The 288,358-nt window shown below is 42.1% G+C and overlaps 1 non-coding gene across 1 annotated transcript; it reads right to left on the bottom strand.

Annotated features, from left to right (window-relative positions):
• Positions 1-264,523: 264,523 nt before the first annotated feature.
• Trnaa-cgc (transfer RNA alanine (anticodon CGC)) lies at positions 264,524-264,598 on the bottom strand. The gene has a single exon. It is a non-coding gene; the product is annotated as a tRNA-Ala (tRNA).
• Positions 264,599-288,358: the final 23,760 nt, after the last annotated feature.

Below are 288,358 nucleotides of genomic sequence, written 5' to 3'. Positions count from 1 at the left end.
ATGATGATTTATGTGCTGAAGTTACGAACGTTGAAGCTGCTGGTATTGATACTTCAGAGGAAGAAATCTGTGCATATCTTTCTACTAATGGAGGTGAACCCAAAATTCTGCATGGATCTGTGGATCTTTAATGTTTGTTTGAGAATGAATGTGGATCTGAATTTGATGTGCGAACTGAAATTAATGTGGAGCAGGTGCATGTAGGAGAGGAAAAGGTATTATCCTCCGGTTTAAATCAAAACGCAGTGGAATTTAATGATACTGTTGATTCTGAAACTGTACGACACTGTAGCTACAATTTATGTCACGTAACGGCAGAGGATGATGAAAACTGTGAATAGTTCTTATATTGGTGATTCGTGGACGGAGGTAAATGTGGTTTTATGTAGCGAGTTGTACGATGTAACAGCGGCTATTGAAAGTGCTGTTTATGATGGTGTTTGTAATGACATGGAAGTAAAAAGTAGTGCTTTATCTCATGATATTGATTTTGTAGCTGCTAATGTCGACAGTTTTAAGGGAGAATACGGTGAGTTTGATTCTTATATAGAAAGTGATAATTGGACAGAATAGTATCTTAAGGAGGAATGTGATTTTACTGTAACTTACTGGTGACGGTTCAGTAGATATTTACGATCGTTATTGCCTCATTTATGGACTCAGAAGACTTTTAAGATGGAGAGGGTGTAGAAGGGAGGAAAAATGAAATTGGAGCGAAAGAAGCGTTTAATGAGTTATTTTGGGACGAGTACGAAACTAAGGGTTGGATCGAACAGGATATGTGTACTCTTGAGATGGAAGAGAAGGGACGAGACATTGAGAATGATTTATTCAGGGAACTGTGTTTAGAGCGAAAAGAAATGATTAATGTTCAGCCTGTCATTGAAATTAAAGTAAATGACGAGAAAGTAAAGGTACTGCTCGATTCTGGAAGTAATGTGACGGCAGTGTCGGTAGGTTTTGTACATAGGGTAAAGAATAAGAAATTAGTATTAATACCTGTAAATAGTGTAACAATTAAAATGGCGGTAAAAACCAATTAAATACAAAATAGGAGACAAAGTCCTAGTACGTACAACGAAAGAGTACCGCGAAGTAGATGGAGAAATAAAAAAGTAGTTTGAGCTGCAGTGTGGGCCATCTGTAGTGGCAGAATATCGGCAACTTAATACCTACCGACTCAAATAACCTGTTTCAGGAAAACTTCTAGGATTAAGAAATGTGACAGAACTGAGACTGTACGTTGAGAAGAGGAAAGTAGGTTAAGAAATAGGTGTATCTGTGTTTAGGTTATAAGATTATTTGAAGGATTAATTGGCAATGTTTCAGTACAGGATTTATTGTAGATTGTTTGTTGTTTCGTTGCATAAGGCTTTTTTGGCACAATGTCTGTGCAATTATAAAGAGATAGTTACATGCACATTTGGGCAAAAGGAGGTTGGAGAACTCGATTTATTGGTGAACGGTATCAAGTCAGAAATCAGTGCACAGAATGTGTATAGTTTAAGTTTTCGGGGTACATATGGGATTTATTTATGTGTATGTATGTGTTAGGCTTAAGTTTTTAAATGGTTTTATGTTTCTTGTACTTTCCAGATTATAAAATATAGTCACGAAGAATATGGTACATGGAGGTCGGAGGTATTTGGAAAATGAAAATTAATAATGCTTACCTAGGATGCAGATGTATGTTTATCTACTTATCTGAGAAAATTTTGGGGGAATAATTTAGTGTTGTATGGAATAACGATTTGTGTATGAAGCTTAAACGAGGAGTGAGATTTAAAATAAAAAGAAAACATTAATTTGTCGATGAAGTCGATTGGAAATCGGGGACTATATTTATGTCGCTAGTGGGATTTAAATAACGTGTCAGAATCATTGAAGAATTAACGAGAGTCTTTCCAACGCTGTAAATCAATTGTTTACTGTGTAGTTTAGGTCTGTTTGTATGGATTCCACTGCGGGAAGCGTTCAGTGCTGATCCAGGGTGGCCGGCGTGGCCGAGCGGCTCTAGAGGCTTCAGTCCGGAACCGCGCGACCGCTACGGTCGCAGGTTTGAATCCTGCCACGTACATGGATGTGTGTGATGTCCTTAGGTTAGTTAGGTTTAAGTTATAGGGGACTGATGACCTCAGATGTTGAGCCCCGTAATGCTTAGAGCCATTTGATCCAGGGCGGTCTCGGAAAGTGTTTGTTTTCTGGTAACTACACCCGATTAGAAGTTAAACAGATTTGTTCCCTCAAAACGATGGCGATGGAATACAGAGCCACATAGAATTTTGGCGAGGTACTCGGCTCCGTATCTGTGGAGCGCCGATGGATACTTCTTTGTGAGAGAAAACTTCTGTGGAATGAGAGCAGTGGCGCTGATATTTCTGCGGCATTTCAATAGACAGACGATTTTGATACATGTAAAGCCTAATATGGAATTTAAATAATATGCCGCATTTCATAATTTATGTTACATACATGTTTCTTTAAATTTAAAGCATGCTGCATCGAGACCACTACAAATAATACCACTGTTGATTGGCGCTTAGGATATATGTGCCATTGTATTATGAATTTGTGTTTTGTAAATTTGGGTGCTATTTCATAACATATATGCAACGCCTACGTGTTATGAAGTGGAGGTGTGTGACTTAACGAGTATTTCGCTCTCATTTAAGTACATGGCCGAAAGAGACAGCCTTCCAGGAATTGTGAAATGAGTCCTGTCGTCCAGGACCTTGTGTCACAAAGAATGCAGGTTCCTCACGAGACGGGAGAATTCACAGGCGTCTATTGTGCTGAGTGAGGCCAGGCTGATAAGGCCTAAGCGCAGTAGTGTCCGACTGAGACAGTCGAGAACCTACGTCATAGGGGAACCTATTAGGAGCTGTTCGTGCCCAAGAGGCGAAGCAGTTTTAAATATGGCGGACCTAGGATCGGCCATTAAGGGAAACATTTATAAAAACTATTTTATTCTGTAGTAATTCAGATAATGAAGCCACAGTAAATTTAATCTACCATATTTCGTAAATTTTCATCGCGAACCCAATAAAACTTAAATATTAATAATATGTATAGTAGTTTAAGATTTATTATTTAAGTGAAATTAACGGGTTTTGTAACAAAGAACTGAATGCTAAAATCTGAACGCTTTGGTCGATCTTAACGATCGGCATTTAATATGCAATCGTATCACTAAAATAAAACAAACGTTGTACATATAAATTCTCTAACTTTATTTGTTTAAAAGATATAGTAAATTTATATTATCACTATTTTCAATTAAGCATCACATCATCATTTCCTCCACACAAAACACACTAAACGATGACAGCATGACACATTATTGAATCATAAGGTGATAGAATATTTGATGTAAAGTTTAGTGAATAGTAGTTACTTTTGTTCTTTATTATCAGAAAACACATTGGTGCAAGGCTACTGGCAATGACATTCAAAATTGAAAAGGAAATTTAATTGGTTTTATGTAAAAAATTTAACGTTTATTATGAAATAGATGTTATTGTTACTTTATTTAGAACATGAAAGTGGTCAAGCCTCGATTATTTAACTGTCTTAAAATATAAAATAATGTAGAATAATGTGTAGCCAATCAGATGGATGGCTTCAGGGAAGGGAACTGTACCAGTCAGTTGAGCGACGATGTTTGGCAAGCGGGAGGAGCGCCCAGAGACGCGAAAGTCGACGGTCGGTCGTTAGGTAACTAGGGAGTGAAACGACTTAGAAAATTTCGCGTTGTGTGGTATCGCGGGACTTAGTCTCTGAGCGGTGAGCAGCCGCGCGCCTGATGTGAACTTTAAGTTTTCGCGTAGATAACGAGGTGGATTGTTGTCTTTCGCGAAGAGATTGTGAATGACAGTACTGTGTCAAATGGATACGCCCTCGAGTGTAACAGTGACTCTAAATACGACCACTTTAACTATTAGTTTGCTTTCTCAATAAACATCATGCTAAACAAATCGCAACTGTGTGCCTACGTCATTTATGGGTCGATAATTTAGCTGCCGATATTATTATTGCTGTTCTAAGATGTTATAGTAACTTTGTATGTTTCATACAGTTTCACAAAGTGGCCATCAGCCAACCAATTTAACCAAAGGGTCACCAATGTCTAATTTACGACGTGTACTGCGACATGTACGGTTCAACCTCTTGTCGAGTCTGAGCCAAGACATTTCGAATACGAGGATCCTCGTGTGAGCCTGAACATCTTCTGGATGTTAGCTCTTAGTGCTGAAACATGGACTACTGGAAAACCGTAAGAGAAGCGAATTCAAGCAATTTGTATGTGATGGTACTGATTGATAGTGGAAACGAGGTGAACTGATCTGTTACGTAATGTAATGAGATTCTTCGCAGGCTCGGCGAGGAAAAGAATGTATGAAGAACATTAACAAGAAGAAGGAAAAAGATGGCATAACATATGTTAAGACATCAGACATTAAGTGCCAAGGTACTAGAGGGAGCCGTAGAGGGTAGAAACTGTAGACAGAGATTGAAATATATCCACCAAATAACAGAGTACATAATTTGCAAGTACCACTCTGAAATGATAAGAGCGAGGAAAATGAGCAATAACTGACAACCATCTACAGACAAGAGTTGTAGCTCTGTTCATAAAGCAGCACTCTGTACCAGATTTGCAGGCACGGAGCACCTGAAGAAATTGGTGATATGAATACTAAAATTTTTGAAATAGCTCCCATTGTTTCAATACCAGTTGCAATATTTTCCGATGGAACAGCTGGAAGAGTATGAAGACCTCATATATTACCACTAAGTACGTTTGGTAAGTCAGAGGGAGTGCCTAGAAAAAGTTTTGGATTAAAAATTAGCTGTTCTAGAATTTATGAAGGTATTAGAAGCGCAGTAATTAAAGTTAAAACATCCAGAATGGATTACAGACATCGCGTTTTAAGTGGACTTGACAGAACAGTGCCCACCATAAGACAATGCAAGGTGAGAAACAACTTCTTTATGATCTGATGAGAATGCATTTAAAAAAGAAATCGCTTTATAGAAAGGCCACGATCTGAGAGATTCAGTTCCGATTCTTAGGTTTACTACCATTAAAGAAAACTTCAGGCCTGAAGAATTCATTATTCATTTGAGAGAACTGCAAGGATAGTTTCCTGAACATTTTGAGGACACTGTCAGTATTCATCTCTTTTGGAGTTGCTCTTTAGACCGTTTGCCATCTCATTTGAAAGTGCCCCTGTCCATGTGGGATTGGCCTTCAAGGTAATCCCAGTTGAAATGGCAAATATTTTTACAACAGTCCAGTACACTCACATTGCTTTCCTCAGGAAGAATTTCCAGGTCTCCATAATCTGATTGCAAAACTGCTACGTATTTCGATCGACCTCTGTCCGATGATGAAACTGAACGATTCAGAATTACATTGTAACCTGAATGCAAATATCCCTGAAATGGTGCATATGCCGACAGTTTGTACCAGATATAAATTATTCCACCCCCCCTCCTCATCACCCAACACATGGTGAGACTGCATGGTGTGGTGGTCAGAGTGTTACTAGGTCTAATTCAGGTTATAAGTTTTGAATAAATATATAACTTAACCATTAGCGAGAGGAAAAATTTAGCGCCGAATATCGCTTTATAAATTGCGTATGATTAAATGTTTCACAAGTCGTGACACTCAGCTCTGCCAGGATCTACTGGTCATATTTTCATGCAACATATATCTACTCGTCTTGCAATGAAGACTGGCATGCAAATAAGTTTTTGTGATCAGGGAGTTGTTGCAGCAGCACCAGCATGGATCGCAATACGCGTAGAAGAGCTATTTCTGAAAAATAAAATTCTGAACTGAGTTCGAAATTCTTAGACATATTATTAAAAAGTAAATTGTTCTTGAAGCCAAAACAATATATTCAAAATGCCACATTATAGGAACAGTAGCCTTTCCACCGTGTTGCCAGAAAAGCTTCAATTTCACTTTTCTGACTTCCCGGTGTAGGTTATTACTCTTTTAGTCTGCATTGCGAGATTTTTATTTTTCTGTCATTGTCGCCAGGATTTTACTCCTTTTTCCTCCACGCCAGGGCTTTATTTAGGATTGGGAAAGTGACTGTCGTGTGAAAGAATTATGTGACTAAAAAAGAGAACCAGTACGGCCGAAAGCATTAGCAGTTATGAGATGAGTTGTATGCATACAGCAACTACGCAACCTCCTCAAAGGAGCAAATAGCATTCTGTTGCACTCTTACGAAAATGGTGCCAACACAGATTAACAACAGCTAGCAATAATTTAGTAACAGAAATTTTACATGTACTTATCTTGAGTACAAAAATGGTGCGTGGAAATCAGTTCAGCGTTCAGTTACACTGTCCTTCCTCTGGACACTGTGTCAGTCCAGAATCTAGTCGTTTCGCTACTAGAGACACACTATTTGCATTCCGTGCTGAGGCAGCTCTGTTGTGCCTGTACTACTTGCCAAATGCTGCTGACTGCGCTGAGAGACGAAGTTCTGGGCACAGTGATATACTTCAGCTTGTAATTTTAAGAAAGCCATTCACCGAAAAAATTAAATTTTCGCTTATCTTGCAGTCTGCTACCTTTTCCCGATAAAGGGAATTTTTTTTTCTTTTTCACCATAGTTACTGCGCTGCATGAAATAAAATAAAACAATATGAAAGGTTCCCTTAGAAAAATTAATTAATTACTGTGCTGATAAACCTCATACATTATTTGATTTTCAAACAGCTGAGCAGGACTGAACGCACTCAGACATTTCGTTCTTTACCTATTCTGATCAATACTAAACTGAAACACAATATTTTTAGCGCAACGCAGTCTGACTTTCAAAAATCCATACAAAAGAATGGCCCTGACTAACATTAACCTATACCTTTCACAAATCACTTACCTCACCAAAAATCTGCGTTACTAGAACTACTGCAATACAGCGAGCGCCACTACTGCCAGCTAAATAAAAGATTCAAACTACTGAAGGCACTAACTACTGATAGGCATAGTTAGCAAATGAAAGATTCTGATAGAGAACAAACAATGTATTTACCTTAATAGTGCTCAAAAGTCATAATATAAATAGCAGTTCATGACATCCAGTCTTACAAATTTCAGAACTCCGCCATTTCTTTCCCCTCTCTGTTGGCGGCTCACCTGCAACTGCGCAACGCTACGCGCTGTTAACATCCAGCTGCCCAACACTACAATGGCAGACAACAATGCAAACTACCCACAGACTGCACACAGCACAGCCAGTAATTTTCATACAGCGCGCTACGTGGCGTTACCAATAAGAAAACCTAAACAGCCTACTTACATAGCCTCCATGCTCCCCACAAAAAATTTTACAAATTGTTTTGGGCAGTGGCGAATACAGATTTGAAAAAATTTTTCATAATTACAATAACAAAGAAATCAAATGAACACACTTATTGATACAATGTTGGTCAAAAGCTAAAATTTTCTCACAGCCCATAAAGACAGTCCTGATCGTTCATCACAGTAAAATTGCAGTGTTTATCTCAAAGTCTGTGCAGTAACAGAAAATGCACATGGAAGTAGTGGATTTCCATGCAGTCTTGAAGAAGAAGTGTTGTGCTTCCAACGGAAAGACAGTGCTGACTCTTCACATGCAGACAGGTAATAGGCCACAACAGAGCAAACCCTCCGCACAGTCAATCGAAATTTTGAAGAATATTGGTAGGTAGGTCATCACAGAGTAGACCCACTGTGGTCCTGGTAGAGATTACGGTATTGGTGGGCCATCAAAGATGCAGACCCACTGTAGTCCATGTAGAGACGGCCAGCAGCCATCTGTTGCAACTGTGCAGGTGCCCAATCGCCATCGAAGAGTCTTGCGGACAATATAGCAAGTCCATAAACCACCACTTGTGCCCTCGCAAAGTTTTGGAATTGTCCTTAGAACCAGCAATGCTGTTATCCAATCCCTTGCTGAATTATTAAAACACGTGCAAACACTACCAGTCCCTACTTCTCACATATTGTCCATATACTATGACCAACAAAAACGTGTGCAGTGAAATGTAACTTACAAGTTACTTAATTTGATGAACTAGTGTCAATTACAATCTTATAACATAAGAATACAATAACAAAGGTACAAAATTCATCATTAAAGAACATAACAGTACAGATAACATTTGTAGTAATACAGGCTTTACAAAACAATAGAAATAAACATATACATCAGTGTTAATGGAATTATGACATAAGTAAAGACATAAAAGATCAGAATAACTTTTGAAACATCAACTTCACAAATGAGCGTACAAACAAAACAGAATAAATAATTTCTAAACATCTTTACTAAGAAAATAACATAGTATATGAAAAATTCTACAACATAAATCTTATTAACTAAACACATAAAGACAGGAAAAAGACAAATACACAAGGGTACATAAACATATAGCGAATAATACAAAAGGAAAGACAGGGTTCGTTTTCAGTGTAACATTTGGTACTGCAGTCCAACCCAAAACTTCATTCCATAGATATTTCCTTTTATTTCAACATTTGTTTCCAACAAAAAAATCCTATCCAAGCATGCTTTCTGTATTCTGTTCACATCCTCTTTCAAAATCCTTTTTTGGCCAGACCATTTTCTTATAGCTTCTCAATGCATTTCTTCCAATTCATCACAACTCGTTCTCTTATATAGCCTACCCCATCTTAAGCTAACTTAAATCTACAGAGCTCAGATGCTAAACTAAGGGACAAGGCAATACAGCAGCACAAAACAATTAATACAAACAGCAATGAAAAAAATGCAAATTGGCAAACCTATCAGCAGTAAATGTAATAAGTTGTATCTAAACATGACAAACCCACAAGCAGAAAAAATAGTACACTAAAGGCGACAATGCAGATAGGGGAAATGTATATTCACATCTTAATGTCTATGTAATTAAAGTAGTGCACCACAAAAACTTATTCTACAAAAAATTACCAAGTACTTGAAAAGAAAATTATGTATGCAGTTGCTGTGAAGGGAAATGTCTTTTTGTGCTCCCTTATTTTTTTGGAAGTATATCACTAAACTATTATTTACTGGATCTCTAGACAGAAAATATTGATATTAGTACATCTATAAAATTTTATTTTAACCAATGCTGCAGTGGAGCTAGAAACTAGATATTAAACAAAACAGGCAAAGCAAGGCGTGAAACGTCATTCACTAGCCATATGGCATTTCAGTAAACAATCTTTCAACTAGCAAGACAACAGATGTGAAATGTTTCTCATCATTTCATTTCAGTAAATATCATAAATTAAGAACTCTACAGTGTAATCATGTTTTCAACTTTGAGCGTGTCATATTTATGATGCTTTCTACAAAGAAATGTCAATAGCTAGGATAATGGCATCTTTCTTCTCCACCTATTGGCTTTTTCTCAAGGTGGCTGGCGCACCTGGCCACTCACAACGCATTACGTCACGGTCACTTACCTTTCTTACTGAAATATTTACGACAGCAGTTTCCGCTACAGTGACAGTCTCATATAAAAATTTCACAGGTCGAAAATTTGCGTTACAAATGTGTAGGAACAAAATCCTGTAAATGTAACAATGTCCAAAAAATTTTCGGCAGCATTGTGATACATTCACGCATATACACACATTTCATAACTCTTAAAGTACCATTCTTGGTTTCCAACATCCTTTTCATAATTCAGAGTCCCTAACCACTACTCCTTATTCCTTACCTTATTACACATGTACATATTCATCAACACGTCAGTCTTGCGGCGACACTTAAATATTTCATCATAATAAATACATAGAATAATCAAATTCCTCATACAGCATCAGCTTATTGATCATAAACATACCTCAAAAGCATAATACGCATCGTCGTCTTAATAATAACACCATAACACCTCAGCCAAATATCAAAAACGTTGTAGCTTTCTGCAATAATTTCAAAACCTAAAAAAAATTCTCTGCTCATTTCAATAGTGTCATCTACCTCAAAAGTACTTTAAAAATCATGCCTCCATACCAAATGCGACATTCAAAGCTCTCATAGTATCACAATGGTTCCAAAAAAAAAAAAAATGAACAATTCACAAAGTGCTGACAAAATACAATGTAATAAGTGTGAAGTTATCCAACTGCGTAATTGCGTAAACGTGTGTCACTGACGTAGTAAAAAGAATGTTTGTTTCTCTGTCAAATGATCAGAGAGCTGTGTAATTCTGTGTTAGAGAAATATGGTACCGATGTGTAAAGTTGTATAAGCAAATACCATATTTTCTAGGGCTCCTTGTGCTTGCCAAACACAAAGTAGGCGTGTACCCCCCTTAGGATTAATGTAATAATACCCTCTGGTGATACAGATTACAGCAATGGAATGAAATGTATCACAGAAAATCTTTGTATCATTGTACTTCAAATATCTTTAAAAATAAATGTTTTAAGTACAAAATTAATCTCTCAAGTCCGTGTACTGTAGCGCTAAGCTGTGCATCTTGTTGTAAGACAATCTCTGTGGAGGTGTCGTAGTTATCGTCCTCCGAAAGCTAAGTTCTGCAGAAGTCAATGTACTTACCTCATGATAAACAAAATTGAAATGCTTTGCATATAGATATCTTAGTTATTACGCTTATTGCCGTGATGAAGAAAGTACTGTGCTGTAACGTATTGTTGTGCTATGGGAAAGGCTGTCTCATTGTAGCTATACGACAAAAGTTACTACTAAAACAAGTTTTACTTTCCTGAATAATTCAGAAAAACTGTGCAGATATAAAACAGAAACACCGCAAAAGCAACGTTGTAAATTGTCACTAATTAGTAGCGTCGTTATAAAATCGTGTAGCTGTCACATAAACTAACCACTGTGTCATCTGTTATCTCACAGAAAGTACTTTAAATCCAGAATGTATTTTCAAGTACACCAAAATGTTGCATTAAAATCGCATTAGCAGTACTGGTATATGTTCTAAGTATGTGAGCCTTATAGTCGTTACGTAATCGTGCAATTAACAAGCACGAATGTACACACCCAATAACGCTGTGTCGTCTGTTCACAATAACAACGCATTCATAATTTCTGTTCTCTTGGTTCTTGACTGGATATTTAACTTCAAACATTGTTGCATGTTAACAGATTCTAAGTCTGACAAAGCATACTAGTAATGTAAAGTGAAAAGTTTTATGGCAAAGACAAAGTTAAAAAGCAGATTATCATTCAATAAACGGTTTTACATGTGAAATGTGGTATAAATCTTTACTCTTCATAGTACTCAGAGTGTCAGCTTGAACGCAATTATCATGCAGTACACGTTGGTAAAGAGAACTAGAATTTTTCTCAAGGTTAGCGTCTATGTTGTTTTTCTCTGAGCCAGCCGGCACACGTGGCTGCCTGCGGTGCTGGTCATTGCCTGTCTCTTTGTTGGCGCACATCGTTTGGATTAGGGACCTAACTTCTGAAGATCCTCTTTGTCGAGAGGGCCCTGCCCTGTTTGAATCCCGCCAGTTCTGATGCAATTCAGGTCTGTCATTACGATCATATCGTCTGTCGTCATGTCAGTAGATTCCATAGTTTCTTTCCTGTCAGTCACGTGGTGGAGAATTTCTCCCTGAATCGTAACTGCGTGCTGGACCGTTGCGTCTGAAGGTACTCTGTCTCACTTGATAATAATTATTTTGGTTCCCATATTGTCTGTTTCTCTGATTGTCTCTGTGACAGTTACTACTGCGGAGAGGTGATCTTACCCTGTAATTATTACTACTCTGCCAACGGTTGTCGTACGGGTGGTGTCTGTTATGGTCACGATTTGTGTTGTGAGAATAGCCTTGTCGTGTCCAGTTATTATTTCTTTCTTCGCAGAATTGTGACGGATGTGACCTGTAATTGTTGTGTTCCTGTTTTCGCGTTCCGGGATTGTCAGTGTCAATTTCCAATTCTTGTAACAGTCCCTGAAAAGCTTCAATGTCATCTTTGCAACGTCCTGCCAAAATAATATGTCGTAAATGTTCAGGTAGTTTGATTAAGCAAATGTGGATGAGTTCTGAGGGGCTGTATGGGTTTGACAGGTACTGATTCTTGTGCAACATGTCTTCAAAATATTTCACAAAACTGGAAAATTTAGATTGTTCGAAATGTTTCATCATTGTGATACTATGTTTTACTCGGTCTTGTGTAGCATGAGACCAATATGCTGAGAGGAAGGCATGATAAAATTCTCCACAACTGTGACAATCGTGAATGACCGATCGCATTCTTTCAGCAGGTTCATTCTCTATGTAGCCACACATAAATTCTAATCTGTGCTCTAATGACCAGTTGGGAGGAAAACAATGATAGAATTGATGGAGCCACGCTTGTGGATGAATGTCGTTCCCAGAATTCGTAAATGTTTTGAATTTACGTGTAGTAATGAACAGCTTATAGTCAAAATCATCGTGTCGGCGAGTAGCATATCAGTCATTGTTACGTCGTGTTGGCGGTTCCATCTCAAAATTCGGTGCACCTTGCCAAATTCTTTCATAATTTCCGAAATGCCCTGTGTTATTATTTTGTGACTTTTCCGTATTTCTAAGTCCCTTTTATCGTGCTGGAACGCGAGTGTCCTCCGAAATATGTAATTTTGGTATTACTTGCGCCAACTGATCTTGTACTTACCGCATTTCTCTTTTGTATTGCGTATTAATTTGATTCTGATTTTGTTTGAATTTCTTAATTTGTTCATTCCCTTCTGTGTCAGTGATGGCTACAGGTCTTTGCAGGTAAGTCAGTGAACTGATCCGAAAGTTCGGCCATTTCTCCGATAGTGTACATATTTCCTCAGTGTGTTTTTCTGAACCAAGTTTCAGAGTGTCCATTTGTGTTGAAATCGTATCTACTGTGTCCTTTAAGTTTTCCTGAGTTTTTGCAAGTGGCATAACCGAATCGGTAGATACAACGGAGTCAATTATAGCCCACAAGGTCTCATGATTTTCATGAACAATGGTTTGCAGTTGATTTATGGCTGCTTCGTGATTCAGTAACGCATTTTCATGCCACGAGAAAATAGGTTGAAAATGCTCACAAATTTGTGTTTTTACGTCATTACAGACTTTTTTACATTTCAATTCAACGTTATGTAACTCAGTAGTTAAATCTTCACCTGTTTGTTCAAGTGTGGTGTCTAACTTTTGAAGCTTTTGGTGTGTTTGTCTCTGATTTTGTTCCATTGTGTCTAACATTTGAAGCTTTTGGTGTGTTTGTCTCTGATTTTGTTCCATTGTGTCTAACTTTTGAAGCTTTTGCTGTGTTTGTCTCTGATTGTGTTCCATTGTGTCTAACTGTTGCTCTGTTTGTCTCTGGTGTTGTTCCATTGTGTCCCACTTTTGAAGATTTTGTTTCATTGAGTCTAACTTTTGAAGCTTTAGTTCCATTGCATCTAACTGTTGCTGTGTTTGTCTCTGGTGTAGTTCCATTGTGTCTAACTTTTGAAGATTTTGTTCCATTATGTCTAACTTTTGAAGATTTTGTTCCATTGTGTCTAACTATTGAAGCGTTTGTCCCATTTGTTGCGTTAATTGTAATAGCAATGCATTGGTGTCTGAAACATGTTCCTCAGTGCTATTCGGCAATGCATTTGAACCGGAAATATTCGCGTTTTGTAAAGCAGAAAATGTGTCTTGACTTATTTGAGAAAACGGCGAGGACGCAAAACCTGAATATACAGGATTTGTAAGATTGTGTCCTGTCATTTCGGATTCCTGAGGCAAGTTGTTGCCGACCGATCGATCGATAATGCTTCCCTGTTCACTAATTGTTTCACTGCCTACACCATTATTTGCAGCCCGCTCCATTTCCCTATGCACAATTACCAAATTACTACTTTGAGCATTAGTTAATTCCATACACGGTGGCGCTAACACACTGCTTTCGTCTTCACTGTCATTTCTCCGTTTACTTTGGAGCCTGGTACTACGTTTTTCACACGCCATTATTGTCACAATATTTCACAAGACAACACAGAAAAGCACAATTTGAAGATCAAAATAAGAAAACACATTAACATAGCATTGAAAAAGATATCTCGTTAATTGCAAGCACAGCTGCGAAATACTTGGTGCAAATCTACATGCATGCCACAACTATTCTACTGTACAAGAATGAAAAACTACAACTACAAAGGAAATACTCTCTACAATTACACGCTAGCAATAAACAAAGGCTGCACTAATTGCACAAACTACATGAAAAAAACCAGAAGATTCCAGTGAGGTATCCTCGACAAAGGGTCGCCATATGAAACGTCCCCTTAGAAAAATTAATTAATTGCTGTGCTGATAAACCTCTTACATTATTTGATTTTCAAACAGCTGAGCAGGACTGAACGCACTCAGACATTTCGCTCTTTACCAATTCTGATCAACACTAAACTGACACACAATATTTTTAGCGCAACGCAATCTGACTTTCAAAAATCCCTACAAAAGAATGGCCCTGACTAACACTAACCTATGTTGTTGTTGTTGTTGTTGTTGTTGTGGTCTTCAGTCCTGAGACTGGTTTGATGCAGCTCTCCATGCTACTCTATGTTGTGCAAGCTTCTTCATCTCCCAGTACCTACTGCAACCTTCATCCTTCTGAATCTGCTAAGTGTATTCATCTCTTGGTCTCCCCCTACGATTTTTACCCTCCACGCTGCCCTCCAATACTAAATTGGTGATCCCTTGATGCCTCAGAACATGTCCTACCGACCGATCCCTTCTTCTGGTCAAGTTGTGCCACAACGTCTCTTCTCCCCAATCCTATTCAATACTTCCTCATTATTTATGTGATCTACCCATCTAATCTTCAGCATTCTTCTGTAGCACCACATTTCGAAAGCTTCTATTCTCTTCTTGTCCAAACTATTTACCGTCCATGTTTCAACCCATACATGGCTACACTCCATACAAATACTTTCAGAAATGACTTCCTGACACTTAAATGTATACTCGATGTTAACAAATTCCTTTTCATCAGAAACGCTTTCTTTGCCATTGCCAATCTACATTTTATATCCTCTCTACTTCGACCATCATCAGTTATTTTGCTCCCCAAATAGCAAAACTCCTTGACTACTTTAAGTGTCTCATTTCCTAATCTAATTCCCTCAGCATCACCCGACTTAATTCGACTACATTCCATTATCCTCGTTTTGCTTTTGTAGATGTTCATCTTACATCCTCCCTTCAAGACACCATCCATTCCATTCAAGTGCACTTCCAAGTCCTTTGCTGTCTCTGATAGAATTACAATGTCATCGGCGAACGTCAAAGTTATTATGTCTTCTCCATGGATTTTAATACCTACTCTGAATTTTTCTTTTGTTTCCTTTACTGCTTGTTCAATATACGGATTGAATAACATCGGGGATAGGCTACAACCCTGTCTTACTCCCTTCCCAACCACTGATTCCCTTTCACGTCCCTCGACTCTTATAACTGCCACCTGGTTTCTGTACAAATTGTAAATAGCTTTTCGCTCCCTGTATTTTACCCCTGCCACCTCCAGAATTTGAAAGAGAGTATTCCAATCAACATTCTCAAATGCTTTCTCTAAGTCTACAACTGCTAAAACGTACGTTTGCCTTTCCTTAATCTTTCTTCTAAGATAAGTCGTAAGGTCAGTATTGCCACACGTGTTCCAGTATTTCTATGGAATCCAAACTGATCTTTCCCGAGGTCGGCTTCTACTAGTTTTTCCATTCGTCTGTGAAGAATTCTTGTTAGTATTTTGCAGCTGTGGCTTATTAAACTGATTGTTCGGTATTTTTCACATTTGTCAGCACCTGCATTCTTTGGGATGGGAATTACTATATTCTTCTTGAAGTCTGAGGGTATTTCGCCTGTTTCATACATCTTGCTCACCAGATGGTAGAGTTTTGTCAGGACTGGCTTTCCCAAGGCCGTCAGTAGTTCCAATGGAATGTTGTCTACTCCGGGGGCCTTGTTTCGACTCAGGTCTATCAGTGCTCTGTCAAACTCTTCACGCATTATCGTATCTCCCATTTCATCTTCATGTACATCCTCTTCCATTTCCATAATATTGTCCTCAAGTTCATCGCCCTTGTATAGACCCTCTATATACTCCTTCCACCTTTCTGCTTTCCCTTCTTTTCTTAGAACTGGGTTTCCATCTGAGCTCTTGATGTTCATACAAGTGGTTCTCTTATCTCCAAAGGTCTCTTTAATTTTCCTGTAGGCAGTATCTATCTTACCCTTGTGAGATAAGCCTCTACATCCTTACATTTGTCCTCTAGCCATCCCTGCTTAGCCATTTTGCACTTCCTGTCCATCTCATTTTTGAGACGTTTGTATTCCTTTTAGCCTGCTTCATTTACTGCATTTTTATATTTTCTCCTTTCATCAATTAAATTCAATATTTCTTCTGTTACCTAACGATTTCTACTAGCCCTCGTCTTTTTACCTACTTGACCCTCTGCTGCCTTCACTACTTCATGCTTCAAAGCTACCCATTCTTCTTCTACTGTATTTCTTTCCCCCATGCCTGTCAATTGTTCCCATATGCTCTCCCTGAAACCCTGTACAACCCCTGGTTCTTTCAGTTTATCCAGGACCCATCTCCTTAAATTCCCACCTTTTTGCAGTTTCTTCAGTTTTAATCTACAGCTCATAACCAATAGATTGTGGTCAGAGTCCACATCTGCCCCTGGAAATGTCTTACAATTTAAAACCTGGTTCCTAAATCTCTGTCTTACCATTATATAATCTATCTGATACCTTTTAGTATCTCCAGGGTTCTTCCATGTATACAACCTTCTATCATGATTCTTAAACCAAGTGTTAGCTATGATTAAGTTGTGCTCTGCGCAAAATTCTACCAGGCGGCTTCCTCTTTCATTTCTTAGCCCCAATCCATATTCACCTACTACGTTTCCTTCTCTCCCTATTCCTACACTCGAATTCCAGACACCCATGACTATTAAATTTTCGTCTGCCTTCACTATCTGAATAATTTCTTTTATTTCATCATACATTTGTTCAATTTCTTCGTCATCTGCAGAGCTAGTTGGCATATAAACTTGTACTACTGTAGTAGATATGGGCTTCTTATCTATCTTCGCCACAATAATGCGTTCACTATGCTGTTTGTACTAGCTTACCCACATTCCTATTTTCCTATTCATTATTAAACCTGCTCCTGCATTACCCCTATTTGACTTTGTATTTATAACCCTGTATTCGCCTGACCAGAAGTCTTGTTCCTCCTGCCACCGAACTTCGCAAATTCCCACTATATCTAACTTTAACCTATCCATTTCCCTTTTTAAATTTTCTAACCTACCTACCCGATTAAGGGATCTGACATTCCACGCTCCGATTCGTAGAACGCCAGTTTTCTTTCTCCTGATAACGACATCATCTTGAGTAGTCCCCGCCCAGAGATCCGAATGGGGGACTATTTTACCTCCGGAATATTTTACCCAAGAGGACGCCATCATCATTTAATCATACAGTAAAGCTGCATGCCCTCGGGAAAAATTACGGCCGTTGTTTCCCCTTGCTTTCAGCCGTTCACATTACCAGCACAGCAAGGCCTTTTTCGTTAATGTTACAAGGTCAGATTAGTCAATCATTCAGACTGCTGCCCTTGCAACTACTGAGAAGGCTGCTGCCCCTTTCAGGAACCACACGTTTGTCTGGCCTCTCAACAGATACCCCTCCGTAGTGGTTGTACCTATGGTACGGCTATCTGTATCGCTGAGGCACGCAAGCCTCCCCACCAACGGCAAGGTCCATGGTTCATGGAGGGGGGGGGACATTAACCTATACCTTACACAAGTCACTTACCTCACCAAAATTCTTCGTTACTCGAACTACTGCAATACAGCGAGCGCCACTACTGCCAGCTAAATAAAAGATTCAAACTACTGAAGGCACTAACTACTGATAGGCATAGTTAGGAAATGAAAGATTTTGATAGAGAACAGACAATGTATTTACCTTAATAGTGTTCAAAAGTCATTATATATATAGCAGTTCATGACATCCAGTCTTACAAATTTCAAAACTCCGCCATTTCTCTCCCCACATCCACCACTGCTGGCGGCTTACCTCCAAGTGCGCAACGCTACGCGCTGTTAACATCTAGCTGCCCATCACTACAATGGCAGACAACAATGCAAACTAGCCACAGACTGCACACAGCACAGCCAGTGATTTTCATACAGAGCGCTACGTGGCGTTACCAATAAGAAAACCTAAACAGCCTACTTGCAAGTATAAGACATTCCCAATAATTAGCAGAAGTAGAAACACAATTCGTAAATTTTGCATATGTTTGATTTTATCTCATAAATTGTAGTATATGAAATGTAAATAAGGTACCTAAATTTTGTTTAAGACTGAAAGCAGAGCGCTTGCTCATTTCATTCTCGAGTTATTGATTTTTATATCCGATGGATGGTCGCGCGACGCGCTGTTTTCCTTTCCTGTGTATCGGTAAATTACAAGATCATAACAATCGTCGTACTACGTAAACGGTTCATGTTATTCAAAAGAGGTTGTTTGAAAATGATAACATACAAAGAACCTCGTATGTTGCATGACAAATACTCGATATTTCCTTAATTGGTCAAGATATGAAAGTAACTCGTCCGCTGCAGTGAGTGTTGGGTAGCTCAGGAAGCAGACAGATGTCAATAGCACCGCAAGACATCTAAATTGCACACTGATACACGTCCACAGCGTATGGGGAACAGTGGGAAAAGATGTGGATACATGTGCACAGCAGCAAAATGGCTGGGGAATGACGACAAGCATTACTAGTAGCATTGTTTGGCCAATCTTCGTGGCGAATGTAGTCGGGCTATTTCAGTGCGATACTGTGTTGATACTGACCTGATACTCATGTACTGACTAACTGGAGCCTAGTGGTCACTTTCATCCGCATTTTGCGGATGAATATCGACATTGGAAATGTATAACTGAAGGATGGCAGAAGCAGAAAATACACTGATTGGGCCAAAGCATTATGACCTCCTGCTTAATAGTTTGTTCTGATTCTGCGTATCAGGGATCCGACAGTTTGTTGGTGCGTTGATGGAGGTATGTGGCATTAGATATCTCACGGGTTATGTAATTCGCGTAAATTATGAGTCGCTGACTTGCCTATGCGGTGACGGCGCCCGATAGTGACCCAGATGAAGTCCATAGGATGTACATCAGGCGAATTTCTTCGCTCCCCAAACCACTGTAGCACGGTTCTGGCTCCCAAACACACACAATTACTATGCTAAAAATGACATCGCCGTCACTGAAGACGTCAAGTATAGAGGGATGCAGGTAGTTCGCAGGCGCCAGCGTTTCGAGCCGCCGCTCACCTCGATGACGGCTTTTTCGAAGGCGACCATCGAGCTAGTGTAGCAAAAGTATGATTCAGCGAAAGAATCGACACGTTACCATTGATCAATGGTCGAATCCCCTAAGGTTCCATGCCCACTCCAATGGTAATTCCATGTCGTTGGGTCAACATCTGAACACGTAGTGGTGCTTCGCTGCGGAGTTCCATGTTCAACAACATACTAAGGAAGGTGTTCTTTGAAACATTTGTGCTTTGCGTGGACAAGCATTGTGCTCTTTCGACAGTGATGCCACAGTTCACTGTGTCCAATTTCACAGAGGAGAAAAGCCTCCGAACCACAGGTTCTGTGAAGAGTAGTGGACGTTCAAGCGTTTAGTGCCTAGTGGTAGTTTCGCCGTCCTGCCTCGTTCCGTAAATGCTCGGGCCTGTAGCACGTGTACATTCAACCAGATTTGCCGTTTTCAAGATACTCGTTCGTAAGCTCCGTGTAATAGTAATCTCCCTTTTGTCAGAGTCTCTTGTCTCAAGGGATTTCCCCATCTTCAGACCATATATTCGCTATGGTGGTCCCCCGTCCGTGTGTACTCAGCTTACATACTTTTGTTACTGCGTCAAACGCCCGCAACGCCACCAGGGACATACAACGTCGCCGTGGGCAATGCTCATAATGTTTTGGCTTATCATTGTGAGTCTGGCATCGTCTGCTCTCTGCTGAAGGTGTAGCCATAACTGACTAGACGGCCGTTGTGACCGAGCGGTTCTAGACGCTTCAGCCGGAACCGCGCTGCTGCTACGGTTTCAGGCTCGAATTCTGCCTCGGGCATGAATGTGTGTGATGTCCTTAGGTTAGTTAGGTTTAAGTAGTTTCAAGTGGAGGGGACTGATGACCTCAGATGTTAAGCCCCATGGTGCTTAGAGCCATTTGAACCATAACTGTCTCCAAGGCAGAATGGTGCTGTTCCATGTATGTCTGTGTTCCGTATCTCGTGGAGGATACAACATTTACTGGACTCAAATTTCTATGATTTACGAAATTTGCTTCATACGTGAGCATAAAAGACCTAGATTTTTCTTATCTTGCATCGTAACCGAAACACACAGTTACATCCATCCCCTGCAGCCCATGTGGTTACTCTTATTATTGTAGTAGAATCAGCTTGTGTGCTAAACGCAGATCAAACTTTAATAGCCAATTTCGTTTCGAGCTGTCATGGGCTCCGATAATACACTATCTTAAATCAGTTGCAAGTCACCAACATATTCATTTGAAAACAACGTATTTTTCAGTTTCGCATAAACAGCTTGAGGGATGTTAGTAAATTTGTGAATATTTTTATAAAAAATAAATTAAGACTGACGAATGAATAATTTACAGGTAAACACTTACTATGAGGCTGGGTCAAACCCGTATATTTTCACAGTGAGATATAGTTTGTAGTCAATTTGGAAAACACTTAGATCACAAAATATTGACAAACTTTATTCTAAAATGGAGAGCCTCTGCTAGAATGGCAGTTCATATTCTGAAAGATACCAATGAGGCAAAACAAGTTAAGGGAGCAAGTAACAAACTGGAAACTATTGAGGATTATGATGAGTGTATAGGGAGAAGTTAAAGAAACACACTGCATGTTTACAGGGCTTAAAGAAATTTGAAGTTAATGCAGAAAATATACACAAGGGAATTTAATGCGGCAAAAGGTCGAACATTGAGAATGGCAATGTACACAGAGTTTCCTTACAAATTTATAATACATACATACTAACCTGATGATACGTGATAGGAATAGTGACCGTAGAAACTCATGGCTAAAGGACGAAGGACGGAGAAAGGGAGTTAAAAACATCAGATTCTCAACAGATGGTTAGAGGAACTGGTGTCATCAAAATACAGGAATTCGAAAGAACCCCAAAAATCAATGAAAATCGGAAAATACGCAAAAATATAGGAGGATTGTGTAGAACTATTGTAATATTGTAGGCCGCTTTAGTCAGCTCTTAGAACGGTATCGATAGCAAAGTAACCGAATAATCACAAAATGTGATAGAACATAAAGTCATCTAATGAAGGTGGTAATCGTATGTATCAAAAAACAAAAAAAACTGAAAACAAAGGAATTAGAAGACAGCATTTACGTAAGTGACATAATCCACACCTTCAAACGAGAAACCGATACGAGTAAACCTCCAGACAAAAAAGTTAAGTTCCTAGAAAGGGTTGTAGAAACCAATTGAAAATTCGTATTTGCTAGGATATGTGATGTTCTACGTCTATGTCTACATCTACATACATAACATGCAAATCACAACCACCTTCACAGTTCTCTATTATTCCAATCTCGTATAGCGTGGAAAGGACGAGCACCTATATTTTTCCGTGCCAGCTCTGATTTCCCTTATTTTATCATGGTGATCGTTTCGTCCTAGGTAGGTCGGGGGCAACAGAATATTTTCGCATTCGGAGGAAAAAGTTCGGGACTGAAATTTCGTGAGAAGATTCTGTCGGAAGGAAAAACGCCTTTGATTTAATGATGTCCACCCCAAATCCTGTATCACTTCAGTGACACTCCTCCTCTATTTTGCAATAACACAAAACGTGCTGTCCTCCGTCAGTCCTAACTGGTAAGGATCCCACACCGCGCTGCAGTAATTGAAAAGAGGACGGACAAACGCAGTGCAGGCAGTCTCTTTAGTAGATCTGATACGTTTTCTAAATGTCGTGCCAACAAAACGCAGTCTTTGGGTGCCTTCCCCATAACATTTTCTATGTTTTCCTTCCAATTTAAATTGTTCGCAATTGTAATTCCTAAGTATTTAGTTCAATTGACGGCTTTTAGATTTGACTGATTTATCTTGTAACCGAAGTTTAAGGTATTGCTTTTAGCACTCATGTGGATGATCTCACACTTTTCGTTATTTAGGGTCAGCTGTTAATTTTCGCATCATACAGATATCTTTTCTAAATCGTTTTGAAATTTGATTTGATCTTCTGATGACTTTGCTAGTCGATAAACGACTGCATCATCTGCAAAAAAAAAAAAACTTAAGACCTGCCCAGACTGTCTCCCAGATCATTTATATAGGTATAGGTAAGGAACAGCAAAGGGCATATGACACATCCTTGGGCAACGCCGAAAATCACATCATATATGAAGATAGTATCTGTTCTTTAGGACATGTCCGAAAGAACGGATACCATCTTCATATAGTTAACGCCAACCGGCCATTGACCTTCTTCTTCTGTGCGGATGCACACATATTACCCGAACTCTTACGGGACTCGGTAAGCTTGTCTACCGCGAGTAATGAGTGTAATGGACAGGGGCACTATGAATGTAGTGTGTGAACATTGGTTTGGAATATGGGTCTCAGGGGAGCGTAAAAGGGACAAGTCCCTGCAGTCGCACTATCTTGTGTCCCCTCGGTGACTCAGATGGATAGAGCGTCTGTCATGTAAGCAGGAGATCCCGGGTTCGAGTCCCAGTCAGGGCACACATTTTCAACCGCCCCTGTTGATGTATACCAATGCCTGTCGACAGCGTAGGGTCTTGATTCAATTATAATTTCATAAATCACTTCTGTGTTACTCGACGACTTTCCGTCAATTACTACGAACTGTACCCCTCTGACAGGAAATCACGAATCCAGTCGTATAACTATGACGATATTCCACAAGCACGCAATTTCACTGCAAGCCGCTTGTGGGGCAAAGTGTCAAAAGCCTTCCGGAAATCGAGAAATACGGAATCCCTTGGCAATAACGCTCTACAGTTCGTGCGAGTAAAGAGCTAGTTGTGTTTCAGAATGACGATGTTTTCCAAATCCATGCTGACTGTGTCTCAATAGACTGCTTTCTTTGAAGTAATTCATTATGTTCGATCACAATATATCTTCCAAAATCCTGCTGCATATTGACTACGTTAATGACATGGGCCTGTAATTTATTGGATTACTCCTACTACCTTTCTTGAATATTGGTGTGACCTGTGCTACTTTCCAGTCTTGGGGTTCGGACCTTTCGTCGAGGGAACGGTTGTATATGATTGTCAAGTATGGAGCTGTTGCATGAGCATACTCTGTAAGGAACCTAATTAGTATGCAGTCTGAACCAGAAGACTTTCTTTTGTTAAGTGATTTAAACTGCTCCACTACTCCGAGGATATCTACTTCTATGTCACTCATGTTGGCAGCTGCTGCTGATTCTAATTCCGGAATATTTACTTTGTCTTCTTTGGTGAAGGAATTTCGGAGGGCTGTGTGTATTAATGGTTCAAATGGCTCTGAGCACTATGGGACTTAACTACTCTGGTCATCAGTCCCCTAGAACTTAGAACTACTTAAACCTAACTAACGTAAGGACATCACACACATCCATGCCCGAGGCAGGATTCGAACCTGCGACAGTAGCGGCCACGCGGTTCCAGACTGTAGCGCCTATAACCGCACGGTCACACCGGCCGGCGGTGTAGTAATGTCTACGATAGTATCTCCATTGCTGACACGCAGAGAAGGCATTGATTTTGTCTTGCTACTAGCTTACTTCACATATGACCTGAAGCTATTTGGATTTTCTGCCAGGTTTAGAGACTAAGTTTAGCTGTGGAAACTATTATATTACCTGAGCGTTTACATTCACATCTGTATACGCATTCCGCCAGCCCCCGTATGGGCAATGGTGGACTGCACCCTGTACCACTAGTTTTCATTTCCGTTCTCGTTCCCCAGTCAAAAAGAGAGAGGGAAAAGCGACCGACTATATGTCTCTGTACGAGTCCTAATCTCTAATCATATCTTCGTGACCCATACCCGAAATGGATGTTGGCGGCAGTGGGACCGTTCTACAGTCAAACTCTAATGCTAGTTCTCCAACTTTTCTTAATAGTGCTTCCCGAAATGAATGTCGCCTTCCCGCAAGTGATTCATTTGACCTCCCGAAGCATCTCCGTAATACTTGCGTGTTAATCGAACCTGTCAGTAACACATGTTGCCGCTGCCTCGAAATTGCTCCCCATGCATTCCAAGTTCGGGCCACTGTTCATACCAGTGCCCTAAAAATCTGGATATGCACTATTCAGCCAGCCAGCAAACTGGAGACCCACCACGAGACCTCTTTCAAACCCGGTCAGGTGCTGTTAACACTGTCTTACACGAATACACGTCAGTTCCACGACCTTCACAGTGACACAGTTTTAAACATGGCTGTCTCTCAGAAACCGTGTACTAAGTTTCAACATTACAATTAAACACCAGACCGGTTGTAAATATCTGTTTAGTACGCTCACCTTGGTATCGACACTTCTAATTATGTCTCCATCAGAATGAAATTTTAAAAAACCGTAAAATTACGTTGCGAGAAGGCAGTGGTTGAAATTCAGAGCAGATAGGCACTGACTAGAGCATATTTGCTCTAAACTTCGACCATTGCCTTCTCGGAATGTATTTTTACGTTGTCTTGAAATTTCATTCTGATGAAGAGATCTTTAGAGGTGTCGAAACCTAGATCGGTGTACCAAACAGTTATTTGCAACCGGATCGCTGTTTGATTTCTGTGTTGAAAAATTCACAGTGAATTCATTTTCTGTCGCTGTTTCCGCCCCTTGTATCTATCAGCGTTTCCGGTACCAACACTAAACACGACCAACAATAAGTCTCTAGCGGACGTTCTACCTGTTCCAGTGAACTGCAAAACTGGTATACTCACACATCGATCGTGTCATGTTACATGGATATCCGACAACGTATTCTGGATGTTTCACTTATTTACTCACTGTATGAAACTGACCAATGAAAATTATCGTAAAAATTTATTTACACGCGCACGACATTATATTGATAACGCGACAACCTTATTTACAGCACCCTAATAATTCAAGTATTCTAATATCGCAAGCAACGCAGCAAATTAAAAACCGTGCTAAATGAGATGAAATTATTACATTGTACCAAAGTCATTGCTGAGATTGATTTTTATCACACTAATTATGTTTTTCGTAGAAGCATAATTAGTGGCTGGTGACGTGTTGTAGAGCTATATTCAGCTCTTTCGTGCAAGGAATACTCCCAAAAGAACAAATTAGTGCTATAATCACGCTTATGTGTGATTGCTCTTTATTAAACCTGAGAGAAACGGAATTAAACCCAATGACAATGGCTCAGTGGCACTGAACTAATAAAGGCGCTAAAATAAAACTTAAGAAGGTTTTTTGTATTCATTAAATAGGGGCACGATGAGAAAGAGTGAAAACTGTAATGTACTCTACATGAAGGAAAACGTTGGCTGACAATGAAAATAAATGATGAACCCTCAGTGCTCATACTAAGACAATTGTTGTGAAAGATAGGTGTAGCATCTGAATCGCCCTGTTAGCATGCACATTGCCTTCTGTTTCACTATATCACTATCACAGACGCCCGAGAGAAAACATTGGCGTGAACAAACGAATCTGGCAGTTACCCACGAAATAACCTGAAATAAATCAATGACAATCCTGCATACGGCAGCATTATCAAGTGCGTTCCTGGTTTCGACATTTCTTTGAAAGAATAATTGTATTAATTAACTGCGACGAATTGTAGTCCTTTATCTCTCAATAAGCACTGCGAGGAAGAGAACGACGAAATGAAACTAAATATCAGAAATCGGATTGAAATAAAAGAAAATGTAATTAGTCTTGAATTTTTAATAACTTGTCAGTCCGTGCTTTGATAAACTGTCAGCAGGAAATGGAATTACAGCATGGCAGTTTCCCCTTTTTACTTTCCACTGCCACTTTTTAATGAAATATTTGAACAGTGACTTGCCCATCAAATGTCAAAGATTTATACTGGGAGTGTTAATCCTTGTGCGACTCATGCAGAGAAACCATAAAGGTTAGAAAGAAATATTCTTAGATTTTAAAGCATTTGTGACACATGACAATGGGCATATTCTGTGAACTTGATTCCGACACTAACGTTCGTTTCCACGCTATTGTACCCAACTTCACTCTACGCGTTAAAAGTGTTCTTTAGTGAACTGTCGTACTTGTACGTCCACTCAGTTTCAACTTCGTTACACGCAATTCTGAGAGCATAATTAATCAAATATCCTTCTAAACCATGTAGTATAGTTCCCTTTTTAGGTAACAGTCTCTGATGACGCTGAAGTGTAAAATGTATGCCTCAGTACTTTACCTAAGTATCATGATAATCATCCTCATCATCATAAGCAGTAGCAACAGCCATTTAACTTCTACTGCTGAATAAACATTTATATATTATCCCATGCATAAAAGTCTTGAGGTACATATCCACGTTGCTCCTGCCTATGTAATAACGTCACCTACAGAAATGCATTTGATTATCGTCTTGGTAAGTGCTTGGTTCTCAGCCGAACAAAGAGTAAATCTTACTAATGTTTGAAGCTACTCTTACTAATTTTACATGTTTGCGATTTAAAATTTGAGTTGCTTTGAATATCCGCCTTATGCAAACATTGTTTGTGAAACAGTGTTTTTTTGCCCCGCAGCATGTCATCTGCAACGTAGTCATAAGAAAATGTTTTTTTCATTGCTGAAGCGCTACGTCATGGGTAATGGTTATGTTGTTACTGTACTTATAATTTACGTCGTGTTGCGTATCTCGGGTAGATATCTCTTTCTACTACTATTCTGTACACCGTTTCCACACTGCTATTTACAAAATTTCGCTCACTCACTCGTATTATAAACAAAACGTGAGGTCAAACTTCTGTCTCCACGTACAGTATTGTTGTCGCTGCTCACCTGTTCATAGTTTGCTTATGTTTCACGTGGAGCTGATTTTGAATGTTTCGTGAGAACTAATATGATGAGTCGGCATTGCCGGGAGAGGGGTGGGGGGAGGGGGGGGGAGGATGATGTGCTTTCATGTGACTTGAAATAGGGTACTTGCAAAAATGTTTCTATTGCAAACTGAAAACATAATATTCAACGAAACTATCCATTCACTATAGTACAAGATTATATACTGGTATCGGTATCATTTGCTTGAGAGACGAAACAGCCACCTGGATAAAACAACTACACAGCGACAAAGTTACAGTTCAGGCAAAAGTAAAATTCTCCATTGAGACAGAAGAAGATAAGAAAGTTAATATCTTAAACATTACTATAAACAGATCAACAACAAACATAGTTTTGGAATTTTCGAAAAGCTTACAACTTCAACTACAGCCGTCCATAACATTCCAGTCAACCTCAGGAAGACAAATTCTCAAGTTTCAGATATGAGTTACACAGGCTCAACAGAATTCCACTGAAAAAAACTCAATTGCATACAGGAGCTATACACAATACACCAGACAGCCAGTGGGAATAGGTACAACACACAAAAAAACCAACTGACCAACAAAAGTAAAAAGCAAATTAAAAAACACCAATCCATAAACAGATCACCAGACACAACAGACAACCTCAAATACTTGACAGACACGGGGAACCAGAAACATTTACAAAGAACACAGCATGGCGCATACTAATATCCAGCAACGAAAACGTCCACCAGGGGGGAAACATCTTGAAGAAAACAAGGACTACAAATATCATCCCCCACAAACAATACAACATAGGAGTATCTAAACACAAAGAACAACTCGACAGACAAATTTTCGTAGTTGGAATCAATCAGTTACCCAGTAGTTCATACCAATCTACCTACATAGGCCAAACATACAGAAAACTCAAAAAGAGATACTCTGAACATACCAAAACCTTAGAAGTTGACGGTACGCACTCCACTTTTGCTGAACATCTCGTACGAGAAAACCAACACCCGAAAAACGTTGAGATTGATCTTAAGATCCTCAGAGGAAGCAGCAGTCTCTATCAAAATCTCACAATAGAGGAGAAGTGTTACAGAGATGCCTCGGGAACTCAAATGGGAATCCATGGACGAAAGGCGCCGTTCTTTTCGAGAAACGCTATTGCGAGATATTGTTTTCGATGCTATAGCGTTTGCACCTGCGACGAATTTTTTAAAAGATTTCTTTATGTCTTCAGCTGTCATTCTCTTTATTTAAGTACGATTGTACAGTTTCGGGCTTAGGTCATTTTCAAGTATGTAAAATGGAAGCATTATACACTGGATAAATTAGTGATGACTGTGATTTTGATTTAAGAACAAGTCGTATCTGTACATATACGAGCCGCATTATAATTTGCTTTATGGATGCTTTTTTAGAAATAAACTAAGCCATGTATGTCGTTGCTTTTATGCCTCCATGTTATGCCCATGAAATAAATTAGAGACGTTTTACGCTATTTTAGGAGCACGTTACCTTCGAGCAGTTGCTGCAGAGCTCTTGTATATAAAGTCCATGTTTTAACGTAGTTAACACTAGGACGATTACAATTATTTTACAGAAATATGGTTTTGTTCTCAATTATATTTAATTACCGTTCATGATTAGTGTAAATATGACTGTAATTTCTTTAAAATAACTTGGAAAAATTTATTCTTTTATTGTGGGAGCACGTCACTTTTGAATATTTGTTATAAATATCTTCAATACAAAATCTATTACAGTACTCTAATGAAACAGTACTGAATACTATTAAAGTCGAGTAAAAACTGGTTTATGGTTGCCTGATGCTTCACATTAGTTATACTTATTAATAATGGTAGCGATAATTTTACATTCAGTGTTTCTATAATGCTTTATAGCAAAATTGGTTAAGAGCTGTGTAGGAATTTTCCATTCTGCAGGTCTATTTGCTCATTGTTAGACTGACGTAAATCTCAATTTCTTCCATTACATATGTGATTTTTCCTTTCTGTAACATATGCAATATTTGAAGTGATCCATCAATATTAGGGGCTTTGTAGCTGATGTATTTTAAATGTGCAGCAAATATGGATGAGCAATTGTTCCTTATTGTCATGTGTTCTTTAAATCCTGTACTAATCATTCTGATTGTACAGTAAAAATTTTTGTGCACCTTTCACAGTTTATTTCTGTAGATTCCTGCTTGCGAAAACGGTTGGGATTCCGCGTTATGTGTCTCAATAACCGTTGTAGATTGTTAGTGTTTGAGCAGCTGGTGTACAATTTTGTATTCTTGAAACACAGCGTAATTTAGTCTGGAATAATACCTAGGTATGGCCACAAGAACTTTCTTTTTCTCTGGCTCGTTTGTGTGTCTGATTAAAGTTATTTGATGTACCGAATAGGCATGTGTTTGATTGGTTTTGTTTTGAATAACGTGTCCACTAAGTTTTTAGGATAACCATTACTTATAGCTACATTTCGGAGAAGATCTTCCTCAATTTTTTTCATTTTCCTTTGGTAAGTTGTTTAGTCTGTGTATCATACAAAGAAAATATGCGAGCTTGTGTGCTCATGAGTGGCATGACTGGTTGTGGATAGTTATATCTTTTGTCGTTGGTTTGCGAAAAATATCGGATATGTGTTCAGATTTTTCATTTCAAGTTTTTAGATCCAAAATGTTTATGCTTTTATTTTTTTCTCTTTCCATAGTGAAATTAATTTCGGATGCATACTATTGAATTGTAAGTGCATGACAGTACTCTCATCTATTGTGCCATTGTGTAAGATTATTACTATAGATATGTCGATGACATTGTAAACGGATTTTTGGATGCTTGAGTAAACTTGTTAAAACATTTTTCTTCTTATGTGTTCAAGAAAATATAGGCTAATGTACCTGCTTGGCATGAGCTCATTACTACCCCTCTATATGGAGATAATTTTTGTTCTGAAATGAGAAATAATTGGTGGAAGTGTTTAATTGTAGAAGTTCTGTTATTTCAAAAACTTCTACTTAAGTCATTTCCTTATATTTGAGAAAGTTGTTTTTAGTTATTTCTATAGTTTCTCTTATTGGAATGTTAGTCTATATGTTAGATATTATGTGTGATAAGGGTGTTGCATTTTCTGCTATTTTTACATTTTTAACTTTATTGACAATATGATTGTAACAACTTTTTGTAGTGTATTCCTTCTCGTATGTGTAATATTGCTAAAGGCTTATGTTGAATCTTTTACACACAGCATGTGCCGGGCTGTCAACTATGTTAGCAATTGGTCGAATCTGGCTTTGTTTTTTTTTTTTTGTTTCCTTTTTGTATCTTGGGCTGGACACGCAATGATGGTGTTGTTGGATTCATTATTATATAATCTGTTTCATCTTTCTCTGTGAATATGAAGATTCATCTTTTTAGAGCTTTCTTTAGCTGCTCATCATATTGTTGTTTGGATCCCAATCGATTATTTTGATATTATTTTGGTGGAAAAATTTTAATATTCTTCTGTTCTAATCTTCTTCTGTCATAATTGTCAAAGTATTTCCCCTATCCAATTTTACACTGATTGCATTACGTTCTTGATGTTTATTATTTATCTGAAGCATATTACTAGTCTCCTATGCTCTTATATTGGTACTACTTTTTCGTTTTACTTGTGATCGTAATTTTTTGTCAATTTTACAAGTAATATGGTTTTGCTCATGCATGAGCATGTGGCAGTGAATCTAGTGTTCATCAGTTTTTCAACCTTCTGGAAGAATTAGAAGTTACTCTGCATGTGGTGTTTATTTTCATTGAGTGTATTTAGATCTTTTTCTTGTATTAGCCTATGTACACTGTAAATACTGAAGGCTGAACTGTCTATCAAAATTCGTGAGACATTTATCAGTGTACTAGTCCACGAACTGACACACTTATTGTCAGTTCTTGACTCTACATGTCTGGTACATGAAGATCTGAAGAATAATAGCAGCAACAGCGGCGAAAAAATGGTACTTTTCAGAAGGCCCTCAACAATCACAGCTACAACAATGAACACCGAGACAATAGTGCGGCACCACACATCGGTGCTGTAAACCAAAACAGACAGATAAGAATTCAGAATTCGTCGCATTTTTATAGGCAGCTAACGAATAACGATAATAGAGACAGTATGTGGTACAATGTCAAAGAAAACAAGTTCCAAACAAGTCAGTGACAATCACTTTACGGAAATCAAAGACATCATAACTTAGGAAACCCGAAGCTGCACAGCAATAGTAACAATGGAAATAGACCAGTGCCAAAATCGGGACCGCCTCTGAAGTGGACGCCATTACAATACGGTGCATTACATTCAGTTGAGATGGCAGAGCAATGCCCTCTAGTGCGAATAAGACATGAAACTGGATGTGACCACATCGCGGTGCTAATGACGGCTGAATGGTGGAATGAGGACACCGGCTTTAATGACCAGCTTTTCACTATTTATTGATAAAGACTTTGAGTCATGTGTAGAGACCACAGAAATAGTACAGGCACCAGTTAATGCTGTGGTGACCAGAATCCTATAACATTATACATGATATTCTCCAGATACTTTTATGCAGTACCGCGTGTAGTCATTTTAAAATATAAATCGAAGAATAATTGTGTACCGATGAGAATAACGCTGTAATGAACGTGAACTTTCGTTTCGTTCTATGTGTGAAATACTATGTCTCTAATACTAAAGAGTACATACTTTGTCAGAGGCTTTACAAACGAACCACGATTGCAGAAACGACGGAGATCTTAGTAACCTTTCATAAAACAAGTGAAATAGCTTACTTCAGCTATTCTAGTCATACATGAGTATATTTTATCGTCTGGCAGTTTTAACATAAGCATCCATGTTTCTACATGCCACAATCCTGAATTAAGTAGAAAGTATTTTTATAGTTGCGTGTGTGAAATTCATGTAAAATATTAGACCTGATTATGTCATGTGTAAAAAATCATAAGTTCGTATGGATATTCGAATTTTTTCAGATGCCTTAAAGAAAGGACTGGTGAGGAAATATCTCGGGATTTAAAAGGACTAAATACATTCTGCTTTCCTTAGTTATTTATACTGTATCGCTAAGCAGGAAGTCCCTGAGATTAATTTGCTGATCATTTCTTTTGGTTCCGTGCGCCTATTTTGCACGTAAGATTCTCGTTAATTGTTCAGGCAGTTACCTTAGAATAATCGCTTCACTGGGGTGATGTACCATGCCCCACCACCATCAAAAGGCGTCAACCTGATATGTTATGTGCATGCTATGATGTATCATGCAGCGTAACTTGCTGTGACAGTGCGAGAGAGAGACAAAGATATTGTTTATTACTCTGTGGCGGTCAGCGCTCACATAATTATTCTTAGGATATAGTTTTTTGTTTGTTCTGATTAAGAGTAATTTTTTTGGAGAGGAGAGCCATTCTTGTGATGTAAAAAAAAATCGACGCCATTGAGAGTTTTTGATTCACATTGTAAAATATAAGTGCAAATGGAAGGAAATCAGTTAATAGAACAATAAAATATTGTTCATTTCAAGAAGGTACGTCTTATTATACACCCAGCGATATACTGCTATTGTGATCTACTAATAAACACCAGCTGAGAACAGTTCCGACGGGAGCGTTCAGTTCTAGTGAAATAGTTCGATGTTTTCTTCGGAAAATAAGTCACTTCTTGGATCATTCAAATCCACAATAGTAACTGGACATTTCTCAGAACTGAAAGCAATCTGATTGCTATGCAACAGAGCCCCGAAGAATATTGCTCCGTACTTTGGCTACCACTTTCAGCTCAACACGGTATCTGCAGCATCTGGAGCAGATTTCTACAACAGCGGAAGAGTGTAATCGCTATCAGTTTCACACACCGCCCTGTGTACGCTGTATGTATTTACCCACAACAGTGAACAAACAGTTACTCACACACATAGAAAGACAATACTAGGTGGTGTGGAGAACCATTTCGGAAAAAAGCCCTTTAGAGCTAAATAGTAATTAGCCTAGTAACAATAGGAATCATTATAAAATGTCTACCGTTAGACAGGACACGATCCTGATACAACACTCATAGTGGACATGAAATATAACCATGTTAGTAATTTAGTAATTAATGTTTCATTGTGTGTATATATGTCTAGTTTTATAGTGTAACTACATTATGGTCCTGTGTATGTTTCGTGCTAACTGAACGTGCGGGAGTATCTTGTGAAGAGAACGAGTACACCGTCCCAGCAGCCGAACAGAAACTTCACAAAGGCCAGAACATTTGAATTACTTGCTTTCTTGAGCATTTATGCATTTAGTGACCTTTCATCTATTAATTTTCTAAGTATAAATAGTGTTGCTATATTACTTTTACTAGAATTCCTGTATTTCAGTAGATATGGTAAGACAATATTTTATGTGTTATCTATGTACTGTGTTTGTGTCACATTGTAAAGTGTACATTGACAGCATTAGGACATCAACGTTTTTTGCGTGTCTAAAAGTTCAATAGTCACTTTTGTAGGACTTATTTAGAGGAGAAACTGTCAATTGCTCATTTACATGGTGATAACTAGATCTATGTTCAAAGCCAATAAGCAAGCACGCATCACAATGCCACAAAATGAATTAAATAGTATGAATGCATCGTCAACTAGTGCCACAGAATTTATTACCGCAGTAGTTAGCGATATGTCGATTACGGCTGAGCAACCAGCAATAATTAATGCGCTCACGCCGTCGACACAAACGGTTGCTGGTTCCGACATTCATATGTCGAAAGAAGTCCAGAGAAATATACAGCAACCAACAAACAACATGAATTTCATCTCTGACACAGACGCGTGCGAAAACGAAATGACTGTACCGAAAATTGTGTCGGTACAATCCTCATTAAGCCCAGTGCAATCGCCAATTGCAGAGAATACCGATTTGTTATCCCAGCTGATGTCAAGTTTGACTGTCATAACACAAGGGATTAAGGCATTGGAAACATCGCAATCTAATCTTGCAACGGCACAATCCACGTTTGCAAACGACATGAATCGTAGATTCCAAGTATTGGAGAGTGCGCTATTTAATTTGGCTCAGGAGCAATCTAATAAACTGAGAGAAAGAAATGATAAGATTATTGAAAAATTCCAGAGTTTGGAAACAAAGCAGAGTCACTTGATTACCAGTCAGGCACAACTCATAGTTACACAAGAACAACAGTATCAGGAATTAACAAACGAATACAAAGACATCTTATGTCGTCAAGATACACTAAATCATCAAGTGCAGGAAGTTATTCATGTACAGAACTTTATTGCGCAAGACGTGAATACAATTAAGCACGATAACGAGCAAGCTGTCATTGAGCTTACTCGGAGGATAGACACTCTCAGTCTCGAAGGCGAGAAACACATAGAGAAACTTTTCAATGAACATAAGATCGCATTCTCTAAGGACATTGAAGATTGGGCGAAAGAGCAAACCGAGACAGTGCGAAATTATGTTGACAAAACCTAGAAAGAAACGGTTTCTAACGTGCAAGTTAACAACGAAGCTGCACAAGAACAACTTAAGGCAGAAGTTAAAGAGATTAAGGAGAATATAGGAGATTAATTTCCTGCTTGGAAAGCAAAGATAGAAAATACATTAAAAGCGTGCCAGCAAGGTCTAGTTAATACTAGAGGGGCACATACTACTTGCAGTTTATCAAAGGCACATTATTCCTGATGAAACCAGTGAAACCGAATCCATGCACCAATATCCATGTATTGGTGCATATTTACGTAATCAACCAGAAACAAATTATCGAGATTATCATTCGTCGCGAAGTAGCCACCAGAATACACCTGTGACCATGAATGAAGAAAAAATGCTTAAATATCGTCAATTCCAGATATTTATTCCCGAAAGGAAGTCGATCAATCCCGTGGTATTTATCAATCAATTTAAAGGGATATTGCCGCGAATGTGGACTGAGCAACAAAAAATTATGTACGTTGCAGGATTCATACATGGAGATGGATCGATGTGGGCGTCAGAAGCATCCGATTGGTGTCAAGATTATGACCAATTTTGACGCGCTTTCTTGCACAATTACTGGAATAAGGGAGTACAAGAAAGACTACGTAAAGAAGTTTTTGACCCACAACCTTTTTCTTTCAAAAATGGATCTTTAAGAAAGTATTTCGAGAAGTATATAAATAAAAGTAAATACTGGAGTGAACCAATCCCGACGCAGGATATCATTCGAATATTAAAGGGCAAACTTCCACTTGAAGTTAAGGAAAAACTTCTACATGTGCCTGAACAACATGTAGAAGATTTTCTAGCCACATTGGATTCCATAGACATTCTGTTCGAAGAATCACGTGTGCGCTATAACCAGCCAAATTACCAACCTATCAAATACAATAGTAACAACAAACAGTACGGAAACAAACCTTTTGCACACAATTCACCAAACCCACAGGTGAATTATTTCCAGAAAAACGTGAAATTTGGTAACGAAAATCCCGACCAGTGTAAACAATGTGAACGAACATATAAACGGAAATGGAGGAAGAATAATAAAAAGAGGAAAGGATACTATCAAGAAGGGATTTATCAGCAAAAACGCCGATATCAGCAACCAACCCAATAATATCACAACCAACCACAAACTTCAGGTTGGATACCAAATGGACTTTTGACCACAGCAGTTGAGTCCCATAGTGCTCAGAGCCATTTGATACCAAATGATAATGCAAATGAATGGAGAAATCAACCACCAATAATAACCGACGTAACGGAGCAGACATCTACTAATAATGGACAATTGTCAAACTAAACTCGACTGTCAGAAGCCCCGACCGTGCAGTCGAGGAAGTTTTCAGGGGCGAAAATTCAAGCGTCAATTTCTTTCGGTACAAAGATGGCAAATTAATAATAGAAGAACTTCAGCAGGATATGATGCCTTGTCAAGAGGAACATATCACTGAACCTGTTGCGAAAATTCAGGCGGCAATTGAAGGTATTACTGTGCAAGTTACTTTAGATACAGGAGCAGCAGTAAATGTCGTTTCTGAGAAGTTATTTCAAAGAATACTTTAGAAAGCAAATCCACCGATTTTTCCTGTCCAGTGTTGTAGAATTGTAGGTCCTACTGGTCATAAGTCTTCTCAGGTTAAAGTGCAGACTCAACTCCAGTTAGATATAGGAAATGTAGCTATAAATTGCACGTTCCTTGTAATAGAAAAATTGGTTGAGGGCTGTATCCTGGGTATAGATGAATTTAGAGAGAGAAATTGGCATATCGATTTTTCTCTAGGCCGTGCCAGTTTTACAATAATGGATCAGAAACATCAAGTGAATCTTCTCATGGAATATAGTACCCATGGAAAATATTGTCAGGGACGAAAGCTGTAAATAAAGTGGATACATAGCAAACCTGTACGGTATTACCAAATTAATTACTTGCAACCAGTTTTAAACACTGAAGATATTGTATATGAAAAGGTACAAGAACCTGAATATTTGCAACAACACCAAAGAAAGCAATTATATGATCTTCTACAGGAATATCATGAAGTCTTTCAAGAAAACCTGGTGTAATCAAGGGATACACATGCCATTTAGATGTGATACCACACCAAGTTTTCTTCCGTATTTTTTATCCAGTACCGTGGCACCAACGAAAGGCAGTTGGTGCGGAAATCCACCAGATGCTTGAATGGGATCTGATCGAACCTTCGACGAGTCCATACTGTAGTCCGCTTCATGTTGTCTCGAAAAAGGGAGGAAAAGTTCGTCTCGTGCTAGACGCACGGCACATAAATAAGATTATCGTGCCCGTGCGAACTCATCCGGAAAATCTCGATGAGCTAATTCAAAAGTTCGAGGGGATGAAATACTTAACAAATATTGATTTGAGAAGTTCATTTTGGCAGGTGGCTCTAGACGAACCATCAAAAAAGTACACCGCATTTGTACATGCAGGTAGAAGCTATCAATTTAAGGTTTTACCTTTCGGGCTAAACGTGATCTCAGGAGTTTTTATAAATGCTCTAGATTATGCATTGGGACCTGCACTTCGAAGCAATTTAACTTTGTTTGTGGACGACATGCTCATAGCTACGACCACATGGGAGGAGCACGTTGATTTATTGAGAAGAGTGTTTGAACGTTTCAAGGAAGCAGGCATAACCGCAAATCTGCAAAAGTCCCACTTTGCTCGAGAAAAAATCAAATTTTTGGGTCATCTTATAAATGGGAAAGGCATCTTACCGGACTCCGAAAAACTAAAGGCAATGAAAAACTTTCCACTTCCAACAACAAAAAGGCAGTTAAAGGGCTTCCTCGGAGTTGTCTCTTTCTTCAGGCGTTTCATTCACGACCACCGTTGCAGAACCGTTGTACAGCTTGTTGCGCAAAAATACTCCGTGGGTGTGGACGCAACAATGTCAGAAAGCATTTGAAGCAATAAAACATGCCTTAGCCAATTCACAAATATTATATCATCCAGATATGAGCCAAGAATTCGGTTTAATGATAGATGCTTCGGAAACTGGAATAGGTTCATGCCTCTTCCAAGTAAAGATGATAGACAGAAAATCAACTTTCTGTCCAATAGCCTTTGCTAGCCGTCTTTTAACTGCTTGTGAAAGAACATATACGACTACCGAAAGGGAAGCATTGGCCGTAGTCTGGTCATTTAAGAAATTTTACTATTACTTATATGGAGCGAAGACAACAGTATACTGTGACCACAAAGCGTTAAGTTTTTTTGCAATCATGTAAATTATTACATCCAAGATTAGCAAGATGGACGCTCTCACTCCAAGAGTTTCAATTTGAAATTAAATACCTAAGCGGACAGGATAATGTCATCGCTGATGCACTGTCTGGAATGCCAGATGGAGATTTGTCAACTATCAACATCACGGACAATCCGTCCGAATTCAATGTTCTTATAATGACGAATAGAATATATAGGAAACAATATCTTGACATGTGTAAGAACATGGAAAAACTTCAGAATGAAGATCCTCGTTGGCTTTCAATAAAGGAAACTTTAGCAAAGCCTGGAGACGATGATCTGAAGAGACTGTACAAAGTTGAGGACGACATTTTTCAAAGGGCATCTTGATTCAGATAATTGGAAGGTGTGTATTCCCGAGAAGAATGAGAATGAGTTAATTTTGCACACGCACATCACTTGGGGACATTTTGGAGTATTAAAGTGTGCTCGGAAGATTCAAGCATATTGCTACTTCCCAAACATTCGCAGGAAAGTGCACAGACAGTTAAGGAAATGTAAAATTTGTCAGCTAGCCAAATCAGGAAATTTTTGTGTGAAAGATTTCCTACATCCTATTATACCCACTAAACCGCTGTCAATCATTTCGGTCGACGTCTGTGGTCCTCTACCATCATCAAATGGAGGATGCAAATATATTGTAGCTTTTCTTGATATATTTACTAAGTATGTCAAACTTTATCCATTAAAATCAGCTACTGCTGCATCCATAGCCAAGAAGCTGGTCAAGAATTATATAGTCAAGGTTGGCAAACCAGAGGCTATTCTTTCTGACAATGGGTCAATGTTCACTGGATTTCGTTGGAGGCAAACATTAGCCAGTTGTGGTATAAAACAAATTCTAACATCAGTGTACCACCCTTCGGTGAATCCCGTGGAACGAATTTTTCGTGAATTAAACCGGTTCATGAGAACATATTGCCACAACCAGCAACCAAAATGGATCGATTATCTTCACGATTTTCAGGAAATTGTGAACAATATGCCACATATTACGACAGAATACACTCCATACGAATTGGTGTTTGGAAAACAGGAACAGAATGACTGGATTCGACCAATTCCTAAAGTAGCTATTAACAAAATAGACCTACAAAATAAAGTACGACAATCCTTACTTAATATAATGTACAAGGCAAGAAAAAGGAAAATATACTTTGACAATCGACTTGGAAAAATAAAAACATATAAAGTGAAAGACCAAGTTTTAGTAAAAACTCATCCTAAGGCTTCACTTATACAGAGGAAGAACAGAAAATGGCAATTATTGTATCAAGGACCATTTGTGATTACCAAAATACTCCATCCAGGAACTTATGTTTTGAAGGATGTGAAGAATGGAAAGGTGAAAGGAATGTATCCTCATCACTTGTTAAAGCGCTTTCATGATGACTGAAGATTCTGAAGATTGAAAATACTATTCTTATCAAATAATATTGATTAGAAAATTTTCATTAAAACTATGAATCATACTTAGGATAGTTTCTTTCTTTTTGCAATTTAGTAGTTAGTTTTTCTTTTCAGGCATAATGTACGAGAGATATGCAGACATTATGTATTTGTTTTTCACTGTAAAGATAAGTTTTCTTTTCAGTATGCAGAGAATTTAGCTATAGTATGAATGATTTCTTTTAAAGTTTTTTTTATTTAGTTGATAGTAACTTCAATCAGGTTTCACAATGCATAATGACAATGGGTTAGTGCCTCAAATGAATCTGGTCTATGGCAAGATATTTTTTCTTATGTCAATTTAACAATCTCAATGTATGTTTGTATTTGCTTTTTTACTTGCTGAGCTGAAGTCATGCTGTTCGGAGGGGTAACCCGTTCTCAGTTTTAAAAGGACGCATATCACTTTGTTTCAATCTTTTGTGATGAACATTGTCTTTAGAATTGTACTATTGTTGTAACATACCTGTGCATGTAAATTATGTTATATCAATTGTTGCTCGCGAAGTTACCAACTGAGCGAATGCCTTTCATTTACAAGCACATCAACAAGTGTTAAAGTCCATCTGAAAGATGACGAGCATAAGTTGACACGGCAGCTCCAGTTGGATTTGTGTATAGTGCATTCTAGGGTTGTTGATAGAAATGAAGAACACCTTGCAACTTCCGAATATTTCGAATTCAGGACAGAGAATTAGAAAGAACTTTAGATTAGATTCTATTTCAGCTCAGCATTGATCAAACACCTTTCCCACAGAACTTACACTGACTCTTATTTTCATGTTAACCATATGCGGAAAACCATAATACCCACGAGGAGACGGTGAAATGGGAATAGAATTCAATCAGTTACCCGGAGATGACTGATAGAAGGGATCCGTAGATGAACGTAAACCAACACGTCGACGGTTCACCTCAAGACACAGAAGATTAACAGTGTTGTGTTTCTTTTGTGAACAGTGTTTAAATTCATTCAACAAGAAAAAAATTCATATTGTAAATATTTTTTTTTATTTTTCCATAGTAATTCAATTAATTATCTTTGCAAATGAGAAATACGAGGATGGTAAATCTAACCCGAGGTTTTCCTTGGTTTTCCTTTGTGGGGCTTGGCCGAATGGCTAGATTATCCGTTTGAGACATCCCAAGGCGAGTGACAGAGGCTTTGAGTGATGATAAAAAGGGCTTCTGATCACATCTCATGCCATCCTCGACAAATGAATAAAAGCAAGCATGTAAGCTATGCATATATGCTGCATCAGGAATTCAGCACAGCCTTTGTCAGCAGTATATGCACCCAAATCTATAAATTACAGGCCGGCCGGTGTGGCCGTGCGGTTTAGACGCTTCAGTCTGGAACCGCGTGACCGCTACGGTCGCAGGTTCGAATGCTGCCTCGGGCATGGATGTGTGTGATGTCCTTAGGTTAGTTAGGTTTAATTAGTTCTAAGTTCTAGGCTACTGATGACCTCAGAAGTTAAGTCGCATAGTGCTCAGAACCATTCGAAGCATTCTATAAATTACATTTAGATAGTCATTCACTAATACCAAGATATCATAAGAAATACAGTGGACATTAATACTCTAGTGGACTTTAATACAGCGTCATAAACAATCACCGATATAGTGTTGTGTGAACGCTCGTGTTTGTTTTTGCCCAAAAACGTTCGTCCACAAGAGGGGCCTATATGATGTATCATGCAGCGTAACTTGCCGTGACAGTGCGAGAGAGTGACAAAGATATTGTTTATTACTCTGTGGCGGTCAGCGCTCACATAATTATTCTTAAGATATAGTTTTTTGTTTGTTCTGGTTAAGAGTAATTTTTTTGGAGAGGAGAGCCATTCTTGTGATGTAAAAAAAAAATCGACGCCATTGCGAGTTTTTGATTCACATTGTAAAATATAAGTGCATATGGAAGGAAATCAGTTAATAGAACAATAAAATATTGTTCATTTCAAGAAGGTACGTCTTATTATAGACCCAGCGATATACGGCTATTGTGATCTACTAATAAACACCAGCTGAGAACAGTTCCGACAGGAGCGTTCAGTTCTAGTGGAATAGTTCGATGTTTTCTTCGGAAAAGAAGTCACTTCTTGGATCATTCAAATCCACAATAGTAACTGGACATTTCTCGGAACTGAAAGCACTCTGATTGCCCCGAAGAATATTTCTCCGTACTTTGGTTACCACTTTCAGCTCAACACGGTATCTGCAGCATCTGGAGCAGATTTCTACAACAGCGGAAGAGTGTAATCGCTATCAGTTTCACACACCGCCCTGTGTACGCTGTATGTATTTACCCACAACAGAGAAAACAAACAGTTACTCACTCACATAGAAAGACAATACTATGTGGTGTGGAGAACCATTTCAGTATAAATGCCCTGTAGAACTAAATAGTAAGTAGCCTAGTAATAAGAGGAGCCATTATAATGCGTAATTATCATCTTTTATCTGCAGCCATTACTTCCATTTATTTAAAGTTTTCTGTCAGGTTTGCCGACTTTGGAAATTTTCCTCGGTCAACATGGTATTACATAGTGGTCAGTATAATAATAATCATATTGTATTCTTGCCATGAAGTTGGGAAATTTTCATTTAGAGTATCCCAGTTTTTTCTTATTGTTAGTTTAAGAAGGTAAGCCTTCAGTCCCCACAACAGCGATACTTGAGACAGGAGCGAATATTAAATTGTCAATGAGAAATTTGCCCAAAATAGTTATTCACACGATAAAATTACCCACTCCGCTCGTTCAGATTAGTATAGTGTCTGGTGCTATTTTCTTTAGAGGTCTGAATGTAAAAACGCAGGCACAGATTACTGTAGAACTCGAGGGTGGAGCCATAACGTGTGTGTTCCTCCTGCTCAAAAGATTACCTGTGACCTGCTTGATAGGAATTGACTTCCTGTGATGGTGGAGAGCTAATATTGACGTTCTGAGTTGAGAATTGCCACTTGATGGATCATGGAAGGGGTATTTAAGTGAATTGCTCCTTTATAGGGTGTAGAAAAATTTCCGCCACCAGTCACAGTAGAAGATTTTTTATTCGTCACACACCCGGTTTGCGGCTAATTATAATAAGGAACATAATTATAGGAAATTATAGGAATATAAGGAATACAATTAATAAAATAATAAGGAATTTCTTGTAGGAATATAAGGAATAAAATGAGGAGCATTATTATGATGAGGATACTTTTTCTTTATGTAGCTACAGATATATTTCCGACAGTTGCTGTCTTGCCACTGAAAATTGTTCCACTGACAATTGTTCCCGTGAAGCCACAAGCAAATAATTTTGCTTCTATTCAAACAGTGATCTCCAGCAATATAAACATGTACTTGAATGTATAAATACCTGAAGACGGGCGCAAGCCCGAAACTGGTTGTGTTACGAATAAATAATCTTTTATTGTAACTGGTGGCGGAAATTTTTCTACACCTAAGAAGGTGTATTGTTTTAGATTTATTATAAACTAAGGCGTGACGTGGCACTTTGTGTTTAGTTATTTCAGAGTCGATTTCCTTCCTCGTTTCTTTTGTCATCAACGTAATTATCATTGTATTTTTTATAAACTGCAGTGGCCAAAGACGAGGAATTGCAAGTTATCTTTAACTGAAGACAGAACTCCACTGAGATTAATTTGCCGTTCGATATCCTTACCTTACGTATATTTCTGCGTATTAACTGTTATCAGGTGTTCGGACAAGCATCACTGAATGATGATATCATCCAACATGCTCACTGCCCTGATGCAGCCTCACTTTTATTTTTCTGACGGTATTATACGTAAATCATGAATGCTGTTTCCCAGAACTATCAGTTTACTTGCATTTGCATGCTGCTTTTACGAAAAAAAATCCCATTACCATTGGAACGCGCTTCCTTACAGCGATAATTAACTTACATATTATCTTTTATCATTAGGAGTATTTAGTATCGTTTCACAGGGAGAAACGTTTAATTAAAAATCTCAGTATACAGGAAATGCACGTTTCAAGGAGTGTAACGTAACTATTTAAGTGAGAAAGTGCTGCAGTCGAGTTTCTAACAGTCCACACGCGGAGCATCCTCTGCTTCAGCATGACTCAAAACACGCGAGCACTGAGACGTGTGCAATAAATTCACACCTTAGAGTCACTGTCATCGGTCATGCTCCATTCAGTCCTGACTTTCAACTGTTTCCAGAAATTAAGAAACACGTTCAAGGTCTTATGTTTGATAGTGGTGAAGCGGTACAAGCACATGTATGGTTGTGGCTTTATCAGCATAGTCAAACATCCTGCATTGAAGGTATTAACAAACTAGTCTCCGATTGGGAGAAGTGTGTTCATCGTCAGAGAGACTAAGTTGAGGAATAAATATGTGGACGTGAAGAATAATGATGTAGGATGAAATGAAAGTCTGTTTTATTTAAAATGATTTGGGGGAGGGGGGGGGGGGGGGGGTAGGACGTCCAACGGGACGACTTGGAGCAGGAAAGGCACCATAGGACATTTTAATTTCCGTTTTCTATTCTTTTAGAAATAAATTCATAAAACTTTGGCAGTATGACCAGAAAGGATTCAGGATTCACACTCATAGCAGAGGGGGTTCAAAATAATAACAAAATAATATTTTGTTACATGTGAAATTTCATTATTTTTCACTTCCTGTTGGCTGTATTTGTTGCTATAGGTACACTAATCTTCGTAAGTATGAGAGATTCTTCGATGCATTTTGCACAGCATGCAAACCATACGAATAAGTGTATGAAAGTCTATAATATATTTAACTTATACCAAAAATGAATGAGTTGTTACATTTTAAACTTCATGTTTAGAGAAAACTCAAATTCTATAGTTAATTATCTCAAATTTACCACAGTCTTTAATAGATTTGGAAAATTCTAGCGTTTTGAATTAATGAGTTTAATAAGCGTACCCAGTCAGTAGTAATAGGATATTTACTTTGGATGTTACATGTACCTAAGTACAGAAATTAACGTTTTGCTGAAAATGGGCGTTAAAATTTCTGCTTTTATTTGGCATTCCTTTAAAACTGTCCAGTACCATAAGGAGGTTCATTTTCGTTTTCAGAATGTTTTCTTCCTTTTCACATTCCCTCGATGCACTATTCTTGATTACATCACCTACAAAAATGATTTATCTGCTTTCACTGATTGCTCTCTGTCTATCGCATACTAAGCTTTGATGCATTTCACTCCGGCCTTAATTCTCATTTTCTCGAAAACATATTTCCTGCTTTGCACACCATCATTAAAACATGAAATTACATCCTAAACACCAATAACAAGCGCATTTCTTCCCACAAAAATGGATTTTGGCAATCTTTCCCATACACAATGGTTTAAACTTTTTTTTTTCTTGGTACCGCTACGAAGACATTTCTTCAATAAGTTTACATTTTCAAGGTCCCTGAATATAGGTTTGATGGCTTCCATTAGAGCAGTTGGTAGAGAATTCTTGTGATCACATTACTCACCAGCATCAATTGACGTTTGATAGCCACACAATGATTCACTTCTTTTTGGGCACAAGTTGTTGGTAGGGTTATTGCCTGTGGATATTTTGTGGATGTATATGGCCCAAATCTTTGCTTCGTATTTTTCAAGTCCCCTGTGTTCCACAAAACAACACAGGCAAATGAAAACTGTTTCGGAATTCACAGGAGCACACTGCAAGCCTATCAAAACAGAGAACAAACAGAATCAGTTATCAAAACAATGCATGTCGATAGCAGCAGGAAAAGTATCGATATCAATAGCGATTTGTTTCATGTATGACAATCTCTGCCGCAAATATAAATATTCGAATTCTACACAGCAAAATACGTATTACAGAATGTTGTGCAAAGGTGTACGGCGCTGCATCTTGATACACTTAAGAAAATAACGTGTCCTACAATCTCTCAAATATGTATGCTTTATACCTCAAACTATGAGTGCTACAAAATAGGCATATTTTTGAAAAACCGAATTGTTTAAAATTTTTTACGTCCTAGCTCCCTTAAGAGTTTTCAAATAAGAAATTCGAAGGTATTATTACTACAGTCTCCTTATTTGGCTTTTAAATGTTGCATACGATCGGGGATAGACATAGTTGACTGTTGGCTGCCAAGGAGCAATAAAAGCCGCATTAAAGTTCTATAGTAATCAAAGAGGGAGAGTTCTTCCGCCTTTGTCAGTGATTGTCTCTTCGAGTTGCGGCAACGTGGATTTAGCCGAAAGTTTCCACAGAAAAAACACGTAAGACACCTAAGATTCAGGCAGTCCGTACCTACTTAATGACAAAATCCAGTGTCGTATCCGCTCAGCTACAAGGCTACACTATCTGATGAAGAGTATTCGGACATCCATCAGTGGACATTAATATGGGACGCGTCCATTCTTTGCTTTTATGACGGTCTGAACTCTGCTAGAGACACTATTAGTCTGGAGTCTCAATATCTGCGGAGAAATGGCGATCCATTCTTCCTCAGTGGCAGGAACTGGAAAAGGTAGTAATGTTCGACTGTGAAGTCTGGAGCAATTTCGACGTTCTAACTCATCCCATGGGTGCTCAATCAGGTTCAGCCGTTTCATTTCACGATAGCTGTTATCCAGAAACATTGGCCTCTCTTACGTTGCTTTACAACAGGGTGCATTGTTACACTGATATGAACTGTCCTCGTCATGCAACACAATCCTGTAAAATGTATTCAAGCCTTCTTATGCACAATAGGACGACCCCACCCTAAGCCCCAAGAACAGTCCACTATCACAGCACCAACTCCTCCATACTTCACTGCTGCTCTTTTTTGACTCATCAATCATGTGACTGGTTGGAAGAGGGCCGCCACGAATTCCTCTGCTGTGCCAGCTTCTTCATCGCAGTTTAGCACTTGTAAATCTATGCCCTCAGTTATTTGTTGGATGTATAACAATCTGTGTCCTCCTCAATAATTTTTGGCCTCTACAGATCCCTCTAGTACCATGTAATAACATCCTGTCCCTTATCGTTATCAGTTTCTTTTTTCCCCTTATGATCCTCTCCTCTCCGATTCTGCGCAGAATCTCTTTATTACTTCCTTTATCAGTCCTCCTAATTTTTAACATTCGTCTGTAGCACCAATTCTCAAATGCTTCGATTGACTTCTATTCCCGTTTTCCCACAGTCCATGTTTCACTACCATACAATGCTGTACTCTAAATGAACGTTCTCAGAAAAGTCTTCCTCAAATTAACGCCTATGTTTGATACTAGTAGAGTTCTCTTGGCCAGGAATACCCTTTTCGCCAGTGCTAATCTGCTTTTGATGTCATCCTTGCTCCGTCCATCATTGTTTATTTTCCTGCCTAGGTTGTAGAATTCCTTAACTTCATCTACTTTGTGACCTCAATCTTGATGTTATGTTTCTCGCTGTTCTCGTTTCTACTACTTCTTATTAAGTATGTCTTTCTTAGATTTACTCTCAGTCCATATTCTGTACTCATTATACCGTCCATTCTATTCAACAGAACATTTTACTCTTCTTTACATTCATTCAAGATAGCAATGTCATCAGCGAATGTTATCATTGATATCCTTTCATGTTTAATTTTAACCACACTTCTGAATGTTTTATATTTTCATCATTGCCTTTTCGATGTACAGATTGAACAGTAGGGGCGAAAGACAACATCCCTTTTTAATCGGAGCACTTCGTTCTTGGTCGTCCACTCTTATTATTCCGTTTTGCCTCTTGCACATATTGTATATTATACACCTCTCCCTATAGCCGGGCGCTGATAACCTCGCTGTTGTGCGCCCTAAAACACCAATCATCATCACCATCCATATAGCTTTCCCCTATTTTTCTCGAAATTTCGAACATCTTGCACCATGTTACATTGTAAAACGCCTTTTCCTGGTCGACACATCCAATGAACGTGTCTTGATTATGCGTTATATATGATGACTGGTAAAGTTTTCCCCGCATTTGCCAAGGCCAAACACTTACATCGGATACCGTGCGATTCCTTTCTACAAATCCATCTTTTCCAATCGTTCACTATCCAGTGGCCTTTATACCACCTCGTATCTCTGTTAACGTTGACTACGGATGTGTATGGCTCATTAGGAGCAGCTCGAACCGTGTACCTCATTCTTTTAAGCCTCCCTACGCATAGTCGTTGTGTTAGCTTGACTGCAGGTGTGCTATGGGAAGTGTGGTTAGTAAATAGCTCAAGGTAACAAGATTTATCTCGCTCGTTAATAGCGAATGCATCAAGTGTCACTGACGGCAGCTTTGTTCAGTTCTCGTCCAGTCTGAGGATGGAGGCCTTAGGCTAGGAACAGCGGTGCTGACCGTCGCGATGTGGGCGCCTCTGTCTGCGCACCGTCATGTTTGTTCTCTCCTCGCTGTGCGTGACTGGCGGTTTAAACAGCTTCCCCTACCCTGTGATGGATACAGAGTTCTTGAAACACTGTGTATTCGTGCACATAATTACGTGTCAATCTGAGCTCCTAACAGAGGCTATTTTTCTTGCAGGCAATAGTTAGTGTTAGGATTACGAAAAACGTAAGTGGCGTTGTATCCGAAAACTATTCACTCAACAGGCCTGACACATTACATGATAAAAGTTGGCTAACTACAACACGTGCGACCAGCCTTCACATTGCCTTGTAAAGAGGTCTGCTACAGGAAGATACCAAATGAACTTTACATACACTGAGCAGCCAGGGTCACGTGCTGCGCGGCCATTCCCGCGTAAGATTCGAGTCCTCCCTCGGGCATGGGTGTGTTTGTTGTTCTTAGCATAAGTTAAATTAACATAGTCTAGGTAGTGTGTAAGTCTAGGGACCGATAACCTATGGAGTTTGTTCCCTTAGGAATTCACACACATTTGAACATTTTTGATCAGCCGGGTCATTATGACCAACTACCTGATAGCCGGTATGGCCACCTATCGGCAACGCGTTCTGAAATGGAAGCAATGATGCCTTTGTAGCTTGGTGGAGGGAACTGGCACCACATGTGCACACACAAGTCACCCAATTCCAGGGGAGGGGAAGCTGAGCTAAGACGCGACGTTCAATCACACCCGAGATGTGTCCTATCCGGTTCAAATCTGGCAAGTTGGGGAGAAGGCAGAACATTTGTAGGAACTCGCCATTGTGTTCCTCGAACCACTTCGTCAAACCTCTGCCCATGAGACATGAAGCATTATCTTGTTGATAAATGCCATAGCCTGTGGGAAATATTATCGTCATGATATGGAGCACGTGGTCTGCAACCAGTGTACGATACTCCGTGGCCGTAATTGTGCCTTGTACGAGCTCCACTGGACTCATGAATGCCCCAGAGTATAATGGAGCCGCCACCAGCTCGTCTCCGTCCCGCAGTACAGGTGTCAAGGAGCTGTTCGCTGAATGACGATGGATTCGCCCCCTCCGACCGACAGCATGAAGAAGGTACAGGAATTCATCAGACGAAGCAGTGCTCTGCTACTGCACCAACGTCCAGTGCCGATGGTCATGTGCCCATTTCAGTCTTAATTGCCGGTGTCGGGGTGTCAACAGTGGCACATGCATGTGTCATCGACTACAGAAGCCCATTGTTACGAATGTTCGGGGCACACTAGAGACAGACACTCTTTCACTCAACCCAGTATTGATGTCTGATGTTAGTTTCCCCACAGATCGCCGCCTGCTCTGTCTTGCCAGCTGCTCAGCCTACGACGTCCGACATCTGTAATGAGGGATGGCCGCCCAACCGCACGACATCAGCGCGTTGTTTTACCTTGGTCTCGCCACGTGTTGAAGACATTCATCAATGCACTCCTCGAACACCCAACAAGTCTTGCATTTTCCGAAATGCTAGTACCGAGCATCTGGGCCAACACAATCTGTCCTCGGTCAAACGCAGGTAGATGGCGCACCTCCCCCATTTTCCCCCCGGCATGACGCTCACGGATACTACATGTACGGTGAGCGTGCCTGACTAACAGGAGACGTTGCTATCACCTCAAAGGGCTTAAATTAAAAATAGGCTGGTGGTCATGATGTTCCGACCAGTGTATATTTCGTATGTTCATGATACATTTAGAAGTGAAACGTTACTGTTTGATTTTAAAATACGCGTTTTAGATTAGCAACTAGCTGAACCTTTTGGCAGGACGTATCACTGCCAGTCAGTTGGAACTTCGTGTGCCTTAGCGAGACAGTGTCGTATGGAGGCGCGAACCACGTTAAATGAGAACTGACAACTTGACTATCAAAATCACACCAAGTTGTTGCAATAATATAAATCCCATACCAGTAGAATTGTGTGAAAGTTTTGTTGTAGGCGATTATTCGATCTAGTAATTCAGTTGCCTAGTGTTAAGTGTTAGCGATCATCAATATTTTTAGTGAGGTGTGTATTCGTGTTATTGAAATATTGAAGTAATACTCATCGCAAAAGAAGTCTCACATTTTAGAGACCCCGTAAGTATCTTCCATTGCGACGGATAGGTTTGGCTCAGAGGTGGCTCCAATCGTACTCTCTAACGGTGCAAAAGCGTGGGGCGCAGAAACGACGCCCTCGCGACGCCTCAAAGACACTCCTGCCCAACGTCATCGAAGACGTATCACATTGTGAGAAGGTAGTCACTACCGCTTTTCCCCATATCTCACCATTATTTTGACATCTCTGCGTTGGAGGTCAGAGCGTACCGTTGTAATCACACCGTTTTGTTATGGGTGGCCAGGGAACACATTTAACTCACACCGCAGCTCAAAATCTACAAGTAAAGCCATCAGAAGGTGGCGTGAACTGCATCAATTAAGCCACCCACTGCGCTGGTGCGTTGATTTCCTCACAGTTCGGAGTCGGAAACGACAGTTCACAATGCGATGAGCAAGAAGCGACACGCACGACGACGTTCTCGACAATGTCCGACACTGCAGTAATCCGCCCCTTCCCCCCCTCCCCCCCTCCACACCAGCGTCATGGCTCCAGGCGGTTCAAACCTACTCTAAGGACATGGTGGATCTGAAACCCCAACTGCACGTGATGTACCCAATTTGGAGTGTTGTGCGACATCAACTTTTGCTCTGATATGCAAGGTGGAACGATCTGGGATCGTTCAAAACCATTCGACGAAATTTGAACGTGATCCGAAGTAGAAAAAGTTTTTTTATGGTTTTTCAGCCTTCCTGTCTCGCGCCATCTTGTGGCGTAACCAAAGAGAGGGCCAACAATAACGTGTTCGTGAATAAAATCACAAAGATTCGCTCTGAGGGCACGCAGCTGGGCAACACCCTGGGTGCACCCGCGCTGTTTTCCTAAGCTCGCTAAACATGTCTCTTCGATACCCATTTAGCTGATTGTTGCCTCGCGGATGTTCTGGCGCTCGAATTGAGGCAGTCCCTTCGGTACCTCGTATGTGGGTTTGGGGATTCAGCACTGGGGGTCGCTGTTTATTATTTCTATCAGAGGGACATAAAAAGAATGGGTGAAATACATGGCAGGGCGTCTGTCACGACCTTAACTTCGTGTGTGAGATCCACGATGGCGTTGGGCAGAATTTAGGCGATATTTGCTGCTGATGTGACATTATCAACACACCTTACAATTTATGTGAATTTCTGAGCTGTGACGTTTTTTTCGCATGTACTGGCACCTTTTTGTTCGAAGCGTTGCCGAGCCTGAGGGCAAAGTTGCAGGGCGCGACGCTCTATCACCATTGCAGAGCAAGACTGTAGACAAGTTTCAACCTTATTTCAAACTTAAGCTTAGCAGTGGGAGGCAATTACAGGGCTCCGATAAAGTGATTTCTTTTTCTATCAGTGTATTCACATACTGTGCTACGCAGAATCGGAGAGGAAAGGAATATGTGGAAAACACTGATAAGGAGAAGGGACAGGATGATAGGACATCTGCTAAGACATGAGGGAATGACTTCCATGGTACTAGAGGGAGCTTTAGAGCTGTAGAGGGCAAAAACTGTAGAGGAAGACAGAGATTGGAATACGTCAAGCAAATAATTGAGGACGTAGGTTGCAAGTGCTACCCTGAGAAGAAGAGGTAAGCACAGGAAAAGAATTCGTGGCGGGACGCATCAAACCAGTCAGTAGACTGACGAAAAAAAAAAGAATTCACATACTAAAATGTTCCATTTGCGTAGAAACCTATTAACTGACTGCCATATCTGATAATTATCAACAGTATTCTACTGCTAAATTGCATAACGTGTTCGGTTGAAAACTGCAGTTTGTTAATTTCATTGAATTGCTGTCACAATATACTCGAGTATAGCTACTACCTGCTGCAAAGTGGATAGTTATTGCAGCCTGCCAACTACCAAAAGATCAGTGAACGACACATACCGTGTTGTGTTATGACTAGATGTCAACGAACGTATCCACACATGCAACGTTAATTCCGTAATATGTCACACGCCCGACCAGCTTTCTCGGGTAGGGAATGGTATATGTATGTACACAAAGTGGCATAGTGTTGCAGCACTAAATATATTAATGGAGTAGCCGGCCGAAGTGGCCGAGCGGTTCTAGGCGCTTCAGTCTGGAACCGCAAGACGGCTACGGTCGCAGGTTCGAATCCTGCCTCGGGCATGGATGTGTGTGATGTCCTTAGGTTAGTTAGGTTTAAGTAGCTCTACGTTCTAGGGGACTGATGACCTCAGATGTTAAGTCCCATAGTGCTCAGAGCTATTTGAACCATTTTAATGGACACTGTAGTAAAATAACATTAATTGAAGAGTTCATTTTGAGAAAGATACAGGAGGTTTCAAAAAGAATTAGGTGATTAGGCACTTCTGTATTTCTGAATCTAATAAACATATACAATAATTTTGTTTTCTGATGAATGGGAAACTCAAAAAGTTTTTTTTTCATACCTTTTCATAGGTTTTCAATATGCCCCTCTTGAGACACACAGAAAATATCAGTGCGGTAATCAAATTGTTACCACACTGCTGTGGCATGTCTTGCGTTACACCTTCCACAGCTACTGTTATGCGATGTCTCAGTTCATTCATTGATGGTGATAGCGGGGGCACATTAACAGAGTCTTTTATAAAATTGCACAAGAAATAATCACATACAGTCAAGTCCGGTACCCTTGGAGGCCAGTAATGTATGGCTGAATCATTTGGTTCAGTGCGATCAATCCGTCGCTAAGTAATCCTTTGATTTAAAAGTTCCAGCTCTTCCAGATGCCAGTGTGGTGGTGCCCCATTCTATTGGTAAATGAAGTCGTTCTAATCAGTTTCCAACTGTGGGAAAAGAAAGTTCTCAAGAATATCGAGATGCGTTCTCGGCAGAGAGGATTGGACCATACACATTTTTCCATAAAGCTGCACGGAACATATTAAATTTTGGAGAGTCCCTCTTATGTAGTACAGCTTCATGTGGTTGTTCCGTACACCATATTCTCACATTACGACGGTTCAGCTTTCCATTCAAATGGATTGTTGCCTCGTCACCAAATACTAAGTGTGGAAGAAAACTGTCATCCTCCATCTTGCCAAGAACGAAACTACAGAACTCTACACGTTGTACTTTGTCACCTTCTTTAAGAGCTAGCAGCAGCTGAATTTTGTATGGTTCCATGCTGAGCTGTCGAGCTGTACGGCGAACGGATTTCTGCGGACTCCTTGCGAAACTATGGTGGATGCGTACGACTTTCAGACACTCGGGGAAGGTCCGGCGATTTGCCATTAGACAAATAAGCTGTTTCTCGGAATTGTTCATGCCATCGTCAAATGCTTTATGCTGTAGGAGGATCCACACCATACCTAGTTCGAAAGTCACGTTGAACAGTTATTACTGACCCACTCAGCGCAAAACTTAGAACACAAAAGGCTTTCTGTTGTCCCAACACCATTTCTACTACAACTGATGTGGGCGCACACTGCTGCTACCTAGCGGGAACCATGTATAACTCGAGAGTTTGCCCTCTCCAACAGTGCGCAGTTCATGCACATTTATCAAATAACGCAGTAGGTATGATTTTTTTAAAGTTGGATGATTCTTTTTGACACACCCTGTATATATGTCACTGACTTTCTCTTTCCTTTCCGTTGCAGTACCAATCGCTTTTAGCCATAGTGGTTACAACAATTCCGGTAATACTGTGATCCATTTTAATGACATAGTTTATCATTACAGCGTAGAAGCGCAGAGTTCTCAGCAGAAGGGATGAAATTTAGGTCAGAAGTCGTGTGACGAACTTCCCATCGTGTGCCATATCCGTGATGGTGTTGGGCACAACTGTGTTGAAATTTGGTGCTGTGTGACATCATTAACCCACCTTACAACTTACATGAACTTCTGAGCTGTGTCCATTTTTTCCATGTGTCGACACATCGCTGCCTGTAGCTTCGCTGAGCCTGAGGGAAAAGTCGCGGGGTGCCACTCTTCCGCACCATTCGACTTCAAACTTAAGGTTCACGATGGGAAACGCTTTGAGGGTTTCGAAAAATGTTTTCTTATTAGCATGTTCACCTACTAAAATAAGCCAGTTATGTATGTATGAAAATGTCGAGTGTAGGATCAAGGTTTTCTTTCTTGGTGCGGGAGGTGGGATAAGGGGAGGAGGTTTGGCACTCGGTTCCTGCTTGAACTAGGGACATGGGGTAAAAATTTGTGGTCTAGGCCGGACCATCGGCCATTTTTATAGCCATTCGAACATCTGTCTTACTGTAACTATGTAGTGGAATATATTAAGCAAGGTTTGAAGGGTAAGTGGAGCTGGCACCCGCGCAAAGTCAGCGAATTGATTAATTTCTCTTGTAAAAGATTGTAATGTGGCTGAAATTAATGTCCAGCAGATACGACCATTGCCATGTGCATCGTTCAGATTTTATATGCAAAAACAGTCACCCTTACATAACTGCAGAGTGGAGCGACATAGATGCTTCAAATGTGGTCCATCAATCTATCCGACCATGTCTCAGAATAGTTTTAACCGTTTAAAAAAATCTTGCTTCCTTTGGATTCAGTGTGCAAAACCCACATTTTTCTGGGTGGTTTTTGAAGCACGCCACTTCTATCCTTTAAGCTTTTACGCATCGGATCAAAATTTGTGAGAAAGTAGGTCAATGAATAATGTGAAACCGAAAGTATTTTAATCCAGTAATGTGAGACGTTGTCGAGATACGATGGTTTCAATTCGAGAAAATCCAGCAAGTGAAATTAGTTTTTTAGGTGAATTGAATACGAAGACAACGTTTGAAGTGTATAAAGTGTATCACATATGAGTAAATTACAGATGCATTCATATGATAATGTAAAATTTAAAACTCGCTTTCACAAATCTAGCTTCATACGGATTGTACGCACAAACACACGTTATTTGTAAGATTATTAAGCACGCGACTTCCACGTTCCAAAGTTGTGCGAATAGATACAAATTTTTTAAGGAGGTATACAGATCCATGTAATTAAAATCAAAGGATTACTGAGCGGCGGATTGATCGCACTGAACCAAATGATTCAGCCTTACATTACTGGCCTCCGAGGATACCGGACTTGACTGTATGTGATTATTTCTTGTGCAATTTTATAAAAGACTCTGTTAATGGGCCCCCGCTATCACCATCAATGAATGAACTGAGACATCGCATAGCAGCAGCTGTGGAAGGTGTAACTCAAGACATGCCACGGCAGTGTGGGAACAATTTGAACACCGAACTGATATTTTCTGTGTGTCTCAAGAGGGGCATATTGAAAACCTATGAAAAGGTATGAAGAAAAACTTTTTGAGTTTCCCATTCATCAGAAAACAAAATCATTGTATATGTTTATTAGTTTCAGAAATACAGATGTGCCGAATCACCTGATTCTTTGTTGAAACATCCTGTATCTTTCTCAAAATGAACTCTTCAATTAATGTTATTTTACTACAGTATCCATTAAAATATTTAGTGCTGCAACACTATGTCACTTTGTGTACATACATATATCATTCCCTACCCGAGAGAGCTGGTCGGGCGTGTGACATATTACGAAATTAACGGTGCATGTGTGGATACGTTCGTTGACATCTAGTCATAGCCCAACACGGTATGTGTCGTTCACTGATCTTTTGGTAGTTGACAGGCTGCAATAGCTATCCATTTTGCGGTTGTTGGTGTTTGCGGAAGGTTTATCCCTTGCCATGATGTGTAAAACATGTTTCAAATGACAATAAGGAAAAGCTATACCGGGTAGGCCGGCGCCCGAGTCAACAAAAATCTCCTTCCGTTCCAGATTATGGTGATCTGTGGTAAAAACTGAGGTAGAGTAAAAGTAGGGAACCAGAATGAAAAGTGGCACTGTCATAGAAAAAGTAGACGATTGCGTCCTCTTCTTAGATATGGATGAAAAGGAGGGAACTAGGTTTTCGATTTATCTGGCACCTTTACAGGCATTTAAATCAAAAAATCCTAACACGTTCGAGCTGTTTACGAGTTAAGGGGAGTACGTATGGCGGAATTGGTCAAAAAGTGACATTTTATGATTATTATCTCTTATTAATAATTGATCTCTCCACAATAATTTGATGCATTATTTGTCGAAAAATTCCAATTGGAAGTGTAGTTTTTATCATTTCAAATTTAATAGTGCGTGTGTAAAATTATCCAGTCGTTCTGTACTGACTTGCTTACGTATCTCTATCTCTTGAACTAATCAATCCAGGAGGCTGTGGTTTTCAGCTATTTATTCCTTGAAATCATGTTAATGTTCGTGTTAAGAGGTTGGATGCACTGTGTAAACAGAAATGGCGGTATAGCACATGCATTTTGTTTATTTACTTTGTGATTGTCGTGTTTCATAAGTTTTTAACTGAAAACGTAGTGGTTTGGTCCGTTATTATACGCTCTTATACCTCTTTTCAACATGACGAAAAGAAAGGGTGGTTTTAAGAAGCGACGTTTCCATGTTAATCAGCATATCACAAAATCTGAATCCAGAGTTGATCCTGAAATAGATTTCTCACACACCCGTGATAAGGACACGCCTACTAGTGCTTCTTAGAGGAAACTCGGAGACCATGAGGATTTATTTATTGGCAAAGATCAAAACAGTTTAGGTTATGTTCTTTTAGGTTTGGAGTGTGTTAGGACAAGTTTTGCAAGAAGGTGTGTCATGTAAGGTTTGTGGTGGGCAAATTAGCATCTCTGAGGACTCATCTGCAAGGACTGGACTGGCTAACCAACTTGATATTCAGTGAGAAGTTTACAGGCTCCCGACATTATTTTGGACTTCTGAAAAGTTCAAGAATGACTTGTTTGAGAGCAATGTTAGATTCCTGTAGGGAATGAGGTGCATTGGGAAAGGATTGACCGCAGTTGAAGTATTATGTGCGTTGCATCAAATAAGTACACAGAAATAATTGGTGAATGTGTCAAAACCGTTACTGTTCCTTCTATGAAAGCTGCTGCTAAAGAAGCAGTAGAATTAAATAACACAACAGACTTATCTGTGGCAGTTGATGGCACATAGCAGAAGAGAGGTCACACATCAAAATATGCAGTTGCAATTGTCACTAGTGTTGACACAGGTAAAGTTTTAGACATTGTGTGCTAACTAAATACTGTCATCAGTGTAAATCATTTGATGAAAGAAGTGAAAGCCGTAAAACAAATTGTGCTAAGAATTATGAGGGAACTAGTCGGGGTATGGAGGCTGCTGCAGTTGTTTCTATGTTCAGACGTTCACAACAGGAGAGAGGTGTGTGTTACACTGAGTACTTGGGGGATGGTGATTCAAAAGCTTACAAATAAGTAGTGGAAAGCCAACCTCATGGCTATAAGCAGATTGTTAAGATTGAATGTGTGCGCCACGTTAAAAAACCGATGGGAACACATCTCCGAAAATTGAAGCAGACAAAAGGAAAAGAGAAGTTATCAGATGGAAAGACTCTAAATGGTGAAGGAAGACTTAGAGACAAAAACATTTACTAACTCCAGCATTATTATGGAATGTCAATAAGGAACAATACACATGACCTACAAGGGATGAAACGAGCAGTGTGGGCTACATTCTTCCACAAATCTTCCACTGATGATACATGGTCTTTGTCCATCTGGTGCTGATTCATGGTGCAAGTGCCGCAAAGCTAAGGCAGCGGGTAGCGAGGAACAATTTAGCACAAAAATAGCATACCATCTGCAGTGATGGAAACTATTAAACCAATATATAGAAAATTAGCTCATCCTGACCTTCTTTCCAAATGTCTCCATGGTCGAACACAAAACCCGAATGAGTCTTTCAGTAATGTAATTTGGACCCGCATACCAAAAAATGTCTTTGTAGGAAGGAAAGCTCTAAGCTTTGGTGTTTGTGATGCTGTGATAACGTTTAAAGATGGTTTAAAGGGAAGATTTGGGGTACTAGAGGAACTTGGTATCACTCCATGTCTAACATTCTGCGTGGTGTCTGTTGTTCTATATCGTGTCTCCCTACCACTTTCGCGCAACGACGCTCTGAGCGTGTTTTTTAGGGAATTGACTAGTTTGAACCTGGGACCTGTCGCTGGTAAGGAGACGTCGGACCACACATGACATGTAGAATTCAGAAGAGTTTAGTGAGACTAGCGATGATATAACCAAATACTTAATTATTTCAGCATCAGCTCCACAGCACTGCCTGTAAAAAAATCTTAATACTAACTAAATTTAGTGGAAGGGGTTCAAGGCTTTCCTATTTTAGTTAGCTGGTAAAATAACGTCGAAAAAGCAGTTACGTTTACCATTGGAAATTTTATGCTACTCACAAAACATAGTTTATAAATAGCACTATTGATAAAAGGAAACATTTTAATACAGGATGGTAAAAACCAATTGCGTTCAGAAAAAATGTGAACGAATATTCCCTGAATGGGTTTCCAAATTCTACAATGGATCGAAGGATGACCTATGCCATATCACATCTATAATTTAGGTTTAAATTAAGTTTCACAAAAGACAAAACTATCAAAATGGTCTACTGTGACCCTCAATTATCTTTAATTACTTATCTATCTTGTCGTAAATTACAGTGGCTGATGTGGCTTGTCAATAACTATATAACAGAAAAATCATCGCGTTTCAGATTTTTACTTCAAGTGGCAAATGTGAACACCATGAGCTTTAATTGACGATCGACACTAGTATTACGCAAAAAAGGGGGTGTAACAGATGTGACTTCTGCAGTTCTGAGTGAAGCTTTATGCGCTGTTATGCGACATCGCGTGCGTTCATTACCTTGTCGGTGTTCGTCAGGGGGCGGCAAAAAGCACAGCTCCGCTCACCTCGCCGTCTCGGAAGCAACTCTCTCCTAACTTCTCCTTACTACAATTTACCGAAGTGGGTTTAAAAAAACTATCTGGCTGTGTTTTCATCTGACCAATCAGGGTCTCAATGTTAACCTTAAGCTCCGCCTACAAAAATTCTGTCTATCCAATGAGAAACGTTTCACTTTTCGTGGTGGGGCAATGTTTTTAAAGTTTGCAACGTAACAGAGACGCGAAAAAGTCTCACGCTAAAACTTGCCGCTGGTGTGGCCCTTTTAGCGTTATCGTAAGATCTATACTGTTCTTCTGGAGGGCTCTATCTTTTAACATGGCCTGGGGGTGGTCCTGACGTAACAGAGACGCGAAAAAGTCTCACGATAAAACTTGCGGCTGAGGTAGCCCTATTTGTGTTATCGTAAGATCTATACTGTTCTTCTGGAGGGCTCTAGCTTTTAACATGGGCTGGGAGGTGGTCCTAGCAGTTAGCTGGCGTCGTGGGTGTCTGTCCCTTATCGTAGGGCCTTCCAGCTTAAGGGGCTCCGGAACGCCCTATACTTGCATTGTTAAAATAACGCTTATAAATTACATCTTTCCTCACAAAGTACTTGAGGTAGGAAGTTGAAATTTTTACAGATTATTTATTGGAATATGGGCTACAACTTAACACAGGGATTTTACAAAATTTTAGTTCAGTTATTAAAGATGATTTTTTTTCAATTGTAATGAAAGTTCACATTTTTTTGCAATTTATTATTTATATATTCAAAAATATACAGTTTTTTGGAAAAAGGCTGTGTTAAATTATGCAGAAGGTACTGTGTAACATTTACTGAAAGTTTGAAACAAATATGTTTGGAAGATCCTTAGAAAACATGTAATTAGTATTAGAAAATAAAAGTTTTATGAATCAAGCGACAAAGATTGGATTAACTTTTTAGTGCATTCCAGGTCCATAGGATGGATTATCTTCATCCTCTGCAAACTTCTCCTCCAGCTTCCTCTTGTTCCTCCTCCTGTTTACTCTTTCTTGTATTTCTAGACTCTTTACAGCCCTGTCTGCAGCCCGAAGGCGTTCCTTGTCTAAAGCAAGCATCGCTCGTACCATGTTAGAACCTATCTTCATTCCCATATTTCCCATATTTCTAAATACCTTGCACCTTACAATGTTGCCATCATTGAAAGTCGCAACAGCATCATACACACCAAAGTGAAGTGTTTCTATTCCAACAAATACAGTCTTGGGGATTCTCGACCATATAACACTATTTACACTTTCATAGGGGTTTTGAGTTTTTCCGTGAATACACTTTTTCAACAGTTCAGGTGCTGCTAAGTCTCTGAAAATAGGTTTTATCACCTCCATTATTGCATGAGGCAGACTATGCTTATGAGTGTACACTTCACCAGTTAGCAATCCTTTGTTATATTTACACCAACTGTCTTCTTCTTTGGGACACAAGCTATGTTGGGGATTTTCATCGGTTGAAGAAGTATGAAAAAAAAGAGCCCAAACAGCCTTCTTCATTTCGTCGAACCTTGTGTATTTTGCCTAATATCCATTCCATAATAGTTCTGCATTTTGTCAAGAAACACAATTAATTACGAATATTTTCGAGATAACGACAGAGTAAATAAACATGAAATAATCACACCAGCGATATATATTGAACCATCACAGGTTAGCCACAACACATACTTTATCTCACATCACTAAAATGTACCTGAAGAACACGGACGTTAATAATAACACCATTTGACAGCAGTTTAACAGCGCCACAGTGGGTCATGCCCATGTAGAACACATTTAAAAAAAAATTTAAAAATAGTTGTAGTCTTCGGAATTGAATAAATTATATATCTATTACAAGGTAATAGTCTGCAGATTCAGAAAACGCAAAAAAGTAAAAATTGAACTTTTCATGATTTCGAGCCCCTTAACACGGTTCTGCTCTCGGCTTCTGTTTTCGTTTCTCCCCTCGGAACTGCATCTGTCTCACGGTGGGAAGGTACGACATACATTTAGGCATTCTTGTGTTAGTCTGCGGTATTCCATTTGCTCACTCGTTACTCGTATTACTTTGGTTAATTTAATTTCGCGATTTATTCGGAGCCATTTGACGTACTACTGGATTTGCTTATCATGTCAGGGTTTTCATGGAAGGTGTTGGATTTGCCTGACACCTTACACACGTGCCAACACACTGCAAGCCTTTCAGCAAATAGATCGACTTAGGATCATGAAAGCCCAGCGTGCAGCAGATTAAATGACTAAAGAAGCAAGAGGCAGGAACAGAAGGAAGCTTCTAGGTTTGCAGGATAGTCAAGGACAGGCTCCAGATAAAGCTGATCATGGGCCAGGCTGTTTCTAGAAGCAGGCATGCCTCCATGTGTAAGTTAATATCAAATAAAATGTTTGAACTCGATTTGCCGGGTTTTACATTTTTAAAATTATTTGACCCATCATCTCAGAAACTATAACAGATACATAACTCTGCCGGCCGGAGTGGCAGAGCGGTTAAGGGCGCTACAGTCTGGAACCGCACGACTGCTACGGTCGCAGGTTCGAATCCTGCCTCGGGCATGGATGTGTGTGATGTTCTTAGGTTAGTTAGGTTTAAGTAGTTCTAAGTTCTAGGGGACTTATGACCACAGCAGTTGAGTCCCATAGTGCTCAGAGCCATTTGAACCATTTTTTAGATACATATCTCTAATATTACACTATGTTACCAATAAGTATACTGTATCACGGTATAAGTGTATATGTTTTTAATTTTATAATCACGTATTTTATGATTTTGGTTGGGTTCGCTTTAAATATGGTGGGCAAGCATGAGACTTTTAATTAACTTATAACGCGATAACACTCGTACGGACATCGGTTGCCCCGAAGTATGTACGATATAGTTTTTTTTTTTTTTTTTTTTTTTTAACACAACGCGCGACTCACCGCCTTCTAATAAATAGTTTACATGAACGCTGCTATTTACAAAGGAAAGTATGCGTATTATTACGCAAAGTGTAATTATTAATAAGGGTCTCATGGCTTACAGGTTATTCATGTACCAAATTAGACAAAGATTGGCTGAGATATTGCGGAATGTAATGCTTTCCAATACTTTTGTTCATTTATTTGCAAGGCAAAACTGGAGAAAATCTCGTCTGCCGTTAGGCGGCCGAAATGAAACATACTGAATTCACTCAGTATTCTAAATATTAATGAACGAAATCTATTTTCACTCTTTTTAACTTTGAAATTAATGAAAGATCAAAATTGAGAAGTCTCTCGCATTTTTATTTAATAATATGATATGATATTTTAATTAAATAGTACAGCCAGCGTAATGGCCGACTAAATCCTGCTAGGGGAGATGAGCTCTCTGTACTGCGAAGTTATGTAAAATCTTTATTAATTATATTTAATGGTTGACATCATGAGAGGTGACAACTAAGTCAATAATACACACTTTCTAATGACAATTTCTATTATATTTTTCAAAATACAGATAAAACTTACGTTGACTATAAGACAGCACTACAATGGCGGCCTACCGCTGGACGAAACAAAACAGGAGAGCTGGTTCAATCAAAGCATTGTCTCTGACCTTCATGGCCTATGCTACACAGAGATTATACAAAAACACGGTGTTTTGTTAATTACATAGATATTTGTGTTTCGATAAAAATAACTTAAGTTCTTTACTATTTGTTGTACATCGCGCACCCGTACACAGTCTTGAAATAATTTATAATTCACACGTCTCATAACAAAAACTTCCTTTCCCTTTCTCCGAATGTCCATTTATGTGACGTACCGTCACATTGCCTCCTAATGAGGGTGTACCTATTGTGGTTTACTACTTTATGTATAGACTCACTACCGTCTTACATCATTATTTAACTGTTCATGTTTACATGTTTAAGATAGGTACATTTAATTCAATACACCGTTATATATACAATTATATAAATAATACATAGTTCATGTGTTTTAGGTATGTTTCGATCTCACTATTACAGGTGAGTTCATCTATTAGTTCAAAATCTATTTTTCATCAGGAACGTGAAAAATCCAGAATCCTACAGACCTGGAACATATTTGCTTACGCTCCACCATTTGGGTCACATGTGTAAGGAAAAACGGGTGAAAAACCTCGCCCAGAGCCTTCGGATTGTTGACATTCAGTCTCTCTTTATATTATTGATGCTGATAATATGTCTATTGAATTAATCAAGAAAGAAAAATATATATCTACATATATACATATAACAAGAAATAAATGTGAAATTGAAATTACGTACACAGTACATTTGTCTAGAACTATTAAGTCATCTTTGCGCAAAATGTCTGTCTCTGCTTTCACGTACACATTTACATTATAATAATAAACATATAGTCACTGTAATTAATTTCTGTATCCTTTGCACATTATGTCTGTTACAAATTTACATTATAGTCGGTGTTTATTAATACGTCGTCAACCATAAATACATTTCGAATTGTCATCGAAGTAAGAGTTGTCGACGCTGGTGTATTGATGAGCTGTCGGCGCATCATTGTTGGCGACGACAGAAGCGTGTGCGGCACCCTGCCACTGTTAGCGACAGTTCGTTGACCTCCGCTGTGACGTCCGCGCAAACAGCTGACGATCAGTCGACTGGCGCGGCGCATCAGCTATGCAGTCAGGAACATCTGCCGGCCGCTCGCCTCGCGCAACATGAAAACATTCGACTGCGTATCAGTTCATCAGCAAAACAAGACAAATACACATATCGCAAGTGCTGAAGGAAAGGTTATTAGTTTCCAAGCACTCCACAGTCATTAGTGTTTACTGTTTTTGAATGCACCGATATAATGTACCAACGTACGAGGTCCAGTTCTTTAAATAAGTTTCTGGCTCGAACCTACACATTTCACTTCTCGGATTTTTTTTTTTCTTTTGCTAAGTGATCAGTGATCACTACTCAGCACTCCACACTGTCACTGTGTGAAGTGTTCATGCGAGTACCTTGCTGTGACACTTTTCACTTCACTATATTTGGCCTGCGTTACTTCTAGCGTCCATTGGGAGTATTTTGTTCACAGAAACACTTTTCCACACTATGGATGTCAGTATTATTTCGCATATTAAATTGTTTCTTGCGGAAGGCACCACCATGTATACTGTTAATTTTATTTATCTTAGTTCACGGTACTCAAACAACAGTTTTTCACTGCAAAATGCAGTCAACACTCAGTGTGTTATCGCACAGTTTACTACTCACTTTTTCCATCACATTCCAATTAGTGATTCAGTCTATCCATATTGCACTAACTAAGCGTCCGGATAGTCTCACTTGTAAATTGGAACATATTTTAACACCTATTACTTGAGCTGCATAGGAAATATGGCTCTCACTTTACACAATCGTATTTCATACATAACACAAATCAGAGTTCCTTCTAGATATGTCTTATCACCCTGTACTAAGTGATCGATCTAGTTGGCACCTCTTAATTAAAGTGTCGACCAATTGGTCTTCCTGGACTCGTGAGTTCAGTAGTTTTTTTTTTTTTTACATATGTTCTTTATACTCATTCAACACTGATTCAGAAACTTTTGTTATTATTGCGTTTGCAGCTACCTTGCTTACGCGTGGGTGTACCTGCAAGCGCCTTCAAGCTGTAATCAGTGTGGAAGTCAAGAGATATTATTCTGTTAGAAATTTTTTAATACCCGAATTCTCGCGTTTGTACAGCGATTCACAGTTAATTTGCGCGTCCGACGACCATGCACAATACTTCTTCCCTTTTCAAGGTTTATCCCGTGCAGATTCATTTGCTAATCTCTTATCTGTCACGGCACTTGTTTAAGTGCAGTATTCTCCTTCTGTGACAACTCACTCATACATACAGTTAGCATCTACTCTATATCTAACAAGCACAAGTATAAAATCAAATAAACATTAAATAAATCTTACTAACTATGCATACAACTTACTTCTAACTTTACACACTACACATTTTAGACTTAAACCCTTAAGTATCCCTAGATATAAACGGTTTTATTATTTGCCACCGCAGCATTCTCTGTATTTCTCTCCCCACGGTTTGTCTTTTCGACCACAGTATTGAATAGGAGGAACGAAAGAAAGTTTGGTGAGGTTTTGAAACGTGCCCTTCGAACAATTTATACAAGACTGTGCTTAAACTGACACACAATATTTTTTAGCGCAAGGCAATCTCACTTTCTGAAATCCCTACAAAGGAATGGCCCTAACTAACATTAACTTGTACCTTTCACAAATCACTTACCTCACCAAAAATCTTCGTTACTCGAACTACTGCAATACAGCGAGCGCCACTACTGCCAGCTAAATAAAAGATTCAAACTACGGAAGGCACTAACTACTGATAGGCACAGTTAGCAAATGAAAGATTTTAATAGAGATCGAACAATGTATTTACCTTAATAGTGTTGAAAAACCATAATATACATGTTCATGACATCCATTCTGTACTCAAAAATCCACCATCTCATTTCCCACATCCACCACTGCTGGCGGCTCACCTCCTACTGCGCAACGCTACGCGCAGTTCACATCCAGCTGCCGCTGCCCAATACTACAATGGCAGACAACAATGCAAACTAGCCACAGACTGCACACTAGAGATGGGCAAACTGAAACACGTAAATGTTTCGAAACAAATTAAACAGTACAATGTAATGTTTCGATACGGTGTTTCGAAACAGTGAAACAGTTTGTTTTGTAATCTAATAAACCTACACATTTTATCATCTTGAATGTCTACTGTATAAGTATGTCCATATAAACACAAATGAGGTGCGAGAGCGCTAATCATATCGCAGAAAGTATGAAACTATCACTTAGGCGTCTTGGCAGTTTCGTATTTCCTGCAGCAAATGCGCTGCTTTTGTGTCATGTGACTTTCATACTTTTCAATTGGCTGAGGAAAGCCTTAGGTGAAGACAGAAGAACCACCACGAACGGAACTGGAGGTGGGAGCAAACTGCAGAAACAACAGATATGCTACTGGGATTCCCACATTCCATTTGTATGGCTAATATACCCATCCTGATAATTTCCATGCACACAAAGGGAATCATTGTGGATAATAGACACAATGACTATAGACTCACAAATAACGCCAAATAATTCGAATAAATAACAAAATATAACAGAAAAAAATTTGTGTTTCATGGTGTTTCGAACCGTTACTATGAATTTACGATGCTTCCCGTTCACCATTACACTATCAGTGACATGTCAAACACATTGCTTACAATTATACCTACATCAAATTTATATACATGTCTAATAACTGTCACTCTACGCCTTTTTTATTTAAAATGTTGTAGTCTTACTTGTGTTTCTTAATATGATTACTGTACATGAACAGAGAAGCGTATGTTATAAAGAAAGTGTAATTTGATTGAATGATTTTCACATATTTATTATTTTGAATGCGAATAGTATGCGTTGTTTTATTGTTTGGTTAGTGTTTATAAAGCAGATGTTACGCCATTTCGGAATAGGACAGTCAGCTAGAAACGAAGCTTTATTTTCGGATATCTTGAGCTTCATGCTATTGCTTGTCAAAAGATTTCGACACTCTTGAAATTGTTTCATGAAGTGGTATGTTGTGTTTCAGTACCTGTGCCGAGCCCGAGTCTCGTCCGACACAGAGCGGAATGAAACATCACTGTTTCGATACAATTAGTCCGTTCCAGGCGCATGTGGACTGAAACAGTCTTATTTTGAAACAACGATACAATTTCTCTGTCTGGCTCGGGATCCGAGACAAGGGCGGAATGAAACACCACTGTTTCGAAACAGTGAACCATAGCCGTTCCGAAACACTGAAACAGTTCCAGGTATCGATACACTGTATCGAAACATAGAAACAGTGGCCAAGTCTACTGCACACAGCACAGCCAGTGATTTTCATACAGAGCGCTACGTAACGTTGCCAATAAGAAAACATAAACAGCCTACTTACAGTTTTACTTGCATGTCGAACTCAAACTCTTTTATTATTCCCGGTTTTTCTGAAAACACTTGTAGAAATTGGTTCAGCACTTGACTCAAATCAGATTGCTGTGACAGGCTCAGGTACGTAGAATCGGCTACTTTTGATGCCATATGTTGAATAATATTAGCATTTTCCCGTTCCCAAACGGGTTTCGGTTCGCTGCTGTCTTGATTTACAACACAGTTGTTATGATTCAACGTGTCAGGATCCTGTAAAGTTAGCCGGACGTTCCGGCAGTAGTTCACATACACGTCCGTAGTCCTCATTAATGCCAGATCAATTTGTCGGTTTAGATAGGTTAAGGTGCATCTGGTTCGGGAGAGGTCAATTTTAGCCTTCAATTCCCTAAGCGCGTCAAGGCCCAGGATGCAAGGTACTGTGAGATTTTTGACCACCAGGAATGAGCACAGTATGGCTTCGTTTTACAGGGCAATCCCTGCCTGCACCTGATTTATAAGCTGCACCCTGCCCCGTAAGGCACCTACTATCCTACAATTTTCTACTGGCGGGCTCGTTAACTTTTTCACACGATCCACGCACTTGAATAACTGCTGATCAATACAAGAAGCACTCGCCCCTGTATCCAATATAATTATTACCTCGACCCCATTAATCTTTGCAACAAAGACAGCCTGCACATGTTCTTTTTCTTGTTGGTCCGCAGGTCGCGGATCAACTGTCAGTTCATCTTTCATCTCGCATCCGTCATTGTAGCGGAGCATATTCACCCACACATTCTGTCTGCCCCCCTCTTTTATCTTGCCGACCGTCTAGGAAGGGCCTACAGAGGTCGGCCAGAGTTTGACAGCCTGTCGCACCGTGCCGACACGTGATGAGACACATCGGTTATTCGAACATTATCAGTCACAACTGGTGACGTGCACTGCGGTGCGCACACGCGTGACTGATTGTTCGGAGGCTGAGGTGGAAGCGGTGGCATCGGGATGACATTGACGTGATTAACAGGCACATGACCTGACGGCATGTTTTGATGTTCCTGCCAGTTTGCTGGCCCTGCCGGTTGCCACTGCTCATTGTTAGTTCTCATATTTTTATTGCCGAAGTTGGAGTTTCCTTCCCCTACGCCTCGTCTCTTTCGATTGTAGTTTTCTCCACCTCTTTTTGGAGAAGACGGGTTTGACTGGCCATGCTGGTACTTATTGTATCCAGTGCTGTGCCAGTGACCATCTACAGTGGGCACACTATTCATAGTGTTTCCTTTCTTAGTTAAGGGGCTCCGGAACGCCCTTTACTTGCAATGTTAAAATAACGCTTATAAATTACATCTTTCCTCACAAAGTATTTGAGGTAGGAAGTTGAACTTTTTACAGATTACTTATTGGAATATGGATTACAACTTAACACAGGGATTTTACAATATTTTAGTTCAATTATTAAAGATGATTTTTTTTTTCAATTGTAATGAAAATTCACAACATTTTTTTGCAATTTTTTATTTATATACTCAAAAAAATACATTTTTTGGAAAAAGGCTGTGTTAAATTATGCAGAAGGTACTGTGTAACATTTACTGAAAGTTTGAAACAAATATGTTTGGAAGATCCTTAGAAAACATGTAATTAGTATGAGAAAATAAAAGTTTTGGGAATCGAGCGACAAAGATTGGATTAACTTTTTAGTGCATTCCAGGTCCATAGGATGGATTATCTTCATCCTCTGCAAACTCCTATTCCAGCTTCCTCTTGTTCCTCCTCCTGTATACTCTCGCTTGTATTTCTAGACTCTTTACAGCCCTGTCTGCAGCCCGAAGGCGTTCCTTGTCTAAAGCAAGCATCGCTCGTACCATGTTAGAACCTATCTTCATTCTCATATTTCTAAATACCTTGCACCTTACAATGTTGCCATCATTGAAAGTCGCAACAGCATCATACACACCAAAGTGAAGTGTTTCTATTCCAACAAATACAGTCTTGGGGCTTCTCGACCATATAACACTATTTACACTTTCACTGGGATTTTGAGTTTTTCCGTGAATACACTTTTTCAACAGTTCAGGTGCTGCTAAGTCTCTGAAAATAGGTTAGCCACAACACATACTTTATCTCACATCACTAAAATGTACCTGATGAACACGGACGTTAATAATAACACCATTTGACAGCAGTTTAACAGCGCCACAGTGGGTCACGCCCATGTAGAACACATTTGAAAAAAAAATTAAAAAATAGTTGTAGTCTTCGGAATTGAATAAATTATATATCTATTAAAAGGTAATAGTCTGTAGATTCAGAAAACGCAAAAAAGTAAAAATTGAACTTTTCATGATATTGAGCCTTTCCGGAGCCCCTTAAGTTTTCCCATTGCGAATATGCGTCACTCTTTGAATACCCCTTCTTACGAGGGCTATTATTGGATTTTGTTTTCCTTTACCCTTCGCTTGTCCGTTGTTTGTACTCCCCTGATCTCCCTGCCTGGCATGCTCGTGTATTAAATCGAGGGTTGCCATAAACAACTCCAAGTCCGTGTCAGGGACGTCCACGAGTTTCTCTCTTATCGTTAAAGGCAGTTTACCCTTCAAAATTCCTGGAACGACCCTGGCAAGCATGGGTTCGTCCCAGTATCTCGTTTTGTTCAGGTATCTTTCAAAATATTCTCTCAAGTTACCTGCACGGGGATTGAATGGTTCCGGGTTATACACTTGTTTCCGCAGACGCTCCTGAACAGTCCTGGACCAGTATCTGGCAAGAAATTTACTTTCGCATTCAGACAACGACGGACACTACTCCGCGATTTCCATCGCCCACAGTGCCGCGTCGCCTGTGATGAAAGAGATCACAAACTGAACCTTTTGGTGCTCAGTCCATGACGCCGGGAGTACATTCCGGAAACTTTTTATAAATATTACCGGATGGACATTCTTTTTCTCATCAATAAACGTCTGGAACTGCCTGTGTTTTAATAGTGATTTCTCGTGCTTTACTTGCGCTACAGTTGGTACGCCTGAGTAATTGACTGGCGAGTACGGTTGCACTTTCTCGCAGTCAGCGTTTTCCACTAGGCATACATTTATCGGCAAATTTCCGTACTCTATGCTGATGTTGGATGGTGCGGGGGTCGAGGACCGCTCGGCCCGCTGTAATCGAGCCACCGCCTGCGTTACGCAGTCGTCGAGTCGCTGCTCGAGCGAGTTGGAAATTTCAGCAACTTTTTTTTTTTTTGTGGTGTTCTAGAAAAATATATATACCTCTCTCACACCGGCGAGATTTAGCTTCACTGATCAGGATAGTAAAATCATGCGTACGTTAAGGGAATTTTTATTCACAAAGCAGGCTTCTCACATTCACACAGTTCAGTACTGCTCTATCCTGAGCTTAACTTAAATTCCATAAGGTAGTGAAGCAATTTCGAAGTCTCGATGCGACGAAAATTGTCAGTCGATCTCCTGAAAACATTTGTAATAATTATTAACTTTCGGTGATCACATGGGGAAGACCGGAGATCTGCTGGTAAGACCGTGTTAGCCTATTTATTTGAAGTAACTGGATATCTTGAGTATACAAAACGGCAGGTTCGTCCAGTGTAAATCAGACGTTCCCCGCTGATCCAGTGTAACACAGCGTAGTAAGCAGACACTGTCAATAATAATCAGTTAAATAATACGCGAACACACTTACTTTAGTTTAGTTCATGTATTAAATTCCTTCTCATACAGAATCTCATCAAGATGGCGACTAGCTCAACAATACATACATATACATCCTCCTTGTTTCACGGCTAATCGGCAAGCATTCCCTCATTCTTTTTATAAGAGAAAACAGATAGCAGAGAAGCTATTCCATGGAGTAAATGGACGCTCCAACGAATAATAGGGCTTGAAACTACTTTGCATTGATAATCATCGTATATTATAGTTGGGGAATCGGTAAGATAATAACAGATATTTCGAGTTATGTACTGAGTTATATAATTTATAAAATTTCTGAAAATATCGCGGAGAGACCGCTGCAAGAGACATTACAAGCAGTTTTAACAATTTGTTTCACTTGTTTGCCCAACACGCACTGAGCTTTTTATAATTAATCTACGCGTTCGTCCAATTGCGTGACCTTTTGTGGAATGTCTTTTGTTCTGGTCTACCAACTCAGCCACTTGCTGTTTTACTGCATCGATCTCCTGTGACAAATATGACACTACCGCCTTGTCACGTTGTTCAAACATGTCATTCATTTTGGCCAGGACCTGAGTATCACGCTCCGGTCCCTGTGTTCGCGTTCAAGGTTTTCTTCCGCTAAAATGTCCTTAACTTGGTTAATTAATGCCTGCTCCCGTTGCTTGTCTTTCATGTCTAATTGTGCCATCAGCACCGTTAGAAAATTGGTCGTTGGTACAGGTACTTGCACAACATATGCTGTCGATGCAGTAGCATCCTCCTTCACTGTGCAAGTAATCGAGTAGATTTCTTTGCTCAGTTGAGCTTGATCCTGATCAGTGCCTAATATTTTGTCCATTTCAGGTTGCTCAGCTTCCGGTTTTGGAAGTTGAGAACCTGTCACTGTGGGTGGATTCCTCACTGGAAACTCTTGTATATTTTCGTCTGTGACATAGCCTGACAGATCTTCCCCCCCTAACCGTTTGTCCTTGCGTGTCTTCACCATTTCGACTAGTATTAATCCTGACTGGTAAGACTCGATTACACACAAGATCTAACTTCCCCGAAAAATTACACTACACAAAGCACATACAAAACACTGAAATCAAGTAAAGCAAAGAAGCTACCTACTACTATTACAACTGAAACTAACAGTTACACTTTCGCACTCGTAATATTTCCGTTGCACTGTGGAAAATTTTACTTCTGCTAAAACATTACTTTGGCAATCAACTGCACTAGCATTTATTTGATTCACACAGCTGATTGTGCGATCTTAAATCCAGAACACTAATGACTGTCTCAGCATTCTATCACTGACTTACTCACTAGTACTAAGTTATAGTAAATGAATCTGAAAAAATTTCACTACCCGCTGACATTAAAACAAATTGAACAAACACTTCTGACAGATTTTAACTCAAGAAGATAAACACAGTGCATGGCCCCCGGATCCTTTCTTCCTTTAGTTTCCAGCCCAGAAGCGCATGCATATACACCCTTACCTTTATTAGTTATTGTTGCTTGGTGTTGTCTTTATCTCAGTCAAGACAATGGTACGCATCTAGTCAGGTTCATGTCCATATATCTTCACTGGTTGGATCTCGTACAAGTTTTGTATTTCGTGGTACATGGAAATAGATTACATAATGACATTAATTTCCCATACATATAATTACGTACATAAAAAATTTTCTTTTAAATACAGTTTACTAGACGGGCAACCATATCTGAGTAATTTTCTGTGTAGATAATATTGGTACATAAAATTGCGGGCCCTCACGTTGTTGGGCGCCACTTATCACGGTAAAAGGGTATATTTTTTATTTTTATAATTATGTATTTTATGATTTTGGTTGAGGTGGCTTTAAATATTGTGGGCTAGCATGAGACTTTTAATTAACTTATACCGCGATAACACTCGTAAGGACATCGGCTGCCCCGAAATACGTACGATGTAGTATTTTTTTTAAACACAAACGCGCGACTCACCGCCTTCTAATAAATAGTTTGAGTGACCGCTGCTATTTAGAAAAGAAAATATGCGTATTATTACGCAAAGTGTAATTATTAATATGGGTATCAGGGGCTACTGGTTATTCATGTACCAAATTACACAAAGATTGACTGAGATATTGCGGAATGTAATGCTTTTCAGTATTTTTGTTCATTGACTTGCAAGGCAAAACTGGAGAGAAGCTCGTCTGCCGCTAGGCGGCAAAAATGAAACATACTGACCTCACTCAATATCCTAAATATTAATAAACGAAATCTATTTTCACTCTTTTTAACTTTGAAATTAATGAAAGATCAAAACTGAGAAGCCTCTCGCATTTACATTTAATATTATGATATGATATTTTAATTAAATAATACAGTCAGCGTAATGGCCGACTAAATCCTGCTAGGGGAGATGAGCTCCCTGTACTGCGAAGTTATGTAAAATCTTTATTAATTATAATTAATGGTTGCCGTCATGAGAGGTGACAACTAAGTCAATAATACACACTTTCTAATGACAATTTCCATTATATTTTTCAAAATACAGATAAAACTTACGTTGATTATCAGACAGCACTACAATGGCGGCCTACCGCTAGACGAAACAAAACAGGAGAGCTAGTTCAATCAAAGCATCGTCTCTGATCTTCATGGCCTATGCCACACAGAGATTATACAAAAAAACCGTGTTTTGTTCATTACATCGATATCTGTGTTTTGATAAAAATAACTTAAGTTCTTTACTATTTGTTATACATCGCGCACACCTACACAGTCTATAAATAATTTATAATTAACACGTCTCATAACTAAAACTTCCTTTCCCTTTCTCCAAATGTCCATTTATGTGACGTACCGTCACAACTGCAGCTACTGAAACTCCCAAAACATCTCTACCTCTAACGGTTTTTTACTTACGGAAGAAAAAGTGGACTTTTAAAAGAAAATATTGAACAAAATTTTTAAAAAATTGTAACTAGCTAATTATTTCTCTGTAAACTTTGATTCTAGTTCAGTAATCAGAAACGGAGTGTTACTATACATCCCAAAAATTGCAGATCTCTATCAGTGGCAGGTTCTGAGGTAATGGGTCATCAATACTGCAGATTTAGCACTGTGGGTTTAGGACGTACGTACTCCCCTTAACAGTACTTTCCCAGCACAACTGACGACTGTTTCAAGGAAAAGAACCTCACAAATTCAGCAAATCAATAACGCTTTGATCCCTCTCTGCCTCTTATGCAAGCTGTTATTCGACTTGTTACTGAGCCCTGAAGATGTTGGACGTTCTCCTGATATATCTTGCGGATTTCTGTCCAGCTGGTTTGTCATATCGTCACAATACCGAGCAGGTTGGAGATTCCTACTCATAATGCACCAAACGTCTACAACTGGCGAGAGATCAGGCGACCTTGCTACCCGAGGTACGGTTTGGCAAGCATGAGGACAATCACTTCTGGTTGTTACTCCGGGCGATAGTCACATTGGTATCCCACTGCTGTGTGGGGTGTCTCTAGATACCTCTTCTGTGTGGAATGTGACTAACTTAATTGTTTTCAGTGTTTAGCCCTACTTCGCCATCAGCCCGATGACCAGCGACGACGTGTCTGCAGACGTGCAAGGGAGCAGTGGGTTACCAGCCTGAGTGTCCGACAGCCAGGAATGATGGTCTGGAGTGCCACTTCTTTTCATAACAGGACTCCTTTGGTTATCATCCGCTGCACGCTTGCAGCACGGTGTTACGTCACCGATATTCTACGGCCCATTTTGTTGCCCTTCATGAAATGGTTCAAATGGCTCTCAGCACTATGGGACTTAACTTCTGAGGCCATCAGTCCCCTAGAACTTAGAACTACTTAAACCTAACTGACCTAAGGACATCACACACATCCATGCCCGAGGCAGGATTCGAACCTGCGACCGTAGCGGTCGAGAGGTTCCAGACTGTAGCGCCTAGAACCGCTCGACCATCCCGTCAGGCACAACCTTACAACTTAGCGGTATTTTCAACGTCTGGTAACCCATCCTGTGGCTACATTTCAGCAAGGTAATATCCACCTATACACAACAAGAGTTTCTAGTGCTTGGCGTCGCGCTTGCAGCAAGGTCGCCGGATTCTCCTCGACTGGGAATGTTTGCAGCATTATGGTCATGAACCTCCATTCACCTTCGAATTTTGAGCATCTAGGTCACCAATTTGACAGAATTCAGCACGATATCCCTCTGGAGTACACTCAGAAACTCCATCTATTAATGCCAAGCTGAATAACTGCTTGCATAATGACCAGATGTGGATCAACGCGTTATTGACTTTCTGAATATGTTAGGCTCTTCTTCTTGAATGATGCTTCAGACGTTTCTGAAATTTTAATTATTTGTATGTCTGTACATGTACATCACATCTACTGAATTCCGCCCCATTCAGATAATTCCTTCGTGGGTAGCCTTTTTTTTCGTCTTAGACTGAATTTTCACTGTCTACATAACATCAGTTACCATGTATCATTATCACTGTGTGATTATCTGCAATCATACGCTCAAGCAAATTCCAACAGCCAGGTCATCATTCCAAAGACCGAAAAATCAATGCATACATGTTTACCTGTAACATAGTTTTCTGGGAGTACCACATTTTTACGAATTACTCACTTGCAGCAATATGACGGACATAAGGAATGTACAATTTAAGAAAATTAAGTTCTGGTCATTTCTTATTAAGGAGCCCTGCGCTGGAAACGTGAGAGCAGCTAAGGCCGCTCCGGGCGCATGAATATCACGCTGCTGGCTCGCATTCATCTCAACTACGAAGATACACAATGCAGATACACCGGCTTAGGGAGTTGTGTGGTAACTAAGGGCCGAGTCGTACATCAGCGGACCAACTTCGCTGGAGGTACCGCTGCGTTCTTCCCGTGGACTTCCGATCTCGTGGGCTGCAGTCAGCTGCGAACACGACAAATGTTCTTGGCCGTGTTATAGGATACTTGGAACTACAAAGTGCAATACCGTAAGAACTTCATCCTCTTGTGAATGTACTTTACAGACCTAAATGTTTACAATTAAACAGCTCCCACGTAATTTAAAGTTTCGTAGACCTTAGCTTCCTCTTCCTTGACTTGTAGAGAGCAAACTGAACCTGAGAGAAGCTAGTTCCCACCTTTCTTCTCTCTTATTCAATACAGTAATGTATCATTCATATCTTTCTGCTAAATTTTACCTCGAAGCGCTTAGTCACGCCTGCTGCGTTTGATACGAGACGCGTTTCACAATAAAATCTTGGTTTTGAAGCCCCATCAATTCAAATAAAGTTTTTGAGTTTTCGATAGGCCATCTCCGCCATCGTCGTTACGAATGAAACCACTGACTGTTAAGCCAGTTTTTTTTCCTGTATTGAGTTTCGATTCCCCCTAAGCTGGCAGCAGCTTATTACGCCGCTCTTCAGCCTACAGAATTTGTTTTAAAAAGAGGAAAATAATAAAAATAATAACAGTTGGCGATAAAATCGGTGACTTAAAGGTAAAATGGCAGAAAATACTGGAGCTTAAAACATAAAAACACAGGGTGGATGATGCTAATAAAATACACAGGAAACAGAAAAAATAAGAGACAGACAATTAAAAAACACGGCGACAGTCTGGTTTCTGTTCGCAAGAGAGATAAAATGCACACCCAGCGACAGCATGATTTCTGTTCGCAACACTGTGGAAAGACGCACTACACTGAACACTCACTTAAACACTGCACTAAAAAAAATGGCACAAATAGGACATACCACACCCGAGAGCTGGTGGGGGGAAATTGGCCAGATGACGGGAAAAAAGGGGGGAAGGAGAGGAAAAGTGAAGGGGGAGGGGGGAAAGGAGCCAATTGAAGTTGAGGATACATAAGAGGGGGGGGGGTGCTGAGCAGACGTGCCTGGGAGTGGGGAAGGCAGAAGAGGGGAGTCGAAAAGGACGCGGGGGGGGGGAGAAAGGAGTTAGGGAGAGGGTAGGTGGGGAAAAATAACCCATGATGGAAGGGGGGGAGGATTAAGCCTGTCATGGTTTTCCGCTTATTCACTCTTGGAAATGGAAAAAAGGAACACATTGACACCGGTGTGTCAGTCCCACCATACTTGCTCCGGACACTGCGAGAGGGCTGTACAAGCAATGATCACACGCACGGCACAGCGGACACACCAGGAACCGCGGTGTTGGCCGTCGAATGGCGCTAGCTGCGCAGAATTTGTGCACCGCCGCCGTCAGTGTCAGCCAGTTTGCCGTGGCATACGGAGCTCCATCGCAGTCTTTAACACTGGTAGCATACCGCGACAGCGTGGACGTGAACCGTATGTGCAGTTGACGGACTTTGAGCGAGGGCGTATAGTGGGCATGCGGGAGGCCGGGTGGACGTACCGCCGAATTGCTCAACACGTGGGGCGTGAGATCTACACAGTACATCGATGTTGTCGCCAGTGGTCGGCGGAAGGTGCACGTGCCCGTCGACCTGGGACCGGACCGCAGCGACGCACGGATGCACGCCCAGACCGTAGGATCCTACGCAGTGCCGTAGGGGACCGCACCGCCACTTCCCAGCAAATTAGGGACACTGTTGCTCCTGGGGTATCGGCGAGGACCATTCGCAACCGTCTCCATGAGGCTGGGCTACGGTCCCGCACACCGTTAGGCCGTCTTCCGCTCACGCCCCAACATCGTGCAGCCCGCCTCCAGTGGTGTCGCGACAGGCGTGAATGGAGGGACGAATGGAGACGTGTCGTCTTCAGCGATGAGAGTCGCTTCTGCCTTGGTGCCAATGATGGTCGTATGCGTGTTTGGCGCCGTGCAGGTGAGCGCCACAATCAGGACTGCATACGACCGAGGCACACAGGGCCAACACCCGGCATCATGGTGTGGGGACCGATCTCCTACACTGGCCGTACATCACTGGTGATCGTCGAGGGGACACTGAATAGTGCACGGTACATCCAAACCGTCATCGAACCCATCGTTCTACCATTCCTAGACCGGCAAGGGAACTTGCTGTTCCAACAGGACAATGCACGTCCGCATGTATCCCGTGCCACCCAACGTGCTCTAGAAGGTGTAAGTCAACTACCCTGGCCAGCAAGATCTCCGGATCTGTGCCCCATTGAGCATGTTTGGGACTGGATGAAGCGTCGTCTCACGCGGTCTGCACGTCCAGCACGAACGCTGGTCCAACTGAGGCGCCAGGTGGAAATGGCATGGCAAGCCGTTCCACAGGACTACATCCAGCATCTCTACGATCGTCTCCATGGGAGAATAGCAGCCTGCATTGCTGCGAAAGGTGGATATACACTGTACTAGTGCCGACATTGTGCATGCTCTGTTGCCTGTGTCTATGTGCCTGTGGTTCTGTCAGTGTGATCATGTGATGTATCTGACCCCAGGAATGTGTCAATAAAGTTTCCCCTTCCTGGGACAATGAATTCACGGTGTTCTTATTTCAATTTCCAGGTGTGTATATCCTCGATGGTAGCAATTGGCACCAATTACGGCTGAAACGACGCCAGTGCGCAAGGTGATTGGAACCTCATAACAGCTATGGCCCGCGGCGCGACCAAGTGCAGTCAGGTGGCACGAGGGGACGGCGCCACGTTTGGAACTGCCGCTCTAACATCCATATAAGCGTCAAGTATCCTTCGTTGCATCCTTTCGACAACCAAAGCGCGCCCTCACGCCTTATTGAGTGTGTACTTCTGGTCTCAGTTAAAATTGTTGCTGTGCATTCTAATTTCACCCGAATCTTTTATAACGGAATCCCAGCATGTTGGCCGCGCGCGGTAGGTGTGCCGTCTGGGGCGCCTTGTCACGGTTCGCGCGGCTTCCCCCGTCGGAGGTTCGAGTCCTCCCTCGGGCATGGGTGTGTTGTCCTTAGCACAAGTTAGTTTAGGTTAGATTAAGTAGTGCCTAAACCTAGGGACCGATGACCTCAGCAGTTTGGTCCCATAGTCCTTACCACAAATTTCCAATTTCCCAGCATGTTGACGCACGAACCAAGACTCTCGTGTTTACAAACAGTACTTTGTGTCTGTTTTCGACGGAAGGCAGCTGGACCTGACAGGAAACCAGTTCGATTTTACACAGAGTACGCGAAGGAACTTGCCCCCCTTCTTGCAGCGGTGTACCGTAGGTCTCCAGAAGAGCGTAGCGTTCCAAAATATTGGGAAAGGGCACACGTCTTTCCCGTTTTCAAGAAGGGACGTCGAACAGATGTGCAGAACTATAGACCTGTATCTCTAACGTCAATCACTTGTAGAATTTTGTAACACGTATTATGTTCGAGTATAATGAATTTTCTGGAGACTAGAAATGTACTCTGTAGAAATCAGCATGGGTTTCGAAAAAGACGATCGTGTGAAACCCAGCTTGCGCTATTCGTCCATGAGACTCAGAGGGCCATAGACACTGGTTCCCAGGTAGATGCCGTGTTTCTTGACTTCCGCAAGGTTTTTGATACAGTTCCACACAGTCGTTTAATCAACAAAGTAAGAGCATATGGAGTATCAGATCAATTGTCTGACTGGACTTAAGAGTTCCCAGTTAACAGAACGCAGCATGTCATTCTCAATGGAGAGAAGTCTTCCGAAGTAAGAGAGATTTCAGGTGTGCCGCAGGGGAGTGTCGTAGGACCGTTGCTATTCACAATATACATAAATGACCTTGTGGATGACATCGGAAGTTCACTCAAGCTTTTTGCGGATGATGCTGTGGTATATCGAGAGGTTGTAACAATGGAAAATTGTACTGAAAAGTAGGAGGATCTGCAGCGAATTGCTGCATGGTGCAGGGAATGGCAACTGAATCTCAAATTAGACAAGTGCAATGTGCTGCGAATACATAGGGAGAAAGATCCTTTATCTTTTAGCTACAATGTAGCAGGTCAGCAACTTGAAGCAGTTAATTCCATAAATTATGTAGTAGTAGGCATTAGGAGTGATTTGAAATGGAATGACAATGTAAAATTAATCGTCGGTAAAGCAGATGCCAGTCCGCAGCTCGTGGTCGTGCGGTAGCGTTCTCGCATCCCGCACCCGGGTTCCCGGGTTCGATTCCCGGCGGGTTCAGGGATTTTCTCTGCCTCGTGATGACTGGGTGTTGTGTGATACCCTTAGGTTGGTTAGGTTTAAGTAGATCTAAGTTCTAGGGGACTGATGACCATAGCTGTTAAGTCCCATGGTGCTCACAGCCATTTGAACCATTTTTAAAGCAGATGCCAGACTGAGATTCATTGGAATAATCCTAATGAAATTTAGTCCTAAAGCAAAAGTAGTTTGCTCACTACTTGAGTAGCGCTAAACGGTGTGGGATCCGTACCAGATAGGGTTGATAGATAGGATCCAACGTAGAGCAGCGCGCTTCGTTACAGGATGATTTAGCAATCGCGAAAGCGTTACGGAGATGATAGATAAACTCCAGTGGAAGACACAGCAAGAGAGACGCTCAGTAGCTTGGTACGGGCTTTTGTTGAAGTTTCGAGAACATGCCGTCATCGAGGAGTCGAGTACTATATTGCTCCCCCCTACGTATATCAAGCGAAGAGACCGTGAGAATAAAATCAGAGAGTTTAGAGCCCACACAGAGGCATACCGACAATCTTTCTTTCCACGAACAATACGAGACTGGAATAGAAGGGACAACCGATAGAGATACTCAAGATACCCTCCGCCACACACCGTCAGGTGGCTTCCGGAGTATGGATGTAGATGTAGAATGCTCGGCTATGGCCGACTTGTCAAGCTCTCTTTGTTTAACATGCCGCTTGTGCTCCTTACAATGCTCTGCAACTGTGCGGATCGTCTGACCTGCATAGATGCTGACGCATTGCCAGAAGACACCTTAGACAGTGCTCGTACGAGTACGTATGTCATCTTTAAAAGGAGAAGCATATCTCGTATGTTGTTGGCAGGCTGGAATACTGGTCTCAGTCCACGTCTCTGTAGCACTGCTCGTTGCCCCACAGTATGATAGGAAAGCAGCTGGCTTGGCATCCTCAGCCCATTCACAAGGAGCCTTTCTATGGTGGCCCCTGCTAACGTTTGCAATTTCTCTTTTGCTGTAGCCATTCTTCCTACTCACGTTCCTCAAGCGCTGAAACTGTGATTGTAGTGGGCGTCAGAAATATCCTTTCCTCAGTGTATTAACGTGTTGAGGACCACCTTGTTGTCTACAGTGTGGTGGAAACTGTCGGCAATCAAGTATCGATCCGTGTACGTTGGTTTCCCGTACACTGAATGACAAAGCCAGCCTCCTGCCATCCGCTCAACTAAAACATCCAAGACCGGTAGCTTGCCGTCCTCCTCTATCTCGATGGTAAATTTAATGTTGGAATGGACACCGTTCGACGAACTGTTGCAGTGTATTTTCACAATAACGTCATATCAGGAAGGTGTCATCAATGTACATTAGGAGGCAAGACGGACGCAAAGCCACCAAGTACAGAGCCTGCTCCTCAAAGTGCATTATGAAGAAATTCGCGACTGTCGGAGATAGTGGTGAGACCATCGCTGTGCTATCCGTCATTTCATAATATTGTCGTGGTACAAAAAGTACGTTGTCATTGGAACGTTATGAATCGATTTGACGATTACAGCTGGAAACTATTGCCCCAAAACATCTCGCATGTCTTTTACGTATTTTACTGACACGCTCATAAAAAGTGACACAACGTTCAGGCTAGCCATTACGTCGTTTCCGCCTATTTCCATTTTTCTTGAGTGTTTCAAGAAATGTCTGCAAGCTTACAAGGTGTGTTCACAATTTCCCAGTTTTGGCACTAACAATCATGCGAGATCTTTCCCAGTTTGTAGGTGGGCCAGCTGACTGCAATAACCATGGGCCTAAGAGGGTTTTCTTGAACGAGAATTTCACTCTGCAGCGGAGTGTGCGCCGATATGAAACTTTTCCTGGCAGATTAAAACTATGTGCCGGGCAGAGACTCGAACTCGGGACCTTTGCCTTTCGCGGGCAAGTGCTCTACCAACTGAACTACCCAGGCACGACTCACGCCCCGTCCACACAACTTTACTTCTGCCAGTACCTCCTCTCCTACCTTCCAAACTTCACAGAAGCTCTCCTGCGAACCTTGCAGAGCACTTTCCCGCGAAAGGCAAAGGTCCCGAGTTCGAAACTCGGTCCGGCACACAGTTTTAATCTGCCAGTAAGTTTCATACCAGCGCACACTCCGCGACAGAGTGAAAATCTCATTCTGGAAACATCCCCCAGGCTGTGGCTGAACCATGTCTCCGCAATATCCATTCTTTCAGGAGTGCTAGTTCTGCAGGTACTGGCAGAAGTAAATTTGTGAGGACGGGGCGTGAGTCGTGTTAGGGTTTTCTTCCTTTGTATCTTCGACTATCCTGATATCCTGGATGATCTGGCTGCATGAAGCATTAACTTCTTCAACACATCGTCTAGTAGACCAGTTCTTTAGTAACTTCCCTGTCTTCCTGACGACAGCGTGTGACGGATCGCATTGTATTCAATGGAACTGGGGACCTGGAAACGACGGAGAGGCTTCGCCCCCACTGTAGCCCTCATTGGTACTCGACCCAACAACTGGCTACAACAGTCTTCACCCCACGCCGACCCACACCGATCTCAAGGTTTTTGTGGGGCTCGGCCCCCATTGGACCCCCCACCCACACCCCCTCCAGGAACGTCTCAAACCAAACGAGTGTGTAACCTCAATGTTTGCGTGGCAGTGTAATTACGGTGTACGCGTACTTGGAGAAAGTATTTGCGTAGCTATGACCGACACAGTTTAACTGAGGCGTAATAAGGGAAACCAGCCCGCATTAGCCAAGGCAGATGGAAAACCGCATTGAATACGATCTACAAACTGGCCGGCACGCCGGAACTAGTCATTAATCCGCCGGGCGGATTCGTGCCGGGGACCGACACGACTTCCTTCCCAGAAAGCAGTGCGTTAGACCGCATGGCTAAATGGGCGGCTGGTCAGGGTGCCTATTTCGTATCTTTCCGCGATTGTGCCGAACGTTTCGGTATTCAAGAGCACCGAACGGTCTAGTACTCGAATTAGAATTCCTGCATTATTCAGTATGCATTTCGGTAGCGATAAAGTTCGGGTCTAGAGAAGTGAAGCGTTGTTGTCGGTTCGTGTCGCGAAAGCCAATCAAAAGCAAGCGGCCGCAGATCCGGGCATGTGCGCTGCGGCTAGCAGACGAGACAGGCGCGTTATTCTTACAATTACAGAACATTCCGTTTACGTTGCCATAACGCATGACGCCGCATGCCATCGAGCTGACGTGCCCACCTTCATCGCCCTTGCTTCCTTCTTAACTGTATCAGGCGCAGTATATCTATTTTCATGCTTCTCAGCTTAAATGTAAAAAAAAAAAAAAAAAAAAAAAATTACATGTTCAGTGCATGAATAATAACGATAGCGTATTTGACTGTATTCTGCAGATTGTCGTAAATACCACATTACGTCATCTTATTCTCATTCTCATTGACATCGTGTTTTGGATTTTACGTTTCGGAAAATGATTTAGGAATAGTGTGTAGTACCACATTGTACTAATACACGTATAAAAACACCCGAAAAATTGATTCTGAGAGTGTCAAAGGATAAGAAGATAAGCAGAATGTGGTTTTAACTCGCTCCTAGAGATCCAAATGATTAAGTAGCCTACTTCCCTACATGATACTGTAAGAGGTCCGAGCAGATGTAATTTAGATGTATTGCTCAAGCGCTGCCTGCGATATGCAAGGTCTCTGACCAGAGAGCAGTGTTGACTGCAGTAGGAACTGTGTAGCTGTAGCAGTAAGTTGTTGCTAGTCTGGAGTCTGCTCTGGTCTGGTATTGTGTATCGTGTTGGCTGGCCCGGTTGCGGTGCAGCGATGCTGGAGCCTGAGTATTATTGTACAAGGTGAAAAGCAGCCTAGTGCATATGTAGTAATGTTATCTCAAGTCGCATGAAAATGTTATAAAACTCTCGTAATAATAATCTTCCCCATAAAAAGTAGCTTTTAACAACCATTCATTTTAATGTAAAGAATTTACTAATTTCTCCCTTCCATGATCATCCCGATTATTGGAATTGAAAAATCAGTTGCTTTCTTTCATAAATGACAGATAGGTCGGCCAGCATTGCACAGAGCTTTGCCGGAAAAAAATTATTGTAAGAGCAGATATATCCGGCGACTTCATTGAGGTAAGAATTTTTCCTTTTTTATTCAGAATGATCTTTCAGGGCCATGACGCAGCACACCTGTCGTCCAAAATTTACCAGGTTAAATTCACAGTGAATTATTGAAAAGTCATAAGTGAGCGACAATTTAATTGAGAGGTTAGTTACATTGTTTTATTACCAGGTTACTGAATTTATTTTTTTTATTGGGCCGTTACACTGAATGTGAACGAGATAATTATAATTTTTACTGCTGAGAGGTTTAGGAATTTTTCTGTTGTGAGGTTACGCTAAATGTGAATGAATTTTGAGCTTAGATCAAATCAGAAAGAATTTTATGGGGAGGTTACACTAAATGAAAATATTATTAATATTAATTAGAGAATTTTGTTTTGAGGTTACACTAAAATTAGAATCATTATCCATAATATTTTATTTTTATTATTTTTTGGGGAGGTTACGCTAAAATTAGAATCATTATCTATATTATGTATTATAAATTTTGTGGGGTGGTTACAGTACGTCAAAAATTTGGGTTTCAAAAGCAAAACTGAAAAGAAGAAAACGCATTTTCGAGAGCTCCTGCAGTTCGTCGAAGTTTATAACACGCATCTCATGAATGATAATGTTTCATATATGGCGCTATAGTCTAAAGATAATACGGCAGAGATTTTTCATCTCTGTCTTCTGTCGTTGAGGATTCGATCACAGATAAATACTTGTGACAAACAAGATTATAAAGATAACTGCTGCTAGTTACATTCCCAGTAACTTAAGTTGTGCTCTTAGATTTCTGCTTACTCGGAAATCACTACATATTCGGATAAAATGGTGAATTATTTCTGACAAGAAAAAACATAAAGGTCACTGTCGGTTGTTTCACTCACAGCAATTCCATATTTCGTGTTTTAAACACACAGAAATCACGAAATCATTATTGAGGAAGTGCGCTCTTACATGTAAGTAATAACAAATATTACAGAAAAATTTTAACTTACACGAATAACAATGTCTCAGAACGTGTTCCATATATGATGATGGAAAAGAAACATTTGCATCCACCCATGTGCAAATCCATGTCTTTCCATATCCGAGTCCCGCGAAGTAACAACTTGGCCACGCCAAACAACAGACAAGCTGTGGTCAATTCTTGTAGTATTGTGTACAGGAACGTAGGCTGACTTCGTTGCCAAACGGTGCTCTGTAAGTCATAGATGCTTGATTGCTTGGAAGGTTTCCAATATCAGGCTTCACATGATTGCTTTCCATTGTTAACTGAAAGTTGTAAACACGTTTCAATAATCACTAACTAACCAAATTGTGGGAAACAGTACACAAAGGCACTAGAAACCTCAGTTCACACTCATGTATTATATGTACGCAGAGACGATGTATTGATATTTAATTATCTTTAAACTCTTATTTGAATAAAAATAGCATGTATTTTGAGATATTATTGACCAAAAACGTTTTTTTATGTAATCACTCACAGTAACAACCTAAACATATTTCTAACAAAGAAAAATAGTCTATTATGAACTCAGTTTCCAACCACATGCGTCCTCTCGTGATTCTTTAGTAACACAATCACTAAATCCAAAGCTAGGTTTTTATATTGGTAACGCCACGTAGCGCTCAGTATGAAAACCACTGGCTGTGCTGCGTGCAGTCTGTGGCTGGTTTGCATTGTTGTTGGCCATTGTAGTGTTGGGCAGCTGGATGTGAACAGCGTGTAGCATTGCGCAGTTGGAGGTGAGTCGCCAGCAGTGTTGGATGTGGGGAGAGAAATGGCGGAGTTTTGTAATTTGTAAGACTGGATGTCATGAACTGCTATGTATATTATGATATTTCAACACTATTAAGGTACATACGTTGTTTGTTCGCTATCAAAATCTTTCATTTGCTAACTACGCCTATCAGTAGTTAGTGCCTTCAGTAGTTTGAATCTTTTATTTAGCTGGCTGCAGTGGCGCTTGCTGTATTGCAGTAGTTCGAGTAACGAAGATTTTTGGTGAGGTAAGTGATTTGTGAAAGGTATAGGTTAATGTTAGTCAGGGCCATTCTTTTGTAGGGATTTTTGAAAGTCATATTGCGTTGCGCTAAAAATATTATGTGTCAGTTTAAGGACAGTCATGTGTAATTTTCCTAAGGGGACGTCTCATATGTCGACCCTTAGCGGAGGATACCTCACTGGAATCTTCTGACTTTTTTCTTGTAGTTTGTGTAATTAGTGCAACTATTGTTTATTTCTAGCGCGTAATTGTAGAGAGATTCTCCTTTGTAGTTGCTGTCTTTCATTGTTGTACAGTAAAACAGTTGTGACATGCATGTAGATTTGCACCAAGTATTTCGCAGCTGCGCTTGCAATTAACTAGATTTTATTTTCAGTGCTATGTTAATGTGTTTTCTTATTTTGCTCTTCAAATTGTGCTTTTCTGTGTTGTCGTGTGAAATATTGTGACAATAATGGCGTGTGAAAAACGTAATACTAGGCTCCAAAGTAAACTGAGAAATGACAGTGAAGACGAAAGCAGTGTGATAGCGCCACCGTGTAATGAATTAACTAATGTTCAAACTAGTAATTTGGTAATTGCGCATAGGGAAATGGAGCCGGCGGCAAATAATGGCGTAGACAGTGATACAATTCGAGAACAGGGAAGCATTATTGATCGATCGACTCTTAAATCCGAAATGACAGGACACAATCTTGCAAATACTGTAGATTCAGGTTTTGGGTCCTCACCGTTTTCTCAAATAAATCAAGACACATTTTCTGCTTGTCAAAATGTGAATGTTGCCGGTGCAAATTCACTGCCGAAAAACACTGAGGAACATGTTTCAGACACCAGTGCATTGCTATTACAATTAATACAACAAATTAGACGAACACATCAAGAGCTTCAAAAGTTAGACACAATGGAACAAATTGTTCGAAGGTTAGACACAATGGAACAAAATCTTTGGAAGTTAGACACCACGCTTGAACAAACACTTGAAGATTTAACTACTGAGTTACATAACATTGAATCGAAATGTCAAAAAGTCTGTAATGACGTAAAAACACAAATTTGTGAGTATTTTCAACCTAGTTTTTCGCGGCATGAAAATGCATTACAGAATCACGAAGCAGCCATAAAAGAACTGCAAACTATTGTTCATGAAAATCATGAGACCTTCCAAGCTAAAATTGACTCAATTGCATCTACCAATTCGGTTACGCAACTCGCAAAAACTCAGGAAAACTTAAAGGACACAGTAGATACTCTGAAAATTGGTTCAGAAAGACACATGGAGGAAATTAGTTCATTATCAGAGAAAGTAGTTGAACTTTCGGATCAGATAAATAATCTATCTACGAAGGTAGATGATGACACAAAACCGGTAGTCTTTAATGACACAGAGGAGTGCGAACAAATTAGGAAATTCAAACAAAATCAGAATCAAATTAGTACGCAACACCAAAGAGAAACCCGGGATGTACAAGATCAGCTGACACAGGTAATACAAGAATTACGTATTTCAGAGGACACTCGCGCTCCAACACTGGAAGATGGACTTAGAAACACGAAAAAGCCGCAAAATAATAACACAGAGCATTTCGGAAATTATAAAAGAAATTGGCAAGGTGCACCGAATTTTGAAATGGAACTGCCGACACGACGTGACAATGACCGATATGCGACTCGTCGACACGATGATTTTGACTATAATTTATTACACGTAAATTTAAAACAGAATTCTGGCAACATTTATCCACAAGCGTGGCTCCATCAATTCTCTCATTGTTTTCCTCCCAACTGGTCATTAGAGCACAGATTAGAATTTATGTGTGGCCATTTAGAGAATGAACCAGCTGTAAGAATGCGATCGGTCATTCACGATGGTCACAGTGAAGGAGAATTTTACCATGCCTTCCTCTCAGCATATTGGTCTCAAGCTACACAAGACCGAGTAAAACATAGCATCATGATGATGAAACACTTTGAAGAATCTGAATTTTCCAGTCTTGTCAAATAATTTGAAGACATGTTGCATAAGAATCAATATCATTCAAACCCATGCAGCCCTTCAGAACTCATCCACATTTGCTTAATGAAATTGCCTGAACATTTACGAAATATTATTTTGGCAGGACGTTGCAAAGACGACATTGAAGCTTTTCAGGGACTCTTAAAAGAATTAGAAATTGACACAGACAGTTGTGGGATGCGAAAACTGGAAAACAATCACTACAGGTCACATCCGTCACAATTACGTGACAACAGAAACAATAACTGGACACGACAAGTCTATTCTTACAACGCAAATCCTGACCAAAACAGACACCACCCATATGACAACCACTGGCAGAGTAATAATAGTTATAAAGAAAGATCGCATTTCTGTAGCAATGAATACGACAGAGATTACCATAGAAACAGACAATATGGGAACAAAAACAATTATTATCACGGGAGACTGAATAACTTCAGATGCAACAGTTCAGAGCGCAGTTACGATTCCAGGAGAAATTCTCCATCACATGACCGACAAACTAGAAACTATGTAAACTACCGACAAAACGACAGACCTGAATTCCATCAGAACTGGCGGGATTCAAACAGAGCAGGGCACTCTCGACAAGGTGAATTTGTAGAAGGTAGGTCTCCTAATCCCAATAACGACGCACGCCAACATAGAGACAGACAATAACTCGCACCGCATCCAGCCATGTGCACCGGCTAGCTCAGGGAAAAGTTACATAGACGCTAACCTTGACCAAATTTCCAGTATTCTTTACCGACGTACACCACATGATAATTGCGTCGAAGTTGAAACACTGCGTACTAGGAAGAGTAAAGGTTTACACCATATTTCACATGTAAAACCGTTTATTGAGAGATAATCTGCTTTTTAACTTTGACTTTGCCATTTAACTTTTCACTTTTCATTGCTAGTATGCTTTGTCAGACTTAGAATCTGTTAACATGCAACAATGTTTGAAGTTAAATATCCAAGCAAGAACCAAGAATACTTATTTAAATGGAAATTACGAATGCATTGTTATAGTGAACAGATGACACAGTGTTGTTAGTTGTACATTCTTGCTTGTTAGTTGCACGATCACATAACGACTATAAGGCTTGCATACTTAGAACATATACTGGAACTGCTAATGAGATTTTAATGCAACATTTTGGTTTACTTGAAAAGATATTCTTTATTTTAAGTACATTCTGTGAGATTAAAGATGACGTAGGTTTTGGTTTATTTGACAGCTACACGATTATATCACGACGGTACTAATATGTGACACAATTTACATTGTTGCTTCTGCGTAGTATCTGTTTTATATCTGCACGGTTTTCTTGTATTATTCTTGACAGTAAAACATGTTTTAGTAGTAACTTTTGTGGTATAGCTACAATGACACAGCCTTTTCCGTAGCACAACAATACGCTACAGCACAGTACTTTCTTCATCACGGCGATAAGCGTAATAACTAAGATATCTATACGCAAAGCATTTCACTTTTGTTTATCATGAGGTAAGTACATTTACTTCTGCAGAACTTAGCTTTCGGAGGACGATAACTACAACAATTCCACAGAGATTATCTTACAACAAGACGCACAGTTTAGCGCTACAGTACACGTATTTGAGTGATTAATTTTGTACTTAAACCATTTATTTTTAAAGATATTTGAAGTACAATGATACAAAGGTTTTCTGTAATACATTTCATTCCATTGCTGTAATCTGTAACACCTGAGGGTATAATTACATTAATCTTCAGGGGGGGGGGTACACGCCTACTTTGTGTACCATGTGTTTGGCAAGCACAAGGGGCCCTAGCCAATATGGTATTTGCTTATACAACTTTACACATCGATACCATATTTCTATAACACACAAATTACACAGCTATCTGATCATTTAACTGAGAGATAAACATTGTTTTTACTACATCAGTGACACATGTTTACGCAATTACACAGTTGGGTAACTTCACACTTATGAAATTGTATTTTGTCTGTACTTTGTGAACTGTTCATATTTATTCAGAACCGTTATGATACTATCCGAGCTTTAAATGATGTATTTGGTATGGGATCATGATTTTTAAAGTACGTTTGCGGTAGCTGACACTATTGAAATGAGCAAAGAATTTTTTTTAGGTTTTGAAATTATTGGAGGAAGCTACGACGATTTTGAGTATTGACTGAGATGTTATGATATTATTACGACGACGGTATGTATTATGCTGTTGAAGTATGTTTATGATCAATAAGCTGATGTTATATGAGGAATTTGATTATGCTACGTAATTATTAAGATGAAATATTGAAGAAGTGTCGACGAATATGTATATGTGTAATAAGGTAAGGAATTATGAGTGGTGGTTAGGGACTCTGACTTGTGAAAAAGGATGTTGGAAACCAAGAATCGTACTTTAAGATTTATGAAATGTGTGTAAATGTGTGAATGTATCACAATGCAGGCGAAAATTTTTGCAAACTGTTATATTCATAGGATTTTGTTTCTACACCTTTGCAACACAAATTCTCGTCCTGTGAAATTTTTTATATGAGATTGTCACTGTAATGCAAACTGGTGTCGTAAATATTTCAGTAAGAAAGTTAAGTGACTACCTTCACGTAATGAGTCGTGGGCACTGTGATATTATTGGATTTCAGACATTTTGCATATGAGAAAAGGACAGCCTCCGAGCTGTAGTTTGTAATGATACTAAGCATGACAACGCGAGAGTAAAGACGAAATCTGTTTATAACGTGCGCCTATACCAAGACGCTCGGCCAGCGTTTAAAAGGGTCTTTTAAACACTATGACTCGCTGGGCGCAGATATTTAAAATCATTGCCTCAGCGATTGATAGCAAGAAGCTGCGAAACAGAAGAAAGAACAATTTATCATTTGTTAGGGAAATTCTAGAGTCTTTATAGTTAGTTGTACTTCTGGTCGCCGATATGTTAACATGTACTTCATTACCTTTTGATATTTTGTAGCCGACTGGTTAAGACGTGTTGTGTAGCACCGCTACGAGTTATATTTCATTTAGTGTGAAAAACCACGTTATCACCAAGAGAAAAAGAAACGCTTTGGTAAACCTTGTGACGATAATAAATACCTACGCGCACGCCAGGACATTTAATTTTTACAAAATATCACTCATACAAAAGCAGCGATTGTTGGACTGCTCCATGTATAAGAAAAACATAATAATGTAAGTTCTGTATTCATTGTAAATTTGTTAATGTTTATAATTTAACGCCTTTGTTCTTTGAGAATATATTGATGCTTCACTGTACGGAAAATTTATGCTTATTCTTTTCTTTAAATTGATCACAAATAATGTTTATGTTTAAATGAACCTTGTTGCAGGTTCGCTCTTTATCGCGGTGTCTCGATTGTATTTGGGAGACCATTAATGTGTTCAATTTCCGATCTGACGGCTTTTTTTACAAAATTTCACTGTTTTGCATTCATTTCCATTTTTTTATTTATTATTCAAATAGGTCCCTTAGGTAATTTCATTGAAGAGTCTGATTGCGTGAAAGCAATCCGGGTTAAGAGGTCATTTGAGAAACTATTTTCGGGCATTCAATCTGTACGTCTCCGGAACACAATCGAGAACCGACGCATCGGTGATCATTCATTAATTTCTCTCTCTTTCCAAGTCTTACCAAATAAAACGTCCAAGGAGAACTGCCGTGAGTACGCAATCTAGTGTTAAAAGGTTGCAATTCTTTATCTTATCGGCAAACATTGCCATAAATTATCATCATCAATGTTTTATTTGGTTAAATGTGAAAAGCAAAAAACCTTTTAACGCTAGATGTGGCGCCCGAACATGGACACAATTAAAAAACTAATTTGTTCTTTTTATTTTCATGCTACCATCTGGAGAAAATTGTAAGCCAAAATCAGTGATAAAAAAAAGGACGCATATGCAGAAAATCGCAGTAAGAACCCACAACACCTATAAATAACAGCGCGCAAGGCAACTAATGTGAGTACGATTTTTCATTACGTTTGAAGCTTTGCGTACCGAGCATTCACTCGGCTCGTGGCATTCACTCTCTACGCTTATTTCCTTTTCCTCAAGCAATTTAATTTCCAAATTTCTGTTTTCTTTTGCTATTAGATCCGCCTCTATCACATCATTTCGCTTACAATAGTTAGAAATAGTTAGCAAGAGTTTCCATTGTTGTGCATTTTAGTAAATCTCAATGGCCGCTATCTGTACCAGTTTCAGTGCACTATAAGTGTTTTTTCATTTATTTTATCACTCCCGTTGCCATACTGGCATTTTCGTGTGTCAGAGTTTCAATTGTTTATAACGCGCAAGCAATATCTGAGAAATCAGGACGCGAAATCCTTGGCGTACCTGACAAGTGAAAATCATAATTTAAAAAAAAAAAATATCTTTTCTAGCTCGTGCAGTGTAATTATTTTAAATTTACGATGGCTGATGAGCAACCAAGGCAACTTAGACCGCGCGCGGGTGTATACAAACGCGAATCTCGTAGTGAGGGAACAACAGACGACGAAGCGACACGTGAGCTATCGGCGCCACAGACCGCGTCGCAGTCACGTGAATGCTAGCTGTCAGATATACTAAAATTGTTTGCTGATATGAAAACCAGTTTTGAAGCAAACATGGCACAGCTTACAAACCAAAGTGACAATATTGAAGCGCAAATCAGTCGGTTAGCAAATCAAAGTGTCAGCAGGTTCAACAGTTTAGAATCAAGGATAGAGGACATCCAAGCAAAAATCAAAAATTCTAATGACACCATGGAGGAAAAAATTAAAGCCATTACCACTGCTTACGCAAGCGAGCTAAACGCAAGCGTACACGCAAAAATTGGTAGTGTTCTTTCGATGGTGGAATCCGCCGAGACCAGTATTGGTAGCAAGTTCATAGTTATGCAGGCCCAAATAGATGTGTGTAAATCTACTGCGAGTGAATCTTTGAAACATTACAGTGATGTTTCAAAGAGAGTAAGCCAACTGACAGAAGGTGTCAACCACGTTGCCGAGCGAGTTGAAGACCTTGCTCAACAAATATCCGATGTCAATATTGACAAAAAGATCGCAGATGTCAACACCGGTATAAGCAATATACTTGATAGGGAATTTGAAGAGTGGATGCAATCCAAAGAACAGTACATTATCAGCAAGGTACACGCTGAACTAAAGGGTACGGTTAAATTTGCTACAGCAGAAATTTTAACCGCTCCCGGTACTTCTGGTGACACTTTAACCAGTGAATTAGGTGAAATCAGACGAGCATTTAGCCACGATCTTCCGGAATGGAAACATCAGCTAAGCAATGATATAGATCAACTGAAACGACAAGTTACGGAATTGCAAGGTGACAATCAAAGTGAGTATTCGCTACCGCCAGAACACGATAATCGTCAATATCCAGCGTGTCAGGTACAATTCTCACCAACAGTAAATAAAACGCGTGACGAAACTTCTACGTCACGTAGTCATGCCAATCAACTAACACTCGTTGAACTAATGCGAGACGAGAGTGTGCTAAAACACAGAGTTTTTCAGCCTTTTATACCTGGAGAACGAAATATACATCCCATGGTATTTCTAAAATCATTCACAGGTGCCATTCCAGAGTCATGGAACGACAGGCGGCGGATACAGTTCATCTTAGGCTATGTACACGGTGAATGATCAATTTGGGGTACAGAAGTAATAGACAAATGTCACACCTATGCAGATTTTGAAAAGCAGTTTTTGAATAAATTCTGGAGTTCAGGTATACAACAAAGACTCCGAAAGGAGGTTTACAACGCCGAACCTTTCAACACCAAAGGAGGAGGTTTGAGACGTTATTTTGAAAAATATCTACGTAAAATTCTGTATAGGGACACGCCCATTTCAACCAAAGATGTAATCATGATCTTAAAGTCAAAACTTCCTGTGTCAATAAGAGAAAAACTAGTTAATGTGGGTGAAGAAGACCTAGAAGCCTTTCTTTCTGTTCTTGACAATTTGGATATGATCTATGAGGATGTGCGTGCGAGTGCGCGGAATAATTATAATAATGGACCTCCCGCTCCGCAGCAGCACATAACTAATTGCGTCAATGGAATGTCGTACCAACATAACACGGGACAACCAAACGCTCAGCCTTACGGCAATCATAACAGCTTCAACCGCTGTAATGGAAAACAATATAACAAATATCTACACAAGAATAGATACAATCCGATTTATCAAAACACACAACAGCAATACGGTAATTCACCGATAAATCACAACGGTATTTACCAGTACTAGAACAACAAGACGAATAATGGAAATCGTCACAAGGGAAAGAAATGGAACAATTGTAACAGACCACAACAGTACAGTCAGCCGAGTCACTTCACTCCCTCTCACCAAATGAATTTTGCACAGCCGAAAAATGCGACATTTTCTCACCAACCCAACCAACAGTTCAGGAAAAATAGTCAAGACAATTCGTCGCATGCTTTTCCTGACACCGCCGGTCATAATAGCCAAGGAAATCCGACGATTTTCTACACACAGGCGAACCAAGCACCAAACGCGATGTCAAATGACACGCAATCAAGAGATGCACAAGTCGTATGGGATACGAACGCAAATTTTCGACCTGGTATGTCGCAAAATACTAGTCAAGTAAAAATAACTTACATTTCAGCTCCATCCCAGTCGGAAAACCATTAGTAGCCTCTTTGTGCCTCCACGGGGAAGCTGCGGAACCAATAAGCTCTCATATCCTTAACCACTCATGCCAACCTTAGAAAAAAAGGCGCATGACAAACACATTAGCAAAGTCTTATCAAATCGTATAAATGAACGAGTGCTATTAAAGACTAACTTCAAACCATCTTCGATTCATCATAAGAATTGCAAGTGGAGCACTTGTATGAAGGACCATATATTATCTTAAGAAAGCCGCACATTGGTTGCTATCTATTAGCTGACCCTGTATCTGGACGAATAAAAGGATTGTTTCATCACGCAGACTTGAAGAAATACCGAGTCAACCATTGAAAATATCTGTTAAGTTAAGTTGCTAAAATAAAATATACACACACTATTACTTGTCATACTATGTGTGAAGTACCAACGTATGTAAGAGTAATGCACAGGACTAACACCCTGTCGACCTGCCACAACAAGATAAGTAATTTATATGAGCTCCTGAAGTAAACCACATTTATTGTAGGAGAGCAAGATTTGCCTTAGATGTAAGTTAGTTTTAAATTAATTGAGCCATGAACGGCCACAGCCGAAAGAGCTGACAAATAAATATTATAGTAGGGACGTGCTAGGTGCCACCTGCTACTACTAGTTTTAAGTATAGCAAAGCTCTCTCCTCTTGAATGAAATAAATTTAAATGATCATTCAGACCAGAATGATTGCTCGTAGGTATAAAAATATATTTATCAAGGTCGCTTACTCTAATGAGGAACAGAAGATAGTTAACAGACACAGTTCACTGCTAATGCATGGTTTAAGTAATTTTAGATATGCATAGAAAATTCTTTAGAGAGCTGAATCAGACGACACTGAAACTACTGTATGGATATTAATTATACTATTTGTCATGATAAACTAAGGTGATAATAATCCATGTTAGGCTCATCATATCATACGTCATTAACACACTGTCCTCAAATCACTTCACTCCATAAAAGTCTTTTGTGTTTTCCTCTAACCTGTATCCTTACCATCGTACCTTATCCAGTAGAGAAGTGAGTTTTACGAGCTGGTTGCATGATTGATACATACAGCCTATACGAATGCATAGCCGTGACACATTGGTTGTCGAGGGGCTATGCTTATTCTCCGCAAATTGCGAGTTCAATTAAGATTTGTTATGTGCAATTGCACGACAGGGAACACCAAGCTTCCCAATTTCCCTAATGGTAGTTTGAACACGAACTGTTCATCACGTAAACGAAGCCACATTGACTATGTCTTCAAACAAACGACGTAATAGAGAGAAAATAAAAGGGCTGAACTTGAGAGAAGAGTAACCATTGTAAAAAGAAAGAATAACAAGATTTCGAACAAAGTGTAAACCTTAAGTGCCTTGGAAGCACAAACTACGAACAAGAACACGCTTTTCGTCTGGCCTGGTAGTCACAGAGACTAAATATTTCTTTGTAAATAATTTTTAGACATGATATGTATACTAGATGTTAACTGTACTTTGTAGTAACAATGCAGTCAGTAATAAATGGACACGTAAACTCCTGGAAATGGAAAAAAGAACATTAATATCACTGTTCACAATATTTTCCTATATCTTGTGCACGCTTTTCTACACTCCTGGAAATGGAAAAAAGAACACATTGACACCGGTGTGTCAGACCCACCATACTTGCTCCGGACACTGCGAGAGGGCTGTACAAGCAATGATCACACGCACGGCACAGCGGACACACCAGGAACCGCGGTGTTGGCCGTCGAATGGCGCTAGCTGCGCAGCATTTGTGCACCGCCGCCGTCAGTGTCAGCCAGTTTGCCGTGGCATACGGAGCTCCATCGCAGTCTTTAACACTGGTAGCATGCCGCGACAGCGTGGACGTGAACCGTATGTGCAGTTGACGGACTTTGAGCGAGGGCGTATAGTGGGCATGCGAGTGGCCGGGTGGACGTACCGCCGAATTGCTCAACACGTGGGGCGTGAGGTCTCCACAGTACATCGATGTTGTCGCCAGTGGTCGGCGGAAGGTGCACGTGCCCGTCGACCTGGGACCGGACCGCAGCGACGCACGGATGCACGCCAAGACCGTAAGATCCTACGCAGTGCCGTAGGGGACCGCACCACCACTTCCCTGCAAATTAGGGACACTGTTGCTCCTGGGGTATCGGCGAGGACCATTCGCAACCGTCTCCATGAAGCTGGGCTACGGTCCCGCACACCGTTAGGCCGTCTTCCGCTCACGCCCCAACATCGTGCAGCCCGCCTCCAGTGGTGTCGCGACAGGCGTGAATGGAGGGACGAATGGAGACGTGTCGTCTTCAGCGATGAGAGTCGCTTCTGCCTTGGTGCCAATGATGGTCGTATGCGTGTTTGGCGCCGTGCAGGTGAGCGCCACAATCAGGACTGCATACGACCGAGGCACACAGGGCCAACACCCGGCATCATGGTGTGGGGAGCGATCTCCTACACTGGCCGTACACCACTGGTGATCGTCGAGGAGACACTGAATAGTGCACGGTACATCCAAACCGTCATCGAACCCATCGTTCTACCATTCCTAGACCGGCAAGGGAACTTGCTGTTCCAACAGGACAATGCACGTCCGCATGTATCCCGTGCCACCCAACGTGCTCTAGAAGGTGTAAGTCAACTAATCTGGCCAGCAAGATCTCCGGATCTGTCCCCCATTGAGCATGTTTGGGACTGGATGAAGCGTCGTCTCACGCGGTCTGCACGTCCAGCACGAACGCTGGTCCAACTGAGGCGCCAGGTGGAAATGGCATGGCAAGCCGTTCCACAGGACTACATCCAGCTTCTCTACGATCGTCTCCATGGGAGAATAGCAGCCTGCATTGCTGCGAAAGGTGGATATACACTGTACTAGTGCCAACAATGTGCATGCTCTGTTGCCTGTGTCTATGTGCCTGTGGTTCTGTCAGTGTGATCATGTGATGTATCTGACCCCAGGAATGTGTCAATAAAGTTTCCCCTTCCTGGGACAATGAATTCGCGGTGTTCTTATTTCAATTTCCAGGAGTGTATATGCTGCTGCGTGTGAACCGACTATAGACAAATATTTAATGGACCAGTATAAAAGTTGCGCGTGTGAACCTTAACATCACGTCCAAATAAATGTGAACACGAATTAATAATAACGTGTGAACTGAAAAGGTGATAACTCCAAGGACACGTGTGAAATACCGCGTGTGAAGTAATGTTAAAGTGCTTGTACCACGAAACCACGATGTAGAAAGCCGAAGAGTGAAAGTGAATAAGTGTTGTACTTACCTCAAACGGTACTGGGCGCCTTTCCACGGACACATTCTTCGAAACAGCTGCGGGGGTCGCCGCATCTGTCTGCTTCCGTAATCCGGAGTCGATGAAAAACTGTGTAAAAACTCAAACTACGGCTAGTAGACACCAAACGCTATGCTTCTCGCAGAATACTGCTGCTGGCGTTGTGGAACTGTCGAGTTATTATCACGTGATTGTGACCAACAGACGTAACACTGTGTACAGTCTTCCAGTTCCTGACCCACGACGTATTTCCAACGCAACATCACACCCCGACAACTACTCCAACTTCCACAGTGAAAGTGATGCCCTACTTTTCCTCCACTCTGAAAGTTTAATCAATTTCCCCACTCAAGTGCAGTGCTATCATTAATTCCCGAAGTTCTACCATTCCCAGTGCAACTCATACCTACCCAAATGTAGTAAAACATATTTTTTGCAGGTCATGAAAACCACAAATAAGTAAAGTGCTACGTATTTACTGCAAGAAATCTTCGACGAAACAACGACAAAAATATTCCTGAAATATATCACTGTAAAACAAGAATGTCAATTTTTTGTAACATATTTTTTCCACGAGTGCACACAGCACCCAGATATCTTGCGAAGCCAAGTAATTTATTTCTTTGCTATTTTTTAATATTTATTATGCCATGTGAAATGTATCTATGTATGTGTATCTTTATCTTAATTTCATTATCTTTTACTGAGAAATGAACATTTGTTATCCTTGTACAATACATTAGAAAGAGCACAGTACAATTGTCATGTAGTAACCCTATGGACAAATCAATATCAATTTCAGTCCTACGAATCTACTTACCTGATACTCTGTATGTTAACCACTTTGCCAGATGTAGTGTGTAAAATCTATTGTAAAGAATTTTTGCAAGTAATTCCAACTTGTTTCACGAAAGCAATAATATCACGACTGCGCGTGAGTCGCGATGATCCTGACGGAGTCATCGCTCCTCTCGCGGGAAGCAATGTGCTATTATTGGATTTCAGACATTTTGCATATGAGAAAAGGACAGCCACCGAGCTGTAGTTTGTTATGATACTAAGCATGACAACGCGAGAGTAAAGACGAAATCTGTTTATAACGTGCGCCTATACCAAGACGCTCGGCCAGCGTTTAAAAGGGTCTTTTAAACACTATGACTCGCTGGGCGCAGATATTTAAAATCATTGCCTCAGCGATTGATAGCAAGAAGTTGCGAAACAGAAGAAAGAACAATTTATCATTTGTTAGGAAAATTCTAGAGTCTTTATAGTTAGTTGTACTTCTGGTCGCCGATATGTTAAAATGTACTTCATTACCTTTTGATGTTTGGTAGCCGACTGGTTAAGACGTGTTGTGTAGCACCGCTACGAGTTATATTTCATTTAGTGTGAAAAACTACGTTATCACCAAGAGAAAAAAAACGCTTTTGTAAACCTTGTGACGATAAAAAATACCTACGCGCACGCAGGACATTTAATTTTTACAAAATATCACTCATACAAAAGCAGCGATTGTTGGACAGCTCCATGTATAAGAAAAACATAAAAATGTAAGTTTTGTATTCACTGTAAATTTGTTAATGTTTATAGTTTAACGCCTTTCTTCTTTGAGAATATATTGATGCTTCACCGTACAGAAAATCTATGCTTATTCTTTTCTTTAAATTAATCACAAATGATGTTTATGTTTAAATGAACTTTGTTGCAGGTTCGCTCTTTATCGCGGTGTCTCGATTGTATTTGAAATGGTTCAAATGGCTGTGAGCACTATGGGACTTAACAGCTATGGTCATCAGTCCCCTAGAACTTTGAACTACTTAAACCTAACTAACCTAAGGACAGCACACAACACCCAGCCATCACGAGGCAGAGAAAATCCCTGACACCGCCGGGAATCGAACCCGGGAACCCGGGCGTGGGAAGCGAGAGCGCTACCGCACGCCCACGAGATGCGGGCTCGATTGTATTTGGGGGACCATTAATGTGTTCAGTTTCCGATCTGACAGCTTTTTTTACAACATTTCACTGCTTTGGATTCATTTCCATTTTTTTATTATTATTCAAATAGGTCCCTTAGGTAATTTCATTGAAGAGTCTGATTGCGTGCAAGCAATCCGGGTTAAGAGGTCATTTGAGAAACTATTTTCGCGCAATCAATCTGTACGTCTCCTGAACATAATCGCGAACCGACGCATCGTCCATCAATCATTAATTTTTCTCTCTTTCCAAGTCGTACCAAAAAAAGGCCAAGGAGAACTGCCGTGAGTACGCAGTCTAGTGTTAAAGGCTGCATTCTTTATCTTGTCGGCAAACATTGCCATGAATTATCATCATCAATGTTATATTTGGTTAAATGTGAAAAGCAAAAACCTCTTAACGCTAGATGTGGCGCCCGAACAGGGACACATTCTTCGAAACAGCTGCGGGAGTCGCCGCATCTGGATGCTTCTGTAATCCATAGTCGATGATAAACTGTGTAAAAACTCGCAACACGGCTAGTAGACACCAAACGCTCTGCTTCTCGCAGAATACTGCTGCTGGCGTTGTGGAACTGTCAAGTTATTATCACGTGATTGTGATCAACAGACGTAACACTGTGTACGCTGAGCGCTCAACAATCAATTTTTCTTTGCACAACGAGCGCGGATGCCTAAAATGTGTGAAATGCATTCAAAATAAATTATGATAAAGCAATGAATTAAGCACTCATGTACCTTGTGAAATTATAAAGACACTAATCGGAAGAGTCTTAAGCTCGATTTTGACAATTGCTACCGAATTTACTGACCAGGCCGAGTAATGACGAAAACGTGTCGAACAAAATAAAACCAGAAAAATAGATAAATATGAGAACTAAGCATTCCTAAGAGAATGAGACCTCATGTACATAAACAATTGTTATCCTTACCTAATCGAATTTTCTTTTAGACTAAGTTATTAGTAAGTAAGCACATTCTAATACAGTTTTTTTTTGTATCTTTCATGTACGAAAACATAAATGGAAGCACGGACATGTGTCAAGAGAAATAGAGACCGCCACCATACGGCTCAACATGTTGCAGAACCAATGTTCCAGTTCCTGAACCACGACGTATTTCCAACGCAACATCACACCCCGACAACTACTCCAACTTCCACAGTGAAAGTGATGCCATACTTTTCCTCCACTCTGAAAGTTTAATCAATTTCCCCAATCAAGTGCAGTGCTATCATTTATACCCGAAGTTCTACCATTCCCAGTGCAACTCATACCTACCCAAATGTAGTAAAACATTTTTTTTGCAGGTCATGAAAACCACAAATAAGTAAAGTGCTACGTATTTACTGCAAGAAATCTTCGACGAAACAACGACAAAAATATTCCTGAAATATATCACTGTAAAACAAGAATGTCAATTTTTTGTAACATATTTTTTCCACGAGTGCACACAGCACCCAAACTTCTTGCGAAGCCAAGTAATTTATTTCTTTGCTATTTTTTAATATTTATTATGCCATGTGAAATGTATCTATGTATGTGTATCTTTAACTTAATTTCATTATCTTTTACTGAGAAATGAACATTTGTTATCCTTGTACAATACATTAGAAAGAGCACAGTACAATTGTCATGTAGTAACCCTATGGAGAAATCAATATCAATTTCAGTCCTACGAATCTACTTACCTGATACTCTGTATGTTAACCACTTTGCCTAATGTAGTGTGTAAAATCTATTGTAAAGAATTTTTGAAAGTAATTCCAACTTGTTTCACGAACGGAGTCATCGCTTCTCACGCGGGAAGCAATGTGATATTATTGGATTTCAGACATTTTGCATATGAGAAAAGGACAGCCTCCGAGCTGTAGTTTGTAATGATACTAAGCATGACAACGCGAGAGTAAAGACGAAATCTGTTTATAACGTGCGCCTATACCAAGATGCTCGGCCAGCGTTTAAAAGGTTCTTTTAAACACCATGACTTGCTGGGCGCAGATATTTAAAATCATTGCCTCAGCGATTGATAGCAAGAAGCTGCGAAACAGAAGAAAGAACAATTTATCAATTGTTAGGAAAATTCTAGAGTCTTTATAGTTAGTTGTACTTCTGGTCGCCGATATGTTAACATGTACTTCATTACCTTTTGATGTTTGGTAGCCGACTGGTTAAGACGTGTTGTGTAGCACCGCTACGACTTACATTTCATTTAGTGTGAAAAACTACGTTATCACCAAGAGAAAAAAAAACGCTTTTGTAAACCTTGTGACGATAAAAAATACCTACGCGCACGCAGGACATTTAATTTTTACAAAATATCACTCATACAAATGCAGCGATTGTTGGACTCCTCCATGTATAAGAAAAACATAAAAATGTAAGTTTTGTATTCATTGTAAATTTGTTAATGTTTATAGTTTAACGCCTTTCTTCTTTGAGAATATATTGATGCTTCACTGTACAGAAAATCTATGCTTATTCTTTTCTTTAAATTAATGACAAATAATGTTTATGTTTAAATGAACTTTGTTGCAGGTTCGCTCTTTATCACGGTGCCTCGATTGTATTTGGGAGACCATTAATGTGTTCAATTTCCGATCTGACAGCTTTTTTTACAACATTTCACTGCTTTGCATTCATTTCCAATTTTTTTTATTTTTTATTCAAATAGGTCCCTTAGGTAATTTCATTGAAGTGTCTGATTGCGTGAAAGCAATCCGGGTTAAGAGGTCATTTGAGAAACTATTGTCACGCAATCAATCTGTACGTGTCCTGAACACATTCGAGATCCGTCGCATCGTCGATCATTCATTAATTTGTGTCTCTTTCCAAGTCGTTCTAAAAAAGGCCAAGGAGAACTGCCGTGAGAACTGCCAATCTCATGTTAAAGGTTGCCTTCTTTATCTTGTCGGCAAACATTGCCATAAATTATCATCATGAATGTAATATTTGGTTAAATGTGAAAAGCAAAAACCTATTCTTGTTTTACAGTGACATATTACAGGAATATTTTTGTCTTTGTTTCTTCGAAGATTTCTTGCAGTAAATTCGTAGCACTTTACTTATTTGTGGCTTTCAAGACCTGCAAAAAAATGTTTCACTACACTTGGGTAGGTATGAGTTGCACTGGGAGTGGTCGAACTTCGGGTATAAATGATAGCACTGCACTTGATTGGGGAAATTGATTAAACTTTCACAGTGGAGGAAAAGTATGGCATCACTTTCACTGTGGAAGTAGGAGTAGTGGTCGGGGTGTGATGTTGCGTTGGAAATACGTCGTGGTTCAGGAACTGGAAGATTGGTTCTGCAACATGTTGAGCCGTATGGTGGCGGTCTCTATTTCACTTGACACATGTCCGTGCTTCCATTTATGTTTTCGTACATGAAAAATACAAAAAAAAAACTGTATTAGAATGTGCTTACTTACTAATAACTTAGTCTAAAAAAAATTCGATTAGGTAAGGATAACAATTGTTTATGTACATAAGGTCTCATTCTCTTAGGAATGCTTAGTTCTCATATTTATCTATTTTTCTGGTTTTATTTGGTTCGACACGTTTTCGTCATTACTCGGCCTGGTCAGTAAATTCGGTAGCAATTGTCAAAATCGAGCTTAAGACTCTTCCGATTAGTGTCTTTATAATTTCACAAGGTACATGAGTGCTTAATTCATTGCTTTATCATATTTTATTTTGAATGCATTTCCAACACATTAGGCATCCGCGCTCGTTGTGCAATGAAAAATTGATTATTGAGCACTCAGCGTACACAGTGTTACGTCTCTTGGTCACAATCACGTGATAATAATTTGACAGTTCCACAACGACAGCAGCAGTATTCTGCGAGAAGCAGAGCGTTTGGTGTCTACTAGCCGTGGTGTGAGTTTGTGTAGTTTTTCATCGAATCTGGATTACAGAAGCAGCCAGATGCGGCGACTCCCTCAGCTGTTTCGAAGAATGTGTCCCTGTGTCCCTGTTGGGATCTAGCGTTAAGAGGTTTTTGCTTTTCACATTTAACCAAATATAACATTGATGATGATAATTTATGGCAATGTTTGCCGACAAGATAAAGAATGCAGCCTTTAACACTAGATTGCGTACTCACGGCAGTTCTCCTTGGCCTTTTTTTGGTACGACTTGGAAAGAGAGAAAAATTAATGAATGATCGACGATGCGTCGGTTCGCGATTATGTTCAGGAGACGTACAGATTGATTGCGCGAAAATATTTTTCTAAATGAACTCTTAACACGTATTGCTTTCACGCAATCAGACTCTTCAATGAAATTACCTAAGGGACCTATTTGAATAATAATAAAAATTGGAAATGAATCAAAAGCATTGAAATGTTGTAAAAAAAGCTGTCAGATCGGAATCTGAACACATTAATGGTCTCCCAAATACAATCGAGACACCGCGATAAAGAGCGAACCTGCAACAAAGTTCATTTAAACATAAACATTATTTGTGATTAAAAAGAAAAGAATAAGCATAGATTATCTGTACAGTGAAGCATCAATATATTCTCAAACAACAAAGGCGTGAAACTATAAACATTAACAAATTTACGATGAATACAAAACTTACATTTTTATGTTTTTCTTATACATGGAGCAGTCCAACAATCGCTGCATTTGTATGAGTGATATTTTGTAAAAATTATATGTCCTGTGTGCGCGTAGGTATTTTTTATCGTCACAAGGTTTACAAAAGCGTTTTTTTTCTCTTGGTGATAACGTAGTTTTTCACACTAAATGAAATATAACTCGTAGCGGTGCTACACAACACGTCTTAACCAGTCGGTTACTAAACATCAAAAGGTAATGAAGTATATGTTAACATATCTGCGACCAGAAGTACAACTAACTATAAAGACTCTAGAATTTCCCTAACAAATGATAAATTGTTCTTTCTTCTGTTTCGCAGCTTCTTGCTATCAATCTCTGAGGCAATGATTTTAAATATCTGCGCCCAGCGAGTCATAGTGTTTAAAAGACCCTTTTAAACGCTGGCCGAGCGTCTTGGTATAGGCGCACGTTATAAACAGATTTCGTCTTTACTCTCGCGTTGTCATGCTTAGTATCATTACAAACTACAGCTCGGAGGCTGTCCTTTTCTCATATGCAAAATGTCTGAAATCCAATAATAGCACATTGCTTCCCGCGTGAGGAGCGATGACTCCGTAGGATCATCGCGACTCACGCGCAGTCGCGATATTTTTGCTTTCGTGAAACAAGTTAGAATTACTTGCAAAAATTCTTTACAATAGATTTTACACACTACATCTGGCAAAGTGGTTAACATACAGAGAATCAGGTAAGTAAATTCGTAGGACTGAAATTGATATTAATTTGTCCATAGGGTTACTACATGACAATTGAACTGTGCTCTTTCTAATATATTGTACAAGGATAACACATGTTCATTTCTCAGTAAAAGATAATGAAATTATGATAAAGATACACATACATAGATACATTTCACATGGCATAATAAATATTAAAAAATAGCAAAGAAATAAATTACTTGGCTTCGCAAGAAGTCTGGGTGCTGCGTGCACTCGTGGAAAAAATATGTTACAAAAAATTGACATTCTTGTTTTACAGTGATATATTTCAAGAATATTTTTGTCGTTGTTTCGTCGAAGATTTCTTGCAGTAAATACGTAGCACTTTACTTATTTGTGGTTTTCATGACCTGCAAAAAATATGTTTTACTACATTTGGATAGGTATGAGTTGCACTGGGAATGGTAGAACTTCGGGTATAATTGATAGCACTGCACTTGAGTGGGGAAATTGATTAAACTTTCAGAGTGGAGGAAAAGTAGGGCATCACTTTCACTGTGGAAGTTGGAGTAGTTGTCGGGGTGTGATGTTGCGTTGGAAATACGTAGTGGTTCAGGAACTGGAAGACTGGTTCTGCAACATGTTGAGCCGTATGGTGGCAGTCTCTATTTCTCTTGACACATGTCCGTGCTTCCATTTATGTTTTCGTACATGAAAAATACAAAAAAAAAGACTGTATTAGAACGTGCTTACTTACTAATAACTTAGTCTAACAGAAATTTGGATTAGGTAAGGATAACAATTGTTTATGTACATAAAGTCTCATTCTATTAGGAATGCTTAGTTCTCATATTTATCTATTTTTTTGGTTTTATTTGGTTCGACACGTTTTCGTCATTACTCGGCCTGGTCAGTAAATTCGGTAGCAGTTGTCAAAATCGAGCTTAAGACTCTTCCGATTAGTGTCTATATAATTTCACAAGGTACATGAGTGCTTAATTCATTGCTTTATCATATTTTATTTTGAATGCATTTCCAACACATTAGGCATCCGCGCTCGTTGTGTAAAGAAAAATTGATTGTTGAGCGCTCAGTGTACACAGTGTTACGTCTGTTGGTCACAATCACGTGATAATAACTTGACAGTTCCACAACGCCAGCAGCAGTATTCTGCGAGAAGCAGAGCGTTTGGTGTCTACTAGCCGTGGTGTGAATTTTTACACAGTTTCTTGTCGACTCCGGATTACAGAAGCAGCCAGATGCGGCGACCCCCGCAGCTGTTTCGAAGAATGTGTCCCTGTTCGGGCGCCACATCTAGCGTTAAGAGGTTTTTGCTTTTCACATTTAACCAAATATAACATTGATGATGATAATTTATGGCAATGTTTGCGGACAAGATAAAGAATGCAGCCTTTAACACTAGATTGCGTACTCACGGCAGTTCTCCTTGTCCATTTTTTGGTACGACTTGGAAAGAGAGAAAAATTAATGATTGATGGACGATGCGTCGGTTCGCGATTATGTTCAGGAGACGTACAGATTGATTGCGCGAAAATAGTTTCTCAAATGACCTCTTAACCCGGATTGCTTGCACGCAATCAGACTCTTCAATGAAATTACCTAAGGAACCTATTTGAATAATAATAAAAAACAGGAAATGAATCCAAAGCAGTGAAATGTTGTAAAAAAAGCTGTCAGATCGGAAACTGAACACATTAATGGTCTCCCAAATACAATCGAGACACCGAGATAAAGAGTGAACCTGCAACAAAGTTCATTTAAACATAAACATTATTTGTGATTAAAAAGAAAAGAATAAGCATAGATTTTCTGTACAGTGAAGCATCAATATATTCTCAAAGAACAAAGGCGTTAAACTATAAACATTAACAAATGTACAATGAATACAAAACTTACATTTTTATGTTTTTCTTAAACATGGAGCAGTCCAACAATCACTGCTTTTGTATGAGTGATATTTTGTAAAAAATAAAAGTCCTGGCATGCGCGTAGGTATTTTTTATCGTCACAAGGTTTACAAAAGCGTTTTTTTTTCTCTTGGTGATAACGTGGTTTTTCACACTAAATGAAATATTACTTGTAGCGGTGCTACACAACATGTCTTAACAAGTCGGCTACCAAACATCAAAAGGTAATGAAGTATATGTTAACATATCTGCGACCAGAAGTACAACTAACTATAAAGACTCTAGAATTTCCCTAACAAATGATAAATTGTTCTTTCTTCTGTTTCGCAGCTTCTTGCTATCAATTGCTGAGGCAATGATTTTAAATATCTGCGCCCAGCGAGTCATAGTGTTTAGCAGTACCATTTAAACGCTGGCCGCACGTCTTGGTATAGGCGCACATTATAAACAGATTTCGTCTTTACTCTCGCGTTGTCATGCTTAGTATCATTACAAACTATAGCTTGGTGGCCGTCCTTTTCTCATATGCAAAATGTCTGAAATCCAATAATATCACAGCACTCAGCTGCGCGACAGTTGCCTGGAAAAATGCTATTAGTGTGTGACTTTCAGAGGCACAGGCGGAGAAAACAAAGGGGACATTATCCTCGCTATTGACATTCCTTTGTATATAGCATCGTAAATACGACACACTCAAACTTGAAAACATATGATTACACTGTGGAGCTCCTAATTTATGATTTTTTTAAAATGCCTAATGAAATTATGAGAACCATTTTATAACTATTGTCTTTCTAGTTGAGAGAATTTTTTTGCCTTTGGAGATGTCATTTGCCTACTGAATGACGTTTCATATATTGCTTTATATATATATATATATATATATATATATATATATATATATATATATATATATATATGTATATGTATATATATATATATATTTGCTCATTTTGTTTAATATCAAGTTTCTAGCTGCACTGCAGCATTGGTTAAAATAAAATTTAATAGATGTACTAATATTACTATATTCTGTTAATTGACCCAGTAAAGAATACGTTTATGAATTACTTTCTTAGAAAAAAGAGCACAAATAATCATGTCCCCTCACAGGATTTGCTTTTATAATTTTCTTTTCAAATACTTGGTAATTTTTCTTGTTGAATAATTGTGGTGCACTACTTTAATTACATAGACATTAAGATGTGAGTGTACATTTCCCTTTTCTGCAAATTTGTCTTTAGTGTAATATTTTTTCTGCTTGAGCTATGTCATGTTTAGATATAAGTTATTGCATTTGCTGCTGCTGTTTGCCAGGCATAGTGCTACTAAATTTCATTTTACATTACTCTGATAAGCCAGTTTTACTACTGATTTATTTTTCTTGTTTACTGCTCATTGCCTTATATTAGTTGTAATATTACTGCTTGCTTTCCCAATTTGCATTTTTTTGTCATTGCCGTTTGTCTTAATTGTTTTGTAATGCTGCATTGCGTCGTCCCTTAGTATATATATCTGAGCTCAGTAGATTTAAGTTAGCTTAAGATGGAGTAGGCCATATAAGAGAGCAAGTTGTGATGAGTTGGAAGAAATGCATTGAGAAGCTATAAGAAAATGGTTTGGCCAAAAAAGTATTTTAAATAGGATATGAACAAAAAAAGTAGGTTTTAGGGACAACAGGTTTAGGTAGGATTTTCTTGGAAATAAATAATGAGGTAAGGTAATGGAAAACAAATAATGAGGTAAGAAATGTGTGAACATATAAGTACAGAAAGTATGCTTGGATAGAATTTTTTTGGTGGAAACAAATGTCAAAATAAGAGGAAAGATATATGGAACGAAGTTTTGGGTGGACTGCAGTACCAAATGTCGCACCGAAAACAAACCCTGTCCTGTATTTTTGTGTTATTACACTATGTGAATTTGTGTTTTTCCTGTCTTAATGTGTTTAGCTAATAAGAGTTATGCTGTAGAATTTTTCTGATTATATGTTATTTTCTTTGTAAAGATGTTTAGACATTATTTATTCCGTTCTGTTATAATGCTCATGTGTGAAGTTGATGTTTCGAAAGCTATTCTGATCTTTTATGTATGTACTCATGTCATAATTCCTGTAACACTGATGTATATGTTATTTCGATTCTTTTGTAAAGCCTTTACTATAAATGTTATCTGTATTGTTATGTTCTTTAATGATGTATTTTGTACCTTTGTAATTGTATTCTTATGTTATAAAATGGTAATTGACACCAGTTCATCATATTATTAACTTCTAAGTTCCATTTCACTGCACACGTTTCTGTTGGTTGTAGTATATGGACAATATGTGAGAAGTAGGGACTGTTAGTGTTCGCACATGTGTTAATAATTCAGCAAGGAACTGGATAACAGCATTGCTGGTTCTAAGGACAATTCCAAATATTTTGTGAGTGCACAAGTGGTGGTTATGGACTTGCTATATTATCCGAAAGACTCTTCAATGATGATTGTGCACCTGCACAGTCACAACAGATGGCTGCTGGCCTTACCTACAAGGACTAAGTGGGTCTGCATCTTTGATGGCCCACCAATACCATTATTTGTACAAGGCCTACAGTGGGTCTACACCTCTTCTGACTCACCAGTACCATTACTTCTACAAAGACTGCAGTGGGTCTGCACCTCTGGTTGCCCACCAATACCAAAATCTCTACCAGGACTACAGTGGGTCGGCACCTCTGGTGGCCTACCAGTACCATACTCTCTACCAGGACTACAGTGGGTCTGCTCTGTGATGACCTACCTACCAATATTCTTCAAAACTTCGCATGACTCTGCTGTGGGTTTGCTCTGTTGTGGCCCATTACCTGTCTGCATGTCAAGAGTCAGCACTGTCTTTCCGTTGGAAGGACAATACTACTTCTTCAAGACTGCATGGAAATCCACTACTTCCATGAGCATTTTCTTTTACTGCTCAAACTTTGTGAAAAACACTGCAATTTTACTGTGATCAATGAACAGGACTGTCTTTATGGTCTGTGAGAAAATTTTATCTTTTGACCAACATTGTATCAATAAGTGTGTGCATTCGATTTCTTTGTTATTGTAATTATGAAAATTTTTTTCTAATCTGTATTGGCCACTGCCCAAAACAATTTGTAAAAATTTTTGTGGGGAGCATTGGGACTATGTAAGTAGGATGTTTAGGTTTTTATATTGGTAACGCCACGTAGCGCTCTGTATGAAAATCACTGGCTGTGCTGCGTGCAGTTTGTGGCTGGTTTGCATTGTTATTGGCCATTGTTGTGTTGGGCATCTGGATGTGAACAGCGCGTAGCGTTGCGCAGTTGGAGGTGAGCCACCAGCAGTGGTGGATGTGGGGAGAGAAATGGCGGAGTTTTGAAATTTGTAAGACTGGATGTCATGAACTGCTATGTACAGGGTTATTACAAATGATTGAAGCGATTTCACAGCTCTACAATAAATTTATTATTTGAGATATATCCACAATGTTTTGCACACACATACAAAAACTCAAAAAGTTTTTTTAGGCATTCACAAATGTTCGATATGTGCCCCTTTAGTGATTCGGGAGACATCAAGCCGATAATCAAGTTCCTCCCACACTCGGCACAGCATGTCCCCATCAATGAGTTCGAAAGCATCGTTGATGCGAGCTCGCAGTTCTGACACGTTTCTTGGTCGAGGAGGTTTAAACACCGAATCTTTGACATAACCCCACAGAAAGAAATCGCATGGGGTTACGTCGGGAGAGCGTGGAGGCCACGACATGAATTGCTGATCATGATCTCCACCATGACCGATCCATCGGTTTTCCAATCTCCTGTTTAAGAAATGCCGAACATCATGATGGAAGTGCGGTGGAGCACTACCCTGTTGAAAGATGAAGTCGGCGCTGTCGGTCTCCAGTTGTGGCGTGAGCCAATTTTCCAGCATGTCCAGATACACGTGTCCGGTAACGTTTTTATCGCAGAAGAAAAAGGGGTCGTAAACTTTAAACCGTGAGATTGCACAAAACACGTTAACTTTTGGTGAATTGCGAATCTGCTGCACGAATGCATGAGGATTCTCTACCGCCCAGATTCGCACATTGTGTCTGTTCACTTCACGACTAAGAAAAAATGTTGCTTCATCAAGTTTCGCACTGAACGCATCCTCTTCCATGGGCTGTTGCTACCGCGCCGAAAATTCAAAGCGTTTGACTTTGTCATCGGGTGTCAGGGCTTGTAGTAATTGTAAACGGTAAGGCTTCTGCTTTAGCCTTTTCCGTAAGATTTTCCAAACCGTCGGCCGTGGTACGTTTAGCTCCCTGCTTGCTTTATTCGTCGACTTCTGCGGGCTACGCGTGAAACTTACCCGCACGCGTTCAACCGTTTCTTCGCTCACTACAGGCCGACCCGTTGATTTCCCCTTACAGAGGCATCCAGAAGCTTTAAACTGCGCATACCATCGCCGAATGGAGTTAGCAGTTGGTGGATCTTTGTTGAACTTCGTCCTGAAGTGTCGTTGCACTGTTGTGACTGACTGATGTGAGTGCATTTCAAGTATGATATACCCTTTCTCGGCTCCTGTCGCCATTTTGTCTCACTGCGCTCTCGAGCGCTCTGGCGGCAGAAACCTGAAGTGCGGCTACAGCCGAACAAAACTTTATGAGTTTTTCTACGTATCTATAGTGTGTCGTGACCATATGTCAATGAATGGACCTACAGTGAATTTATGAAATCGCTCAATCATTTGTAATAGCCCTGTATATTATGAGTTTTCAACACTATTAAGGTAAATACATTGTTTGTTCTCTATCAAAATCTTTCATTTGCTAACTACGCCTATCAGTAGTTAGTGCCTTCAGTAGTTTGAATCTTTTATTTAGCTGGCAGTAGTGGCGCTCGCTATATTGCAGTAGTTCGAGTAACGAAGATTTTTGGTGAGGTAAGTGAATTGTGAAAGATATAGGTTAATGTTAGTCAGGGCCATTCTTTTGTAGGGATTTTGGAAAGTCAGATTGCGTTGCGCTAAAAATATTGTGTGTCAGTTTAAGGACAGTCATGTATAATTTTTCTAAGGGGACGTTTCATATGTTTAAAATAACAAATTATAGGTGCACATATACAACAGCTCACCGATTGACAGGACCAGACCGAAATCCAAAACCTCTCGGTATAGTTGTCACAAAATCGGAGGGAGGACCGTTCGGTAACTAGTCTCAGAAGCTTACTGAATAGGATATTTCGGTAAAGAACCGAAAATGACGTTACTGCCGAGACTAACCTACTACAGCGATCGGTATGAACTATAGAGAATAGGGCCCCAGAACCATAGTGGCGTCTCCTTTGTTGGCTGGTATAGATTTCGGTAGGAGAGTGGTCATTGCAAGCCAGAGAATGTTATTCGAATTGACGCAGCTTGACAACTGATAATATTTTATTGAGACATACCGCCGCAAAAGGTTCCAACGACAAGTCGCATCATCGTATCTGTGGTGTCAGTGAGATTGCGGCATGTGTTAAACATGGTGCTGAATTTTCTTTTTGTCCAAAGCTGAACAGCCGTCGTAACTAGGTGTAACCGTCAAATGCTTCAACACGAACTCTTCGTTGTTGACATACCATTGCTCTAACCTCTCACTTAATTTCGGTATATTTTGTAGTTTCAGTATCATTTCTTTCTGATTTTGAAACATTCTGCTCGTAACTGCTCTCATCTAACTCCATTCACTACTAAAATTGTTCTACTACCAAATTCACGTTGTTGGTAGTACACTGATTGTTCTCGATTATGGGCAGTGGTAACTCTTAACTTAGTTGCTGATCAGCCTTTCCGGTTCTGAGGTCGTCGTCCAAGAAACCCTTCTGTTCCTGACGCTTCGTCCACGAATGCGCTGGTCATCCTCAGAGGTGCTCCTCCACTGAGTCATGCCGGCTGACCGGTGGGACGTCCGGAGGAGCGCAACTGAGGATGTCCAGCGCAGTGCTGGAGGAAAGATCAGGAACTGAAGAGTTTCTTGAACACGACGTCACATCCCGAAAGGTTTACCAGCAGCTGTGTCATCCGGTCGCGAAAGCCTTCATTCTATGATCCAAGATAACTGTCTAACATCGCATGTCATGTTGCAAAGAGGATGCAGAAAGGTAGCATACCGTGTATAAAAAGTACACTAATTTCTTCAATAAGTTATCGCATAGTTTGCAGATAAAAATGGTATAAGATTCCACCACAAATGAGATCTCTCTTATATTTTTGTCCTTCAAAGTGAAAAACCTAGCTGTATGATAAGAAAAGGCACTTCATAAACAGCCCAAATCAACAACCAGACCTGAATATTTCATAATAAGTTTTATTTCAGCGTGCTCGAATACACCATGTACTTTCATATCAATAGACATGAGTTTCTAGTAAACAAGTCATGTGGGCATAAAGGTATATGTAACCTTCTTTCCGGAAAAACAGCGCCGAATGATTCCTGCCAGGCTGCATTGCAAATGATAAAGTATAGTTTATATTTTTCCAGAATGTCACAAATGCCTTTTTGGATATTAGGAGAGACAAATATGAGTGATTTTCATTTCATTAGTTGATAGTACATAAGAAGGGTATGGTAAAGAATTTGGTCGTCATTAATATACTTGGGACGAAAGCCACTTGGGATCTTGGGTGAGTAGATGTGTTGCCAGATGATGAAGAGTTCTTTGGCTAAGAATTATTTGAAAAACTTTGCTGAAACTTGGTTTTAGGGTGATAATTCGATAGGATGAGACCTGTGATATATCTGGTTTCAGGAGAGGCAGGACTTTGGACGTTTCCCGCTGCGTCGGGTAATGTCCTGTGTGGAGGATGGTATTGAAAGAGATCGAAAGGGTTTTGTTGTAGACTCTGTGACATTCCGTGTGGTTGTGGCATATTACTGAGAGCAAGTAGCAAGTGTTTGCGATACGTCTTCAGCTGTTACTGGTTTCCTATTCGTGGAGCATGAACGAGAAATTTTTGGCGAGAACTGAGATGCCGACATTCCAGCGTTTGTAGACGAAAGGGCAATATAAGTCGCTTCGGAATAAACTAAATAGAAAGTGAAGGGAAGCGAAGGCGAAATGGCTACAGAAAGAGTGCGAAGACAACAAAATAGGAATGGTTGTGGGAAGGACTGATTCAACATATAGAAACTTCAGATCAGTATTTGGTGAAAGTAAAGGCAAGGGAATATACATTTAGAGTAAAAGGGGAACTCCTCTGTTAAACGCTGATGTCAGTGGAAGGTGGAAAGAGGATCCACACAATCCCGAAGATTTCGAGGGCAGATAACTGCAAGAACTTTCGCCCGACCAGCTTAAGGTCCCAGCATTCAAAGTTGTTCACACATGTAATACACAGAGGGAAGGCAAATACCTAGAAGTATGGAAAGTAAAACATGACAACGAAAAAGAAGAGCTATTAACGAGGAAATTTAAAGAGAAAAATAGCAGCGCTAGTACACAATCCACATGTCATTTTGAACCAGCATGAATCTGCTAGCCGGATAAAGCTTTTCATCATTTCCACCTCTCTCTCCAGTCAACAGCTGTATGACACATTACTTTCAAAATCGGTTACAGTTTCCAAATGGTGTCCACGATCATTTCAAAGTGACACATTGTGACTATGCAAAATTTCGTTTACGGATAAAGCATCGTTCACAGAGCATAGGGTAACTGAAGTAAGTGCATATACTATGCACTTCGTGGTCTTCTAAAGAATTACTTTATTATGCTCAAAACAATGACTAGTAAATACAGTTCCTGCCTTTTGTGTTTCCTCAGTGCACTTAGTACTAATACGATGAATTCTAGCTGACACAACACACCCTTTGAACAAAAAATTTGCAGAGCATTTGATCGATTTTTCGAGTAACACAAAAAGGCATTCCCGCTCACTAGTCTTAACTCTAGATTTTATTTTTACGGGAAAAATTAAAACAAGAAGTCTAAAAGGAATTACATAATACTCGCGAAAAGGTTAAACGCTCTGTAACGTGAGTCCTTGCCGTGATGTTTCCAGATGAGAAATTTACTTACGTTAGTAAGATTATTTTCCATACTGTCCTCCACAGCTTAGCAAAAACAGCAACTAGATGCATTTAGTGGTCTTGAATATATTTGGTGCTAGAAAACTACCTATATGAAACATTAGAGTGTTTAGTGGAGATGAAAGAGAACAATATTTTTGTATGACTAAAATGTCAATGGTGCATGCTTCCCAGGAAGGGGACCATCAGTTTCTGAAGCTGATGATGTTCAGACACAGAAGTCAAACTGCCGTGTGAAGAATATTATTTCAGAGGTACTGCTTATTTCTCTTTGCGTCCCCAGAGTAATGAGTATGAGATTCTGATAAACGCTTAGGACGAGATGGTTGCTCCTTTATCTGAGACTGCGGCCATTATTTGTGATACACTTCCTTGTTTTTAGCTTACTAGACAATCATCAACACTCACGTGCCAGTTCTGGGTTTATGTGAACGGATGACATTTTCAGCATTGTCTCTAAAACAATATTCATTACATGGTAGTTTGGATACAGTTTTCAAACAGCATTAGTGACTGTCAGAATATCTGGATACTTTTCAGGAAGCGGTCACCAATAATACTTCTGTCACAAGAAAAAATGTTTCCTATTATATCCACCAAACACTCCAAAATTTTGCTCACGTATCTTTTTACACCCCGTATTTTGAGTGCTGTCTCAAATGGCTCGCCTTGTGCACTCAGCAATCCTCTATACAGACAGAGCCTCTACAACAGGTGCAGATTACTCACACTTCTGTATTTTAAACATAATTATTAGAAGATGTGCAATACATACAGCTGGTAAATACTCCGTGTCTGGCTGCAGTCAAAGAGAGAGACATATTATATAAAATCTTCTAACGCGAGACTCCCTTGGAGGGCATCTTGGCCTCGCGGCCGAACCAGCAGTGTTACGTCTGGAAGACCTTCACTCCACTTTGCCGTAACAGACTTAGGCTTAGCGCTGAGTGGCCATCCCGAGGGAGACGTGGTCTGGGGCCGCACCAGCCTTCCATTCCCCTCGCGGAGGGCGGAAATTTCTCTCATTGTACGCTTTCCGCTCCGACCGCGCCCCCTCTAGGAAGTTACGTCTAATAGTGCAGTGCCGACAACGGCACAGCAGTACATTTACTTCAGTTGTCTGGCTTCCTACGCAAAGCTAATGGAGTTACATAGCAGTTAAATAAGCGCCACTTGAGATTACTTCTTTTCCTTCACAAGAGTTGACATCATGGTTTTCGGTATGGTTCGTGTGGGGGTATTAAGCAATAGGGGAATACATATTTCTGTTTCGTGCCTTCACTACTGTTGTTTTGATGATTAATCAGGTTCTCTGTGGAAGGTATAAGAGTTGGACCAAAATATAGAAACACAAGAGAATTACCATACCACAATACCACATACGGTGTAGGAAAACAGGAGGCATTCATAACGGCTTCCAGTCGTCTCGAAATGAATAAAGACATGATGTCCATGGTTTACAAGGGAATCTTACACCACTCTATTTGCGAAATAGTAACAAGTTCAGGTTACGACGATTGGGGGGGGGGGGGGGTTAATAGGAATCACGCACCTTTCTCTGCAAAGTACATCAGAAAGGCTAAATGAATCGTTTATTAAAAGCAGCTCATCTCCACTTCGTGATAGTTTTTGAGTTACTCATATTATCATGATTATAAAGGCAACACCTACACTTTCACGTAAATAGAATACGTCCCCCATTCATCTCTGGCCTACTGACAGGATGTAAAACTTTAGTTTACTGGATAAACGACACTTCTACTTGAGAAATGGTGTCTCTGCTTTAAATGTGTGTCTGATATATGATTACAGGAAGCGTTCTACTACGGACAGCTTACCTTTAATATAGTTAATCTTGGCGTAATGAGGGGCAACATCGCGAAATTTTATATGTTTATCATGTGGGGGAGGCTAAGAAAAGTCCAGATGAAATTTGTTCTTTTACCTTAGAGGATAGTAATAGTGAGTTAAGAAGTTCTACTAGGTGCCTACACATACTTTCTGATGAGAACAGGAATAACACAGTTGTTGAATTACTCCAAAGCATCATTACTACTGGAAGACTACAACATGTACACCATTAATTCCTCGTATGTGGGCACCTTGACATGCCATGTTATACAGAGGAAATTTCCCACACCAGCTAGAATCTATTCATTGAGTAAATACGTAGAATTAATAATAGCTTCGAATAGGAACAACCAATTTACTGTTTAAATGGTGCAGACAGCAGACATTTTAGAGCTTCATATATGGTGACCAATATACATCAAGAAATCAGTACTGTCTGTGGAGACTGTGGGAAAAAGAGAGAAAAAAGATGAAAAACTAACATTCCGTGTAAGTTAATTTATGGAGTTTTAATATGAAGAGGAACGGGTCAAAGGGAATAATTTCGTTCATTGACTGATTGCTCGTAAAACCCACTGCGGTTCAACAACAAAATTAGGAAACTACTGCGAAAGCCAAGAGAGCTTCACTGCAAGTTTAAACGCAGCCAAAACCTCTCAGACATACAGAAGCTAGACGATGTCAAAGATAGCATAAGGAGGGCTATGCGTGAAGCGTCCAGTGAATTCGAAAGTAAAATTCTATGTACTGATTTGACAGAACATCCTAGGAAGTTCTGGTATTACGTGAGATCAGTAAGTGGCTCGAAACAGCATATCCAAAAACTCCGGGATGATGATGGCATTGAAACAGAGGATGACACGACTAAAGCTGATATACTAAGCACCTTTTTCCAAAGCTGTTTCACAGAGGAAGACCGAACTGCAGTTCCTTCTCCAAATCCTCACACAAACGAAACAATGGCTGACTTCGAAATAAGTGTCCAAGGAATAGAAAAGCAACTGAAATCACTCAACAGAGGAAAGTCCACTGGACCTGACGGGATGCCAATTCGATTCTACACAGAGTAAGCGAAAGAACTTGCCCCACAGCCGTGTACCGCAAGTCTCTAGAGGAAAGGAAGGTTCCAAATGATTGGAAAAGAGCACAGGTAGTCCCAGTCTTCAAGAAGGGTCGTCGAGCAGATGCGCTAAACTATAGACCTATATCTGTGACGTCGATCTGTTGTAGAATTTCAGAACAGGTTTTTTGCTCGCGTATTATGTCGTTTCTGGAAACCCAGAATCCACTTTGTAGGAATCAACATGGATTCCGGAAACAGCGATCGTGTGAGACCCAACTCGCTTTATTTGTTCATGAGACTCAGAAAATATTAGGTACAGGCTCCCAGGTAGATGCCATTATCCTTGACTTCCGGAAGGCATTCGATACAGTTCCGCACTGTCGCCTGATAAACAAAGTAAGAGCCTACGGAATATCAGACCAGTGTGTGGCTGGATTGAAGAGTATTTAGCAAACAGAACACAGCATGTTGTTCTCAATGGAGAGATGTCTAAAGACGTTAAAGTAACATCTGGCGTGCCACAGGGGAGTGTTATGGGACCATTCCTTTTGACAATATATATAAATGACCTACTAGATAGTGTCGGAAGTTCCATGCGGCTTTCGCGAATGATGCTGTAGTATACAGAGAAGTTGCAGCATTAGAAAATTGCAGCGAAATACAGGAAGATATGCAGCGGATAGGCACTTGGTGCAGGGAGTGGCAACTAACCCTTAACATAGACAAATGTAAACTATTGCGAATACATAGAATGAAGGATCCTTTATTGTATGATTATATAATTGCGGAACAAACACTGGTAACAGTTACTTCTGTAAAATATCTGGGAGTATGCGTGCGGAACGATTTGAAGTGGAATGATAATATAAAATTAATTGTTGGTAAGGCGGGCACTAGGTTGAGATTCATTGAGAGAGGCCTTAGAAAGTGTAGTCCATCAACAGAGGAGGTGGCTTACAAAACACTCGTTCCACCTATACTTGAGTATTGCTCATCAGTGTGGGATCCGTACCAGGTCGGGTTGACGGAGGAGATAGAGAAGATCCAAAGAAAAGCGGCGCGTTTCGTCACAGGGTTATTTGGTAAGCGTGACAGCGTTACGGAGATGTTTAGCAGAGTCTGCTAGAGAGGCGCTCTGCATCGCGGTGTAGCTTGCTCGCCAGGTTTCGAGAGGGTTCGTTTCTGGATGAGGTCTCGAATATATTGCTTCCCCTACTTATACCTCGCGAGGAGATCACGAATGTAAAATTAGAGAGATTCGAGCGCTCACGGAGACTTTCTGGCAGTCGTTCTTCCCGCGAACCATACGCGACTGGAACAGGAAAGGGAGGTAATGACAGTGCCACATAAAGTGCCCTCCGCCACACACCGTTGTGTGGCTTGCGGAGTATAATTATAGATGTAGATGTAGAACCTTTGCTTACTACAATCAACTGTCGATTGTTACCATGAACTCCTCCTTATCCAAAGACATAAGGAAATCGCAGCCCTACAAGGCAACGAAATATCGTAAATAATTTGCAACCAATATTGTACAAACGCAATAAACGCGGAACATGTTCTAATGAAAGAGTCAATTAAACATCTCATGACTTAATTGCGATTTTACAGCATTGCTTGCCAATTATTAACACAAAAATGATCGCAGGCTTCAGACGGGATTTTATGGTCTGTATATCACGAAATATAGTGACTTTTACAATGAATACTAGCTGCAACCTCGACAACAGCAGGTGACAAATTATGCTGATGACGCTCCATACATAGATATAAGATGTTGTTCTTTTATATTCGCAATCTTTATTCATTTTTTAATATTGTAGCTTTACGATGTAACAGAAATGTCGTTAAGCTATTTTCTTTGTACTTGAAATACCATATTCTGCGTCGAAATTTGTGAGCATTATATAATAGTATTTTTTTGTTACTAAGTGAACGAGCTCCTAGGTAGGAAAGATGAGTCCTATAACCTGCTATCAATTTAAAACATTTCTGCAGTAAGAAGAAAACTTTCTAACTTCATAAGAGACTATTAACACCGATTTACTGTCTTTTGTCTCCTAAGTTATCGCCGTTTACTGCAGAAAGAGCACCTCTCCATTACTTTTCTAAAATTTTTTACGCTTTTGTATTTGTCTCACGGAACGAGGTGTAAAACTTTTTACACTCAGTATTAACGACCCTCTCCCCCCCCCCCCCCCCGCCCAAAATAAAAGCGCAACTCTTCTCACTAATCCCTTACGAATTTTTTTTCACCTCCTGAAAGTTATGACTGAGTGAAGAAGCTTTGGTTCAGAAATAAACCATTCAAATTATGATGAGAGCTGTTACTGCGGTGGCCAGGGAAAAGCCGTCAGTTCATCCTCGTGGGTACAAAACTAGTCCTGGAGGACGCGAGTTGCGTGATCAGGGTGCCATTCAACTTGGAACACAGCATCACCATTTGGGAACTATGGGATAATGGTTCTTGATGAGTAGTCATGGAGTCCATGGAAAACCGCGATGTGGTTGTGCAAATATCACCGAACCTCCGCCATGTTTCAATCTTGGGACGTAAATTGGACCAAAAACCAGAAAAAGAGTGAAACAAACCTATCTTACCTCCATAGCACCGTCAGTGACGAACGGTTTTGTAATTCCAGTACATTTACCACTTCTCTGCCCATGGAACTCTTTCATTTTTGTTTTGGTGAGTTGAATTTTGCAGCTGTCGTCATCTCATTTTTCGTCAGAGTCCCCTACAACACCAGTCTTTCACGACCAGTCAATACATGCTTTCGCGGGCTTTGTGAGTTAGCTACGGTGTTTCTCCGGTTCTACTGTTTGCCAGTATCTCCGATACGGCGTCTCGCCGAACACCGAATACTTTGGCTTCTTTGGGTACAGAAGCACATGCCTACTTCCAGTTCACTTAGCTTCGAAATAATGCACTTACATCTACACGACTGGCACTTGAAAAGTGCGACGTCATTGTACAGCTGTAGTTCGTGATCGGACTCAACTGTGCAAACATCAAGCTTAGATAACAACCCCATCCATGCTGAATCATAAATTCTTTATGGTGTTTCCGTATTGTTGTTCTACCTTTGTAACACCGTCTTTGACCAGAAGGTTGGAATAAGCACCACTCTACTCAACAAGGCCATGCATAATTCAATGTGATTTACCTTTCTCTTCCTACAACATCCGATGTGACTTTATGAACCAGATATAAAAGGGCTAATAGTGTAACGTCCCGCGTGGCATTTTTCACATTAATAACCTGCCAGAGGGGGAAAAACTGATAAGGTAAGAGACAGAAGCTGGCCGGAGTGACCGAGCGGTTCTAGGCGCTGCAGTCTGGAACCGCGTGACCGCTACGGTCGCAGGTTAGAATCCTGCCTCGGGCATGGATGTGTGTGATGTCCTTAGGTTAGTTAGGTTTAAGTAGGTCTAAGTTCTAGGGGACTGATGACCTTAGAAGTTAAGTCCCATAGTGCTCAGAGCCATTTGAACCATTTTTTTAAGAGACAGACAAACTGGGACAGTCAGCTGATTGCACCCAGTACGATTGGATTTTTAATGCGAAAATTAACATCTTAGTCGTCGAGGCACACTACCTTCCATTTTAGAGAACCATTTAGTGAAACAGATACCGTTTGATATTCGAGTGAAATCTTTTGTACGGTGTCGACTTAGATAGTCACAGGTAATGAAAGTATATCCTACGAGCCGAAATACAATCACCACCACCTGTCGCGAGATTAAACGTACAGTTGTAACGTTTTGACACTTGAGGGAAGTACATGAGCAGAGCAGAGAATGTTGGACAATTACTTGAGCGACGTTATATGCCGAAATGGGGAAAGCTACTGACCTAAGTGACTTTGACAAAGGTCAACGTTGTTATGGCCCTTCGGCTGGAAACGACCATCTTGGAAACAATGAAGATGGTCAGCTGTCCGCATTCTGCTGTCGTCAGTTTGTAAGGAGAGTGCTTGAAGGACAACGAAACCACCAGTAGGCGACAAGGTGTTGGACATCCACGATGACACGGTAACATGCTGGTGCAGACATCAGTGTTTTGGAACACGCCGTTCAGCACATATTGCTGGACACGTGGCTGCGCAGCGGACGACCTACGGCGGATAGGCAAAATACTGTGAACACCTGTACTTACTTGATAATGGTTTATTAATAATGGGTAGGACAGGCATTTACCCGTAATACAGATGCCATATTTCTTGAAATACTGGCATATAATGATAGTGTAGTCTCCATTGGAACGTTATGCCACTGTCCTGTAGTGACGAGGGAGGCAGAAATCTGCTCCGGAGTTCGCGCTCCAACACCGCCCACAAGTGTTCAATAATGTTCAAGTCCGGTGACTGTGCTGGCCAGGGAAGACGCTGTAGTTCAGTTGAATGCTCCTCATACCACAATTATACTGTCCTGGCAGTGTCAGTGGGTGCGTTATTGTCCTGAAAGATCTCATCGTTGTTGGGGAACAACATTTGAATCATGATCACCTAAAATTTTCAGATAATCGTGGGCTGTAAGACGGCCTTTGAGAGTAATGATGGGACCAGCAGAATACCATGATGTGGCTGTCGGCACCATCACACTTCCACATCCATGCTTAACGGTTATAATCAAGCAATAATGAGTGTAGGCTTCTTTTGGCGTTCTCCAGACGTAAGCCCGGCCTGATGTTGGAAATAACGAAACCGTTTACTCGTCGGACCATATGACGTGTTTCCACTGATCAGCCGCCCCGGATTTATGCACCTGACACCATGTTCTACGCTTCTGTAAGGTGGTTGTTTTGAGTAATGATTTTGGTATACCAGTTCGTCCATCAATATTCGCTTCCTGGAGTTCTCGGCGGACAGTGTCGATAGATACGAGCTCTCGAAGACGGCTGTTGAGCTCTGCAGTCAACTTAGTCATCGTAATTTTGTGCCGTTTTGACACAATTTGTGTTAGCGTACGACGATCTCTGTAATTTTGTTTTGCTTTGTGCCCACTGTTATGTTTGCACGATGATATCTACCCATGTTTTATGCGGGCTGTCATGACTGTTGGATCAGTTGTTCTTGAAACATTCAATAAGTGGGCCGTCTTGGTTACTGATGCTCCAGCTAATTGGGCACCCGCAATCTGACCGCCTTGGAACTCTGTTAAGTCTTTCATTGAAGGCCGAACTCGGCCTCAGAATACAAGTACTAAGTGTGAACTACACGTAAACACCTGCTCTGAAGCCTAATCCGAAGTGAACACACACAGTCGAGCACGACACGTTCCTTACCTCCGTTGTTGACCGTCAAACGCTACCATACCATTAATATCACTGTTCACAATATTTTGCCTATATCTTGTACACGCTTTTCTATGTTGCCACAACGACAACACCAGTTACGCTTGCAGTTGGTACGGAATTGTCATTGGGAACGTACCACCTGGTTGACTGAATCACGCTTTGTTTTGCACCAGGTCTACTATCATCTCCTGGAGACCATCATCCCAACGGCGCCTTCTCGAAACATGAAACGTGGAGGCAGAGAATGGGGGCATGCGGGCCGGGATAGGAGGAAGAGGGTGGTATTATGCTATGGGGTATATTAATCTGAGATTCCATGGAGTTTCTTATAGTAATCCGAGACACCACTACAACTGCGGACTACGTGAACATTATTGTGGGCCATCTGCATCTCTTCATGCTTAATCTCTTCCCCTACGACGATGGCATTTTACAGGATGTTAATTTTGTTACAAGAACAGAAACGTCCTGCAGTGGTTTTGAGTTGCATGGTATTCAAGAAACGTTGATGTTTTGTCCACTGAGTTTGCTTTAGGTGAACTCAAAGGAACAAATCGTGCGGGGGGGGGAGGGTTTATGGAGCCCCAGTTCGGCACCGATAAACGTCCCGCAGGTAATTCACTGTAATTGTGTTTGTTTATGTATACATCTGGTGGCACATACTCGTACCTCCTGCCTAGTACTTGAAGAACTCGTGTCATGCAAAATCACAGCTGCAATGCGATCGGAACGTCAACCATCAGCTGCTAAGCAAGTGGTCAAAATCTTTCGTTAGATAAGTGTAATTATTGCTACACAACCAAGCCCTCCGTGGAGTCTTCGTCGTAAAACAACTATTGAATGTCTGACTGTCGTCTTTCCCGGCGTAAACTATTGATGAAGGTTTCTCGGGTCTACAGCCGGGTGATAGCGTTGAAATCTCGCGACGTTTCGGGAAGTGTCATACTTCATCAGAAGATGGGTAGTATGGCACTTCCCGAAACGTCGCGAGATGTCAAGGCTGTCACCCGGCTGGAGACCCGAGAAACCTTCATCAACTATTGAATGGTCTCCCATCGCAAACGGACAACGTTTTATCATGTCAGTTATCTGGCATTTCGTATTTGCATTAGCATAAAGTACTATATTTCCACTAGGCCATATTTTCCTTTTCTAGTATTCACATTTGGTATTTCGATGCCATGTTACTTTCCATTTAAACTGTCCCTCGGTGTTTTGACGTCTCTGCAAAAAATGTGATTGATTTGTTTCCATCGACTCAGTGTTATCGCGCACACACACACACACACACACACACACACACACACACACACACACACACACATATATATATATATATATATATATATATATATATATATATATATATGTGTGTGTGTGTGTGTGTGTGTGTGTGTGTGTGTGTGTGTGTGTGTGTGTGTATGTGTGTGTGTGTGTGTGTATTTGGGAATCTGTGGTAAGGTCTTACAGGATCACTTTGCTGAGGTCATCGGTCCATAAGCCTACACACTACTTAATCTAACTTAAACTAACTTACGCTCTGGGCAACACACACGCATGCTAGATGGAGGACTCGAACGTCCGACGGAGGGAGCCGCACCGACCGTGACAAGGCGCCCTCGACCGCACGGCTACCCTGCTCGCCTACAACATACACACACACACACACACACACACACACACACACGTGTGTCGAACCACTCCTCTTCTCGTAGAAATAAAGAAAAAGGTAGAAGAATAACCAAATAACAAAATGGAAGACAGCAAATCGTTTTCACGTTGGTGTCTATCGGAATTCTAATCGAGAAATCAGACTCCACATAGCGTTGTTCACATGAATCACCAGTATAAGATCATCCCATTACTGATTTTCTTTCGTGGGGACAAAAGTCGTGTGGTGGTGGTGGTGGTTAGTGCTTAACGTCCCGTCGACAATGAGGTCATTTGAGACGGAGCGCAAGCTCGGGTTAGGGAAGGATTGGGAAGGAAATCGGCTGTGCCCTTTCAAAGGAACCATCCCGGCATTTGCCTGTAACGATTTAGGGAAATCACGGAAAACCTAAATCAGGTCGACAACGAGGTCATTAGAGACGGAGCGCAAGCTCGGGTTAGGGAAGGATTGGGAAGGAAATCGGCCGTGCCCTTTCAAAGGAACCATCCCGGCATTTGCCTGAAACGATTTAGGGAAATCACGGAAAACCTAAATCAGGATGGCCGGAGACGGGATTGAACCGTCGTCCTCCCGAATGCGAGTCCAGTGTGCTAACCACTGCGCCACCTCGCTCGGTCACAAAAGTCATGTAGAACGTTTTGAAAGAATTTCCGGCATTTGACTGTGATTAGGGTTCATTTATTTCAAACTATCATGGTTTCCGCGTTTATCTCGATTCTCTGAACTGACTAAATGACACATAAACGTCGAAATAATGTTTATTTGGTCTGATGATATGACGACTGGTATGTTGAAAGACTAGGTAAATATTATTTCTCCGCTGATGTGTCATTTAGATAGGCCGGACACTTCTTCCTTTTTTTTAGATTTCACTTTGCGCTTGATAATGGCTATAACGCTGAAATCATGATTGCGTAGAATAAGTGAATGCAAATGTAAAGTCAAATGGCGGAAATCTGTTTATAAAAGCGCACGTGTTATTTAGTAAGTGCATCGAAATTTCTAATCAATATTTTCAGCCTACGATAACAGCAAAAGCGTAAGGGTTTCATGTTGGGGTAGCGTTCGAAACGTTTTCATCCATCGAGATAGTGAAAATACTGTGTACTTTCTAAATAGTGTGATAGATTTCCTTACCGTCAGCGGAAAGACTGGGTCGGGTTTGTAGAGTGATATACGGTTAATGGTAATAGTGAACAGTCGCAAATGTTTCGAAATGAACTGTATTTTGGACTGATGACCATAGATATTAAGTCCCATAGTGCTCAGAGCCATGTGAACTGTATATCGATGTCTATCTGTACAGTACGATTTCAGTGCTCTTTGACAATATTTACCGTGAAGCATGAAGGAAATAGTTCAGAGCTATAAAACCTCGGCTTCACATTTAGTAAAGTCTCCCGTTCATCTGTGACATGTATCCAGATCATTAATACTTTCTGTATTGTTGCGCTCCTCCGTTTGCGACCCATCTAATGCTGTTAATGAAAATACGTCTGTTCATTGAAATAAACAGTAGTTCTATACTACAGATTGCGACTGTCTCGGTAATTGTTATTATAAAAATGAAAAATGTAAAGACACTTATTGTTTGTCAGGTTGTAACACTCCCTGTCTGCTAACTACTGTACCATAATCTCAATGCCAGAAGCAGGTTTTAACATAAAACAATTTTGTAAAAGAAACTATGGTACAAAGCAACAGAGCAGTGTTACCCTCTGAGAGGAATTTTGTTAGTTTGACCGTGTTGTTCCTAACGGAGGTGGCTTATCGGAAATGAAAGTAAGAATTACGTAAATATTGGAATAGTGACAAACAAAATTTTGCCTAGTTATACTATTCCTAGAATAAGGGAAACGGTCGCCAGCCTAATTAGGCAAGAGAAAGATTAACATTCTCGTTTATGAAAGTAGGTATAAGTAACTATAATGGACAAACACAACCTGGACTTAGCCAGAAAGATTAACATTCTCGTTTATGAAAGTAGGTATAAGTAACTATAATGGACAAACACAACCTGGACTTAGCCACACTCGAGTGCAATGAACTCTGACGCACATATGTTTTAAGATTGAAGGTAACAGTTAGAGCAGCAGGAACTATTTTCAAAATTATAACAGGTACAGATAAACACTATCACTTTCAGGGTTTACACAAACTGAGTGGTCTTTGTACTGTTAATATGCACACAAGAGAGTTAAACACTTAGTGATCATGACCATATAATTTCCTACTATGCAGTTTTCTACTTTTTACTACAGCGAAACACAAAGTTGACAAAATTGCTAGAAACTGACTCACCTTTTAGAATTTACTACAGGCAACAATGTGTTCATTTACTTTATAAGCCTCAGTCTTAAGGACTTTTAATTTTGCAGTTAGCAACAGTACTTTAATAAGCAGTTTTACTGGGAAAATTGTTTTCAGCAAGCATCATTGACTTTAACTTTCTCTTTACTAAGTTCAAGAGGCATTATTTAACAAAGCTCTAGGCTTCAACGTACTTTCAGTAAGGACACTCGGTAATCACTTTACTTCAAACGGAGAGGACCCTGAGAGGTGTTATGATGAGGAGTAGAATCAAGGTAGGTAAATAAATTCCGATATGAATTACCTTATATTTCAGCACACTAATAAATCCATTAGGCTGATCCTTCACTGTACATCAATGCAGTATTCCGATAGAATGATTGCGCAATGTGGTGGCAACTGCATGTTGGTAGGTGGAATTGCAGGTAGAATTGCTGGACTCTGTCATTTCTTGGTGGCGATGATAAATACAAATTCCAGAATAGTTCCAGCTATTTATCCACCCATCCGAGGCATTGGAAAGCAGCAGGAAAAGCCTCTCTCTCTGAATCAGTACAATATGCACCTTTACAATGGCAGTGCACGGACTCGTAGATCGTCTCCGACTGACTGCTCGTCTCCGACTGCTGGCTCATCTCCGACTGCTGGCTCATCTCCGACTGCTTATCAATTCCACCTTTTCCACCTATGCCAACCACAATTTGCGCGCTCTACACAGTTCCGTTCTTGAGGGGAACAACTACACCATTTACATACAAATTAACTAAGAACCCTAAGTGAAGGTCAGCAGTTTACATAACAGCAAACAAATGCATTAAATAAAACAGAACATTTTCACATATTGACACTTCTACAAAAAATTATTCACACAAAATAACAATTATATACAACAAGTATTGTTCCCTCCAAATGGGACAAAGAAAATAAATTGCAGATACACTACTTTGCATAGAATCAAATCACGACATCAAAGGTTTGACAAAGAAAAGAGTACACAATTTTATGTTATCGATTCAAACACATTCACAGACGATCAACAATGTAACATTAAATAAAGCAAAAAAAACATATACAATAAATCCATACAGCATAAGAGCTGTGGTGTTACAAGGTACTCACGTGCGACTGCACCACTTATTAATTGACACAATGAAGAGTAAATCGATGGCTACTGGTTTAAACACTGTTCCTGGGTTTCAAATTGCGAAGTTTTTTTTTCTCACTATTGGGCTACGCTACTATGTAGCACCCACCCCAAACGCTTCTGTGGCACTTCCCGTTGATAATTAGTAAGAAATATTTAATAATTAAATAAGCAGACTGGATTTTTCGGTACAAATTATTAATTTCCACAGCTCACATTGCTTTTGATTTAAATGAGAACTAAGATAATTGTTCTCTTTTCTACACTGAATCACTGAATTAACGTAACGACTGTGCAAAAGCTTTAAAATAAAAAAAAATCAAAGAAGTATCCCTGTTTATAAACCACTTAAATTCCACTAGAAGCTCGGAAATAACATTAACGTTCCATATTGACTAACCACACAAAACCGTAAATTCAAATCACTCTCAAATAATGGCGAAAATGTCTTAGAGTTCTACCCTGTTCACCTGGCGACTGTTACTTAGAGTTCATGACGTAGCTAACTTGCCGAAATATGTTCTGTACATTCCCTACCGACACGTGTGAAACACACATCTCCCGATTTTCGGAACTGAAAATATTTCGGACAGTAGTGAAAGGCGACCGATTCGCCGCTCGTACGTACATGTTGCTTGCTTCAGATCTCACAGCCTAATGTTGTCAAGGAAGGTGACAAACTGATGTTCATTCAGGTATCGATCGAAGAAGAATGCAAAACTGTTAAGTTCAGCTGATGATGGAAGAATGTGTGACGCTGCAGCTTAATACCACTGCGCAGCTGGCGAGAACAGTGAAGATGGGACACGTCGATAACAGGGCATAAGGCCTTTCCGAATTTCATTCCGTGTACTCAGCTGCAGGGTAATTACACCTAACAGACGGGTGTGTGAACAACATACGCAAGTATCAGCACTTGAGACAAGACAAGTGGGGAAGTTCAAAGGAGCCGATTGCAGTAATCGGCAAATCGCTCAAAATTTGAATAGGAGTGATTTCGCTGTTCGATGGGCGAACTGTGACAGCTTCAAGAAGAAAGTGGTCGACATAGAGACATGGCAGAAGAAGAGGACTGAGCAGTCGTCAGAGAAACACTCAGAGCCCCAGAAGTATGGGGCCAAGCAACGCACCACCCCACTCTTCATTGTTGCCAGATGTATCCAAGATGGCGGCGATGACGTCATCCAATATGGCGGCATGTAGGTTTGTAAACAGCACATAATGTCACCCAAGATGGCGGCCATGACTTCATTCTAGATGGCGGATTTTAGTGGGAAGGTAGGCCAGTTGGGCTACCTCCACTAACCTAACGCCCCTCCCATACCTCCCCCCCCCCATAAAATGGCGGGAAGTTCAAATTCCAAAAGGACAATGCAACACACCTCTACTAACGTAAGAAAATGGTGGGAAAATAGGTCACTTGGGCTACATCCACTAACCTAAGTCCTCCAACAGCCACATTTTCCTAGGAACTGGCAGGATGGAGGGAAGATAGGTCTATTGGGCTATACCTACCACCTAGGAAAATGGCAGGGAAGAGGGGGCAGTTGGGCTATCTCCACGAAATTAAGTCATCCGACCACCTCCTCACCCTAGCAAATGGAGGGAAGAGGACTAGACCTGTGATGGATATAAGTATTTATTTTGTACTCACTAGTGACATAAACAATTAGAGGCAGTACCACCACTAAGTGTACTCGCCATGGGGTCTGGAGTCCAACTGACCTAGTACACAGTACTGCCACCAGAGGGTGCTGTCATCCATTCTGTGACGAAATCCAAGATGGCGAGCTGAGGGGGGGAGGAGTGGTGGGAAACAGTGTGGTTGCCATGAGGTCAGGAGTCCAACCGACCTAGTACGTAGTACTGCCACAAGAGGGCTGAGTCATCCGTTCTGTGACATAAACTATGATGGCTGTCTGGAGGGGAAAATGACTCAGCCTGTACTGAGCTGCTGGAGAGAGGAAGGAGTGTTCTGTATTTATTTTGGAACTACTTATTTAGGGATGGATTTTAGATAGTATAGTTAACATACTGATACAAAACACACCCTCTGACATGCTTAGGGTGACACCACACAGCCTACAGACCTGCAAACTACTCGTACATTACTGAAATAATGCTCTGTAGAAATGCAAAAAACTCGTAAACTACGGAAATAGTTTCAGTACACAGAATATTGACATGGAAACTCCTCCTAAACAATGCAGTACCATGATGTTCAGACACGGAATCAACTCATTAACTGCCCAAATAATGCATAGCACAGCCTACAGACCTGTTCACAACATAATTCAATAAACATGCAAACAACATGTGTAGGCACCGCCCCTGTGCATTGGACCACACAGGAGGCTACCACACATCCGCACATACTCACAGAAGGAGGGTAACACATGCTGTTGCCAAGCCATGCAAAGTGTAGGGGAGTGTGTGTTTGTCCTTAGGATAATTTAGGTTAAGTAGTGTAAGCTGATGACCTTACCAGTTAAGTCCCATAAGATTTCACACAAGTTTGAACATTTTTTTTTCACTACATCGACAAGGTACGCAGTGATATATTGCTGGGTTGGAGATGTGTTTTGCGCTCTATTATTCTAGCTCGTGTCGTTAGTGGAAGAATGGTGAAATTCAGTAAGTATCTTTCTGTATTTGACGATCTGTAGACCACTTTGCAGAGATGAATTGTGTGTGCAATATGGTGATCTGTACAACAGAAAGTCTTAATGACCTATCTATTCACTATCTATTCACTATACGTAGGAGCTTTATCAAACTGATTCAAGCTAGATGGAGGCAAGGTATGTATGGGAAGTTCTGAGAAAGTAAGTGTTTATAGGCAACGTGAGCAGATCATCCATCTCTGCGGGTATGCCATCACTCCTCTGCCACTTTGGCATTAGGACATCTCCAGACCTGTAGCTGTAGGATACCGAAAATTTCTGCCTTTTATTCCTTTTCTGTAAGACAGTGCTTCCAATTCTGTTAGTGTAATTGTTCTGATTTCCTCCTTGTTTGCGCTTAGGAAGTGCTCTTTATCCAGACAACAAGAGTGCTTTTATGCTTAAAGTTGTTTTCGTGGGAGTGCACATGCTTTTACCAGTGAAATCAGTTAATGTTTCTGACATGTATATTTATAGGAGGACGAACATATCGCATGATGCATCAGCAGTGCTGGGTAAGCATTCATTGCTATATGCGACTTGCATGAACTATTAGGATTGCTAAGAATATGGCACCCTGTGATATTCTGTGACATCAGTATCTGCAGGTATTGTGTCAGCAACAGTTAAACACAAATGTTGCCTAGAGGCGTCTCGTGTATGGAACTGATGTGAGTGCGCCTTGGAGTTCTGTGACTTAAGTATAACACTCGAAGAACTGTAACTGTATACCTGAAAACAGACCCAACTTACATCTGCTCGCTGTAGGCAGCAGTGGCGTGAGACTAATGGCTCACTCTGGCCTGTGTCTGGCGGTGGCTCCCAGCGGCATCGAATGGTGGGCGCCCTTACAGCATCTGCAATCTCCATGTAGGTCTTTGCTCCGTTCTGGTCGTGTCAACAATGGTGGCTAGATAATGACGTATTTCGAAAGGAATTTCTCAGGTGTCAAGTATGAAAGGGATGCCGCCACCTCATGCTTGAGTTGAGGGAACCGATAGGAAACCTCTGTGAGGCTTGGCAGCAGCCGATGCATCCCTACTTCTAGGAGTGTGTGCGGTATTCTCATGTGCAGTCCAGTGGACAGGGGTGACTGCGGTACCTGCACATGTTGTTTCCTTGTCTGTCGGATTATTTTGCGAGCAGGTCTGTAGGCTCTGCTATGTATTATTTGGACACTATATGAGTTGATTGCGTGTCTGCTCATCACTGTACTGCATTATTTAGGAGCAGTTTGCATGTCTGTGTCCTGTGTACTGAAATAATTTTGGTAATTTTGGAGTTGTTTGCTGGTCTGCAGAGCGTTATTTCAGTAATTTATGAGTAGTTTACAGGTCTGTAGGCTGTGTGGTGTCACCTCCAGCACGTCAGAGGATGTGGTTAGAGTGATAAATACTCTATCTAAAATCCATCCATACGTAAATTAGGCTAAAATAAATAAAGGACACTCCTTCCTTTCTCCAGCAGCTCAGCACATGCTGTGGCATTTTATCCTACAGACAGTCATCTTAGTTTATGTCACAAAATGGACGACAGTGCCCTCTGGTGGTGGTACTGTATACTAGGTCAGTTGGGCGCCGGACCACTTGGTGACCACACTGTTTTCTTCCATTTCCCCCTGCCACCTTTGATTACATCACAGAATGGACAATAGCGCTCTATGGGGGCAGTACTGTGTACTAAGTCCTTTTGACCCCATACCCCATGGTGACAACACTGTTTCCCTCCATTTCCCCCTGCCATCTTGCATTATGTCACAGAACAGTCGACATCACCCTCTGGTGGCAGTACTGTGTACAAGGTCAGTGGGACTCTGGACCCCATGGCGACCACATTATCTTGGATTTTGTAACAGAATGGAGGACAGCGCCCTCTGATGGCAGTACTGTGTGCTAGATAAATTGGACTCCAGACCCCATGGCGAGTGCACTGGGTGGTGTTACTGCCTGTAGTTTTTTAAATAAATAGTGCATGAAAAATAAATACTTATGTCCAGCAAAGGTCGAGTCCTCTTCCCTCCATTTCCTAGAATGAGGTGGTGATCGGATGACTTAGGTTAGTGGAGGTAGCGCAACTGCCCTTTCTTTCCTGCCATTTTCTGTGGGATCGGATGGGAGGGGGTTAGTTCAGTGGAGGTAGCCCAGCTGGCCTATCTTCCCGCCAAAATCCGCCATCTTGGATGACATCATGGCTTCCATCTTGGATGACGTCATCGCCACCATCTTGGATACATCTGACGGCCATGGAGAGTGAAATGATGTCCCCCTTGTCCGCTACTCCCAGATTCATCATTATTTTTGACCCGACATGCAACTGGTGCTTCAGCGAGCGCAAGTGTTGTGACTTCCATCGACATCTGTACACCAACAAGCTCATTTACAGTGATGTCAGTTTCATTCTGCACAGAATCTCGTTGACTGGAGTACAATTGCCCTGAGTGGTGAGCCTTGCTTCGAGGTCGCCTTCGAAGATCATTGTAGATGTATTTGGAGACGCCCCAGACAGTGGTTGCTACCAAATTGACTGTCGCCCATCATCCGGCCTGAAAACCAGAACGAAATGGGATGCCATTTCTTTTCATCGCATCACGCCATTCGTTGTTATCGCGGCACCCTTGTAGCTCATCAGTAAGTCGACGATATTCTACTACCTGGTTTGCTCCCTCCACGGCAAGCTGCCTTAGTCTTACATTTAAGGAAGATAACAGAAGATCTATTTCCAGTTGCTAATGTTTGGAGCATTTTGTGTAGTGCTCTACTGGCTGCCTGAGATTGTTATAACCTAATGTGTCAATTGGCCAGAATGTGGGACAGTATCCTTCAGGAAAACATACAACTCTTTCAGTCAAGAGAAAGCTGAATAACAGTTCGCACAAGAGCCATAAGCAGATCAACGCGTTATTTACTTGATGAATTTGTGAAGCTCTTGCGCCTGAATAATCGTCAAATAGGTCAGAAACTGTACTTATCCGTTTGGATGTATGTATACATGAGGTCTACCGATTTCCGTCCCGTTCGGATAATTCCTTCGTGGTGCGTCGTTTTCTTTCTGTCTTGGAGTGTACATAAACAGTATTTTACGCTACAATAGATCAGATAATACTGAGGTTTAAACAACTTTCTACTGCTGACCTTAGTTTTCTGCTAAGTTCATTAGTTTGTTCAATATTTAGTATGATTTGTAGTATAAATGTTAGTTTGAGCTGCCACGCATGGTAGCCGCTCTGTCTAGGGCGTCTTGTCACGGTTCGTGCAGCTCCGCCCGTCGGAGGTTTGAGTCCTCCCTCGGGCATGGGTGTGTGTGTTGTCCTTAGCGTAAGTTAGTTTAAGTTAGATTAAGTAGTGTGCAAGCCTAGGTCTGTTATCAAAAAAATTTTGTCTTTCTCGTCTTGATTTAATAGCAGCCGATGCAGGGTTCCAGGCTGTGTCCAATTGAAGTCCCACCTTCCTGCGGAGGAGTTTACCAGCTGTACGGATATGTAATGGTTCCTTAATGACGCGCCGGCCGCGGTGGTCTAGCGGTTCTGGCGCTGCAGTCCGGAACCGTGGGACTGCTACGGTCGCAGGTTCGAATCCTGCCTCGAGCATGGGTGTGTGTGCTGTCCTTAGGTTAGTTAGGTTTAAGTAGTTATAAGTTCTAGGGGACTGATGACCTAAGATGTTGAGTCCCATAATGCTCAGAGCCATTTGAACCTTAATGACGCAATCCCAGAAAGATGATGCCGGGGATAAAAGTGCCGTCTTTTCATAAATCACGTGGTGTCCTGTATTCAGACAGTCTTCTGCAATTGCCTGCTTCTCCTGTTGACATAGGCGTGTACGACGCTGATGTTTATGGCAGCGTTCTTCTACTGTGCAACACGTCTGGCATATATGCCGTCCCACTTTGAGAAGGAATCTTACACACTCCACGTTTCGTCAAGCCAAAGTTATCCGTATCCGAATCCAACAGGTTACTCAACTATACAGGTGGTCAAAAACCACAATGTCATATCTTCTGAGGACTATTCCGATTCTTGACGACATGACACTAAAATACGGCAAGAAGGCCAAAGTGGTGGGTGTCTTCGTACCTTCATTCCGCTCCATGGACTGAACTCGCTTGGGCCTAAATGCATTACGTATCCGTCTCTCCAAATAACAGTTTTGTCGGAGCACTGTCTTCAAACGTTGTATCTCACTCGACAGGCTTTCAGGATCAGAATAAGGTCACAGGTAACAGATTCTGGCAGTTTGTGACTGCAAATCGAATGACCGAAATCACGGGTCGACTACACGCAAATTCACGAAGTACATGAATTTAATACGCAAATCTCTTCCAGAAAATCAATTATGGATGGAGTTCGGAAACTAATGATGCGCGCTGAACCTTCAGACAACGATGTCAGAACCACTAAGTGATTACCCTTAATCACTTTTATTATAATCGACGACGTTAGGATGGCTGTTAAGTTAAGTCGTTTGGGTTAAAATTTCGCGCGATATTGGCGCCATATGGCGAGGACATCTATAGAGATAAGAAAATCGTCACCCCATCCGTAACGACGTAAAATGGATACAGGAGCGCAGACACTGTAGAGTTTACGTTGTTAGTGACGAAGGCACATGCCCAAGTTATAAAACTTCTGTGCACCCTGCCCTCCGCCTTATTCATTAACTCTCTCGTTCATGTCACTTGTAGGGTCCGTACACTCGTTTGCTCTTGACATTGGCGCATCAGTCTGGCGCCATCCTGGCTAACAGCATGCGCTGACTTCTGTTAATTTGGATACAGACTTGCCGACTCCATGCTTGTTAAAATTTCTGTCGCCATCCGACATCTAACGTGTACCGACCCTAGAATGGGGAGCACAGCTTTCTGGAGTCGACGTTTCGACCTGCCGCCGAATTACGCTTTGCTGCCACGGTGGTAAGCACTACGGTCTTTGCTGCCACTTGCAACGAATTTCTAGTACTCCTATTTCTACTTGGCAGTTCCGTTTCTCCCTCAGCATGGATTTTGTCCCGCAGTTCCTTTTGATTTAAGTTGATCTTCTTTGTATTCTCCGCAAGGGTACTTCACTGGTGTGTAACAGGTAAGGAACATAGCTCTATGCCACCTGGACCACAGATACAAAGAAGTGCTACAGGATAGTACAAAAGGCAACTGACAGAAATACCCAATGAGACGAGTAGAAATGACACTTTCATTGAGAGGCATTAATTACACTGAAGTCAACGCGGTTTATGAAACACAATATAATGGTAGGGCATGGTCTTAACACGGAGTGATCACCAGAGATATCAATTCTTGCTCTGCAACCTTCCCCCTGTTTGGGCACGTGCTTCGTAAGGAGTTCTGTGGTAGGACGCTCCATTCCTCTACCAGGGCGGTTGACCACTGTTGGCTGGTCGCTGGCGCCGCGTGGACTCTGTGGTATCAAACTGCCAAACATAGCCACACCAGCTGGATGGGATTTGAGTCGGAGGAACGGGCAGGCCAATTCATACAGCGAATCTCTTCTCGTTGCAAGTGTTCCTCTACCAGCGCTGTTAGATGGGGTCGCGCATTGTTAGCCATAAAAATGGTGCCAGAACCGAATTCACCCCCTAAAATACCCACATGAGGAGGAGTATAGTGTGGTGTCACCGCCAGACACCACACTTGCAAGGTGGTAGCCTTTAAATCGGCCGCGGTCCGTTAGTATACGTCGGACCCACGTGTCGCCACTATCAGTGATTGCAGACCGAGCGCCGCCACACGGCAGGTCTAGAGAGACTTCCTAGCACTCGCCCGAGTTGTACAACCGACTTTGATAGCGAAAGTTCACTGACGAAATACGCTCTCATTTGCCGAGACGATAGTTAGCATATCCTTCAGCTACGTCATTTGCTACGACCTAGGAAGGCGCCATGTTCAGTTACCATTGATATTGTGAATAATGTACAGTCAAGAGCGACGTTCACCAGTTATGGATTAAAGTTAAGTATTCCACCAGCTACGTCCGTTTTCCTAAATTCTAATTTCCTTGTCCTGTTCCAGACCTCACGCCAGCCTGCGTGAGCTAAAACGCGTGCCTTTCGGCTTCCTCTAGTAACCCGGTGTTGGCTCTCCTGCCAATCCATAACATATAGTGCATTCTGACGGACGTCGGCAATTCCAGCAGGACAATGCGACACGACACACGTTCAAAATTGCTACAGAGTGGGTCCAGGAACACTCTTATGAACTTCCCAGACATATCACTACTGAACATATCTGGGATGCCTTGCAATGTGCTGTTTAGAAGAGCTCGCCACCCCTTCGCACTCATGAATTTATTGGCAGCCCTGCAGGAATCATCGTGTGAATTGCCTCCAGCACTACTTCAGACACTAGTCGGGCCCAAGCCATGTCGTGTTGTGACACTTCTGCGTGTTCACGGGGGCTCTACACGATATTAAGGAAGTGTGAGAGTGTCTTTGGTGCTTCGAAGTACACTCCTGGAATGGAAAAAAGAACACATTGACACCAGTATGTCAGACCCACCATACTTGCTCCGGACACTGCGAGAGGGCTGTACAAGCAATGATCACACGCACGGCACAGCGGACACACCAGGAACCGCGGTGTTGGCCGTCGAATGGCGCTAGCTGCGCAGCATTTGTGCACCGCCGCCGTCAGTGTCAGCCAGTTTGCCGTGGCATACGGAGCTCCATCGCAGTCTTTAACACTGGTAGCATGCCGCGACAGCGTGGACGTGAACCGTATGTGCAGTTGACGGACTTTGAGCGAGGGCGTATAGTGGGCATGCGGGAGGCCGGGTGGACGTACCGCCGAATTGCTCAACTCGTGGGGCGTGAGGTCTCCACAGTACATCGATGTTGCTGCATACGACCGAGGCACACAGGGCCAACACCTGGCATCATGGTGTGGGGAGCGATCTCCTACACTGGCCGTACACCACTGGTGATCGTCGAGGGGACACTGAATAGTGCACGGTACATCCAAACCGTCATCGAACCCATCGTTCTACCATTCCTAGACCGGCAAGGGAACTTGCTGTTCCAACAGGACAATGCACGTCCGCATGTATCCCGTGCCACCCAACGTGCTCTAGAAGGTGTAAGTCAACTACCCTGGCCAGCAAGACCTCCGGATCTGTCCCCCATTGAGCATGTTTGGGACTGGATGAAGCGTCGTCTCACGCGGTCTGCACGTCCAGCACGAACGCTGGTCCAACTGAGGCGCCAGGTGGAAATGGCATGGCAAGCCGTTCCACAGGACTACATCCAGCATCTCTACGATCGTCTCCATGGGAGAATAGCAGCCTGCATTGCTGCGAAAGGTGGATATACACTGTACTAGTGCCGACATTTTGCATGCTCTGTTGCCTGTGTCTATGTGCCTGTGGTTCTGTCAGTGTGATCATGTGATGTATCTGACCCCAGGAATGTGTCAATAAAGTATCCTCTTCCTGGGACAATGAATTCACGGTGTTCTTATTTCAATTTCCAGGAGTGTATATGTCAGAGTTGAAGGTCTCGATGATTTCTCCACTTGGTAAGAATGGTAGAAAAAGCGTTAGGTTACCGATTTCCTTGTCAGGTATAGACGCACGATCTTGATAGACCCGACTTACAATGTTTGGTGGAATTGTGAATGGATGAGCCAGTTGGAATACGTACTCTTAAGCTTCATCAATCGAAATATTAACTTTAGCAACATCATAACATTCATGTGAATAGCAGGACTGCATGAATTATGTTACATGAACTGCTGTTCGTTATTTCTTTGTATAGCCCTTCCCTAAGTTTCAGTGGAAATGGCATTTTTTGTAGAACGTCTATAAAATTTAGCACTACCACCATTTTTTTGTATATTTACTTCAGAATACATCTTTCTGCTCGACGCGGGTATTAGATACGCATATTCTTTCAACAAATATATCCTATCCACTTTTATAGTTTTAATTTCACCATACTGAAATGTCTATCGCATGGAATGTAAGACTGACCTTTTATTGGAAACTAATGGATAATGAACTGAACACTCCTTGTGCCACAATTAAAAAAAAGCTCACCACAGCATGACCTCTATTCTGACCTCCACAAGAACTGGAGAGCAAGTCAAGTTTTTAACATGTTATCCAAAATTATTATTTATATAATCTAAAAGAAATCAACGTACTTCATCAGGGCTATTTCATGTCATTCTTTCATGGTAGGTGAAACCTAGTCTTCCTCTCCATAAGTCTACATCTACATGTACACCTGCATGCATACTCTGAAAATCACAATTCGCTCTTATTCCAATCTTGTACAGCACGCGGAAAGAATGAACACCTATATATTTCCGTACTAGCTCTGATTTCCATTGTTTTTTCGTGGTGGTCGCTCCTCCCTATGTAGGTCGAGCCGGCCGAAGTGGCCGTGCGGTTAAAGGCGCTGCAGTCTGGAACCGCAAGACCGCTACGGTCGCAGGTTCGAATCCTGCCTCGGGCATGGATGTTTGTGATGTCCTTAGGTTAGTTAGGTTTAACTCGTTCTAAGTTCTAGGGGACTTAGGACCTCAGAAGTTGAGTCCCATAGTGCTCAGAGCCATTTGAACCATTTGTAGGTCGATGTCAACAACATATTTTCACATTCGGAGGAGAAAGTTGGTGATTGGAATTTCGTGAAAAGATTCCGTCGAAAGGAAAAACGCCTTTCTTTTAATGATTTCCAGCCCAAATCTTGTGTCATTTCTGTGACACTCTCTCCAGTATTTCGCGATAATACAAAAAGTGCGGCCTTTCTTTGAACTTTTTCGATGTACTCCGTCAGTCCTGTCTGGTAAGGATCCCACGCCGCGCAGCCGTATTCTAAAAGAGGACGGACAAGCGTAGTGTAGGCAGTCTTCTTAGTAGATCTGTTATATTTTCTAATTGTCCTGCCAATAAAACGCAGTCTTTGGTTAGCCTTTCCCACAAATTTTCTGTGTGTTGCTTCCAAATTAAGTTGATCGTAATTGTAATACCTAGGTATTTAGTTGAATTTACGGCTTTTAGATTAGACTGATTTATCATCTAACCGAAGTTTTACGAGTTCCTTTTAGCACTCATGTGAACGACCGCGCACTTTTCGTTAATTAATATCAACTGCCACATTTCGCACCATTCAGGTATCTTTCTAAATCGTTTTGCAGTTTGTTTTGATCTTCTGATGACTTTATTAGTCGATAAACGACAGCGTCATCTGAAAACCACCGAAGACGCTGCCCAGATTGTGTCCCAAATCGTTTATATAGATAAGGAACAGCAAAGTACCTATAACACTACCTTGGGAAACGCCACAAATCACTTCTGTTTTACTCAATGACTTTCTGTCACTTACTACGAACTGTGACCTCTCTGACAGGAAACCAGAAATCCAGTCACATAACTGAGACGATATTCCATAAATACGCAATTTCACTACGAGCCGCTTGTGTGGTACAGCGTCAAAAGCCTTCCGGAAATCCTGAAATACGGAGTCGATCTGAAATCCCTTGTCTATAGCACTCAACACTTCGTGTGAATAAAGAGCTAGTTGTGTTTCACAGGAGCGATGTTTTCTAAACCTATGTTGACTGTATGTCAATAGACTGTTTTCTTCGAGGTAGTTCATAATGTTCTAACACAATGTATGTTCTAAAATCCTGCTGCATATCGACGTTAACGATATGGGCCGGTAATTTCGTGGATTACTGCTAGTATCTTCCTTTGAATATTAGTGTGACCTGTGCAACTTTCCAGTGTTTGGGTACTGTTCTTTCGTCGAGAGGTCGGCTGTATATGATTGTTATGTATGGACTAATGCATCAGCATACTCCGAAAGGAACCTAATTGGTATACAGTCTGGACCAGAAGACTTGCTTTTATTAAGTGATTTAAGTTGCTTCATTACTCCGAGAATATTTACTTCTACGTTACTCATGATGGCAGCTGTTCTCGTTCCGAATTCTGGAATATTACTTCGCTTTCTTTTGTGAAGGCATTTCGGAAGGCTGTGTTTGGTAGCTCTGCTCTGGCAGCACTGTCATGCACATTAAAGTCATTTACTGAAATCTGACGCAAATAAAACAAGTCTTGTATTAGTGTCTCAGGCAATTGCAGAGTCTGCGGACTGCAGTGTCATAATCTGTGTCAGTTATCTCTTTAATTGCATATACTTTCCTGAACAACTTATCACCACGCCCCTTGTACACAATTAACTCAACTGTTGCTGCCCTTTTAGCATCATCATTCAGATGTGAACTTTTCATTTCTACATCGAGATCTTCACATGCGTGACTCAAGTCCACTTGTGGTTGTCCAAATTTTGATTAAGATGTTTACAGAAAATTTTAAAATAAAATTGACAATCCACGACGCTGGCAACTTAAAATTTTGAGAAAGCCCATACCTTTTATACATGTATGGCTTCTCTTCGGTTTAAGTGATACTAACGCTACCTAAGAACACAGAAAATGGCAGAACGTAGGAGGTTTTGTGTATTACGATCGGCCCATATGTGTAAAGTACAAAATCACAGGTAACTCAGTTTTGTCAAAGATGGACATGTGAGGTTTCTCATTATTTCTGTTGCTTTATTGGTTTGTCAAAAAGACAACAGTCAGCGTAAAACACTGCCACGATACCTTGTAGCCAGCGAATGCTAAAAGATAAAAATATAATAACAGCATGCAATATTACAATTTTAAGTAACAGAATGCGTCATGTTTTGCAGAATTTTAGAGGTACAGATGCTAAGCTTTTGAATGTTTATATGTAGGATGTGAACGCAAGTTAGTCCCCACAGGGAAGGCTAGTAGCAGGAAGCAGAAGGGAAACAAAATAAAGTAAAAATAAAGCTGATACGTTTAAAGTCCTCCAATCCTGATAGACTGAGATTCACTGAGCCAAAATGAGTGGTCGCCGTCCGTGAGCCACTTGAGAATTCGCTGCTATCAGCTCTCTCAACATGCTTGCCGTACTCCTGTGCCTTTCCGCAACCCTTGCCTCACTGTACACGAAAACATGTTATCTGCGTGTGAAAAATGGGAAATTTAGTCTATTGGTTTCAAGACTGGTCGGTGTAAGGAGATCATCAAAGTAAAGTAGGCGTTTGCAAAGTTTCATGAATCATTGTTGTTTATTTACTTTTTTTCCTTTACTCGTTCATTAATTCGTTTCGCCCACGTATAGTACCTGTGACACACGCGTCTGCATGCTATACCATAACCCTCTTCTGTCACGCACGAAAAAGACAAAGAAAGGGGCACAGGTAGAGTGGCAGACAAAACAGTAAGGGTTGAACGATGTAGCTACACAAGAACAACGGGCATGTAATATCGACAGGTGAAATAAAAATGCTACGGTGCTAGCCGGGGAATGACGCTTATTGACATAAAATGAAACACAATGAAAGGGCGCCGAAAGATGAGAAGCGCCGAAGCTGTCAGGGCCGCTTTACTGCGCACCGCTGCCGCCGCCTGCGCCGCCCACGACTGCCGCCTTTCACCGTATCCCCGTCGGCGATCCAACACGTCAGCACCACTGATGAACACCCAGCAGCTGTTGGCGGTGGTGGGGGGCGGAAGGCAGAGCCGCTGCACGTGCTACCTGGTCTGCAGTTCTCTGGTCTGCGCGGAGTATTACAGAGCTTTTGTCAGCCAAATGCAATACCACGCCGCAGGACGTTGTTTTTGTTCGTGCTGAATTCCAACAGTTCCCTACTCACGTTTCTGTCACTCGTGGTGCTAGCGTATAAGAAACGACAACCACACACTGACTGCAATATTCTCTTTCAACGAAGTTCACCACAATGCGTATTATGAAAATGTAAATGTTTTATTATTAGTTTTGCTGACGTTTTCAACACCTCCTTTCTCTTCTCTTCGTAGGCGATCTTCTTCTTCTTCTTCTTCATCTTTTTTTTTTTTTCCGCTCCACTCGACGAGACCGTTTCGAATATTGGTGGTGGAGGTAATTTAAACGTCAGAAGTTCTTCGACAAGAGAAGAGGATTTGAAAAGAAAGTCTTCATACCGAATAACTGTATCAGTGTGTGTTCGGACAGATATTCAACCTTTATGCAGTACGTAGTAAGAGAACGTGACAGATATGATGGTGAACTGTCTATCGAATTGCGATGATAAACTCAGCTCCCACTCTTGATGCTATTTCCGAAAAGTATACTAAGTGTCTGTGTGAGCTGCAACCTTCCCTTCCTCCCTCTCTTCAATCATCAACAACACAATAATAACTTCATACTCCAGATACACACATACACACACACACACACACACACACACACACACACACACACACACACACCAATGTCACACGTTTTGAAGGAATATAAGTTTATCTAAAGCCACGACACTATTTGATTTAATTCTTTAATTACTAAATGCACGAATACGGAATATAAGATCACGTATTGTATACTGAACCGAACATGTTCTGCTCTTGTAGGAGCACGTTTCTTCGTTCAGTCTAACAGAAACTTCTCTTCAATGCAAAAGTGAATAAATCAGTAGAACAACAAAATCTGACACTAGAAAGGTGAATTGTGAAACACCGATAATTTCTTTTACGATAGAAGTTAAAAGCATTTAGCCTTTACGGGTTTATTCAGAACAAATTACGTCAGTCTACTCAGATAAAATATAACTGCTCAAACCCTATCTAAAGAACGTGCCATGGAACACAAACTGCCCGTACCAACCTACCTGTTGGTACTGCATCTACGAGGTCCATTCGCACACCATCGACCTGTTAAACTTACTTTCCCCCACCTACAGTGCAGTTGCTAGTAAGCTGGGTTCCAAAATACAAACTCTAAACACGAATTACTCTAAAACGCAACATCCTGGGCGAGACTGGTACATTTATACATTAATGAGAAACAAATGTGATGAAATCTAAATATATTGTCAAGGCCCAGAGATCTCCAATTAGGTCCGTGTACTACCACCAATTTACCCCGCCCGGTTGGCCGTGCGGTCTGACCCACTGCTTTCCGGACGGGAAGGAGCTCCTGGTCCCGGCACGAATCCGCCCAGCGGATTTGTGTCGAGTTTCAGGTGAACCGGCCAGTCTGTGGATGTGGATGGTTTTTAGGCGGTTTTCCATCTGCCTCGGCGAATGCGGGCTGGTCCCTCTTATTCCGCCTCAGTTACACTATGTCGGTGACTGCTGCGCAAACAAGTTCTCGACGTACGCGTACACCACCATTACTGTACCACTCAAACATGGGGGTTACACTCGTCTGGTGTGAGACATTCCCTGGGGGGGGGGGGGAGGGGGGGGGTCCACCGGGGGTCGAACCGCACAATAATCCTGGGTTCGGTGTGGGGCGGCGGAGGGGTGAAGTGGACTGCGGTAGTCGTCGTGGGTTCTGGACCACTGCGGCTGCGGCGAGGACGGAACCTCTCCGTCGTTTCTAGGTCCCCCGTTAACATACAATACAATACCTCCAATTTGGGAGGTGTTCATTCGTTAAATCAAGCGTGCAAGGCTACAATTGCATTTGTCAGAATTCGCGGAAGTAAGCCACATCGTCCCACTTAGTGACATGAATTAAGATGATGCTGTATAGTACCTGTTAAGCTTTGCTCATTCTCCATCATCGTCTAAATCTGTGTGCGTTGTCTAAAATTAGAATATCCTTTGTGACCACGTATCAGATATACGGCCTTTATGATAGCACTTGTTTATACGTTGTTACCTCGCTATGAGCTAAACGAAGCTTTTTATGCTTGGAGGAACCGTTTATCTCTAGTCTCATCTCTTTGAACACCCGGTGAGCTCTCTCTTAACAAATAGCATGTAACTTCCACTAATCACCTCCCTGGACTGCAGTGACACCCGACAACCCACTTTATGCATCTTTCTCCCAACGCAATGGCCTTGCTCTCCGAATGATTAAAGAAATAAGATAAACTAACTCCTAACCACGATGACGTGTAATTATGTAATGGAAAATTTTTCTTTATATTCTTCACCGGTTTGGAATGATGGACCAGGTCATAACTCACGTGATGTGTCCCCTAAAAACTATGCAGTATTTTTATTTTTGACCCTTCCTAACTTCCTAGCACAGTATTGCCAACTCTCGCAATGATGACTTGAGTTTCTTTGCGTCTGTTCCTAACTGGGCTACAACGGCTACACGCGGCCAGTGCTGGTTACCGTAAATTTTGCCAATTACGCTCAATCTAAATTGAAATACCTCGCAATACCAAGCTCGGATCAATGCATGGTTTTCCCTAATCTCTATTTAATAAAGATTCAAATCCATTTACATAGCTTTCCATATGCTTGCTTCTCTAAACTATTGTTTTAAAATGGATATTTTGATCTCTGAAATGGGCGTGCCTGGGGCGATGAAAAAATACTGCTATGTCTCAGTCGAATTAGGAGTGAGCTTTCAGATAGCTACCTACAAATATAAAATTTTATTGTTACTGTTGTATTAATATTGTTCAAAAGTTGGAGATATTGCTCTGTTTTAAAGTTTACTTCTGCTTTGAATTCTATTAAGAATTTCGTCGTAAAAGAGTGACTGAGTAACAGACACAGAGGGGCTGAATGAAACGTGTTTGGATGCCACCGGCGCAATTTGTGAAGCCTTGAATGACTGTTATAGCAGTATCGACAGACTTCTCACTAAACCAAAGAGAGTCTTGTAACGTGTAAAGGCACTAAAGTTGGTTTTGGGAAACGCTTGGATGACCCAGGAAACAAGTAAATGCATAAATTCTGAACACTACTTTCCAATTTTCAATTAGTAAATAAAACACACAAGACTTATTTCCCAGGCTACTCCTCACACCTTTGCGAAGACATAGACTTTAGTGTCAGTGAAGTTAAGAAATAGGTAAAACCGCTAAAATTTCAGAAGGCTCCAGAGTCTGATGGAATTATTCTCAAAATCTAAACGAACTTTCAACTGAATTATCCTCCATTAGCCCTTGAACGAAGAGCTCAGCCCATTGGTTGGATGTGCAGGTCTACTCTATGTGGTGGGAGGGTAGCAGAAGTGACCCGCAAAACTGCTGTCCATCAAGTCTAATCGTGATCTCAAACATAATGAGCTATCTTGAACAGAATGACCTCCACCATGCCTACCAGTGACAGTTCTGAAAACATACAGTGATCATTCTGTAATCCGTGGATCAAGCTAACTGAGTGGATGCATTGTTTCTTTGTTTCCATAAATGATTTGACTCAGTTGCTTACCCGTTGTGATAGTCACGTAACCTCATTTGTGTCTGAAAACTACCATTTCCATACAGGATGGCGGCTTCCAAAATGGCCACCATGTTCGTAAAATAACCTCACAAGATTTCTCCCATTTTCTTTTCACATATTTTTTGTTGAAGAAGGATGATTTCCGACTCACTGACCATACTTCAGGGATATTTTTCGGCCTCTACGTACAGTTTCAGTAGGGACTGCGAAGACATGATTTGACTCATTTCAGTGTTATAGAGGCATCTGAACAATCTTTCTTCAGTCGCTCCATATGTGTTTGAAACGAAAAAAACATAATAACAAGTTGTGGCATCTTAAGTATCTTCTGCCACGCACGTTAAAATGGTTTTCAGGATATGTATGTAGGCATAGAACTGACTGATCCTCTAGGTTGTGCGGAGTTGTCTATACTGTGTGGCCTGCTAATTTGTACCGCCACTATAAATTTGGTTACCTCCTGTACTGACCGAAATTTAGCAATGTCAGCATGGACTATGTTCTTCTTAGAGCCACATGGTCAGGTAAGTTCTGTTGTGTATAGAGGCGGTTGTCCTCGGAAGAGATCGTTCAATTTGTGGTTGTTATCATCTAACATTTTTGTATGTTGCTTAGGGAATTGCTGTTCAAGGTAAGTCGCAACATAATGCTTTTTATGGGAGAATGTAAATGAAATAGTCATAGGATCCAGACAGTCAGGAACCCGTATTCTTTGTTGTTCGTTGTAGAAAAATGATGATGAGAAATACGTGGCGTAGCCTGTAATGTACCGCTACAAGTTTCCGATACTATTCTTGCTCGTATAGTGCAACATAACGTTTAGAAGTTACGTGGTTAATACTGTAATGTGTTCCTTCAGCTAAGTCATTAATTAAACAATTATTTTGTATTGCAGTATGACAATAGGCTTTACGTGAAATGGGACCCAGATGAACAGCATTTATCTGAAACATTATATCTAAATGGATACCACGGATTAAATGAATGCGCCCGCATACTAAACGCGCCAAAGTCAACAATTATGAGGGATTATGAAAATGAAAACGAAAATTCAAATTGTGGTTTAAAATTTTTTTCACCGAGTAAAAGGAAGATGAAAACGAATTGGGAGGGCATAGTCTGACATTAGAAGAGATGGCGTTCGGTTTAAGGGTAACAAATCGTAAGATATCTTACGTTCGACGTTGCAAAAGGAGGAGGATTGCCCCATTATTTTCCGGCGGATAAGCCCTGCCAGGCAAAATTTGGGAGAAAGGGCAAGAGCTACGTTTTAATGCCGGAAAATAGTGATGCATGAACTAAAATACGGAATACTGTTTTAGATTAGTACATTTCTTTAATCTCAGGCACGTAGCTTACAATGTCGAGCCAAAACATTATGACCAAGTGCTTAAAAGTTCGTTTGTGAATCTTTGGGACGAAATACTTCACTTATTTTCCTATCAGACAGCTGACAGTTTATTGGTAGGTTTTTGGAGGTATGTGGCTTTAGATGTCTACGCACAGATAATGTAATACGCGTAAATAACAAGCAGCTGATTTGCGCACGCGTCGATGGCATCCGATAGCGACCCAAATGGGTTCCATCTCATTTACATCATGTGAATTTGGTCGCCGAGACATCAACGTCAGTTCACTATAATGCTTCTCAAACCACTGTAGTACGATTCTGGCTCCGTGACACGGACAATTACGAGGTGCATTCAAGTTCTAAGGCCTCCGATTTTCTTTCTAATTAACTACTCACCCGAAATCGATGAAACTGGCGTTACTTCTCGACGTACTCGCCCTGTGGACGTACACATTTTTCACAACGCTGACGCCATGATTCCATGGCAGCGGCGAAGGCTTCTTTAGGAGTTTATCGCTGAGGCAATAGCAGCATGACTGGTGAATGTGCGGCCACGGAGACTGTCTTTCATTGTTGGAAAAAGCCAAAAGTCACTAGGAGCCAGGTCAGGTGAGTAGGGAGCATGAAGAATCACTTTAAAGTTGTTATCAGGAAGAAACTGTTGCGTAACGTTAGCTCGATGTGCGGTTACGTTGTCGTGGTGAAACAGCACACGCGAAGCCCTTCCCGGACGTTTTTGTTGCAGTGCTGGAAGCAATTTGTTCTTCAAAACATTTTCGTAGGATGCACCTGTTACCGTAGTCCCCTTTGGAACACAATGGGTATGGATTACGCAATCGCTGTCCCAGAACATGGACACCATCATTTTTTCAGCACTGGCGGTTACCCGAAATTTTTTTGGTGGCGGTGAATCTGTGTGCTTCCATTGAGCTGACTGGCGCTTTGTTTCTGGATTGAAAAATGGCATCGACGTCTCATCCATTGTCACAACCGAGGAAAAGAAAGTCCCACTCATGCTGTCGTTGCGCGTCAACATTGCTTGGCAACATGCCAATGGGCAGCCATGTGGTCGTCCGTCAGCATTCGTGGCACCCACCTGGATGACACTTTTCGCATTTTCAGGTCGTCATGCAGGATTGTGTGCACAGAACCCAGAGAAATGCCAACTCGGGAGGCGATCTGTTCAACAGTCATTCGGCGATCCCCCAAAACAATTCTCTCCACTTTCTCGATCATGTCGTCAGACCGGCTTGTGCGAGCCTGAGGTTGTTTCGGTTTGTTGTCACACGATGGTCTGCCTTCATTAAACTGTCACACCCACGAACGCACTTTCGACACATCCATAACTCCATCACCACATGTTTCCTTCAACTGTCGATGAATATCAGTTGGTTTCACACCACACAAATTCAGAAAACGGATGATTGCACGCTGTTCAAGTAAGGAAAACGTCGCCATTTTAAGTATTTAAAACAGTTATAATTCTCGCCGCTGGCGATAAAATTCCATCTGCAGTACGGCGCTGCCATCTCTGGGACGTATTGACAATGAACGCGGCCTCATTTTATAACAATGTGCGTGTTTCTATCTCTTTCCAGTGCGGAGAAAAAAAAATCGGAGACTTTAGAACTTGAATGCACCTCGTATTCTGCTCAGAGATGACATCGCCGTCGGGGAAGACATCAATTATGAGGGGATGCAGGTGGTTCGCAGCTGTTAGCGTGTCTTTGATTACTACCACAGGTACCATGCAAGCGCAGGAGAATGGGTCTACCATAGCATAATACCGCGCCCATCAGCCCGGACCCGTGGGGCACTTCACGTTTCGAGCCACCGTTTACCGCGATGACGGCGTTTATGCAGACGACCACCGACCTTATGTAACAAAAATATGATTCACCTGAAGAGCCGACACGTTTCAATTGATCGATGGTGGAATCCCAATAGTCAGGTGTCCACTGCAATCGTAAATGACGATGTCGTTGCGTCAACACGCGAACACGTATGGGTTATCTGCTGCGGAACTCCATGTTCCACACTGTACGACGAACGGTGAGCTCAGAGATACTTGTGCGTGCACCTGCATTGTGCTCATTCGGCAGAGATGCCACTGATTGCGATCCAGCCTAATTTACACAGCAGACAGGCCGCCGGACCGCACGTTCTCTGAAGAGTTGTAGACTTCCAACGTTTTAGCGCCTAGTGGTAGTTTCACTGTTCTACGTCTTTCCGTAGATGCTCACGACTTGAAACTTCGACCAGCTTCCCTGTTTCAACGTACTTGTTCACAGTCTCGGCAAAATCATAATCTGCCCTTTATCAAAGTCACGTAGATCAATGGATTTCCCCTTTTGTGACCCATATATTAGCTAGGGTGACCCCCATCCATATCTGCTTCACTTACATCCTTCAGTTACTGCGTCACCTGCCCGCAACGCCACCAGGTGGCATCCAGCGTTGGTTTGGACAGTGGTCATAATGTTTTGACTGATCAGTGTTTAAGGATGGGACGACTTAGGCACCCACTGGTACAAATTAGGAAATTATCCCCTAATTTTCACCACATACAGACGTTCTGAAAACTAAGTGTACTGTTTTTATTTATCTTAGAATTTATAGTCTTTGAACTGGATAGCAAGAACAACATTCTGCGGATGAGCATGGCATCGCTTAAATAATATTGTGACTTACTGTTAGCACTGTACAAGTTAGCCAGCTCTCCTCTACATTTGTATGTAATAATTTATTCGTTTTATTTGTAGCTTGACTCTTATGTTCAGAAACTCCAAAGATTTTGCTTCATTCCGACGTCGAACTACGACGTAAATTTGAACATTACACACAGAGTAAAAATGCCTAAAAAATCTGCACAGACTACACTAACCGGAAGCACTTGATAACACCTTCGAAATGGCTTTCACTAAACTAGCTTACACCACGTAAGGAACAACGAAGAATATATTCTCCCCAACTACCATCAATGCCAAATGATCTGTGTACATTATGTAGTTTTCACGATGCATACTTTGTAGGTTACATGTACACCTATCCGAGGGATGCACTCCGATTTTGATCGACTTCAAATGGGTTGTAGTGTTGAGATGAATAAAAGGTAATTTTTTTTTACATACATAAGTGCCCATACGACCGTTAAGGGGGTGATACACCTTCCTGAAAGACATTTCTGAATGACTACCGCGGAAAGATGGCAGATACTACAAAAACTTCAAATAATAGATCTATGGTCTTCAATGCACTTTACACAAAAGTGTACGCAGATTTGTCGAACTTTTTAATCCCCTCAGTCCCACTAGTTTTTCATTTCGATATTTGAATAACAGCAAAACATAAAGCATCTTTAATGGCAAATTCAGACATACTAGATGAAGTGATGTTTCAAAGACATATTTGTCGAAAATAAGAGAAATATATCTGTATCAATCTACGTACGAGCACAGAATGTATCCGCTTCAATGGTTCTTGTCGGTTCAGGTTGTTTAAACTTTCACAGATGAATATATTCTACACATATATTCTTCTACACACATTTTTCTTATAATTTTTGGAAATATGAAATATCTTATGTCTTATTTTTGTATTCTGTTTACGTTTGGTGTACTTCTTTTTCTATTTTTTCATGTAGTAATCTCTCCAGAATTGATTATGTTATACTTGTAATTGTTTGTACACAGCTCTTGCACTACTATTGTAACGCTGTTTAGTAATGCGGAATTACAAAATTGTCCGAGTAAAAGAGATGCTGAATCCACTTTGATTTTGCGCTTGAGGCACATCAGACAATTTCCATTTCATGACATGAGTCACAAATAGCATCGAACTTTTTAAAGCAAAAGTGAACAGGTCTCACATTTATGTGGATCTTGTACAATGTAACCACCCTTGTACCACGTATATTTAAAACGGCTGACGAATCTGTGAGAATAAAACGTATTGTAAATGAAGGATTGAATTTTTAGGATATTGTTTCTTAAAGGCAAAACAAAATTGTAATTAAATAATATAATTACGGCTGAAAATTTTTTCACAAACGTTTTCCGCACTCGAAACGTATATACATCTAATGACTGAATCATACCGGTCGTTCCGGCAGGAATCGTGAATATATTTACCTCCTTTTTGTGTTTATGAAGGACATTAAGTATTTTTCGTTTTGCCAGATCAATGAATCTAAATATAGGACAGATTCTTCGTTTATATTATGTATAAAAACTTGTCCATGCCATTTCCTTACGAACTCCGATGTCAGTTTACTGCACGTAGAGGCGAACTCTAGGATATTAACCGCTCTACTTTTCTTTACTTTTAGTCGTAACTAACTGACCACCATTTCTTTGAAAAGTACGAGAAAGGTCATTTAATTTCCATTTGTAGTTATAATGGCTGACTTATATAAGTAGGTGTTAATACATCCGTGGACTTTGGTATAATTGCAACTAGTGCTGTTCGTCTTGAAGCATAATGTTCGTCCTGGATACATTTTCAAATTGAAACCTGAATAGTCAGAATTATAGACAATGGACTCTCGAATCAATACAATTTTAGATTTCAAAGTCTCCACAAATTTGTTAGATCTTCCCTTCAATTCTTCTTCATTAGCTATTGGCAATTGATTGAAGGATTTATTGCTTTTCCTTCAAAACTATGAATCTATTTTGAGGAAGTCTCGAATTAATGTTGTGATAAATTACCATCATCCCTTACTTGCAGAGCCCACTTCTTTGTAAGCAGACGGTGTATTAGCACTGATTTGTCCAAGGCAATTTGAAATTGATTGAACATATACTTGGAAATACCTACTAACTCCCCATTTCTCGTCCCTCCTGCAACAATTTGCCCTTTTCATTTATGAAGATCTTCCCTGCTAGTGGAATTTTTGTATCTGCGTGTTACAGTTTCAAATTTGTTTCCGCCAGAGCGCCAGAATGTACCACATTTTCGTTTATACTCAAGATCTATGTCACGGTTTTCTTCTTTATCATCTTATACCGCTTGTTCATAGTTTTCTTCATAATGTTCTTCAATTACAATAGGATCTGAAATTGCACTTTCCTCTTCATACCTTAAAGTAGCTTGGTTTTCCATAAATATCTCATTATCGGTAGCATTTTCTGTCAAATCATCTAACTGTGGCACCAGATTTATTTCTCCGCTAGACATCGTAACATTCGTATTGAATTGTGGCTTATCAGACTTTGTACATAATAAATACAAAATATTTTTCAGGTTCTGCTACATATTCCCTTCATTGTATATATACGTGAGCATCCGTCCCAGCACGCGGCATTTCCTTCACACCACCAGTCTCCGTTGCCCGTGCGCATTGGTCAAGTTGGTCAGGCGAGAGAAAGACAGGGGGAAATCATGTCTTCCTTTCCGCTCTTCTCATGAATTACAGTTGTCCGATATGCCTTATGTGTAAAATGTAAGTGCACTGAGCATTTTCGTGACACGAAATATCCTGAGCTCCCTCATTATTGAACAAATTTACAGTAGTGGTACGAGAATTATGTACATACAATTACAAATATAACCCCAATAAACCTGAAAAAGTTACAACTTCAAAACAAAAGAAACATTCATCAAATACAATCATAAAACACAAACACAACACAAGATATTTTGTATTTAATAAATTTAAAGGAATTATGCATTTGGGACAAACTATGTAGAATGTACATTTACACTCCTGGAAATGGAAAAAAGAACACATTGACACCGGTGTGTCAGACCCACCATACTTGCTCCGGACACTGCGAGAGGGCTGTACAAGCAATGATCACACGCACGGCACAGCGGACACACCAGGAACCGCGGTGTTGGCCGTCGAATGGCGCTAGCTGCGCAGCATTTGTGCACCGCCGCCGTCAGTGTCAGCCAGTTTGCCGTGGCATACGGAGCTCCATCGCAGTCTTTAACACTGGTAGCATGCCGCGACAGCGTGGACGTGAACCGTATGTGCAGTTGACGGACATTGAGCGAGGGCGTAAAGTGGGCATGCGGGAGGCCGGGTGGACGTCCCGCCGAATTGCTCAACACGTGGGGCGTGAGGTCTCCACAGTACATCGGTGTTGTCGCCAGTGGTCGGCGGAAGGTGCATGTGCCCGTCGACCTGGGACCGGACCGCAGCGACGCACGGATGCTCGCCAAGACCGTAGGATCCTACGCAGTGCCGTAGGGGACCGCACCACCACTTCCCAGCAAATTAGGGACACTGTTGCTCCTGGGGTATCGGCGAGGACCATTCGCAACCGTCTCCATGAAGCTGGGCTACGGTTCCGCACACCGTTAGGCCGTCTTACGCTCACACCCCAACATCGTGCAGCCCGCCTCCAGTGGTGTCGCGACAGGCGTGATTGCAGGGTCGAATGGATACGTGTCGTCTTCAGCGATGAGAGTCGCTTCTGCCTTGGTGCCAATGATGGTCGTATGCGTGTTTGGCGCCGTGCAGGTGAGCGCCACAATCAGGACTGCATACGACCGAGGCACACAGGGCCAACACCTGGTATCATGGTGTGGGGAGCGATCTCCTACACTGGCCGTACACCACTGGTGGTCGTCGAGGGGACACTGAATAGTGCACGGTACATCCAAACCGTCATCGAACCCATCGTTCTACCATTCCTAGACCGGCAAGGGAACTTGCTGTTCCAACAGGAGAATGCACGTTCGCATGTATCCCGTGCCACCCAACGTGCTCTAGAAGGTGTAAGTCAACTACCCTGGCCAGCAAGATCTCCGGATCTGTCCCCCATTGAGCATGTTTGGGACTGGATGAAGCGTCGTCTCACGCGGTCTGCACGTCCAGCACGAACGCTGGTCCAACTGAGGCGCCAGGTGGAAATGGCATGGCAAGCCGTTCCACAGGACTACATCCAGCATCTCTACGATCGTCTCCATGGGAGAATAGCAGCCTGCAATGCTGCGAAAGGTGGATATACACTGTACTAGCGCCGACATTGTGCATGCTCTGTTGCCTGTGTCTATGTGCCTGTGGTTCTGTCAGTGTGATCATGTTATGTATCTGACCCCAGGAATGTGTCAATAAAGTTTCCCCTTCCTGGGACAATGAATTCACGGTGTTCTTATTTCAATTTCAAGGAGTGTAGAATATATTCATCCGGGGAAGACGTACAACACAACCCTACACGACAGCTACCTCTGAAGCACTAAAGAGCACAAGTATCTGTCTCATTTCATCGATATAGAGATATTTCGGTCTTACTTCTGACATATGAGTATTTGGAATATCACATCATCACATGTGACTGAATTTGGTATTAACGATGCTATATGTTTTGCTACTAGTCAAAGGTCGGAATAAGAAACAAAATTGTGGGCGGGTACGAGGGATGGAATTTCGAAAAATAATGACATTTTCGACAAATCTGGGTGCACTGCTGTAACGTGCATTAAAAACAACAGGACTTTCGTTTAATGTTTTTTGTATATCTCTTACCGTTTCGCAGTATTCATTCAGAAATATTAAACTCGATGCTAACTCTTTTCAAAATGGTGTTTCACTCCATTAACGGCAGTATTGGTACATAGACAAAAAATTTGTCCATTATTTAGCTCTACACTACAACATATTCAGAGGCGATGATAATCGAAGTGTACAGCTTTTGTAGGTTTACTTGTTAGTAAGAGCTCGTATGGATACGTCTAATGAGAGACATTAGATTTTTTAGCGTAGCAGTCCGTTCTGTCTGCAATACATGCCAAAGAAAATAAAAATACGAAGGCATAATGGATCACATTACAAACTCACTGAAAGTATTGATAATAAATTGACGAAATGTGTTACAGAATCTAATAAACTGCTCCGAGTTCAGAGCCGTTGTGGTATATGAAATGTCTTTGGAGTTCCGTAGGATGAGGTTACCTTGTAATTGCCTCGGTTACTTCGTGACACTCTGTTCGCGCCGTATCCTTGAAGCCGCGGAACAGACAGTGCTACACAAAGCTTACCCGACGTCAACTGATGTCTTGTGACAACATCTCTAACTCGTTCCTGTTCTACCGCGTATGTCAGTGTTGCACCCTGATTCTTCTGAAACGTTTTATTCTAATGTTCATCTTTTGTAAAACTTACAAGATGCAGCATTTAATCGCCAAGATACAACTAACAAAGTTAACGATTTCGTTAATTAATGTCTTCGGGCAAATAACTAATTCCCTATGGTATTTACGTGAGATATGAAAAACCAAACAAAATACCAATACATGCTGATACTGTCGCTACCTATCTCCCCTTGGTATCGTTTGGAAATACATAGATACGCATTCATGCAGTAACACTATGGCTACGTATAAATGCCAGATCGTAGCAATCGAAAGTACACATATAACGCCATAAATAAAGCAAGACACTTAGCACTAACGAAATAGATATGAGATTATCATCTCAGAGGTGCGTACAAACATTCACTGTTAATTTTTGGCTACACTGTTTCATCTTATTTGCGTGAAAAAAAAAGAAAAAGAAAAGAAAGGAAGACGTGGAACTGAACCTATAACCGTAGAAAGAATTCGGGCCGAAAGTATTTTCAGAGGAGGATGACAGTATGTTTGCGCAGAGTTCAGTCACTATACCCTCATGAAATAAAAGAAATTATTCAGATAGTGAAGGGAGACGAAAATTTAATAGTCATGGGTGACTGGAATTCGAGTGTAGGAAAAGGGAGAGAAGGAAACGTAGTAGGTGAATATGGATTGGGGCTAAGAAATGAAAGAGGGAGCAGCCTGGTAGAATTTTGCACAGAGCACAACTTAATCATAGCTAACACTTGGTTTAAGAATCATGATAGAAGGTTGTATACATGGAAGAACCCTGGAGATACTAAAAGGTATCAGATAGATTATATAATGGTAAGACAGAGATTTAGGAACCAGGTTTTAAATTGTAAGACATTTCCAGGGGCAGATGTGGACTCTGACAACAATCTATTGGTTATGACCTGTAGATTAAAACTGAAGAAACTGCAAAAAGGTGGGAATTTAAGGAGATGGGACCTGGATAAATTGAAAGAACCAGAGGTTGTACAGAGTTTCAGGGAGAGCATAAGGGAACAATTGACAGGAATGGGGGAAAGAAATACAGTAGAAGAAGAATGGGTAGCTTTGAGGGATGAAGTAGTGAAGGCAGCAGAGGATCAAGTAGGTAAAAAGACGAGGGCTAGTAGAAGTTCTTGGGTAACAGAAGAAATATTGAATTTAATTGATGAAAGGAGAAAATATAAAAATGCAGTAAGTGAAGCAGGCAAAAAGGAATACAAACGTCTCAAAAATGAGATCGACAGGAAGTGCAAAATGGCTAAGCAGGGATGGCTAGAGGACAAATGTAAGGATGTAGAGGCTTGTCTCACTAGGGGTAAGATAGATACTGCCTACAGGAAAATTAAAGAGACCTTCGGAGATAAGAGAACCACTTGTATGAACATCAAGAGCTCAGATGGAATCCCAGTTCTAAGCAAAGAAGGGAAAGCAGAAAGGTGGAAGGAGTATATAGACGGTCTATACATGGGCGATGAACTTGAGGACAATATTATGGAAATTGAAGAGGATGTAGATGAAGATGAAATGGGAGATACGATACTGCGTGAAGAGTTTGACAGAGCACTGAAAGACCTGAGTCGAAACAAGGCTCCCGGAGTAGACAACATTCCATTGGAACTACTGACGGCCTTGGGAGAGCCAGTCCTGACAAAACTCTACTATCTGGTGAGCAAAATGTATGAAACAGGTGAAATACCCTCTGACTTCAGGAAGAATATAATAATTCCAATCCCAAAGAAAGCAGGTGTTGACGGATGTGAAAATTACCGAACAAGCAGTTTAATAAGCCACAGCTGCAAAATACTAACACGAATTCTTTACAGACGAATGGAAAAACTGGTAGAAGCCGACCTCGGGGAAGATCAGTTTGGATTCCATATAAATGTTGGAACACGTGAGGCAATACTGACCTTACGACTTATCTCAGAAGAAAGATTAAGGAAAGGCAAACCTACATTTCTAGCATTTGTAGACTTAGAGAAAGCTTTTGACAATGTTGACTGGAATACTCTCTTTCAAATTCTAAAGGTGGCAGGGGTAAAATACAGGGAGCGAAAGGCTATTTACAATTTGTACAGAAACCAGATGGCAGTTATAAGAGTCGAGGGACATGAAAGGGAAGCAGTGGTTAAGAAGGGAGTAAGACAGGGTTGTAGCCTCTCTCCGATGTTATTCAATCTGTATATTGAGCAAGCAGTAAAGGAAACAAAAGAAAAATTCGGAGTAGGTATTAAAATCCATGGAAAAGAAATAAAAACGTTGAGGTTCGCCGATGACATTGTAATTCTGTCAGAGACAGCAAAAGACTTGGAAGAGCAGTTGAACGGAATGGATGGTGTCTTGAAGGGAGGATATAAGATGAACATCAACAAAAGCAAAACGAGGATAATGGAATGTAGTCGAATTAAGTCGGGTGATGTTGAGGGTATTAGATTAGGAAATGAGACACTTAAAGTAGTAAAGGAGTTTTGCTATTTGGGGAGCGAAATAACTGATGATGGTCGAAGTAGAGAGGATATAAAATGAAGACTGGCAATGGGAAGGAAAGCGTTTTTGAAGAAGAGAAATTTGTTAACATCGAGTATAGATTTAAGTATCAGGAAGTCATTTCTGAAAGTATTTGTATGGAGTGTAGCCATGTATGGAAGTGAAACATGGACGGTAAATGGTTTGGACAAGAAGAGAATGGAAGCTTTCGAAATGTGGTGCTACAGAAGAATGCTGAAGATTAGATGGGTAGATCACATAACTAATGAGGAAGTATTGAGTAGGATTGGGGAGAAGAGAAGTTTGTGGCACAACTTGACCAGAAGAAGGGATCGGTTGGTAGGACATGTTCTGAGGCATCAAGGGATCACCAATTTAGTATTGGAGGGCAGCGTGGAGGGTAAAAATCGTAGGGGGAGACCAAGAGATGAATACACTAAGCAGATTCAGAAGGATGTACGTTGCAGTAGGTACTGGGAGATGAAGAAGCTTGCACAGGATAGAGTAGCATGGAGAGCTGCATCAAACCAGTCTCAGGACTGAAGACCATAACAACAACAACAACCCTCATCTGGGATTGCAGTAACTGTATTCGAGGTTAGTTGTGTAGTGAAAGTGTATTTGGACAGAATGTGGAAAACTTTGAACGTTTTTAAAAGTCGCAGTTCACCTGGAATGGACTGGGCACAGTGTTTCATCAAACATAACCAAACATCTCTTACGCAATGACTGCCTAAGCATCACAGATATACAAGGCCTACAAGCGATCAGTAAGTAACTTGGTAAAGATTTATGGAATTTTGATAAACTAATTGGTTAATAAACTTGAAAACAAATACTATCAATCGGTGAGGGGCAACATAACTCGAGCAAATTGAAAACCCATTGAAGGCATGAAGTTAGATCATACTTTGCGGAGATTCTGCAGCACACCTTATTTCATTATATGTGCATCACAATACGGGTAATTGTGTAGCTGAACAGAGACATGACCGCGACGCTCAACATACAATTGCGAGAGAGGCTGGGCTGACCTCTACGAATTCAAGAATTGCTTCAGGTTACTCAAATGCTTCAAATGGCTCTGAGAACTATGGGACTTAACTTCTGAGATCATCAGTCCCCTAGAACTAGGAACTACTTAAACCCAACTAACCTAAGGACATCACACACATCCGTGCACGAGGCAGGATTCGAACCTGTGACCGTAGCGGTCGCGCGGTTCCAGACTGTAGCGCCTAGAACCGCTCGGCTACTTCCACCGGCTTTTGGCCACTCTTGCAACCAGTTCTAACAACAAGAACTTCGTGGTTCTAAAGGAATTATTAGGGAGAATTTAAGTCCCAAATTCGTGTAGAATTTCTGTATCTATGTAAGGAAAATAAAGCCCAATACCCTATGGCCATGTTCTATCCGTCTTCTATAGACATAGCATGTGAAATTTTCTTGTCCGCTGACGGAACTACTGATGAGGTAGAAAAGTCTGTCTCTGGAGTCAGATGCACCAACGTTCCGATAGCGAATTTCACAGCCAACTCAAATATCTGATGGATGCTCTCCAGTAGCTCGTGAAGAAGAAACTGAAATTAGTATTCTAGAAAACAAGAACATTGCCCAAGAAAAAATGAAGTTCGCAGAGCTCCCACAGTTAGTCTTCGAAGAAAGTTAGGGACTCATGACAGCTACTGTAGACAACGTCTTCCTGGATGAACTGGAAAAGAAGAGGGAGGAAGTGCGAGAGAGACAAATTTTGAAAAGTCCGAGGAAGCTGCTTTCCCTCCAGGTAAATGCGTTTAAGAAATCACCTTCAGCCCAAAAACAACGGAAAAAGTAGGTGACACAAACAGAGATGTCTTTCGATGTAGTGACTTTAACTGATGAAGTACATCCGAATGTTCTAAACTGCAGTATTTTTAACATTCAAGGCGTGACTCTGCTTCCATTTCACCTTCACAAATTAATATCTTCATATAACGTTGGTTTTCCATTTTCAGCGCTCAGCGGAATGAAGTTGCGTTACCAGGATTTATTTTATATATAGCTACATATTTTACATGACAAGAAGAATCTTTTACCACAGTACAATTTTCATGTAAAATTTTTAATAATTCACCATTCGACCAGCAACACAGCTACAACCCAAAATATATTATCCAGAAAACTACGTGAGATTCCCTATGCAGTAATACACACGCGGGAAAAAGCATTCGTACAATTGCAAGAGGATGAAAAGAATTGTAGTTATGACACTTTGCGAGAACTGCATACATTTCCAGATAGAAGAGAGCAAGATAATGCAATGAGACTGCACCGGAGTCTGTTTTCCGATGGTGCTCGCAGTCCTACCTAATATGCAAGCTCCATAAAAGACAGTAGAGAAGTTTTGATGGACCAAGTTTAGAGGGTCGTAAAGAGTTACAAACCTGGGAGGAACGGACCCGAGGAACGGACCCTTCTGGAGGCAGCGCGATGCCGTAAAAGAAATGACCGGCCTTCTCGCATGAGATGCTGCTACCTCACTGCGGACGCCTCGCATATCCGCAGTTACCTGCCATCCTACTGCTCCGACGGGAACTGTTCTGAAACATTCACAGTTAAATTTTCCTGCAGACAGCTGACTCCAGGATGTGACATGATTTCCGCTGGACACATATATCGTGCCGTTTCCCCACTAAGCCTGAGTGATGATGTAGCTGAATCTTACTGGTCCTCATAAGGGTGTAAATTTTTAGTTGAGAAACCAGAATAACATTTAAAAAATAAGCGTCACACGAAAAAATGTGTAGAGTCCAATGTTGTTTATTTTCGAGGTGGATATCTGCTGGTGCTAAAATTAGCCCGCCACCACAGCCCCTGGGGGTGGGGTGGGAGGCAACTTTAAAATTTCAGATGGGAACCCCCATTTTGTATTACAGAATCAGATTCTACATAAAAAAAAACTACGTACATTTTGACTAAGCATTTGATTTGATTCTTGGTAGTGTGCCCTGTAATTCACGAATCTTTAGTTAGCGAGTGGGTTAGTTTTTCCCCAGTTAGACTTTTACTTTGCTTACTCTGTTAGTTAATGAGTTCACTCGTTAGTAAGTAGGACGTTTGGCTAGTTAGTTAGCTAGTCAGACGATTATTTTTTTGCTTGGCCTTGTGACCACGAAACAAACAAAATTTATCCGAATCTGCGGAAAAAAATTATTTGGTTCAAGATTTGTGAAACTCTAATTCTTCTCTCTCAAACCCCACCCTATAGGGAGACAGAGAGAGTTTAAGTTTTCGCGAATCAAAATTTACGAAGTAAATAAGTATTTTTTATTCATCCGTAACCATTTTCCACGCAAAAATGAGAACATGGATTTTCTTAAATTACAGCGCCAACTACCAAGAATCAACACAAATGTTTAGGACAAAATGTACATAGTTTTTCATGTGAAATCTGATTCTGCAATAAAAAATTGGGGTTTCCATTTGAAATTTTAAAGCTGCCTTCCGCCCAACCCCCAGGGGCCTGGGGTGGCGGGCTAATTTTAGCACCAGCAGATGTCCCCATCGAAAATAATCAACTTCAGATTCTACACGGTTTTTTTGTGTGTGAAGCTTATTTTTTGAGTTTGGTCTGGTTTGTCAACTTAAAATTTACACCCTGTTCATACAGGAGAAACGCTCTGAGAATTTGTAATGGAGATAAACGGTTGGCAGTGCTGACAAATAATTGTTAAGAGAAAAAATCGATACGTAGCGCCGTTTCTGCCTTGAATAACACTGAAGTTGGCCAACCAGATCATTACGCACGAAAATTCAAGTGGCCAGTCAGATACCGTACAATTAATGTAAGACATAGCATAGATGAGAGCACGCTACACTGGTCTGGCCCTGGCTTGGGTTCGACCCTTATTACTGATCCACGTCCTACTTTTGTCTACCTCAGTTGTTCGATTCCAGGAAACCAAACGAAGAACACGTTTGGTGACAACGTCTTTGAGGGCCACGTGAATTTGTGTGCGCAACGATCTGATTGGCTACCTTCAATACCAATGAACTCGGAAACGGCGGAATGTGTCGAATTTTTTCATTTCAGTTATTTCTCAACACAACCTACCATGCAACACCCTTACAAGCTTTTCAGACTGTTTATGATTACACTTTATAGTTTCAAGTGCCCCTCACCCCTCAAGGTCTACTATAGTTATTTTGATGCGGTTTTCTTTAACGGACAGAATGATTCACGAGCAAGGCTGGTGTATAATTCATAAATATTTCGTGCAAGTCGACTGAACTATTGCGAACTGAAGTACGCTGAAGACTTCCTGTGTAAGTGAAGGAACTGCAGTAGGGACTTCTTTATGCTTTTCAGTAATATATCATCCGGCAGTTGTCTGTTAGTGCCATTCATGTTAATCCATGGAGATTTAATAATTTCCAATAGATTAAATACACAAAGAATTTACTTTCTCGGCCGAAGTGGCCGTGCGGTTCTAGGCGCTGCTGTCTGGAACCGCGAGACGGCTACGGTCGCAGGTTCGAATCCTGCCTCGGGCATGGATGTGTGTGATGTCCTTAGGTTAGTTAGGTTTAACTAGTTCTACGTTCTAGGGGACTAATGACCTCAGCAGTTGAGTACCATAGTGCTCAGAGCCATTTTTGAACTTAAATTACGTAGTGACAAACACTGCCACTGAAATTAATGATATCTTGTATACTGAATGTACTAATACAGTCCCCACTCTTCAGCACTTATCACGCATTTGGAAAGACACAAACGTTAGAAGAAGCCTGATCCATTTGTGTATTTATACTTCCATAAGACCTAATAGAAAGACTGTCTTGCTCCGAATATGTTGCTGTTGTGTCACAGAACTGTTGTAACTCCCTTATCGCAACTGTAGTGTAAAATGTTTATAATACTTGCCTATAAGATTTTCTTGCTTTTAATGAGAATCTACTGTTACTGAAAATTCCTGAAATAACTTTGAAATAACAATAAACCAGTTTTGTAGCCGTAATTTAATACATTAGTGTAAGTGTAGTAAAGAGGACAACATTAACTAAGCCGTTGTTGTTGTTGTGGTCTTCAGTCCTGAGACTGGTTTCATGCAGCTCTCCATGCTACTCTATCCTGTGCAGGCCTCTTCATCTCCCAGTACCTCCTGCAGCCTACACCCTTCTGAATCTGCTTAGTATATTCATCTCTTGGTCTCCCTCTACGATTTTTACCCTCCGTCTGCCCTCCAGCACTAAATTGGTGATCCCTTGATGCCTCAGAACATGTCCTACCAAGCGATCCCTTCTTCTAGTCAGGTTGTGCCACAAACTCCTCTTCTCGCCAATTCTATTCATTACCTCCTGAGCCGTACATTTCACTATTTTTAATTGTATTTTTAAGCTCCTCGCCCTTCTCTCTCCCTCCCCCCCCCCTTAAAAAAAGAAATCAAACCCTTTATAAGAGAATAGTAAAACGCGTAATTAATTGACAATGGAGGAATGTGTAAAGTAGTCCCATAACCAAACTGGAATGACACAGATTCAATTTATTACAAAATTGCTGAACTATACCGAGTAATTTATTAATGAGATGTATGTTATTTTCATTCATCATTGTGGCAAAGAGAAGTGATGATCATAGGTGAAAATCAAGTTTTCTTAATATTACGAGTTCTGAACATTCTCATCAAGCAACAATGTCGCTAGCCGAGGCCTCGCCGCAGTGGTTAGACCGGTTCCCGTCATATCACCGAAGCTAAGCGATGTCGGGCTTGGCTAGCACTCGGATGAGTCACCGTCCAGGTCTGCTGAGCGCTGTAGGCAAGCGGGCTGCACTCAGCCATTGTGAGGCAAGCTAAGGAGCTACCTGCCGGCCGAACCTTGGACTCTCGTCTTACGTGGAAACCCCACATAGACGAGGTCCACAGGAAGGCCTGCGCCAGAATGTCCATCCTATACCCTATCCTGAACACAACCAGCTCCCTTCCCTGCCCACTAGCAGTAAATCTATATCAGGCCCTGATCCGGCCAGTAATGGAGTATGCGTGCCCTGTCTGGGGATACGCGGCGTAGCAGCACCTGGACAAACTCCAGAGGCTACAGAACCGCGCCCTCAGAAGGGCACTGCGTCTACCCCTTGGATTCCCCACAGACCACCTGCACGCCGCAGCCGAAATCCCACTCCTGAGAGAGCGTTTCCAGGATCTGGCAAGGGCCTTCTATGAGGGTTCTTCCAGATTCGGAAACGCACTCATCCACTCCCTAGGTCGGTATGACATGTCCCGCGATAAGCACAAGCGCCCTATGACGATCTTCGACGACTAAGTCGAAGAGAAAATCCCAACACACAATCCCTAATCCTGTTCCTTCCCCCACAACACCAAAATTCTCGCCTACCCCAGGCAAGTACCAGACACACTCACAACAATCATCACATTATCACAGACACCTTAAAAACTATAGAAAAATCACACACACACGTCCACAGGGTAGTAAAAGCCGAAAGGCTACAAACTCCCCCTCCCAAAGAGGGGAAAGTAAAAGATGAGAGCAGCAGTAGCCGGCCGAAGTGGCCGAGCGGTTCTAGGCGCTTCAGTCTGGAACCGCGAGACCGCTACGTCGCAGGTTCGAATCCTGCCTCGGGCATGGGTGTGTGTGATGTCCTCAGGTTAGTTAGGTTTAAGTAGTTCTAAGTTCTAGGGGACTGATGACCTCAGATGTTAAGTCCCATAGTGCTCAGAGCCATTTGAACAATTTTTTTAAGGAGCTACTTGATTGAGAAGTAGCGGCTCCGGTCTGGGAAATTGACAATGACAGGGAGGGCACTGCGCTGACCACACGCCCATCCATATCCGCATCTGGTGACGCCTAGGGGCTGCGGATGACATGGTTGTCGGTCGGTACCATGGAGCCTTCAAGGCTAGTCGGACGGTGTTTGTCTTAATAATATCCTTAACACTAGTAAAACAACTGAAATCGATCTAACAAACGAGTTTAAAGCAGTGTGAATATGCAGCTGAATGATCGAAAGACTATGCTAAAGTAAATAGAAAAGAACTACCTACGAAACGTACCTAAAAGTTGGGAAAACACAGAGTAAAGATTTTCCCCTTATTAGCATATCTGGAAAACCAATGAAATAAAGAATTACTTCTTGTTAGAGTAATACTGTGTTAATATTACACTTGCTCGGTTATTGTCTAATGTTATAATTTAACACTAGCATTAACTGAAACATATTTTTTCTGACGCATATTTTATCTTCGATCATATTGTCATTCTTTTCAGTCTGATGATGGATTCATGCTCAGAATTTGTACTTTCTTTGATATAGTTTGTGCACCCTTTTCTGCACATACCGCTCATATACCCTACACACAACAGACGATGAAAGATTGTCCACCCATCCCATACACAAGGAAAACTATTACGGTCGTAAAAGAATATCTGCACCAGTAAAATGCTGAGGATTTCTCCCAATAGGGAGCTCATCTCTTATGAATAGTTACACAGTGATCAGGTTCGATTCCCGGCGGGATCAGGGATTTTCTCTACCTCATGGTGACTAGGTGTTGTGTGATGTCCTTAGGTTAGTTAGGTTTAAGTAGTTCTAAGTTCTAGGGGACTGATGACCATAGATGTTAAGTCCCATTGTGCTCAGAGCCATTTGAACCATTTTTTGAACACAGTGGTCACCTTTACCAAATGTATCTTAACTTGAATCATGTGAAAACCATTTCCTCCTTAACATTTGGTCTATTAGTCGTAGTCCTTTCATATCTGCATTTAAAACCGAAATTCCTACTTGATTAGTACAATCTTCTCTATTGTTAGTTGGTGCTCATCAGCTACTAGAGGCTGCTGGATTTCAGGTTCGGCGTACCTATGGCGCCAGTAAGAGAACGCTATTGCTCAATCCACGCATTATACCAGGTCTTTACTTTTGGTACAAAACAAACGTAATTAACATACGATGGATTTCCCACGATCCTTAGTACAGCAGTTATCGAAGGCGGAACTGTGATCCGTTCGATTAATATTGGTGCCTCTCTCTGAGCCTATCGATATGTCTCTGGAGAGAGGCCATATTACATCGTTCATCTTTTAAATTGCGCTTTTTTCGCGGCCCACCACGAACTTCTCTCCTATGCGAACTTGTTCATCTCACAGTAGCGTCAGAGTAGAACTTGCAATCTAAGTCCTCAGTTATATTCTGGGTTGTTTTCTTATGTCTGTTTTCCTCTGCAGCTTTTTTACCTTCTAGAGCTTCCTCCAGTACCATGACAGCTATTTCGTAATTGCGTAACAGATGTCCTGGCATCTTGCCCTTGTTCTAGACAGTGTTTTCTAAATATTATTTTTCTCGCCGGTCCTCCGGAGGACCTCTTCACTACTTACCTTATTTGTTCACGAAATTTTCAAACTTCTTCTGCAACACCACATCTGTAATTTTTTATTTTCTTCGTTTCTGATTTTCCCACTGTCCATATTTCACTACCATACTATGCTGTGCTCCAAACGTACATTATCAGAAAATTCTTTCTCAAAATAGGGCCGATGTATGATACCAGCAGTCCTCTCATGGCCAGTAATGCTCTCTCGGCGAGGGTTAGTCAGCTTTTGCTGTCCTTCTTTCTCCGACCGTCATGGGTTATTTTGCCTCCTAGGTAGCAGAATTCCTTAACTTCGTCTACGTCGTGATCACCAATTCCTCGCTTTTACGTTTCTGCTACTTTTCTTTGGATTCGTATTTCTTTGATTTAATTTCAATCCATGGTCTGTGAGCCTGTTTATACCATTCAAAAGATCTTGAAATTCCTTTTCACTTTCACTAAGGATAACGTATCCTATCACTGATATCCTTTCACCTTGAATTTCAGCACCACTCTCGAATATGGTTCAAATGACTCTGAGCACAATGGGACTTAACATCTGAGGTCGTCAGACCCCTACAACTTAGAACTACTTAAACCTAACTAATAACCTACGGACATCACAAACATCCATGCCCGAGGCGGGATTAAAACCTTCGAACGTAGCGGTCGCGCGGTTCCAGACTCAGGCGCCTAGAACCACTCGGCCACAACGGCCGGTTCTACTCTTGAACTTTCTTTTGTTTGCTTAATTGTTTCTTCGATGAATAGATAGAACAGTAGAGGGGAAACACTACATTCCTGTGTTACACCCTTTTATTGTCTGAGCACATCGTTCTCCTTCCCATAGTGGATGTAATGGGGTGTCGAGGATGCCTTGGAGTCGGTGGTCTAGTCAGAGTTCCCGCAGACAGTCCTCCACTGCAGTCACCGAGAATACGGCAGGCTGCGTCATCCCACTGGCGGTGTCGACTGTTTCAGTCTGGAGCATGTGAACGTGGCTGGAATCCAGCAATGAAGACTCGCGGAACAAGGACGTAACCAAAGGAGTGGTCCTGAGGGCCCGGACCCCCTTACCACCTAAATGAAATTACACTCGACCTAGTCGGCGTGTAGTTAAATTCAAAGATATTTTGATTTTCAGTAACACACGGAAAAGGGGTATGAACTATCGACAGTCAACAAGGCCAACGATAGATTTAAACTGTCGATATACCCTTGACACTATGAGCTGTTTTAGTGGAGACCAACTATTGTACGTTGTCGGTCTTACTTCACTTCAATTTGCTTGTCAATCAATTCAGTTCTTGCCTGATGTTTATTGTTTTTGTGCTAACTATGTTCTAGTTTGTATCAATAAGGAAGAGGATAACTGATTTCGATCCGTCTGCTAGCATTATGGTAAGTTGAAAGTATGTGCGCACTACTATAACAACCCAATTACCTACCAATGCCAGTGTAGCGTTAGCACTGCAGTCGTTATGTAGAGACCGCTAGAACTTTGCGGTAGCAACATTTCTGTATTTCACAAGGTAGCGGCGTGGTAAATACCATTACGGAAAACAATAAAGGAAAATCGATGCCTAAAAATACACTCGGATTTGCCTGTGTCGCCAAAATGTCGCCTCGATCAGCAAGCAAATCACCGGATGTCGATGGCTGAATTTCTTTAAAAACGATTTGCTCAGTATTCTGTCATTAGTAGCCCAAATGGCAGAATATCGCCAATCTTGTTACTTAGTTCTGATATACGTAACAGTGAGGAGAGCCGACCGCGGTGGCCAAGCGGTTCTAGGCGCTTCAGTCCGGAACCGCGCGACTGCTACGGTCGCAGGTTCGAATCCTGCCTCGGGCATGGATGTGTGTGATGTCCTTAGGTTAGTTAGGTTTAAGTAGTTCTAAGTTCTAGGGGACTGATGACCTAAGATGTTAAGTCCCATAGTGCTCAGAGCCATTTGAACAGTGAAGAGTGATTCCTGGAAAGTGGATCGGGTATGTCATGACAGCACATTCTATTGTTCGTTCGTTTCTTTCTAAGAGATTTTTTCAGCAGGCTGCTAGAATTCGTCCGATTCAACCTCGCCGCCCCCCACCCCCTCCCCACATCAGTCATTTTCGTCCAAAATCGATTTACGCTCATGGTGAGAACTCCGAAATCACTTGTCGTTGTCGAATGAAATGGTATATCGTTCTTTATGGTGATTTTCAGAATAAATAAAAACCACCAGTCGTTTTAAGGTCCTCTTTAACAAATCGGAACCCCCCTCTCCCCTTTTGTCGATAAACCTGGCTACTTCCTTGCGAGGAGCGGCAAAGTGCAGAGATGCCAAGCTCCCGGTTTGGTCGAAAAACAGGTTCGGCGACAGTGGCGGCGGCCGCGTCATTGATAGAGCGTTGAGTGACACAGTCTGAACGTCATGGCATAGTCCAGTTGTTCGACAATGATTGGCTGACCCGAGTGGGCTTAAATACAACAGTCCCTGACATAGCACACGGAAGAAGCCGCGTTTTTATGTCATGCGGAAGCGTTCTCTGAATGGAGCAAGTGTCCGCGATATGGCTGTTGTCACGCAGCAGTACTTTGAACTGCAGAAGCGGTCAGTTTTCGATGACGGTGCTGCGTCGGCAGGACATTAGCTGCAGCTGCACTGACAGCCGACTTCCTGGATGCGACGCTGGATTTTCAATTACGTCCACGCCGTTACGTTTCCTTCTTTCTAAGGGAAGTCCTGGCGGAATGGCTGCGACGTGACACTAACACATTTACAGTTATTTACTCGTTCTTACAATTCACTCAGTGTGCCACATGATACTTTCCACTCATTGCACCTGCTTTGCTGTTATTTTTATTCTCACAAGCGTTTGGCACAAACGCTGAGTTTTGGTTTGTGGTTTTCTCTGTTCTTTGTCATAAAATTCTTCATTCGTGAGCAGCTTTTGCCTTCACTTTGTGGCAAGCAGCGAGTTTCTGAGTGGCTTCCTAGCAGGATCATATTACTTGCCCCTATATACTTCTTCTCGTTTCATATTTCACAAGTTTACTTTAATAAGTTACTATATACTGCCAGCGACTATCAGGTAGTATCCACCTCTTGCGAGCAAGCCCTTCATTATCTTACGAAAACAAAACTTACCTACGTGATCTGAATAGTAAATGCACTGCCCTACTGCTTAGTGTTACTGACCTGTGTGAGCTTTGACGTTCTCGCACTGTCTTATGTGTTTAACAATTTGGCACGTGGGAAAAATTTGGCCGACGGCGGTGGCCGAGCGGTTCTAGGCGCTTGAGTCCGGAATCGCGCTGCTGCTACGGTCGCAGGTTCGAATCCTGCCTTAGGCATGGATGTGTGTGATGTCCTTAGGTTAGTTAGGTTTAAGTAGTTCTAAGTTGTAAGGGACTGATGACCTCAGATGTTAAGTCCCAAAGTGCTCAGAGCCATTTGAACCATTTCTTGAAAAATTTGTTTGTAACCGTAATGAATACACGTTAACATAGCTGTAGTTGCATTTCCAAGGCAATATGGCCAGGGAACCTTTGTGAACACTCATAACCCATTGCGATTTCTACTCTTTACTGGTTCTTCCCACTTGAGAGATTTATCCACTGGCCCATCTCCAGGAGCTCTGATACCACTATCCCAGTTACAGATTCTTTATCAGCTCCGCTACTGCTGTCCATCAATTCTATAATTCTTCGCAATTCTTCGCTATACCAGCCGGCCTCCTTACCATATATGAAAATACGGAACAGCTCCTAGCATCTGATTGACTTTCCCCTCATGTCACCTCTTTCGCTTGGTTGGCTATTGTTGGTGGATTGATCACTGCGTGAATATTGCATCCTGAGAGCCTGGAAAGTTTCAGTTGACGACACCATGGTCAATGACACGTATCCCACTCATTCCGGTGTCGCAGTGCTTTGATTGCGTACAGAGAATGCCGCTCGGTGTTAAGACATTAAAAACTAATCAATCGAAACTGCTGCAACTCATTCAAAAGGCGCTGTATCATTACTTACCTTATCAAACTGTGTAGTATCTGTTAAATACTTTCCCCGTGGTGAGATGGGGTCGGGTGGGGAGGGAGGGGTGGTGTATAAAATGTTTCGAGATTACATCTCCCAATATTCTTGAATTTAACTTATTAGCCAGACCTTGAAACTTACACAATACCTATCTTTAATTACTGACACACACTGTACTCCTATCGTCCTTCATCATGCTAGATCATTTACTCTATGCCACTACAATTCAAAAGTAAGATTATGACTTTTCTGGCCTATCGTTCAAAGATTACCAACGTTTATCAGGTTTCCTCCATGCTTTACACGACGGAGCCCGGTGCACTCTGGCACTGCAGCGGTAATGTCCTTTTCGGTAGCGTACTCAGCTAACTACAGGGTGCAACTCAGTCCCCAGGTGAACTTCACTTGGTTTGTGTTACAAGTATAAGCTTCCCAGTCCTCAATCCGTTATCAATTATTACAACAGTATCTAACCCCGACATTGGTGAAAACATAGGGAGGCGTAAAGACCAAGGGCGTAGGGATCCAACGAGTGGTTCCAAATTAAAGGCCAAACTGCTGCTTACAGGTACCACTGCTGCCCACTACTGTTCTTCAGCACCCTACCTTCCAACCACGCACACATGCAGCCTTTTCCTCTCATCAGAAATGTACCTTCCATCAATCACCTTTTCTACCTGACCACTCCCCATCACCCTATGTAAAGGTGCTGTCGGTGAATTACGGTGCATGTTCCTGTTTGAGAACCATGGAACTGCCTGCTGTCCTCCTTTGGTTGTCCATTTCCATCTTTAGCAGTCCTCCACAAGCCAAATGAAAGGAACGAGGGCACGGAATGGAATGGCGTAGCAGAGAGAAGCATACCCGTGGCGCGCAAGAAATTCTTTACTGCTGTTTACTTTCATTCATTTAGTCTTCAACGCTGCTAGTGTTGACCCTTTCCGAGCGTTATACGCATATCAACATGGCATCTCTTTGTGTGTTAACTTCCCTTCGCCAGCTTCGTTGACAACAGCACAGTCCGTGCAGCGCAGCTGCTGCTGTGTCGGAGGACGAGGCGAATTTCTCAGCTTCAGCGGACTGACCACAATCACTAGGAATTCGGCAGTCGTCATTTATCCCATTGGCGTACTTCGAACGTGTCCCAGGTTCGAGCCCAGAACATGTGCTGACAGCAAGGAACCCGGCAGTGAAAACTTGCGGAGGTGCCAGACTGCAGAGCTGCCAAGTGCGTGGGTTGTCAGGCAGTGTTCGATGTTCGAGGCCTGGCGACAGTGGTAGCGGATGCATCGAAGGTATGGCATCGACTGGCAAAGGCTGCACGTCACTGCATAGTCCAACTGTTAGGCGACGAAAACATGGCCAAGTGCGTTGAAACGCAGCTTTCAGGGGTCAACCATGGGGAAGGTCTTTTTTCTGTTTCAGAGGAAGCATCTCGAAAGAGGCCAGTGTCCTAGGCTCGGCTGTTGCTACAGGGCCGCATATTCAACTGCAGAGGCAGTCTCCCTTTGCTGCGGGTACTCTTTCTGCTGGTCATTGACTGTGGCTACAGCAGTGCCTGATACCCTGGATACGACATTGGTTTTTGCCTGAGGACGATGTCGTTACAGAGCGATGGCCTCAGAATGGATCCATGATCGGTGAGTTATGGGACTGGGAAGATGGCTATATGTGCCAATGGCTCCATGTCAACAGCCAGTGAGGACAGATCCTTGGAGACTTGTTCATCCATTCAGGATGGGACCTCCACAGCTGCTGGACGTCAGAATGCTCCAAGTTGTTTACAGTTCGCGAAGCCGTCGTAATAGTAGGCCTACTTTAGAGATTGTACCCACGTCTCACTGGGAACAGAGGCGTAGATAGTGTGCGGAAGAGTGATATTGTGGTGTCACCGCCAGACACCACACTTGCTAGGTGGTAGCCTTTAAATCGGCCGCGGTCCGCTAGTATACGTCGGACCCGCGTGTCGCCACTGTCAGTGATTGCAGACCGAGCGCCGCCACCCGGGAGGTCTAGAGAGACTTCCTAGCACTCACCCCAGTTGTGCAGCCGACTTTGCTAGCGATGCTACACTGACAAATACGCTCTCATTTGCCGAGACGATAGTTAGCATAGCCTTCAGCTACGTCATTTGCTACGACCTAGCAAGGCGCCATTACCAGTTTATATTGAGATTGTACTTAATGTATCATCAAGAGCGATGTTCTCCAATTATGGGTTAAAGTTAAGTATTCAAGAGGCTACGTACTTTATTTGCTAGACTCAAATCCTTTTACTGATCCAGACCTCACGCCAGCCTGCGTGAGCTTAAACGCGTGCATTTCGGTCTCCTCTAGCTACACGGTGTTGGCTCTTCTGCCAACACATCAGATATGACGCAATGTGCTAGTGGAAGACAAATCCGACAGTGATGGTGATCTGATCTAACGCGGGTTACATTGGCAATGTCAAGGTCATTTCGGGAGTGTAGCGCCATTTTCTTGTCGCAGTTGCAGTTGAATGAGCTGCCGCTATCTCACGAGTGGACATGGAAAACGTTTGAGACGACCGTTTTTTCACATTGTGCGGTTTCATAGTGATTGTGCTCTCGGTAGTGTGTTGCCAGCTCCTAGCCTTGTGGCAATTCTCAAATCCAGGAGAAAGTGCTCATCACTAAATGGCACACGGTCATCATGCAAAGCAGGGTTTCTTTCAGAAGTTCCTAGAGCTATGTGTCAGGGTCTCCTCCATTCAGCCTGGAATGGTTTAAAGAGATAACACACCAATTTTTGATGAGTGAGCACAGTGTTTCGAGTTACTACAAAGATTTGGCAGTTATAGAAAAACAAATAGGGGTAAGGAAGGCATTTCTTCACCAATATTTATACAAAGTAGTTTATGCAGTGAAATCTATGAGCCCGTTTCATGTTCCATGTAATTCCAATGCATTCAAGAGACGTCTCTGATTTTAAAGCTGCTGCTGAACCATTGTTGTGAAAGCAGGCGTGTAAGATTTCCAAACACTGTATGATCAGAGTATGCCTTACTCATACATTTCAAATAGCTGATAAAAACTAACTGCCTCAAACAGAAGCATGAAAAAATGTCAATCTATTTAAAAGAGGAAAGACCATGGTAGATGCATGTCACGTCGTACTTCAACTGAAAGGCTACCCCTGTTTATAAATGCAAACCGTAAAATTTGGTTACGATGGTTGCCTTCATTACTCAAGAACACATGGTGTTCTACAGTAAACTTCACAACATCTAATTTGAAGCCAATAATGGGAGATACTTTTCCTGAATTTGGTCATTCTCTTGTAAAATAATTGAAAGAGAAGAGAAAAGGTTTTTCTTGACTGAAGTACTACTCCATAAAATATTACTGATCTATTTCAGTTCTTGTATAATCACTTTGTGGAAGTCAGTTTCACAACATACAGGGAATTTGACAATGCATCGACCACCAACAACCACATGATGCTCACAAACGGACCTATGAAGCCCACACGTACTCTGTCTCGAAGGTGCTCTAGCAGTGCAGCCGGGTTATGTGTGCAGCCCACACAAGCCCACACAAGACGTTCAGCATCGTGATCGATCGCTACTCAGCAGGTGTTACGCCGTATCAAGGCCTTTATATGGCACATTCCACATTGCGACGCATGCAGCAAGAGAATGTATGGCCACATGACAGCTTTTGTCCTCTACGGGTAGGTTGGCGACACTCTAGATTAAAGGCACTTGAAATAAAACTTTCATTATTGGCATTTAGAACCAGAGAGTTTTCTGGTATACCACTTAGAACGTTCTTAATGAATTACTTACTTTCTAGTTTTTGGGAATTATGAGGTGGGTAGTACAGTTCTGTGGTAACAGAGTACCTCTTCAGCTTTTTGGGTACAAAAACGTTGCGTATAAAAAGAGATACAGTGTTTCGTAGGTCTTCTGATAAATGTGAGATTTGGCGCTTAGAGTGTTTACCGTTTCCAGTCTTCACTGATCCGCTTTTATTTATTGGTTACTGTTGGCAAAATTGTCTTCCTCTGCTAATAAAACTGAATTCAAGGCACATTTGTAAACTACACTCAAATTCACAACATCGACAATTGTGAAATTATCACGAGACTGAAACGGTTTCTGCCAATGTACACTATGTGATCAAAAATATCTGGTCAGCCCCCAAAACATACGTTTTTCATATTAGGTGCATTGTTCTGCCATCTATTGCCAGGTACTCCATATCAGAGACCTCAGTAGTCGGTAGACATCGTGAGGGAGCAGAATGGAGCGCTCATGGAACTCACGGACTTCGGACGTGGTCAGGCGATTGGGTGTCACCTGTGTCGTACGTCCGTACGCTCGATTTTCACACTCTTATACACCCCTAGGTCCACTGTTCCCCATGTGATAGTTAAGTGGAAATGTGAAGGAACACGTACAGCACAAAATCGTACAGGCCGACCTCGTCTGTTGACTGACCGCCGACAGTTGAAGACGGTCGTAATGTGCAATAGGCAGACATCTATCCAGACCATCACACAGGAATTCCAAACTGCACCAGAATCCACTGCAAGCACTATGACATTTAGGCAGGGGGTGAGAAAACTTGGATTTCAAGGTCGAGCGGCTGCTCATAAGCCACACATCACGCCGGTAAATGCCAAACGACGCCTCATCTAGCAGCGTATGTAGTACCAACAGTAAAATTCGGAGGCGGAGTTCTTATGGTGTGGTTGTGATTTTCATGGAGGGGTTGGCACACGTTGACTATTTGCGTGGCACTAACACAGCACAGGCCTACATTGATGTTTTAAGCACTTTCTTGCATTCCACTGTTGAAGAGCAATTCGTGGATGGCGACTGCATCTTTCAACACGATCGAGCACTTGTTCATAATGCACGGCCTATGGCGGAGTGGTTACACGACAATAACATCCGTGTAATGGACTGGCCTGCACAGAGTCCTGATCTGTATCCTATAGAGCACCTTTGGAATGTTTCGGAACGCAGGTTTCGTGCCAGGCGCCACCAACCGACATCGATACCTGTCCTCAGTACAGCACTCCGTGAACAATGGGTTGCCATTCCCCAAAAGCCTTCCAGCACGTTATCTCGAACGTATGCCTGCGAGAGCGGAAGCTGTCATCAAAGCTAAGAGTGGGCCTACACTATATTGAATTCCAGCATTATCGATGGAGGGCGCCTACGGACTTGTAAGTTATTTTCGGCCAAGTGTCCCGATGCTTTTGATCAAATAGTGTACTTCGTCGGCTACACATCGTGGGTGAAGCTATTGTTGGCAACAATACATCCTTTCTCTTCCCATTTCGCGAGAGTAGGGCAAGCTTTCGCAGAACCTGCAAAATCTGCCAATAGGCTGTGCGTAAGACACAGATGAACACACTTGCTACACAACCACTACTTAAATATCTTATATTCGCCTGTATTACATATTTATCCATTAAATATGAATGGATGTGTTTATTAGTTTTTGTGTTTTTAATTAGCTGAAAATACGCTGTAAGACAAGAATAACAGGAAAAGAAAATGAAACATGACATAGGAAGTATTCAGATGGTACAGAGATCGGTAGATGTAATATAGATATACAGAGAAACAACTGAGTACAGTTTCAGAATAATTGGGTGATTTATTCAAGACAAAGATTTTCACAAATTGAGCAAGTCAGCCTTGGCCCTTCTGAAAGCTTTTATTCGTCTTGGTAATGATTTATAGTGTTGCTGGATATCGTCCTGAGGGATATTGTGCCAAATTATGTCCAGTTGGTGCATTAGATCATCAATCCGAGCTGATTGGAGACGCTGCCCACGAAGCTTCGAAGATCCTCAGTTGGGAGAGATCGACCTTAGTGGCCAAGGTAGGACTTCGTAAGCACGAAGACAGGCTTTAGAAACTCTTACTGTGTGCGGGCGAACATTATCTTGCCGAAACGTATGGCCGGGTAGGCTTGTCAAGAAGGGCCGCAAAACGGGGCATAGGATATCTTCGATGTACCGCTGCGCTGTAAGACTCTCACTGATAAAAAAACAATGGGCTTCTACTATGACATGAAAGGCACCCCAGACCATCACTCTAGGTTTTCGAGCCGTATGGCGAGCGATATTCAGGTTGCTATCCCAACGCTACCTGGGTCGTCTTCATACATGTCTTAACTGGTCATCACTTCCAAGTGGGACTCGCCACTGAACAGAATTCTACTGCACTCAGTGAGACCCCTGGCTGAATACGATCCTTTGGAAATGGCCCAGATAGCTGCGGGATATCAACCTGACTGACTGTGCGTGAATGTACTTCACATCTCTCGACTGTTGTCCCATACGGATGATTAGTACGCTATGAATGTATGCATCACTTGGTTTATTTGGTGCGTTTCTGCTGTAGCAGCTTTTTTGTTGAAAGGTGTTTGCAAGTAAGCCCCATCTACCTAATGACGTAGGACGATGGCAAGAGGTGCTACAATCTTTTCCTATTTTTTGTATCTGCACATATATGACAGCGTCGCAATGTCGTCCTGAAGGCACAAAGTCTTCTACCATTCCGTAAATTCATTGCAACCGGTGAATAGCGTCTGGTTGTGGCGAGGAAGTAGGCTTCTCTTGGTTGACCACCAGGGCGGCAGGCATACGCAGCAATCCGCATTCTCTTCTAGCTGATCCCGCATCTTCTCCTGCTGCAGCTTCTGTTGCGGCTCCTGGAGGCGCAATTGCTCGTGCATAGCAAAAGAGCCAAGTCCAAAGTGGCCAGAATTTAACACAGTGAAAAACAAAAGAGGCACACGCATAAGAACGTCCCCAATTTTACATCTGCAACGCCAGTAAACCCTTCATGTCGCCAAAAATACAACTACACCAGGCCAACGTGGCTCGACAAGCCAGCGGAGGAGAGCCCGGGAAGAGGGAACGAACCTCCTCGTGACACTTAATCTGTGGGGGAGCAGAGGATCCTAACACCACATAGATCGGAGCAAGGAGCAAATGCAATGCAATCAGCGCCAGCGACTGCATGACTAACCACACGGAAAACAGAACATGGTGTGAGGCGGAGGGAAGTTCATAGGCAGATGACCTATTGCTGCCTGTAGGTATACACCTGTGCCAGTGGGTCTGCCCATGCGATGTCTCGCGCACACCCTCCGTTGCAGCATTCTGCACTATTCGCTGTCATATCCTCACCAGATCCTCTGCATCCACCTCGGGAAACTACGTGTCTACCACGTGAAATAACAACACTTATTTTTCTTAAATATCACTGATTATACTTGCTTGATAAACGATTCACGATCGCTGTAAGTTGACACTTTCAGAGAATCTGATCTGTTAACTACAATACGTAATAGATCGTCATTACGGTTGGATATCAAATTACCACGCTCACCCGTTTAATTTGTATTGATTGCTCACTTATTTGAACCAATGTATGATAGCTTAATTATTAAGATTCACGCAATCGTGGACATACTATTTAACACTTCTCACACTTGTTTTTCCTTCCACACTACTGCTTGTATGAAAGCTATTTTTAAATAAAGTTCTTCTTTGTTCAAGGGTAGGATCCTTTCCACAGGTGTACGTCAGCAGTTCCTGTTAGGCGTTATTCTTTGAACTCCAACATAAGGCTTTAAACAACGTCCCACATCAGGAATTAGTTGTAACTGGCCTTCACGACAACGTTTTAAGCCTTTCCCATGAAACTCGAGCCCAAAACCAGTCGAACAAACTCCAATACTCCTGTCTCCACACACATACTACAGAGTGATTCAAAAAGAATACCACAACTTTAAAAATGTGTATTTAATGAAAGAAACATAATATAACCTTCTGTTATACATCATTACAAAGAGTATTTAAAAAGGTTTTTTTTTCACTCAAAAACAAGTTCAGAGATGTTCAATATGCCCCCTCCAGAAACTCGAGCAATATCAACCCGATACTCCAACTCGTTCCACACTCTCTGTAGCATATCAGGCGTAACAGTTTGGATAGCTGCTGTTATTTCTCGTTTCAAATCATCAATGGTGGCTGGGAGAGGTGGCCAAAACACCATATCCTTAACATACCCCCATAAGAAAAAATCTCAGAGGGTAAGATCAGGGCTTCTTGGAGGCCAGTGATGAAGTGCTCTGTCACGGGCTGCCTGGCGGCCGATCCATCGGCTCGGGTAGTTGACGTTCAGGTTTCATAACTAACCTTTTTCGTAGGACTCTCCATACAGTTGATTGTGGAATTTGCAGCTCTCTGCTAGCTCTGCGAGTCGATTTTCCTGGGCTGCGAACAAATGCTTTCTGGATGCGTGCTACATTTTCATCACTCGTTCTCGGCCGTCCAGAACTTTTCCCTTTGCACAAACACCCATTCTCTGTGAACTGTTTATACCAACGTTTAATACACCACCTATCAGGAGGTTTAACACCATACTTCGTTCGAAATGCACGCTGAGCAATTGTCGTCGATTCACTTCTGCTGTACTCAATAACGCAAAAAGCTTTCTGTTGAGCGATCGCCATCTTAGCATCAACTGACGCTGACGCCTAGTCAACAGCGCCTCAAGCGAACAAATATACAACTAAATGAAACTTTATAGCTCCCTTAATTCGCCGACAGATAGTGCTTATCTCTGCCTTTTGTCGTTGCAGAGTTTTAAATTCCTAAAGTTGTGGTATTCTTTTTGAATCACCCTGTATTCTTTAGATTTCTCTGTTCTTCTCTATTCTTCTTGTTTTCATTAATATTAATTTCTCTGGGCATAGTGCGTAAATTACAAAACATGAGCGAAAGTTACAAATATATAAAAGATCCTCATATTTCTAATACCCCACCTAATGTTAACAGAAGAGAAAATTTTAAAGAAATAAAAATTCCAAATCGGCTTCAGTGGACCACAATGTATGGCTGTATGTGAAGCACGTTCCAGTGACCCTAAGCGATTCTCTAGGTGTGCTTGTGGGGACTCACTGGGAAAGTAGTAGTGAATCAACAAGGATTCGTTACCTGTACCCATGCAGCATCGCGGTTGGTCATTGGCCGAGTCCTGTCGGTGGATCTCGTAACTGACCAGTTACATACATTTTTATGTAATGAACTGATATGAAAATGTTCTCATTTTGTTCTCAATAATTTCGCGCTCTATCAATCGATCAGCATCGTTTACCAACTCGTTTCCCGGGAGTGGTGTACTAACACTCGCCTTCTCCTTCGGTCTTCATACATATTCTGTTCCAGAAAAGCTTCCCATTTGTGTCCTTTGTCCACCACATCTGACCTTACGATCTTCGTTCGGTGTTTTCGTGGTCTTCCCACTGGTCTTCTTCCTCCGAGGATCCGATAGAAATGCATTCTGACATGTCTCTGGCTGTTCATTCTCATTATGTGTCCATACCACTGAAGCGTACACTTTCTTATGACACTGGTAAAGGAACCTGAAAACCACCTACTTTTCTATTCGCCTCATTCCTGATTTGGTCATTTCTAGTTGTTTGGTTCATAGTTCTAATGAATCTCATTTCTGTTGCTTGAATTCTCCTGAGGTCTTCGTTTAGTGGGGTACATTCTTCTAAACCATATGTTAGGATTGGTACGAAATAGGTATGGCACATGGTCACGTTTGCTTTTCATGCCATTTTATCATCCCAGAGAAGATTTTGGATTTGACTGTAAAGACTGGATGCTACCAGGGTCCTGCTGAGTAGTTCCTGCTTAATGGTGCTGTCTTTCGATATCATGCTTCCTAGGTACTTGAAAGGGGAAACAGATTCTTCTTGGCTCGTTCTATAAATATATTTGAGGTTGTTCCTTGCTCTTCGATGGTCATTTCTACTGCCTTTGTCTTACTCTTCTTTAGTCCGAAATTTTTGAATGTGTTGTTCCAGTCAGTAAGTTTCTTCTGAGCTTCAGCTACTGTCTCTCCCCACGCTATCAAATCATCAGCAGGAACCAGGGCATTTATTTTGCTGTCTATTTTCTTGATAGATTTTATGATCTTGTCCATTACTGTTAGAAACAGGAGTGGTGATAGGGCACTTCCTTGTTGGACGACTCTCTTCGTTTCAAATTATTCTGAGCGTCCGTTGCCTATCTGGACACAGCTGTAACACTTTCGGTATAGCATGTAGACTTTATTGGTCAGGTTCTTTGGCACCTTTAGGACTTCCAAACTTTCCCATATCTTGTTTCGAGGAACACTGTCATATGCTTCTTCAATGTCCACAAATACAATCACAATATTTCTACCATATTCCCAATACTTGTCAGTCAGCTTCTTACTACAAAAATAATATCCGTGGTGCCTCGGTCTTTCCTGAATACATGTTGTTCTTCCTCAAGCAAAGGTTCTACCATCTTTCTAACTCTCATTTCTATGGGAATGGACATGAGCGTTTGGCGTCATTGGCCGGGAGGTCCCTTGCGGGGCAGGTCCGGCCGCCTTATTACAGGTCTTATTACATTCGACGCCACATTGGGTGACATGCCCGCCGGATGGGCATGAAATGATGATGAAGACAGCACAACATCCAGTCCCTGAGCGGAGAAAATCCCCGACCCAGCCGGGAATCGAACCCGGGCCCCTAGGACGGCAATCCGTCACGCTCACCACTTTTTTTTGGGGGGCAAGTGCTCTACCATCTTATTTTTCTGGATAAATATTACGTAAATAATACATGAATCATTAAACATTAATGATCTGCAGCCATAACGAATCTGGTGTTAGAATTACATGGGAGTAAAGAGAAGCAGTAGCGGCGAATTTCGTACCAGAGGTTTTTTTTTTTTTTTTAAAAAAAAAGGAGAAAGACTTTTGTCAGTGGCGACAAGCAAAATTAGAGTTTACATCCATAGCAACAACAGACCAAATGTACCTTCGAAACTATGAAATGGAATTTGAAACTAATCTCAGAACGATAGATAATAAAGAAAGAAAAATGTAAGCAAGTCTTGCACGCCATTCCATGTACATGGCCCATCTGCTTACGCATTCCATGTTCCAAGATGATAAACATTTCACAGCGTGTGGAGATCCATAATGGCGGTCATCCTCTGCCCCGTACACCCCAACTCTGATGGGGGTTATCGAAGACACTGCACAAGTAGTTCGCAAATAGCTGTTGGTGTCATGGTGTACGCTCAAGGGTGCTAAGACTGTCCTGGAGAAATTTTCCAGCTATCAAGTACCATCTTCTCATCATCTCGAAAGAGGTAGTACATGGACATGCCTTCAAACCATGTGAGAGCGTGAGTCTTCGCAGGCGAGAAATAAGTATCGTCCGGACATAGGAGGAGCCGTGGCTCAATTGTGCGAGACGCGATACGTAGGTAGCAGGCGAGGACCTTCTGCACTAGTAGCTATACTTCTAACACCGATCCACATGTTAAACGGTGTTCGTCAGTATCCACGAGATGGCAACGTGGGCGAAGGGGAAATCCATCAGCCTTTGTCGTGCTACAACTTTCCCGTTCACAGCCTGGTACCCCGTGGCTCGTACCCGCGTGGGAAGGAACGGCTTCTGGACCGCGCTCCTCACTGTAGGACATAGGATGGTCGGGCTTTTTCTCTCAATCACATTGTGAGGGATGGACCTAAGCAGCAAACTGTAAATGCCTCTCACCTTGGGAGTGCGAGTGTTGGGACGGTCAGGGTGTACGTAACCATGTAACCTCCCCCTCACCTATCGACCATAATGACAGTGAAAAATTAAACCGCGTGTACCTAATGGATATTTGGGAAAAGCAATCGTCACCGAAGTTAATCTGTCGGTAAAGAGGGAGGAAAGGTTTACATCTAAGTGAAAGGAAAAATGCCAATGAAACTGGTGGATATTAATTTTGAAAAGGGGTAAAGTTAATAAAGAAAGTAAATGTGCGGCCGTTACGTTAAAAATTAACTGGCGGTAAATAGATATTTGAGATTTGGGGGAAATTACGGTCGCCAGTCCTAAGGACTATTGCTATAGTAACTGAAAAAGAAAGTTTATTACACATATATTTAGCACTAGAAGCGTGGCAACTGAAGGTTGACACGTGTAGTGTGAAAACTGAAAGTTTGTCAGAAGAAATAAATTTCGCTACACTCTGACTTAATTTAGCAAAAGAATTAATAAAACCGGAAAATCGAAAGTTAATTTAGTGACTGAAGTTAATAGTGAGCTTTCTTTCTGAAGCACATCGAAATTCAGTAAAATACGGTTAGTCTTGGATTACCTCAACAATCATTTCAAAAGCTACTTGAATCTACGCAATTTATAAATAAGAGATTTAACTTTGATCTTGAATTAAATGATTCTGAACAATTAACAATAGTAAAATTTAGTACGTACCAAGCTGAGCTGCAGTCACAGGTAAGCTAAAATATGGTAACAAAACTCGCACTCTTAATTTGTGCTTGTGTAATCTAAGTATTGTAGCCAGCTATGAATACCTTAACTGAACTTTGAAATTAAAGCAGTGAAATCGAATGATACTGGCGTTTGAATTTCAACGACACTCGGGTTCATTCCGGAACAGGAATGGACCCTGCTTGGTAATGCAATTGGGACAATGAGCAACAAAGGTTCATGCTACGTTGCTGTTGGTTTAGTTATGAAAATGGATCAGTTAGAAAAGCTAAGGTCTGCCATACAGTTCTAAAGCTTTACGTGCTTCCAGTCTTCCTTGTTGGTTGATTGAAGGTTCGAAGGCGTCGATCGAGGAAGTGGCGACAGTCATTTATTGTCGGCCGTTGCTGTTGCAGAAGCTGGATGTTGGCGCGTCTTCTTCTCACACAGTCACCAGGCGAAACGGGCTCTTGATGTGCGCCAGCTAATGCTTCCCGTCGGCGACATCGTGTCAGAAACTATCATAGCAAATCGAGCGCAATTACATGCTGCCCAACCCCGAAAGCGCGGCAACTCGCGGGAGCGTCACCTCACACACCTGCTCCACTGCTCCACCCCAGCCAAACTCCGCGCTCTCCCGCGCTCCACGCGGCAGAGTTAACACTACCAAAGATCCTAAACACTTTGGTTCTCCACACGACCTATCGATGTATTCGTTCGATAGCATAGTTTTCCCTAGGCAAGACCCAGCGCAAAAATACAAATAATATTTACAAAACAATCAATTATACATCGACATACATGCATAAATATATATATACAAATAGTAAAACAATTACAATATATAAAGACACAGGAATGTCATATATTCAGGTAACAAAAATAAGGGAAACAAATTAATAGTACAATAGATGGAAATAGGAGGATATGCATTTCCGGCGTTACAACCATACTCAAGAATAAATGCCGAGAGGTGCGAGAGTGAGGGAATAATGTGCGCAATGGTGACAAGTGGTAGAAGAGACGCCGGCAGCAATTCCTCTAACAGACGTCCCGTAAGGGAAGCATCTTGATGGGTCCACAATTTCATCATTGTGCGCAAGTATAACGCTGTATCTCTCGCTCGTCGACTTGGCCACATTCATGAGGCTGCCCGCTGCCAACCCATATCGATTGATTCAGTGTATCACCGAGAGTACTTCCTCACCAGTAATAGAAAGTCATCAGCATATATCCAGCAGTGAAAGGTGTGATCCCTCAGTGACACTCCCGAGAGCCTATTTTTAAACCCTCCGACAAGTGGTTCTAGTGCCATCGCTTAAAGGATCATGGAGAGAGTGGGCATCCTTGGCGAACTGACCGTCGGATCGGCAAAGGACCCACAATCCGTCCATTCACCAGTACACGGGATGCAGATCCGCGGGAAAGGCGCTGTAAGATGTCGAGGAACTTAGGCGGGAAGCCCATGCGGGCCATAACTTACAGAAGGAACTTGTGGTGAACTCTGTCGAAGCCGTGGTCGAAATCAATGGAGATCAGAGCACCTCGAAGGCGACAGGATGTGGCGATGGCTATTAAATCGTTGCATTCGCTGGTTGCCGTTTGCGTTTTGGTCAGTCCGCCCTGTGTCATTTGCTCTATGGATGGGAGTAGTGAACCTTCTATATGCGGCTGGCGAGTGGTCGTGCGAAGACTTTATAGTCCGAGTTTAGCATTGCAATTGGCCTGTTATCCTCGACCGTCCGACCTCTGGAAGGCTTGTGTATCGGTGTGAGGAGACGAATCCAGGTGACACATGGGAACAGGGGGACATCCGTTCTTGGTACATGGTGATCCTTCGGGGCATCATGAGATCGTGGAAAATCCGGTAAAACTCGAGCGGCAGTCCGCCTGACCCGGGCGACTTGTTGAGTGCTCCCTTGTTAAGTGCGTTCTCGATGTCGTCGCGTGTAAGTCCAGCTAACAGCGACGCCGCTGCTGGATTTTCGAGGGTGTGCGACACGTGCTGCAGTATGTCGTGATTGTCCGCATCCTCCGTAGTCACCTCTTCGTAAAATCGGCGATAGTGATCTGCAAAGGCTTCTGCGACTGCCGCCCGAGTCATTACGACCCTACCATCGGGCAAAATGAGGTTCGTGATCAGCTGCTGTCGTCGTCGGCGGCTCTCGAGCACGATGTGATGCATACAGGGAGAGTCACCTAACATTACTGCTGGATATATTCCGTAAACCACACCAAATACTGACGAATCGATTCCACAGACCGAAAGTGAAGAGAGGGGATAGTGTAATTGGTTAATAAAAACCATAAAAAATTAACGGAACTATGTTTTTTAACACAAACATACGTTTTTTTAAATGGAACCGCGTTAGTTTTGTTAGCACATCTGAACATACAAACAAATACTTAATCAGTGCCGTTTGTTGCATTGTAAAATGTTAATTACATCCGGAGATATTGTAACCTAAAGTTGACGCTTGAGTACCACTCCTCCGCTGTTCGATCGTGTGTATCGGAGAGCACCGAATCACGTAGGGATGCAAAGGGAACGTTGATGGACCTTAGGTACAGAAGAGACTGGAACAACACATTACGTCCACATGCTAACACATTTTTATTGGTCTTTTTCACTGACGCACATGTACATTACTATGAGGGGTGAGGTACACGTACACACGAGGTTTCCGTTTTCAATTACGGAGTGGAATTGAGTGTGTCCCGACATGTCAGGCCAATAGATGTTCAATGTGGTGGCCATCATTTGCTGTAAACAATTGCAATCTCTGGCGTAGTGAATGTCGTACAAGCCGCAGTTCATCTGGTGTAATGTCGCCGCAGGCTTCCACAAAACGTTGTTACATATCCTCTGGGGTTGTAGGCACATCACGGTACACATTCTCTTTTAACGTACCCCACAGAAAGAAGTCCAGAGGTGTAAGAACGGGCTGGCCAATTTATGCGTCCTCCACGTCCTATGAAACGCCCGTCGAACATCCTGTCAAGGGTCAGCCTAGTGTTAATTGCGGAATGTGCAGGTGCACCATCATGCTGATACCACATACGCCGACGCGTTTCCAGTGGGACATTTTCGAGCAACGTTGGCAGATCATTCTGTAGAAACGCGATGTATGTTGCAGCTGTTTGGGCCCCAGAACGTCGGTCTGTGGAATCGGTTCGTCAGCATTTTATGTGGTTTACGAAATATATCCAGCGGTAACGTTAGGTGACTCACCCTGTATACAGGATTTCTCCTCCCACTCGGTCTTGACGTCGCGACCACACGACGACCCCCTCCAAACGTTGCCTCGTAAGAGACAATATTTTACCTTTAATTCGGCGGCTTTCCATTTGTCGGTCTGGTAACGGTGGTTGGGTGGCGACTTCGCGGAGCATTGTGTAATAAAAGTCCAATGTGTGACGCTGCCACGCTGCGATGCCTTTCCATATTGTGTTAGTACACGCCGTAACGCTGGTTTTGCACATTACATCCACCATGCTAGAGTCGAAGGATATCGGGGAAGACGACGTTCACAAACCATCCATGTGCTGGCGATAATCTGACAACATTCTGGGTCTTGAAGATGTGCTATATTCAGCTTTCAGGATCCACGGCTGCGCCATAACCGCTGCTGCTATAGAGTGACCGTGCACATGAAAGCGCTATGATCGGAGAAGGCAAGCGGCTAACGTTGGGCGTCCAACACTCACGGCGCTAGAGCTCATGAGACATAAATGCGGTCTAGGCGACTGGCTGAGCAACTAGTAAGCTATGTGAGTCCGGGACGGTCACCATGCATTTTCTCCCAAGTGTCGGTGACAAGCAGATCTCGAACCATTAGCCGAAGTTCTAGACAAGTCGAAAAATGTGGGACTCGTCCTTTAGGGTGGAGCGCACAGTTGAAGTCGCTGCCGAAGGTGTATTGATCGAAGCGACTAATAAAGAGGGGGACGATATCCTCCGAGTAGAACTGCGATCGCTCGCAGCGTTGGACAGTTCCTGATGGAGCGTAAATGTTAATGATGTGCGTGTCCAGCGCTGTGATCGTCAGCCCCCTGCCGGACGGAAGGTAAGTCACTTCTTCGATGGCAATTCCAAGGCACATAGTATTGCCGTACCGCTCCCATTTTTGTCCGCCGGTGACAAATATGTCACATAACCGTAGAAGACGGGGACGGCCGCTATATACAGGGTGGTCCATTGATCGTGACCGGGCCAAATATGTCACGAAGTAAGTGTCAAACGAGAAAACTACAAAGAACGAAACTGGTCTAGCTTGAAGTGCGAAACTAGATGGCCCTGCAATAGGTGAAACGGATATCAACTGCATTTTTTAAAATAGGAACTCCCATTTTTTATTACATATTCGTGTAGTAAGTAAAGAAATATGAATGTTTTTGCTGGACCACTTTTTTTGCTTTGTTATAGATGACGCTGTAATAGTCACATACATATTGCTCACAATTTTAGACGAACAGTTGGTAACAGGTATGTTTTTTAAACAAAAATACAGAAGCTAGGTACGTTTGAACATTTTATTTCGGTTGTTCGAATGTGATACATGTACCTTTGTGAACTTATCATTTCTGAGAACGCATGCTGTTAGAGCGTCATTACCTGTAAATACCACATTAATGCAATAAATGCTCAAAATGAGATTCGTGAACCTCAATGCATTTGGCAATACGTGTAACGACATTCCGCTCAACAGCGAGTAGTTTGCCTTCCGTAATGTTCGCACATGCATTCACAGTGCGCTGACGCATGTTGTCAGGTGTTGTCGGTGGATAACGATAGCAAATATCCTTCAAGTTTCCTCACAGAAAGATATCCGAGGACGTCAGATCCGGTGAACGTACGGGCCATGGTATGGCGCTTCGACGACCAATCCACCTGTCATGAAATATGCTATTCAATACCGCTTCATCTGCACGCGAGCTATGTGCCGGACATTCATCATGCTGGAATTACATCGTCATTCTGTCATGCAGTGAAACACTTGTATTAACATCGGTAGAACATGACGAAGGAAATCAGCATATATTGCACCATTTAAATTGCCATCGATAAAATGGAGCCCAGTTATCGTCCCTCCCATAATGGCGCATCATACATTAACCCAACAAGGTCGCTGATGTTCCACTTGTCGCAGCCATCGTGGATTTTCCGTTGCCCAATAGTGCACATTATGCCTGTTTACGTTACCGCTGTTGGTGAATGACGCTTCGTTCCTAAATAGAAAACCTGCAAAAAGTCTCTCATCGTCCCGTGATTTCTCTTGTGCCCAGTGACGCAACTGTACACGACGTTCACGCTACGGTCGCAGGTTCGAATTCTCCCTCAGGCATGGATGTGTGTGATGTCCTTAGGTTAGTTAAGTTTAATTATTTCTAAGTTCTAGGCGACTGATGACCTCCGAAGTTAAGTCGCACAGTGCTCAGAGCCATTTGAACATTGTGAACCATACACGACGTTCAAAGTCGTCGCCATGCAATTCCTGGTGCATAGAAATATGGTACGGGAGCAATCGATGTTGATGTAGCATTCTCAACACCGACGTTTTTCAGATTTCCGATCCTCGCGCAATCTGTCTACGGATTAGCCGCGACAGCAGCTAAAACACCTACTTGGGCATCATCATTTGTTGTAGGTCGTGGTTGACTTTTCTCATGCGGCTGAACACTTCCTGTTTCCTTAAATAACGTAACTATCCGGCGAACGGTGCGGGCACTTGGATGATGTCGTCCAGGATACCGAGCAGCATACATAGCACACACCCGCTGCGAATTTTCATCACTATAGATATACATGAACACGATATCGATCTTTTCCGAAATTGGTAAACGGTCCATTTTAACACTGGTAATGTATCACGAAGCAAATACCGTCCGCACTGGCGGAATGTTATGGAATACCACGTACTTAGAATTTTTGTGACTGTTACAGAGCCATCTATCACAAAGCGAATAAAGTGGTCCAACTAAAACATTCATATTTCTTTACGTGCTCCACGAATATGTAATAAAAATGGGGGTTCCTATTTAAAAAAACGCAATTGATATCCGTTTGACCTACGGCAGCGCCATTAGCGGGCCAACCATAATGTCATCTGGTTTCCCCCTTCAAGCTAGAGGAGTTTCGTTCATTGTAGCTTTTTCGTTTGATGCTTATTTCGTGAGATATGTGGCCCGCTCACTATCAATGGACCACCCTGTTAATTTCTTGCAACAGAGCAATGTCAACATCCGAAGAGCGAAGAATCTTACGCAGCAACTGGATCTTCACTGCTGTTCTTATCGTATTGAGGTTAATCGTGGCGATGCAATACGCTTGTTGTCGAACCCCAGGTGCTAAGTTATCCATTGAGATTTCATATGTCTATGGAGCTTCCGATTGTATTGGCACCTCCGCATCCCACCACACCTCTCCTGCAGTCGTTTCAAGAGAGCCGGCGCCAATGGCGTGTGCCCTGTTGGCTTCACTTTCATGGTGCCAACGTCGTCGTGGTCATTCGTCCACCCCGGGGAACTCAGAGCAAAATCGGCTCTCCTAGCTTCCCCAGGTCACGGTGTGGGGCCTGCACTCCAGAATGTGCTGGGCAGCATCTGTCCTGCATATCGGCATCCGTTTGCTCCACTGCGAATACGTGTGATTTGTCCTCAATTCCGTTCGGTGGTGTCACACTGCACCAAGCGGCTGCCTCTGTGGTAGCGTCGTCTTTGAAGGTAGAGTCGTCGTCCTCTGGAGGCTGTGTCGCATCCCGTTTGGAAGCGGCTCTAAGCATCTGCTTCCGTTGCTTCGGAGAGCGTTTCTTCCTGGTGTGTCCTTCTCTGTCAGACGGTGGCCACGACTCACGACGTTCCGGCACAAAGGCCACCGTTAGCACAAAATGGGAGTCCACTGTCGTGTTATCGTCATGTATCGCCTCATCCGTCGACGGGGGTGGCGCCATCGGAGTTGAATCCGTAACTTGGAGAACGGAGCCGGCCGAAGTGGCCGCGCGGTTCTGGCGCTGCAGTCTGGAACCGCGAGACCTCTACGGTCGCAGGTTCGATTCCTGCCTCGGGCATGGATGTTTGTGATGTCCTTAGGTTAGTTAGGTTTAACTAGTTCTAAGTTCTAGGGGACTAATGACCGCAGCAGTTGAGTCCCATAGTGCTCAGAGCCATTTGAACCATTTGGAGAACGGATGTGTCGTCATCGCCCTGTGTTGGAGGATGGAGCGGCGATTCAACAGTGGATATCGGCTGTCGTGGTAAAGTGGTAGCGGTCGTGTGCGCTGTTACATAAGTCAAAGGAAGCAGCGTTGGCTGCGATGGCGGACCCGCGTCAGCCGGCGGCAGTTGAGTGATTCGACGTTGGATACATTCGGATCGGAGGTGTCCCTCCTTCCCACAAACAGATCAGGTCCTCAGTAGCCCGTCGTAGATGATGATGGCACGGCAACCACCGACATTCAGGTATGAAGGTACATGTCTTTTTAGTTCATTTCGGACCTGGCGGACTCCGTTCAGTACAGGATATGTCTGGAATGGCGTTCATTTTTCCGCAACATGATTGTGCACCGTGCCGTAGGGGCGCAGTGCTGCCACGATGTCCTCCGCCGGTAGATCGAATGGAAGTTCGGAAAGTCTGATCGAGCGGACTCCGATGCCTGAATAATCGACGTGCACAGTCCTCACATTGCCACCAGCATGGCAGGAACGGTGGCCCTGTTTCGTCTCCCGAAGGAACCCTTCACATGTTGCGTCCTTGATGATCTTCACATATACGATGCTACTCACAATGGACAAGTGAATGCAAAGAATGTCGGTCGCCGGGATTTTTGCCTCTTCTCGTAGGAATCGTTCGACTTCAAGTGCTCTGGGTCGTGGAAATTCGTTGCGGAACGTAAATTTGAGCTTCGATTTTCAGTATAGGTGCGCCATGGTGACCTATATGCTGAGTAAGGCACGCGAGAAACGGCCGAGTACGATGTAAACAACACGAGCGCTCGCTCCGAGGCAGGAACACAAACAGCGCGTCCTCAACGCAGCACTGCCAAAAGCCAAGTAAACCACTCAGCTATCGGGGAAGCCTCTCATTCCTATGATCTTTTCTAACAGCTTCACGATGTGTAACAGCAGCACGACGCCTCTGTAATTTCCACAGTTTTGTCGAATGCCCTTTTTGAACAGAGGTATGATGAATCCTTTGCTGCAATCTTCTGGGGTTTTCTTTTCTTCCCAAATCTCTGATAGCACTCCACATAGTAAGTTTAAGACTAATATTCCATCTGCCTTTATCATGTCTGAGCTGAGATAATCAAAGCCCGTTAATTTTCTGTCCTGCATGCTTTTTAATATTGTTTTCTACCTGACGCCATGTTAATGGATATCGCTTAGTTTGGATTTCATTAATTAATCTGTAGTCTTTGATGGTTTTGTTGTCCCCATCTCCCTTTAGCAGGTGGTTCAAGTATATTTTTCATTTCATCACTTATCCCTTCCTCTGTTCGTATTAAGTTATCGTCTTCTGTTTCCAGGAATGGCACCTTCAGCAGAGAAAGAGATCTTCGGCATGGCGGGAATGGCGGATGAGGTGGTACCCAGTATTTTGCTTAATTCCCTGTGTGCACCTGGGACAAATTTTTCATTTAATAAGTTGGTGTTCTGTTGATTTCCAGCGTCACCCGCAGTGGTGGAACAGTTTTTAATGTAGACAGTTACTAAATCTAGGCACCCGGGAGCTGTTTCAATATTGGGAACTTAAATTTCCCTGGAGATTATTATTTTAGACCCCTCTCTGTAAGCAATGTTTCGTTACTGCCTTAGCACTCCCAATTAAATAATATTTGATTAAATTCCAACCTCACTTATAAGAAATGGAGCGAGTAAAAATGACGCCTGCCATTTCTTCCCCAGATGTCACCTTCATAAATTAACTCGTTCGTTTCGTTCTGACTCTTGCTGCTTATGTCGTTGAAACCTGGTTAACATATGACAAGTAGGAAGAGCAACAAAACACAATCACCTTCAGTGAGCTTTTAAAGCAAATGAGCCTGCGTTTCTGTTGCTGTTCACGAGTGTGCCTTGGACAGAAATGTCGTGCCAGACTTAAACCGTTTCACTCTCCTATTGGACACTTCCTGACAAAAAAATAGAAATTAAGCCTCAATGCTAACATACACAGTTGTGTAAAACTTAAGGTCGAAATTAACCTTCGCAGATGTATCACTGCCAAGTAAGATAGCTCGATGAAACTCAGGCCATACGCGGAAGAAGGAAATACTACAACATAACATAGAAGTTAACAGAAAGATGTACGCAGTGAGACGAACAGAAACGATACTTTTATTGAAAGACAATCATTACAATCACAGTCCCTGGACATCAAAAAGGTCGGAACATGGTTCTTAAGAGGAGGTGTGATATCCATGGGAGCACGTTGCAGAGCTGGCGTTGCTGTTTGTGGCGATCACAAACTCTATTAAGAAGCATGTCGTGCTTTTTGTAATTTCCTCAGCACCATCTGTAATAGCTGTGACTCCTGTGTATCTATTTTCCTCTAATACAAGTGCCGTTTCTGTTCATATCTATGCATATTTCTTTCAGTTACACTCTGTACTCCACTGTACCGAAACTGTCTATGTACGTTCCAAGTTTCATAGAGCTATGTTACTTGTACTAACACGTCATGGTAAAGTTATCTTCGTCCTGAAGTCCTGCAAACCAGTGTATGTGACATCTGATAACTCCCCGCGCCCGGGTTCCCGGGTTCGACTCCCGGCGGGGTCAGGGATTTTCTCTGCCTCGTGATGGCTGGGTGTTGTGATGTCCTTAGGTTAGTTAGATTTAAGTAGTTCCAAGTTCTAGGGGACTGATGACCATAGATGTTAAGTCCCATAGTGCTCAGAGCCATTTGAACCATTTTCATCTGATAACTCATTGACACCGGAGAGAAATGTAAGGAAGCCTGAGAGGGCAACACAGAGTAGTAATGTAATTTGTCGTTTGATTACGTTTATTCAAATAATATTAAACAACAGTAATGATCATACTCACTCTTAACAAACAACAGCCAAGTGACACATATGTCAAAAATGTCTGACAGAGATATACACACGATAAAGAACAGCAATAGCTCACACTGAAAAAATGGTGAAAATGAGGCCTAGGTTCCTAGTCCCAAATTTCGTGTGCTCTCGACCAAAGTATGTTGCTAGTCGCCGAAACTGCTACAGTTTATAGTACAACCATAATTTCATAAATGGGAAAAAGTTATTTCATAGTCGCATTCACAATTACTTTTTTTTATTTCTTTTTTTTTTATCTTTTCCTCATTACAGAGGCTTATCTCCAACATAATAATTTACTTGGAAAATACAATACAAACAATAAATGTTCTTAAATTATACTCTCAAAATATTTCTCCAGGTGTTTCGATCTTGCGTGTCCTCTTCCTCTGTGCCCATCCTCTGTGGTCACAGGTCGTCCTCTTCTTCTTCTCCCCTCCGGTTCCCACTCCAGTATCAGTTTTGGTATTCTGGCTTCCTCCATTCGTCGTACATGCCCGTACCACTGTAATTTCTTCCTATCCATTACGTCATATATTCTTTCTTTTATTTCCATTCTCCTTATTACTTCGGTGTTCCGTATCTTTTCTTTCCTGGAGATTCTTGCCGATCTTCTCCAAAAGTCCATCTCTAGAGCTTGTAATTTTTTAATGTGCTTCATGTTAATTGTCCAGGTCTCCTTTCCATACAGAACCACACTCTCTAATATGGATTTGTATATTAATTTTTTAGTTCTCCTCATTACATTCCTGCTCCATAAGACTGAGTTAAGCATCCCAATGACCCTCCGTCCGCTACTAATTCTTTTATTGATTTCTGACTCTGATTTGCCCTCGATTTCTAAAATGGATCCCAAATAACAGAAAGTGTTTACCTTTTTGATTTTCTTTCCTTAAATGTATAGCTCATCTGAATCATTAGTCAAGTATTCACAATTACTTACAGCAAGAAAAAAGTAAATATACTCTTAAAGAGGAATATTCCCCTCCCCATTTTTTATAGATTTCTTCAAATAAATAACACCAGAGTGCCTCTAGGAGGTACGAAGTGAAAGCAGTACATTAGCAGCTCAGACTAGAGACAGTTGAAAGAAACACCTTCAAATAAACTATGAATCCCTAATGGTTGAGAAAACGCTGGTACAGTACAGAACAGCACAGTTACTTAAATCTGAAACTCTAACAATCAAGATGTTGTGAGGGTAAAGGTACAATTTTGAATAAGGTACAGGACGTAAAATACTCAGGACGACTTAAGTTTCTCGTTCCACCGGATGGCCTCTATTACTGAGCTTATGCCAATCCCCCGCGCCACGACGTAAATTAACAAAGAACAAGCTGGAGCGTAGTATCAACAGGTCCCTTCGCCCCTGAAGCGTACAGAAGTCGGTCGCAAGACGAGTCAAGTAAGTGCTGTTGCCAAAAGACACTAAACAAGTGAGAGCCATGAAGTGACTTAGCAATTATAAACCAAGCCCTTACAAAACCATACCAAACTCTGGTAACAATGATCTCGGTTCAAGAAAAGAGAACACGAGAATCAAAAGCAGTCGCAAGCTTAACTCAGCTGGCTACTACAATTACAATCGAAGGCTCAGTGACAAACACAGCGGACAACTGTCAAGCCACCAACTCGTTTGTTGTTATATATTACAATCAGGCAAGAAGGAGCAAGCTTATCACAACAGAACTGAAATTTAAGAGATGCTCATAACCGTTAGCTTCTTACGCAACACTTTAAGCAGGAAAATCTATAACACAATTTGCGTAAAAAAATTTGCGTACATGTTAGGCACACAAGGTTTCTATCCACCCCTTCACAAATTAAAATACTAAAAAGGCAACTGCTAAAATAACCAGCAGCAGAAAATACCACCATAAAATTTAATTGACTTTAGACTGGATAGTTCGTGTGGTTAGTTAAACATTTCAGTTCAATCAGAATTTCACGTAGCCATCCATAAGAAAACTCTGCCCAATGTTCACCTCTCAATTGTTTAAAGAATACTAAAGGACTAAAATTCAAGTAACAACAGTCGTATTAAAAAAAGGTCGCAGCCAACAATTCAATAAAGCAGGCCCACACTCAAAGTAATCGCCAATAGAATAAAAGATAAGTAACATTAGTTAAATAACTGCAATCGCCCACTGTAAGTGGACTTTAAGTGACCAAACTACACATGCAATGAATAACGCAGAAAATCACCCTTACAGGACACTGAAAGGCACAAATACATAAATATAATAAAATAAAAAAATAATCAGTAAATAAAAAGAAGGGAGCTCCGTCAGTAATCATATTAAATTGAGCCCTTCAGGAAGCCACCACGTCCAGACAAAGCCAGAAGCTCTCGTAGTACGACCACTGAGCACGAAAGGTGCAAAGGGGAAGGCAAGTTGAATACTATCAGAGCAGAGTCAAATGTCCAGTCGCACTCAATCGTCTCATTGACAAACCAACTTACGTCAAGACGAATGGAGTTCATATAAAAGGACGCCGTCTCCCCAAAAATTTCAGTAGGCAAGAAACATTGAAGCTGAGATGATAGTTTCACAGTATGCGACCGAGTTACTGAAGATTCGTTTGGAAGGAGGATCAATGTCTTAACGCACTAACTCTAAGTCTATAAAGGAGAAGCTTGATATTGGTGAGCTGATTCTCATCAGTAGCTCAGGTGACTATAACGTCATCCAGAGACTTTGTAGCTTGCGACACGCTCTGTATAAGCTGCTCTAAGTAATTATTACGAGATTTTACTAGAGCACTTGCTAACTCGAAGCGTAACCGGTTGAGCTTGTACAGGCATGAAGCGAAAAGTTTATTGATTATCGTAAATCATTTTGATTCTATACTTCAGCGGAAATCATGTGTGCAACTAAAAGTTCTACGGATAACGCGGATTACATTCAAATATGTCAAATATACGAGAATATTTCTTAAACACAGTGCCACTAATTGGAATGGTAATTGAATACAGTATTGCAAAACCACAACCGATTAAGTAGTGGGCTCTATTAGAGATCTAATTTGATAATGGTGTAAGCGCTACAGAAATATTATCGTGCCGTACACAGATTTGTGGGTAACGTTGATAGTATCACTGCCGCAGAAAGCTATTAGCTAATTGCTAAATGTTGTCACAGGACTTCTAGTTAGTCTGCGAGCATACTCGCATTACGTTGCAGTGTTCACTAGGGATACGGAGACCCAGAAATCTTCTGAAAATTCCACGTACCCGTCTATGGTTATGCGTGAATTGATAAGTTTGAGTGGTGGTACCAACCTGACGTAGTACGTTACTGCATGGCCCGTGCTTCGACGAAGGCTTTGGATATTACTGAAGTACAGCGGCAACAAGACAAAATTTGTTACAGGTAAACCACGTGACATTGCAATGCCAAAACTTGCACTGGCTGCGACTGTGAAAAAAAAAAGTGTATGAAACTTCCTGGCAGATTAAAACTGTGTGGCCGGGCGTGAGTCGTGCTTCGGTAGCTCAGATGATACACAGTCTGCTTTCGGCTGCGGTGGGGCGAGGACGTCTGCTGCGCCCCGCCGTGCGCGACCGTGAGCGCTTGCTTGTGTTTACCTTCTCGCGGCGCGAGTTGTATTTGTTCCAAGTTCAGTGCGACTATGGCACACACATGGCGACACGATACGATCAAAATTACTTTCCAACCAGATCACGCGCGTCCTCGAGCCTATGAAATAGAACAGTTCATACGCGACGATCTACGTTTAGATCCGGCGACTGTCGTCGGAATACATTTTTCTATAACGGCGAGCGTGGTTTATGTTAAAATGACCAGTGCAGAGGTGTGCGCGACAGTGGTTTCTAAATACTCGAACTCTCTCAGATTCAAACATTCTGACGGGCATATCGGTGCAGTGACGGTGGATCATGCAGGCATGGGCCTATGGACTGTAAGGGTTTTTGAGCTCCCCTTCGAGGTCCCAGAGGAAGTTGTCAAGGACGCCTTCCGACCATATGGCAATGTTATCAGCCACGTTGCAGAAAAGTGGCAAACTTTCTCGTCTTATAAGGTCTACAATGGTGTGCGCCAAATTAAACTTGAGCTCAAGAAACATGTGCCGTCCTATTTGAACATCGGTGGCTGTCGTGCAATCATCATGTACGACGGTCAACCGCGTACCTGTTCCGGATGTGAGCAGGAAGGCCATGTTCGATCGAGCTGCTTACAACGTAGAATAACGCAGGTACCAGTGGGAGACTCCGTTTCCCCGACGGCGACGGCAATCCTGCCCCTGACGTACGCACAGACGACGATGGGCACCGTAGTTGAGGACGAAATGGGCGAGCAGACACATCCATCGACGCCAGAAGTACCAAGGGAGGAAGAGGAAGGACCCTCGGTGCCAACCCATATGTCGCCCCCTCCACAGCGACAACAGCTGCAACAGTCTCACGAACTCCAGACGCAACATAACATTCAGAACGCGATGGACGTGGACGCGAACATTGTCCCGACCGCGGCTTTCCTAGCGGAAGGTGATACGACGCAGGATTGCCTCCCACATTCGGATACGGATGTCCACGTTCGAAAGCAACGTTCGCCTCGACGACGCAAGCGACATCGGCGAACCCCTTCTGACGATTGTCTCCTACACACGGCTTGTCAAGAAGGTGACATCTCATCAGACGGCATGGATGCTGCGCCTGCTGAGGATCTAAGTGGTGTAGACGGTTCACTTGCCCATCCTACGAGTGCCCAGTTACTTCTTGCACCACAAACGCGGCAGGTCGCGTCGATGGATGGCGCTCAGTCTACCTCTAACAAAGACGACGTGCGTGAGAGAGATTTAGGTGCCGATCAGCTACACAGCGTCGTGTTGCACCCACTGTGGTCCGACGATGTTGAGGAACTTCCTGAAGAGGGCACAGGTGACAAGGGAGGGGGCGGCATTGAGGATGCCACTCCTAGCGTGAAAGACTCATAATTTGTGACGGGTTTGGTGGGTCCGGCATCTCTTGCGGTTAGCTTCGATTGCCATGGCGTCTACCCTAGGTGAAGAGGCTAGGCAGCACACCTTTCGCCTTGCCACAATCAATATCTACGCGATAATGGCACCACACAAACTGGCAATGCTACAACGCATGCTTGATGCGGCGGACATCGACGTGGCCCTCTTACAGGAAGTATGTGTCTCTAGTTTCCCTGACTTCTACGGATATACCGCCCACATCTCCCACGCCTCTTCTACCGATTGTGGTGTGGCTGTTCTGCTACGGGACGGTTTAGCGGCTACGGACGTACTGTACTTACCGAGTGCAAGAGCCATGGAAATAACTGTCAACGGTGTACGACTCATCAATGTATATGCCCCTTCAGGATCAGGGAGACGGAGAGATCGGGCCCGCTTTTTTTCGGAAGATATTACGCGTCTATTTATGGGTCGCATAGACGATATGGTGATCGGAGGAGATTTTAACTGTACCTTATCCCCGTCTGATCAGCAGCCACATCACGTCCCGTGTGCGGAATTGGACATGCTGGTGCGTGACCTCCACCTGATTGACACGTGGCGACACATCCATGGCCCAGCTCCTGGTTACACCCATTATACAAGCCATTCATCAAGTCGGTTGGACAGGATTTACGTCACAAGCACCCTTTCGACGGCGACGAGACGAGCAGAGCTCTGGCCCACTGCATTCACCGACCACACAGCCTATATTTGCACCTCCAACCGGCACGTGTGTGGCGCAGTAGGCCCCCCTGGAAACTGAACGTCGCCCATCTGGACGAGCCGGCATGTAAAGGTGCTGTCGAAGAGTCATGGAACACGTCCTTACAGCGTCGTGGTCGTTACCGATCGACCCTCAGTTGGTGGAATGAATGTGCGAAGCCTGCTCTTAGGCGCACCTTCATGGCTTACGGCCGGGAAGCAGCGGCATGGAGGAGGAGCACGGAAAACTTTTATTACACCGTCCTACGGGAATGTCTTGCTATGGAGCCCTCACCTGACAGGCAGATCATCGTCAATCGCGCGAAAGCGCAGCTCGTCTCCTTAGCACGCCATCATTTACAAGGCGCTGTTATACGGTCGCGTGCTCCAGACATGATACAATCAGAAAGGCCATCTATGCACCACGTGCTCCTAGAACGCAGGAGGCGCCGTAGGGCACTGGTAACCGACATGATAACCGACGACGGTCGACACGTGGTGGAACAAGCAGATATAGCAGAAGCCTTCTATGGGCATTACGCTCAACTTTATTCAGCAGTGCTCCATGATATGGCAACGGTAGACACCGTTTCATCACATGTCCACGGTACAGTTTCACCAGACATGGTACCGACTTTACTAGGAGAAGTGACAGAAGAGGAAGTGCTCGACGCCATTGGTAAAGGTGCTCCCCATAAATCACCGGGAATCGATGGATTACCATTAGAGTTCTATCGAACCTTTAAACACCTGTTGCTACCGTGTTTGATTGAAATTTGCCAGGAATTGATGTCCCCGGGTATAACATTGTCTGCACCATTCTTGGAAGGTCTGATTGTCCCCATCCATAAGCCTAAGGGACGGAATCATGTCCGTGATTATCGTCCCTTAACGTTATTGAACAGCGACTTCAAGATCTTTTCGAGGCTGCTATCGGAACGTATTCGCGGCACACTATTGCACGTCTTGTCCGGTGATCAGACGTCCTTGGGGGGACCCAACAACATCAGAACAGCGTTATGTCGTTACAGAGATCTCATCTCCCTTGCACGGGTGAGACGTTTGCCGGCAGCCCTCGCGTCTATCGACTTTAGCCAGGCTTTTGACCGTGTGGGCCACGCTTTCCTCACGGCCGTTCTACGGCGCATGGAATACCCCGACCCCTTTATCACAGTGTTGACACGCCTACTACATGGTGCAACTTCTCGAGTTCTTGTCAATGGAAGACTGACGGCACCCATGCCGATCCGCCGATCAGTACGACAGGGATGTCCATTATCTACATTGTTATTTGCATTGGCCTTAGAACCTTTGTTGTGTGGTCTCCGAGACAGACTCACTGGGATACAGTTCGGCAGCTTCATCTATCGTTGCACCGCATATGCGGATGATTTGATGATCGTCATACGTGGAGCTGACGACATGGCCGCGGCATTGGACTGGATTGCAACCTACGGTACAGCTTCTGGCAGCCAAATCAACGTTGACAAGTCCGTCGCCTTGAGCATCGGGATTGGGCTACCGCAGGAACACATTGCCCCATTACGCTTCAGTGATACTATACGCTGCTTGGGCTTAGATTTCATGAACGACATGCGACGCGCGATGACGCTCAATTATCGACGCCTTCTTAACCAAATTAGGGCCGGAATTGCAAATCAGCGCTTGCGATCCCTCAACATCGTTCAGCGGGCGTATTATGCCAATGTATACCTTGCGTCCCGCATACCGCATGTCGCCCAAACGCTACCCATTCCGAAGCCCTTGGCTCGTAGCATAATGGCAGCGCTGGGATACTTCGTCACCGCTGGTATGTTACTAAAGATCAGATACGTATCTCTTACCCTCCCCAAGGAAAAAGGTGGTCTCGGCCTAGTTAACGTCCATGATAGGGCCATTGCCCTCTATGTTAGCTCACGTTTATGTCTGCTGCGCCGTTGTCCTACGAGCCTCAAGAGTCTGCTTCTGACGGCGCTACGACCCGCTTCACTAAGAGCGCCGGTGCCAATGCAGGATATCCCAGCGCCCCTCTTTTATATAGGACGTTTCTATTTAGAACAAAGTTATTGCAGTGTCGCGCTCACGACACCACAAATGGCCACGACTCGACGCCTCTATTATGACGTGCTGCAACGCCGCCCCATTAATGTGGTCGAACTAAAATATCCTGACGTACGGTGGCGCGTGGCGTGGAAGACTGTACACGACGCCATGCTTGATTCCGATGTTGTTTCCCAATGGTACGTAGTCGTTAATAGGAAGCTGGTGACGCAAGAACGTCTCTACAATATCCACATGGCAGAATCTCCCAATTGTGTGGGTTGTAATACAGTAGATTCTGACGAGCACCGCCTCAGCTGTGGAGAGGCGGAAGCGGTTTGGCACCTAGTGCGGCAGATGCTGGCTTATCTCTTGCGAGTTCGGCCGGAGCATATATCTGCACGCACGTTATTGTTTCCGGATGAGACATTTTACCCCAAGACTCGAACCAACTCTGTCACCTGGATACGTGGACATGCAGTCCATTACCTCTGTCGCGACGGACACAAGAATTACCTTGACTTCTGGCTCTATTTGCAAGAAAGACATCATGCTATTTCCGGGCATACCAGATATCGACAGTGCTTCGCGAACTACCTGTGGAGTGCCTTTCACAGCCCGCCGTGCAGCTGGAATGTTCGCGGCAGTGGCAGATGAGGTCAGAACGAACCGCAAACGAGCATATATTAAACAATCCTTATCAGTGGGCGCAGTCGCTGGGAAGCCTCACTACGACGTGGTAGCTTTCTTTTCATGTTATTTATGTTTCATATCTTCGATGGCGTCTTCATTCTGTTTCAGTTTTCCAGGCTTGATTAACTATGACTGTTCGCACTTTGATATCTATATAAATAAAAAAAAAAGATTAAAAAAAGTGGACAGGAGACCTGCGTTCGTATCCAAATGAATACACAAGAACAAAATAAGAACAAAATGAATAACAAATAAAACAAATAAATAAAAAAGTATTATACCCTTTCCTTTTCCTTTTATTTTATTTTTTTACACAAAGTTCAGAGGCATATTTAATTTTTGTTCGTTGGCGGAACCTGAAGTGGTGGCGAACGGCCGTCCTAGTTAGCTTTAGGATGAAAGTGGCGGTGGCACTAGCTTTGTTTTTGTTTTTAGGCTAAACAGGTTTTTGGGGGTCGTATGGGTGATAGGGGCCAACGATATACATAAAAAAAAGGCGCTCAGTCCGGAACCGCGCGACTGCTTAAAAAAAAAAGAATTAAAAAAATACAAAACAACAAAAAAAAAAGAAAAAAGATGGTAGAGTACTTGCCCGCGAAAGCCAAGGGTCCCGAGTTCGAGTCTCGGTCGGGCACACAGTTTTAATCTGCCAGGAAGTTTCATATCAGCGCACACTCCGCTGCAGAGTGAAATTCTCATTCTGAAAAAAAGTGTAGCTTTTCCTTGCTTTCACTTCGCATGGCGAGCTGCCACTACAACTACAGCGACTGCTACGGAAGGAATTACTATTTACACAATGTCGGTTATATGCATGAGTTAACGCTGAGAAGGAATAGCTTGCTACACTATTTATCCGCATATGTGCACCTTCGTGTGATGGTGCTGTGGAATATGCAGATGTTGATGACGTGTTATTGTCAGTTGACTTCAGGGGATAATTTGGACCAGTAAGCTATCTTGCAACACCAAAGGCAGCGTCGAATGTGTGTAGCGTCACCGACGCATTATGAAATCTTTGAAATGAAATGATGGAAGGGCCCTGATGGCCTTGAGTCCCCACCTGGGAACATATGGCCAACGAATTGCAAGGCTTTTCAGTGGACTCCACACTGGGCGACTTGCGTGTCAATGATGATGAAATGATGATGAGGACAACACAACACCCAGTCCACGAGCGTAGATAATCTCCGATCAGGCCAGGAGTCGAAATCTGACTTGCTGCGTCGGTCAGACGCGCTGAATGCTCAACTGAGGGAGCAGACTCAAATAGTTTAGATAGATGAAGAACCTAATTTAAACAAAGATCAGGTTTTCTAAGACTACTAGCAAAAATACCTTCACAGGGCTCGAAACAAACTAATCCCGAGTTAAAAGTGCGGTGTATGAGTTGTTAGGCTGAGAATGTTGAATACTATTCTTGTGAAATAAAACAATGCAATGATTTTTACAACTGGTTCACTTTCTTCAGAAAGTGTGATTGAAAGTTAGTCTATCTGCCGCTGTGTGCGTTTCTAAATGATTGGGCTATACAAGATGTCGTACGAAATGCGTCTATGTTGCGCAACTGGTGAGCATTTGCCAAGAAGTTCGTAAATGTTATCACAAGAACCCTGAGTATTAGAAATTATAATATCCTTTAAAAAATCTAAAGCCCACTGGAAAGACGTATTCCAGTATTGTTTCGTATCGTCAAACCTCTGGAAGGAACTTGGTGAGAGAGCTGCCGTAGATTGCAATGGTGCTCAAGTCGTTGGCGGAACATTCTACCACTCTGCTTACCGCCTCTCCAGTTCACTCTGATGTTGCTGCAGCACTTGCAACTGCCTCTGAATTTCCTGTTGTTGGTGGTGTTTGTGGTTCTGCCATTACTCCCACTTTAGAATACACTTGTTACCCATAATTAGGAAATGATACTCAACGGTTTGACCACTTCGTCGTACGTTTAGTGTCGTAACCTGAAGCTAACTATGTTCCGCACCTGTCGTGAACCACATACTACCTCGATGCCAATACTGATGCTAAATTGATAACCGAATACAGCAGAGAGAGCCAACGTTACGAATGCCGTAAAAAGAGTCCAAAGCCATATAGATGAATGAATTCCACAATCGTCTTCCACAATATTCAAAAACAACGTACACGTCTAAAACGTCAGGTCATATACGGTACTTCAAAAAAATTCATACAGATTCCTAGGACTATTACATTGTTCAAGAATGAAAATAGAATCACGGGAAAAATATTAGCTTACGCGTAGGGCTGCCAACCTTTAACACTTTAGAAAAGGCCATCTGATTTTGCATGGGAATGTCTTCAGCAGGTAGGCAAACACAAATTTCGGCTACTTGTCATAGTAACGTTCAAGATCACAGTTTTTATATGCCTATCACAGATTGTAAGTAGGCTGTTTAGGTATTTATATAGGTAACGCCACGTAGCGCTCTGTATGAAAATCACTGGCTGTGCTGTGTGCAGTCTGTGACTGGGTGGAATTGTTGGAATTTGCTATTGCTGTGTTGGGCAGTTGGCTGTTAACAGCGTGTAGCGTTGCACGGTTGGAGGTGAGCCGCCAGCAGTGGTGGATGTGGGGAGAGAGATGGCGGAGTTTTGAGAGCGGATGATCTGGACGTGTGTCCATCAGAGACAGTAAATTTGTAAGACCGGATGTCATGAACACACACACACACAGACACACACACATATAATGACTTTTGTACACTATTAAGAGTAATACATTGTTTGTTCTCTATCAGAATCATTCACTTGCTAACTACGAAGATTTTTGTGAGGTAAGTGATTCATGAAAGGTATAGGTTATTGTTAGTTAGGGCCATTCTTTTGTAGGGATTATTAAAAGTCAGATTGCGTTGCGCTAAAAATATTGTTTGTCACTTTAAGCACAGTCATTTATAATTTTTCTAAGGGGACGTTTCAAGATGTTCAGTGCACTGAACACAGAAACAATATGCAAACGGTTACCAGATTTTTCCCATGCCTCTGCAAGCATTCATGGAGTAATTCCGTTCTCTGTTACCGAATTCACTGAAAACGGAGTTTACCGCAGACTCCCATGTATGAAATCACATATCGTGATCACACGATTTTGGAGGCCAGTGCTGCAATGCGAGATGCATACCATCCTCATGGATGACACATAACAGGGGCAGCTCACTAATGATGCCTATGCATACAGCAACCAGAGCCATGGTGCTCGATTCTGTTGAAAAAATAAGATTTTCGGTAGGGTAACGTTTAGTTTCGATGCGTAAGTTAGATTAACCCTAAGTATTTATCTTCATATAAATAGATACATGTAGAATATAATGTTTCTTAAAGTTGAATTAATCATTTTGAAAGAATCGTAGATAAGTCCCACTGAAGGCGTAAATACGCTTTCAGGAATGTAAAGTGACGATCGCTTAGGTTTTACGAAAGGTAATTCCACCAGAGAGGCAGTCCTGACGTTGTGCGTGATGATGGAAGAAATGCTGAAGAAGAATCAAGACAAGGTGATAGCATTTCGCAACCTAGAAAAAGAGTTTGACAGTTTAATATAGTGCGAGAATTCCTTAATTCTGAGAAAAGTGGGAATACGGGAAAGCAGTTGCAATATGCTGTTTGTACAAGAACCAAAAGAGAACAATCATACTGAAAGACCGACAACGAAGTGCTCGGATTATCAAAGGCGTAGCACAGGCAAGCAGTATTTCACCCCTATTATTCAATTCGTACGTCGAAGAAGGCATGGGGGAAAAGAAAGAAAGATTGAAGAGTGAGATTACAACTCACGGTGAAACGACAGGAATGGTAGTATTCACTGATGTCATTATTGTCCCCAGTGAAGGTGAAGTAGAATAACAGGACCTAATACTAAAATGTAGAAATATCATGTCCATTATAATTATCCGGGCTGTTACGCCGTGGTCGGTTAATGAATTCTGTGTCGATTCCCAACGTTTCGTCTCCGACTGCGGGAGACATTTTCAAGGGGGTCTGTACCTCAATGGAAGGTCCAACACACCCACTGGCTCGCTACTGACTGCCGCTAAATTCCGTGTCCGCGCGCTCCAACGCCGCGGCGTGGCGTCACGTGTTTTGAAAACGTCAGTGCAATTGGCCGCTGTTCGTCGCCGTCGATCGCCGTTGCCATCACCCAGTAGTGGGCGGGTGGTACACGTCTTCTTTAACACCGGCATCCATATGCCGTTTAATTTCACACCCTCCTCCTTACGGTTGAAATTATTAGGTTGTTTAGCGATTTCGATTGCCTCCCTGTAGAGCCTTTCGTAATATCCACTTGTGGCAGATAATACTTGCGTCTCCTTGAAACGAATATTGTGGTTCCCTGGCTGGAAAGCATGCTACGCAACAGCTGATCGTTCCGTTTCTCCTCTTCTGCAATTTCTCTTATGCTCTACCAAACGTTTAGAAACAGTTCTTTTAGTGGTACCCACATAAACGTCACCACAGCTGCATGGGATCCTATACACTCCAGCTTTCTCCAGTGGTTTGCGAGCGTCCTTGGCAGGTTTAAGGTATTCCTGTATCTTCCTGATGGGCTTGTAAATTACGGTAATATTCCGCCCGAATAATTATAATGGACATAATAACAGGACCTGTTAAATAGGAACAGTCTAATGCGTACAGATTGGATTGCGATTAAAGCGGAAAAAGGCAAATGTAATGAGAAGTAGCAGAAATGAGAATAGCGAGGAGCTCAGCATCAAAACTCATGAATGTTAAGAAGTTTTTCTATGTAGGAAGGAAATTCATCCATGACGGACGAAGCAAGGAGGATGTAAGGAGTCAACTATCACAGCAATAGAGAACATTTTTGGGCAAGAGAAATCTACAGCCGCGCAGGGCAGCCACCCGGTCTCGGGCGTCTTGTCCCGGTCCGCGTGGCTCCCCCCGTCGGAGGTTCGCGTCCTCCCTCGGGCATGGGTGTGTGTGTGTTGTCCATGGCGTAAGTTAGTTTAAGTTAGATTAAGTAATGTGCAAGCTTAGTGTGAAAGCCTCTATGAGGGTGAAGATTTGTCTGATGTGATAGAAGAAGAAACAGGAGTCGATTTAGAAGAGATAGGGGATCCAGTATTATAATCGGAATTTACAAGAGCTTTGGAGGACTTACGGTCATATAAGGCAGAAGGGATAGATAACATTCCATCAGAATTTCTAAAATCATTGGGGGAAGTGGTAAGAAAACGACTATTCACGTTGGTGTGTAGAATATATGAGTATGGCGATATACCGTCTGACTTTCATCATCCACACAATTCCGAAGACGGCAAGGGCTGACAAGTGCGAGAATTATCGCACAATCAGCTTAACAGCTCATGCATCGAAGCTGCTTACAAGAATAATATACAGAAGAATGGAAAAGAAAATAGAGAATGCGCTAGGTGACGATCAGTTTGGCTTTAGGAAAAGTAAAGGGACGAGAGAGGCAATTCTGACGTTACGGCTAATAATGGAGGCAAGGCTAAACAAAAATCAAGACACTTTCATAGGATTTCTCCACCTGAAAAAAGCGTTCGACAATATAAAATGGTGCAAGCTGTTCGAAATTCTGAAAAAAGTAGGGGTAAGCTATAAGGAGAGATGGGTCATAATCAATACGTACAACAACCAAGCGGGAATAATAAGAGTGGACGATCAAGAACGAAGTGCTCGTATTAAGAAGGGTGTAAGACAAGGCTGTAGCCTTTCGCCCCTACTCTTCAATCTGTACTTCGAGGAAGCAATGAGGGAAATAAAAGAAAGGTTCAGGAGTGGAATTAAAATACAAGGTGAAAGGATATCAATGATACGATTCGCTGATGACATTGCTATCCTGAGTGAAAGTGAAGAAGAATTAAATGATCTGCTGAACAGAATGAACAGTCTAATGAGTACAAAGTATGGTTTGAGAGTAAATCGGAGAAAGACGAAGGTAATGAGAAGTAGTAGAAATGAGAACAGCGAGAAACTTAACATCAGGATTGATGGTCACGAAGTCAATGAAGTTAAGAAATTCTGCTACCTAGGCAGTAAAATAGCCAATGACGGACGGAGCAAGGAGGACATCAAAAGTAGACTCGCTATGGCAAGAAAGGCATTTCTGGCCAAGAGAAGTCTACTAATATAAAAAAAACCGGCCTTAATTTGAGGAAGAAATTTCTGAGGATGTACGTCTGGAATACAGCATTGTATGGTAGTGAAACATGGACTGTGGGAAAACTGGTACAGATGAGAATCGAAGCATTTGAGATGAGGTGCTATATGTTGAAAATTTTGTGGACTGATAAGGTAAGGAATGAGGAGGTTCTACGCAGAATCGGAGAGGAAAAGAATATGTGGAAAACACTGATAAGGAGAAGGGACAGGATGATAGGACATCTGCTAAGAAATGAGGGAATGACTTCCATGGTACCAGAGGGAGCTGTAGAGGGCAAAAACTGTAGAGGAAGACAGAGATTGGCATACGTCAAGCAAATAATTGAGGACGTAGGTTGCAAGTGCTACTCTGAGATGAAGAGGTTAGCACAGGAAAGGAATTCGTGGCGGGCCGCATCATACCAGGCAGTAGACTGATGATAAAAAAAAAAAAAAAGCTTAGGGACCGATGACCTATTCAGTTTGGTCCCATAAGATTTAACCACAATTTTTTACAAGAAATCCACAGGCATGAAACATAGACCACCGTTTGTAGAAGATATTTCTGAGGAATAACTTCAATGTTACGAGAGGGAACTGTAGAGGATAAAAACTGTAGAGAAAGACAGATATTGGAATACATCCATAAGTAATTGAGGTTATAGTATGTAGGTACTGCTCTGTGATGAATAGGTTAGAGTATGAGGGGAATTCATTTTAGGCTGCATCAATTCACTCGGAAGACCGACGACTTAAAAAAAAAAAAAACATAACGCAAAAAAAATATAAGCAATACAAACGCTCAGTCTGAATCCCAATAGAGCACCAAAGTGTTTCCAGCTAAAGGTAGATTAGCGGCTGCATGTAGGTATTACGGGTAGTATACATATTTTTTCCACCAGCATCTGACAGTCCCCTTATCCCTGATTTTACGGGATATCAGTATTAGTTGTAGCGGGAAACAGGTTTTAAAAATGAAGAAGTCTTATATGTCCGTTTCACTTGCATAAATGTACAATTTTTACTGCAGTTATTACGGGTTTCGGGCTGACACTCCCCTTCTCAAACCACACACCTTGCTATTAACCATAACTAGTCGTACAATATGATGCCAAAAGACACAAATAGCTTCTATACAAAGCATCGAACTGTGGGCAACAAGTAATCTCATTGATAAGTTAGCCTGTGTGTTTACTGTTGCCCCTGACTGAGACAACAAAAATAAATTTCCTCAGTAGTGAGCAGCTGCATATCTACCATCGCGAAGCAGCATGCCTCGAATCAGCAGGCTTTCAAAAATGCTTCTGTAAAATGAAGTGAAACGTATGACGGATTAAAAACAACAGCACAGTCTCAACTGCTTCGATGTGTTCCATTTAAGTAGCGAGACTAATGCAGCCTGTTGGTCTTATACGTTACCAGTTCACAACATAAACACGGTAATATACAGACTACACGTTCATCCTATTACATCAGTTCCAAGACGTATACTCCACACTCATGATGAGTGTTTCTACTGAGTTGTAAATTACAGTTATTGTCCGAAATGAGAGAAGATACAGTATCTAACAGCAATAGAAATGTTCTGTATGTTTCGCCTTCGTTTGCTTTAGTCAGTGGGGCTTCCAAGCGTATATTTTTCTAGAAATTCCGTGGAGGGACACCGTTAGAAAATTGTTAAAGAGGGTGAACGAGAGCCATACGGACGAACTTTCAGAGCTTGTTCAGGTACACCTTATGAGTGCTTTGGTGTAATGGCTGTTTCTGCAAAAGTATCTTTACAAGAGTGAACACAATACCGTCAGACCAAACACTGTACAGAGATGTGGTTGCCACTGGTGTGGGAATAGTTCACCATAGCGCCGTTGTGTCGCTATTCCTTTGCGTTGAGTGAACCCACAAATGACCTGCATATGGAACAACTTTTCGTCACAAAAGTTATACTGCAGCTGTATGTCGCTACTAATGTACAACCAACACTGCCGATAAAACAAAACAGGGACAGATCGGAAGAGGACTGAACACTGGCTCGATTGCGAACTGTAACATGGGTACTACTGTTGTCAACGGCACTGTGTCGTGGGCGAACTGAAACGAGGCAAATACGGCCCATGCTGCCGAAACTTACTGTTGTACTGCACGTTCTGTGCAATCCACGATACAATACAAAGACACCTGGGGTAAGAAACCAAATGAAATGAAAGGAACACTGTATCGGGTTCCCGACAACTGCCTGTCCCTTATACCAAAATACTCAGCCGGTATCAATGAAGAACCGAACAACTGGTGAAAGTTTGTTAGTGAAGTTGGGTTTCACCCTGAGCATCAGGGAAAGACTTCTCTGAGAACGGTTGTTCCAAGAAAATGTAAAGAACATTTTACTCCCTCTTTGATACCTCTCGGGCTACGGACATCGGGGTAAATCAGGGAAATCCGGTTTCGTACGGAAGGGAATTGTTAAACGTTCTTCCTATCCACCAGTCACGAACGGATGACGAAGTGATGGAAATAATATTGGTGCGCAACGTTCACTTCGGCCATCCAGAATGTCTGAATGTTGGTTAGTTCATATATTCCAACCAACGAGGCAAAAGTATTCACGAAGACAGCAGACGCGCCATCACATTTACATCCAAGGAAGAGAGAGCGAGAGAGAGAGAAGCAGAGAGAGAGAGAGAGAGAGAGAGAGAGAGAGAGAGAGAGAGAGAGAGAGGGAGAGAGAGAGAGAGAGAGGGAGAGAGAGAGAGAGAGAGAGAGAGAGACGCAACGAAATACAAATCAGAAACGCTTCAATATTGTAACAAGGGAACAGTTCTTACTTGCTGCTAGAGTAAATAATTAGTAATGTGAATGTAAACTTACTACAATAATATGAAAAGGGGCTTATTTACTTTCCTTTCACAGAGTTGTGAATGCATACGGGATAGTTCTATGACGTAATTTTCCATTCAATTTTAAACTCGATTTCAGTTGGTCAAAAGAATGTCAATAAATGTGGTAGTTTGCAATACTTCTTTTTAATTAGGAGTTTTCCCGGCCCACGTAGCTGTGGGCGATAGTATAAATGATAACTACATGCAAAGAGCTAGTAGTCGTTTTCCTAAGGCTGTACCGAGTTAGTGCTGCCTTGTGCAGGGTTACATGCATATCTATCTCTTCAATTAGTGGCCTACGAAATGGTTTAAGTGGCACTAAGCACTATGGGACTTAGCATCTGAGGTCATTAGTCCCCTAGACTCAGAACAACTTAAACCTAACTAAGCTAAGGCCATCACACACATCCATGCCCGAGGCAAGATTCGAACCTGCAACCGTAGCAGCCGCGCGGTACCACACTGAAGCGCCTAGAACCGCTCGGCCACAGTGGCCGGCTCGTAGGCTAAAAGATTCGTTTTTCTGTTGGTGGAACCCAGTACGGCAGCTGCACTTATGGCTGATGAACGATTCAACATTGTAAAAATGCATTGATGTGTTTTGAGGGAAGGTACTGATATACCCATACAGGCCATGAACGATCTGCTGTTAGCTATTCACAAGGTTTCTCAATTGTAAACCCTAGTATTTCGTACGATTTGTACTACGATAAATCTTAATAATTCAACAAGTGCCTTTAAAAACTAACAGCTGCAAACACTAACCTGTTAAAACCATTTTAGTTCTGCAGCAGAGATAGGTATGCGAAAAATCTGCCGCTTGAAACCTGTTCCGAATAAACAGTATTTTTCGATATTCGTTTGTACACCAGTTTTCTCGTATTTTATTAATAACCGGCTAAAAAACTGACTAAAATTTTTGGTTTTGAATTGTGTACTTTTTTTAAAACGAGTTATGTTTATTCGTAAAATTGTCATTGGTCTGAAATGATGGCTGAGTACAGAATGTGGGAAAAGCGATCAATCTCATTTTAATAACAACGCAGACAACTAGAAAACTGCAACAAACACATAACATAACAATCGGATCAAAACTGCTGACACAACCATGTACGCGTTGCTGCTGCGGTGGTCTATTAGATGGTACGCGCGTACACACAGTGAGTAGATCCTGCCTTTATCTGGTGCACATGATAGTCGCTCGCTGTTGTTGCCGGACATCGCTTGTAGTATAATTCGGGAGTGTTTTACGAAGTGCAGTACTAGGAAGTACAATGCCATACTCACTCTGATACGCAAAATAGGTTTCAGAAAGTTTGTGACTGCTGTAACATAACGTGTGGTGGCAGATTTTCGTTCGCAAATTTATACTATAGCAGACAACCGGAAACTGAATACAGAAGGTTTTCAGTGTGCTTTTCTTGTGCACCCATGGATGCGTATCGACTTGACCTGACTCCCGTGATGATTTTCTGAGGTACATTATTTTAGGCGGCAGCAATCTCTGTGGAAAATGCATTACCAACAGCCTGTAGAGTTGCAGATGCAACTTTGAAGACTCTAGTCTCATTAGAAATAATCACATGGGTTAAAACCAGGATAATTAGGGGGCTCTTTCCACGCCATCATTAGCGAATGCTAAGGTGTCCAGGGCAGCGATATGGTCTTTCAACGTCTGCTGACAGAAAACGAAGACGTTCACAGTACAGTGTGGACGAGCCCCTTGCTTCATGAAGCAGTAATTTCCGGGCATTCGGCTCCGCCTTGCGGCCAATACAAATTCGTCTTCAGCACCTTCCGTATTTATCTGGTGTAACAGGTCCGTTAATAAAACTGGACCCAATGATGTATTATGTACCGGCTGTGCACCAAACAGCTGAGACTGAGCAGCAGCTTCAACATGTGGATTCTCAGTAGCCGAATGGCACCACTTCTCTTTGTTGATATACCCATGGAGATGGAAGTGTGCCTCATGACTAAATAAGATTTGATCCATTTGCAAATACCTCAGTCATCTCATTTCCAAAATAATATCGCTGCTCCACAACCTTATCCTCCATTCGTTCGCACCCTTAAATTTTGCAAGGGAAATGGTTAAGTTTCCCTTTCATTATCCTCAGAGACCGTCATGACATACTGCTGTGCTTCATGTTGATGTCCTCACTGAGTAATGTCTGCACGAATTCCTCGTTCTCCGGGATTAATCTGAGGTTGATCGTCCTGGCTTACGCTTTCCGGAATCAAGTAGCGATCTGGTCCTTTCAAAACGGTTCATAAATCTGTTAAAAAAATGAAAAAAGCCTAAAAGTCTTTATCACGGGATGTTTAAATTATGTCACTATACTTTGCCTTCAGTTTTGTTTCGTGCTGTCACCAATAGATGGTCATTCCGAATGGTCCTGTTCTTGAACCTGTTTGCTGTTGAATCTACGTGCCACCACAACGATACGTCGAGAATTTGCATAAGGTGTCTGTACGATCAACAATCACGGTTCCAGAGTTAGTGCTTCCATTCTGAAACGTGGAATGAGATATCGGTGAGTGAGCTACAGAGTTCTCAGAGATACAGTACAATAATAACACAAGCAGAATCATTTACTGCTTGCAATTACACTTCTGTAGGGAAATACTTTCTAACATACATTTTGCGCCACCGTGTAGAGTGAAAAAGGGAGGAGAGGCAACATACTTGCCACATCATATAACAGGAAAACATCAACAATATTACTTCGAACGGATGGAAAATTTTATTGATTACCCACTGAAACACTAAAGAAACTGGCATAGCCATGCGTAACAGAGGCAGAATACGGCGCTGCGGCCGGAAACGCCTACATAGGACGGCAAGTATTTGGCGCAGTTGTTAGATCGATTAGTGCTGCTACAATGGCAGGTTGTCAAGATTTTAGCGAGCTTCAACGTGGTGTAATAGTTGGCGCACGAGCGATGAGACACAGCATCTCCGAGGTAGCCATGGAGTGGGGATTTTGCAGTACGAACATTTCACAAGCGTATCGTGAATATCAGGAATCCCGGAAAACATCAAATCTCCGACACTGCTGCTGCCGGGAAAAGATACAGCAAGAACAGGACCAACGAAGACTGGAGAGAATCGTTCAACGTGACAGAAGTGCAACCCTTCCTCAAATGGGAGGAGCAGCAGTTCCTCAAATGGGACCATTGCTTTTCACAATATATATAAATGACCTAGTAGGTAGTGTCGGAAGTTCCATGCGACTTTTCGCGGATGACGCTGTAGTATAGAGAGAAGTTGCAGCATTAGAAAATTGTAGCGAAATGCAGGAAGATCTGCAGCGGATAGGCACTTGGTGCAGGGAGTGGCAACTGACCCTTAACATAGACAAATGTAATGTATTGCGAATACATAGAAAGAAGGATCCTTTATTGTATGATTATATGATAGCGGAACAAACACTGGCAGCAGTTACTTCTGTAAAATATCTGGGAGTATGAGTGCGGAACGATTTGAAGTGGAATGATCATATAAAATTAATTGTTGGTAAGGCGGGTACCAGGTTGAGATTCATTGGGAGAGTCCTTAGAAAAGGTAGTCCATCGACAAAGGAGGTGGCTTACAAAACACTCGTTCGACCTATACTTGAGTATTGCTCATCAGTGTGGGATCCGTACCAGATCGGGTTGACGGAGGAGATCCAAAGAAGAGCGGCGCGTTTCGTCACAGGGTTATTTGGTAAGCGTGATAGCGTTACGGAGATGTTTAGCAAACTCAAGTGGCAGACTCTGCAAGAGAGGCGCTCTGCATCGCGGTGTAGCTTGCTCGCCAGGTTTCGAGAGGGTGCGTTTCTGGATGAGGTATCGAATATATTGCTTCCCTCTACTTATACCTCCCGAGGAGATGACTAATGTAAAATTAGAGAGATTCGAGCGCGCACGGAGGCTTTCAGACAGTCGTTCTTTCCGCGAACCATACGCGACTGGAACAGGAAAGGGAGGTAATGACAGTGGCACGTAAAGTGCACTCCGCCACACACCGTTGGGTGACTTGCGGAGTATAAATGTAGATGTAGATGTAGATGTAGATTTCTGCAGACTTCAGTGCTGGGCCACCAACAAGTGTCAGGGGGCGAACCATGCAACGAAACGTCATCGATAAGGGCTTTCTGAGTCGAAGGCCCACTCGTGTACCATTGATGACTGCACGACGAAAAGCTTTACGCTGCGCCTTGTACCGTCAACATCGAAATTGGACTGTTGATCACTGGAAACATCTTGCTTGGTCGGACGAGTCTCGTTGCAGATTGTATCGAGTGGATGGACGTGTACGGGTATGGAGACAACCTCATGCCTCGATGGACTGTTTTAAGCTGGTGGAGGATCTGTAATGCTGTAGGGAGAGTGCTGTTGGAGTGATATGGAACCCCTCCACCTGATACGACTTTGACAGGTGACACGTACGTAAGCATCCTGTCTGATCACCTGAACCCATTCATGTCAATTGTGCATTTCGACGGACTTGGTCAATTAAAGAAGGGCAATGCGACACCACACACGTCCAGAATTGCTACAGAGTGGCTCCAGGAATACTCTTCTTAGTTTAAACACTTCCTCTGGCCGCCAAACTCCCCAGACATGAACATTATTAAGCGTATCTGAGATGCCTTGCAACGTGCTGTTCCGAAGAGATCTCCACCGCCTCGTACTCTCAGGGATTTATGGATGATAGCCCTGCAGTATTCATTGTGTCAGTCTCCTCCAGCACTACTTCAGACATTATTGGAGCCCGTGGAACGTCGTGTTGCGGCACTTGTTCCCGCTCGCGGAAGCCCTGCGCGATATTACGCAGGTGTACCAGTTTCTTTGCCTCTGGAGTGTATTAGGGGCGATTAAAACGTTTCCCTCTTAGATCGTTGCTGGAGGGTATATACAACGTAGAGCGACTCCAAATCGGGTATATTACATATTATTAATGGGTTAATGGTTATGTGGAGAGTGATTTTCAAACATAAACTTGGGGAGTTACCCAGTGTGAACTCTCCACTGCAAGTTAGTTTCGTGTGCCACAAAATTTTTCTGTGTCCCACGCAATTTAATAAGAATTGGGAAAATTTAATCAATTAACTGAATTATTTTCTGAACTGGTAATCATTATTACTGGAATAATATTAAGAAAATGAGCGAAGTGAATATAGGGAATGATCATAAAGGGACAATTTAAATACAAACGGTAAATCAAATAATTCAGAGCTAGCAGGAGCTTAAGCCACTACAAAATGAATAATACTATCATGCGAAGACTATAAATACAAGGCCCACCTTTTTCGCTTCAGAAACGCCGCGTGGAATGTATTACAAATAATCTTCCAAAATGGGCTGGGTTTATGTGAGATACAGTCATTATGGGTTAACATAGTTTATTAAAATAAAACATTATACTAAAAATGTCCTAGATAATTCTATACTATACTATATATAATTCTATAACATACTAGATAATTCTAAACTATGATCTGTCGTGTCCTTTTAAATGATTTTTTAACTCACTTATATTATTGTTGTACTGAGTGCTGTGGTACATTGCGCATGGGAGAAGTTCACACAAACGTACACGATTCACACACAAGAATAGAGATAAAAATAATTTTTGCCCATCACAGCAAGTCAGAGGCTCATAAGTTAATACCTATCGCTATTACTGAATTATTGTGAATAAGAATACTATGGAACACTCCCCGCCAAAGAAATTTACCTGCCACTCCTTGCACGTCAAGCTAAGGTATGTTGGCGTGAATTAACAGCAAATGTCGTGAATATTTACGAACAAAGCAAAATTATTAAGGCTCTTAGAGGCTTCAGGAATACAAATGCAAATCGTATCGACACACAAAGTAATAAAATATAACGCGGAATTAAGAATACAACTTAATCAAGATGATACTGAAATTCCACACCGTGAAATCACCACCAAGTGGTATGAAGAAACCTGCGCGAAGCGAAATGAAAATTATAAGAAATAAAACACTTACAAACGAGAAGAGATTACAGATGCATTCCAGTTGAAAGGGAAGTCGGGCAACTGAATTTTAAACCAGTGCAGGAGTAACGAACTTCCTATACCGCCGGCTGGAGTGGCCGTGCGGCTCTAGGCGCTACAGTCTGGAGCCGAGCAACCGCTACGGTCGCAGGTTCGAATCCTGCCTCGGGCATGGATGTGTGTGGTGTCCTTAGGTTAGTTAGGTTTAATTAATTCTAAGTTCTAGGCGACTGATGACCTCAGAAGTTAAGTCGCATAGTGCTCAAAGCCATTTGAACCATTTGAACTTCCTATACCACGTGGTCAGGTTACACAAAGCAAGGACAGAAAAAACTTACTAAATACAGAAAATATGCTCGTGAATAGACTCTGAAAAATGTAGGGATCCCACTACCGAATTTAAAAATTGAATGTCAAATCAAATTTGTACATTCACCAACGCCAAGTCTCTCTTAAGACTACCAACTCTACTCACCCTAGGTCCAGTACAGAGTCCCGAGAGCCTCCTGCAGGTAGCCGAAAGATACCAGAGAGGTCCTTTCCACCACCAACGTATCTACTGTCGAATGACTATCTAAAGGGTACAAATCTCTTTTCCTTGACTGAGAAAGCTACGTTGGTTACACTGTTGCTACCAAAACAGAGTGCTGTACTGCTACCATATGTAAAACAAATTCAACATACACTCTTAGTCAGATCATACAGATGATAAAGACAGAAAGGAAATTTGGGAGCACAAAATGTAGGTAATGCACATAAGATTAGATGCTTACTGGAAAAACTGATACTTAAGTGTGATTGTGTATCACCGAATGGGGACAAACCTGAAGTACAAAACTAAATTACAAATAACTGAGCGTGGCAGCACGAAATACAAGTGAAATAGTACGAAACGAACCTAGCTGACATTTCATTTTACGCATCGACTTGTATGAAAGGGATTAGTGTGGCATTATGGTCTTTTTGATGTGCGTGCGGTAAATGTGCAAGCGTGAACTATGGCAACGTTTTTAGCAAATGCGTCCAAACAGGTTCAACGTGCTGTTTTTATTTCGTCACTACCGAAGGAATAGAAAAGCAACTGGAATCACTCAACAGAGGAAAGTCCACTGGACCTGACGGGATACCAATTCGATTCTACACAGAGTACGCGAAAGAACTTGCCCCCCTTCTAACAGCCGTGTACCGCAAGTCTCTAGAGGAACAGAAGGTTCCAAATGATTGGAAAAGAGCACAGGTAGTCCCAGTCTTCAAGAAGGGTCGTCGAGCAGATGCGCAAAACTATAGACCTATCTCTCTGACGTCGATCTGTTGTAGAATTTTAGAACATGTCTTTTGCTCGAGTATCATGTCGTTTTTGGAAACTCAGAATCTACTATGTAGGAATCAACATGGATTCCGGAAACAGCGATCGTGTGAAACCCAACTCGCTTTATTTGTTCATGAGACCCAGAAAATATTAGATACAGGCTCCCAGGTAGATGCCATTTTCCTTGACTTCCGGAAGGCGTTCGATACAGTTCCGCACTGTCGCCTGATAAACAAAGTAAGAGCCTACGGAATATCAGACCAGCTGTGTGGCTGGATTGAAGAGTTTTTAGCAAACAGAACACAGCATGTTGTTCTCAATGGAGAGACATCTACAGACGTTAAAGTAACCTCTGGCGTGCCACAGGGGAGTGTTATGGGACCATTGCTTTTCACAATATATATAAATGACCTAGTAGATAGTGTCGGAAGTTCCATGCGGCTTTTCGCGGATGATGCTGTAGTATACAGAGAAGTTGCAGCATTAGAAAATTGTAGCGAAATGCAGGAAGATCTGCAGCGGATAGGCACTTGGTGCAGGGAGTGGCAACTGACCCTTAACATAGACAAATGTAATGTATTGCGAATACATAGAAAGAAGGATCCTTTATTGTATGATTATATGATAGCGGAACAAACACTGGTAGCAGTTACTTCTGTAAAATATCTGGGAGTATGCGTGCGGAACGATTTGAAGTGGAATGATCATATAAAATTAATTGTTGGTAAGGCGGGTACCAGGTTGAGATTCATTGGGAGAGTCCTTAGAAAATGTAGTCCATCAACAAAGGAGGTGGCTTACAAAACACTCGTTCGACCTATACTTGAGTATTGCTCATCAGTGTGGGATCCATACCAGATCGGGTTGACGGAGGAGATAGAGAAGATCCAAAGAAGAGCGGCGCGTTTCGTCACAGGGTTATTTGGTAACCGTGATAGCGTTACGGAGATGTTTAACAAACTCAAGTGGCAGACCCTGCAAGAGAGGCGCTCTGCATCGCGGTGTAGCTTGCTCGCCAGGTTTCGAGAGGGTGCGTTTCTGGATGAGGTATCGAATATATTGCTTCCCCCTACTTACACCTCCCGAGGAGATCACGAATGTAAAATTAGAGAGATTAGAGCGCGCACAGAGGCTTTCAGACAGTCGTTCTTCCCGCGAACCATACGCGACTGGAACAGGAAAGGGAGATAATGACAGTGGCACGTAAAGTGCCCTCCGCCACACACCGTTGGGTGGCTTGCGGAGTATAAATGTAGATGTAGATGTAGAAGGCTAAACACCGTCAGGACAACCATAGGACAATGAAGAATTTTTATGAGGCAGAATATCCGTCGAAAACCAACGACGTGGAATGATATGCCACGTCCCATGCTGGTCGCGTTTCGACCTCAGATGACGGCCTATCAGGGAGATCGTCCTCATCCCTTACCCCGTTTCAGATGGGAGTCAGTCGTGTGTCCGCCCTAAAGTGTTGATCTCTGCACCATACTATTATCACCCCTTTGGTATCCTAAAAAATGACCCTAAAGTTTGACAGGCGAAGAGATGCAACAAGCAGTTACAGACTTCACACAGCAGGAAACGGTGTTTTACCAGATAAGTATCTTCAACCTGGTGCGTCGACAAGACGATTGCCTCACTGCTCACAGCGATCTTCCCTGACTAGTATATCGATTCTGGACTGTATGTCTTTCTAGCGGAAACTTTTAGATCATCGCTTATAATTTTTCTGATGAGTTATAAGCTTGGGATAATAAATGAACCCTTAATTTTGTTGTTACTTCAGGGTCAAAAATTGATACCACCCATAGATGATGTTTCAGGGAAGTCATAAACCTGTAACCTATCGCTCTTCACCTTGACCACCTTTGACGGAGACAATGAAACACATTTCTGACAAATCGTCAACCTTATATCGTTCGACATCTCCACCTTCATTAGGTTTTCTCAATCTGCGTTCGACGTCTACTTTGTATAATAATGAACTATCGAAAATCGGTTATTCCAGAAACGAATTATATTGCACTGGAAGCATGCTTAAATTATCAACAAATTTACTGGAAAAGAGCCTCGAATGGATATATTACCAGCTTACTGCAGTGTGGAATATTTTTGGGATGCCCTGTGATGTTTGGATGTGAAAAGGAAAACCCTATTAGGGAAAAATGGTTCAAATGGCTCTGAGCACTATGGGACTTAACATCTGAGGTCATCAGTCCCCTAGAACTTAGAAGTATTTAAACCTAACTAACCTAAGGACATCACACACATCCATCCACGAGGCAGGATTCGAACCTGCGACCGTAGCGGCCGCGCGGTTCCAGACTGAAGCGCCTAGAACCGCTCGGCCACACCGGCCGGCTATTAGGCAAATTCCCGGCTTTGAGTCACTGCTGGCCGACTGAGAGATCACATATGAGGGGGCCTTCAAATGAAAGCCGGTCACTCGTGTAAAGTAAGGGTAACGATTTTACTAACTGTAGGTATACTGAGTACACATACTCAATAATAGTCGCCAAAACTGTTGGCACATTTATCCCACTGCAACACTAGCCAGTTGAAGAAGGTAATAGGCTGCTGTCGGATCCAGGCCTGGAACCTGTCACATACTTCATCGGCCGTTGCGAAACGATGCCCGCGAATAGCTTGTCTTAGAGGTCCAAATACATGAAAGTCACACTATGAAAGGTCGCGACTGCACGGCGGATGAGCTTGTCCAGGACGACCAGCGTCTTCCAGTGACTCACGGCCCTGAAGGAATCGTTTGCGCCATTCCACAACACTTGAACGACTCAGACTGTACTTCGCGTACACAGTAGTCAACCGTCAATACATTTCACGGCTTACAACCCCCTCCGCCGCCAAAAAATGAATCACTTCTCTTCGTTCCTGCATACTCGCCTGCATGTTCGGTAGTGGACGGTAACTTCTGTGACCACCTCCTCATCGGCGTGAAACCACAGCGGCGCTATGCATCGTCAAACGGTGCGCACGCGACAGTCTCCCCTACCAGTAGATGGCGCCAAAATACCCGCAGTTACGTGGTGCCACTTCACGTGTAAGGCAAAGCTAGACCCACTAACCAAGTTTCATTTGAATGAACCTCATATTTAATGGAGATAGTCAACTAAACACTAAAATGATTCACTTTTAGCAGTCTGTGAGAAACTGAAATCCCGCTTGTCACTGTATTGTATCCTCAAGTTCGTAAGTCAGAAAATGTTACATAAAGGTACTTTGACAAACATTTAGTTGTATTTCTCAGTAACAGACTCTCTTCCGATAGTCTGTGGTGATAACAACCATACTTTTGTTGTTGTGGTCTTCAGTCCTGAGACTGTGTGATCTACCCATCTAATCTTCAGCATTCTTCGGTAGCACCACATTTCGAAAGCTTCTATTCTCTTGTTGTCCAAATTATTTATCGCCCATGTTTCACTTTACACTCCATACAAATACTTTCAGAAACGACTTCCCGACACTTAAATCTATACTCGATGTTAACAAATTCCTCTTCTTCAGAAACGCTTTCCTTGCCACTGCCAGTCTACATTTTATATCCTCTCTACTTCGACGATCATCAGTTATTTTGCTCCCCAAACAGCAAAATTACTTTACTACTTTAAATGTCTCATTTCCTAATATAATTCCCGCAGAATCACCCGAGTTAACTCGACTACATTCCATTATCCTCGTTTTGCTTTTGTTCATGTTCGTCTTATATCCTCCTTTCGAGACACCATCCATTCCGTTCAACTGCTCTTCCAAGTCCTTTGCTGTCTCTGACAGAATTACAATGCCATCGGCGAACCTAAAAATTTTTGTTTCCTCTCCATGGATTTTAATACCTACTCCGAATTTTTCTTTTGTTTCCTATACTGCTTCCTCATAACAACCATAACAGCAGATTATCAGATCTGTCCAAAATCCAATTTCCTGCTGTCAGTTACTAAGCTTTGTAGTGAAAAATATAATTGAGTCCAAGTAGCATATCACACTTCAGTGGTAACTAACTTCCTCACGCTCACCTGACTGTGACTACACTTTGCTTTTTCGCGTAAGAAACGAAGATGTACTTGACGAAGATCAGTTGAGTAGGGAGAGGTCATGTTTGTGGAATTGAGATAGCAAGAAGACATTTAATTTTATGTCTATGGTTGGCAGAGAGGCCTATTTCAGGAGCTTTATCGTAGTACTAGGCGAGTGGGGAGTTGGTGGTGCTCTCTAGAGGCAGCCATTACTAATTCATGCAGAGGGTTCCAAAACGGCGGTGCGCGCCGCCGCCTTACATCGGCGTTCAGCGGGCGGGTCCTCCCGGGAGGAGCGAACGCTCTCGTTTGCCGCCGCGGCCGCATCCAGCGCCCCCCTCCGTGGGCCAATTACGGCCCAAATGAGCGTGTCGGAGCTCTTCGCACGTCCCGGGCCGCCCAACGGCGCGCCGGGATCGCGCCTGACTCAATTAGCCGGAGACCACTTCCCCTGTCTTCGCTGCCGCATTGCCGACTTTCCCTCGTTCCTGCGATGGTGGCGCTACCGGTTCTGAAACTGGCCGCTGAACAGTGTGAACAACCAACACGTTTCTTCCTGAGATGCTTCATTGTCTATATAAAACATCATACTGACAATTCTGATCAATACCTGGAGTAAACACCAAACCACAACCGTATTTCAACCAGTTCTTACATATTTTTCACTAACTAAACACACAATGTTTTTTGCCTTGTTTCACAAATTCTATTGTTAATGTTACTGCACAATCTAGATTTCGGGTTATAAGCGCATTTTATAGAACATTAATAATTCCCAAAGAAGAATCAGTAATGTACACTCTTGGAAATTGAAATAAGAACACCGTGAATTCATTGTCCCAGGAAGGGGAAACTTTATTGACACATTCCTGGGGTCAGATACATCACATGATCACACTGACAGAACCACAGGCACATAGACACAGGCAACAGAGCATGCACAATGTCGGCACTAGTACAGTGTATATCCACCTTTCGCAGCAATGCCGGCTGCTATTCTCCCATGGAGACGATCGTAGAGATGCTGGATGTAGTCCTGTGGAACGGCTTGCCATGCCATTTCCACCTGGCGCCTCAGTTGGACCAGCGTTCGTGCTGGACGTGCAGACCGCGTGAGACGACGCTTCATCCAGTCCTAAACATGCTCAATGGGGGACAGATCCGGAGATCTTGCTGGCCAGGGTAGTTGACTTACACCTTCTAGAGCACGTTGGGTGGCACGGGATACATGCGGACGTGCATTGTCCTGTTGGAACAGCAAGTTCCCTTGCCGGTCTAGGAATGGTAGAACGATGGGTTCGATGACGGTTTGGATGTACCGTGCACTATTCAGTGTCCCCTCGACGATCACCAGTGGTGTACGGACAGTGTAGGAGATCGCTCCCCACACCATGATGCCGGGTGTTGGCCCTGTGTGCCTCGGTCGTATGCAGTCCTGATTGTGGCGCTCACCTGCACGGCGCCAAACACGCATACGACCATCATTGGCACCAAGGCAGAAGCGACTCTCATCGCTGAAGACGACACGTCTCCATTCGTCCCTCCATTCACGCCTGTCGCGACACCACTGGAGGCGGGCTGTGCCGTGCGTGTGATCATTGCTTGTACAGCCCTCTCGCAGTGTCCGGAGCAAGTATGGTGGGTCTGACACACCGGTGTCAATGTGTTCTTTTTTCCATTTCCAGGAGTGTATTTGAAAATGGGCTTATAACACGAACCTAGATTTGTGCAGTAACATTAACAAAAAAAAGCGAAACTAGGCAAAAAACTATGTTTGTTTAGTTAATTTACAATGTTTCACAAAGAACCCACAGTTGCTTCAATTAAAACGATATTTATTTTTCATTAAGCTTTCTGTTTGGGCGCTTCACTGGTGCCATACTCAGCCTCTTGCACTTTAGAACGTCAGCATGTATTCGATTTACTGTGTGTCTTGTGTGCAAGATAATAATACAGATACAAAGCAAAAGGTATATAAAGATTTAAATTTCCACACAGTCACACTACAATAGAACATGTTCACATATTGTCTGGTATCAGTAAACATAACACATTACACACAAAAGATATTTATTTAATAGACACTTAGCCAACTGTCATTCCATCATGATTCTTTTTTTTTTTTTGGTCATCTGTCTACTGACTGGTTTGATGCGGCCCGCCACCAATTCCTTTCCTGTGCTAACCCCTTCATCTCAGAGTAGCACTTGCAACCTACGTCCTCAATTATTTACTTGACATATTCCAATCTCTGTCTTCCTCTACAGGTTTTGCCCCTCTATAGCTGCCTCTAGTACCATAGAAGTCATTCCCTCATGTCTTAGCAGATGTCCTGTCATCCTGTCCCTTCTCCTTATCAGTATTTTCCACATATTCCTTTCTTCTTCGATTCTGCGTAGAACCTCCTAAGTCCTTACCTTATCAGTCCACCTAATTTTCAACATTCGTCTATAGCACCACATCTGAAATGCTTCGATTCTCTTCTGTTCCGGTTTTCCCACAGTCCATGTTTCACTACCATACAATGCTGTACTCCAGACGTACATCCAAAGAAATTTTTTCCTCAAATTAAGGCCGCTATTTGATATTAGTAGACTTCTCTTGGCCAGAAATGCCTTTTTTACCATAGCGAGTCTGTTTTTGATGTCCTCCTTGCTCCGTCCGTCATTGGTTATTTTACTGCCTAGGTAGCAGAACTCCTTAACTTCATTTACTCCGTGACCATCAATCCTGATGTTAAGTTTCTCGCTGTTCTCATTTCTACTACTTCTCATTACCTTCGTCTTTCTCCGATTTACTCTCAAACCATACTGTGTACTCATTAGACTGTTCATTCCGTTCAGCAGATCATTTAATTCTTCTTCACTTTCACTCAGGATAGCAATGTCATCAGCAAATCGTATCATTGATATCCTTTCACCTGGTATTTTAATTCCACTCCTGAACCTTTCTTTTATTTCCATCATTGCTTCCTCGATGTACAGAGTGAAGAGTAGGGGCGAAAGGCTACAGCCTTGTCTTACACCGTTCTTAATACGAGCACTTCGTTCTTGATCGTCCACTCTTATTATTCCCTCTTGGTTGTTGTACATATTGTATATGACCGTCTCTCCCTATAGCTTACCCCTACTTTTTTCAGGATCTCGAACAGCTTGCACCATTTTATATTGTCGAACGCTTTTTCCAGGTCGACAAATCCTATGAAAGTGTCTTGATTTTTCTTTAGCCTTGCTTCCATTACTAGCCGTAACGTCAGAATTGCGTCTCTCGTCCCTTTACTTTTCCGAAAGCCAAACTGATCACCACCTAGCGCATTCTCAATTTTCTTTTCCATTACTCTGTGTATTATTCTTGTAAGCAGCTTCGATGCATGAGCTGTTAAGCCGATTGTGCGATAATTCTCGCACTTGTCAGCTCTTGCCGTCTTCGTAATTGTGTGGATGATGCTTTTCCGAAAGTCAGATGGTATATCACCAGACTCATATATTCTACACACCAATGTGAATAGTCGTTCTGTTGCCACTTCCCCCAAAGGTTTTAGAAATTCTGATGGAATGTTATCTATCCCTTCTGCCTTATTTGACCGTAAGTCCTCCAAAGCTCTTTTAAATTCCGATTCTAATACTGGATCCCCTATCTCTTCTAAATCGACTCCTGTTTCTTCTTCTATCACATCAGACAAATCTTCACCCTCATAGAGGTTTTCAATGTATTCATTCCGCCTATATGCTCTCACCTCTGCATTTAACAGTGGAATTACCGTTGCACTCTTAATGTTACCACCGTTGCTTTTAATGTCACCAAAGGTTGTTTTGACTTTCCTGTATGCTGAGGCTGTCCTTCCGACAATCATATCTTTTTCGATGTCTTTACATTTGTCCGGCAGCCATTTCGTCTTAGCTTCCCTCCACTTCCAATTTCTTTCATTCCTCAGCGACTTGTATTTCTGTATTCCTGATTTTCCCGGAACATGTTTGTACTTCCTCCTTTCATCAAGCAACTGAAGTATTACCCATAGTTTCTTCGCAGCTACCTTCTTTGTACCTATGTTTTCCTTCCCAACTTCTGTGATGCCCTTTTTAGAGATGTCCATTCCTCTTCTACTGTACTGCCTACTGCGCTATTCCTTATTGCTCTATCTATAGCGTTAGAGAACTTCAAACGATCTCGTCATTCCTTAGCACTTCCGTATCCCACTTCTTTGCGTATTGATTCTTCCTGACTAATGTCTTGAACTTGAGCCTACTCTTCATCACTACTATATTGTGATCTGAGTCTATATCTGCTCCTGGGTACGCCTTACAAACCAGTATCTGATTTCGGAATCTCTGTCTGACCATGATGTAATCTAATTGAAATCTTCCGGTATCATACTCAGTGATAAAACAAAGCAGTAGGCTTTTACCAGAAATTTTGACCCTCGCACAATGTGTCTAATAGTGTGTTTTAAATACGACAGTATCTCATCTTAGGCACTGTATAACATTAAAACACTTGATAATGGCATTTTAAAGCCGAAATTATGATCGTGTAAGTGTAACACTGCAAATAAAAAAACAGTCCAATGGCGGTCCTGACTTTAAAGAGATGGATAATTTAGGCCAAGATCGCGTCCATCCAACTAGTAAACAATATGAAATGTGTTTGTTAAATACGATTTAGAAACGTTTAATTACTCTTTGTAATTGTCTTTTCACGAGATTCACTTAGAAGAGATAGTACATAGACTGACTATTCTAGGAACGTACGCTCTCGGAATTTTGAAATTAAACCACACCATGATGCAGATCGCCTCTTTTGCTGCGTCTGCCACTGAAAGTTGATGAGCATTTACGTGACGCTTTCATGTTTACTAACTGCGCCTGTTACGAGCCACCCTCCTGCCCTTCGGATCCTGTCTATTTCCTGTACGGTCCGAGGCTGAGGAGCAATATTCACGTAATGGTAGAACGAGGGCTTTGTAAGCTACCTCCGTTGTGGCTGGATTCTTCCAATGTCTCACAGTCTGACGTCTGCCTTACCTGCGAATACTTTTTTGTTGGTCGTTGCTTTTTAAATCGCTCCCAACACATACTCGTAGATACTTGTTTGATGTGACTCCATACAGCGATTCTTCTGCAGGCGTGTAATCATAAAATATTGAGACCTTTTGCCCATTTATGTGTTACATGTTACATCTGTATACGCCGAGGTTCAGCTACCAACCCCTGCAACAAACTTCGAACTCCTGCAGGTCTTTTTGGTATTCACTACACTTTTCTAGTATCGAGACTTCCCTGTATACAACAGCGGCTTCCTCGACAGGCACCGATTGAGGTGGCGCAGTGGTTAGCACACTGGACTCGAATTCGTGAGGACGACGATTCGAACTCACGTCCAGCCATCCCGATTTAGGTTTTCCGTGACTTCCCTAAATCGCTTCAGCCATACTCTAGGATGATTCGTTTGAAAGGGCAGGCTGACTTCCTTCCCCATCCTTACAAAATCCGATGGGACCTATGAACTCGCTGTTTAGTTCTCTCCCCCAAATCAACCAACCAAGCAACCATCCCATCCACGAAAGGCCTCATGAAACTCCAGACATTTACGTGCAGGGTGAACGAGAACTACTCGGTATGGACCAAAACAAAAGAAAAATGTGAAGCAAACATGGGGTCTAAAATGCATACTTCAAGAGTTATGAGCACGTTTCCGTCTTCGCTGTTGTGTGAGATGCTTTTTTTCTCATAAGAGCTCTTTGCTTCCCATGTCTTCACAGGACAGGAAAAAAAGGGGGGGGGGCTAGTAGAGATCGGCTCTGAAGTGCAGTGTTAAGATCAATCGTTCATCTCCGGTGATGTGAAACACATCTCTTCTACAGAATAACTGCTCATTACTCTTAAGGTATGCATTTTAGAGACCAGGTTTACTGGACTTCTTTTCGTTTTGGTCCATACGTCTGAAAGTTTCTGTATGGAGCTGTAGTTCAGCTTGTTTACGTAGTAAAATGTAGTAGTCGTGGAACACTCCCTAGGAGTACACCCCAAAGTATTTTAGCGTGTGAAGATTTCTCTCCGTTGTGAATAACGTGACGCAATGAGTGCTATCGACAGCGGTGACAAACTGATTCCGTATAGTTGTCAAGTGCCGGCACGCCGGTCGGAAACGTTACAGCAGAGAAGGCTGTGAAGACGACGCCAGCCAATGTCACGCGGACTGAGCCCTCTCTAGGACGACAACGAGACGGCAGCGCCCTCTACACGAAGAGGATATAAGAGCCGCGCCCCCTGGCCTCAGCCCAGTTGAAGACTGGCCAATCTGCCGACTTCTAGAGTAGTATCGAGATCAGGCACTTGTATAGCAGCGATTTAGGAACTGTATTACTTCCCTTGTATTAGAATTGTCGTACTGATTAGATTCTTATTTGCATGTCAACCTTTGCTTCCGACACATCATTGTAAATTCTCAAAGTTAAATATTGCCATTTATTTTCTGTAAATAAAATTCATTAATACGATTTTCTTGAATTGTTGTCTAACGATGAGGAGAATGGTTTTCTGGTGACCGCCATATTCGACGAGTAGGCGCGCCACAACACTGGCAACGAGATGGTCAACGGATCCCAGAGCGATAGCCACCACTCATGCTATGTTTTCTTTTTGCGGGTTTCTCTGTTTTGCTGGTGCCTTAATTCTACATTTAAAATGCATTCCAAATTTTTATATTTCCAGATATCCAGAAGGCTTTCGATACCGTTCCTCACATGCGTCTTCTAATGAAATTAAGTAACTGTGGAGTATCGTCTCAGGTCTGTGACTGGGTTCGTGATTTCCTGTCAGAAAGGCCACAGTCTGTAACGATCCACAGCATGTCATCGAGTGATACAGAAGCAACATCTGACGTTCCCCAAGGAGGTGTTATAGGCCTTGTGTTGGTCCTACATAAACCATTTAGGAGACAATCTGAGGAGCCCTTTCAGATTGTTTTCAGATGATTCTGTCATTTACCGCCATGTAAATTCATCGGAAGATCAAAACGTATTGTGAAATGATTTAGGCAAGGGATCTGTGTGGGTCAAAAATTGGCAATTGACTCTAAATCAGTAAAAGTGTGAAGTCCTCTACATGAGCACAAAAAATATACCGTTAAATTCCAGTTACACGATAAATCACATATTTAAAGGCTGTAAACTCAAGTAAATACTTTATGGTTACAGTTACCTTTAATTTAGACAGGAACGATCACGTAAGCAATGTTATGTGGAAATCAAGCCAGAGACTACGATTTATTGGCAGAACACTCTGCACTTCTCCCGTTCGCCCTCTCCTGGAGTACAGCTGTGCGGTGTGAATCCGCATCAGGAGAAGGGAGGAGATGTTTAACGTCCCATCGACAGCGAAGTAATTAAACACGAAACAAAAGCTTGGATTAGGGAAGGATGAAAAAGGAAATCGCCTTTGTCCTTTCAAAGAAACCATCCCAGCATTTTCCTGAAGCGATATAGGAAAATCACAGAAAACCCAGACCAGGATGCCCGGACGTGTGTTGGAACCGTCGTCCTCCCGAACTAGTGTGTTGACTACTGCCCCACATCGCTCGGCGGGCCGCGCGAGATAAGATGATGGGTATCATCGAAAAAGTTCTAAGATGAGTGGCACGTTTTGCATTATCGCAAAGTGATGGAGAGAATGCCACGGATATGATAACGCGAGATGTGGAGACAATCACTAAACCACAGATGTTTCTCGTTGTTGCAGGAGTTTCTCACGAAATTTCAGTCACCTACTGTCTCCTGGTAGTGTAAAAATATTTTTTGCTGCCCAACTACAAGGTAAAAATGAGCAACATAGTAAAATGAGAGAACTCAGAAGTCACACGGAAAGATTTAAGTGTTCGTTTTTCCCGCGCGCTGTTCGAGAGTCGAACGTTACAGCAGTTACTTATGGCTGGTTCCATGAAGCTTCTGTCAGGCACTTAATTGTGAACTGCAGAGTAATCATGTGGTTGTAGAAGTAGATGTGTTCTGTTTGCTAGAGACTCTTCCGTCCGATCACACAGCTTGTCTAATGTTCCACATGCTTGTACAGGCGGGAGTGCATAACTGTATCTAACACTCTCTGGAACAAATGAAAAACGACGAGAATCTGGAAGCCTATTTCTACTGGTTGCTGGGTATAGGCGACGAACAGGGCGTGTAACGTCTCGCAACCCATATTGTTTTCTACAGAGGAGATTTTCTGTCTCCTGATATGTCATATGCACTTCTCGAGCATTTTCGAGATATCGAGGGTTAAAATTCTTCGAGCCTGCTGAGTAGGCACTAGCGCAAACGCTTATGCCTCCAGAATAAAAGTTCGTCCATACCGCGTTGGAGTCTCATTTTTTTTTCTGTTCTTGTAACAAACACACACATGATGATTCTTGGTAGCGCTTTCATTTCAAAAGTACCGCAAACGTATCATCATAGTCTATTGAGATGAGCGAGGGCACCGAGCTGTCTTGAACCGTTAAATGACAGCCTGACCATTCTGTAACGACTGTACGCATCACTACTCAGTTCTTGAATACCTTCCCCTTTCATCGTCCTTTATTAAGAGTGGCTAACCGCGGTATTAAATGACATGATCTTGCTTGAGCCTTGAGTGGCTACAGATTCGCTAACTATAACAAAATTTACACTTCAAGGACACTGTTTACTTAAATTCGACTCTTTTATAAATATTAACCATATGTAAACTTGTTTTAGTATTAAGGCTATCGTAATAGTACCGGAGACTTTATTGAAACATAGGTGGGATCGTCCACTCCGTAAATAACATTTAACGTCTTACTTCACTCATCCCTTTAATTGTCATTTGATGATTAGATTTTTCTACAAAAATACAGTACCAGTATTTAATACTGAGACAGGAACGAATACTAACTCATTTCGCCGGCCGCGGTGGTCTAGCGGTTCTGGCGCTGCAGTCCGGAACCGCGGGACTGCTACGGTCGCAGGTTCGAATCCTGCCTCGGGCATGGGTGTGTGTGATGTCCTTAGGTTAGTTAGGTTTAAGTAGTTCTAAGTTCTAGGGGACTTATGACCTAAGATGTTGCGTCCCATAGTGCTCAGAGCCATTTTGAACTAACTCATTTCGAGTCATTTACTTCCGAAAAGAAATAATTCTGGCTTCTAAATTAGGTCGTCACTCCTGAAGGGACATATTTTGAAAATAGTTCTGTCCATTGCAAATGAAATATTCAATGAATTTATATTTGAATAAATGCGACCTTAGTTTCCAGGAGTACCAGAATGAAACGTTCAAGAGAATGGGCATCTGTCATTCACCAATCATTCTACTAAACCTTTCAAACAAAATTAGGGAAATTTATGTAGCTTAGCTGCTTTGGGCGTTGAAGCAATTCGACAGCGGCGCTTGAAAATTTGTGACCGTACCGGGGCTTGAAACCGGGATCTCCACTTTTCATGAACAGTCCCACTGATCGCCTGGTCATTCGGATATGCTTCCCAGTCGGCTTAAATTCTTAACTGCTTCTGACCACTTATGTTGTGACCCCGTTCATTTCTGCCTATGCCCAGAGCATAGCTGTATTTCCGCAAAGTGACAAACAATGGTGTGCACCGGTATTGAAGTAATCGTATACTCCGCCGAGGACATGTCTGGAACAGACACCACAAATATAATAGTATTGACACGCCTTAATGAGCAATAAGGCTATTCCAATGTGGACGCATACGTGCATTGACTCCCTTGAGGGAATACAGCGAGGCTGCAAGCAAAGGGGAGAATGAATGGAGTCACAGCATCAGTGCTGGGTTCAAAAGGCTGAGTACTATGGGACTTAACTTCTGAGGTCATCAGTCCTCTAGAACTTAGAACTACTTAAACCTAAGAACATCACAAACATCCATTCCCGAGACAGGATTCGAACCTGCGACCGTAGCGGTAGCACGGTTCCAGACTGACGCATCTAGAACCGCTCGGCCCCACCGGCAGGCTTCAGTGGTGGGCCCCTCAGTTGGACGTACAGGGCGACCCGATGGCCAAGGAGGTAAAACGTCCGTTCGCGAGAAATAAAGAATCCGAGTTTATTTATTTTATTTTATTTTAGACGTCTAGTTCCGCAGGAACAAATTGAGAAGCAAATCTTCAATGTCTGAAACGTAGCAGTACGCGAAATTACAGCGTTAAAGTAATAACAGATAAAATAAAATATTTATGAAACCAAAAAAGACAAGTCATTAGTTTAAGTAAACGCAATCAACAATGTAACACAGGACTCAGCTTAATTTTTCAAGGAACTCATTAACGGAATAGAAAGAGTGACCCATGAGGAAACTCTTCAGTTTCCATTTGAAAGCGTGTAGATTACTGCTAAGATTTTTGAATTCTTGTAGTATCTGATTTAAAATGGTTGCAGCAGTATATTGCACACCTTTCAGCACAAGAATCAAGGAAGTGCGTTTCTAATGCAGATTGGATTTCTGCCGAGTATTAACTGAGTGAAAGCTACTAATTCTTGGGAATAAGTTGATACTGTTAACAAGAAATGACAGTAAAGAACACATCCATTGATAGGCCAATGTCAAAATACCCAGACTAGTGAACAGGGGTCGACAAGAGGTACGCGAACTTACACCACTTACTGCCCGAATCGCCCGTTTCTGGGAGCCAAAAATATCCTTTGAGAATAAGGTTTACCCAAAATACAATAATATACGACATATGCGACTGAAAATCAGCGAAGTAGACTACTTTTCGTGTCGATCACTTACTTCAGATACCGTCTGAATAGTAAAAAAGGCAGCATTAAGTTTCTGAACAAGATCCTGAACGTGGGCTTTCCATGACAGTTTATTATGTATCTCAACACCCAGAAATTTGAACTGTTTATTTTCACTAATGATATGATCATTTTGTGAAATTAAAACCTCGAGTTTTGTTGAGTTGTGTGTTAGAAACTGTGAAAACTGAGTCTTACTATGATTTATCGGTAGTTTATTTTCTACAAGCCATGAACTTACGTCATGAACAGCACTATTTGAAACAGAGCTAATGTTACACACAGCATCCTTTACTACCAAGCTGGAGTCATCACCAAACAGAAAGATTTTAAAATTACCTGTAATATTAGAAGGCATATCATTTTCAGGCAGACATTTTCAAGTGCAGCTGTTGACTATTACAACGCCCAAACCAACTAAGTCACATAAATTTTTCTTTAGTTATGAATGCAGCGGCTGCTAAGTATATCATTGGTGTCTGTTTTCTTTAGACATGTCCAAATGAACTGACATCACGTATATAATTGTATAAAATGAAGTTAGATGTTATTCATAGATTGAATGTAGTTTCATCTTGATAAAGTAAGAAAATTATTTTAATAAAGTAGAGTTACAAGCATTACGGACGTGCTTCATGCACTCAAAAGCGAATCCCTGGATGGAAGACGACGTTGTTTTCACGAAATGCTATCGATAAAATTTAGAAAACCAGCATTTAAAGTAGACTGCAGAATGATACCGCTACCACAGTTGGCCCATCATATTGGCCTACCTCCACTTGCTTACATAAGAGAACAACACAACATTTATGTTGACTGCTATATATTTCCAGTTAAAAAGCAATATATTTAGCAAAGTACACAGACTGCACCTGCACTACGAGCTTATCTTACTGTGTCTGGAAATACTGAAATACAATTCGGTCTCTTTTAATTCGGTTAATAATGTCATTAAGCTCCTCCGTCAATATGTGGTGATGTAAGAAATCATAATAATTTTGAAATTCAGTATGAACAGTATTAACAGATGTTCTGGACTAAGCACTAAACATTTCAGGTGCTGAAGCATCCCCAACTCTCTTGTGGTTCCCTTTTTAGGTACTCCACGTCGACTTGACTGCTCGTAGATACGTATCCCCGGTAGGTTTCCCGAATTTACAGGGCTATTACAAATGATTGAAGCGATTTCATAAATTCACTGTAGCTCCATTCATTGACATATGGTCACGACACATTACAGATACGTAGAAAAACTCATGAAGTTTTGTTCGGCTGCAGCCGCAATTCAGGTTTCTACCGCCAGAGCGCTCGAGAGCGCAGTGAGACAAAATGGCGACAGGAGCCGAGAAAGCGTATGTCGTGCTTGAAGTGCACTCACATCAGTCAGTCATAACAGTGCAACGACACTTCAGGACCAAGTTCAACAAAGATCCACCAACAGCTAACTCCATTCGGCGATGGTATGCGCAGTTTAAAGCTTCTGGATGCCTCTGTAAGGGGAAATCAACGGGTCGGCCTGCAGTGAGCGAAGAAACGGTTGAACGCGTGCGGGCAAGTTTCACGCGTAGCCCGCGGAAGTCGACGAATAAAGCAAGCAGGGAGCTAAACGTACCACAGCCGACGGTTTGGAAAATCTTACGGAAAAGGCTAAAGCAGAAGCCTTACCGTTTACAATTGCTATAAGCCCTGACACCCGATGACAAAGTCAAACGCTTTGAATTTTCGGCGCGGTTGCAACAGCTCATGGAAGAGGATGCGTTCAGTGCGAAACTTGTTTTCAGTGATGAAGCAACATTTTTTCTTAATGGTGAAGTGAACAGACACAATGTGTGGGCGGTAGAGAATCCTCAAGCATTCGTGCAGCAAATTCGCAATTCACCAAAAGTTAACGTGTTTTGTGCAATCTCACGGTTTAAAGTTTACGGCCCCTTTTTCTTCTGCGAACAAAACGTTACACGACACGTGTATCTGGACATGCTGGAAAATTGGCTCATGCCACAACTGGAGACCGACAGCGCCGACTTCATCTTTCAACAGGATGGTGCTCCACTGCACTTCCATCATGATGTTCTGCGTTTCTTAAACAGGAGATTGGAAATCCGATGGATCGGTCGTGGTGGAGATCATGATCAGCAATTCATGTCATGGCCTCCACGCTCTCCTGACTTAACCCCATGCGATTTCTTTCTGTTAGGTTATGTGAAAGATTCAGTGTTTAAACTTCCTCTACCAAGAAACGTGCCAGAACTGCGAGCTCGCATCAACGATGCTTTCGAACTCATTGATGGGGACATGCTGCGCCGAGTGTGGGAGGAACTTCATTATCGGCTTGATGTCTGCCGAATCACTAAAGGGGCACATATCGAACATTTTTGAATGCTTAAAAAAACTTTTTGAGTTTTTGTATGTGTGTGCAAAGCATTGTGAAAATATCTCAAATAATAAAGTTATTGTAGAGCTGTGAAATCGCTTCAATCATTTGTAATAACCCTGTACTTCCCTACGTTACAGCGACGACTCTTCGATGAGGTGCGGGCCTTGTGTTTTGCTTTTACTGCGAGTCTTGTAAATATCGCTTTTATTTAGTAATTTGCCCGGCTAAAACTCTCCCCTTTTATGATTAAGACAGCGTGCGCCACCTTTCGAAGGGAGTGGGGACGTCAAAGTGTCACGAAACTTCATATTAAGCAGTCCGAGTCCGTAAAACCCGTAAACGTTCACTTCAGTTAGCGTGTTAGTTAATGCCTACGCTTTCAGCTAGATGGTGCTGACTTACTGCTGAATAGCTTTGGTTCCGTAAGACCTTCACTGAATAGTGCTAGGTAAAAGAAATAAGTACAACACTCTTGTATTTCACTTTCACTCTATATTCAAGGATTAAGATGGTGATGGATGATCGTCTATTTGGAATGTTCCTAGTATGGAGGAATCTAAATAGTCCGAAAATGCCGATATGCACGCGCTCTACGTCCAGATTCGCAACTAACGGCACACGACACTTTCAAAAGTCCACACGTTAATATCTGAATCCCGGTACCTCTGAATTCACTCGTATCAGCAGATAATTTGAGTTTCTGTCGTCTATATGTCCGTTAAGTTAAAAACTAGCACTGAAGTCCTAAAATTCCATTAATACTCAATTGCTACCAACAGTCAGAGATCGTACACTACATCACTTTTAATCTCCGTAATATTCTAAGTGTTTATCGTGAATCTTAACACGATAAAGTCCAATCTAAGTATTGTCTCGCTGACTGACACGGGTTCCCCACCCTTTAACGAAACAACCAGGGAATAAAGGCGGCAATAATGACGATCATGCCTTTTTATAGGTTTTTCATCAAAATAGTTTAACGTCACTGCCTTCTCCATGACGGAGCTTCCGTGGCTTTGCTGTACTTAGACGTTAAACTACTTGCTGATGTACTATAATTCTTATCTGCAATTACCGAACTCTGATTCTATACTATTTTCCCCTCTAAAAATTCTATTCGTAATTTTAAATTGTTCTTTCTACAGCTTTAATCACTGTAAGCTTAACCGAGGTGTTACAGTACCCATTCCACAGGGCCTGCGCATATTATCCATTTTGAAGAAAACTAATTTGCCGCTTGCTGTTACACCGAGGAGCAAAGGTTGGCGACAAATCGATCGTTCAAGTAGCGCGTTCTCATATGACGGCCCAGATCTCGTTCAATATGTCTGATAAAAATACAGGTCCACAAAGCATAGATACTGTTTTAATGCTACTCTTGAAGGTAACTCATTTCGCTCTATGAGACGCCAATATGTGACGTCATGGCCAGTGTGGTGACGCGCGCGATGGACCACAACTGCGATAGACGTGCCGAAGGGAGCGAATCTAACAAGGTGGAACAACCGCTTCCTTGCAGCCAGCACCACCGCCAACATCGGGCACTACACACACTGTCAACAGGACGGTTAAAGACGAAGACACTGCTTGCCACGCAAGGGTGGAGACCACACAAATCACTTGTTCCCTAGCTGCGCAGATGGCGAGGGAGGGGATGTGGCATCGGTAGAGGTGGCGGTTCCTTTCTGGATGGTACAGCGCAGTGGGTGAGGGATTGGTCAACAGGTAAACCCTTCACACCAATGCCTATCTCACAGAATTTCTAAGCTACGACAAGCGAGACTGTAAACAATCACATTAACAGGTTATCGCAGTACGCCTACTGATTAGACAAGTCAACCGTTTATCACTAAAAACACAATGAGTTACACGATTACACTGTCACTGCAATAGAAGGTGCGATATATTTTTGCGTGAGTTCCATTGTAAACCTTTCTTCCTTTCGCTTATTGCCTCAAAATTAGCCTCTTCCACAAAACACGGCAGGTGTACACAGTTTCATCCCCATCACGTACTAATCCAGTTGCAATTGCAACAAAATCCTGATAGAGTGTACTTTCAACTAAACAATTCAGGTTCAAAATGGTTCAAATGGCTCTGAGCACTATGGGACATAACATCTGTGGTCATCAGTCCCCTAGAACTTAGAACTACTTAAACCTAACTAACCTAAGGACATCACACACATCCATGCCCGAGGCAGGATTCGAACCTGCGACCGTAGCAGCCGCGCGGTTCCGGACTGCGCGCCTAGAACCGCTAGACCACCGTGGCCGGCAACAATTTAGGTCAAGTCAGATCATCAGCTTACGAAAGCCTCTCTCTCGATATTGAAACAAACATGTGATATCCTCACTTATGTTGCACAACCGTTCTAATTCTCATTTTACCACCTAATAATGATCCTTAAAATTATTACATCATATCAGTGAAAAATTCTGCAGTTATTTGTGTTGCACAGCAGGTAAGAAAGTTTTACATGTCTGACAAGAGAAAATTTTATTCTGTCTTGAGCAAACTGAAATATTCTTTTTATAGTACCTAGAAACAAGGGAAATTGTGTCTGCTTGATGCAGAACCGAATTCCTAATTACACATTAGGAAGCAAACGTGAGCAAGGAAACAGTTTCAAGAACAAAAAGTTTTGCTTGTTATTTGTACTGGAAAACGCCAGCCTTTGGGTGCTGTCATTTGCCTAAAACTCGTTTGGTATTTCAGACCATTTACGAGCTATGAAAGATTTATGAGTATTTCACTTTATCACTTGAGCGTGTGATGGAATGTGAGGGCGCCACATACAGTCTTTTACTCGTGACTAGATATATATACAGTGTGGTCCGAAAATGTCTGAAACGCTTGTAGGGTTGTTGCAGGGCAGGTTGTACTGAGATATGAATGTTACGAAAATAATTCGATACGTTGCGCCGTTTCCGGGTTATTTAGCATTGAAGTTAGCCAATCAGATCGTCGCGCGCGTAAATTCAAGTTTCAGCTAACGAGTCAAAGCTCTCGTTGGGCAACACCGCCCCTGGCAGGCCGCTTGAATGTGAGCGCGAGACGCCCCGATTGCCTAAATTCTACGCTAAATAACTCGGAGCAACGTATCGAATTTATATCTTAACATTTATGTCTCAGTACAACCTGCCCTGTAACATCCCTACAAGCATTTCACACATTTTCTGACCACCCTGTACACATGGTGATTGAGTAAAAATGTTACAAGCTTTCAAGGATGACAGAGAAGGGTAAACATATCAATCTGAGGTCGTACACCATGGACCAGAAACGATCGAAGTTACAAGTATATATTTCGTATAGCTAATATAATACAGCAGTAAGTATGTAATAACACAAACAACGTATAAAAACAATGAATGGTCAATATGTTACAGGCAACAAACAATTATTAGATCTAAAAAGGAAGTTAGGCATAAAATACATAGAAATTATAGTAATAGTATCTAGTAATAGGTTTTTCAGAAGGAAAAAAGTAGACCAGATTCATGGTTGTATGTCCAAGTCCCTCAGCCAGCCAGAAGCATCTCCCTCCAGGAGGTGCAGCTCCTGCATTGTGCCAGGGAATCTCCTCGTAGGGCAGTCTATTGCGATATGATGTAGAGTTTGTGGATTCCCACAGTCGCAGTTGGGTGAGTCAGTCTGTCCCCATTTGTGCTTCCAGTAATTACATCTACCATAGCCAGTTCGGATACGATTTAAAGTTGTCCAAGATTTTCTGGGAAGACCGAAGCCCTCGGGCCGTACAGTTGGGTCCGAGACTAAGTTAAGGTGATCAGGGTAAGACATATCCCATTCCCGGCGCCAGGCTTCGTCGATATCATAATTGTCCTCGATCAGCTGTTGCCCTAATCTCCATGATGGCTTACGGGACTTGAGCCTGTGGCTGGGATTCTTGCAGTCTTCGTGTAAGGGTAGGTCACGGTTGTTAGCGCACTTTTGCCATTCCCTTGTCAGTGCAGATCTTCACCTTAGGTGAGGTGGGGCTATGTTAGTTACAAGAGAAAATCGTTCTTGTACTTTTCGCAATGGACCTGTTCTACTACAGACTCTTTCCTTTCCTTATTTTCGGACGACGTCGTATGGATCAAAATAAGGAAAAAGTGTCTAGTAAACCTGGGCTGTCAAATACATACGTTAAGGGATGTGGGCACTTATCTAGAAGATACGTGTTTCAGAGTAGTAAAGATGAACAAGTGCTCGTAGTTCTTAAGGCAAGAATTTTAGAGCCCATGTTTACTGGTTATTTCTCTCTGGGTTTGGTGCACACTGCACTATCCCAAAGTAAGGAAAACAAACAGCTTGCAGCAGAACAGGTTCAGTGGTAGAGCTAACAGACGAATTTTTGCTTACGACTCGGTTGTTTTGGGACTAGGGTCCCTTACAACAAACTGATTCATTTACCTTCCTCTACCATCCATGGAAGTCTGTAACTTCATGCAGGAGCCATCCTCTAGTTATGGTTTCAAGTTTTGAAGACAAATTCACTGTGCTAGTAGCCACACTTCATATGCTGCAGTATATGACCTAACATGGGCTGCACCAGTCGCAGGTTGCAGTCCTGCCTCAGGCGTGGGTGTGTCTGTTGTCTTTAGCTTAAATAGTGCGTAAGATTAGAGACCGATGAATCTAGCAGTTCGATCCCATAAGATCTAACCACAAATTTCCAAATTACCTAACATGCACCAAACATAAACACATATCGTCCCCTACTTGCTATTCCAAACTAGTCGAATTTCCAACAGTCCCTTACTCAATGTCGAAATATCACAGTAACTATGATCATTAACGAAATGACAGGCAGTTCAACATGAAACTGATATACGAGTCTATGTGATGCCAGAGCATCCGTTACTTTTATTGAATAGTTTCTGTTCGATAGTTTGAGCACGTCTACATTCTCAGAGTGTAGGTGAAGCAGGCGGAGAATGTTTCAGTCATGATGGACGGGGCGTGCAACTCAAGTTACAGTAAAATTAGGTGCCAATCGCTCTAGAAAAGGTGGGTGGGCTCGTCCAGTGTTGAGAGGAAGAACGTATTTCTGCAAGAATACCAAATTATCTATTCGTAGCCTGGGAGCTCTACCAAAGATAAAGGCTTCGTACAGTATATAGATCTAGTCTGTCACATTTGTTCGAACACAGTTAAGTTGTACTAATTCTAAGGATTATGTCTCGTATACCCCTCCTCGATACTGAACGACAGATCGGAAAATAGCGTTATCTGAGTGAGTAGCATAGATTAAAAATATTGAAACAGTAATCCGAGGTGTTTTAGCTACATTCGAACCTACGCATAGCCGTTTAGTTTTAAACGCTACAGCTGCAGGATTGACCAGCCGCCCCCCACCCCCACCACCCCACCCCAAACTTTTTTTCCGTGCTCGATTAGTAGTCCGGAATTTTAGGTCCACGGGTAGATTGAGAATCTAACGGATGTCAGCTTACTGATTTGTACAAACACATTCAACTGATTATTTTTTCTTTACAAAAACGCGTAAACAGCACAAAAGTTTACCGTTCTGCATGTCTGACATGCCGCAAAACATAAAGTATCTTTAATGGAAATGTATAGAAAACAGAGACAGCAGACGAAAGTCTGGTTTGTAAGAACTATCAACAATTGTCCTGCTTTTATATCGCAAAGAAGCATTCGAAAGGTATGTACCATAGCATTAAGGTTGGTTGAAGGACAGATTTAAATGTGTTAATACAGACTTACTTAAAATTTACCTCACTTAGCAGCAGTGCATTGCTGCTTACAAATGTTTGAGTGAAAAGCCTTCGCAGAGAAAAGACTATATGAGCCATATTTATAAATATATGCCACAACTTGTCTTCTTAAATTTAACATTGTCAACGTAATGTTATCATGAATGCTACAGTATGTAATTTTGTGTCAACAGGCTATTTCCAGCGTTAATATCCTTCTATGATTAGTGTTCGTGTAGTAGTCAACGTCCTATTGTGTCTACACGTAATCCTTATTATTATTATTATTATTATAGGGTGGAGCCCCTCCACGCCCTCACCGGCATGATGGCCAACGCAAGATGTTTACCGCCATCTCTGCATAATGGTTAGCTTTCACTAAAGTGGGGCCTCGCAGGTTGTGGATACTGCGATGTTTGCTTGAATCTGGTTATGATTAACCATTAATAAGCGCTCATCTGGAGATAGATTGAGTCGGAAGTTGAACGAAGGATAGCGATTTGACGGGCAGAGGAAAAAAAGTGTCATGGCTAGAGCAAGGGAAGATAACCTCTGCGATAGTTGAGTCGGGTTGTAAGAGCAGTGGCGGTTTTCTTGCTGCCTGCGACAGGTCATGCAAGGGTAGGTTTTGTTACTATTGGGTATCACGCAGGCGGTTACCTTTGGCGTTGTGGATCGGTGTTACTCGACGTCTGAAGCTGGATACCGATGTTGGCTTCTCGGTCAGCATCAGCACGCCTGTAACAGTTGGGATCATCATCATTTAGTGTCCAATAGATCATATATGGGATTCACAGTGTTGGGTAGTGTTGAAGGTTTGTTTCTGAGTTAGTGTGCCAGCATGTCGGCGTTCCTGCCGTAACCTGTTGGTCGGCTTTAATAGCAGCTGGCATATCCAGTTAATTTTGCTAATTTTCATGGGCCTGAGATATTATCGCTTGCGAGTGTATGTTAGCTCGCTATACGTGGTTACGCCCTAGCTAGTAGTGTCTTTGGGCGCTCACGCTTCCATCTATGTTTGTGATCATAGTTTCCCAGAAGAAGGATGCATAGATTGTTAGAATCGTTCGAGCTCCTGATGGTAGTGTGGAGAGTTTTTTAAATAATTTCTTGAGGATTTCAAGGCAGTATTCATTGTGAAGATCCACGTTGCGGGTGTATCGTGGAGCGCTGCTAATGGTGTGTAGCACTTTTTTCTGTATGATCTGCAGGTGGAGCAGGTGTGTTGGAGCAGCGTATCCCCAGAAGGGAGGTGCGTGCATCATCAGCGGTCCAATCTGTGTCAGGTATATGAATCTCTACACCACCTATTCAGTGTACTTTCCCTGTTGAGTATTGAGTAAAGTGGTTTGAGCCTTAGGTGCGCTCTGTTGGCTACGTATTCTATGTGGTCCCCCTACGTAAGTTTTCAGTAAAGCCAGACACCGATGTATCTGCCTTTCTCTCAGTAATGTATTTGGCGTGCATGTAGTGATACCTGTCTACAGTGTTGATGTTTGCGCAGTAGCTTCGGTCTGCGTGCGAACAGAACTGCTTCGCACTTGTCGACGTTTACTTTAATACGTCATCGTACCAACCAAGGCTCGGCAGCTCTGAATGTCGTCTGTATTCGTGAATTTATGTTCGACGGTGGCTGTGTCTTCCACGTAGATGGCTAACGTCGTTTTCTGTGCTGCTGGAAAGTCATTAATGTAGAAGTTGAACAAAATGGGCCCCAGATTGCTTCCCTGGGGTATTCCAGCTTGCATATCGTGTTGTGTCAATTGTTTGCTTTGCACGTCAGTGTTGAAACATCTGTTCATGAGATATGAGTGTATGAGACGCACGAGTCCGTTGGGGAAGCCAGCATCGCTTAGTTTGCTTATAAGGCCGCTGTGCCAGAGACGGTCGTTAGCTTTTTCGATGTCCAAGAACACCGCCCCTGTGGCTTTGTTCGTGTTTTAGCGGACGAGTTGTATTGTTGGGTAGTGATTCCTAAACCCGAACTGCTCCGGTATTAGGGCATCATTGGCGATGCACTGCCAAGTGATGCGTTTTAATATTACCTTCTCAACAACCTTGCTGAGCGAGTACAGCAGACTGGTGGGTCGGTAATTTGAGGAAGGGAGTGGTCTTTCCCTGGCTTACTGAACGTCAGGATCTTAGCCGTTTCGCAAAAGACATGGAAGTATTGGTATTTTAATATGCTATTCATTATGTGTGCAAGGTATTCTACGGCTGATCCGTGAACGATATACAGGACATAATATCCCGTCTGAGGCCAGCTATCATTTTTATGTTAATAATTGTCAAGCAATGCTGTACAATCGCAATAAAGTCATGAGATGTTGAAATGACTCTTTTATTAGAACTGTTACGCGTTTCGTGATTACACCCATCTTCAGACATCACAAACTTCAACTCCCTCGTAACCAACCAGGCGTACAGCCTTGACAACTCAGAGAAAGTGTCCAATAACATATGACTGTAACTGCGACACAAGCAGTCTTGAAGCAGAGCCTGTGTCTCCGTTATAATCATATGTTATTGGACACTTTCTTTCAGTTTTCAAGGCTGTACGCCTGGTTGGTTAGGAAGGAGTTGAAGTTTGTGATGTCTGAAGATGGGTGTAATACCGAAACGAGTAACATGTTCTAGTGAAATAGTCATTTGAACATCTCATGACTTTATGGCGATTGTACAGCATTGGTTGCCAATTATTATCCGTGAACTCCTGGGAACACGCTTTTAAATGCCATAGGGCCCATGGGGCTTTCCTACCATCGGTATGCTTGATAGACCAAGTAATTTCGCTTGTAATAGTATGTCTGCACGCGCAATCAGTGCTGGTAAATAATGTATACTCTCATCTGAGCCATGGGGGGCCGGAGAAAGAAATTGAAATGCGAGATTTTTATGTAAATGTGTTGATAAGTTTTGACACATAATAAGAACCAGATTTTATAGCTGACACATAAATATCACGTTATGCAGAGTATTCTCGGCCAACATAAATGATACAATATGACGGACAGGACGAGCTGCGATGTCGGATCTTTGCTGATGATGCTGCGTTGTACCGGAAGGTGACGTCTTAGCGAGGTTATAAGAGGATACAAGATGACGAGCCAAAATTTCTATCTGGTATGATAAATGACAGCTTGTTTTAATGCAGCATAATGTAAATTCAGAGGAGCAGGAACAACAATCTTCTACTTTTCGAATACGAGATTTGTAGTGTTCTTGTTGACACAGTCGTATCTGCTTAAAATCGAAGTGCTCAGTTGCGAAGTGACATGAGGTGGAAAGAACGCATAAGGACGGTAGTAGTAGGAGGAGATTAGTGTTAAACGTTTCGTCGACATCTGGGTCATTAAAGATCTAGCAACAGCTCCGGTTAGGGAAGGACGGGAAAGGAAATCGGCCAAGCTATTTGGAAGGAACAATCCAGTCATTTGCCTCAAAGAATTTAAGAAAATCGGGCAAAAATTTAATCAGCATCGCCGGACGCGGATATAAACCTTCGTCCTTCCGAATGCGAGTCCAGTGTGCCAATCTCTGCGCCACTTCTCTAAGTAGTATTGTAGTAGGGAAGGTGAAAGGTTGTCTTCGGTTTACAGGCAGGATATTAAAAAGTCTGGTTCATCTGTAAATTAGACCACGTATAGATCACTAATTCGAACCATTCTGTGGTACTGATCGAGTGTCTGGGGTCAGCATCAGGTCGAATTAAAGGAAGACATTGAAGCAACTCACATCCGGCCTGCTAGATTTGTCATCACTGGGTTCTATCAACACGTAATATGGTTCGAGTACTCAAAAGCTAATACCTGGAAGGAAGACGACATTCTTTTCGAAACACTGTTAAGAAAATACAGAGAACCGTCATTTGAAGTGACTAACGAACCATTCAATTACCGCCAACTTACATCTCTCGTAATGAGTACGAAGACAAGAAAAATTGAGGCCGGTAGTGAGGCATATAGACGATGCTTTCTCGCTCGTGCATTTGAAAGTGAAACAGAGAAGGAAAATAGTAGTGTTATAAGGTACCCTCCGCCAAGCACCACAAGGTGGGTAGCTGAGATTAAACGTAGATTTACACTGAAGAGCCAAAGAAAATGGTATAGGCATACGTATTCAAATACACAGATATGTAAACACGCAGAATACGTAGCAGCGGTCGGCAACGCCTTTGTAAGGCAACAACTCTCTATCGCAGTTGTAAGATCGGTTACTGCTGCTACAATGGCAGTTTATCAAAATTTAAGTGAGTTTGAACGCGATGTTACAGTCGGCGCACGAGCGATGGGACATAGCATCACCGAGGTAGCGGTGAACTGGGGATTTTCCTGTACGGTCATTTCGCGAGTGTACCGTGCTTATCAGGAATCAGGAAAACAACAAATCTCCAATATCGCAGCGGCCAGAAAAAGATCCTACAAGAACGGGACCAACGACGACTCTAGAGAATTCTTCAACGTGACAGAAGTGCAAAACTTCCACAAATTGCTGCAGATTTCAATGTTGGGTCGTCAACAATTGTCAGCGTTCGAGCCATTCAACGAAACATCACCGATATGGGCTTTCAAAGCCGAACTCTCATTCGTGTACGTCTGATGACTGCACGACGCAAAGTTTTACGCCTCACCTGGGCCCCGTCAGCGTCGACACTGGAAACATGTTGCCGGGTCGGACGACTCTCGTTTCAAATTGTTCAAATGTTCAAATGCGTGTGAATTCCTAAGGAATCAAACTGTTTAGGTCATCGGTCCCTAGACTTACACACTACTTAAACTAACTTCAGCTAAGAACGACACACACACCCGCGCCCGAGGGAGGACTCGAACTTCCGGCGGGAGGGGTTCAGATCGTATCGAGTGGATGGACATGTACGGGTATGGAGACCACTTCATAAATCCATGGACCCTGCATGTCAGCGTGTAGATACGACTCTGACGGGGGACATTTCGTAAGTATCCTGTTTGATCACCTGCATGCATTCATGTCCATTTTGCGTTCTGACGGACTTTGGCAAATCCAGCACGACAATGCGACGTCCCACACATCCAGAATTGCTACAGAGTGGCTCCAGGAGCACTCTTCTGAGTTTAAACACCTCCACTGACCTCCGAACTCCCCAGACATGAACATTATTGAGCGTATCTGGTATGCTTTGCAACATGTTGTTCAGAAGACATCTTCACCCCGCTCTCGTACTGTTAAGGATTTATGGGCAACCCTGCAGGAGTCATTGTGTCAATTCCCTTCGGTACTATTTCAGACCTTAGTCGAGTCCATGCCATGTCGTGTTTCGGCATTTCTGCGAGCTCGCGGGGACCATACACGATATTTTGCAGGTGTACCAGTTTCTTTGGCTCTTCAATGTGGAAGGACGAGAGGACAAGCTCCATGTGGACTGAACTATTCAGTAACTTTATGGCAACTTTGGAGCCCTGTTTCGTTAGTCATCGACAGTCACTTTTTTTCGATAATGCTACTTTTTTAAAAAATATCTCCCACTGAGGCATTTTTAGAGTGCTTTTATGGAACTGCCAGCAGATTATAGTCCCGGAAGATTTTGATAACCTAGTGTGAAGTGCAGAAGTCCAGTGTCAATTTAACGACAAACTGAAAGAGGTTTCCCAAGATGCAATGAAGAACTAAGACTAGTAGGTTCTTATAAAACGTGCCCCGCATCTGTATATCGGGAATAAGTTTTTCGAGTGTAACGTAAGAGGCGCTTGAGAGACATTCGCAGCGTCAGAAAATTCGTCGCGGAGTTAGTAATCCTCTTAAATTTCCGCAATGGAACTGGTTGCTCGATAAACAAATTTCGACATTTTTAAATGAAACCCGTGTAAGCGGCCGAATGGCAAAAAAGAAGACAAACCGTTCCGTGTTGTTGAAGGACTGCCACGGGAACTGCTTTAATTACTCCAGGGAGGCGTGATTTATTCCTGCGGATTTGTTTGCATGCTACGATCGTTTGCATGTTACCAGCCTCTACCCGACAGCCCGCTATAATTTTTCTGTATAAAAAAGGTCGAACGCCTCTTTTTTTCTGTACACTTGAAATATTTACGTGTGTCTATTTTTGTCTGCCGTTTATTCCCGCTCCGCTGATGGCGTAAACTAAATCGCCAGAGGCATTTCCGAAATTCTGTATTGTTCTTACTCTGCTTCGTTATTGGATTGCCACCAGGGAAGTACATAAGACTTAGCACGTAGCATTATAAGTATTTATTTGTATTCTCTTCCTCTGTGTAACTGCAGCTCTCGTGTTTGCTTCGCTCAATCCTCATGTTAGTCTCCAGCCCCTGCTCCCATAAGAAGATACCAGGAGTTGTGCCTCAGATATATCTGCCGTACATCTAACACATGCCTTTCGTATCGTTCCCCTCTGTTTCTGTTTTAGGTTATATATACATTAGGTTATATATTTCCCCCCCTCCCTCCCCCCATTAACCATGGACCTTGCCGTTGGTGGGGAGGCTTGCGTGCCTCAGTGATACAGGTAGCCGTACCGTAGGTGCAACCACAACGGAGGGGTATCTGTTGAGAGGTCAGACAAACGTGTGGTTCCTGAGGAGGGGCAGGAGCCTTTTCAGTAGTTGCAAGGGCAACAGTCTGGATGATTGACTGATCTGGCCTTGTAACACTTACCAAAACGGCCTTGCTGTGCTGGTACTGCGAACGGCTGAAAGCAAGGGGAAACTATGGCCGCAATTCTTCCCGAGGGCATGAAGCTTTACTGTATGGTTAAATGATGATGGCGTCCTCTTGGGTAAAATATTCCGGAGGTAAAATAGTCCCCCATTCGGATCTCCGGGCGGGGACCACTCAAGAGGATGTCGTTATCAGGAGAAAGAAAACTGACGTTATACGGATCGGAGCGCGGAATGTCAGATCCCTTAATCGGGCAGGTAGGTTAGAAAATTTAAAAAGGGAAATGGATCGGTTAAAGTTATATATAGTGGGAATTAGTGAAGTTCGGTGGAAGGAGGAACAAGACTTCTAGTCAGGTGACTACATGGTTATAAACACAAAATCAAATAGGGTAATGCAGGAGTAGGTTTAATAATGAATAGGAAAATAGGAATGCGGGTAAGATACTAAAAACAGCATAGTGAACGTATTATTGTGGCCAAGGTAGATACAAAGCCCACGCCTACTACAGTAGTACAAGTTTATATGCCAACTAGCTCTGCAGATGACGAAGAAATTGAAGAAATGTATGATGAAATAAAAGAAATTATTCAGATTGTGAAGGGAGACGAAAATTTAATAGTCATGGGTGACTAGAATTCGAGTGTATGAAAAGGGAGAGAAGGAAACGTTGTAGGTGATTATGGATTGGGGGTAAGAAATGAAAGAGGAGGCCTTCTGTTAGAATTTTGCACAGAGCACAACTTAATCATAGCTAACACTTGGTTCAAGAATCATGAAAGAAGGTTGTATACATGGAAGAAGCCTGGAGATACTGACAGATTTCAGATAGATTATATAAAGGTAAGACAGAGATTTAGGAACCAGGTTTTAAATTGTGAGACATTTCCAGGGGCAGATGTGGATTCTGACCACAATCACTTGGTTATGACCTGTAGATTAAAATTGAAGAAACTGCAAAAAGGTGGGAATTTAAGGAGATGGGACCTGGATAAACTGACTAAACCAGAGGTTGTACATAGTTTCAGGGAGAGCATAAGGGAACAATTGTCAGGAATGGGGGAAAGAAAAACAGTAGAAGAACAGTAGTAGAAGTAGAGATGTTTAACAAACTCAAGTGGCAGACTCTGCAAGAGAGGCGCTCTGCATCACGGTGTAGCTTGCTCGCCAGGTTTCGAGAGGGTGCGTTTCTGGATGAGGTATCGATATATATTGCTTCCCCCTACTTATACCTCCCGAGGAGATCACGAATGTAAAATTAGAGAGATTAGAGCGCGCACAGAGGCTTTCAGACAGTCGTTCTTCCCGCGAACCATACGCGACTGGAACAGGAAAGGGAGATAATGACAGTAGCACGTAAATTGCCCTCCGCCACACACCGTTGGGTGGCTTGCGGAGTATAAATGTAGATGTAGATGAATGGGTACCTTTGAGGGATGAAGTAGTGAAGGCAGCAGAGGATAAAGTACGTAAAAAGAGGAGGGCTGGTCGAAATCCTTGGGTAACAGAAGAGATACTGAATGTAATTGATGAAAGGAGAAAATATAAAAATGCAGTACATGAAGCAGGCAAAAAGGAATACAAAAGTCTCAAAAATGAGATCGACAGGCAGTGCAAAATGACTAAGCAGGCATGGCTAGAGGAAGAATGTAAGGATGTAGAGGCTTGTCTCACTAGGGGTAAGATAGATACTGCCTACAGAAAAATTAAAGAGACCTTTGGAGAAAAGAGAACCACTTGTATGAATATCAAAAGCTCAGATGGAAACCCAGTTCTAAGCAAAGAAGGGAAAGCACTAAGGTGGAAGGAGTATATAGTCTATACAAGGGCAATGTACTTGAGGACAATATTATGTAAATGGAAGAGGTTGTAGATGAAGATGAAATGGGAGATATAATACTGCGTGAAAAGATTGACAGAGCACTGAAAGATCTGAGTCGAAACAAGGCCCCTGGAGTAGACAACATTCCATTATAACTACTGACAGCCTTAGGAGAGCCAGTCCTGACGAAACTCTACCATCTGGTGAGCAAGATAAATGAAACAGGCGAAATACCATCAGACTTCAGGAAGAATGTAATACTTCCAATCCCAAAGATAGCAGGTGTTGACAAATGTAAAAATTACCGAACTATCAGTTTAATAAGTCACGGCTGCAAAATACTAACGCGGCTTCTTTACAGACGAATGGAAAAACTAGTACAAGCCGACATCGGGGATGATCAGTTTGCATTCCGCAGAAATGTTGGAACACGTGAGGCAAACTCACCCTACGACTTATCTTAGAAGCTAGATTAAGGACAAGCAAACCTACGTTTCCAGCATTGGTAGACTTAGAGAAAGCTTTTGACAATGTTGACTGGAATATGCTCTTTCAAATTCTGCTGGTGGCAGGGGTAAAACAGAGGGAGCGAAAGGCTATTTACAATTTGTACATAAACCAGGTGGCAGTTATAGGAGTCGAGGGACATGACAGGGAACAGTGGTTGGGAAGGGAGTGACACAGGGTTGTAGTCTCTCCCCGATGTTATTCAATATGTATACTGAGCAAGCAGTGAAGGAAACAAAAGAAAAATTCGGAGTAGGTATTAAAATCCATGGAGAAGAAATAAAAACTTTGAGGTTCGCCGATGACATTGTAAGTCTGTCAGAGACAGCGAATGACTTGGAAGAGCAGTTGAATGGAATGGACAGTGTCTTGAAAGGAGGGTATAAGATGAACATCAACAAAAGCCAAACGAGGATAATGGAATGTAGTCGAATTAAGTCGGGTGATGCTGAGGGAATTACATTAGGAAATAAGTCACTGAAAGTAGTAAATGAATTGCTATTTGGGGAGCAAAAAAAACTGATGATGGTCATAGTAGAGAGGATATAAAATGTAGACTGGCAATGGCAAGGAAAGCGTTTCTGAAGAAGAGAAATTTGTTAACATCGAATATAGATTTAAGTGTAAGGAAGTCATTTCTGAAAGAATTTGTATGGAGTGAAGCCATGTATGAAAGTGATACATGGACGACAAATAGTTTTGACAAGAAGAGAATAGTAGCTTTTGATGTGTGGTGCTGCAGAAGAATGCTGAAGATTAGATGGGTAGATCACATAACTAATGAGGAAGTATTGAATAGGTTTGGGGAGAAGAGAAGTTTGTGGCACAACTTGACCTCGGTTGGTAGGACATGTGTTGAGGCATCAAGGGATCACCAATTTAGTATTGGACGGCAGTGTGGAGGGTAAAAATCGTAGAGGGAGACCAAGAGATGAATACACTAAGCAATTTCAGAAGGATGAAGGTTGCAGTAGGTACTGGGTGATGAAGAAGCTTGCACAGGATAGAGTAGCATGGAGAGCTGCATCAAACCAGTCTCAAGACTGAAGACCACAACAGCAACAAGAACATTTGGATAAATTTTATTTATGGTTGATTCTTACTCAGATAAATCCTGGAATCCTTTTGAGTTATTGCGTATGTTTCTGAATGAGAGAAATGCTTTGAGTTATTGTCTAAGTGACTCTTCGTCTCATATTCTGACTTTTTTGTGAGGGGGATCTTTTTGAGACATGCATAGGAAAATACACAATCCACATGTGTGTTTGCGTGGAAGCATAGTCCTCGACTATGCAAGGGCAGTAGCTGCATACCTTACCTGAGCTTGTTTACAACGTTCAAGATCACCAGGTGGCCGCAAAGCGCTGACTGCCGGCTGTTGCCATAGGGTAGCGAGTGGAAAGTATAGTGTGTGTTAACACTAGGACCGCCGAGTGGTCAATTTAACATGTTATTGTTCAGTCAATTTCTAATCTATACTGTTGTGAGTTAATGACTTTTCCTAAATGTTTATGTACATCATATGGATAGTCCAATATTTATTTTATCTTCATTAGTTTTCTTTGAATGAGCACTTATACTTAAAACCGCCGAGTGGTCACTTTGACCACATTACATGTATATTTGAAAACAGATTATTTAAAGATTGTTGTGCGTCACGCCCCGGATTTATTCTTAGCACTCGTCAACAATGTACTAAATATGTTGGTTACTGAAGTTTATTCCCATTGTTTGAATTTAAAAGCTCAACAATGTAATATGTCATTTATTGTTTGCTATTGGGTTTCGCGTAAACAAGACTGATTATTTGAGTACTGGTCTCAGAGCAGTAGACATGTCTCAGATGTCACAGCGATACAAACCACGGCCACGGCCACTTTCAGATGAAGGAATTGTCACACTTTTGTATGAATCGGATGCTGAAAATTATTCTGAAGTTGGGGACCTTGTGGAAGATTCTACTGATGAAGATTACCAACCTGTCGCTGATGTGGAGAGCGACAGCTCTGAGACTGAAGATGAAGGTAATTTACATTCACTTATATTATTATTATTGTTACTATATGAATAATGATGACTATTATAGTAGAGCTGACACTTCTACTGCTGCTTCTGTTACTGCTATTTTATTGTGTGGTATGTTATCTTTATAATGAGTTGTAGCTTTCTAATTGTCTCTTCCCTCACGCAGTTGCTGAACCAGGACCAAGCAGTAATATAAACAATGCTAGAGAAGGACCTATCCTAGGTAAAAAAAAGAACTGCACCTCCTGTAAGTCGACCAATACAGAATGGACGTAGAAGAGGAGAACGACGTGAGGGTTCACTTCCAGAACCTGGCTCAAAACTCCTGGGGAAGGACGGGATCACGGAGTGGACTGTAGCTGACTTCGGTGTTACTACTCCAGGTGTGGTGTCACCGCCAGACACCACACTTGCTAGGTGGTAGCCTTTAAATCGGCCGCGGTCCGTTAGTATACGTCGGACCCGCGTGTCACCACTATCAGTGATTGCAGACCGAGCGCCGCCACACGGCAGGTCTAGACAGACTTCCTAACACTCGCCCCAGTTATACAACCGACTTTGCTAGCGATGGTTCACTGACAAGATACGCTCTCATTTTCCGAGACGATAGTTTAGCATAGCCTTCAGCTACGTCATTTGCTACGACCTAGCAAGGCGCCATTATCAGTTACTATTGATATTGCGAATCATGTACCGTCAAGACCGACGTTCTTCATTAACGGATAAAGTTAAGTATTCCACCAGCTACGTCCGTTTTCTAAATTCTAATTTCCTTGTCCTGTTCCAGACCTCGCGTGAGCTAAAAGGCGTGCCTTTTGGCCTCCTCTAGTAATCCGGTGTTGGCTCTCCTGCCAACCAAAACATCAGGTAGGATAGGTCAACAGAATATATTGAAAGAAACACGGGGACCTACTGCACACGCAAAGCGGCACGTCTCTAATGATAATGTTTCGAGTGCTGGGCGTCTTTTAGTTGATCAATCAATGTTGAAACACATAAATAAATGCACAGAAGCAGAGGCACAACGGCTTCTTGGAAATGATTCCTGGAGTTTGCATTTAGAAGTATTAGATGCGTTTGTTGCTTTATTATATGTTCGTGGTGCACTAGGTGCCAGATGTATTGAAGTAGATGAGTTGTGGTCGAAACAGTGGGGAGCCCCATTTTTCACTGACACAATGAGCAGAAACAGGTTTCGTGAAATTTTGAAATATCTACGTTTTGATGAAAAAAAATACACAGTCGGAACGTTTGAAAAGTCACAAATTTGCACTTATATCAACTACTAAGATCCATTTTATAGAAAACTGTCAGTTGAATTACATACCTGGATCAAATGTCACTGTGGACGAACAACTTTTCCCCAGCAGGACCAGGTGTCCGTGTTTGCAATATATGCCGAATAAGCCTGATAAATTCGGAATCAAAGTCTGGCTTCTAGCGGATAAGGAAACAAAATATCTTTGTAATGGGTTCCCTTATGTAGGAAAGAACGAACAGAGGGCACCTAATGGGAAACTTCCAGAACAAGTAGTAATGAAGTTGGTAGCTCTATATCGCAATAAGGGGCAAAATGTGACTACTGATAATTTTTTCACTACGGTCACACTTGGGGACAGACAGGAAAAAGAGAAAACTAGTCTTGTCGACACTATCAACCGTGCAAGAAAACAAATTCCGAACACTATAGAAAAATGAAAACTCCTCTTGATACGTCTGTTCTCTTAAAAATGGAAGATGGTACTCTGACTGTTTCCCAAGGGAAAAAGAACAAAAATGGTCTTCTGTATAGCATCCTGCACACAGATGTTGAAATACAAAGTAATTCGAAACACCTTCCCGAAACAGTGAGCTGTAGATTTCTTGGACCGGATGAAGAGGAAATATTCTGTCCGTTCTGGTACTCGTCGATGGCCTGTACACGTATTTCACAATATCTTTGATTTAGCATGGAACATATTCAAGCTAGTGACAGGGATCAAAATAAGTAGGAGGAATTTCATCACAAATTTAGCACAAGAATTACGTAGAGCCTATATGGAAACCAGAAATCAGGAAAGGATGCCAAGGAATGGAAAAGAAAAGGAAGAAAAGGACGATGGTGATGAATAAAGAGAAGAAGCGGAAATTCCTGCGAAAGTAAGAAAACTATGCCAAACGAGGAAATGCAGAAAAAAGACAAATGAAGTGTGCAGTAAATGGAAGAGATATGTTTGTGGACCATGTACATATAAAGTAATAAAGACAGTAGTTTGTAATGCTTGTAAGTAGGATTAGGTACTATATGAGTACATGATCATATTTTATGATTGGTGTTTCTCTCAACATATTCATGGGTACTTAGTTTCTCCAGTAAGATTAATTTCTATTAATTTTAAAACCACTGCAATACAATAAGTATGGTTGCAGATAAATATTGTGAACTATGTTCTTTAATATTAGTAATATTATGTTGCCATTGTTGTTGTAAAATACAATGATGCTGTTATTAAACGTAATTAAAGTGATACATAGTTATCAAGGTCATTAATGTTTACATTAAACAGCACAGCATGTACTTACAAAGAAAGTGGTCACTTTGACCACATCGGCGGTTCTAAGAGTAGCACTAGTTCCGGTGGTTCTAGTGTTAAACAGGCAGCGTCTTTTCTTCAGCGGTTACGAATCCAAATATTCAGCTTTTCGTAATATTATGAAACAAAGGATGCCATATCCTTCAGCACAACTGCTAAGATATACGAGTATCTAAGCACAAGAACACTGCGATTTATTGATTGGTTTTCCCCACTGTTACAATGAAAACAATCTGCTTCTTCAAGTTCTGGCACTTAACACATTTCCAACGGTTTTCTTACGCCATAAGTTTGCAAACACTGAAGTGCGCTTCTCACAAAATTGGACAGTACATTCAGTAAATTCACGAAGGGGGCTGACGAGTAACAAATGCTGTTTCCTGTGATGTCACGGGAATAGATCAAATCCATTAATGGAGAATTGTACGGATTGGTTGAAACCAGATGTCTGCATGTTGAACAGAACATTTCCTTTAGTAGTTTCGTTACGACGTTACCACCGAAATCGGTCAAATAATGAAAGCTGAACAGTATTAAGCTGCGTATGTGGGGAAAATACAACAAATATTTATAAATACCATGAATTTAATATTTTGATATTTAGAATTCCTTGGTCCTTAATTAATACTATAAAGTTACTTGTTTAGGGAAAATTAAAATTTTGCTCTTCTAAGAAGATTATATTAGACTGTTCTAATACTGGTAGAAGCATAAAACAATGACTGTTATACACACAAAGATCTAGGTTACACTTCGGGCGTAGCAACTAGTATGTTGACAATATGGGCAATCGACTGTATCTTTTTAACTGCTTTTACCTTCACTGCGCGGTGATGCTTGCATACTAAAATTCTGTGATGTACGATCGGCGTTATTTTCGTTCTGTGCACGGCACTGTGACATAACGCAAATATTACGTTCCTGGCTCTTTGGTTTCTTGTTTAGCCTCCATGTTTTAGTTTTTTTCTAGCGCTAGTTCTTTCATCAACGCTTTTAGTTCGGAAATCAAATCGCCTTCTGATTCAACTCCAGCTACGGTGAATGCATTTAACGGATCTTTTGTGCGGTTTCTTCCGCAAAGTATGCATTCATTTTGCGTTTATGATATAACTGCTAACACGGAGGCTACATTTCAATTTGTTGGCTAGATATTTCTGCTACTACTGAAATTTTATGGAGAAGATAATTTGGAAATCTGCTACGAATGCTACCTAGTTTTATTATCTTTCTCTTTAAGCCAGATTTACAGTCTGCCTCGATAAAATGTTGGCTGCAAACTACTGATGGGTTGGACAGCTTACCGAGCGAGGTGGCGCAGTGGTTAGCACACTGGACTCGCATTCGGGAGGACGACGGTTCAATCCCGCGTCCGGCAATCCTGATTTAAGTTTTCCGTGATTTCCCTAAATCACTCCTGGCAAATGCCGGGATGGTTCCTTGGAAAGGGCACTACGGAATTCCCTAGGCGTCCTACTCTAATCCGATGACACCGAAGACCTCGCTGTTGGTCTCTTCCCCCAAACAATCCAATCCTACCCAATTCGACAGCTTATCTGGCGTGGAGTTTTCTTGAGAAGTTAATCGTAACGAAACCTTTCTTAAGTCATTACCAAAGGGAGCGTGAAGTAACTTATGCCACTAGCTATTAGCTATTTTCTTTTTCATTCTTACAGAATGCCACTCAATAGTAAGGCATGTGTAAGAAATAGTGAGTGTATTTCAGACTACAGTATACCGCAAATAAGTGTTCCAACATACTTTCAACGCATATATTTAACACGAACAGTAACATGTACAGCTGTATTAAATTGCAAGTACTACAACAATATTATCAATACCATACGTTTTCTGTATTACTTACGTTCGTTAATAGATGATGGCGTTTGACGATAATCTCCAAACACAATAACTCCGCAAAACACGTATTACGTATTACAGCCTACTCAAATACATGTGCTCTTCACACTAACAGTTCCACAGTCCAAGAACGATAGATATAACTCGGTAAAATACCCGAGTTCGTATGTGCGCCACATGTGGTACAAACTGAAAATTCCATTGCTACGCTCATCCCCATACGATTCCGGAAACTGCCGAGGCTGTTAGAGCATACTACGGGATAAGGTCACAATAAGAAATTAATGAGCTTTGGTTTAGTGCATTTCGTAAAAATTTCATCATACTACAGTAGCCGAAAGTGGTTGGCCTCATTTGTGGGTGGAAATGGTGGGCTGTCGGAGGACAGTGTTAAGACCCCAAGAAATGATTTCTTTCTTTTAGTTTATGAAATATCGAGAATCGCCAAATGTTAATAAGTGGCTGAATTACTTTCTGTAATCATCAGGAAGGAGAAGTCTTCACACTTTTTTCTGTGGCCTGCAAGAAAATTCCTCTCCGATTCGCATCGTCTCTTAGTCTTCAACTTTCGCTTTGTAAGAACCTATCCTGTTACGTCTCGGGAACTATGAATATATTTTTTGTTGTTTTTGCTTTCAGTCCTCAGACTGGTTTGATGCAGCTCACTGTGCAATCATCTTTATCTCCGAATAACTACTGAAACCTTCATCCTTATGAATCTACTTACTGTGTAAATCTCTTTGTAAGCCTCTGAGATTTTTACCCCACACACGCCCCCCCCCCCCCCCCCCCAATACTTAACTGGTAATCCGATGATGTCTCTGAATGTGTCAAATTAACCGATCCCTTCTTCTAGACACTCAAATTCATTTTCTGTCCAATTCTATTCTGTAACTTCTCACAGTTACGTATTCTCCTAATCATCAGCACCCTTCTGTAGCACCACATTTCCAACTCGTATCAGGAAGCAAGCAGTTTGTAACCTCCCCCTCACTTATCGACCTTAATGACAGTGAAAAATTAAACCGCGTGTACCTAATGGAAATTTGGGAAAAACAATCGTCACCGAAGTTAATTTGTCGGTAAAGCGGGAGGAATGGGTTACATCTAAATGAAAGGAAAAATGCTAATGAAACTGGTGGAAATTAATTTTGAAAAGGGCTAAAGTTAATAAAGAAATTAAATGTGCGGCCGTTACGTTAACAATTAACTAGCAGTAATTAGATATTTGAGATTTGGGGGAAATTATGGTCGCTAGACCTAAGGACAATTACTATAGTAACTGAAAAAGAAAGGTTATTACACATATAATTAGCACTAAAAGTGTGGCAACTGAAGGTTGACATGTGTAGTGTGAAAACTGAAAGTTTGTCAGAAGTAATAAATTTCGCTACACTCTGACTTAATTTAGCAAAAGAATTAATAAAACCGGAAAATCGAAAGTTAATTTAGTGATTTAAGTTAATAGTGAGCTTTCTTTCTGAAGCACATCGAAATTCAGTAAGATACGGTTAGCCTTGGACTACGTCAACAATCATTTCAAAAGCTACTTGAATCTACGCAATTTAGAAATAAGAGATTTAACTTTGAACTTGAATTAAATGATTCTGAACAATTAACAATAGTAAAATTTATTACGTACCAAGCTGAGCTGCAGTCACAGGTAAGCTAAAATACGGTAACAAAACTCGCACTCTTAATTTGTGCTTGTGTAATCTAAATATTGTAGCCAGCTATGAATACCTTAACTGAACTTTGAAATTAAAGCAATGAAATGGAATGATATTACTTTAATGAAATGTAGATAATGTGGTGGAGTTTAAGACTGAAGGTCATAGACTTTCTGGTGTGCAACTCCATCTACACTTTTGTTTTACAATAACATTCTAAATACTTCTGTAAATTATTACAACTATTTCATTGCTATTCATTACTATTACGTAAAGGACATACTAATATAGAAAATTTATACAAAGAGCTGTCAGGTACAAAAACATTATTGTGAAAAATAGGCAATGTACGTAATTCCACTTTTGCTGTTGATCTGTTAATTTCCGGTCACAAAGCGTTGAAGAGTTGAAGAGTTTTCCATTTTACATAGAGAAAAGAAAGGTCACAGGCTCGACATACTCGAAGAACTGGAGAGTTTAAAGCATATTTCTAATAACATTGGCTGCATCCTCAATGAACAATTACAATGACGTACCAAAAATGTTTTCAGTGATTGAAATCCACGACTCACGGTGTTCTGATTCCTCTATTTTTTACTGTATTTTTCTGCCTCTAGTTCCGAAACATCATTTTCTTCTAATTTCATAGATGTGTACTACTATAGTTACCTTCATGTAGATATTTTTTGAGTTGCACAGCTGTTTGTATAATTTTTCTATATTAGTCCGTCCTTTACGAAATAGTAATTTCTGTAGAACCTAATAGATGGCTCTTATACTTCACCTGCTTCACTACTGAGTAATTTCAAAACTACGTTAAGGTTTCTTCCTTTGTTATTTGGTTCTAAAATTAACTGTCGTTTGTTTTGTATTGTTCTAGTGGTGGCAATGTAAGCCACTAGGTCGATCAGTCTGATGATGTTCCTAGCTAGGCATACCTGACAAGGCTGGATCGTGTTTTATTTTATTTTAGATTGACCATAACTGCTTTAAATTCTGACCATTGCTATCCCGGAATGTAATTATACGTAAGTAACCTTTGTAGGACATGACAGTTGTCATTTTGGTTAGAGTGTTCATTTGTCATACTTCATTTTCTGTGTATAGTTTTATAGGATTTGTCAAAATCTCATTGATGAAAGCATCCTTAGTATGTGTCGAAACCTAGGTCAGTGTACCAAACAAGTATTTGCAACTTTCTATTTGAAAAATATATACAGCTGCTGAAGAATACTCATGTTTAAAATAGTATTATTTTTAATCATAATGAGAAAATTAAACAAAAATTTCCCCTGAAGTTTCACTTACTACACAATAACCACTACCTCAGTGAATGAACAGTAATTAACTGAATACATTTCCGTTCAGTATTTTCAGACCGCTAAATGATCGCAGTTATGTTGCAATAAAATGACTTAGTAATGTTGTTAAGTGAATATCTTTCAAAACTCATTAGTTTTACATTTGTATTGGGAATAATATGTAGTAAAATTATCAGAAAACACAAACACGGAAATAATGTACCATCTATATTGATTTGTCTTCTAGTAACAAATGCAAGCCAACAAAGCGATCTGCTGTAGTGTTTTGGGAAAGCAAGCCGGCACTACAGACGCAAATAAAGTATTAACTTTTCCCAGTCGCTCAGCTAAGGTCATCCAACAGGATGCCTGATGTATGCTGTGAGTTGTTAGTAAAGAGAGTACACCGTATACTTACGTAAATTTAAATGCTTAAATATTGTTTGATAACCGTCAGATTATATGTGACTATAAATAAGTTAAATACTGCGAATCTCAATATGATTAACTAACATTTGTTATTTAAAAAATCCCCTTTCGTAAAATACACTCCTGGAAATTAAAATAAGAACACCGTGAATTCATTGTGCCAGGAAGGGGAAATTTTATTGACACATTCCTGGGGTCAGATACATCACATGATCACACTGACAGAACCACAGGCACATGGACACAGGCAACAGAGCATGCACAATGTCGGCACTAGTACAGTGTATATCCACCTTTCGCAGCAATGCAGGTTGCTATTCTCCCATGGAGACGATCGTAGAGATGCTGGATGTAGTCCTGTGGAACGGCTTGCCATGCCATTTCCACCTGGCGCCTCAGTTGGACCAGCGTTCGTGCTGGACGTGCAGACCGCGTGAGACGACGCTTCATCCAGTCCCAAACATGCTCAATGGGGGACAGATCCGGAGATCTTGCTGGCCAGGGTAGTTGACTTACACCTTCTAGAGCACGTTGGGTGGCACGGGATACATGCGGACGTGCATTGTCCTGTTGGAACAGCAAGTTCCCTTGCCGGTCTAGGAATGGTAGAACGATGGGTTCGATGACGGTTTGGATGTACCGTGCACTATTCAGTGTCCCCTCGACGATCACCAGTGGTGTACGGCCAGTGTAGGAGATCGCTCCCCACACCCTGATGCCGGGTGTTGGCCCTGTGTGCCTCGGTCGTATGCAGTCCTGATTGTGGCGCTCACCTGCACGGCGCCAAACACGCATACGACCATCGTTGGCACCAAGGCAGAAGCGACTCTCATCGCTGAAGACGACACGTCTCCATTCGTCCCTCCATTCACGCCTGTCGCGACACCACTGGAGGCGGGCTGCACGATGTTGGGGCGTGAGCGGAAGACGGCCTAACGGTGTGCGGGACCGTAGCCCAGCTTCATGGAGACGGTTGCGAATGGTCCTCGCCGATACCCCAGGAGCAACAGCGTCCCTAATTTGCTGGGAAGTGGCGGTGCGGTCCCCTACGGCACTGCGTAGGATCCTACGGTCTTGGCGTGCATCCGTGCGTCGCTGCGGTCCGGTCCCAGGTCGACGGGCACGTGCACCTTCCGCCGACCACTGGCGACAACATCGATGTACTGTGGAGACCTCACGCCCCACGTGTTGAGCAATTCGGCGGTACGTCCACCCGGCCTCCCGCATGCCCACTATACGCCCTCGCTCAAAGTCCGTCAACTGCACATACGGTTCACGTCCACGCTGTCGCGGCATGCTACCAGTGTTAAAGACTGCGATGGAGCTCCGTATGCCACGGCAAACTGGCTGACACTGACTGCGGCGGTGCGCAAATGCTGCGCAGCTAGCGCCATTCGACGGCCAACACCGCGGTTCCTGGTGTGTCCGCTGTGCCGTGCTTGTGATCATTGCTTGTACAGCCCTCTCGCAGTGTCCGGAGCAAGTATGGTGGGTCTGACACACCGGTGTCAATGTGTTCTTTTTTCCATTCCCAGGAGTGTATTAAGAGGTGCATAATATAAAAGCTGGTAGTTCTGCTTTTGGAATTAGATACACTTAATCATGAAAACACATAGCACAAGTTTTCAGGAGGCTACCTCTTTTGCTTTTCGACTCTTTACACCTTCTTCGAAATATTAGATGTACGTGATATTCAAGTTACACGGTTCTACGTACTGAATTAGGTTCCGTTTATCATAAAACATTTGCCACAAGGTTCCAGTGAACGTCTCTTACCTACTTTTTTAGTTATTAAGAAAAATCAAGTTTCTTACGTACATTATGTAAAACTAGCTAGATTTAGTAACATTTATTATTAACCAACAAAACCAAGAAACAGAACTATACATACTATGTGTAATAATGAACCTTACTAAGTTTCAAGATAATATTATGAAGTTGAAAACGTACATAGCCCACCATCTACCGTCGGTTCCATGTGGAAAATTCTGGAGTTCAAAATTAATACTTATCGGGATAAAGATTTTGTAGAATATAAATAAATGATTTTGTAGTCGTAAAAGATACTGGATACACTGTTGCCAATGCTGAAAGCAGGTAATGGAGCAAGCGTTTCCTTCGCTGACCGCAACGATCATGTACAAGGTGAACGTTAATAAAACCGACAATCTGTAGGGAGGGATTCCTGACTGGAAATCAAGGACAAAAAGTCGTATGAACCTGTCTCCGGAAATGTATTGTTACAACTGTATATGGCTCTGACGGATGGAAGTTCCTCTGACCACGTGCCGTTGTGTTCCTTGTGTGTTGCAGGCTGTGTGATTGACGCATCATACTGTAAGCAGCAGAATGGCCCTGGACTCATTTCGGGAACAAGACGAGATGTTGTTTGTGTATGGCCAAGGAGATGGACACGGTCGAGAGGCAGCACGCCTATACCAAAACAATTACTCTCACAGATACCAATCATAACACAAAACATTTCAAAACCTTTCTGGACGTTTGTCTGATGACAGGTATTTCCTGACGGACGAACTTGTAGGGAGGTGGTGGACATTCTACAGGATATTAACAAGAACACTAGTACAAGGTCCAGTAAGTGGTCCACCAACACGGTGTAAGCCAAAGTATGATTATGTGTGCCCTGCATGACAGCGGCTACTACCCCTATCGCCTGCAATGAGAGCAAGGATTATCAGCTGCAGATTTGCCTGTGTTGGAAGGGTTTTGACGATGGTTTTTGCACCAGACCATCACAATTGTGGGATTTATGTTATCAGTCTTCTTTACCGAGGACGCAACCATTACCAGAACTGGCATCATCAGTCTGCGTAATCGTCGTCTGTGGGTCTACGAGGAACGGTTGAGGCGTCTCATCAGCATCGGTTCAGCATTAGTGTGTGTGTATTTGTGTGTGTTTGTGTGCAGGGTTTCTTGGCCAGCAAATACTTGCACCGGTTACTAATCCACAACGCCTCGACGAAGGAATGTACCTGGAATTCCTGCATAATACTCGGTCCGGGCTGCTTGAGAATGTCCTTCGGCAATACCGCTGGTTATGTTGTTTCTGCATGATGGAGCACCTCCGCACTTAAGCATTACTGTTCGCCAACACCTTCCTCAGACGTTATATTGCACGCGTAAGCCATGTAACATGTCCTGCTAGATCACCGGAATGAAGCCCCTTAGATTTTTACCTCTGGGGGGGGGGGGGGTCTGAAAAGCATTGTATAAGCTGAACAAATTCCTGATGTGCAGATCATTCAACAGCGTGTCCGCGACGCCTCTGACGCTATTCGGACAAAAACCGGAGCGTGCGAAACAATGCGGCAGTCCACGATGCGACATGTGAACTCTTGCATTGAATCCCATACAGGCCACGTTGAACACCTGTTGTAAAGTGGATACGGTCCAGCTCTGTACTGTGTTCAGTGACGATTTGCACGCAAGTTCATTTGAGCTTTTTTCCTCCATTTCCTGTTGGAAGTCCGTCCCTAAAGTTTGTTGGTTTAATTAATGTTCACTGTGTATTAATAATTAGTTATTGGCTCCTAGATGTTCTTTCACATATTTCGATCTGTTTCTTAAAATTGGCACTCCACATGTGTTTTGGTTAATAAGTCATCCATGGCAGGTTATTGCGTTTATGAGTTGAAGCTCATATAGCCCAAGTTTCACACAGCAACTGAATGAAAGTACGTTGTGACTGTGGTTGCCAAGTACTGGCTTTGTGGTATGCACTGTATGTTCATGCTGCAACATTTGGGCGGCTTGGCTGCGAAACGGCGTAAGTATCTGCTCTATTAACATTTAGTCAACAGGTGGAGCGTACACCTGAAACTGCATTAACATGAAACACACATTTAAAACTAATCCACATGAGCTAATGAGACTAATGTACCGATAATTATTAGTCATCTACATGAGTGCTAAAAGAATTCGTTAAACTTCGGTTACACCATAAATCAGTCCAATCTAACAGCCGTAGATTCAACTAAATATCTAGGTATTACAATTATGAACAACTTAAATTGGGAGGAACACATAGGAAATGTTGTGGGGAAGACTAACCAGAGACTGTATTTTATTGGCAGGACACTTAGAAATTGTAACAAATCTCCTAAGGAGACTGCCTACACCACGCTTGTCCGTCCTCTTTTAGAATACTGCTACGCGGTGTGGGATCCTTACCAGATAGGATTGACGGAGTACATCGAAAGAGTTCAAAGAAAGACAGCACGTTTTGTATTATTGCGAAATATGGGAGAGAGTGTCACAAAAATTATACAGGATTTGGGCTGGACGTCATTAAAAGAAAGGCGTTTTTCGTTGCGACAGAATCTTCTCACGAAATTACACTCAGCGACATATATAGGGAGAAACGACCACCACGATAAAATAAGGAAAATCAGAGCTCGTACGGAAAGATATAGGTGTTCGTTCTTTCCGCGCGTTATACGAGATTGGAATAACAGAGAATGATGAAGGTGGTTCGATGAACTCTCTGTCAGGCACTTGAATGTGATTTGCAGAGTATCTAAGTTGATGTGGATGTTGATTTATGGACTACGGTAATGCAACATGGGCGCGCAAGTTATCAACAAACAAAGATTCTAAAACAAAATTCACCACATCCCATTACTAGATGAATCATCAACAGCGAGAAGAATCATACAAGTCAACTAGACACATGATACATGAGTGCATTGTGACTGATAAAACACCGAATCCGCGTAAAACGATACTAAAATCATCACTCGCGACAATTCCCCACTGCTCGTAACTCGAAATCGAACTATATTCCATTGAAAAGTCACTAATTACTAGAATACGTAGCGTCAACTGATTTCTGATTCCAGAATGAGATTTTCACTCTGCAGCGGAGTGTGCGCTGATATGAAACTTCCTGGCAGATTAAAACTGTGTGCCCGACCGAGACTCGAACTCGGGACATTTGCCTTTCGCGGGCAAGTGCTCTACCAACTGAGCTACCGAAGCACGACTCACGCCCGGTACTCACAGCTTTACTTCTGCCAGTACCTCGTCTCCTACCTTCCAAACTTTACAGAAGCTCTCCTGCGAACCTTGCAGAACTAGCACTCCTGAAAGAAAGGATATTGCGGAGACATGGCTTAGCCACAGCCTGGGGGATGTTTCCAGAATGAGATTTTCACTCTGCAGCGGAGTGTGCGCTGATATGAAACTTCCTGGCAGATTAAAACTGTGTGCCCGACCGAGACTCGAACTCGGGACCTTTGCCTTTCGCGGGCAAGTGCTCTACCAACTGAGCTACCGAAGCACGACTCACGCCCGGTACTCACAGCTTTACTTCTGCCAGTACCTCGTCTCCTACCTTCCAAACTTTACAGAAGCTCTCCTGCGAACCTTGCAGAACTAGCACTCCTGGAAGAAAGGATATTGCGGAGACATGGCTTAGCCACAGCCTGGGGGATGTTTCCAGAATGAGATTTTCACTCTGCAGCGGAGTGTGCGCTGATATGAAACTTCCTGGCAGATTAAAACTGTGTGCCCGACCGAGACTCGAACTCGGGACCTTTGCCTTGCGCGGGCAAGTGCTCTACCAACTGAGCTACCGAAGCACGACTCACGCCCGGTACTCACAGCTTTACTTCTGCCAGTACCTCGTCTCCTACCTTCCAAACTTTACAGAAGCTCTCCTGCGAACCTTGCAGAACTAGCACTCCTGAAAGAAAGGATATTGCGGAGACATGGCTTAGCCACAGCCTGGGGGATGTTTCCAGAATGAGATTTTCACTCTGCAGCGGAGTGTGCGCTGATATGAAACTTCCTGGCAGATTAAAACTGTGTGCCCGACTGAGACTCGAACTCGGGACCTTTGCAAAGGTCCCGAGTTCGAGTCTCGGTCGGGCACACAGTTTTAATCTGCCAGGAAGTTTGATTTCTGATTGTCCACATTCACGCCCCAGTAATTCCCCTACAAAACCTCAAACTGCCTCGACTTGATGCACTCGCTAGTCACCAAGCTGCTTACTTCAGAGAGAGCTCGCTTCTCCTTCAATCAGAATACAACGGCTGAAATACTGTAGACGGCGTCCCGGCGCTCGCATTCAGAATGGTCAACTGTGCTGTCATACACCCGGGAGCGCAGCGATGCTTGTGGCGACTCAGCTACCACCAGGACTGGCTTTAAAAACGTTTCTCTGCCTTGCCAGGCTGCTGCTCCAAAACTACAACAAAGGTTTCTACATGAAGTTGCTTACGTACTGCTTTATAATATGGGCAGCCACATATGTTGAATGTAATGGTAAACTGAACTTGAATAACACAGCAAGCAACTATTATCTGATGATTTATTCACCACCGGCTTCGCTGCGTATCTCAGCATCTTCAGGTGATTAGTAGTTTTAGGTAGATCAGCACAAGGAGACGCCCCCAACGTTCGTAGTCACACAATACAGCCCCATGAACAGGGGCAGTCGTCAACAAATAACAACCGTCAGAGCATGGGGGCGCAAAGTGTTGGAGGCGAGGCTTCTCCAGACAGCATGAGGATAAAGCAGTGGAGGTGCTCAGCTGTATACTGAACAGATTGTAGAGTGTGGGAGTGTCTCGAAGAAAAGTTGTGTCTTCTCGAGCTAATACAATACTGTATGAGCTCGTGGTCTAGCGGTAAACGTCGCGAAGTATTGACACGGATTCGCGACGTCGAGTCCACGCAGTACCTGATTTTTAAACCCATTTCGGCTGTCTGCTAACGTTATCAATATGATGAAACGGCTAAGATAATTGACTTAGCTCTGCAACCCAACAGTGATAGCAAAATATTCCATAAATAGTTCCTTTAAACAGCTCCTAGCTGCTTCGAGACCAGATTAACACGCTGGACCCAAAATTAAATCAACAAAGAGAAGGTTTGCCATGTTGCTTTTATTTTGCTACAAAACTGTATCAACATGAGATAGTAAAGTAGAAACAACGCAATGAATTCAAAACGTAAACAACTGCAACGTGCATGACGGTAGACAAAAAATGTTCTGCGTTTTTTTCTAACTTAACTGATTGGCAAACACATTCCGGCAGTTGGTTAATATTCTCAGTATGGGGTGTGACCCCCTCTGGCAGCAATACAGGGCTGACAACCATGGGGCACGCCGTGAATGATGTCATCAGTCTCATGTTGAGGCAATAACGCCCATTCTTCCTGCAGAGCTGCTCGTAGTCTTGGACAATGGTTGATGGATGCTCAAGTGATGCAAGCCGTCTGCCTAGCGCATCCCAGACATGCTCTACAGGATTCAAATCTGGACAGCGAGCAGACTACGCAATGAGTGCTATATCTTCCGTATCCGAAAAAACACCAACCACCAATGCTCTATAAGATCGAGCGTTATACACTCCTGGAAATGGAAAAAAGAACACATTGACACCCGTGTGTCAGACCCACCATACTTGCTCCGCACACTGCGAGAGGGCTATACAAGCAATGATCACACGCACGGCACAGCAGACACACCAGGAACCGCGGTGTTGGCCGTCGAATGGCGCTAGCTGCCAGCATTTGTGCACCGCCGCCGTCAGTGTCAGCCAGTTTGCCGTGGAATACGGAGCTCCATCGCAGTCTTTAACACTGGTAGCATGCCGCGACAGCGTGGACGTGAACCGTATGTGCAGTTGACGGACTTTGAGCGAGGGCGTATAGTGGGCATGCGGGAGGCCGGGTGGACGTACCGCCGAATTGCTCAACACGTGGGGCGTGAGGTCTCCACAGTACATCGATGTTGTCGCCAGTGGTCGGCGGAAGGTGCACGTGCCCGTCGACCTGGGACCGGACCGCAGCGACGCACGGATGCACGCCAAGACCGTAGGATCCTACGCAGTGCCGTAGGGGACCGCACCGCCACTTCCCAGCAAATTAGGGACACTGTTGCTCCTGGGGTATCGGTGAGGACCATTCGCAACCGTCTCCATGAAGCTGGGCTACGGTCCCGCTCACCGTTAGGCCGTCTTCCGCTCACGCCCCAACATCGTGCAGCCCGCCTCCAGTGGTGTCGCGACAGGCGTGAATGGAGGGACGAATGGAGACGTGTCGTCTTCAGCGATGAGAGTCCCTTCTGCCTTGGTGCCAATGATGGTCATATGCGTGTTTGGCGCCGTGCAGGTGAGCGCCACAATCAGGACTGCATACGACCGAGGCACACAGGGCCAACACACGGCATCATGGTGTGGGGAGCGATCTCCTACACTGGCCGTACACCACTGGTGATCGTCGAGGGGACACTGAATAGTGCACGGTACATCCAAACCGTCATCGAACCCATCGTTCTACCATTCCTAGACCGGCAAGGGAACTTGCTGTTCCAACAGGACAATGCACGTCCGCATGTATCCCGTGCCACCCAACGTGCTCTAGAAGGTGTAAGTCAACTACCCTGGCCAGCAAGATCTCCGGATCTGTCCCCCATTGAGCATGTTTGGGACTGGATGAAGCGTCGTCTCACGCTGTCTGCACGTCCAGCACGAACGCTGGTCCAACTGAGGCGCCAGGTGGAAATGGCATGGCAAGCCGTTCCACAGGACTACATCCAGCATCTCTACGATCGTCTCCATGGGAGAATAGCAGCCTGCATTGCTGCGAAAGGTGGATATACACTGTACTAGTGCCGACATTGTGCATGCTCTGTTGCCTGTGTCTATGTGCCTGTGGTTCTGTCAGTGTGATCATGTGATGTATCTGACCCCAGGAATATGTCAATAAAGTTTCCCCTTCCTGGGACAATGAATTCACGGTGTTCTTATTTCAATTTCCAGGAGTGTAGTTTATCAGTATGAAGTCTGGGCCCACAGCATCTGGTAAAAACCATTCGTAAAGATCTCAACATCTCCTCACGGTACCTGACTTCATTTGAATCTTGCTGATTCACCTGTAAATATCATGAATAGGTGTTCTAGTGGTCAACATAATCCTTTGCCCACACCACTGTGGATCCTCCACGATAATGGCCTGTTTACACAATTTTTGGACCCCGAAATCGTGTCCCACGGTTCTGTCCACATGCAAATCCACGGATAATCACTCTCCACACCAAATCGGAACTCATCTGTCAAATCATCATTGGCCCACTCTTCGACCGTCGAGATGGCATGTTGATGACTCCACTCAAGACATTCACTTCTGTGACATGCCTGTTGCCGTGCAATACTAAGGCAGTACTGTTATGCCCTTACAGCCAATTGATGGTCGTCTCCTCTGACGTCACACGTTTCCGGCCCGGCGCTCGTCTTCGGGATACAGTTACAGACTCTATAAACTGTCACCATATCCAAGAAGCAACAGGACGACTCATACCAAGCCGTCGGGCCTAATCAGTATGCGACTGTCTTGCTTTCTTTGTTTCCATGGCCCTCCACCGCAGAAAGCCTGATAGGTACCTTCTCTGTGACATACTGCTCCGTCTGTGACTGGGTACACAGCGATTGTGGATGTGGGACTACCCGGCAAACAATACCTCGTTACACAGGTTCCCCGACGTCATCGTGGTACGGTTGTCCGTTGACCGTAATGCCATCTTCCGTGCAGAAGGTTGAAAGCTTTATGATTACATCGTGAATTACACACAGGACGGGTAAATAACAGTTTGGTGCTTTAATTTTGGACACCAGTGTACATCCGCGAGTGTTTTTCTTGCCCTCCCGCGGGCACAGCTTACCGGCAACCGGACACACGCCACCCGCTGCCCCACGTCAAGCGCCGACCGACCGGCTGACTGTAGCGTATGAGTGTATTAATAACTGTCATTTTCTTGCTAGAGGTCCTAGTACTCATTTTGCAGTTATGTAGGAGGTGCATTCAAGTTCTAAGGCCTCCGATTTTTACTACTCACACGAAATCGATGAAACTGGCGTTCCTTCTCGACGTAGTCGCCCTGCAGACGTACACATTTTTCACAACGCTGACGCCATGATTCCATGGCAGCAGCGAAGGCTACTTTAGGAGTCTGATTTGACCACTGGAAAATCGCTGAGGCAATAGCAGCACAGCTGTTGAATATGCGGCCACGGAGAGTGTCTTTCATTGTTGGAAAAAGCCAAAAGTCACTAGGAGCCAGGTCAGGTGAGTAGGGAGCATGAGGAATCACTTCAAAGTTGTTATCATGAAGAAACTGTTGCGTAACATTAGCTCGATGTGCGGGTGCGTTGTCTTGGTGAAACAGCACATGCGCAGCCCTTCCAAGACGTTTTTGTTGCAGTGCAGGAAGGAATTTGTTCTTCAAAACATTTTCGTAGGATGCACCTGTTACCGTAGTACTCTTTGGAACGCAACGGGTAAGGATTACGCCCTCGCTGTCCCAGAACATGGACACCATCATTTTTTCAGCACTGGCCATTACCCGAAATTTTTTGGTGGCGGTGAATCTGTGTGCTTCCATTGAGCTGACTGGCGCTTTGTTTCTGGATTGAAAAATGGCATCCACGTCTCATCCATTGTCACAACCGACGAAAATAAAGTCCCATTCATGCTGTCGTTGCATGTCAACATTGCTTGGCCACATGCCACACGGGCAGCCACGTGGTCGCCCGTCAGCATTCGTGGCACCCACCTGGATGACACTTTTCGCATTTTCAGGTCGTCATGCAGGATTGTGTGCACAGAACCCACAGAAATGCCAACTCTGGAGGAGGAGGAGGAGATTAGTGTTTAACGTCCCGTCGACAACGAGGTCATTAGAGACGGAGCGCAAGCTCGGTTGAGGGAAGGATATCGGCCGTGCCCTTTCAAAGGAACCATCTCTCTGGAGGCGATCTGTTCAACAGTCATTCGGCGATCCTCCAAAACAATTCTCTCCACTTTCTCGATCACGTCGTCAGACTGGCTTGTGCAAGTCCGAGGTTGTTTCGGTTTGTTGTCACACGATGTTCTGCCTTCATTAAACTGTCGCACCCACGAACGCACTTTCGACGCATCCATAACTCCATCACCACGTCTCCTTCATCTGTCGATGAATTTCAATTGGTTTCACACCAAGCAAATTCAGAAAACGAATGATTGCACGCTGTTTAAGTAAGGAAAACGTCGCCATTTTAAATATTTGAAACAGTTCTCATTCTCGCCGCTGGCGGTAAAATTGCATCTGCCGTACGGTGATGTCATCTCTGGGACGTATTGACAATGAACGCGGCCTCATTTCAAAACAATGCGCATGTTTCTATCTCTTTCCAGTCGGGAGAAAAAAAATCGGAGGCCTTAGAACTTTAATGCTCTTCGTATTTTATATTGTATACCTGAAACTTAATAACTTCGCGTAAACGTTATATAATAAGTCGCAGTTGGAATAAAAGTCAACGATTTGAGACATATTATTTGCTTTGGTTTTATGGTAGAGGTGGCATCTGTAGCCCTGTACCGTGTGTGGGGAGAGTACCTTCAATCAAAACATGCCGGAAAAGGATTTACTTTTCTAAACAAAGATTGTTCTGGCATGAATGACCTTCAACACTCAGGAAGTCTCGATAATTGGGTTCAATAGGCGAGGTTCAGAAGTCCGGCTTAGGAGAACTTCCTACTCTAATTCAGAGGAACAAAACTGAACCGATGAATGCCACTGCATATTTGCTTGAAGATCCTCATTTTGCTCGTTGAGCTTTCCTATGCAATACTGTTCTAGGTGACAAGTTATGATGCGTTTATGGTAACTTGTTATGAAGAAAATAACGGCTGTGCACTAACAAATGATACATGCTCGAAAAAAGGGAAGTACCGAAACAATATTTTCCATCTGGTGGCTCAGGAAGTGTGTTGTGCTATGCGTTCTCTTCCCCAGGGGTGTATCCATAGGAGCTGGTATTACGAGGTGCATTCAAGTTCTAAGGCCGCCGATTTTTTTTTCTAATTAATTACTCACCCGAAATCGATGAAACTGTCGTTACTTATCGACGTAATCGTCCTGCAGACGTACACATTTTTCACAACGGTGACGCCATGTTTCCATGGCAGCGGCGAAGGCTTCTTTAAGAGTCTGATTTGACCACTGGAAAATCGCTGAGGCAATAGCAGCACAGCTGTTGAATATGCGGCCACGGAGAGTGTCTTTCATTGTTGGAAAAAGCCAAAAGTCACTAGGAGCCAGGTCAGGTGAGTAGGGAGCACGAGGAATCACATCAAAGTTGTTATCACGAAGAAACTGTTGCGTAACGTTAGCTCGATGTGCGGGTGTGTTGTCTTGGTGAAGCAGCACACCCGCAGCCCTACCCCGGAAATTTTTGTTGCAGTGCAGGAAGGAATTTGTTCTTCAAAACATTTTCGTAGGAAGCACCTGTTCCCGTAGTGCTCTTAGGAACGCAATGGGTAAGGATTACGCCCTCGCTGTCCCAGGACATGGACACCATCATTTTTCCGCTCTGGCGGTTACCCGAAATTTTTTTGGTGGCGGTGAATCTGTGTGCTTCCATTGAGCTGACTGGCGCTTTGTTCTGGATTGAAAAATATCATCCACGTCTCATCCATTGTCACAACCGACGAAAAGTAAGTCCCATTCATGCTGTCGTTGCACGTCAACATTGCTTGGCAACATGCCACACGGGCAGCCATGTGGTCATCCGTCAGCATTCGTGGCACCCACCTGGATGACACTTTTCGCATTTTCAGGTCGTCATGCAGGATTGTGTGCACAGAACCCACAGAAATGCCAAGTCTGGAGGCGATCTGTTCAACAGTCATTCGGCGATCCCCCATAACAATTCTCTCCACTTTCTCGATCATGCCCTCAGACCGGCTTATGCAGGCCCAAGGTTGTTTCGGTTTCTTGTCACATGATGTTCTGCCTTCATTAAACTGTCGCCCCCCGAACGCACTTTCGACACATCCATTACTCCATCACCACATGTCTCCTTCAATTGTCGATGAATCTCAATTGGTTTCACACCACACAAATTCAGAAAACGAATGATTGCACGCTGTTCAAGTAAGGAAAACGTCGCCATTTTAAGTATTTAAAACAGTTCTAATTCTCGCCGCTGGCGGTAAAATTCCATCTGGCATACGGTGCTGCCATCTCTGGGATGTATTGACAATGAACGCGGCCTCGTTTTAAAACAATGCGCATGTTTCTATCTCTTTCCAGTCGAGAGTAAAAAATTCGGTGGCCTTAGAACGTAAATGCACCTCCTAGTTGCCAACAAGTGAGACTCTTTTTGGTCACAGAGTAAGAGGAACGACTCTCAAAACTACATCACTTGCTGTTACTACGTGATAACTTACTGTGCTACTGTCACAAACAAAACTATTCAGCAGTAGGCCGGCCTTAGTGGCCGTGCAGTTCTAGGCGCTACAGTCTGGAGCCGAGCGACCGCTGCGGTCGCAGGTTCGAATTCTGCCTCGGGCATGGATGAGTGTGATGTCCTTAGGTTAATTAGGTTTAAGTAGTTCTAAGTACTAGGCGACTGATGACCTCAGAAGTTAAGTCGCATAGTGCTCAGAGCCATTTGAACCATATCCAGCAGTTAGTTTGTGAAGTCATCCCTCACTCTCTTATTTTCCTGTTCTTATGCCACCAAATGTTTGCCTATTACTCTTCTTGTCGAAAGATAATTCCTTTCTGGAAGGAAATGCTTTCCACACCTGGTTTGACAAAACTTTAATTCAGAACATGTAAGTTTCAGCAGCTATGGAATCAGTAAACTACTTGAAAATTGTCGTCCCAAAAGGAATGATATGTGTTCAGGGATCTGACAGGAACGAGCATTGGAACTAAAAAATGTCTGGTAAACATAAGCTCCATGGTGCATACCTCAAGAGCATGTGAACTTGATCAGTAGAAAAGATGTGTTCCACAGTAGCGAAGATGAAAAAGTACTCATAACTCTTAAGATATGCACTTTAGAAGCCATGTTTTCTGAAAATTTTTTCTTCTTTTGGCCATTACTTCCACCTCCCAAAACATGCAAGGTGAAGAGGTGGCAATAGAAGAGATTTGTTCTCACTATCACAGATTAAGAACTCCTTGTAGTTCTTGATATATACACAATGTTGAGATCACTATTATTAAACGTTTTTGCTTCAACTGGTTATTCCATCATATCCCAGAATATTGATCATTCCCCATGGGACACCCCATTTTGTAGGTAATTAATCTCTGTCTGATGTTTGCTTTTGTGTTCAGTGGACTAACGGAAAATTCTACTAAAATTTGAACTGTACTGATACAAATGAAATACAACTCACCACAATAACTTTACGACCAAAGTCAAAAAATAGTTCAAATGGGTCTAAGCACTATGGGACTTAATATCTGAGGTCATCAGTCTCCTAGACGTAGAACTACTTAAACCTAACTAACCTAAAGACATCACACACATCCATGCACGAGGCAGGATTCGAACCTGCTACCGGAGCAACCGCGTGGTTCCGGACTGAAGCGCCTAGAGCCGGTCGACAACAGCGGCCGATGACGAAAGTCTATCTTAGTTAACATGAAGTATTTTGTTCACGAGCATGCCTAGATCGGCACGAATTAGCAATATATTTCTCACTCGAGACCTCGACTTTACTCGCTGTCATGTGGTATACGCAAGTAGAATGGTGATGTGCCATTCCACAAACAAAATTATTTATTCTTTGTTACGAAAAATTATATAGTGACAGAGGCGGAAAGAGGCATTATCAACTGTGCAGGGTCGTACGTTCTTCACCCTTACACTACGGAGTAATGGAAGTAGTAAGACGAGTTTCGACAGAGTAGATGTCTTAAAGTTTCATTATTGATTTTCGATCTGGGTGCGTGTATCTTTGTCAGAGAAAGGCTACAAATCTACCCTTCAGCGAGACAGGAACAGCGAACTATAGAAGCCCTCACTTTAGGGGCGACTACGTTACATAGAACTAGTGAGGAGATGTGGTATATATCTTTCCCTTACTGTCCCAGTGGCAGTTAGGACAGATAAATCTCAGCGTAAAAGATGAGATTTGTTGCAGTATCCTCGTTGTACTACTTTCTTGGACTTTAAAGCCTAATGTAATAACCTTGTGTCACACCTAAGTGAAAAGCGCTCTGAGAAATCAATCTAATGATATGAAAGACCAAGTGAATTTAGCGGGATAATTCTGTGCCAACCAGGAAGTTACATGTCTGCTATAAAGTTACCAAGAATGTCCTGCGTCTTTAACAAGATACATTTACACTACTAGCAGGAATAGTACCAGTCAATGAGTTCCTGGATCGATCTAGGAAGGGACTACACCTTACATCTCAAACAGGAGGGTGATGAGGGCTGGAATACCTATTTACTCGCATTTCTGTTCTAGATTTAGGAACTGAGCGTCGTTACAAATAATACTCAAATGCACTGACTGCAACATATACACTGAGGCATCATATACCAATAACTGCCTAATTATTTGTGTTGGTTGTCTTCTGCGTACTGAAAACTAAAAGGATCATTCACCAGACAGGATTCACATTTTTGGGCGTTCCTGCAGGTGCACTGTAACCATTATGAGTATGTCACATGTCTTTTGACCGTTATAAACTCCGAAAATATTTTTCTTAAGAATGCTGTCATTGGCATTATCCCTAAAGCATAAGAACAAGAATGAATGAATAACAACATAGTATTGATTGCAAAATGTGAACAGCCATAAAGGAATTAACATCCATCTCAAGAAAATATACTGTGAACAGAAATAATACGTCATGACCGAAGAAACGGGCTCATAAAGGAGTGGAGAAAGAAACTAGCTTATATGAAAGAGAAACCGTTGTCACCAGTATGTGGAACTAGGATCACAGAACGCTGGGAGTGTTGTGTACAGTAAGTCATCTTTAGGAGGGACGTTCATGAAACTAACTGAAAATGCTAATTATCAATTTAATTTCTACTTATTAGTAGAGCTCTTGGGCAATAACTTTCCAAAGTTTAAATGATGAAATTGCATCCGAAGTGCCTGAAAAATTATTAAGTGTGTGACGGGACCTTACTGCGACGTCCACTTTTTGTAGTTACTCTTCAATATGTAAAGGGACAGAAAGATAATAACTCATAAATTCACAAAGAGAAGCTTCCAAATAGCACCCTATGTGTTGTCAAGCCGATTTGCAGGTTTCTGGCCGATCCTCAACTTCATATATTTGTGATCATGGCGAAACCCAGAATTCAAATGAGTCTCGAAATTCACTCGTATATAAACGATGCCCAAAAACCACATTGTCATCTGCTACAGTTCTCAGAATTGCTACTAATGGCACCGTTCGTGTATTTAGCGGCGGGAACATAGGGAGTATGAAGGTATTAGAGAGAACGAGCTTTAATAGAGGTAATTTCACTCAAGACATCTGGAATAAATCTGTACATATAGATGAGAATCTTAATTAGAAAATTCATATTTTGGATCTCATAAAGCGACTAGGTTCAGCAACGTTTGCAATAAGAATAATTGCCGATTTTGAGGAGGTAGAAATTAGTAAGCTAACACACTTTGCATACTTACACTCTCTGATGTCATACGGAATATTATTCTGCGGCAAACTCAACACTTAGACAAAAGGTATTCACAGCTCAAAAGAAAGTAGTTAGAATAATGTGTGGGGTTCATAGTCGCACATCTGTTTAAAAGGTTAGGAATTCTTACAACTGCCTCACAGTACATTTACTCAGTAACGAAATGACAAGTTTAAAATGAAGAGCGACATTCATGATTACAATACCAGAAAAAATAAAGACGTACACTATCCTTTACTTAACCGGTCTTTGGCACAGATAGGGGTAAAATTGGCTGCTATAAAACTTTTTGATAAATTACCAGATGAAATAAAATGTCTGACAGACAGCAGTAATAGTTTCAAAAACAAATTGAAATCATACCTCCTTGACAACTCCTTCTATACCATAGATGAATTCTTAAACATGAGTAAATGGATCTGGAGATATAGTATATGCATTTTGCGCCATTTAAGGGAATGGGATAGATAATAGAAAAATTTAGGTATAACACTATAATGAAAACAAAAGAAGAAAAAAGAATAAAAACTTGTTTCCTGTGCGCATTTCTTGTGCATTTGATACGTTCCACATCATAACGGTTTTCCGTGCTATTGATCAATGCAACACGTAACTAACTAACTAACTAAATAACTGTTTACGGCGCCTGTCTGCAGGTGTAAAATTAGCTGAAACCCTATAAAGGAAAGAAAGGAGACAAAAAGAAAAGAAGCCTTGTGGCGAAGAAGGACACTGGGTACAAATCTGGCGCCTTCAGAAAAAGTTAGACAATAAAACATATTAAGTTGAACTATGAATTACATTTATGTTCCTCTTTCTCAGAAACTATGAAGGCTGAATTATGAACTCTCGTACAATTACTTCTCTAAGCCTAATGAATTCTGTCTCAAGAATAAAGTACGTAATTCTGAGTGTAAACTGAAATATGTAACAAAGCGCTTGTAATTTTACATGAATTTTATGTTCAACTTACAGAATTATAATTAAAATATCATTAAAATTCTCCTATGAATTATATTCAAAAAACCTCATGAGATTATACCAAGAAATCTTTTTAAAAGTCTCTTGAATAGTTCCTGAGAAATAGGTATATTTATTATTGTTTGAAAATATAATTTTTAGGTTCCATACAAAATGATTATATTATCACTTCTGATGCTTAGTCAATAAAAGTGAAAAGCGTCTATGTTGAAGGGCTTTTCGACTTGCAGTTACTTTAAGAAGGAGACACCTATGCTGAATTTGGTGTTTTCTATGCAGAACTTCTCAGTCGTCGTAGAACATCATTGAATTAGTACCTGATGGTTTTGTACAAACGTCGCGTCAGCCTACCACGGTATTCAATTGTGAACTATCGAGGTGGAAACGCTACGAGTATGATTAAAGGCGGTTCCCTTTCACAGAATGGTGGGAGCAGGATCATCTCAGGAGAGGTCATTCTGCTCCATACGAGAATTTATTCTTCCTCATCATCATACACTGATGGGAACCTGCCGTAGAACGCCTATCCCTTCAAATGGCTATTAACTCCTACAAATACCTCCACCTCTTCTCAACCCACATTGAACCAGCATGGGAAGATATGTTGTAAAACTTTCCTGAAGGAAAAATCTAACTTTAAATCAAGCACGCCCCAGGAAAGCAGAAAGCAGAGGTGGAGGCTAGGAATCTCGCACTCAGATGTGTCTGACCCAAGGATTCTGGAGGAGGGAAGTGGGGGAAAACTCAACTCATTAAATGAAGCAACAAAATACAACAACACTAAGAAAACAGCATCAACATGAACAAAACTTCCAATGCCGCTGCGTATAATATTCGCACCATAAAACATCAAGAACATCTCGAGTGTTTGGAACATGAACTGCATAACATCAAATGGGACATTTTCGGAGAAAGTTAACGAGACTCAAAAGCAAAGCGACTATTGTCCTCAAGTCTGAGTATCTACCTCAGACGTAAATTCTCATGTTGGTGGAGTAGCACTGTTATATCACTACAGGAGTGGACACCATTTTACCAGGTCCACATCCACTTCAGAGGCATCAAAGTGATACTTGCGTTTAATGTTAAGGTTAGCCTTCAGATCAACTGTGCGTACTCACATACTTTCTCCTCAACCGATGAAGAACTTGAATAATTCTATGAAGACCTGAGAACAGAAAAAGTTCAGAAACCCCTTCTATGGAAGTATGAGACATTCAACGTGAAACCAGAGAGGATGGTTGATGGTAAATTTCCTAAACAACCAACAGAAAAGTTAAGAGGAATACATCTAAAGGAAGTCGCGGCAGCTATTACCAGCGGCACAGGGGCAGCAGGGAGGAACTTTTGTACTGCATGAACAAATTTCCAAAGAAATCCGAAAAGGGAGTGTAACTGGAGAGGCCCTGACAGAACGGCGAGCAAATCACATACACCGAGCAACCGAATTTGCTTAGTTGTCTGTCATAAACCACCTTTACACCGGTCACGACAATAGGAAAGAGAAAAGAGGTGAGTTCTACCAGTACAAAGACAAAAAATTATCAACAAAATATTTGCGAGAATGGAACTGAAAGACCTCTCAACAGAAATTACTACCAGAACCCAAATGGCGTAGAGAAAGTCAGTGAACTCCAAAAAGAAAAAAAATCCGGGATTCAATCTTGAAACAGAAAGGTTATAGAAGAAAGGCGAAACGATAACAGAGACGAGGCTAAATACAGGGACCTCAACAAAGACATAAAGAGGGCGATCGGAAGAGAATATTGAAAACAAAATACACACAAATGACCGAGGAGACCTTCAAAATCAATGTCAACGTGAGAGTCTGTCATTCCAGTCAATGAAAAGGCAAGCATATCACTATTAAAATTCAAAACGGCAGAGGAGAAGTTGTTACTGAAACAAACAGAACCACAAAAACTGTCGGGGAGTTTCACTGGAAATTCTACACTCGTTCACTGAAAAGTCAAAGCCTGAATGACGAATCGCGAAGATCTGCTATGAAAGTGGGATCGATGAGAACTGCAAACTATTAAAAAAATTAAACAGCTCTGAAACAATCCAAGAACTGTAAGGTGTCAGTAGAATAAGACGTACGTGATCCTTAAAATTCCGAGTGGGACAAAGAAGCACTCCTAACTCTTTTAAATTAATGTTTCGAGAAAGGGAAGATCCCAGAGTTGTGGGAAAAAGCCGGTCATTCGGCTCTTCAGCAAAGAAGACAACACGAACACCTAGAATTAGAAATGTTTAATCTACGTTTTACGAACTGCTAACAAAAATCAGTATGATGCATCTGAGTCAGAAGTTTGACTTTTACCAGCCAGTCGCACAGGTGGGATTCACTCATAGATAAGACCGCTATGATCGTCATGGGAGAATCAGAAAACACTGAACAGACGTAAGAGCATGAATTACACAAGGACTTTATTTATTAAAGGCTACCAACAGTGCGTAAAGGCACAAATCGGAACGTTTGTCGACGGAGGCAGAGTGATGGGACTGATGCTGCCATCTCCGTCAGAGGGTGGAAGGCTGTTAGGGTATGTGGTTTGGCAGAGGCAGACCTCGGGATAGCTAACATGCCACTGCGTTTAATTAGACCCGTCGCTACAGCTTGTCGTGCTGCAGCAAGGTGTCCGACACGCCAGGCTGTCTTCTATTAGACTCCGAATACAGCTACGAGTGTTTCAAGCCTGTATCACCTGGGACTGCAACCAATAGACCTCTGTTAGTCCGGCGAACAAAGATTCCTGCCACTTGTACCGCTGCTAGAGGAAGGACTCCACTGCCCAAGCCAAGCAGATCTGGGAAAATATTTCCCGTTGCCCATAACTTTGTTCTAATAGTGCATAGTTCCACTTCAGTACCCTAAAGTGTTTACAGATTATAAGTGACGTTGTCAAATTGCATGGAACTGTGGGTTATGGAGATATTCCGCAATAACGACGTGCATATTTCAGATCTCACTCGTTTATGAGCATTGTTTCTATGCGCTGAGGTGACAAAACATGGGCAGTATCGTTTACCCAAGGTACAAAAGTGCAGTGCATTGTCGAAGCCGTCAATTGTACTCAGGTGATTCATATGAGAAAGTTTTCGACGAGGTTATTTCCGCAGGATAGGAATTAACCGGCTTTGAACGCTGAATGGTAGTTGGTGCTAGAGACATGGCACGTTCCATTTCCGATATCGTTAGGGAAAGCAATATTCCGAAATCCACAGTGTCAAAAGTGTGCCGAAAATACCAAATTTTAGGCATTACCACGGACGACGCATTGGCCATGGGCCTTCACTTAATGACGGAGAGCAGCGGCTTTTGCGTGGAGTTTCCGCCGCTAACAGACAAGAAACACTGCGGGAAATAACCGCAGGTATCACTGTGGGACGTACGACGAACGGATCCGTTAGGAGAGTGCGGTTAAATCTGGCGTCAATTGACTATAGGCCTGGCCAGTAGAGATGGGTCGAATCGTTCATCCCCGTGAACTACTTCATTCATTTCTCTCTTTGCAGTGAAGCGTTCAAATGAAGTAGTTCATTCATGAAGTACGGAAGCCTGGCGAAGTTGCCCAGTTCGCCGCTTAGCTGCGGCTACGCTCGCTTCGCCTCGCTCGTACAATAAAGCTTCGTAATACTTCATAATTTTACCAACAGATGGCCGAACTATGCAGTAACGTTCACGCAACATTTTGCGCTCTTATAGCGTTTGAGTTAAATAGAGCATGGTCGAAGGGGACAAAGGAAAGATAAACAGATAAGCCTGTCACATATAAAGAAAGTATTACATTTAATTTTGCTTGACATTTTCTCAGGAAGCGCCCAAGAAAGTCTTTGCCAAATGAAACATTATTAATTTTATTCATGGACTGAAAACTAGGACTACCAACGAAATGCAGTCCAATTTTATGTTCCTTTTAAAATTTAATCCAAAATAGAATGAATATGTTTACCACTGTCATAAAGTCTATATACCTACGTTAAGTAATTATTCAGAAGTTTTCCTGTTGATTTTATTTTTGTTGAGAATAATAACCTTCCCGATTCAAAACGTAAACTGTCACCTGTAGTCATTGGTACGATTTCAGGTAAAATCCCTCTTTCAGTGTTATTAAAATCCCTCTTTCAGTGTTATTAACAAACAGCCAGCCTCTTCGTTTGTATCTTTAATATTCATTTCTCTGCAAGCGCTGCCAACGGTAGGCTACCCGTAGACGCGCCGATGTAATGGGAGAGGGAGAGCGGAAGAGAGTGAGTGAACTAGAAAAAAGTGTGGAGTGTGCTATCTGTGAAGAGTTAAGTACCAGTTCGTTGAAAATGAGTGGTTAGTTCACACTTCACTGGAATGAAGCGTTCATTTGAACGACTCATTCACGAGCTCCCCATCACTACTGGCCAGACAGAATCCGGCCTGCCGCTGAGACGGACGGCGCAGCGGGAGGCCGGGCCAGTCAGCGGCCAGCGACGCCACACAGGCAACGGCCGGCAGCAGCGACTCTTGTTGCGTCAGCTGTTACACTGTGGAAGGGGCCGAACCCCATTATTAAGCTTGCATGCTAGCGCGATTGTCGTGGCGTTAGACGATTTGGAAGCTTCACGCGGGACACGTTATCTAAATGCAGGAATGAGTAGCTCGCACTAGTGATACGAAATGGCACCAAGAAGAGGAGATATTGGGTGCACGATATTAATAGTAAGAGAGAAAGCTAAGGAGAATACCATCGTCTGTGTATTGATCTAGAGTCTGACGAAGATAGGTCCTTCAAATATTTTCGTATGTTGCGAGAATGTTTCGAGGAACTGCATCGCCTGAAAAAAGGTAGCACCGACAAGCGCACAACGAACTGGAGAAAGCCAATTGATACAAGGCACAGACTAGCCATTTGTTTGAAGTAAGTTTTACCGTTTGTGGCCTCGTTGTGCTTCAAACAGAAGTCATATAATTTATTCCATTTCAGTTTTGCTGTATCATATGAAAGATTCGGCGGAAGAAAGTGGTATCCCACAACGTAGTTGCGAGTGGAGTGATAAATTTATCTGCAGTGTTTACGAAAACAGCAAACGATAGTAACACCTAGTTCCGTACGTCCCGCCAGAGAGAACTTTCAACTTAATAGATAGTTTTGTTTCATTGTATTCATAACATTGTCATTGAATTTAAACAAACATATATTTGGTCATTAACTTATCTATTCGTTCTATCGGCATAATTTATTTTAATCGTTTCCAGATACTTGACTACAGTCGACAGTCACCAGACCATAGATTTTCCTTTCCGATAGGACGTTCAACAGTCTCAGAAATTGTGCAACAAGTGTGTCAGGCAATATGGACTGTTCTACAACCCAAGTATTTACCTACTCCTACAACAGAGATGTGGAAGGAATCTGAAGGATTACTAGAACTTTGGGGGTTTCTGAACTGCCTTGGAAGCATAGACGGAAAGCATATCAGGTAAAAATGCCCGAAGCATAGTGGATCCCAGTTCTTCTGTTACAAACAATTCTTTTCGCTGGTTCTCCTGGCGATCGTTGATCCATACTACGAGTTTTCAGTACGTGATATTGGAAATTATGGACGTCACAGTGACAACACTATTTGTGAGAATTCAGCTTTCTATCAAGAGTATATCGAAGGCAAAAATATTCTACCTCCAAATCAGGATCGCGTGTATGATACAAAAAGTTGTATTGTCTCACCTCCTCTATAAGTCTTTCTGTGTCCATGATGCATGCACTACGAGCTGCAAGACAAAAACCGCCTCACGCCGCTGCTTCTAGTGTGATGGCAGAGAAGTTGAATGCGCCAACAGAGGCAAGCAGCCGCTCCGGCTTGTTGCGAATCTGTAATCTGTGACAACCCGGCGGCGGCAGGTGCGGCAGGCCGGTTGCCGGTGCTGCATAGCTGCACTCTGTGTGACCGCCGCCATACAGTAACGAGCGATTCAACAGAGCGGCCTGCCGGCTGCGGTTCAAGGCCACAGGGCGGACGGCCAGGCCGCATTCTGTCTGGCCAGGCCTTATGGCAGCGGGCGACCGACGCGAGTGCCCTTGTTAACACCATGACATCGTCTACAGCGCCTCTCCTCAGCTAATGACCATATCAGTTGTTAACTAGACGACTGGGAAACTATGGCCTGGCGAGATGATCCACACTTCATTTGGTAATAGCTGATGGTAAGATTCGACTATGGCGCGGATCCCACGATGCCATAGACCCAAATTGACAACAAGGCACTGTGCAGGCCGGTAATGGCTCCATAATAGTGTGGACTGTGTTTACATCGAATAGATTGGGTCGTCTGGTCCAAATGAACCTATGATTGAATGGAAATGGTTATTTTCGACTACTCGAAACCATCTGAAGCTATTCATGGACTTCATTGTTTCCAAACATCTATGTCAAATCAGTGGGCCACAACTGATTGCTATTGGTTTGAAGAACGTTCTGGACAATTAAAACGAGTGAATTGGCCACCCAGATCACCCAATATAAATCCCATCGAATATTTATAAGACATAATCGAAAGGCCAGTTCGTGTACAAAACGCTGCATCGGCAACAATTTCGCAAATTTGGACGGCTATAGAAGTATGGCACAATATTTCTACAGGAGACTCCCAACGACTTCTTGAGTCCTTGCCACGTTGAGTTACGGCAATACGCTGGGCAGTAGGACGTTCGATTCGATATTAGAAGGTATTTCATGACTTTTGACACCTCCGTGTAGTCCTCCATCGGAGCTGTTGGTCAGTAGGTAGGGAGTCCGCTTGAGTTGACTCTCCGAACGCAGTCTTTAGACATCGAGAACTAAGAGGGCCCTAAATCAATATACAACTGTGTGATTAAAAAATAGAGTGAAACAGCTAAAATTTTACTCCATTGCCGATTACCTACAAAGAACTGCCATAGCAGGAACGATTCTTGGCAACTCCTTCGCGTAGATACTATGTAGTTACGAATTAGGTACAGAAAATTTGCGCTCTCTTGTTCTGATGCTGCCAATCTCGATTAACGTATTGCTAGGTAGTGAGAGTTGACTTTGACATTGTTGTCGCTGAGTATTGCACTAATTGCACAAGCTAATTTTGAGTTGTGGGAAAACATGTGCAGGTTTTCCTTTCGAAATTGTCAATTTCGTGCGCCAATCGCTAGGGTTCGGGTGGTCACGCCTTGCGTAGGAAGTGAATCATAGTTTGTCTCCGGTCTGCCTGTCAGTAGAAGCTGGGAGTTTTGGAGTTCTGCTACAGCTGCGTGACCTCTAGCGATATCAGGGGCTGAAAAGCACCAGCTAACTACTAGCGAAGGTGCCTATTGTTCGTGTCAGTAAAATGTTTGGTTACAGGCTGTTGCCTGTTGGAATTTGGAACAATACTACAACCAAAAATGAAATTTAGTAGCCACATTTCTAACATGATGTTGCAGCAAGAAGACAAGATATAACTTTTCAGACACAGTACAGCTAGGAATATCAGTGGGCGGATGGGTCGGAACTCCTTTGCTGAAAAGATATCAGACATTACGGTAACCAAGCGATACTGATACCTTGGCACTTCCTTCAACCGTGTGGGACTAGTCACAAAATTACATACACACATGACCTTAAACACTATGACCGAGTACTCACTAGCATGGTGGTCCACTTCTGGAACGCAATAGATCACCGATTCTAGATGGCACGGATTCGATGAGTCTCTGGTAGATTTTCGGAGGTCACCCAATTCCTCTAAATTACGGGCCAGAAGTAAACAGGGCTGCAGAATTTAAGGACAAAAATAGCTTCCGCATCGTATGTCACAGCCAAGTAACATACATCGATGAATATTGGACCATAAGTGGAAAGAACTGCTAGAACATAATTCAGAGGATAACTGAAAGAAATTTGTAATAAGACGACAGAAATTACGCATTTATTCTAAGACAACAATTACACTGAAGTAACCGCGAATTATGATAGCCCCTTGGACATTACAAAAGGCCGGAAATGGTCCTTCATTAGTTGTGTGTCCATTGCGGACGGCAATGCATGGTCTGAAAAATGGTTCAAATGGCTCTGAGCACTACTGGACTTAACATCTAAGGTCGTCAGTCCCCTAGAACTTAGAACTCCTTAAACCTACCTAAACTAAGGACATCAAACACATCCACGCCCGAGGCAGGATTCGAACCTGCGACCGTAGCGGTCGCGCCGTTCCAGACTGAAGCGCCTAGAACCGCTCGGCCACCGCGGCCGCCGCATGGTCTGAAAAGTATTCCTATGCTGGATGGTGGATGGTGTATGTGGATATGCATCATGCTGGGAAATTATACTGGGTGTGTTACATGGTCTCAAGTCTTACCATATCGTTCTGGTGGTCCAGGTATAATGGTGTGGATATCCATTCAGTCTCATAGGCGTACTGACCTCTAAGTCTCTGAATTCGTCACACTCACCTACCAACGTCGTTTTTCCACTATGAGCGTCATTTCTAGGATGCATTCAGCCCCGACTTCCTTTTTATGGATGTTATGTGACACCGCCTCAAACTGAGCGAGTGAAAGCGTTCTTCGAAAGAGAGAATATTCGGCGAATGGACTGGCCTGCCTGTTATTCCGTCGTATATCCTATCGCTTTGCCGGTACTTTAGGGACCGTACTGCCGCGTATACATGCATCAAGGATCGTCCAGCAGTCGTGAGCCACGCTAGTGGAGGAATGCAACGCCTTGCCATAAAAACTACTAATCGACTTGAAGCCAGCAAGGGAGCACGTTGCAGAGCATCAACTGTCGTCCGTGGCGATGACATAGCGAATTAAGAACCGTGTCTCACCTTTTGTAATCTTCAGTGGAGTATCAAAAATTGCTGGTGCTTCAATGTAATTATTGTTTTTGCATAAAAACTTCATTTCTGTTCGGCTCGTTGCATACTTCTTTCACTTACCTTCTGTACTGTACTGTAGCATTTCCTTCTATATGTGGCACAATTTTCACAGGGCTATGTTACTTGGCAGAATGCTGAAGGTAATGTTGTACTTCAGCTTACCATACACTCCAGATAGTTGACACTCAGATATGCTACACTGGGATCAGAACAGAAAAATCAGTTGCCCAAGACATCAAGGTGAGTTTACTCCCAAGCTCTTCAAAAGACTGTAGGACGAATCTCGCCGTGTGATACGGACAGAGATTCGTGCGAAAGGTGATTTTTGGAAGTAGGTGTAGCTATTTTTTTAAGTTTACCTGATAGATGGAGCAAATCTCTCCGCTGTGGTTGCAAAAGATTTCCTAAATTATTTTACATCTCAGAAATTTTAGGAAAGATTGTAATCCTCATTTTCACTTCCTCTCTTCGTTTTACAACACTTTAGATAGGCACTAAGATTTTACATCTATATCTAGATCATACTCTGCAAGCCACCTAATGCCGTGTGTCGGAGGGTATTTCTGGACCCACTAACTGATACCCATTTCCCAATTCCATCTTCTACACTAGCAATCGTGGAAATTAATCGCCATCACTGAATAACAAACAACACTGAGAGAAGTTCAGCATGCAGTCCGTCAGCGTACAAAGTTAGTTTTCTGTCAAATGGATGGTCCAGCGGCAGGCGCCGGTGACTGTAACCCCCTCTCTCTCTCTCTCTCTCTCTCTCTCTCTCTCTCTCACACACACACACACACACACACACACACACACACACACACCCTTATGTATATTTATGTGTCTTTGTGTGTGTGTGTGTGTGTGTGTGAGTATGTATGTGTGTGTGTGTGTGTGTGTGTGTGTGTGTGTGTGTGTTTGAGAGAGAGCGAGCGAGAGAGAGAGAAACATAAAAGAACTGCAACACTCTTTAAGATGTTTCCGTCTCACTCAGGATTTATTTTTGCAACAGTGCATGTGGAGTACATGAAATGACTACATTTACAGATCAATAGCAAAAGCTGTTCTGGGGACACATTTATTGAAACATGCTGAAAAAAAATGGTTCAAAGGGCTCTGAGCACTACGGGACTTAACATCTGAGGTCATCAGTCCCCTAGAACTTAGATCTACTTAAACCTAACTAACCTAAGGACATTGCATACATCCATGACCGAAGCAGGATTCGAACCTTCGACCGTAGCGGTCGCGTGGTTCCAGACTGAAGCACCTAGAACCTCTCGGCCACACCGACCTGCCCGACACATGCTGAAACACACATATTTGTTTCTGGTGTAGCCTCCACGGGTGGCAATGGAGGTGCAGGTGCAGTCAATCGTACGGATGTCAAATACTGTCATGGGATACGTTATGCCATACCTGCTTAACCTGTTCACGTAGTTGTTGGATGACGAGCCGCGCGAGTCACTTCTCGTCCAGTCATGAATCTTGCTGGACAGAGAAGTTATAGCAGGTCTTGCAGAGTGCGTTGTGCTAGATGTGTTGTGTGTTGGTGAGCATTATCCTGTTGAAACAACACATTGTCGTTCTGTTGCAAGAACGCCAGAAGAACGGGTCTAACAACATTCGGCACTTACCGTGCGCTGGTTGGCTTCCTCTCCAGAAGTACCAAAGCAGAATAAGACCTTTAGCTTGTCGCAGCTAGTGTGTCTAGGACAGATGCACTCTTCGAGACAGCGCTCACCAGGTCTACGTCTAAATATAGATAAATGTAAATTAATGCAAGTTAATAGGATAAAGAATCCTGTAATGTTTGAATACTCCATTAGTAGTGTAGCGCTTGACACTTTCACGTCGATTAAATATTTGGGCGTAACATTGCAGAGCGATATGAAGTGGGACAAGCATGTAATGGTATTTGTGGGGAAGGCGGATAGTCGTCTTCGGTTCATTGGTAGAATTTTGGGAAGATGTGGTTTATTTGTAAAGGAGACCGCTTATAAAATACTAATACGACCTATTCTTGAGTACTGCTCAAGCGTTTGGGATCAGTATCAGCTCGGATTGAGGGAGGACGTAGAAGCAATTCAGAGGCGGGCTGCTATATTTGTTACTGGTAGGTTTGATCACCACGCGAGTGTTACGGAAATCCTTCAGGAACTTTAGTGGTAGTCTCTAGAGGAAAGCAGGCGTTCTTTTCGTGAATCGCTACTGAGGAAGAGAACCAGCATTTGCGGCTGACTGCGGTACAATTTTACTGCCGCCAACGTACATTTCGCGGAAAGACCACAATGATAAGATAAGAGACATTAAGGCTCGTACGGAGGCATATAGGCAGTCATTTTTCCCTCGATCTGTTTGGCAGTGGAACAGGGAGAGAAGATGCTAGTTGTTGTACGAGGTACCCTCCACCACGCATCGTATGGTGGATTGCGGAGTATGTATGTAGATGTAGATGTAGGCACAAACGTCCATCATTTGCATGCAGGCAGAATCTGCTTTCATCTCTGAAGTCAGCAATGCGCCATTCCACCTTCCAAGTGAATTCTCTGACGGTACCAGTAGAGCCGTCCACCTCCATCGAGTGGTGTGGGTGGAAGATATGCTTGTAGTTCCACTGCTAACAACTGGTTCGCAACAATTCACTCTGATACGTCTGGGCTCATATGCCCTCTTGTCTGCTGTGATGGCTGTGCGACCTGCCACAGCTTTCCTTACAATACGACGATCCTCGCGGACGTCTGCACTGCGTGGGTGTCCAGAACCTCATCTACGGGTATGAAAATGTCCACCTGATCACTTATGCCTACACTGTTGTACAGCATTACTGTATGGTTAAATGATGACAGTGACCTCTTTGGTAAAATATTCCGGAAGTAAAATAGTCCTCCATTCGGATCTCCGGACGGGAGCTAATGAGGAGGGCTTCGTTATAGGCAGAAAAAAAACTGGCATTCTACAGATCGGTGCGTGGAATGTAAGATAACTTAATCGGCGGGTAAGATAGAAATATTAAAAAGGGAAATGGATAGGGTAAATTTACA

Source organism: Schistocerca cancellata, chromosome 6, assembly GCF_023864275.1.
Source record: "Schistocerca cancellata isolate TAMUIC-IGC-003103 chromosome 6, iqSchCanc2.1, whole genome shotgun sequence".
Classification (NCBI taxonomy): Eukaryota; Metazoa; Arthropoda; class Insecta; order Orthoptera; family Acrididae; genus Schistocerca; species Schistocerca cancellata.
This window is presented reverse-complemented; position numbering and strand designations above follow the sequence as displayed.